The 288,358-nt window shown below is 31.6% G+C and overlaps 10 protein-coding genes, 2 long non-coding RNA genes and 1 pseudogene across 13 annotated transcripts; 8 read left to right on the plus strand and 5 right to left on the minus strand.

The window, feature by feature from the left end:
* The first annotated feature begins 14,522 nt into the window (after positions 1 to 14,522).
* Positions 14,523 to 17,581, plus strand: LOC129908875 (gamma-butyrobetaine dioxygenase). Its single transcript, XM_055985692.1, has 5 exons — positions 14,523 to 14,904; positions 15,047 to 15,263; positions 16,616 to 16,742; positions 16,813 to 17,121; positions 17,257 to 17,581. The coding sequence occupies exons 1-5, from the start codon at positions 14,581 to 14,583 to the stop codon at positions 17,570 to 17,572; spliced, it is 1,293 nt and encodes a 430-aa protein (XP_055841667.1). The 5' UTR covers positions 14,523 to 14,580; the 3' UTR covers positions 17,573 to 17,581.
* A 64,885-nt stretch (positions 17,582 to 82,466) lies between these two features.
* On the plus strand, positions 82,467 to 193,560 carry LOC129908868 (netrin-A-like). 2 transcript variants are annotated; one of them, XM_055985680.1, is made up of 7 exons: positions 82,467 to 84,691; positions 156,562 to 156,750; positions 179,829 to 179,978; positions 180,046 to 180,148; positions 192,937 to 193,002; positions 193,077 to 193,311; positions 193,383 to 193,560. In XM_055985680.1, exons 1-6 carry the CDS (start codon positions 83,536 to 83,538, stop codon positions 193,270 to 193,272), a joined length of 1,860 nt encoding a protein of 619 aa, XP_055841655.1. In that variant the 5' UTR covers positions 82,467 to 83,535; the 3' UTR covers positions 193,273 to 193,311; positions 193,383 to 193,560. The 2 variants fall into 2 exon arrangements, with proteins under 2 accessions (XP_055841655.1, XP_055841654.1); XM_055985679.1 differs by having other exon boundaries at positions 82,469 to 84,691; positions 180,046 to 180,144.
* Positions 193,561 to 200,419: 6,859 nt separating this feature from the next.
* LOC129908883 (ubiquitin-conjugating enzyme E2 G2) lies at positions 200,420 to 201,404 on the plus strand. Its single transcript, XM_055985700.1, has 5 exons — positions 200,420 to 200,654; positions 200,735 to 200,816; positions 200,879 to 200,997; positions 201,059 to 201,199; positions 201,262 to 201,404. Exons 1-5 carry the CDS (start codon positions 200,612 to 200,614, stop codon positions 201,378 to 201,380), a joined length of 504 nt encoding a protein of 167 aa, XP_055841675.1. The 5' UTR covers positions 200,420 to 200,611; the 3' UTR covers positions 201,381 to 201,404.
* A 3,734-nt stretch (positions 201,405 to 205,138) lies between these two features.
* Positions 205,139 to 206,227, minus strand: LOC129909536 (protein arginine N-methyltransferase 1-like). Its single transcript, XM_055986611.1, has one exon. It carries the CDS (start codon positions 206,225 to 206,227, stop codon positions 205,139 to 205,141), a length of 1,089 nt encoding a protein of 362 aa, XP_055842586.1.
* Positions 206,228 to 212,814: 6,587 nt separating this feature from the next.
* On the minus strand, positions 212,815 to 220,074 carry LOC129908878 (uncharacterized). Its single transcript, XM_055985694.1, has 4 exons — positions 219,869 to 220,074; positions 213,649 to 214,220; positions 213,323 to 213,586; positions 212,815 to 213,252 (listed from the first exon to the last, which is right to left on the minus strand). The coding sequence occupies exons 2-4, from the start codon at positions 214,184 to 214,186 to the stop codon at positions 212,831 to 212,833; spliced, it is 1,224 nt and encodes a 407-aa protein (XP_055841669.1). The 5' UTR covers positions 214,187 to 214,220; positions 219,869 to 220,074; the 3' UTR covers positions 212,815 to 212,830.
* A 9,791-nt stretch (positions 220,075 to 229,865) lies between these two features.
* On the minus strand, positions 229,866 to 231,509 carry LOC129908873 (uncharacterized). Its single transcript, XM_055985690.1, has one exon. It carries the CDS (start codon positions 231,210 to 231,212, stop codon positions 229,893 to 229,895), a length of 1,320 nt encoding a protein of 439 aa, XP_055841665.1. The 5' UTR covers positions 231,213 to 231,509; the 3' UTR covers positions 229,866 to 229,892.
* Positions 231,510 to 241,843: 10,334 nt separating this feature from the next.
* LOC129908871 (zinc finger and BTB domain-containing protein 49-like) lies at positions 241,844 to 253,361 on the minus strand. The gene is made up of 7 exons (XM_055985686.1): positions 252,777 to 253,361; positions 247,703 to 247,809; positions 245,789 to 246,267; positions 245,388 to 245,574; positions 245,094 to 245,314; positions 242,599 to 242,770; positions 241,844 to 242,546 (listed from the first exon to the last, which is right to left on the minus strand). Exons 2-7 carry the CDS (start codon positions 247,799 to 247,801, stop codon positions 242,289 to 242,291), a joined length of 1,416 nt encoding a protein of 471 aa, XP_055841661.1. The 5' UTR covers positions 247,802 to 247,809; positions 252,777 to 253,361; the 3' UTR covers positions 241,844 to 242,288.
* Positions 253,362 to 254,217: 856 nt separating this feature from the next.
* Positions 254,218 to 255,098, plus strand: LOC129908887 (uncharacterized). Its single transcript, XR_008771359.1, has 3 exons — positions 254,218 to 254,507; positions 254,587 to 254,657; positions 254,709 to 255,098. It is a non-coding gene; the product is annotated as an uncharacterized LOC129908887 (long non-coding RNA).
* Positions 255,099 to 255,116: 18 nt separating this feature from the next.
* On the plus strand, positions 255,117 to 255,661 carry LOC129908886 (uncharacterized). Its single transcript, XR_008771358.1, has 2 exons — positions 255,117 to 255,220; positions 255,305 to 255,661. It is a non-coding gene; the product is annotated as an uncharacterized LOC129908886 (long non-coding RNA).
* Positions 255,662 to 255,953: 292 nt separating this feature from the next.
* Positions 255,954 to 257,450, minus strand: LOC129908876 (cytoplasmic dynein 1 intermediate chain-like; annotated as a pseudogene).
* A 2,089-nt stretch (positions 257,451 to 259,539) lies between these two features.
* LOC129908877 (moesin/ezrin/radixin homolog 2) lies at positions 259,540 to 265,606 on the plus strand. The gene is made up of 6 exons (XM_055985693.1): positions 259,540 to 259,680; positions 259,815 to 260,278; positions 263,822 to 263,924; positions 263,993 to 264,202; positions 264,458 to 264,694; positions 264,761 to 265,606. The coding sequence occupies exons 1-6, from the start codon at positions 259,597 to 259,599 to the stop codon at positions 265,430 to 265,432; spliced, it is 1,770 nt and encodes a 589-aa protein (XP_055841668.1). The 5' UTR covers positions 259,540 to 259,596; the 3' UTR covers positions 265,433 to 265,606.
* Positions 265,607 to 269,950: 4,344 nt separating this feature from the next.
* Positions 269,951 to 281,915, plus strand: LOC129908882 (cdc42 homolog). The gene is made up of 5 exons (XM_055985699.1): positions 269,951 to 270,097; positions 278,855 to 279,039; positions 279,130 to 279,239; positions 279,305 to 279,502; positions 281,330 to 281,915. The coding sequence occupies exons 2-5, from the start codon at positions 278,862 to 278,864 to the stop codon at positions 281,417 to 281,419; spliced, it is 576 nt and encodes a 191-aa protein (XP_055841674.1). The 5' UTR covers positions 269,951 to 270,097; positions 278,855 to 278,861; the 3' UTR covers positions 281,420 to 281,915.
* Positions 281,916 to 285,373: 3,458 nt separating this feature from the next.
* LOC129908884 (transcription factor mef2A) lies at positions 285,374 to 286,146 on the plus strand. The gene is made up of 2 exons (XM_055985701.1): positions 285,374 to 285,530; positions 285,588 to 286,146. The coding sequence occupies exons 1-2, from the start codon at positions 285,505 to 285,507 to the stop codon at positions 285,967 to 285,969; spliced, it is 408 nt and encodes a 135-aa protein (XP_055841676.1). The 5' UTR covers positions 285,374 to 285,504; the 3' UTR covers positions 285,970 to 286,146.
* The last annotated feature ends 2,212 nt before the right edge of the window (positions 286,147 to 288,358 follow it).

A 288,358-nucleotide genomic window follows, 5' to 3' on the forward strand; every position in this document is an offset into this window, starting at 1 on the left:
TCCGTTATTACTTTAAAAATTGGGTATTTAATCCTACCTATTTAAAAAAAAATTGAATACCGATAAAAGCGGGTTTGACTGTGACATATAAACTTTTAGAGAATTATTTTTCAAATCAAACATAGAAGATGCATGGTGTGATTTAAATTGAGTGACGGCCCAGTAACATATTGTAACGCATCGACTCACCTTTGTTTCGGACATTTGTCATACGCGAATGTTTAACCGTAAATCAAAGTGAGCTGAAATATATATTTCGTATCTATATGCTTCTACATAAATAGATAGGTGTATATAAAAGAGGGTTCATGACAGTTTCATTAATGGTAACACTGACCATTGTTTAACAACTGTACCATGACCATGGCTATGATTGTAAATCACAGACGGGCCAGTCAACATATACAGAGTTTCAGTTTCACGACGACGTCTATTTGATTTATAACAGCTACAAAATCAGCTTTGCACAGTTCCACCTCTATACCTACAGTAAATATATACATATAAGTTTGCATATGAGCGCTAGAAAATTTTGTCTCAATGCGCAAATAAAATCAAATCGGCAAAATAGAGATAATGATAGGACAACAGATTGGATGGCGGTTTGTTTTTATTTTTGTTTTTTTTTTTTTCTATCCAAAGTTTCATTGACCTAAACTAAACACGCGGTTTGGATGAAAAGTCGTGCATTAAAGTGAACTTTTAGGCTGAATTTACATTTGTAAAGGTTAATGAATAAAAGATCTGTATTTTTGTCCTAAATACATTTAAAGTGGGTACATTTCAAAATTTAAATAAATAGTGCTCGTTTTTGAAGTAACAAGGAACAAGGAGTCAACTATTAGTGAATTGATATAGAGTCACCGCAAAAGCTTTCAAATTAATATTTCCATACAGAAATATTATCGTCCAATCTCAGGTCATCGTAAAATCAAACGTCCTCATCATCGGATCCGATCCGTTGGAAACGATATCTGAATATAATGTATTACTTGCTTCTTCTGAGAAGCTTTTTTTGCTGGTGTATTTCATTCGCATCCTATCAAACACTCCATTACAGATTCCCTAGATATTTCTTTTGATGCCATAAACCCAACAGGGAAGCTGTACGTGACTTTAAAATTTACTATTAACCCTCTGTCGGCCTCGGCACACGGGTGCGAATTTGGCATAAGGAAATATAAAGTGGTACAAAAAATTGTCTTTATACCTAAGGGTGAAATTACATTTTTTTGGAATTGTGAATACAATATTCGAATTCCTCGGAAAATTCTACATCAATTTCATATATGATTCTCTATAAAATAGTGAGACCGAAAAAAGTTCTAGAGACATGAAAAAGTATAAACCAAATTCGCAAAAAAAAAAGGGTGCCTACAGAGGGTTAAAGTACCAGATATCTAAGCTTTATGGCTGAACCGATCCTTTTCCGCTATGAATAGATTCGGTGAAAAATGAAGTTAGCTTTCTTCAAAATGACTGTGGTGTGTGAGTTGAACCGAAACAGTTAGATTTGACTCCTTGATGTATGATCTTGGTTATGGCTGTTAGCTATACTCCATCGGGAAGGTAAATTTAAATATTCCTGCAAAGCTTGACTGATTGTCCTCTTCCTGATCCCGGTATTCAAAGTCATACGTATTACTATTTAACATCAGGGTTTATTTTAAGCCCCTAACGCTGTTAGAACAGGTGACGTATGTAGGATTTGAATCATCCGGCAGCTAGTATCGGGGATATATTCTTATTGTATGTAAGGAAATCATTGGCAAACAGGAGACTTTCCGCTGTATTCAAGGTGAAAATGTTGAAAAGAAATTATCCTTGTTTGGATACCTACTTTAACGGGTCTTAAAATTTATTGGCAGCTTCCAAATGGGTAATTAAAAGACCTGTAATTTAGGAACATGTAAATTATGTACCTACTTTGATTTTATTTAAATGAGGTTTTTAATAATTTTGTATACCCAAACTTTGTTGATTTCTTTTTCAATATTAAAAGCATTGATGATGTCAGGGCTTGATCCAAGCACATAAATTGATATAATCGATTGTGTTCAATACCATCAAGTGTCGCCCAAAATCTAATTTGGTTCAATCGAAAATTCTCAGTGAAGATGATTCAATTGCATCAAACTAAGATCTACTACTAAGCGATTGAATGGAATGCACAAAATTACGTGCTGGGAAAGGCTCAACAAATAATTATTATTCTGCCATGCATTCAAAGGCTTAATTTTTTTTTTTTTTTGAAAGAATTCTATTTCTCTAAGCTTTGCTTTTATCAAATTCTTATGTATTATGGAATAATTTTAATAGTGCTCTCTTTTTCTTTAAATTTTAATTCTATTGAAAAATTGAATAAAATTTTCAATAATTACCAACAAATATTTGGAATTAATAACCAAGACCAACTCCCTGTAAAAAATTCTTTAACAACTAACCAAGTAAGTTTCAAGTAAAAAAAAAACACTCATCCAATTCAACTCCAATTTCTTTTAACCAAGAAAACACGAAAACACATCATAAATTCCAATTAATGGTAAAAAATCGAAGAATCAATATATTAATTCAGAATCTTTTTCAGATTTGTTTGTTTATGTTTCATAACTTTCCATATAGTCAAAACTTTTTTTTTTTTTTTCAACCCACCAATATGCTTCTTCTGGTCAATAACTCTTATAAGGGACGACTTCTTGCAACCGGTTTAATATTCCTAAAAAAAAATCTCGTAAAAGCCCATCAGTTAAGATAGCAAAAGGTTTATTCTTGAGCAGTTTTATATTCATGATGGTCATTTTGCTTTGAGTTTTTGTGTTTTCATTATTATTCTTCCATATGATACACCCACATTATGTAGTAATAAAAAAAAAAGAAAAAAAAACAAATTTATATATGCTGCCCTCTCAATTTATTATATGTGTCTATTTTAAATAACATTGCCTACTGAAAATAATATACCTTTAATATTTTTAAAAATTAAACAAAAGACAAAACAAAAGAAAAATAAAATTTTAGAGAAACAATACAATTAAAAGACTTTGACAAATAATATATCTTACAAAAAAAATAATGAATGAATAAATAAAAAGAAAAATATTCTAGTATCTAGTAATTTGACCCTCTTATGGTACTACCTGTTTTTTTTAGTCTTTATTTCCTTTTTAATACTTACATGCTGTTTAATTACATATTCATCAATCGAATTTATTACTGAATAAAAACAACAAAAAAAGAAAAAAAAAAAACTATCTATAAGGAACCAATTCCAATAAATTTATCATAAAATATAGCTTTGTTTATAAAAGTATGTAGTTTTGTTTAACTATTCTGACAACAAAAAAAAGTTTATCTTGTCGTAAACCGTTTCCGATAGAATAATTTTTGTTTATATTATAGAAACGCACAAATAGTAATTTTAACCAAAAAATAACAATAGAACAATGAGTGATACATTTTATAATTACGTGTACTTAATTTCTATTAAAAAAAATTAAAATGTAAAATTAATAAGAAAAAAACAAATAAGAAAAACTATTTAACATATCTGTAAAGTATTATCATGATAATTTATAAATTTTAAGATAGATTTAAATATAATTTTTAATTTGTTTAACTTGTAGTTTTGGTGTACTTATAAGAGATTATTACAAAAAAAATGTTAATTTAACTCTCAAGTATTTTTAAATTAATCAAAAATACACCAGTGAAAGCTCAAATAAAATAAAAAAATATAAATTGATAAATAAATTAATAATGTTTTTATTTTAATATTCACTAATTTATGTTATAAACTTTTTTGTAAATATTTTTAAATTACCAGATAATAATTTTTTAGTATTGTAATTGATTAATAGTTTCGAATAAATAAATTAAAAATATATATTATCTATGATCTACACTAATTCCGACTTTCATTGAGATTGAAATGAGTTTTTTTTATTTGAAGTTACACATATTTCCTACTTTTCTAATAGTCCAGTCAAATATGGGTTTAACCTCAAAATAAATGCAATTTGGAAAAGTGTTTAGTTTCATTCGCCAGTAGGTGCGTTTGATTTATTTGCAAAAAGTGAAAATCGAGGTGACAGCTTTTAATTATTCTTAATATAAACAATATTGTAACAGTTTGTCAATTTTTGTATTTCATTTGAAAGCCGATATTTTTTAATTAAGGCCTCGAAATAAGTTTTGGTTTACAGATATGAGTTTATAGTGAACAGGACTATGCTTTTAGGTACAAAAATTACAATTTTATTTTTTTTCGAATTTTCGAAAAAAATCCAAGGGGTACCCCTTGTCGAAAAAATACATTTTGAAATTTTTCCTCCGAATCCATCGAGTGAAACATGAAAAGAGAGGTCTCTTCGAGTTCTATTCATCACTGAAAACAATAAGCTTTTTGGAGGTCTAGTTGCTGAATTATTTGCATCCAAACATGTTTTTTTTTTTCATTTGGAAGCCGATATTTTCAGATAAAGGCCTCGAAATAAGCTTTGGTTTACAGATATGAGTTTACAGTGAACAGGACTATGCATTTAGGCACAAAAATTACACATTTATTTTTTTCAAATTTTCGAAAAAAATCCAAGGGGTAACCCCTTGCCGGAAAAAAATGCATTTTGAAATTTTTTCTCCAAATCCATCGAGGTACATATCAAAAGGGAGGTCTCTTCGGGCTCTACTCATCACTGGAAACCATAAGTTTCTTGGAGGTTAGGTTGCTGAATTTTTAGCATCCAAACATGTTTTTATTTTATTTGGATGCCGATATTTTCAGATTGAGGCCTCGAAATAAGTTTTGGTTTACAGATATGAGTTTATAGTGAACAGCCAATTTAGGCACAAAAATTACAAATTTATTTTTTTCGACTTTTCGAAAGAAATCCAAGGGGTACCCTTTGCCGGAAATAAATGCATTCTGAAAAATTTCCTCCAAATTCATCGACACATTAAAAGAGAGGTCTTTTTAAACTTTATTCATAACTGAAAACAAAAAGCTTTTTGTAGGCCTGGTAGCTGAGTTATTTGCATCCAAATATATTTGGAGGCAGATATCTGTGGACTCAAGACTCGACACAAGTTTTGGTTCACAAATATGAGTTCACTGTGAAAAGGCCTTTCAATTTATGTAAAATAATTACAAATTGATTTTTTTTTTCAGATTTTCGAAAAAAAAAAAAATCAATTCCCTTGCTGAAAAAATGCATTTTTAAAAATATCCCCCCAAATTCATCGAGTGAGACATCAAAACAGAGGTCTGTTTAAACTCAAAGGATTTTCGAAATAAAATTTTCAAATCACTTGAAATTCATTGACCAATGAACAGTTCTAAACACGATACAATTGTATTAATTAATTGGAGTAGGTAATTATTTCATAAGAAAGAATTTCAAAAATGTCTGTTCGGATTAGATTGCAACATGATTGATGAGCTTTATGTCAAAATAACAATAAATGTATAGGTATTATTACAAAAGGAACAACTTATTGTGATCAAACGTAATGATAACTAGAAATCGAAACGACAAAAAAAAAATTATAAATCGATATTAATAGGTTGGGCACAATGTTACAGCATTTTATTTAAGGCGTGTTGAATAGATCTAACACGTGTTGAAGACTATTATACGATACAACTTTAATAATTCTAATCCTCTTTTATGATAAAACAAAAAATAAAAAAAATTTATACATCTTTTAAGAGCTAGTACGTGCGAACAAGTCATGCACTTCCTTTTCATACACTTTATAAGTGCATTGTAAAATATTTATTCAAGTTCTTTATGAAATGATAAATAATATATTTTTTCTAAAGAACTAAGAACGTTTAGGAGTAGGTAGAGGTAGGTAGGAATAAAGTGTTTGTTTTTCTATTGTTAGTAAAAACATACCCATTCCGACAGTGGGTTGGGTAATAATCACACCTGAAGTGAAATCTGTAGACAGGTTCATAAATCTGCATCAAACTTCATAACAATCAGAAATTTGTCATCCAATCTCTAGTTGTTGGTTGGTTGCCTAGCAAAATGCAAAATTGATTGAAAAGTCCAACCAACACTTCAAAATGTTCTTCAGTCAAGACAAAGTCAAATGATGATGAGATTCAAGTACCTACCACAGCTTAAATGTTATTCGTTCGACTGAAATGCCAGGTTTGTATTGTTCTACATATGAATGTACCTACATTTCTGCATTATATGTATATTTGTATGTCTGGGATATAAAATATGGATTAAATTGCTTGTTATGATTCCAAAGGTGCAATTAAGATGGAAGGACATACATTGACAATTATTATTATTGAGTATTGATCGATTTTCATACACTTTAGTGGTTAGCAGACAGAAAAAGAAATAAAAGTAATGTATTCAAAATACATAGATATTCATGAAAAATGGTTTTTGAAAAATGGCATTTTATTTTTTCTGTGTGTACCTACTAATATTTTTTAAATAAAAATATCAAAAATGGAAACAAATAAAAAAAACAAACGGACAAAATAAAAATCTTGTACGTGGCAATCGCTGCATTTCCAAATGGCCCACTTGTTTCAGCCAAACCTATTGTTTTTTATCATTTTAGATTTTGTCCGCTATCTTCAGAATTATTTGAGCATACAATATTTCGATAGCTCAAAAACCATACGATCTAATTTTTAGTTTGCGCAACAAAGAAGCATAATTTCTGAGATTATTTCTTTTTTTTTTTTGTGGCCAAAAGTGCCCGTCATAGTTAGGGACGTACACAGAGAAAAATATGACCCGCTAAAAACTAACAGATTGCCATATTGTTTTACCGTCCATACATTTCATAAGGAAATCTTATTAAAATCAACGATTAATAAGATTTTTTTAAGGAGATTTCTTATTATTTTTATAGAGAAAATCTTATTAAAATTTGACTGAAAAGTTGATTTTTTTTTGCAACTTGGCACTAGAACAAAAATCGCGATCGATATTTTCATGGCGATTGGTTCAGGTGGTAAGGTGGGCGACTAATGATTTGAAGTCTCCAGTTCGATTCCCAGCCTGGTCACCTTTTTTTTTTTTTTTTGCAGATTTTAAAACAATAAGGAAAACCCGATTGTTTTAATAAGGTTTCCTTCTTGGATGAAAACCATAGAGAAATCTTATTGTTTTTGTTCTATTTTATGTGGTCTATTTTTCTCTCTGTAATTTCAATGATTCTAATTTACAAATTAATTAATAAATTTCGGATCCTGCATCACCTTGTTTTAAGAGTTAATTCTCGCCTGAATAACACAGTTTTATTTTAACAGTTCTTGCTATAAGCTCTCTTGGGCTAAAATATGATAGTTTGAGGCACTTCGCATGCGCAAACTCAACTAAAATTTCAGCTTCGTTAAAGGTATTACCGAAGTAACATTTCAGCTTTAATACAAATCTTATCAAAGTTATAGAAAAAACAACAAAAACAAAAAAAAATTTCTTTTTTAATTGGTTTTGATTTGATTTTATATCTTGAATTTTATCTTTAAATCTTTTAAAAGTATATATAAATTTTTACCTCACCTAGGAATCGAACCTAGTATCTTTTTTATTATTAACCAAAGGTTATCCAACAAATAAGCTTTCTTCGGTCAAGTGTTAAACAAGCTTGAACTCCTATAGAATCTTGAAATTTGGTAGAGCTGGTAGATTATACAAAGGAAAAAAATTAAAATTTGAGAATTTAAGACAGTGTGGGCTTGGTAACCGCCCATTTTCATTGAATTTTCATCAAATATAGAGGTTTTAAATTCTACAGAAATATACTTTGCAAAAAGTAGTGAAATCACAACAAAAACATTACTGTTAAAAAAAGAGCCAAGTTGTTGAAATTATGCTGGCACAAAAATACTGAGATGTAAAAAAGTATACCAAGTTCTAAAGTTTGGTTTCAAATATGTATGTATCAATAATATTTTGATTGTTTACTTGGCAATTTTTGAAATAATTTTAAAAATCTGTAATTAAAAGAAAAATTGAGGAGCTGTATTCCAAAACCAGATATCGGAAAAAAATCGGAAAATGAGGTATGCATGTCATTTTTTAGGTCTTTTCAACGCGCGTCTGATTCAATCAAAAATAATTTTCTAAACAGCACACAGAGATAGTTATTCAATTTCAAAAAACTACTTTATTTCCAAAATAGCCCATTGAACACCAAATGTTTTTTCCAAAATGGCCTATGCAAAATGTTCTTTTCAATAAGGCCTCTTCAGTATAAAAAATATCAATTTGGCGTATGATAAAATGCCACATTACGATGATGGAGGAGTAAGAAAAAGGAAAAAATATTTTAATAAGGAAAGGTCACGAAATAAGGAAGAATTTACGCATTTTAATTCAATTTCATTTTTAAAAATGTATTTTTGTTTCTTGTTATAAACTAAAATACTGATTGATAAAGGTTTATTTACAAAAAATTTAAAAAAAATCGTGATTTTACCTGCAAAAGAAGATTTTTTTAATAGTTTTACTTCCAAAAGAAGACATAATTCAATTATACTTCCAAAATCAGATATACCTACATTTTAATAAGGATTTTTCAATATAAAGACTTAAGATATATTTATTTTGAAAACTTTAATTTTATTAAAATTTCGTAAAGAATAAATTTGTAGAAGATTATTTTGCTTTATATCTTCTGTATTACGAAGTAAAGGTTTTTTGCATTTTACTCAAAACTACCTTCAGGTCAGATAGCTGGTTTTGGAAATCACCTCCTCAATTGTCAAGAAAAACAATCAAAATTTAATTGATACAAATTTGAACCTTCTTAGTAAGAAGAATTTTGTTGCAAAACTTTATCATTTTTGCGATGCTTTACTTCCAAAGAGGTTGAGACTACAAATTTGTTACCTTATTGTGACCGTCACTTGTCTGATAGGAGTCACCAAGACTTCTCTGTAAATTAATTTTATGATCTGAATAATCACTTCGATAGCCAACCAAAAATCTCATTTTTATTGTTTCAATATAAAAACTGTAAGCACCTGTTAGAACCTTTTTTTTTTTCAAGAAAAAGAAAGTTTCCCACCTTTTCTTTACAATTTATCGCTATATTTTCCAGTCGGTCAGTATTAAAACACCATAATTCATTTAAAATATAATCCTCTTAAATTTCATAAAGAAACATTAAAAGAAAACAATAAAGTTACCTTACCCTTTTTAATCCTCCAGTGGATTTTCACAAAACTTTCTTCTCCTGACCAACAAGATGCCGGTCAGAAGTTACGTTTAGTTGAAAAAAAAAAAATTTGAAAAGTGCAAACAGTTTTTTATGATGCTTATAACTTTATTTTTAATTGCAATCAATTCTTGCCATAGATTTATTAAACCGTTAAACACAACACAACACAACAAGAAATAATTATTATTAAAAAAAAAACCATCCTTATATAGTTTTTGGCTTAAAGTTTAAGAACAAAATTAAAATTCATAAATCAAATTTTAATTTCATAAATCGCGGCGCGGCTAAGGAAACGAAAGTGTAATTAAAACTCACCCGCCCATTAATACTAATTAGAATCTAGTATGAAACAACCTTTCTCCCTTATTCAGCATAATTCCCAGGGAGTCGACCGAGTCCTATCGTCGTCGTCCTTACCAAACAACACAACTTTCTATACCCACAAAAACACACCACCCAACACCCATCAGGTCCCGCATAGCATAGAAAACGAGGACCATTAGAGAGAGCTTTTATAACCATCTACCCAGAACAAAAACTGAATCTACCAAGTTTTGTATAGGGGAGGAAGGGGGTAAAATGGTAAAACGTCGGGCGGGCTGGCTGCTGTTTTAAATCATAAACACACTACGACACCACAACCTCTGTGTGTTATGCAACCAGGCAGCATCACTGATTCAAAAAAGAACTACACAGAATGGATAAGCATTTTTAATACAGTTCAGCCCAGGATAAAAGTGGAATTTGCATAAAATAATTACAAGGCGACACGGATGTGTGACTATATTCCTTTTATTTTATTTGCTTTTGCTCTCAAAGATTTTCCAAGCTATCAATGGGACTCGTAAAAAAACAGTTACAAACAGAAAAAAAAGTGGAGAAAGTATCTTAAGAAATTCATATCTATCTTCTCGCATGCAACACATTAAGATATGAATATGAATAGACCAAAAGGGAGTTTGAAAATGACGAGGGGGAGCGGAGGGCGGGATGAGTTTTATCAATTTACTTTATGGTTTTATGGTAAACTCGGGGTAGCTAAACTTTTTGCGAGCATAAAATAAGTTGTTCTTAAAGTGGGTCCCAACATATTCTTTGAAAATATGTACTTTTGTTTACTTAACTACCCGGCTAACCGCCCACCCTGGGGCTTTTGGGGGGAGGTAAGTGGATGATGGGTAAAATATGAAGTTATACACCTACTTTAGATATGCTTAAGTGTCGAGTGTACAGGAAGCTGAAGGAATACATCACGTGCCTCTCTGAGTGGATGATTATTTAAGGGGTTGCGATATGGGGGGTAGGTATATACTCGCACATATAAAAGTTTGAATAAAAGACTCCATCATCAGTATTCAAAATATTCGCCAAAAATATGCTGAGTGCGGGAAAAGTTTATTTCATGTCGCGGTGATGTTGGTACAGTGCCGGTTAATGTAGAGAAAGATGGAAGACCCGCTATGCCATGACAGTCAAGACATATTTTCCAGCCAATTTGTTCCTCATAAAGTAGTATCCACAAATAACGAAATTAAGCGAGCAGACAAATGGCGTGGAAATTCAAATACCATCCGGAGTCGAGTTGAAGTTTTTTTTATTTTTGTTAAGTGATGGAAAGGGGCGAATATGCTATAAGGCCAATACAAGTGTATGTCGTTCGTTCAGCAAAAGAATGCCTAAAAGTGATGGCAGCGTTCACGTTGTCGGCTGCGAGATGCTAACAACAACTACGACGGTACTATACAAAACTTTTCAAAACGAAAATAAACTTAAAATATAAATTAAAGAAAAGAAACTGAAGCTCACATAGCCCCTTAATGGTGGGATATATATTTCCGGCATCGTAATTGGCAAATTATATTGTGTTTTTGACATTTCATCAAAATAAATTCCACTATGCCTTTTATTCCGGAGAGTTTCTATTGAAGTTGGCACATCTTTTCTAATAGCTTTTAGTTAGATGCGGGTGAAAATAAATGAGGTTTATTTTGGAGCATGAATAATATTTCTTGTCGCTTTAAATCAAATTTAAAATTTTATGAAGGTTAAAAAAGAAAAAAAAAAACAATTCTAGGTTCTAACGTTGCCCATAGGTTAGGTTCTGGTCTTTTTTGTTAATCTTTCAAAGATTAACAAATGTCCATGTCCATTCTTTAGGAAATTTAACGATATTTGCAATTTGAATTCTATTAGTGAGTAATAATTGGGGAGAATTTCATTAGATAATTTTACCGAATTCTCTCAAACTTGAGAATCTTTAGACCATACAAAATAATAGGTATTGTGTGAAAGGGTGTTTTTTTTTAAGAAAAAATGTTATTAAGAAATAGTACGTACCTACCTACTAAAAAAGCTGTAACAAAAAAAAGCTCTAAACTAAAGTTATCTCAATTGAAATTGCTGATACTGTTTCTTTTTCCAAAGACAACAAGAAATCTAAGCAGTTTAAAAATGTACTTTAGGTGAAAGGTTGTTTTTTTTTTTGGAAGAAAAATTAATGATAACTTCTAAAACATCAATTACGAACTTATTAAAAATGTTGCCTTTGAATTGCTACGAATAAAATATGTAAATCCGTACATATATTTAATGAGAATGGGTGTTTTTCTTCGGTGAAGAATAAATCGTCGCCCTAGTATTGAAGTGCCGTATACGCCATTTTTACATTTTTGGGAAATCGCATTTAAATGTTCGGAAGATAATTGTGAAAGAACTAACCGCTGGTATTTTTTGATATTTTAGTATGATATATAATTAAAATGTGTCTTTTATATACATGTTATATACTGCAATTCATTTAGTTTTCAAAATATTTAAACTTTTGTCCAAAAAGAGTTTGCCGTATACGCCAAGAAAATCAGAAGTTTCTTTTATTCATATACACGTACGTCAAAAAAAAAAAAAAACATAACGTACGTCAAAACAATTCTCAAAATTTTCTTACATTGCATGAAAAATTTGACGTAAATGCCAAAATTTCTTGTTTTTTTCAAAACAATAGTGAATATCTCGGCAACGAAAAAAGATAGAAAAAAACGGATAGCAGATTTGAAAAGAGCAACTTCGAAAACATAAGCCTGCATACCTAGTTCAAAAAATGCAATTTGGCGTATACGGCACTCCAATACTAGGGCGATGAAATGTAAACTTATTTCAAAAACCAAGTAAGAAAAATGATTCCCTTTTTAAATTTAGCAATAGAGTTACAATTGAGATTGTGAACAAGAATCTGAAGTGGAATATCATAGTTCACAGACGAAATGATGTTTTTTTAATTGGAAATAAATTGATGGGATAACCTAGTGACGTTGCATCTGGGATAGGAATCAATAATTTAGAGACTTCATAACAAGAATTTGGGTGAAGGAGGTTTCTTTTTATGACCAGGTGGTTTTTGGGTTAAGGAAGGAAAAGTATAATTAAATTATTCCTTAAATTAAGTTAACTCTTTCCGGGGCAGTGGTATGAAAATCGTACCACCTTTTTTAGCAATTTTTCAAGCCTCAATGTTCAATGGTATTAAATTTACCACATTTCTATGTACATTTTTTTTTTTGAAGACAACTTTTATAGAATACGGTATTAATTTAACACCATTGCACATTAAAGCTTCAAAAAAATGCTAAAATTGGTAGTACGATTTTCACACCACTTCCCCGGAAAGAGTAGCTGATTGAAATCAAGTACCTAATAATGCTAAGTAATAATATGAACCAAGAATCTAAGAAAGATATACAAACTAATACTTTAGATGAAAGGCTGTGTTTTTAAGAGAAATATGGAAATTTTGGACTGAACTTTTATTTTTGTATCCAAAACATTTTTGAAGAGTAAAACTTTATTTTGTAGCTCCCTTTAACCATCTTAATTAGAAGTTTAAAAGGTGCGCTTCCGGTATTCGCTGCACCAATGCACAAAAGTTTTAAAAGAAATTTTTGAATATCGTGAAAGCTTACTTTTGGGCTTGCTTAAAAAAAAATCTCGAATATTTAATAAATTTTTGAGCCACAAAATGGGGGTTTGCATCAAAAAATTTGTCAAAAGTTACAAAAGTACTGACAAAGAAAAAAAATTTAAAAATGATATTTTGAAAACTTTTGTACATTGGTGCATTGAAATTTACAAATTTACTTACTTACTTACGGTTACTTATTTTAGCGGAAAATTCAATAACTCAAAAACCATGTACCTAAACTTCAAATTTTTGGTTTCCGCAACAAATTAGCATTTAGTTGACAAAAACTACTGAGATTATTTTAAATTATTCCGTTTAGGTAAGGGACGTATGTACAATGTGCACATATATTTCAGGGCATCAAAAATGATACTTCAACTGAATTTTCTTAGGATGCTGTTTCATTGAAAATGCTCATAAGTGTTTTTTTAATTTTTTTAATCTACACCTAACTTAAAAAACCTAACCTAAAAAATTGGCGAAACTTATTCGGAAGTTATACAAGGATGGTCTTTAGTGCATATCCTAAAGTTACCCGCTCTCTCAAAAAATGCCATTCCTTCAGAGGCATATACCTATGCATTTTTTTAATGAACTTTTTTCATTCTTTTAAAGGGTTTCCGGTGGTAATTTTGCTACTGTTATGATAATACGCGATGGCACATAAAGTATCTGCCAAATTTTCGAATTAAGGTCTGATTTTGATCAACTTAAAATTTTAAATGAATAATTTTCAACAAACTTAATTTTTTTCGAGTGTACCTACAACGAGACGAAGTTATCTGTTTAAAAAGATTATTATCTTCTGAAAAAATGAACAAGTGAATTTAAAATAAAAAGCCTAGTTCGGGCGAATATATATATGTATTTTCCCACCCAATTTTGTGTCGACAATGAGAACTTAGTAATTATTCTTATCTCTTTATGTTTTGCTACCAGTATTCAAATTTGTTTGTCTTATCAGTTTGATTCATTCTCTACTCGTGACGTTCAACGATGATGTGGGGAAAACAAAAGAATGAGCTCTAAAAGTGTTATCAGACTAAAAAAATATATTTTTCCTTTTAGTTATAGTATTTGCTTGTTAACCTTTGCAATTTTTAAAATACGACATCATAATTAAACTAAATGTCAAACACTACTTCAAGACTGCTAAAATCTATATTTAACATTTTCTTGGAAAGCATCATTTTATATATTAAAACCATGACCACCCAATTTCTTTCCAAAAACTCCAAATATAGATCTTTTCCGTCAATCTGAGAACACTCTTATGACCATTTCTGCCGGTATCAAAGTCCAGTATTTATAGAATGTGGCTATTTCAAGCCCAACTGTAGCTTAGCTAAGGAAATCGCTATGCACGCTCAGTAGTTGTTGGCTGGCGTTCGTTTCGTGAATCAATCTCTCTGCACTCAGCACCACCCATGTTCTCCACCGTCACGTTGACGTTGTCGTTGTCGATTCGCTCCATAATTCGTGCAAAAAGATGTTTTCAACATTCAAATCCAGTTCATGCTGCCATGCACAAGCGATTAATCAGTGCATTTGTTCAAAATGATAGATACATTATTGTGCGGGAGGAGGATGATGATGATGGTGGTGATGATGAAAATGGAAATGCCATGAAATTTCCCGACGTTTGGTTACGTGACAACTGTCGTTGCCCCCAGTGCTTTCATCAGAGTTCACAGAGTCGCCGTATCGACTGGGACAAGTTTGACATAAAAGTGAAAGTGCAAGATATTTCGGTAGGTATAACTTTACATATAGAAGTATCTTTCTGTTATTGTGAAATACATAGTTGTTGTTGTACTTTACATACATACCTTCCTACTGGATACTTTACATATATTTATTTGGTATTTGTTTATTCATTTATGTATTATACAGACTGACAAGCTAGAGAAGTCAATTAAAGTGAAGTGGAGTGATCAACATTCTTCTACGTATGACTTGGAATGGTTAAGAGAACGAGACTTTAATGCAACAAGGCGGAATAAGTACTTGACAGAGTTTTATCGACCAAAGCCGGTGCATTGGCAAAAATCCGACTTTAACAAGGTTACCAATGTCTTTAAGTTTGATGATGTCATAAACAACGATAATGGTAAGATTTGTTGACAAGGTGCAATTTAACTTGTTTAATTTAAGCTAATCAAAGTGAATACTTTGTTTACTTTGGATTAAGAAGAAAGGAGTGTTGATTTAAAAAAAGTTTACGGATAAGCGTTCAGGACAACTTTTTCGATTTTAAAACTATTTTTCACGCTGAACTGTAATTAAGGCTTACTTAATTACTAACTAATTTGGAAGTAATTAGTCGGAGCTTATCTCTGTTTCTAAACGTTTGACATATTAATTAAGTACTTTATAAAGATGTTATTAAAAAAATTTAAATTTTATTCCTTAAAATGGAAGTCAGTTTAATGCATGTAAAGCTTGCATGAGCAGGATCAATGGTATAGAAATAGATAAAGGATAATCGAATGGAAAAAAGTTTTGTGGAAAAGCATACAAAAATATTTTTTATCATTTTCTCAAAAATACTGAAACAAAATTTCTAAAACTGATTTTTTTACACATTTTTCAGGCAAAATTATTTGGATTTTGATAATCTTTCAAAAAATATACGTTTTTATATTTCAAGCAGGGTTGTAAAAATATCAATTATAAAATAAAAATACATTTGAAATTAATAAAAAAATATTTATTTCAAAGAATAAAATAATACTAAAAAAAAATGTTTGTTGCAATATTTCGCATTCATGCTAAATGTGTGCATTAAATATTGATTTTTTAAAAATCTGTCGGATTTCTTACAATTTTGGCTATTTGTAAAAAATGTAAGAAGTTCGACAAATATTAAAACAATATATTTAGAAATTTTTTGAATGCCAAACATTTTTGGATGCAATACAATATTTTTTTTATTTGCAACAAATATTTTTTTTTCAACTTGCAGTGGAAAGCAATAGCATTAAAAAGACACCAATTTTTTACAACCTTGGTTTCAAGTAAGCTTGAATTTCGTTTAGAGCAAAGTTTAAAAAAAAATAGAAATACTTTTGTATAGAAAATGGTGTAGCTGTCAATAAAATATTTTCAGTAAATGTCAGAAATGACGTGTTTTACAATTTTTCAATACATATTTTTTATTTTCAAATTATATGAACTCCGAAAAATAAGACAAAACTACAAACCGACATAACAAGTTTGTTTTAATTTTTTTTTTAAATTAATTTATTTAAATGGCTCTTAAATTTTTTTTTAAAATGCATCTCAATAAAACAGATTAAGTTGCGTCAGTTTTTTAGACTTTAATGCACTTTCGCAAAATACAATCCGCGAAAAAGTTGATACTATTTTGTGGGAATTCCCTGTCATAAGTTTCTCTGAAGTCTTGTTCTTTCTTAACAAAGTTCTTGTATAAATTTAAAAATAACTAAATATTTTTTTCAGAACTGAAAAAATGGCTTGAATCTCTTGCTGTGTATGGTGTGGCTATAATTGAAGAGTCTCCATTGCAAAAAGACGTTGTTCGGCGTTTGGCAGAGAGAATTGGTTTTATACGAAAAACTACTTATGGGTTTGTTAAAAAATTATATAAATTACCTCTGTGAAATCATTTAATATTCTGCATATATTTGTATTTTTAGTGAAGAATTTATTGTTCAGTCAAAACCAGGAGCAAAAAACTACGCCTATTTATCACATCCACTACCCTTGCACACTGATTTACCCTACTACGAATACAAACCTAGCGTCAACATACTCCATTGCATGGTTCAATCGGTGTCCAAGGGCGGAAGTAATACCCTAGTGGATGCTTTTTATATTGCAGACCAAATGAAATTGAATTATCCTAATCATTTCAAAGTTTTAACAGAAACAATTGTTGACTGGAATGACATTGGCAGTGAAGATGGTAAATCTTTTCACAATATTTGGAGATCACCGGTTATTTGGTAAGATTAAATTTTTTTTTCTTACTTACTGAAGTTTGCTATCATCACTTAATCATTTTGAGTAGTAGTTGGAAAATTAAACTAAAATAAAATAAAGACACAACTTCTAAAATTTTGTTTCTATTTTATTTTTAGCTTAGACAAAGAGGGAAATTATACACGGATAAACCATAGCATACCTCAAAGGGATAGCCACTTTTCGACTGATATTGAAAATGTAATTCCATGGTATGAAGCTTATTCGAAGTTCGTTCAGTTGGCTAGAGAAGAAGCAGCAGAATTTAAAACAAAACCTGGAGATGTTTTGACGTTTAACAATATTCGTTTGCTTCACGGGAGAACAGGATACGATGATACTGAGGAAAATATCAGATACGTTGTTGGAGCTTATTTGGATTGGGATATTATTTATTCGAAACTGAGAATTTTAAAGTCAAAATCTGGTTGCTAGGAAATAAAATATTTGTGAAATATTTAAAACATTCGAGTTGAATTTTTATTTCAGTAATAGCTTGTATTAATTCAGTCCAATCAAAATAGCTAAAAAAAATGATATGCTTTTGGAAAAGAAAAGATAAGGAAAGCACTATGGCAACTGTCTCGACAAGAATTTTTTAAAAAGATATAAAAGCTGCGAAATTAGTTTTATTTAACTACGAGTTTTAAGAAAATTAATAAAGTTAGAGCAAAGGCGAATTGTCTTTAGTACCTATTTGTAATACTGTTCTTGAAGGAAAATTACAAATACCGCCATTAAAATGGATTCAATTATATAAATGTTGAAATAGAGAAGAATAGAGAAGAATAGAAGAAGAATATCATGTTTCCACTACTACCAAACTAAACCAAAAGGTCTGGACGTAACGTCAAAGATCGTTCAGTTGTGTACATATTAGTCCCTAAAAAGGGACTACAACTAGTAACATAAATTAATAGTGGGAAAATTATACGTATAGATCAACTTATTTCAATAAAAATAATATTTCTTTACCTTGAAAAAAAAATCTGTTAAAAATTGTTACACATACACCATAGTGACCGTTAAAATTTAAATTAAAAAAAAAAAAAATTGATAGAATATTTTGGCGATAAAACAAAAAAAAAACCTGTTGGCGGTTGTTGATTGTTCTTTGCTGTTTTTAACAATATTAGCCGTGTTTTTTTTATTTTATTCGTAAAACAGAATCAAATAACACAAGTACAAGTACTGGAATTTTAATTTTGTATTTCTTTAGGGCCAATTTTTCAAAAGTCAGATAAATCTCAGTTGGAGCTTATTCCTAGAAATATCTATTTTTTATATTGACTTTATTCGTTTGATAGTCTAACTGATGGTTGAAAAATCAGGGCTTAAACAAACAAGAAAAGCCTGGATCGTTATCGAATTGATAACTATTAAATATTGAACTGAAATCTTCCCTAGAGTAACATTAAAGTTATTCCATTGTCTGAATGTAACAATTGAATGCTCCAAATGGTAATTTACTTTGAAGTTCTAATATGAGGGGATTATATTGCGAAGGTCTTTTTGTTTATGCACAAAGCGGAAAAGCCAACTTCATAAGTGTTGAATATATTATCAAGGACTAAGCTTTAATAAAGCCAGGTCGCGAAATGTCAAAGAGATTAGCAAGTAGCGCCATCTAGCGCTCTTAATTGTAAAACAGTTTTCTTATGGTATGAACCTAATAAGGGGATTTCTGTGAAAAGTATCACAACAAAAATATACTGTTAAAAAAAGAGCCAAGTTCTCCTATATTGAAATTATGCTGGCACAAAAAGTACTGAGATGTAAAAGTGTACCAAGTTCTTAAGTTTGGGTTCAAATTCGTATCAATAAAATTTTGATTGTTCTCTTGACAATTTTTCTTTTAATTACCGATTTTTAAAGTTATTTCAAAAATTGCCAAGTAAACAATCAAAATTTTATTGATACGAATTTGAACCCAAACTTTAGAACTTGGTACACTTTTACATCTCAGTACTTTTTGTGCCAGCATAATTTCAACATAGGAGAACTTGGCTCTTTTTTTAACAGTATGTTTTTGTTGTGATTTCACTACTTTTTGCAAGGTATGGCTGTAGAATTGAAAATCTCTATTTTTGATGAAAATTCAGTGAAAATGGGGCGGTTGCCACGCCCCCTGGCTGAAATTCTCAAATTTTAAATTTTTTCCTTTGTATAAACTACCAGCTCTACCGTTCTACCAAATTTCAAGATTCTACGATAATCAGAAGTGCTCTATAATATTTGATGAAAATTCAGCGGAAATGGGCGGATACCACGCCCCCTTTTTCCTTTGTATCACCGTGTAAAATTTCAAGTTTCTACGATAACGGGAAGTTCTCCATAATTTTGATGATCTGTCAGTGAGTCAGTGAATCAGTGAGTCAGTGAGTCAGTTACTAGACCGAGAGCCGACAGCATATTTTGGCAGTTTTGATATAACCGAAATTCGAGTGTGCACATATCTAGATATGCACCACAGTATATCAACGGAATAAGTCTGGCAGTGATCTTTTTCAGCTTTCCCTTGCCAGACGCATCCAAAGTGCAGCAAAAAATCAATTTTTGGCGTTTTGGTATAACCGAATAAATGATACACCAAAAAATCATAAAAAATCCCCTAATTTCGAATCTGTGGGTACCGCAAGTTTCTTTTTCAGCTTTCCCCCTGCCAGACCGCTTTAAAGCATTTTTAAGTGCATTTTTCTAATAAAAAACCTAATTACTTATTTTCTGTTAGGTATAACCGTATGATGGTAACAAATTAATATTCTATGTCTATTCCAGGTCCAGAAAATATAATTTTTAGCCAGCTATTTTTCAGCCTTCCCTCTGCCAGACGCATCCAAAGTGCAGTCAAAAATCAACTTTTGGAGTTTTACTAGGTATTACCCCAATAAATGATACACCAAAAAATCATAAAAAATCCCCTGATTTCAAAAATGTGGGTACCGCAAGTTTCTTTTTCGGCTTTCCCCCCGCCAGACCGCTTTAAAGCATTTTTAAGTGCATTTTTGTAATAAAAACCCTGATTACTTATTTTCTGTTAGGTATAACTGTATGATGGTAACAAATTAATATTCTATGTCTATTCCAGGTCTAGAAAATATAATTTTTAGCCAGCTATTTTTCAGCCTTCCCTCTGCCAGACGCATCCAAAGTGCAGTCAAAAACCAACTTTTGGCGTTTTTCTAGGTATTACCCCAATAAATGATACACCAAAAAATCATAAAAAATCCCCTGATTTCAAAAATGTGGGTACCAGAAGTTTTTTTTTAGCTTTCGCCCCGCCAGACCGCTTTGAAGCATTTTGAAATGCATTTTTCTAATAAAAAACCTAATAGCTTATTTTCTGTTGGGTATAACCGTATGATGGTAACAAATTAAAGTTCTATGTCTATTCCTGGTTTAGAAAATATAAGTTTAAGCCAGATATTTTTCAGCCTTCCCTCTGCCAGACGCCCTTAAAGGTTTCCCAAACAGGTTTTTCCATAGAAAAAACACCTAGTTTCTGTTTTTTTCTTATAAAATTGAAATAATATTTTTTTGTTTAGAGTAACCATATGATGGCCAAATATTAACTTTCTCTGCCTTTTCCTGATTTAGAAAATGTAAGTTTAAGCCAGTTTTGTTTCAGCCTACCCTCTGCCAGACGCCCTAAAAGGTATCTCAATAGTACGGGAAAGTTAGATTTTGCTATATGGGGCATGGGGGTCTGGGAAAAAATCCGAAATGCATTTTGTCTTCAGGGATTAAAAGAGCATAAACCCAGGGATCGAAAGAGTCTAAAACCACATTTTGTACAACCGCACCAAGAATCATTTTGTTTGTCCCTATACAAAAAATTGCAATTTTTTGAAGTTTTTTGCCTACAGATCGAAAACGGTCTGTCAAATCGAAAAACCAATATTGTAACAAATGAAGGTAATTAAAAGATCTACAACTTTTACAACGAACAAATTTTTTAAAAAACGCTCAAGTAAAAGAGATATGACAAAAATAAGAAAATCACTTTTTGACGTGTTTAAAAAAAAACACCCTAACTTTTAAACCAAAGGGATAAAAATGTTATTTAACATATATTGTAGAAAATTAAATTATTTCAAGTTTGTCATACATTTTTTTTTTTTTGTAGGTTCAAAAATACGCGAGTTATGTGAAAAACTAAAATTTATATTAAAAAAAAAATGGCGGCCAAATGACTCTTAGTGCGATTGAACAAAATTTGGTTTACGACTCGTGTCTTTATGCCTTTCGAGCCCTGAAGTCAAAATGCATTTCGGATTTTTTCCCAGAACCCCATGCCCCACATAGCAAAATCTAACTTTCCCGTACTATTGAGATACCTTTTAGGGCGTCGGGCAGAGGGTAGGCTGAAACAAAACTGGCTTAAACTTACATTTTCTAAATCAGGAAAAGGCAGAGAAAGTTAATATTTGGCCATCATATGGTTACTCTAAACAAAAAAATATTATTTCAATTTTATAAGAAAAAAACAGAAACTAGGTGTTTTTTCTATGGAAAAACCTGTTTGGGAAACCTTTAAGGGCGTCTGGCAGAGGGAAGGCTGAAAAATATCTGGCTTAAACTTATATTTTCTAAACCAGGAATAGACATAGAACTTTAATTTGTTACCATCATACGGTTATACCCAACAGAAAATAAGCTATTAGGTTTTTTATTAGAAAAATGCATTTCAAAATGCTTCAAAGCGGTCTGGCGGGGCGAAAGCTAAAAAAAACTTCTGGTACCCACATTTTTGAAATCAGGGGACTTTTTATGATTTTTTGGTGTATCATTTATTGGGGTAATACCTAGAAAAACGCCAAAAGTTGGTTTTTGACTGCACTTTGGATGCGTCTGGCAGAGGGAAGGCTGAAAAATAGCTGGCTAAAAATTATATTTTCTAGACCTGGAATAGACATAGAATATTAATTTGTTACCATCATACGGTTATACCTAACAGAAAATAAGTAATCAGGGTTTTTATTAGAAAAATGCACTTAAAACTGCTTTAAAGCGGTCTGGCGGGGGGAAAGCTGAAAAAGAAACTTGCGGTACCCACAGATTCGAAATCAGGCGATTTTTTATGATTTTTTGGTGTATCATTTATTCGGTTATACCAAAACGCCAAAAATTGATTTTTTGCTGCACTTTGGATGCGTCTGGCAAGGGAAAGCTGAAAAAGATCACTGCCAGACTTGTTCCGTTGACATACTGTGGTGCATATCTAGATATGTGCACACTCGAATTTCGGTTATATCAAAACTGCCAAAATATGCTGCCGGCTCTTAGACTATACGGTTTTGCTATTTTTGAAGCCCTATATCTCAGAAACTACTCATCGTAGGAGGCTGAAATTTTGTGAGGTGTTTGGTTTTGACCAGATCAACAAATGTAGCGAAATTTTTTAGCATCTTTGGTGTGGAAGTTAGAGGGGGGTCGAAAATGGCCTGAGTTGTTTCCTGTAAATAAGGGTGTAGTGCCAAAGTTGCTAGAGAACTTGGCTGGGCACTACCGTGCCCCTTGATAACTTTAATCGCGTGCACATTGTGTGCACACACTTTTTTTCTTGCAGTTCTTGCCAAAAGTAAGTAAGAAAGTAAGTAATACTATGTTTCCATCTACGCTAAATCCGAGATTTAGCTAAGTAGATTTAGAATAAATCTCGAGATTTATTTTAAATCTACATCGCTAAATCTCAGATTTGGGCTCAGCTACCCTAATTCAAAGATTTTCACCTATTTTCAATCCGAGATTTAGAATAAAACTCGAGATTTCTTTTAAATCTACTTAGCTAAATCTCGGATTTAGGGAAGGTGGAAACGTAGTATAAGTGAATTTATTTCATCATACATTTTGATTGCATTTACTATTCAAAATTCAAAAAAGCAAAATCCGTCAGCCGGATTGACAGTTAAATGGTTTAATAGATTTTGTTTAAGATAGTATTTATGTAATTGTTTAGAATTTATGTAGATATAAGCAACAATTTAATTAAAGGCAGAGTGACACATCATAGTGAAATCGACTGTTTAAAAGTGATTTATAAAGAACAACATAAAACAATTTCCGTATATTTTTTTATTAGATTCGGATTTTGGCAATTTTGATGATTTGGCATAAAAGAGTTATTTTGGCTAGTTTACTCTTCAAAAATTGTATTCTACATGAAAGAGCATAGCAAATGTATAGCTGAAGAGTGGTTTCCAATTGGCTTCAATCAGAATTTCTAATACTTCTTCAATTGAAAAAACGATTTATTCTAATGTATGATTGGCATTTTAAAAGGATTATCTCTCAATATAAAAGTTTATTTTTTTATATATGGTTTTAAAGATTGTTTTATCTTTTAAATGACTTCTGACAAACAAGTGATGTCTTATTTTCTATTAATCCGACTTTTTTGTATCATTTTTAAAACCAGTATGCCATCCCATTGATACTCATTTATAAACATACTGGTATCAGGTACTTTCAACCTACAAACATAATACCAAGGTAATAAAGTCAATTGTTTGAACTTGCCTAATACCTTTTCTTCTATTTATATTCCAATTTTGTCGTATGTAGTTCGTATTTAGTTAAGCTATTCATTCGAGAAGGATAGAGTATAGGCATTGAATGAATAACTTACCTGAATCCCCAATCCCAACAATATTCAGATATGAAACCAAACCCAGCAAAACTGAGTTCCATTGCTGGAGAGATCTCTGAAAACAACAATCCTTATTAATATGTATGTTTTACTTTGTTGTTGTTGTTGTTTTGTTGCTTTTATAAATGGAAATATTGAAATTGATAGAATTGAGCTCGAGCTCGAGCTGACCCAACTCCCATCCTTGTTTATATGGCATTGTAATTGAGGTATGTCAATTCACATAGCATGCAATCAAAAGTAAACGCTCTTTGGCGAACAGCAACAGCAACTTATGCATTGGCATTAAGTCATATACCAAACTGATGCCCGAAGCTTCGATGCGATGCTCTTGTGGCTGTAGCCGTATACATCGATCGATAAACATCCAGTAATCTTTTATTACATTATTTGGAATAAATCATCAATAAATTTGCCCAGGACGGAACACAAGCAAAAACGTCGCATTGTCCATGAAGAAATCACTGCGATTGAGGCCATAAAAGGAGCCTGAGTACAAATCGTTGTCACATGTGAGTTGAATTTTTATTACGACTAGCCGCGCCGGCCGTTGCTGCACTGCCTTCACCACCGCCGCTGCGCCGAAGCACCGCAAAATCATCAGCATCGGACTTTTGCGGTTGAAGAGACGTTCAGACGACTGGTTCTTGGAGTAAGTTACCAATACCAAGTACCAAACCTACCTGTGAAGAGAATTAAAATTGTCGAACGGATTGAAACGCGTTTTTGTATCTTTCCTTTGGTTTTGGTATCGGTGATGTTGTTTTTGGTTTTATTGCCGGGAACGCAAGTGATCTACGCAAGGAATGTTGTCCGCAAAAGCGGCGACGGCGGCGTCGATGGCGATGTGCACTGTGCGCAGTATATGAAAATGCCTTGCAGATCTACATATATGGCAGGACTCACATTGTATAGCCACCAACGTCCAGCTTCAGCAGCACAGCAGGACCAGTCCAAAGCAATATCTAAACGATGCGATGTATTGTTTTGGCCTTTCGGAGACGGCAATCGCGAGCCTATATAAGACTATCGAATACGGTGCGTAGAATCGTTTTTTTTTTTTTTTTTTTTTTATTGAGATACCAGAAGAAGGGTTGCCACAACAGCTGAATTAATAAATTATGAGATGAAGTGAAACAGTTAGTTTGTTTACGGGAAATTAGACCCTGAACCTTCGAGTTTCATTTTCAATAGCATTGACAAAGCTTAGGATTTACTTTTTAACTTACCCTTGTTTCCAATTTAAGTGTTTTTGAGAAGAAACTAAGCCTTCGCCAACCGCTGAAATACACTTAAATAAAGTTTTTGGATCGAAAGAATCATCTGACAAGTGCGTCCCCGACTCTTTAGATTAAATTAGATTCGAGCCAGAAAAGTGATGAATACACTCTTTCAGCATTTTGCTTAAATCTATCTATTCACAAAATGAAAACCTGGAAAACGTAAATAAAATTAATTTATTTTATCTAATTTGATTTTTCTAGCAAAAGTAGTTAAAAATTCGAAATTAATTTTAATTTTTTTTTTAACTTTGCAAAAAAACAGTACAGAATTTAGGAAGTAGTTAAAAATTAAAAATTGTTCTATGGGAGGTACCATTTTGAAAAAAAAGAAACAAATTCTACCAAAAGATAGAGCATGTTAAATAAAGAGGAAATGATTTTTTTTTTTAATGAAAATCCTGTGAGAAGTTTCGAGAATATCAACCTCTTTCAAACTTGGTATATGGCAGGTAGGTCCAGTTATTTTTGGTCATTAAAATAAATTCCAAAAACTTCTCTGGAAAGTCTTCAAAGGCACATGGGCACCAAGTTTGAAGCAAAACGACCCGTCCCTAAAGCAGACAAAATTTTTTGTTATCTCAAATTCGTAATTTTTACTTACTCAATAGAGAAAGTATTGGTTTGGTGTCAAAAAAAATGTCCAGGTTTTATTCAAACTACTATTACGATGATAGAGAAGTCCAAAAAAGTGATTTTCGTCGGTCTGTACGTGGCGTTGGTGCGTGTCGGTGCTACAGCCTAAACGGGTCGACGGATTTTCTTGGTACAGATGTTTTTTTCGTAATTTCCAAAGTTATTTTTTTGTTTTTTTATATCTCTCTTAGAACGTATACCTCCCATACAAAATTTTTGAAATGTATTTTGAAAAATACAGATAGTGGAAATATGATATTTCGGTTTTTTTTACCGACTTCCAAAAAGGAGGAGGTATTCAATTCGTCTGTATTTTTTTTTTTTTTTTTATGTTTGTTACCGCATAACTTTGGACTGAGTGAATCAATTTTGATAATTCTTTTTGTATTGGAAAGCTGGTGGCTGCAGTGTGGTCCCATTTTAATTTCGTTCACTTTTAGCCATAGGAACTATTTTAAAAACAAAAAAACCCAGTTTTGATCCATGGAAGTCGGTTTTGTTTTTTTGCTAAAAATGATTATTCAAATCACTCATGTTGGCTCTTCCATTAAATTTGTAATTAGTTATTGCAATTTTCGCGAAAACGGCTCTAACGATTTTGATTAATTTTTGCATACGTAATATTCAAAGCAATTGCAATAAAACTGCATTTTTAGTTTTTCTCAAAAAAATCAAATATAAAAAAAAAATGTTATTTAACAAAAATTTGGTTGGCTCTTCCGTTATACAGTAGCGAGCAAAAAAAATGCAAACGAAAAAGTTTTAAACAGTTTTGAACAAGAACTAAGTTGCCAAATTTGGCATAATGAAACTGTTTTATTTTCATTAAACAGAGTCAATTTGTTCAATATTTTACTCCAAAAACATTATTTGGTCAAAAGTCTACCTTAATATGCGTTTTTAGACGGTCAAAAAAATGCAAATGTTTTTATTGTTTGCTTTTTTTTTGCTCGCTACTGTATAAACCAAATTTCTTAAAAATTTATATAGAGGCAGCTCTTATAATCTACAAGTTAACTAACATAAAAGTGCTTTAAACTGCAAGAGCAAGTACGTGCGACCCCAGTCGTGCATTTTATTTTCCGTGCGTAGCACTTGATACAGTTACTACATACATAATCGCGAGTCTCATCAATTACAATTACACTAATGAGTTTCTACTATTGGAAAGTTTTGAGGTCAGCTCTTTTGTTTAAATCCTCGTTGTTTGCCTCGTTAAATAAATGTCGATAAAAGTGATTTAGGGCCAATTTTTCAATAGTCAGATAAACCTCAGTTAGAGCTTATTCCTAGAAATAGTTTTTTTTTTTATAGGTATTGACATTTATTCTTCTGATAGTCTATCTGACGATTGAAAAATCAGTGCTTAATAGATTTACCAAATAAAAAAAATTATTTTAAAAGTAAGAAAATTTAATTGAATAGTGACTAAAGCGTTGTTTGCAGTTGTTTTTAATGGACCAGACATACCTAATTTTAATTTTTTTCAATATGTTTTTTTGTGAGTGTCTCATGATTTTTTATGGACTGTATTCAAAAAAAAAATCGTCAAAATTTTCAAAACTCAACAAAGTTTTAAACAATACATAAATAAATTTCTGAATACATAAGAAAAATTAGACCTCCTAAGAAAGCAAAATATTCGTTAGTTTCGAATGTTTCGATTGGAGCTTTTAACAATGTCCTAACTGAATCTATTCTCGAGGCCCTAGTGACTTTTGAAGTAGAAGACTACATCAGAAGTAAAGCATTAAATGTTTATTCAGTAAAATACTGAGAACCAATAAAACACGGCTACTATCGAGACTACTTGAGAGTTTTCATGTGATTCTAACTAACAAAATATTGAAAAAAAAAGTGGTTTTAAGAATGTTATATTTTGGTCACTATTAGTAGGATATTCAAGGTTAGCTTCTTCAGGCTCAAGAAAAATGACAGAGCATCAGCATTTTGCATTTAAAATACACTTTAAAGAAGTTGCAATATTGAGAAAATCCATAAGAAGAGTTAAATGCAAAAATGCATTTTTGCACAATACTTTTATGACTTTATTAAAAATTATTTTTGGCTGCGCAACGTCCGCATTCCATACAAATTTGCCCATTATCCTTTGTTTGACTTGTAACTTTTTGAAAAAATCCTCAAAGCACCTATGATTCTACCAAAGCTTTACAAGCGTACGCCATTATCTCTTAGAGAAGCCGTCAACAGTTCAGTAGCCTGAAGTTTAAACCTGATATTAGCATCAAGGCTAGTTGCGACGAGTTTCTACAGAACTTTGTGAAGAAATCATTTCAAATATTCAACTTTTTCTAGAGATAACATTTAACAAGGGGTTATCCTTCGTTTTCTATTATAATTATGTTCCACCTTTTTTTTCTAATGAAATCATAAACTTTCAACCTGATCCTATGGCTGCACAATTACAATTTGCAAATGGGACTTCTATCATTTAAACTTCTGAATAATTTTCAATTAGATATTTCTGAAATTGTATCATGGCAACTTTTGGCTTAGGTATAAAGAATCAAATCCAATGTCCACATTTATACTTATATGAGAATATAAAGTCGCATGTTGCTCACGCTGCCTCCGCCTTCTTTGAATGTTTATTGTTCAAGAAAGATACGATGCCGTAGAGGTATATTTATTTGTTTTTGCTGTGAGCCAAATGAAATTTGTTGCGATGCTCATATATGGACTAAGACCTGCCAAGGGACTGTCGATTGTCTATATGGGATTGACAAGAGATACACTCAGCCTGGACGACAGTGATGCGTCCGTATGTCCGTCGTCGTCGTTGTTGTCGCGTTAGTTCTACTAAATATCTATTGATATTCCCACATAAAATAAATATCCAGAAGTTGATCCGCGGCCATCGGGCTTGAGCGTTGGGTATCCAGCTAAAGACCTATCCGTGCGATTTTATTTTGTTTTCTTATTTTTCTGTTTATCTCTTAGAAAAAAAAAAAAGAAAAAAAATAATTTCTTATCCGCTTTATGGACTCTGGTATTTGTTTGTCTCCATGTTCTTTTCTTTCTCTCTCTTTGTTGTTGTTGTTTTTTTTTTTTTATTCAATATGAATTTTTTCACATCGCAGCATTTATATAAACATAAAAATCTCAACAATGCCTGATAGACTATACACGAGACTATACGACTCATCTTCATCGAAATGAGTAGTTTCTCAAAACAAACCAACTTCAACTCCAATGGAAAAGAATAATAAACAGGGCACTCGAAAATAGGTCCCAATATGTTATCGCATCAAGTCTACCGGGCTCTTTATAGAATGTTGTAGACTTGAAGTGTAATATCTGAAGTTGCATCATCCGTGTATTGTATGTGAGGAACAGCTTGAACATTTTTCTTAGGTAATTTGTAGTCGTACCAACACGTTGCATATAGAAACAACACACTAGAGATCATTATCATCGTCTTCTCAGGAAACAAAAACAGTGATCTGTCAGTTTTCGAGATCATTATGCAATGACACGATGCTCATCCTGCCATATATATAGTGATGGTGTATAGCATGCGCACAAGGGGTGGCAATAAGGTATTTTGTCGCGTCCCATAGTGTCTAAAATGGCCTTATTATGGAATTTGAAGTGAATCATTTTCAATTTTTTTGTAGGTATTTTATTAGGTAGGTATAGGTATATTCTTTCACGGCTTGTTTCAAGTTATTTATTTAAACAATGGAAGTGATAGAAAATAGTTTTGGATGTTACAAAAATCTCCATAACTCAAAAGAATATAAGCTACTACAATTTAACTACAGCGCTGGGTGCGTAAAGATCGTAGCTTCTTGCAGACGCAGGTTGAATTATTTTCAACTTCAATTTTAATCAAATCAGTATCAGCATAATGCTAACTTTATCAGAAATGGGGTGTTAGATTTTTGGTTCACTCTGACATTTTGTTAAAGACATAAGCCACTCGATCGTAACTTTGGCTGCATTTGCTCTACATGTACATGATATTTCAGAAATTTTAAACTTTTAAAACAATCATATCTTCTTTCTGAAGACGCTATGAAGTATTACCATGTTTATTTCTGTATTTATGATATTGCAAGCAGTAAACTGTCATGATATAGATAGCCATGTTGTTTTCAATTTGAAAAGATGCTTCTATTTAGCTTGGTTTAAGAACGGTAGTAAGGTTCCGGTTTAGCACTGGTGCAAGGTCAACATATGTAAAAATAGCCACATCCATACTTGAACCGAAATCGGTGGGTTGAATTCTTGATCCGAGGCTGTACCACGTTTGTACAACTGGCCCTTAGAGTCATATCGGTTTCTGAAGACCTTGTATAAAAAGAGGGGCAGGTCCAACTTTTAGTTAGAAATAAAAAACTCGTTAAGCAACTGAGATAGGTATCCCCAACCAGCCTGTCTTCTGTTTTAAATGTAAATCAACGATTTTGGTTTTATTCGTTTTCTTATACATACATCATCCGATTGTTTTAAGAGGCCTTACATTTAAATTTCATACTTATACCAATTGGCAATTTTATTCCTTGTTTGATTTCTTCACTTATCTCATTTTATATAATTATAAAAAATCTCCGACTTCTCGAAAATGAATATCACTGGTCAACAATGTTTTTGCTACAAGACCCAAAATATACTTTTATGAAGTTTTTTGGGGTGCTGAATTCGAATCCAAACTTAGAAAAGTTTGATTGAACTCTGTTCTTGAGATATTGCCATTATAAAATGGCAAAAAACTTCATTTTGACTGTTTTCAAGGTAATGTTATAGTAAATCATTGCAAGAAAATTTCCAAACGTTCCAGTAAGTATTGGTTTCCTTCTTTCAAAAACTTTTTAAATCTTTCCTATATCTCTTTTATTACCCGAGATACTATCTTAAGATTAGGTAAGTCTTTGGTTCAAAAACAGCAATGGTCAAACAAATTAAACTTTTTTTTACACAAGAACGAACGGGTGCTAAACTCGAATTCGAAATCAGAAAAATTCTATTATCCTCCGTTCTTGAAATATTACCGTTTGAAATTGCAAAATAAAAGTTTTTTATAACTTTTATATTTAAAAAAAAACCGAGACAAATAGAAAATTTCTGATTTCGGATTCGAGTTCACCAATCTTCAAACCTTCAGAAAAATATATTTTGTTCTTGTGGCAAAAATCTTGTTGACCAGTGACTTACAATTTTGATTAAGTTATAAGTTTATTTTTGGCTCATTCACTGAAACTTAAGATATCTCGGGCAATAAGAGGTATCGGAAAGATTTAAACAGTTTTTAAAAGCAGAAACCGTTACAATGTGACCGTTACAAATTGTGTTTGTAATGAATTACCTCACATAAAAATATATCCTCAAAAAACGGCCAAAATTACGTATTTTGGCATTTTATAACTGTAATATTTCAAAAACGGAGCCTTGACTTCAGATTCGAGTTCAGCACTCAAAAAACCTCCAGAAAAGTATATTTAAGTTCTTGTGACAAAAAAAAAGTTTCAATTTGTTGCCCAGTGTAATTCAAAATTATCAGTATTATCTTTAATTCAAGTTCAATGTTAATCGATTTATGTAGTTTTTGGATCCTTGAAAATTGAACTACCTAATATTTTTGTGGGCAGGAGCTTTAGAACTCTTCGAGTTATAACGGAACTCTAAAAATATCAATTATTTTAAAATTTGGATATCGATTTTTGACGATGCAAAGAACTTGCTCTATCTCTCGGGTCATTTGAAAAGTTGTAACAAAAAATTTGTAGGCGACATTGAAATACTAGTGAACTTGTCAAACTTCAGACAGTCTTTTTTTTTAATGGATAGATAAATGGATCTGTCCAATATTTATTTGTGGGGTAGTTTTAGAAACAGGTTTTGGTCCATTTTGGTGCGTTAATTAAAAAAATTAAAAATATCATTTTTGCAGATTTTTGGAAAAAATCCAAGGGGTAGGTACACCTTGCGAAAAAAATGCATTTTCAAAAATTTCCTCCAAATCCATCGAATGAGACATCAAAACGAAAACGAAAAGATTCTTGACGGGGCTGTGTGATGCTGATTTATATTTATTTGTATAAACAGGTTTCTTCACAACATAATATCATGCGGGGTCCTGGGATCCGTTGTTGGGTCCCAGGGTACTACCTTGGCTGACTCTTCCGTAATAAAAACGAGAGTTCTTTCACTCCTACTTGTTGGGAGTGCCAAATTGTACCTGTGAAACATAAAAAAATCATGCATGAACACTGAACAACAAATGGAAAAAATCAAAAAAAGGCTTAAGTCAATTCTTAGAAAAAGTCTTTAAAAATACATTTCTTCAGCGAGAATATTAAAGACTTTTCAGTAAGTTTCTTAAGCCTTTTCAAAGGAAATAATAACTTCTTTCAGTGTTTCCTGATCCCATTAAATACCCTCAAGCAACAACTTGTAAGCTGTTTGAGATTAATATCCTTTCGCAATTCTTTTTTTTTTTAAGTTATTGATTCCTTCTATAGGTACCTAGAACCATATAAAAACGCAGACAGAATTGTCTTTAAGTATATCTATATGCTTAAGAGAAAGTTGAAAGTTTAGAACCTTCTTTTTTTCTTGCGAAATATTTATACGAAATCTGATACCAGACAATCATAGGCGTTATAGTTCCACTCCGATCCCCGAACTCTAAAAGCGTGTCATTTCAATTTAAGTTCATTGTTATGAACCATTAAGGCATTGGATTAGCAATTTCATTCGATGTCTCTTTTTCCGCCTGCAGCGCCACCACTACCGAACCGATTGGTAAAAAATTTCCAACACAAAGCTCCAACGCCTTTGTGTGTGAACAAATTTACCAAAAAGTCCAGCCAAATTGAATTATCAAGCATCGCAATGATAGCGACGAATAAGCCGTTTGGTTTTTCTTTCTTCACGTCTACTGAAATGAGAGAAGAAACTAGACACCAAACCTCCCAAAAAAAATAAACAGAAAATGAATCTTCTTCGATTCTTGAGCTTAAACGTACCATATACCTAAATTTATATGTGTGTAGTTTCCGTACTGCGGCATAGAGCATCTCCTATACTCTTCGACGCACCGCAAACAGCAACAGAAACGTTACTTGCTAAGAATCTTGTTCAATCGAACGGAATGCTCTTAAAAAAATTCCTCTAACAAATGCACGTCATGTAGTCTGGGAAATTTTATCAGAAAACTTTGCCTTGCGGATTGCCGGCTCGGGAATTGAAAATGAATCCCTGCCGCCCAGGTATGGGAGTCACGTAATTGATGGAACACACCCAGACAGGAGGAGGCAGCACAGCGATGAGTGTTGGAGGGCTAAAGGCTACAGGCGAGATACTGTATTGGAATGATGAGTTTTCTTTTTCGCCTGATGGCATCATATAGCTGAGGCATACTACAGCCTCCTTTACTTTACTTTTTTTGCTTGTTTTTTGGTTTTATTTTTATGTTGTGTTGCTGTTACTCTCGACTCCCAAATTGGCCCAGAGTGCACGAAGACGGGTGGACGGGCGACCGTCGACGGCAACGACGACGGATGAGTTGAAAGTGAAAACCCTTTTAGGGTGACTGGCAAGGAAATGTTTGCCCAAAAGCGTTATTAAGGACGTTGTAAAAATCCGCAAACTTTTGTCTGATGACGTGACGAGAAAAAAATAAAGAGAGACGTTTTCCTCTCGACACTCGAGCTCTCTGCTATATTCTATCAGCGCCGCGCCGTTTCTAGTCCATTCGTAGGGATATTATAGGGGAGGAGAGGAAAATGCGATCAAATCTACTCAGAGTTCGACAAGAGACTTTGGATGCGGCAACAGAAACAACAACAATAACTAATGGAATCAACAGCGCCGCCATTCTCAAACATTGATTTGAACCGCAGAGCAAGAGGTATAGGTACTTCTATCAGGCATGGTTACCACTTTGTTTATATTCCAACAATTTTAATCTTAGGTATCTTAATTCAACAAAAAGACCAAACTACTAAGTCCTGGATTCTAAGCTCTAAAAGCAAAAGACTTAGAAGTAAACCCTAGTTTCTACTAATTTGTCCCTTGATCCTGATCATGCGAACGTGACTGACATTAGAAATCTACTTTTAAAGGATTTTCAGCTTTATAATAAAACCTTTAATGGTAATTGTTATAAGGTGGCAATCATACAAAATGGGTGGGTGGAAAAAAGGACGCCAAAGCCAAACACCACAACGACGACGTACCGCTCTGAACTTGATGCGACGGAGGAAAAGGCATCCTCGGATTGCTTATCCGCCAGACCGGAACTTTCTTCTTGTTTGTAAATAAAATCTACCCGTCCACCGCACTGGCAGCATACAGCAGTACGGCAGAGGAGATAGCTACAGAGAATCTGTTAAATTTATTTATGTGTACCTTTTAGCAGTAGGAAAACACACATATGGAGCGGGGCGTGATGGGTCTCGATTTAGTGCAAGGACTTCCCAATAGAGTTGAAACGTTGTTGTTAGATATGTTGTGCTGTTTAACCAGAACATGGCTTCAACGACGACGATATGACGATGGGTTCCTTTGCCTTCAAGTCAAAACTTATATTGCAGCTTGTAGGTAGGTTGGTATAAATAGAGCTGAGGATGTTATCTTTAACTCAACAGGGAAGAGAGTGTTTGGTTATAAAATGTACCTAGGTATAGTGTAGAGGTCTATTTTCTCTATATAACTACACACGGAAGCATGTTAGAGATTAACAGGGAATTAAAAGTTATCTCATGAATTTATCATTATTGTTGGGCTCATGGTGACACCATTAAGGCTATGTTTACCTAATGGAAAATCTGCTTTTACACTGAAATTAATATGATGATGGGTTTTGTTATAACGAAGTAAACAGCAACTATTAAAATATTGATGCCAATGATTGACAGTTATGTGTATGTTATGTTTGGTTTTGTAAAATGCATATATATTTTGTATTTTTAAGTAAAAATGTAAATAATTGCGAGAACTGATTTGGGACGTAAGTTAATATCGAAAATGTGTTAGATTTGAGGGTTCAACACGTGTTGGGATACTGCCATTTTTGATTAAAATATTGATTGTATTGATTGATAGAAATAAATGAAATAATTCACCAACCAGACTTCCAAGAAACTTATGGTTTTCAGTGATGAATAGAGCCCGAAGAGACCTGTCTTTTGATGTCACACTCGATGGATTTGGAGAAAAATTTTCAAAATGTATTTTTTTTTCGACAAGGGATTTGGATTTTTTTTTCGAAAATCTGAAAAAAATAAATTTGTAATTTTTGTGCCTAAATGCATAGTCGTGTTCACTGTGAACTCATATCTGTTAACTGACACTTATTTCGAGGCCTTAATCGGAAAATATCTGCCTCCAAATGAAGGAAAACAAATATTTGGGATCTATGTAAATAATTTAGTAACCAGACTCCCAAGAAACTTATGGTTTTCAGCGATGAATAGACCCCGAAGGGACCTCTCTTTTGATGTCACACTCGATGTATTTGGAGAAAAATTTTCAAAATCTATTTTTTTTCGACAAGGGTACGTCTTGGATTTTTTTTCGAAAATCCGAAAAAAATTAACTTGTAATTTTTGTCCGCAAATACATAGTCCTGTTCACTGTGAACTCATATCTGGAAACCAAAACTTATTTCGAGGCCTTAATCCGAAAATATCTGCTTTCAAATGAAAGAAAAAAATATTTGGATTCAAAAAATTCAGCAACCAGACCTCCAAGAAACTTGGGTTTCGGTTACGAATAAAGCTTAACGAGACCTTTAACTTGATGGATTTGGAGGAAATTTTTCAAAATGAGTTTCTGACAAAAGGTACCTACATACATACTCCATGATTTTTTTTCAAAAATCCGAAAAAAAATAAATTTGTAATTTTTTTGCGTAAGGCCATAGTCCTGTTCACTGTGAACTCAAATTTGTAAACCAAAACTTATTTCGAGGCTTAAATCCAAAAGTCCCTGCTTCATAATAAAAAAAAATATTTTGGTGCAAATAATTTAGCAACCACCTGCCAAGAAACTTTTGTTGCTTTTTTCTTGGACGTGTACCTACAAATTTTAAGGCGTTTTAATAATGCATACCTACATTCCAGGGAAACACAAAACCTTTCTTTTAGCTTTTCCGTCAGATAAAAACATCTTCTATAGTGAATATTAATCCTACTATATACAACTATTGTGGCCAGTAAGCGGTTTCCTTAACAATGGAAAATATTAAATACTCCCTATTTTTTTCACAAATTTTTAAAGCTCATTATTTTTATGTTATCACAAAGTTAAATAGCTTGATACTAAAGTAATCAACTATGATATTACAAATTCAAGTTTATAGCTTATTCAAATCCTTTATCCAACAACCACTATATTTCCGTTCTATCCTTGTGTAAAAATCATAATTTTATCAACCCTCTGATAGCCGATGATGATGGCGTGACAGTATCCTTTCCCAAACCAATCGATTAATCGATAGACTCAACGATCCATGTAATTTCAATTATTTTGTAACAATATTTTCTCGTCACTTTGCTAAGTCAGGAATATTCATCCCCATCCTCCTAGAATAGGGCCTAAAGAAAAAAATGTCTTCTTTTATACATATTCTATTCTCCCTTCGAATCAGTGTTCTTTAGGCCTAAAGCTCTTGCCACCGCGAAATCCCTTGAGATTTTAATGACTTACGACAAACATTATTCACAGTCTCAAATTAAAATGATAAATCGGAGTAGCTATCGGCATTTCCTGGTTTTGGCCAAGTCCTCTTCTTTTGCTGCATCCAAGGGATAACATTGTTCGATAGGGGGTGGGTACACAGTATGTATAGAACCAAAGCAAGTATCTCAATCTCAAACATAAAAGTTATCTATGTTTTCAAAATGATGTGTTTCTATGGATAAAACCTCAAACCGCTCACCCACACCACCTATGTACCTACTATCTAGTATCTACGTTTGTGTACTAATCCGTATAGTCGTAAAAGAACCTTACTCTTCTGTAGAGATGGGTAGTTCCGGAGCCAAATAGTTCCTGGAACTAGTTCCTCACTCGGAACTAGTTCCACGCGTTCCAAAAAATTAATTTAAACAGTTCCATCGTTCCGACACAGCCACACATAAAACAAAGAAAGAAAAGGAACAAGAAACAAAACAAAAGCGAACATGTCTCTGTCTCTGTTTGAAATACACAATACACACACGCATGTCATAGAATTATCATCCAAAGCCAACACACATGGATGTAAACGAGTTGAGCGCCAAAAATTCACAAACCAAAACCACAACTACACTCTTATGAATCATGCTCATATACATGGAACTACATTAATAGTTCCAGGAAAAAATATTCAATTTCATACTATTCCTTTTTTTGATGCATTTTCCTGAAAAAAATCTCAAATTCTTGATAGTTCCACGGAACTAGTTCCAGGAACTAGAAGGAAAAAATATTCAATATGATACTATTTCTTTTTTTGATACATTTTCCTGAAAAAAAAACTCAAATTCTTGATAGTTCCGCGGAACTAGTTCCAGGAACTAGAAGGAAAAAATATTCAATATCATACTATTTCTTTTTTTGATACATTTTCCTGAAAAAAATCTCAGATTCTTGATAGTTCCACGGAACTAGTTCCAGGAACTAGAAGAAGGTGCAACAAAAAGGTGTCAAATTACTACATTTAATTTTTCGATTGCTGCAACTACAAAAAACAAATTTTGCACCATTGTATTTTATTTTTGCAATAGGGTTAGGGTATTGCAAAAGTGTAAAATTGTAAAAAAATCAAAGTCTGTATATTTGGTTATTTTAGTTTAAGAAAATGTTACACTTTTGCACTTTTACAACAATACAAGACCATTTGCATCGAATCGTGAATACCCCTACTATTTCTTTTTTTGATACATTTTAATAAAAAAAAACTCAAATTCTTGATAGTTTCGCGGAACTAGTTCCACGAACTAGAAGGAAAAAATATTCAATATCATACTATTTTTTTTATGCATTTTCCTGAAAAAAACTCAAATTCTAGATAGTTCCGCGGAACTAGTTCCAGGAACTAGTTCCGAACGAAAAAAGAACCGTTCCAAGTTCGTTCCGGCTTTGGAACTGTTTTGCGCATCTCTACTCTTCTGCTCTTCGCTCTTCAAACCACTTTCACTCTGTCTTTGCATTAAGTCATCATCCTCCGCAGCATGACAGTCCTCATTATTTTCCAAAATTCTGTCAGTTTTAGGGTTTTTTTGTTGACTCAACTTAACATTTTTTTTTCTGCTGTTTCGGTTTTTATTTTTCGTTTTTCTTTTATAAATTGATTTGATAAGACAACCTGACGGATTCTTCTACTCAATTCATATCGGTAGGAAGACGTATTTGCTTCTGCCTTGGTTTTATTTTGTTTTATAGCACAAAATAGCTTTAGGGGGTTGGATTTTTTATACACATTCTCCCGCTGCTGGCAAAGAGGAATTAAGTGATCATAGGTCATTTTTCAATAATAGAACAAAAAAATTTGGGGTATTCATGAGCTATTTTTTTTTTTTTTTTGGTTGGAGTTGGGGTGGAGGGAATATAAAATAAAAGGACAGACTACTGTCAGGTTGGGTTTGTCAGTTGAAGAAGATAATGTCAGCCGCAATCATGAGGGGCAGTATATTATGTGGGTGGAGGATGTATATACAATCAAATTCTTGGATCCAGGGGTTTTGTTGGTTTTTCGGCTGGGCAGATGTATTGGTATCTATTCTATTTTTAATCAAATTTAAAACAATTTATTTAAATTTAAAATATTGACATTCCTAAAGGGAGGGAATATGAATTCTCGGATATACACTAGAAGAAGAGAGATTTTATTAAAATTAAAGGAATTTTTAAGGAAAAATCAATATCATCACCTGTTCCTGTGAAGAACTTTGTTACGATGATTAATTCTTAAACAGATCAAATAGTTCTTAAAGACTTTGATTGAATAAAATATTGATGAAGATTTTAACTGAATACCAATAAACTGCTACCTTGCGTACTTTTTTGGAAGTGTGGTTGTCTAGAAGTTAATGAAGTCAGGTCTGATATTCAAATCTGCGACTCCAATATTCGATTCAAATCTGCGACTCAAATCTGAAAACTGTGATTCGCAGAATCGAGTCGAGATTCGAGTTGCAGATTTGAGTCACACATTTGAGTCGCAAGTTCGAGCCGCAGATTTGAGTCGTAAATTTGTGCGTCAGATTTTTTTTTCAAACAAAAATATGTAAAGATTTTGGGTTTGTTTTAAAATAAGTTATTCTTTTCAAGAAACTCACTGGAAACGTTTATGTTTTGTCTTTGATATGTTTTAAATCAAAATTTAAATAAAATTAAAGCAAAAAGAAAATAGAGTCGTAGAAAAAACATTGGCTATTATATTCTGGTAGTAAATATGTAAATTCTGTTTGCAATTCTTGAACCAAGGGGTCATAGATCATTATTGCTATTTGCAATCATTAAATGTGGAACGATCGTTAAGATGGTAATAAATAAGTTAATGATGTTGTTTTGCATATTCCTACATATTTGGTATACCTTCTTGTTAAAAAAAATATTCTGAAAACACCAATAAATTAATAAATTCAAAATTCTACGTCGCGGTCCAAAAATTCCATAAAAAAAACAACTTTTTCTACAAAGATGTGAAAAGACTGTTCTTGCACTGAATTAGTTTATAAAATTATATTTTTTTATTCTATGGGTTAACTAAAGCACAAGCAAAATATCTTTTCATTCATTATATCCCCTATTTGGATTATGGCACAATTCGTAATGGTATAAACAAAGGTTTAATCAATTCAATTCAATAAGAATTTATGCTTAACATAAACGAAACAAGTTCTTCACAAAGATTAGGTAAACATTATTCGAACAAAGTCTATTTTATTTGGTATTAAAAAGCCATAATAGGACAGAAGTATCATAATTTTACATCCACGTTAGTTCTGTTGACAGGTACCCCATAAAGTTGTTTTTAATTAAAAACCTTGCTGGTCTTGTCTATAACGATTTTGGTTTAAGAAAGAAAAAAGTTTTAAATGTTAAAATTTGACAAATTATGATTTATCGGAAGCAAATCCATAATCCAATTCAAGTAGATAGTTAACCATAGGTATATTGGTTTTGAAATTTTTTTGTAAAACTTCTTAAGACTGCCCAACTTGTGGGCTTAATTATATTGTTTATGTTGTTTACTTTCCATTTAAGATATTATTATGAGAAGTTACATTTTTGGATTTACGAAAAATTAAATACACGAATAAAATACTTAAAATGAAATTTAAGAAATATCTTCTTGTCCACCCTCACTTTTAATTCATAAATTAAATAATTTTGAAAATGTGACACGATACGCAATCAAATGAAGAAAAATATTTAAAAAAAACCACAGTCGATAGTATGTAATTTAAAAAAATTACATTTGAGATGTATATGTACATCAAATTAAGCTTAGGGTTTCAAAATGAAAGAAAAAATCAGAGGCAGGTTCAACGTTCCACATTCGTTTAGTGTATCTGAACCGAGAATCTCTGTCCGAAAATGGATTCTAGGCTAAACTGATGAATGAGAATCAGCGGAGATATGTCGCACCAACTAGCAGTGGCGTAACTAGCTCTTTGGGGGCCCTGTATCCACATTTTCTTGGAAGCCCCCTTCATCTGCTAGACTTGGATACAGCCTTAAGCCTTAACAACATTACATTGGTTCGAAAAGTGAAAATTTGCAAACGCATTTTTGTATAGTTTTCCGGACTGTTTTGCACAAAATTTGAAGTAACCCAGACCGAAATGCAATGCTGAAACCTCGGATTTGCAGCTGGATTAGTGTTCTACAAAATCGGGAATGTAAGCGATTCATTTCGGTCTAGGTTACTTCAAAATCTAAATTTTGCAAAACGCTAAAATCCTTGTTAAATTTAACCCATCGAAATAATGTAAACGTTGATTTTAAAGTAAGATTCTGGATTTGAATTTCTTATTTAATTACTTCTGTCAACTCATCAAAAGAGCACTTCGTTATGTTCCTGCTTTTATTTCTGAAAACATGTCTCACTTCCATGAGACATGTCTCGAAATTTCTAATGATAAATATATCATGATAAATGTCTCATGAGAAATGTCTCATGATAAAGGTCTCATGATAAATGTCTCGAGAGAAATGTCTCGAGAGAAATGTCTCGAGAGCAATGTCTCGAGAGAAATGTCTCATGGGACATGTCTCGAGAGAAATTTCTCATGGGACATGTCTCATGAGACACGTCTCATGATAAATGTCTCATGATAAAGGTCTCATGATAAATGTCTCATGAGAAATGTCTCATGATAAATGTCTCATGAGAAATGTCTCGAGAGAAATGTCTCGAGAGCAATGTCTCGAGAGAAATGTCTCATGGGACATGTCTCATGAGACACGTCTCATGATAAATGTCTCATGATAAATGTCTCATGATAAAGGTCTCATGATAAATGTCTCATGAGAAATGTCTCATGAGAAATGTCTCGTGAGAAATGTCTCGAGAGAAATGTCTCGAGAGAAATGTCTCGAGAGAAATGTCTCTGGATAAATGTCTCTAGATATATGTCTCTAGATAAATGTCGCTAAATAAATGTCGCTAGATAAATGTCTCTAGATAAATGTCTCTAGATAAATGTGGATAGATAAATGTGGCTAGATAAATGTCTCTAGATAAATGTCTCTAGATAAATGTGGATAGATAAATGTGGATAGATAAATGTGGATTGTCTCAAGATAAATGTGGATACCCAAAGGTAACGGGGACTCTAACCTACATTTGGGTACAACTCCCATCACTGTAGGTCCACGGGTTCTCAAACTGGGAGAACTTAAAGGTTAAAAAAAAAGTTAAGCCCGATGTTGAAAAAATAGGCATGATTTGGCGGTTTAAAATGGAAGATGAGCTTTTTAAAAATCTAACAATGTGCAAGTTTTTTTGATACCCAAAGGTAACGGGGACTCTAACCTACATTTGGGTACAACTCCCATCACTGTAGGTCCACGGGTTCTCAAACTGGGAGAACTTAAAGGTTAAAAAAAAAGTTAAGCCCGATGCTGAAAAAATAGGCATAATTTGGCGGTTTAACATGGAAGATGAGCTTTTTAAAAATCTAACAATGTGCAAAGCGTAAGCCCATGGCACAAGCTAATATTTGGCATCACTGCCAAAAATTTCTCTCAAGCGGTTTAGCTTCCAGGAGCGTTCAAAGGTTCGGGGCTTTTTCGAAAAAAACAATTTAAACGAACTTTCAAACTGGATTTTCTCGGTATTTTGAAAAAATTCCAAAAACCCGAATATACCACTATCTATCGACATTTATCTATTGACATTTATCTAGCGACATTTATCTATCCACATTTATCTATCCACATTTATCTATCCACATTTATCTATCGACATTTATCTATCCACATTTATCAATCCACATTTATCTATCCACATTTATAAATGTGGATAGATAAATGTGGATTGATAATTTATCTATCCACATTTATCTATCGACATTTATCTATCCACATTTATCAATCCACATTTATCTATCCACATTTATCTATTTAGATAAATAGATAAATGTGGATAGATAAATGTGGATAGATAAATGTGGATAGATAAATGTGGATAGATAAATGTGGATTGATAAATGTGGATAGATAAATGTGGATTGATAAATGTGGATAGATAAATGTCGATAGATAAATGTGGATTGATAAATGTGGATTGATAAATGTGGATAGATAAATGTGGATAGATAAATGTGGATAGATAAATGTGGATAGATAAATGTCGATATATAAATGTCGATAGATAAATGTGGATAGATAAATGTGGATAGATAAATGTCGATATATAAATGTCGATAGATAAATGTGGATAGATAAATGTGGATTGATGAATGAGGATTGATAAATGTGGATAGATAAATGTCGATAGATAAATGTGGATAGATAAATGTCGATAGATAAATGTGGATAGATAAATGTAGATTGATAAATGTGGATAGATAAATGTCGATAGATAAATGTGGATAGATAAATGTGGATAGATAAATGTGGATAGATAAATGTCGATAGATAAATGTCGATAGATAAATGTCGATAGATAAATGTGGATAGATAAATGTCGCTAGATAAATGTCGCTAGATAAATGTCGATAGATAGTGGTATATTCGGGTTTTTGGATTCTTTCAAAATACCGAGAAAATCCAGTTTGAAAGTTCGGGTAAATTGTTTTTTTCGAAAAAGCCCCGAACCTTTGAACGCTCCTGGAAGCTAAACCGCTTGAGAGAAATTTTTGGCAGTGATGCCAAATGGTAGCTTGTGTCATGGGCTTACGCTTTGCACATTGTTAGATTTTTAAAAAGCTCATCTTCCATGTTAAACCGCCAAATCATGCCTATTTTTTCAGCATCGGGCTTAACTTTTTTTTTTAACCTTTAAGTTCTCCCAGTTTGAAAACCCGTGGACCTACAGTGATGGGAGTTGTACTCAAATGTAGGTTAGAGTCGCCGTTACCTTTGGGTATCAACAAAATTTTTTTACCCATTTTTTCAAAATCCCGTGATATAGGCGTTGGAAGTTGGGGGTGCGAAAAAGCTTCTGAGAGCTGGATTGATAAATGTGGATAGATAAATGTCGATAGATAAATGTGGATAGATAAATGTGGATAGATAAATGTGGATAGATAAATGTGGATTGATTAATGTGGATAGATAAATGTCGATAGATAAATGTTTATAGATAAATGTCGATAGATAAATGTGGATAGATAAATGTGGATTGATTAATGTGGATAGATAAATGTCGATAGATAAATGTGGATAGATAAATGTGGATTGATTAATGTGGATAGATAAATGTCGATAGATAAATGTGGATAGATAAATGTCGATAGATAAATGTGGATAGATAAATGTCGATAGATTAATGTGGATAGATAAATGTCGATAGATAAATGTGGATAGATAAATGTGGATAGATAAATGTCGATTGATAAATGGGGATAGATTAATGTCGATAGATAAATGTGGATTGATTAATGTGGATAGATAAATGTGGATAGATAAATGTCGATAGATAAATGTGGATTGATAATTTATCTATCCACATTTATCTATCCACATTTATCTATCCACATTTATCAATCCACATTTATCTATCCACATTTATCTATCCACATTTATCTATCCACATTTATCTATCGACATTTATCTATCCACATTAATCTATCCACATTTATCTATCGACATTTATCTATCCACATTTATCAATCCACATTTATCGATCCACATTTATCTATCTAGATAAATATGGATAACCTTTAACTTCTCCCAGTTTGAGAACCCGTGGACTGGGAGTTGTACCCAAATGTAGGTTAGAGTCCCCGTTACCTTTGGGTATCAACAAAATTTTTTTACCCTTTTTTTCAAAATCCCTGGATTGATAAATGTGGATAGATAAATGTCGATAGATAAATGTGGATAGATAAATGTGGATAGATAAATGTGGATAGATAAATGTGGATAGATAAATGTGGATTGATAAATGTGGATAGATAAATGTCGATAGATAAATGTGGATAGATAAATGTGGATTAATTAATGTGGATAGATAAATGTCGATAGATAAATGTGGATAGATAAATGTGGATAGATAAATGTGGATAGATAAATGTGGATTGATAATTTATCTATCCACATTTATCTATCGACATTTATCTATCCACATTTATCAATCCACATTTATCTATCCACATTTATCTATCCACATTTATCTATCCACATTTATCTATCCACATTTATCTATCCACATTTATCTATCCACATTTATCTATCTAGATAAATGTGGATCGATAAATGTGGATTGATAAATGTGGATAGATAAATGTGGATAGATAAATGTGGATTGATAAATGTGGATAGATAAATGTCGATAGATAAATGTGGATAGATAAATTATCAATCCACATTTATCTATCCACATTTATCTATCCACATTTATCAATCCACATTTATCTATCCACATTTATCTATCCACATTTATCTATCCACATTTATCTATCCACATTTATCAATCCACATTTATCTATCCACATTTATCTATCCACATTTATCTATCGACATTTATCTATCCACATTTATCAATCCAGCTCTCAGAAGCTTTTTCGCACCCACAACTTCCAACGCCTATATCTCGGGATTTTGAAAAAAAGGGTAAAAAAATTTTGTTGATACCCAAAGGTAACGGGGACTCTAACCTACATTTGGGTACAACTCCCATCACTGTAGGTCCACGGGTTCTCAAACTGGGAGAAGTTAAAGGTTATCCACATTTATCTATCCACATTTATCTATCTAGATACACATTTATCTATCCACATTTATCTATCTAGATAAATGTGGATCGATAAATGTGGATTGATAAATGTGGATAGATAAATGTCGATAGATAAATGTGGATAGATAAATGTGGATAGATAAATGTCGATAGATAAATGTGGATAGATAAATGTGGATAGATAAATGTGGATAGATAAATGTGGATTGATAAATGTGGATAGATAAATGTGGATAGATAAATGTGGATTGATAAATGTGGATAGATAAATGTGGATTGATTAATGTGGATAGATAAATGTCGATAGATAAATGTGGATAGATAAATGTGGATAGATAAATGTGGATAGATAAATGTGGATAGATAAATGTGGATTGATTAATGTTAATAGATAAATGTGGATAGATAAATGTGGATAGATAAATGTGGATTGATAAATGTGGATTGATTAATGTGGATAGATAAATGTCGATAGATAAATGTGGATAGATAAATGTGGATTGATTAATGTTAATAGATAAATGTGGATAGATAAATGTGGATAGATAAATGTGGATAGATAAATGTGGATTGATTAATGTGGATAGATAAATGTCGATAGATAAATGTGGATAGATAAATGTCGATAGATAAATGTGGATAGATAAATGTGGATTGATAAATGTGGATAGATAAATGTCGCTAGATAAATGTCGATAGATAAATGTCGATAGATAGTGGTATATTCGGGTTTTTGGATTTTTTTCAAAATTCCGAGAAAATCCAGTTTGAAAGTTCGGGTAAATTGTTTTTTTCGAAAAAGCCCCGAACCTTTGAACGCTCCTGGAAGCTAAACCGCTTGAGAGAAATTTTTGGGAGTGATGCCAAATGGTAGCTTGTGTCATGGGCTTACGCTTTGCTCATTGTTAGATTTTTAAAAAGCTCATCTTCCATGTTAAACCGCCAAATTATGCTTATTTTTTCAGCATCGGGCTTAACTTTTTTTTTTAACCTTTAAGTTCTCCCAGTTTGAGAACCCGTGGACTTACAGTGATCGGAGTTGTACCCAAATGTAGGTTAGAGTCCCCGTTACCTTTGGGTAAAAAAATAGGCATAATTTGGCGGTTTAACATGGAAGATGAGTTTTTTAAAAATCTAACAATGTGCAAAGCGTATTTGGCATCACTGCCAAAAATTTCTCTCAAGCGGTTTAGCTTCCAGGAGCGTTCAAAGGTTCGGGGCTTTTTCGAAAAAAACAATTTACCCGAACTTTCAAACTGGATTTTCTCGGTATTTTGAAAAAATCCAAAAAAAAAAAAAACGATTATACCACTATCGGGTAGCTGAGAATATAAGCTTTCATATGGCACCACTCCCATGTCTCTAGGTCAAAGCGTTCAGCTCCCAGAAGCTTTTTCGCACCCCCAACATCCAACGCCTATATCTCTGGATTGATAAATGTGGATAGATAAATGTCGATAGATAAATGTGGATTGATAAATGTGGAAAGATAAATGTGGATAGATAAATGTGGATAGATAAATGTGGATAGATAAATGTGGATAGATAAATGTGGATAGATAAATGTGGATAGATAAATGTGGATAGATAAATGTGGATTGATAAATGTGGATCGATAAATGTCGATAGATAAATGTGGATAGATAAATGTGGATAGATAAATGTGGATTGATAAATGTGGATTGATAAATGTGGATTGATAAATGTGGATAGATAAATGTCGATAGATAAATGTGGATAGATAAATATCGATAGATAAATTGGATAGATAAATGTCGATAGATAAATGTGGATAGATAAATGTGGATAGATAAATGTGGATAGATAAATGTGGATTGATAAATGTGGATTGATAAATGTGGATTGATAAATGTGGATTGATAAATGTGGATTGATAAATGTGGATAGATAAATGTCGATAGATAAATGTGGATAGATAAATGTGGATTGATAAATGTGGATAGATAAATGTCGCTAGATAAATGTCGATAGATAAATGTCGATATTCGGGTTTTTGGATTTTTTTCAAAATTCCGAGAAAATCCAGTTTGAAAGTTCGGGTAAATTGTTTTTTTTGAAAAACCCCCGAACCTTTGAACGCTCCTGGAAGCTAAACCGCTTGAGAGAAATTTTTGGGAGTGATGCCAAATGGTAGCTTGTGTCATGGGCTTACGCTTTGCCTATTGTTAGATTTTTAAAAAGCTCATCTTCCATGTTAAACCGCCAAATCATGACTATTTTTTCAGCATCGGGCTTAACTTTTTTTTTAACCTTTAAGTTCTCCCAGTTTGAGAACCCGTGGACCTACAGTGATGGGAGTTGTACCCAAATGTAGGTTAGAGTCCCCGTTACCTTTGGGTATCAAAAAAATTTTTGTACCCTTTTTTTCAAAATCCCGAGATATAGGCGTTGGAAGTTGGGGGTGCGAAAAAGCTTCTGAGAGCTGGATTGATAAATGTGGATAGATAAATGTCGATAGATAAATGTGGATAGATAAATGTGGATAGATAAATGTGGATAGATAAATGTGGATAGATAAATGTCGATAGATAAATGTCGATAGATAAATGTGGATAGATAAATGTGGATAGATAAATGTGGATTGATAAATGTGGATAGATAAATGTCGATAGATAAATGTGGATTGATTAATGTGGATAGATAAATGTGGATTGATAAATGTGGATAGATAAATGTCGATAGATAAATGTGGATAGATAAATGTGGATTGATTAATGTGGATAGATAAATGTCGATAGATAAATGTGGATAGATAAATATCGATAGATAAATGTCGATAGATAAATGTGGATTGATAAATGTGGATAGATAAATGTCGCTAGATAAATGTCGATAGATAGTGGTATATTCGGGTTTTTGGATTTTTTTCAAAATTCCGAGAAAATCCAGTTTGAAAGTTCGGGTAAATTGTTTTTTTCGAAAAAGCCCCGAACCTTTGAACGCTCCTGGAAGCTAAACCGCTTGAGAAAAATTTTTGGGAGTGATGCCAAATGGTAGCTTGTGTCATGGGCTTACGCCTTGCGCATTGCTAGATTTTTAAAAAGCTCATCTTCCATGTTAAACCGCCAAATTATGCTTATTTTTTCAGCATCGGGCTTAACTTTTTTTTTAACCTTTAACTTCTCCCATTTTGAGAACCCGTGGACCTACAGTGATGGGAGTTGTACCCAAATGTAGGTTAGAGTCCCCGTTACCTTTGGGTATCAAAAAATTTTTTTTACTCTTTTTCAAAATCCCGAGATATAGGCGTTGGAAGTTGGGGGTGCGAAAAAGCTTCTGAGAGCTGGATAGATAAATGTGGATAGATAAATGTGGATTGATAAATGTGGGTAGATAAATGTCGATAGATAAATGTGGATAGATAAATGTGGATAGATAAATGTCGATAGATAAATGTCGATAGATAAATGTGGATAGATAAATGTGGATAGATAAATGTGGATTGATAAATGTGGATAGATAAATGTGGATAGATAAATGTGGATAGATAAATGTGGATAGATAAATGTGGATTGATAATTTATCTATCCACATTTATCTATCGACATTTATCTATCCACATTTATCAATCCACATTTATCTATCCACATTTATCTATCCACATTTATCAATCCACATTTATCGATCCACATTTATCTAGATAGATAAATGTGGATAGATAAATGTGGATAGATAAATTTATCTAGATAGATAAATGTGGATAGATAAATGTGGATAGATAAATGTGGATAGATAAATGTGGATAGATAAATGTCGATAGATAAATGTGGATAGATAAATGTGGATAGATAAATGTGGATAGATAAATGTGGATTGATAAATGTGGATAGATAAATGTGGATAGATAAATGTGGATTGATAAATGTGGATAGATAAATGTGGATTGATTAATGTGGATAGATAAATGTCGATAGATAAATGTGGATAGATAAATGTGGATAGATAAATGTGGATAGATAAATGTGGATAGATAAATGTGGATAGATAAATGTGGATAGATAAATGTGGATTGATTAATGTGGATAGATAAATGTCGATAGATAAATGTGGATAGATAAATGTCGATAGATAAATGTGGATAGATAAATGTGGATTGATAAATGTGGATAGATAAATGTCGCTAGATAAATGTCGATAGATAAATGTCGATAGATAGTGGTATATTCGGGTTTTTGGATTTTTTTCAAAATTCCGAGAAAATCCAGTTTGAAAGTTCGGGTAAATTGTTTTTTTCGAAAAAGCCCCGAACCTTTGAACGCTCCTGGAAGCTAAACCGCTTGAGAGAAATTTTTGGGAGTGATGCCAAATGGTAGCTTGTGTCATGGGCTTACGCTTTGCACATTGCTAGATTTTTAAAAAGCTCATCTTCCATGTTAAACCGCCAAATCATACCTATTTTTTCAGCATCGGGCTTAACTTTTTTTTAACCTTTAAGTTCTCCCAGTTTGAGAACCCGTGGTCCTACAGTGATGGGAGTTGTACCCAAATGTAGGTTAGAGTCCCCGTTACCTTTGGGTATCAAAACATTTTTTTTACCCTTTTTCAAAATCCCGAGATATAGGCGTTGGAAGTTGGGGGTGCGAAAAAGCTTCTGGGAGCTGGATTGATAAATGTGGATAGATAAATGTCGATGTCGATAGATAAATGTCGATAGATAAATGTGGATTGATAAATGTGGATTGATAAATGTGGATAGATAAATGTGGATAGATAAATGTCGATAGATAAATGTCGATAGATAAATGTGGATAGATAAATGTCTCAAGACAAATGTCTCTAGACAAATGTCTCTAGACAAATGTCTCTAGACAAATGTCTCTAGACAAATGTCTCTAGACAAATGTCTCTAGACAAATGTCTCTAGACAAATGTCTCAATATAAATGTCGATTAATAAATGTGTCTAGATAAATGTCTCTAGATAAATGTCGCTAGATAAATGTCGCTAGATAAATGTCATGAGAAATGTCTCATGAGAAATGGTTTATGAGATATGAGACATATCCCGTGAGACATGTCCCATGAGACATGTCCCAAGAGTCACACTTACTGGTGCCAGGAGCTGACTGTCGATGTTATTTCGTTGACGACCGCAGCCAAACTGAATATTGTGATTTGTGCTTTTTTTTTTTTTTTAGATTAAGGTTTGTTTTTATTTTGCTTAAGTTTTATACATACAATGGACTTAAAACTAGGCTTATAATTAACTATTACTAGATTGTTGGCTTGGAAGGGGCCTAACTTATTTCTACTGGCTAAAAGGATGGTTTTATAAAATATAAATACATATTTCTGACGACTTAATCTAATACATGAAAATTTAAATTGAAAAGAAATGTCTTGTTAAATAAAATAAGAAAATTAATTATAACTCAAGGTTTTTATCCCCTGTCGTGTTCGCTGTCCGCTCTTTCGTAGAATGGTCTTCCTTCGTTGAAGAGTACATCCTGGAATCTGGCATCGATTATCGCTCTTGGGTGTAGGTACCTTTGGCTGGTGAGAATTTCGTCCTGTAGCAGTTGTTGTACTTCCGGGTTTGGATGTCCTTCGAGGTTCCTCAAAATTCGGCTGGATAGTTCCATCATATGCTGGTCGATTGGGATGATGTCAGCTGCCTCGTACAGCTTCTTATTTGGCCAGTACTTCCTCGTTAGGGGGTTCCGATAAAGTCCAGTGCAAACTCTGAGTATTTTCCTCTCGAAGAGTTTGATCTTCTTCATGGCTGATGGTGAAATTGTGAACCAGACCGGGCAGGCATAGGTGATGACGGGCCTGATGAGCTGCTTGTAGAGGAGTAGTTTTGTCTTCTTTGAGAGTCCATACTGCCTCCTTAGTAGAGGATGTACCAGGTGAAACGAAAAACTGGAGCGTTTCAAGATGGCTGCAGCGTGTTTGTTAAACTTCATCCGGTTGGTGAAGTTTACTCCCAGGTATTTGGCTTTGTCCTTTGTAGTCACTACCGTGTTGTCAGGAAATCCTATGGTAATGTTCCGACTCCTTTCAGCGATCCTTCTACGGGCCCTCGTCCTTGTCCGTGGTGGTCTGAAGCAAATTAGTTCCGTCTTGCTGGCGTTGATCTTCAATCCCCATTTGAGGTAGTAGTTCCAGAGATTGTAGATGTGCTCCTGCACTCTACGGGCTGCTATCTCCGGCGATAATGATGTTGAGTATGTGATGGAGTCATCTGCGTACAGTTTGGTCCTCGTGCCTGGCGGGTTTTCGGGTTGATCTGCGGTGAAAATGTTGAAAAGAAAAGGGCCTAATCTTGACCCTTGCGGAACTCCGGCCTTAATGGGTCGTAGTCCTGACTTGTCGCTGGAAACCTGTACAAAGAAGAGACGATTAGTAAGAAAATTTTTGATAATTTTGGAAAGCCAAATTCCATTAGCTTAAAGATGAGTCCTTTGATCCAGACGCTGTCAAATGCCTTCTCGATGTCTATCAGGCATACTGAATATTGTGAGTGGTGTGTGGCCCTATTTATAGCAAAATATGATCCTCCCGCAGAAATGTTTAATTCTATTTCCTTTTTTTGTTTAGTAGTAGGTACACTCCGCCCCTGGGTGTGGTGTTTTAAGTTTTTTTTTTTTTTTCTTGATAGACAAAGTCTAATTGGTAGGGTTTTCAGACCCATCCTTTGCTAGTTTTGTATGGCATGATTCTGGAGGGTGGACCCTCCAGAACTTTTTTATTTATATTTTTTTTATTTACTAGCCTACTTCCGATACGATAATCGGAAGAAGGCTAAAATTGATTTCTGTTAATTCGACCCCCCAATACCCCTCCTCTATTAATCAAGTTTTATTTGAGGTTTATAGATTTATGTGAATTTTTTTATAAACGTCTTGTGCTCTGGTCTCATGGGGGCCCCTATAATTCGGGGACCCTGTTACATTGATACAGCTGATACAGCACCAGCTACGCCTCTGCCAAATAGCTATTTCATCTCGGAGACGGGCACAGTCCCGAAATTATGAATCCCAGAATAACAAAAACCCAAAAATCTTACATCCAGAAAAACGAAAATTCTGAAAACCCATTAAGTAAATATCGTTACTCGAGATATTTGATGTAAAAAAAATCTATGGATAAATTATAAAGACTTTTTCTGTTACTTTTTGAGTTTTTGTCTATAACTTGAAAAGTAAACCGAATTTGAAAATTTGTATTAATTAATTTTTTGTAGATAATAAAATTTCCTATCGATATGTATCCTTTAAAAAAATTCAAAATTGAAATATTGTAAAAAACTTAAGAAAAACTATTCAAAACAGAGAAAAAAACGAAATTTTTGATGTTTTTACTAAATGGTCTATTTTTATCATTTGAGCATTTATAGATATTTAACATGTAAAGGAGAAAAAAAGATACTTTATCTTTCAACATAATGGTAACAAAACTTGAATACGGCTAAAATTGGATAAAATATGGACTTTCAAAATCTACTGTTTTTGGTCTTTTTGAACCAACGACAAAAAACTTTGAAAAATCATACGTCGAAAACCTATCCATCGTAAATTTTTTTAAAGTGATTTTCGAGTCCCTGAGGTCAAATTACGTTAGAAAAAAAAAATTGGTATTGAGTGTCCGTCCATTTTGTCTGTAAACCAGTGTAATTAATCAGCGTTTTAATGAACTTAGAAAGAATTAAAGTATGTAAGTGTGATTGATCGGTAGCTTGAGTAAAAAAGACTGCTTGGACAAAAGCAGTTTTTCATCAGCTCGGGAAAAATCTAGTAGAAAAGGACAGATAAAAAAGCTTCGCAATGATCTTTCCAGTAAAGAAGAACATCTCTTTAAAACGAACGGGCGCGAAAATTCTTTGCTTTTAAATGAGCAGTTTCCTATGATATACTTTTCAAAGGCCAAACCTAATTTCTAAACAAATACCCAATGTCACAAACAAAGAAACCAGAATAGGCTTGAAAAACTCCAAGAAAGGAAAAGCAATTGATGAAAAAGAAACTCACTATTCTAACATCTAAACTTATCAGCTGTTACAAAATCTTAAAATTCTAAAGTTAAATATCCTTACAAATGTACAAAAAACTTTCAATTTGGATTAATTTCTCATCACAGTGGTAAAACTTTAAAATTAAGTTAAAATGCAAGCAAAGACTCCAAAAATAAAAATAAAATATGTATGTATTTTAATTTATTGAGTCAGTGTGTGTGTGAGCTGTAAAAGTTATCAACACTACCAGTAGGTACCTTAAGTTGCACCCACAAAGTAATTTAACCATAGTGAGGTAGGTACCTAGTACCTACTGTACATAAAAACATTAAGATTATCTTTTATCTCTATACACGGGGAGAGTTGTTTTTGCCAAAAACAGAGCATCAACCCTTTTAACAGTGCCCCACAGCACTCTTCCACTATAAAATGCAAAGATGGCTTTTGCAGGGTGATGAAAATTTCACACACACACATGCAGCAATCCAACCACCACAAGGTCCTTAATGACAACACTGCACTTTGCAAAGTTTTAAAGTAAATTGCACCAGACACCGGATATTATACGGTTACTTACATTATGTAGATATAATACTGTCCGGTATTTTGACACCATAAAGCCAAACAAAAAATGAACATTACTTTAGACACTTGCTTTGAGGAAAATTTGAAAGCCTTTAGCCGTTAGCAGGTGCTTGAAAATTTGTTAGCTTTAAAAGTGGTTCATTTGGTAAATATTTTGCCTGCCAGCTAATGCCTGAGTATACATAAAAGTTAATTCGATTCAACCGCCAAACAAACAATCAAAAACCCGCCGAATAACGAACGGGAGATGATTGCATTCAGCGCGCAATGATAGTAGACAAAACCAACTGAGTTAAAGTAATAATATGAAAGAACAGTTCGTTCCGTTTCGTGCTACAATTCTACAATCATTGTGATTCCGCATATCCCTTTCAAATTATACTGCATAATTAAATTAAATGGTGTACTTCCGTTGCGCGACTTTATAATGAAAAGTGTGAGTTGTTTTTTTCTTTTGTTTTGTTTTTTTGAATAAAAAAAACTCAAATGCACGGTATGATGGCAATGATGATAAAAGAAATTTAAATTTTTATTCTGCCACATTTTTGGTTGCTATTGTGATGTGCAATGGTAATGGTGATGATGATGATGACGACAAACATCCTTCTTCATAGTCATTGGCGTTGTGCGTAGTAAATTGAATGGTTAAATGTTAATGTTAACTGCGATTGTCGGAAGCAACCAACAGAGTGTGTCATCATCATCAGCCTGTGTATGGTCCATGAATCTCTCTTCAATGACTGTCATCACGTTTGATTTTGTGTATCACATTCACACACAAACACATTCAGGATATGTTCATTTTTATGGCATTCACAAATATTATGTTGTCTTTTTTATATTATGATGCTATTTTATTTACCAAAAAATTAATTTCAATTAAATTACTGACATGATGATTTGTTCTGTGGAATTTTCATTCTGATATTTGATTTAAAAACAAAAATACTCAACTTTACTTTTTTTTTTATTAAGATGCATTTTTGAGAGAGAAATATTATTATTGTCGTTGAACCTATTTTTTCTAAATACATTTTTATAAATATTTTTTTGAAAAATATAACCAAAACAGTTGTACAAAAAATTAGTAAAAATGAAAGCTTTTTGTGGGACGAAATATAGAAAGTTAAATTTTTTCAACATCTGATAGAAGGGTGATAGAAAAGCTAAAGTCTTAGTTTTCGGGATGCCTCACAGTGGGACGAATGTATGGACAGATCGGCATTTCTGCCGATAGTTTCTGACTGAAACTATGCAAAGTTTAACAAAGTTTTTATTTACACCTAAATCTATAAATTAAACATGAAAACTAATTAAAAGAAAACGCTTTAGCAAAAAAATTAATTTTTATTAAATTAAAAGAGTTGAGCAGCGAACTTTTTTTAGGATTTATTTTTTTTCTATAAGTTAATTTATGTTAAATAGAACTTACAATGGTATAGATATTACAACTTTATAATTTGAATATACAAACAAAAAAGAAAATAGCAATATAAAGAAACAAAACTTTTACGAATAAAAAATACAACACAAAAAAAAAACGTTCTTATTATTAGATTTTATTTTAAATACCTTGATGAGTGTTATCATCCACTGTTAAATTAATTTCTTACCGCACACAAAATTTTGGGAGTACTAAAATTTATTTAAAAACACCTGATTTTTCAAAATGAAAAAAAAACTTGGCAATGTTTGCCGCCCTATAATTTTTGCACTGATTGGTCAATGCAAATAATTTTGATATAGTTAGAGACTAAATACAGGGTGTCCCGGGATGAGATAAGAAGACTTTGAAGTATGATTCTTGGGTATAATCTAAGAAAAAATTTGTTCTCTAGTAACTCTCTATCTGCAAAGTTGATACCCTTTAGCGATGATTTAAGAAAACGCTTACTTTAGTATGCCTTTACTCATGTTAATGTAAATCTTTTTTAGTTGCTCAGATATTAATTTTTAAATGGCATTATTGTTTTTTTACCCATAATAATTTTTGACTTTGGGGCCGATTTTCTTCTATAAATGTGTTATAAACATACCCCCTTATTTATAAACGTTGTATAACTTTATACAACTGTTTAAATTTAGAAAATGTGATCAAAAACCTTGTTTATTGTTGTCTTATAGCCGTCAAACTTAAACACAAGAATAGATTGCCTTAACTGCGAATAATGTGATTATTATTTTTATTAAATAAAGCATATTTCCAACAATTTGAAAAAAGTTATGCAGTGTATAAGTAGACAAAAATCTAATAAATACGACTGATAGTGTTTTATAAATTTATATTTATAAAAAAACAATAGGTAATGAACAAAAATGTTGTTGACAGTTTGCCAGAAAACTCATAGATTTTATGATATTTAGGAAAACCTGCACTAGGTTAAATCTCTAAAAAAAGTGTTTTTTAAAAGAATATTTTTTCCCGTCCTTCAAGAACAAGAGACACTTTTTACAAACTGCACGTAAATGATTGCAACTAAGCTAATTTCAGTTTGTTTCTTTAATTTATTAAAAATACGGCTTTTATAAAAGCTTTACTACTGATCAATATTCAATAATGCGTAACACCCTTATTTTAAATAAAAATACATAGATAGATACAAAGGATAAACTTCTAGAACTCTAGTTAAACTTATATTGTTTCCACAAGCGCGCGTCCTGTGCAAACATATATTGTGTATTTAACATTCAACCCCCCCAAATTGCAATAAAACAGACACACAAAAGTGCTGTTTCCCCTCCCCCTGCTTCATCAACAACAAACAAAAACAAACAAAAGTCCTCAAGAAGCGGATTTCCTATTAGATACTCAGTAAAGCCATCACCCATCCGTTAAAATCCCGGGCTTTGTGATAACGCGTCATATTTGTTTGTATATAAACAAACACACACACAGAACAAAGGCATTTCCTGCTTCCATCACGAATGCACAAAGGTAAATTGCTTTATTAAACTCTAGTAGAACCAGAATCAGAATCCAAACTCAAACTCAAACCAACAAACTTGCAAAGAACTCTTCTTTCTATACTGCTAACAGCTACTAACCCTTGTGAATGTTGTTTGATGAAAATATCCTTCCGCTGTCGTCACCATTTTCGTTGCTGCCACCTTCCATCTTCAAATTTCACCAGCTTCATAGATACTTGCGCTCTGTACCGTTGGTAGGTACTAGGTACAATGTACGTACATATGGTTCATCCCAAGCAGCCAGTCTGTTCATCTGCAAATTTATTGCCAGAAATTATTAAAAAATTAATTCCACCCCAGTGCGCTACGCAAATACACGTGTTGCTATCCTTTTGAATTCGGGCACTAGGCAAACAGTTTTCACCACTGGCACTGGCTTTGGCATTCAGCTTAACTCATAGCTCGTCGTCATCGTCTGTCTGTCGTGTCGTACCTATGTGTTCATCAAAAGCCGGACAGAATTCCCGTCCATCGCATCGTCACCATGGATTCTATGGAGGATTCTATCAAAGCAAAAGAGCTATAGTGAGAGTGGCTCTGTTATGGCATTGAGGTCAGGGCATCCTGGGGGATATGAATAAACCAAGGGTACATACAACGGGGAGATGACTGGATGTCTAGCCATGAATGATTTATCCCATAAAATTAGGAATGTTATTCACTTCCCATAACACGCTTACATCATAACCATATGTGTGTAAAATCACCGCAAAAGAGAAATCTCTGTTCTAGTAGAATGTTTTGTATGTGTGGGAGAAGGTATAGGTAACTCTGTGAGCTTTTTCTTCATCACCTTCGTCCTCGTCTACGTTCTCACCAAAAGCAGTGCCTTTAGTTTTTTGGATTTTAATATGAAATTTCCTAGAAACTATTGGTTGGCCAAAAGTATGCGGCGTTGAATCTCGGATGAGAGTAGTTTTCAATGATTGGCAAGGAGTGGAAACTGAAAACCACAATAAATTTAAACTGTCGGCATTTTTGAGTTATAGGAGCTGTGTAATTTCTGACATTCATTGAACCACATATCAAGTCTCAACGAATGTATAAGGTTGTTATAGGTACCTTGCACTCCCCCCTACCTTTCAAGGTTTTATATTCTATAAAGGTATACCTTGTGCGTTGAAAATTTAAATTGTTTGGATTTTGAGAAAAAGGACTTTCGACTTGAAAATTCAATAGGTCTTTTATGGGAATGGGCTACTTGTTTAGAAATTTAAACCAGTTGCCAGGGTGACCTAGTCTAAGAGGTTTACGTATAAAAAAATGAGTTTTTTTTTTATTACAACATGCTTGTTGGATGAGGATGAGCCTTTTAGTTAATTTTAAATTATCGGCCACTGTTCTGATATTGATGATTTTCTCACAGTAGCCCAGGAAAAATAGATTTTTTAAAGGAAAAAATTTTTGGTATACAGCTTGGTGTTAGGGTGGTTTACAATCGGTGAAAAGTCCTGAAGTTTCCTCTGTCCTCTAGTCCCATTATAAGGGGTCAAAGGTCACAACATTTTTATTTTAAAAACAGTAACTTTAAGACAAAAATTGTGCTCTACAAAATTGTAGTGGAGGCTATTTTACAAAAAATTGTCGCACAAAGTTTTCTTGTATCATGCACCGTTTAGAAATTATATCACTTAAAACTCGCATATGTTTTTCTTGATATTTGTTATTTTAATCAAATTAAATGGTATAGTTTGAAATGTTGTAATGTCTAAACGGTAAGGGATACAGAAACACTTTATAAGACAATTTTTTGTAAAATAACCTCAGCTACAATTTTGTAGAACATAATTTTTGCCTTAAACCTACCGTTTTTAAAATAAAAAATGTTGTGACCTTTGACCCGTAATAATAGGTCTAGCGGACAGAGGAAACTTCAGGACCTTTAACAGACTTTAAACTACCCTAACACAAAGCTGTATACCAAAAATCAGCCTGTTACAAATTTTTTCCTTTCTTTGACAACAGATTTAAAAATGTTGTACCAAATTCGAAACGAAATGAAAACGTCAAAAAAAATAAAGTTATAGCAACTCCATTAAATACCAAAATCATACAGGGGTGATTTACTTTGCTTTTATTTACTTTTTATTAACGTTTCGTTTTTCAAAGCTACCTATGAATCAAATTTTCATTTATTAAAACGTTCGATTTATTTTAAATATTTTATTTATATTATTTAGAATGTGAAAAACAAAATAAAAAATAAAATTTTTAGGAAAAATTAAAAAAACATGAATTTGCGAATTAAACATCATAATTCAAAATTGCATTTGGAAAGAATTCATAAGCCAAAATGAGTTGCAATTTATTGCAAATTTGGTCGAAATTATGAAGAAAAAAGGAAACAAAATTCAAAGATAACCCAAAAGGATGTTTACTGGTTTAACCATGATTTCAAGAAAATGCCAACATTTTCAAGGACGATGTGTGATGGTACGCTGGGAATAAAGAAAAGAAAGGTTAGTCAACTTTTTTTTAAGAATATTATTTTTAAATGAAATTTGTGTGCATGAGATGGAATTTAGGGTTAAAACACCATTTCATAGAAAAACAGTTCCTGTTAATCGACCATAAACGAAAATTACGCTCTTCTTTGGTTTCCTGGTGGTAGATTTAAGAATCCTTTACTGCAATAGCGGGGTGGAAATTTTTGTTTTAGTTCTTGAAATTTAATTTAAGCCACTTTAGAGAAAACATTTACAAAACCTCAAAAGTAATTTTATTTGCAACTCGTTTGCATACAACAATGCGGATTTGATATCATCTTGTTTTTATCATGTTATACATATATATCTAACAAAAAACTAACAATTCAAAATATTTTACCATTTACCAACAAACCAACTCAAAAAAACAACTTCTTTAAAATTGAAAATGTATCTCACCTGCCATAACCTTATCCAATTTCTCTCTAAAGCACAAACCTGAAAAAGTCCTTAAAAACATTTCCCAAACTCCTGATCCACTTCAACTTCAACTCAATGCAGAGATGTTCAAAACGATTTGTACTCTTGGTGATGGCAGTAAAAAGCATCATTATGTCGTTGCCATGAAGCTTAAGCAAAAATCACCAGGGAATCTATGCCAGTTGTGAATCAAAAATATAAAACCCCACCTCGTATATCTTGTATTCTATATACTCTTTATACGACTGTGTACCACATAAAATGGAACTTATAAACCTGTAGAACTTTTAAATATTAAAGTTTGAACTTCTTTCTATAAGGTAGCAAGATATTTATTTAGTTTTATTTTTTTGGCAAAGATACATCCAAATTCGCATGGAGATGAATAACACTAAGACGTTGGAATAACTCCAACCCATCAACCAGTCTGTACGGCGGTGGTGGTGTGCCACTTGAGTTTTATTTTGATGCCTCTGAATATAATCTTGAAGATGGTAGATATCTCTTTTCTTTTTTTGGGGGGGATTTATAAGCTGTAAGTGGTATTTATGGCATAGTAGTCTTCTTGTAGACTGGCAGAAATAAAATCAACTTAACTTTTATGTGTCTTAGTTCATTCTTCAAACAGAAATCAACTTCCTCCTCGAGAACCGCAAAGTTAAACGTCAAGAAGAAGTATCTTTTGTCGCCCCCGAATGCGAAAAAAGAAAGAAGAGATATCTTCTTGAGTAAGGTTATGAAGTAAACTATATTCGAGTGCTTGTATCATGGTTTTTATAGTAAATATAACTTCTGTGGATGTCTTTACTGCATCGAAATATTTACTGTGTAACATGATACTGCATGGTTTTAACCAAAAAGAACACAATTTAAGATGCTTTTCATAAATTTTACAAACACAATCTAATTGAAAATCTTGAACAAATGAAAAATATGGTTGCAGATGACGTTTTATATATATATCATTTAATGTATTTATATGAAACTTGAGAGTTCTCAAAGGTTAAAAAGAAAGCTTTTTTAACCACAAAACTATTATTAAAAATTATGCATGTATAACGTTTCAAAAAATAATATGAAATTTTTGCAAGTTAAGTTCCGAACTTGCAAACAAAAATCATCTGTGAACCCTTACTGGTTGAACAGAATGAAAATTCGCTTGTAGCAAAGAAAAACGTCGTGGTATAAGATGTCAAATAAATTCGCTCAAAATGTAGAAAAGATGAACAGAATTATGTGGCGTACAAAAATGTCAATTGCCTTGAAAAAAAAATAATTTTAACTGAGTAACCACATTAGAAATGTCAAAAGTCATTCCGCTTGTAGCTTGAAGTAAAAGTCGACTCGACTTGTACCACAGCGAATTTCCTTGCCACAGCCACAGCTACGTATTCTGGCACCAATATACTAATTTCATACTTTTTAACTTTGACAGCGACACAAGACACAAGCCACAGACACACATTCTGGTCTACCAGTTAGACTTAAAAACTTAGATCTTTTCCTTGGATTTACAATTGGTCTGGAAAATAAAAAAAAAAAAGAAATTCGAATGTATCAGAAGATCAATTTTATTGATCTACAAAAAAAATTACACATACGCCACAGTGACCCATTTCTGTATGGTAAAAGTTTGGAAACAAGTTTTTTATATGAGTTCATGGTAAAGAGGCCTACGCATCTAGGTACTTATTGCAGGTTATTTTGATGGGTATGGTGTGAAAGTTCGGGGCGTAATGGATACAGTAATTGCAGTATACTTTTTTTTGTGAACAAAATAATGGTCTCTAGGGAAGCAAGTTTTCAATGAATTTATTAGTAGAGTAACTAAAGCAAATTATTAGGGAACCCGGCAGAACAGCTTTGATTTTGACGATTTTTTTTTTTTTCAAATGTACACTGAGGGAAAAAATAAATTGAAGTTGAAAAGTCGTTGTTTCAAAGATGAACCACTTTTATTTATGTGACTTTAAGATACGAAACCATCAAAAGTTAACCTTTTTTCCACGTTGATTTAAAAATGTTGATCTTCAACGCAAAATCATTCCGAATAATAGTTAAATCAATGTGGTTTTCATTGGTTTCACGTTGTTTTATGGTTGCTTTTCCCTCAGTGTAGGTAATTAAAAATACTGTAACGATGAATTACTGAACTACTTTTAAGATAAAAGTCTGAACACACTACCTACTCCTGCAAAGGTAGAAATGTGAACGGACCTTTAGTAACTAAGAAAAATATCTCATTGAACACATCTAAAAATATCCCACTGAACACATCTAAAAATATCTCACTGAACACATCTCAAAATATCCCACACTGAACACATCTCAAAATATCCCACTAGACTGGAAGTATGAAGTGCCCTTCCTGGAAAGGAAGTTTCGAGAGACAGGGACGAGACACGAGAGCCTTCGAGGACGTTCTCGAGTCTCGAGATTCCGGTATAAAAGGCAGCGTAGACACCGACGGGAGACAGTTTAATCTTGAAAGTGAAAGAGTACAGTACAAAGTGAAATAAAGTGTTGCGAATTGTTAGTAGTAAATAAAGTGATTTAAAAGTGTGTTTGTTTGAGCGAATAATAAAAGTAAATTGAGTTGAAATAAAGTGTGTTCTTATTTGAACGGAAATAGAAGTGGAAATTAAATAAGTTTTATTGTGAACCCGGAATAAAACATTACATTGGTGTCAGAAAAGTGGAATAAAACTTATTTATTTGTGCGAATCAGATAATTTCGCGAATAAAATAAAAAGTGCGCGTGTGTTTTAACAATAAACAAAGTGTAAAACATTTTGAAATAAGTAAAAGTGCTCGCGTTTTGAAAAGTTAAAATGGGTAAAACACTAAATCAGTTAAGTTTGACTGAGTTGAAGGCGGAATTGACTAAGCGAAGTCTTCCTACTGCTGGATCGAAAAATGATCTCATTATTCGTCTACAGGATTATTTAACCCAGAAAAACGAAGATTTGGATACATTTCAATTCGAGGTTGAAATGATAGAAGAACGAGTAAGTACTAGTTCCGATATGTCATCCATGATGGCTGTTCTCCTTGCAAAATTTGAAGAACAGAAAGAACAAATTGAGACACAACGCAAGGAACAGAGAGAACAAATGGAAAAACAACGTACCGAGCAAAGGAGTGAACAACAGAGTGTTCTCAAACAAATGGAAAAACAACGTACCGAGCAAAAGAGTGAACAACAGAATCTTCTCGAAAAATTAGATGAACAGAAAAACATCATCCAAGGTAAGCTTGACGCGATCGAGAACAAGTTCGTTGCTATTGATGCTTCCATCAAATGCGTTGAAAAGCAATCTCAAGAAAAGTTCGAGAAAGTTGAAGAAAAACTCGAGAAAGTAGAAGGAAAGTTCGAGAAAGTGGATGACAAGTTTGAAAAAATGGAAGTTAAAATGCAAAGTATTACTGAGGAACTTGACAAGGTTCGGAAAATTAAGATTCGAGAAAGTTCTGGTGAGTACCCAAAGAAGAAGGAAATGCATCCACCAACATTTGATGGACAAAGTTCTTGGTCGATCTACAAGAAACAGTTTGAGGCAGCTGCAACAACAAATGGCTGGGATGACGAAGACAAATGTATAGCGCTGACTCTTGCTCTTAGAGGTCCTGCTGCTGAGTTGTTACAAACGTTACCACCAGAAAAGAATGGTAACTTTAACGCTCTTGTCCAGGTCATTGAAAAACGCTTTGGAGATGGCCATATGCAGGAAGTCTTCCGCGTCCAACTCAATACAAGAGTCCAGAAAAGAGGAGAAACTCTGCAACAACTTCAAGCAGATATTGAAAGGTTGGCTCATCTGGCATATCCGACAGCAGGAGACGACATTATCAATCAGTTTGCGACAGAAGCCTTTGTACGTGCTGTATCTGATATAAATCTTCAGCGAGCAATTCGAACAGCTGGAAAACGTTCCCTTCCTGAAGCATTAGCGTTTGCACTGACTATGGAAGCAGCAGAACAGGCTTCTCAAGGCGTTCATCGGGTAAGAGAAGTTGCAGTGGAGGAATGCTCTTGTCAAAAACTCGCGTTCCAAAGAAACCAGCGAGACGGAGCTGCTCGATGCTGGAACTGTAACAAGACAGGACATCTCCAGCGGCAGTGCAGATTGCCACCAAGAAGAACTGCTTGCGAACACTGTGGAAACAGGAATATTGCCCAACAACAGGTAAGCGATACAACTAACACTCATGCTCATCTTGTTTCCCATTCGGGAAATCTGGTATCTGGTATCGATGGCCCCAGAACCACAATTCAAGTCTCACAGAGTAAACGAGACAACAAAAGTCTGACAGTGGAGGCGACCATAAACAACAAACAACACGTGGCTACAATTGACACCGGTGCCACCGCCTCTATTGTACGAAGAGACTTGGTGAAGATGACATGGCTACATAACACCAACAGCTACCGTCTGAAGACAGCCACAGGAGAAGCAGCAAGGGTGTACGGTGAAGTTCGTCTTACGATCCGTATGGCAGAACTAGAGTTTTCGCATGTGTTTTTGGTGGCAGATATATGTGACGAGTGCATCATTGGAATCGACTTCATGAAGGACCATGAAATCATTTTGGATATAGGTAATCAAGTCCTGAAATACAGAAATGTGGAGATCCCAATGGTCTATGGCAACGAAAATTCAACAACAATTAGAACTGTCATCAAAGAAGACATGTGCCTGCCTCCTTCTTCAGAAGTTTTTGTGTGGACGAAACTAAAGGGGAATATTGGAAGCCATCGATACCTCATGGTTGAGCCAGAAGTTAAACAAAGTTCCCAAAACATCATCATCGGGAAGACTCTTGTGGCACCAAAGAACAACATGGTACCTGTACGCATACTTAACATCAAACCGTACCCAATCAAGCTTAAGAAAGGAGAAGTTGTTGGGCAATGTGAATCTGTGGCCGCAATAACTAAGATCAACGAGGTGGATACACAGATGACTATGAACTCGGAGAAACTAAAGAAACAAATTCTCAAATCAGACAACTTGAGTCAACATCAGCTTAATGTTGCGGGAAGTCTTCTTCACGAATATGCTGATATTTTCTCTTCACCCAGCGGGCAATACGGCCGGACACAACTGGTGCAGCATCGAATCGATACAGGAGATGCTAGGCCGATTCGTCAACCAGCAAGACGTCTCCCGTTGGCCAAACAAGGTGAAGTTGAAGAAATGATAACAACAATGAAGAAAGACGGGCTAATCGAAAATTCCAAAAGCCCTTGGGCATCACCGGTAGTTCTCGTCAAAAAGAAGGATGGAAGCACTCGATTTTGTGTCGACTACCGCAGGCTGAATGATGTGACGAAGAAAGACAGCTACCCACTGCCAAGAATCAGCGATACTCTAGATGCAATGGAAGGAGCACAATGGTTTTCGACTTTGGATTTGAAGAGTGGCTACTGGCAGGTAGAAATCCATCCAGAAGATCGGGAGAAGACGGCTTTCTCCACAGGAAATGGTCTGTGGCAGTTTAATGTCATGCCGTTTGGGCTATGCAATGCCCCAGCTACTTTTGAGCGCTTAATGGAGTGCGTTTTAAATGGATTAACCTGGAAATCTTGCCTAGTCTATTTGGATGATGTCATCGTTTACGGGAAAACATTTGATGACCATTGTGAAAACCTAAAGGCTGTATTCCAAAGGCTACGAGAAGCACATCTTAAGTTGAATCCAAAGAAATGTGCACTTTTCAAGACCGAGGTTAAATATTTGGGGCATATCATCTCATCCCAAGGAGTGAAGACTGATCCTGAAAAGGTTGACACTGTGAAGAACTGGCCAACCCCTCAGGACAAGCATCAACTTCGGAGTTTCCTCGGTCTGGCAACGTACTATCGACGATTTGTGAAGGATTTTGCGAGAATCGCCAAAAGCTTGCACCAACTTACGGAGAAGGGTAAACCCTTTAAATGGTCAGGTGAGTGTGAGAAAAGCTTTCAGGAACTGAAGCTGCGGTTATGTGAAGCTCCTGTGCTGGCCTATCCGACTCCAGGCAAACAATTCATCATTGACGCAGATGCAAGTAATGTTGGAGTTGGTGCTGTTTTATCGCAAGTTCATGACGGAGAAGAAAAGGTCGTTGCCTATTTCAGCAAGGTACTCTCGAAACAAGAAAGAAACTATTGCGTGACCAGAAGGGAACTTCTAGCTCTGGTATTGGCAACAAAGCACTTCCATAAGTACATCTATGGACAGAAGTTCCTTCTTCGCACAGATCATGGTGCACTAAATTGGCTTTTGAACTTCAAAAATCCAGAGGGTCAAGTAGCAAGATGGATCGAGATACTTCAGACGTATCAATGTCAGATTCAACATCGAAGAGGAAAACTGCATTCAAATGCAGACGCATTATCTCGACGCCCGTGCAAGCAAGACTGCAAACATTGCACACGACTAGAAGAAAAGGAAGTTGTCGCTGTTAGAAGAACGAGAGCTGATCCCATTTGCGGCTGGAGTAATGAAGAACTCAGAATGGCCCAACAGGAAGATTCGGACATCGAACCCATCCTTGCATGGAAGGAACATCAAGAGAAACCAGAATGGGCCGACATCTCCGACCGAAGCCCCACTCTAAAAGCATATTGGGCACAATGGGACTCACTTCATGTGCAAGAAGGGCTACTCAGGCGTAAGTGGGAATCCGCAGATGGTAAATCCTATGTAATGCAGCTAGTCGTACCTCAGTCAAAGGTAAATGATGTTCTCCGAGAGATGCACGGTGGAACTTCTGGAGGCCATTTAGGCATCAACAAGACGCTGGAAAAGCTACGACAGCAATTCTACTGGTTACGTATGAGAGAAGACGTTGAAAAGTGGTGCCGAAAATGTGATACTTGTGCCGCTAGCAAAGGACCAGCTAGAAAAATCCAAAGCAAGATGCAGCAGTACAATGTGGGTGCACCTTTTGAGAGAATTGCAATAGACGTAGCAGGTCCTTTTCCCGAAACCAACAACGGAAATCGATACATCCTTGTAGTGATGGACTACTTCAGCAAATGGCCTGAGGCATTTGCCATTCCAAACCAGGAAACCAAAACAGTTGTGGATAAGATTGTCTTTCATTGGGTGAGCAGGTTCGGAGTACCCATGGAACTTCATTCCGACCAAGGAAGGAACTTCGAATCTAAGATTTTTCAAGAGGTTTGCTCACTCCTTGGCATCAAGAAGACGCGAACAACACCGCTTCATCCACAATCTGATGGGATGGTTGAGCGATTTAACAGGACACTTAAGGAACACCTGTCAAAAGTAGTCAATGATAATCAACGAGACTGGGACCGACATATTCCATTATTCTTGATGGCTTATAGAAGTGCAACACATAGTTCTACTGGACATACACCATCGGAAGTCCTATTTGGCTCAACAATACGTCTGCCAAGTGAGATAAAATTTGGAAGTGTTCCAAACGAGCCACATGAAATGGATGAGTACGTAGATAACCTGAAAGGAACACTGGCTGACATTCACCAACGGACAAGGACAAATATAAAAGCGTCTAGTGACAGGATGAAAACAAGATATGACGCACGAGCGACAGCAACAGGGTTTCAAGAAGGAGAACTTGTGTGGTTTTACAATCCCCACCGACAAAAGGGACTATCACCGAAGCTACAACAAAACTGGGAAGGCCCTTACACAGTAATAACCAGAATTAACGACGTGGTTTACCGTATACAAAGAGGGGTAAGAGGCAAACTTAAGGTAGTTCATTGTGACCGTTTACATCGTTATAATGGTGATAGAAGCAATGGAGTTGTTCGGGACGAACAATCCTAAGAGGGGGGCAATGTAACGATGAATTACTGAACTACTTTTAAGATAAAAGTCTGAACACACTACCTACTCCTGCAAAGGTAGAAATGTGAACGGACCTTTAGTAACTAAGAAAAATATCTCATTGAACACATCTAAAAATATCCCACTGAACACATCTAAAAATATCTCACTGAACACATCTCAAAATATCCCACACTGAACACATCTCAAAATATCCCACTAGACTGGAAGTATGAAGTGCCCTTCCTGGAAAGGAAGTTTCGAGAGACAGGGACGAGACACGAGAGCCTTCGAGGACGTTCTCGAGTCTCGAGATTCCGGTATAAAAGGCAGCGTAGACACCGACGGGAGACAGTTTAATCTTGAAAGTGAAAGAGTACAGTACAAAGTGAAATAAAGTGTTGCGAATTGTTAGTAGTAAATAAAGTGATTTAAAAGTGTGTTTGTTTGAGCGAATAATAAAAGTAAATTGAGTTGAAATAAAGTGTGTTCTTATTTGAACGGAAATATAAGTGGAAATTAAATAAGTTTTATTGTGAACCCGGAATAAAACATTACAATACTTTAAAGTCCATAGATTAAAAATTGAAGATGTCACCGTATTGCTTTTTAAAATTGAAATTTTATTTTTTTTTTAACAAAACCATTTTTTCTGCTTAAAATCCATAAAACAAAAAGCAAAAGATTCTTTAAGTAATTTAAGGAAAAAAAAAAATATCGTTTAAGAAATAAATGCAATTTTCTCACAATCTGACTTCAAACACAAAAAAAATATTTTGAAAACAACGGCAACACCTACAATATTTTAAAATACATTTTTAAAAAGCCAGAAGCTCATTCTTTTCTCTTAAATTTAAATCCACTAAATTTAATTAAGAGTTTTTGAAAGAATGGTCCTCAAACTCAGAATTAAAAAAAAATGTTATTAAAAAAATTTAAAATGACTTTTTTTAAAAACTTTTTCTAATAAAATATGAATTTATTTTTAAAAAAATTTTGGCCATAAATATTATGAGTTGAATTCCGAAGCAGAAAAGGTAATATATAATCACACTTTTGAAAAAAAAAAAAAAAATAAAAATTACTTCAATTTCAATGGGTTTTTTTGATTAAAACTCAAAGATTTTGGCAAATAAGAACTTTAAACTTTTGATATTTAACTTTCAACAATAAGGGCTATTAAATAAATAAAAAATAACTTTATATTTAAATGTTGAACTTAAAAAAAAAAAAAAAAAGCGAAATTTTTTTTCAAAACTTTTATTAAAAAATCTTCTTCGAAAATGAAATACTTTTTAATTTTTTTTAATAAACATAAAAAATTTGAAAAATAAATGCATTTAATGTTACGAAAATGTTTTAAAAAGGACAAATTTTGTCAATAATTTTTTTTTTTCAAAAATCTGAGTTCATTTACCATTTTTTCAAAAGCCCTTCATTCAATTAACTTAATTTTAATTTTACAAATGTGACTAAGCTTCTAGCTTTTTAAAAATGTACCTATATTTAAATATTTTAGGTGTTGTGTTCAAGTATTTTTTTTTTTTGTGTTTGAAGTCAATTAATAAGAAAATTGCATCTATCGCTTGAACGATAGAAGACTGTCCCTCACTCTCATACAGGGTGTTAACGTCGAAACTAATGCAGCTGAGTTAAAATTTCTGAATGCATTTGATAGCAGGGTTATTCAAGGTTCCGTAACAAAAGAAAAAATGAGAAAAATTAAGATTTGTAGTCACGGCACATAAAAAACCGTCACAGGGTGACCATTTTTTCGACTTTTATTCAAATGCCCATAACTCCCAAAACATATGGCTGCGATTTTTTTTATTATTTTTCTGATAACTGTCACCACCTACCCTATCTACCGTTTTCGTTTCGACGTTAACTTTTGGGACACCCTGTATATTTTTTTTTTCTTTGAATTTCGACCGGGTTCCCTAATATTGACAATTTTTGAGCTTTAGTTACTTCACTATATATGTAAGTAAAATCATCTGTAAATTTGATAACCAATATCAAAAATTTTCTACTAAGAACGTCATTTATTCAATTTTTGTATCCATAAGATTTTTCTAAGAAAATTTTCATTCCCGATAGCCATGAATATTAATTTAAGTTACCTTTGACAATTTCAGTCAGCATTGACCATAATGAAAACTGAGTTGAAAGTTTTCCTTTTAAAAGGAAAGAACATTCCTTATATAATCCTGCTAATAACAAAAAAAAAGCGCAAAGAGAAAACGAACATAGCATAAAGAATATCCACGTTTGATTAATTTTATTAATTTATGAGATTACTTTTCAGGTGGCATTTTTTTTTTTTTTTCATTTTATTTTACAAAGAACACACAAAAGTTTTTATGCTAAAAGCAAACTGAAAAAAAAAAGAAAATCGCTCACAAGATAGATGACCAACCATGGAAGTAAATTACAACGAAAAGTTCAAACTTTTGTATCCGTATACTATATATACGTAGAAAGCACAGAATGGGGGGACGCCCCTGAAATTATAAAAAATTGACCTAATTAAGGTTTTCATTGTTTTAATTTAGTCTTGAATGGGCATCCAGACGATAATAATATTGTTGTAAGGAGAAGTTTACATTGGCCATTTAGAAAACAAAATGAATTGGCGCTTAGCACAAAGCACTCTTTAGGGTGTGTTTTTTTTTATTTAATTTTTTTGTTTCTAGAAGCAGATAAGTTTGCTATCTTGACAATGTAAAATCGATATTGGCCAATTGGGGTAGATTTAAGATATTAAAATGAATAATTTAAAATTATTTAAGAAAACGTTGGCATGAATATTGATTTAGTGTTTGTAGGTACATATTCCCATATTACCATACTTGTTGTTTAAGTATATTAAGCAGTTAAACGCACGAAAATTAAATTGGTGATCAGATTTTAAAATTTGATGGTAAGTTAATTTTTTTTAGGGCAAACATGTTCATAGCATTGAAAATTCTAAAAAGATTTAGTTAGATTATTTCAGAAAAATTTAATATGAGTTATTTTTACCTCTTAATTGGCAGTCATCATGTCTTAAAGGCCAATAAACCATTTGAAAGATCGTAGATTCTTCAAAGAAAGTCAACTAGTATATTTAATTATAACAAAATTCAACCAATATTTGTGAAACATCCCCATTTTGTTATTATATAAAAAAAAAGTTACCCATACACCACAGTGACCCTTAAATTTCCCTCTTATTTAACCACTGACTTTATAGTGAAACAAGAATTTTTACATGAAGGCTTCTAAGACCATTGGTCCATACAGATCATATATGATAATCTTAGCTTAATCAAACATAATGTAGTTCTTTTGTTTGCTAAATAATGTTTATATGTTTAACTAAAGAAGGATTTTTATTTCTTTGAAAAATCGCAGAGAATTTCATTTTCAAAGTCAAATTAAACTATTTCTGGGCCCCTATTTCAGTTCTATGATAATATTAAGTCATATGTTTATCATCATTTAATTTTAATTGTGAAAAGTTTTTTCATCGAACTCACAAAACGAAAATAGAAAAAAAAATAACTTGTAGTTTTTGTATGAATGGAGGCCTGTCCACTATAAACTCTTATCCAATAGATTTAAAATGCAGTTTTGTAGGTACGGCAAGGAGTACCCTTTGGATTTTTCTGAAAGTCTGAAAAAAAAAATAGATTTGTAAATTTGGTATCCAAATGCAAAAATTGTTTCTAGATTTTAGTCTCAAGATAATTGCTTCCGAATGTCAAAAACAAAAACCAAATTCCCCATGTCCCAATTACTAATCGCTCAAAAGTCAAAATTTACAGCGAACTCAAAGTCTAAAATCTATATCTTCACTATGTTATTCACAAATTTATACGTTTGAAAATACATTTTTGACAAAATACATTTATACAATCATTAGGGCATTATTTAAGGCATCGCACAGTGGTCGATTTTGAGTCACTAGGTGGACTTAATTCTTTTGTATGTCTTACTGGCTTTGAATATTATTTTTAATGTGATAACGTCTTACAAATCGATGAACCCTGGTCTCCCGTTCTTCCCGTGCCTGTTAGCAGTTTTTTCACCTTAGCTGCTGTATTCATTTTTAATGTACAGCTTAAACTATTACACTGGTTTACAAGAGTTTTATTGCCGAAACAAAAATATACTTTTCTGAAGGTTTTCGGTGTCCTGAACTCGAATCCGAAGTTAAAAAAAATTAATCAGCTCCCGTTTTTGAAATATTACCGTTAGAAGATGCAAAATAACGTTTTTTTGGGTACTTCGGACCTTATTCTTTTATATAAGGAAAATTGTTTGAACATATTTAGTAACGGTTTCTATAAGAACTGTTTTCCATCTTTCAATGCCTGTTTAAATCTTTCTGATGTCTTTTTTATTGCGCGAGATATCTTTAATGGGAAAAAATATTTCTTTTTCCCAAATTTTTGACCGTTTTCGAGCCCTTTTGACCGTATTTTATTTATATCTTTTTTGTTTTGATAAATATATTAATCAAATTAACAGGAAATATTAATAAAAGCCAGGACTATATTTGTGCAAAATTTCAATCATTTTCATAATCACATTTTTGAGATAACGGTTAAAAGATGGTCTTTTTTTTGACACGTAATATCTTTTTACATAGAGCATTCATAAATTTGATTTATTTTTATTTTGAAAAGAGATAACATAACCTTTCATTTCATATATCACACATAACAGTTCATTCTCTACAAGCTAAACAATCTTGAACAATGTCCTTCCGTAAAAAAATCGGTCACCTTAAAAAGAGCGGATTGGTACCTGAAAGAGACGAAAAAAATAGTTTGCGGCGGTTTTCGGCACTTAATTTTAGCATCAAATTAAAGGTAATGATTCAAACTACAAAATATAAAAAAATCACGATGGCACTCTTCGGCACTTTTTTTTAATCGTCCGAAAAGTAAAAAACAAACATCTGAAAACTATCAAAAAAATGCCTTACAACATTCAGTTAATAGAAATAGAATCCGACTTTTTTTTTACAAAAAACAAATTGAATTTAAAAAAACATACCACTAGCATTTTCTGACATTTTTTTGTTCAACTCAATTACTCACTTTTATCATAAACTATCACTTTGTAAACACTTGTTAACTCGCGGACGTTAAAATATAGAGTGATCAAATCATGAATGATAACATTGAGATGCTTCCCATGAATAAAATAACGGAATCAAAAAATTATTTTTGTTGTTTTTTGTTGTTTAAGAATATTTACTTTCGGCCTAACGGTATTTTTTGTGTTGACAACAACTTTTTTTTCGACTTTTGACCAGCTACGATGTACTGAATCGACCAGTGTGCATCGTTTTGGAATAAATGGTTGGGTGCCAATGAAAGTTTTCTTACGTGTCCACCTTCCCAACATATCATTCTGAAGTTGTCACTGTCAATTTTAATCTTTCAAAATTATGCATATCAACAAAATCCATAGTGAAATTTAAAATTAAATAGGTCACAAGGCCGACATCACATAAAATCATTCTACCTCTCCCATAAAATACTGCAAAAAAATACTCCGACATCTGGTTGATTGACAACAGACTAACTACCACCTTCCATTTCTTTAATAATACATTTTATATATAGATGACTTTGAATAAAACCTACGCACATCAATTGATAAACCATCCCGTCAAAATGTGGTGAATTTTACTTCACACAGTCTCGCATATATTGGATCTTATAAGTCAATTAATCATATTCATTCTGCAATCTGCACCATCATCAGCTAAACACCTTGCAAGATTTGCCTTTCCAATTTGCAACACAAACCATTAATAAAGATACAACCCGAGTTTCACTTCATTCGCCAATATTATACCTATTTATATAGATAAAGATACCATTTGGCTTATGGCTCGCTCCTGGTATTTGTTTTTTAAAACCCAGACATTCCCATCAAAACGCTTCGCGGTCCTACCGAGAAATTTAATTAAGCAATAAACCGTAAATTTATAATACGCGCTGCGTTGCAAGCATCTCTATTACTTTTGCCCCTAACCAAATGAGCCTTTCAACGTTAATGCTGAGTTCCAGCCAAACTAAACTCTTGTTAGCCACTTAACTCGCTCTAGCCAACAACGTTTATACACCACGAGACAAAAGAAAAACAAATATTGATCCGTCTTTTGATCCCCAAGTTTATCTAAATTACCACGATATCAAGGGAGTTACCAATCTGACTGGGGGATAAATTATGAAAAAAAAAAAAACTTAACCTCTCGTGTGATCTGCCTTGATTGGCGTTCATTTCTCTTCTTTTCTTCACTGCCATACAGCTAAGATTATTTATAATTCCTCTTTGCTATCGCTAGATTGCATCAAACGATTTGATCAACCGGCTAATATGACTCCACCATGGACTTATGTGGACATAGCTATGGTATAGCCTCTACCGTTCAGGGTGTGCAAAAATCCAGTTAATATTTTTAAAACTGATCAAAACATTCGACATGGCTTTCCGCATTCATGTTTGCAAAAGTGCTATTGCATTTATTTCGAACACCCTATAATATTTTGTATGTTTAATTTTGCAATATATTGGTCTTATAAGGTCAGGTAATGGATTTAAAAAAAAAATTGTTCAAAATCTTCGCCACTTTATAAACCTAATGTGAGTGACCATGATGATACACAGGGTGTTCCGTAATTAGTTATCGAACATTCAATTAGTATTGGGTATATTTTAAGAAAAAAACATTCTCTTCAGTGTAATAGTTGTCTTTCTCCAAGGTTTAGTTGATTTCGCTTAGCCTTCTTGGATCTATACCATTTCCGTCGGCTTTGATTGCAAGGAGCAAGAATAAATTGACCAAAATTGGTTGTTGTATCTGTAAAAAAAAATCCAAAACAATTAGTGTGTTTTTATAGTAGTTTCTTTCTCTGTACTTAAAAGAATTTAAATGGGTTCGTATTTACTAACTTATTTGAGTGTTTGTGCGTTAGTACGTTTTCTTATGATGGAAGAATACAAATTGAAGGACTTATCAGGTTTTCCCCAAAAACCAAAAATACGTAATTCTAAAATATACAGTGGTGGAAAAATAATTAGAAACACGCTCTTTCTTTTCAAAATGTTTGTATGTTCTTAATATGAATAAAAAATATTAGAAATATTTTTTAACAGAGGTATTTGAAGAGCTTGATGTTTTACTAAGGATCTCCTCTTTATTGCACCTTCTTTTTCCAAAATATAAGGGGTTGGTGTGTCAGGAATATTGTTAAGGACGTTTTATTATTTTTTTGGAACATGTGTCATTTTTCGAGGACTGCAACCACATTAACCAACTAATAGAAATTAGTTGGTGATAGTCCTTTTTATTAATTGTACGTTTAATTAATTGACCAAGTTTGGCAAATGTAAATGCTAAAAATCAAAAACAGGATATTTCTTAGTAATTTTTCCTCAGTGTTTCTAATTATATTTAAACACAAAATTGGACTATATTTTTGATTTTTTGCAATATTTTTCTTTTGTTGGATAAATTCTAAAATTTTTTTCTTAAAATGTAACAAGGTTTATATCATCACTTGTGTTTGCTAAAAAATTGTTAAATATTTTGTATTTATAGTAAGAAAAAAATAACATTTTGTAAACAAAGGAGGATGTTTCTAATTATTTTGCCACCACTGTACTTCAAAATTGAAATCTTTTAATTTTCAAAAAATAGCTTAACTTTCAAACTCCTTGAACAAAATGGTAAACTTTGCTTGCCAAATGTCACTCGTATTAAATGTTTTTTTTTTCAATATTATTTAATCTAAAAAAGGTCAAGAAGATAGGAAAAATATATTTATTTCAAGTACGTTATAACTACCTTCATAAGTTTTTCTTAACTAACTTTGTTCGAATTGGTAATAGATGATGATAGTTGTAATGGAGTTAGCAGATGAATTATGGTAAATTGGAGTTATCAGGTGGCTCCCGGAAACTACGATAGAAAATTTTTTTTTTGAAAAAGGCCAACAAAATTTTCATACAAATTCTGACTTTCTTTCTCTTTCTTTTTTTACATTTTCAAAGACGAAAATAAGCCGAACAGAAAATAATTGGAAAAAAATCCAGCAATCATTCATAATTTTGAAATATGTAGAGCCAGAAAACTGTTTTTGATTTTAGTAACATACATACATAATTTAATGGAACTTTGTTTGTTACATTTTGTTAATTTGTTTTTGTTTAGACTGAAATAAGAAGACCATTTCAAGTAAAGCACTTGTACCTAATTTTAAATGAAATTCAAATTTGAAAAGGGAACACATTTTTTAAATGAGTTTTTTTCAGGCTTATGTTCTTTTTTTGAAAATGATAAAAAAAAAAATCATGCGTGCAATTCACACGCAGTAGAAGTCAAACTTTAAAAAATCATTTTTCTTGAAAAAAATTACACCAATAAAAAGCTTACAAATTTTTCTAAAGAATAAAGCCATACGTACCAACTTAATTTTTTGAAATCCGCAAAAAGTATAAAAATAATTTATTCAAAACAATCATTATAAATAATAAAAACTTATAATAAATTTTATATCACCTGAAAGTTTATTATTTCGTCTTTTATATGACGTTTCAATCATATTTCTACGATCCCTTCAAAAAAAATTAAGAAGTTTTTAAAGCCAACCATGTCGAATTTCAAACTGAAATTACGGTACTTCCTATACACTGGTCATCGGCAACAGATCTCCACAGGTGTTTTGAGGTATTTTTCAAATTTTTTTTTTTTTCAATTTAAGATTGTGTAACTGTTAGAGCTCGTACCGTTATATGTGATATATCAAATGAAAGGTAATGCTCTAGACCAAAAGTTATAATGTGTTTAGAAAAAGAACATCTTTTGCCGTTATCTCAGGATTTTGAATATAAAAATAATTGAAATTTTGTACAATTATAGTTTATTCTATTACCTATATATAGTACAAATTTCATTCATCTATCTGTTAAAACAAAAAAGTTATAATCATTTGATTTATCCTGTCGTTTTTTCTTTTCGTCGTGTTTCAAATCAATACGATACTAAAGAAGTTATCACTTCAAAAACCAGAAAGTTTCTGGCATAAAACACCATGTAGGTATTCTAAATTACTAAAAATTAAAAATTAATAAATTCTTATATAAAATATTTTTATGGATTTTTTTTTTTTCAAAACTAAGTTATTAAGCCATAATAAATATCATTTTCTAGACTGTATTTCCATTTTATTTTCCGACTTTTTTTCCGTAGAACAGACAGCTACACAATTTTAATTTCCAATATTTTTCTATATTTGCCAAATTATTTTTTCCAAGCTTTGTACCTAAACTTGAGCGTATACAAATTTTTTCAAAAAAGTTCTGGCGTAATTTCCGGGAACCATATATCACACGATTTTACCAATTAAAATGTCGAATAAAATCGTAATACATGATAATATCAGTCAAAGCTTATTTTCTTTACCTTTAGAACTACTATCCTAGGTTTGACAAAAATTGGAGTTAGCAGGTTCTCATTCTTAACCGACGATAAGGCAAGTACCTACTGTCAATTTATGTAGGTAGGTACCTACTAATAAATCTTAAATTGCACCTAAAATGAAAAAAAAATCTTCATAGCTATAGAAAAATGTACCTACGTAAATAGTTTTTCAAAAGTTTGTTCCTCAAAACAAGTTTTTTTTAGAGTTTTTTTCAGAATTTAATATTGGCAAAACTACGAATTTTACTTTATTTGATTCGATATACCTACTCAGCTCATGAATACTCGGTATCCATATAAGAGCAAATTCGTGCGACTCATTCATGCCACAACATACATCCATAAACGCTGTGACACTCTTTTATGTGTCCCCATATGGGACTGGATCTGGAAAAGCTGGCAAGATTTGTATCTAAGACGATAAATATTACCTTGCGCTGGATGTAAACGGCCGATTTGGGTTGGCTCTTAGGCTCAGCCACTCATAGTCATTCGACCGGGCTGAGCTCTCTGGAAACTGAACTAGTTGGTATAATGGCTTTGGTGGTCCACGAACGCCAGATTTGTTCCGGGAAAACGGTGTGACACTACAAATAGGTACGCGTCTTTTAACGACCATATCTATCTCTATAGTTCCCCGGTCATTATATACAAACGTGTAGGTCAGTATTTCGTCCCGTTGTCGTTCTCGTTCCATGGCGACTGTGATCGGGACTAGGGCGATTGCAATTTATGGTGGGATTTACCTGTAGCCTTTTGTATGCGCACTCTGCCAAGCAGAAGTTATTTTATGCCTTTCCCGAGTTTTCTTCTTTATTTTGTATTTTCATCTTGTTTGTTCATGTGTGTGTCGATGTGGAGATTTTGTATGAGTAATCGCATTTTTATCTCAAACCATATGCCGGCTGGCCGACCGTTTGTTGGATGGGTATGATGCATTTGCATTCAACCGTCAAGCCAGGGGAAAATTGTAACAAGTATCAATGAATCAGCTAGAAAATAGAGGACTTCACAGTTAAATCACCATACGAATTGGTATTTTTCAGATAAGAAGCGCATGCTGTCAAGGTTACGCACATTTTCGTTTGAATTGTATGTCGGCGGTCAGTTTATTTGAAGTGAAATGAAAACATTTGGGTTTTGTTTTTCTTTTTTCTTAATTTTATGAAAAGAAAATTGAAAAATAACATTTCAGTGTTTTTGTTTTTGAAATCTGCTCAATAATGATGATGGCACTTCAAAGAAATTGCAAATTGATTGGAAATACTTTAGTAATAAAAGATATCTGTCTTAAGTCATCTTCATCTGGATAAATGATCTTGAAATGTTTAATGCATGTTAAGCTGTCAAATCGTATGAGTCAAGTATTAAAAATAAATAAAAATTTAATATTCACCCTAATACAAGTTAATAATTTGCCGAAAATATGCAAATTGCAAGTAATTTATTTCAGATTTAAATCTTTTGTCTGGAGCAGTTTGATTTATCCGTGGTTTTACACATTTTTAAAACAAGATTCGAACAAAAAGGTGGCTCCCTTATTAATTTCAGATAAAATGATAAAGGTCATGCATTATAGTACAAACATTAAAAAGTATATTCTGAGGAAAGTAATTAATTCTTAGTATCTTTAAATCATAAATATTTTTATATTAAAAGTTCAGATTTTCTTCAGGAAAAAAATGGAACGCAATAATATACAAACTCATCTGAAATTGGTGTTAAAATAGAAAATTCATCTAGAAAATTAAATGCTTTTTAATTAAAAATTAAAAGTGCTATTAAATTATTTAAATTTATTTGCTATATTCAATTATTCATGATTAATGCTTTTTTATGACATTAAAAAAATTTCTAATATAATAGTCAAATTAGGTTTCGATCTCAAGATGGTATAATAACAGGAAATTCATGAATTTTATTATTCCTTGAAATCTTAGGTTTAAAAATACACATTGGCACACTCTTCTCCCCGCTTTTTGATTTTTACTTGCGATATAGGTACTATATATCAAGTTATGCATTCGTACAAAAAAAAAAAGTTGAGATAACATTTTTCCATGACATTACGATGGTAGACAATGCCAAAAAAGTGGGTCCCGGAAGTCCGTCTGTCTGTCTGTCTGTCTGTCTGTCAGTCTGTCTGTCAGTCTGTCAGTCTGTCTGTCTGTCTGTCTGTATAAGGAGCTACAGCCTAAACGGATGGACCGATTAATGTCAAACTTGGTATGTAGCATTATTTGGCGACTCTCCAGAGGGGTTTTTGGAATTAATTTTTTTGGACCAAAAATAACGGTACTTGTCATATACCGATTTTAGTAAAATTGAAATATCTCGAAAACGGCTCCAACGATTTTGTTTAAAAAATTCAAATGTTAGTTTTAAGCTAAGGTCTATCTTTCAATGAAAAAATTTTTTTTTGAGAATCATTATTAACGGTACCTGCCATAGAACCGTTTTTTTCAAATCCGATTATCTCCGAAACCTCTTATTCGATTTCAACGAAACTTTTTGTTAAGAAGTATTTATATAATTTAAATATAAGCCAAAAATTAAATTTTGGAAAAAATAATTTTTGGATTTTTAAAAAAATTTTGAAAAATTTTTTTTGAAAAATCAAATTTTCGAAAACGGGACATTGAATTTTTTTGAAATTTTGTATTTAGATGTTGATCAGTGATTTCTACAAAATGGCATACCAGTTGTATTTTAAAACTTTCTTTCCAAAAAATTATTTATAAATAATTAGTTTTTTAAAAAACGGCTCTAACGATTTTGAAAATTTTTTTTCTAAAAATGCATCTTAATATATCAATCAAAACTGCATACTTGTTTTGGGGGGCAATTTGATTTCAGATTTTATATTATTTTTTTAAAAAACGAATTTAATTTTTTTTTTTTTATTTTTTTTTCTGTACCCATATAGTAGGTACCTACATTTTCTAAATTTCTATATCAAAAGTCTTAAAAATTTAAGCAACTTGAACTCTAAGAGCAAGTTCGTGCGACCCAGTCGTGCATTTTATTTAAGTTAAAAAATCATGATGCGATCAAAGCATCAAAATTTAAATGAAATGGCAATCTTATTAACGATAAAAATTATTATTATTTGTTATAAATAATTTTCAAGAACCTCCTTACGGCTCATTTTACCCCTTTTTGAAATAATTTTTAGTTAAAATTTTAAACATTTAGATTCATTTGCAGAAACTATAGGTACTTAAATATTTAAGCTTTTTCTTTTGCGTAAACTGTCAAGTAGGGTCAACTATAAAATTCTTTTTTTCGTTTTTTTTTTGTTCTTCTTCTTTTATGTTGTTCCTCTGAGAAAACCAATGTGACTCATTTTTTGTTCAGATTTTTAAAGAGATTTAGGTCGAAAAAGTTGGCAAAAATTATTGTTCGTTTTTAAGTTAATTATGGATAGAAATACTATATTAAAGTACAAAACTGAGACAACTCTTGTGATTCTATGAAGTATTATAAAAAACGCACATAATTAAGTAGGTATCTGTTACCTTTAACTTTAAAGTTGTTATTTGTTGTTGTATTTATTTTGTTAAGTTTAGGATTCGGAAAAAAAATCGAACCCCAGAAAATAATTTTACATAACATTACGATGATGGAGAATTCCAAAAAAGTGGGTCCGGCAATTCTGAATGTCTGTCTATCTATGTGTGTACCTCGAGCTTGATCCTAAACTAATCGAGCGATTTTCTTCAAACCTGGTAGTTGACGTTTTGAGCGATTCCCTAGAGGACGAATTGAAAATAGGACTAACGTAACCTGTCATATGACAAAAACAGAAAAGTTATTTTTTTTTTTCAAAAACGGCTCTAACGATTTTGATTAAAACGTTTGTGTGTAGTGTAACACATAAAAGATTCCTTTGGAAACAAAAAAATCTTTTTTGCACCGTTACTAACGTTACCTGCCATAGAACGGTTTGTTTTGATTTATGAATTTCTCGTAAACGACGGAACAATCAGTAGGTATATAAATAATTTTAAAATTTTTCAAAAAACATATTTTTGGATTTTTAAAAAGTATTCCAAATTTTTTCTTAAAAATGGCATACCAACTTTTTTTTGAAAAATTTTAGCATATTTTTTTAAAAAATGGCTTTAACGATTTTCAAATTTTTTATTCTTAAAATTCCTCTTTGTGCAAGAAATCAAATGGCATACTTGGTTTTATAAAAAAGATCATTTAAAACGGTGTTTAATTTTATAAATACAAAAACTTATTACCTATTAAATACAAAAATTTTAGGAAATTCCTAAAATAGTTAAAATTTTAAATAATTTTGTGCTGTAAAAAGCTTAAAGATAAGAGTAACTTTTACCATTAGAGCAAGTATTTGCGACCCCATTCGTGCATTTTTTTTTAAAAAAGGTTTTTCTTGAAAATAAAGTTTTATCACTACCTAAAGGGTTTTTGACCTTATTCAACAGTTTGGTCATAACGAAATCTTCTTAATGTAAAAATACAGTGGTCAACAAAATTAAACTTTTTTTTTGTCCCAAGATTTTAATTTATAGGTTTTTAATTCGAATCCAAAGTTAGACTTACTTTTCTCAAAAATTACTTTGAAAAGAAAAATTTGTGTGTGTAAGGTCGATTTCATGGACAAATTTTATGTAGAAGCTATAAATTTAAAACTTTTTTCAACAAAAATTTCAAAAAAACACATTTCCTATTTATTATCCCACTTTTATTTTTGAAAATCAATTTCTGACATTTTAAATATTTTTGAAATTTTATTTTTAGGCGTTGATTTATTATATATTTATAGCTTGGAGTTACTAAATTAATGTAACGTGAGTCACCTAATTATTTTCAAATTTTTCCCCGAAAGTTTGGTTTTGTCAGTAATAATTTTTAAAGCTTGTATTTTTGTATGCATGGAATATTCAATAAAAACAAACTATCTTCGTACTATCGAACTCTTAAAACTCTTGTCCGATTAATGTTATCCATCATTCATGGGCAGTATTTTCGTATCAATTTATTATGAAATTGACGAAAAAAAAAATCAATTTATGTAAACGCAATTTTTCTGAATGTAACATGAGTTACCATGGAATTGCCCTGCGGTTTATTTTACAATGAAAAATTAGGTCTTATTAAATTAATTTATATAATAAATTTATAACAACTTCTTACACTCCAAAGAATTTTTAACATAGGATCAAGAGGTTCACATTCGTGTTTTTAACTTATTTACATTTTACTCAATCCTCATTGATAACACCTTGCGCTTGCAGCACTTGGTGTCCACTTACACTTCTGCAAATCTTCCCGTCATTAACTTACTTAACCTTTGTTACTTCAACTGTTTAACACCGATCAAGTGTTTTTCCCAAATAAGATCCATTTAAGGTCTACTTTCTCCACTTCCACATTGATTTCGATCTCCTAGTAAGTTTTTGTATACATTTTTTTCGTCGCTGGCCCTTAGACTATATGTAAGGTTTTTTTTCAACCAACCAACATATTCTGTTTTGTATAGTTTGCAGCATAATTATCTAACAGACTGCTAACACAGACTATAGACCAACAATGTTTATAAACATTTATGTTTTTTCAACATATCCAACAAATCAAAAGTCTCCACTGATTCACTCTTCTCAGTATTTCTCACCTCACCTGCCTCAAATTTTATTTAAGAGCAAACACTTGTCTGCAAAAACAGCAAACAAATCAGACCCAAACTCACCACACACACTCATTGAATTTAGCCAAGACACTTTTTCGTAGCGCTGCACAGCATCTTTGCATCGAATAAAAATATTTCGACCAACTAAACACAAAAACCACCACCTCAACCACCACTATGAGTGCTATGACTGTCGCACTCTACAGAGCAGCAGGCAGCAAGCAAGCAGCAGCAGCAGCATCCATCCATAAAACCCATGGACCATTGTGTGTCTGCTTTCGATTTTTAGCGCAACACAATTCGACCAAAAACGTATCTACGGGATTCTATACGCTACGTGCAATTACGGAACAGACATCAAGACAACGACGAACGTACGGTGAATGAATGCGAACGAGTCTTAACAGCATCAGTTGACTGTGAACAGCCGGCTAGCTCTGTCGTGTGTTATCGTGAGTGTCGCTTGATACAATATTATATCTCTCGAAACTCTATTGAATCTTGTAGATGTTTCGTACGTAATTTTTATTCAAAGAATCGAAGAATCCCCTTCGGCAGGTAGGACGAGTATCTCAATTTTTTTTATTGTTGTTGTACTGCTTCGATATTATACTACAAGATAATATCGGTAGCGGATAGTTTTGTCAGACTCGTTGACGCCTCGCCCGTCACTCATATATTTATTAGAATATTATATTTTTAATCCTCGGGCGTGATGATCAGAAAAACGGATTCGCAGGTAACAGATTCCTTCCTCTTTAGCACGTTGCGTCGCCGATCTTTGTCGTGCGAGGAAGCTTAGTTAACAAATATTTTTTGTGTGTGCATCCAAGTGTGGAACAGCTCTCAGCTATCCACGCAGTAATTCAAGTGGAAATATGAATTAAACGCCCAATCTTAATATACAAGAAGTACATCGTGTCAATTATATTTTAACTTGTGATATTTGTTTGTTGTTGTTGTTGATCAAGAAAAGTGGGTTAGGGTGTCTCTTCTTTGATATTTGAACCAAGAAATCAATATTTCTTACATACCTACCAAATTTGTGTCTCATATTTATACCAACCTTATACCTTTTAGTATGAAATTAGTCTTTTTTGCTTGTCTGCTGATCATCCAGCTGGTGATCAGGGGTGGTGCAATACCCTCAGATGCGTATTTGAAGATGTTTGCTTCGCAAACATCAGTTGACCCTTGCTATGACGAAGACAAGGCTAGCAAGTGTATCCCGGATTTTGTAAATGCCGCTTATGGCAACCCTGTGGTCGCCTCAAGCACCTGTGGCCTAAACGGTCCAGATCGCTATTGTGACGTAGCACAGAACAACGAAGAAACCCAATGTCATATTTGTGATGATTCGAATTCAAAACGACGTTTTCCCGCCTCCGCTATGACCGATCTTAATAATCCGAGCAATGTCACCTGCTGGCGATCGGAGACCGTTATGCCAGCTACTAATATCAATTCGCCGCCAGATAATGTTACCCTCACTTTATCGCTGCATAAAAAGTATGAGCTGACTTATGTTAGCTTACAATTCTGTCCAAAAGCTCCAAAGCCTGACTCGATCGCGATCTACAAAAGTTCAGACTATGGCAAGACCTGGCAACCCTTTCAATTTTACAGCTCACAGTGCCGCAGGGTCTATGGACGACCAAATCGTGCAACTATCAATAAGTCTAATGAACAGGAAGCCAGGTGCACTGACGCCCACCGTCACATGGGCGAAGGAACGTCCACTCAAGGCACTCGGATAGCCTTTAGCACCTTGGAAGGACGCCCCTCTGCCAGAGATTTTGACTCATCAACTGTTTTACAAGACTGGGTTACTGCCACCGATATTCGGGTGATCTTCCACCGATTGCAAATGCCTGCGGAACTTTTCCAGCAGGGACAGGCGAATCAGGAAAGCAACGGGATGACAGCTCCTGTGTCCAGAACTAAATACACTGACGACTCGCTCGGTTCGAATGCCATCGATCCTCCCGTAATTACCGTGTCAACATCGATGGCTATCACATCGATGGTCGGACAGCATTATGCGGTATCGGACTTCTCGGTTGGTGGACGATGCAAATGCAATGGACACGCTTCTAAATGCATTACAGATCGTGACGGATTACTGGCTTGTGATTGCAGGCATAATACAGCCGGCAGGGATTGCGAACGCTGCAAGCCGTTCCATTTTGATAGGCCATGGGGCAGGGCAACTTCACGGGATGCCAATGAATGTAAAGGTAAGTTGTTTGTATGACAAGTTTACTTGTTGTTTTTTATTTTTTGTTTTGTTTCCGTTTTTTGTTGTTTATATATTTTTTCTTGTCGTTCTTTGAATGGGGAATTGAGTTCAATCGACCAATCGACCATAGCTGTCAGATTTGTGCTGCTGTTTGTGTACTTATTTGCCATCGAGTTGCCAGGGTAGGTAGGTAACACGAACAATTAATAAATTAATAACCATATGGATGGTTGGGAAAAAAGGGGGTGGAAATTCCTTTCGTCGTCATTGTCGCCTTTTTGTGTGTATGTACGTCAGAATGAGCGTACTTTCTACATATTTCGAATAAATCTGTTCCGGAGCTCACGCTTCTATAACCATGGTATGTTGGATAGATGGATGGATTTACCCTTAATGAAGGGATGTGTTTTCGGTTTCAGGGCTTTCCCGTTGTAGATGTGTACATTATTTTGTGCAAGGAAAGATATGTATGTAGACAAGAATATTGTGTGTGTTCGACATATGAAGGCAATAAAATAACGCTCCCTCAATCACACCCAATCGGTCTGCGATTATACGCTGAATGCCTACTTAATGATTTTATTACGCTTCACTCGACTCAATTGCAATGAATTGGACTCTCTCTTGGTTCTGTGTCCTTGCCATGCACATGTGATTGTCGTCATTTTTTTTTTCCCTATATTGTTGGTAGGTAGGTATAATATAGCCGGGACGGGAATTTCTGACGTTTTTTTTCCTTTTTTCTGTTTTTCTCGTTTTTTGTTTTGTTTTTTTTTTTTTTTTTTTTCTCTTTACAAATTTGTAGGGGAAACACTCAGATTTTATTCGGGAACATCTTTGAAATGTTTTATTGTTTTGTAGAGTCCGGAAACTGAGGGATGTTCTTTTGCTTGTTGATCATCATTGGGTCGTGTGTTGTTATTATAATGGAGATTAATTTTTATGATATTGAAGTTTTTTTGAGGATATCATTTTTGATTGTTCTATGTTTTTACTTGCGATGTCCCTACAAAAGGTACTGAAGAGATTTAGAGCTCGAGAAAACGGGGATCCTTCAAGGATGCCTATCTGTCTGCTTTAGGTACATGGTGTTGTGTTAAGGTTTTAGGTGCTTCCAGATTCGAAATTAATAAAATGAATGACTGGGTCGAACGTCCTTTCCATTATAGAAAAAAGTTCATAACAGAATATTTTTAATTTAAATCTATAAGAAAAATAATAAAAACATTAAAAATAATTTAAAACTTAAAAAAAAAACATAGAAAAACATAGATTTTTTTACCTCGAAACAAAACACTGTAACACAGAATTTTTTTGAAAAAAGCAAAAAACCGTTAAAATTTGTATTTACAAAATGGTTATTTTTTATAAAAATAACAAATAAAAAAAAAAAATTGAAAAAAATCAGAGGTCCGTTTTCAAAAAAAATAAAAAATATTTAAAAAAATGAATTTTTTTTAAATCCAATATTTTTCTTTTTTTTTTGATAATTTTTCTTAGTTTTAACACTAAGGTTACTAAAAATTCGCTTACGAGACAATTTGTGGACCTTGCATAGAAAGGAATGCAGCTCCATTTTTTTAAATTTAGGCAGATCCAAATTTTTAAAAATTGGAGTTTTTACAAGTAGGTATTTTGCATTAAGCCTAAAACTTGATTTAAAAAAATTGCATATTTTCACTTTTTGTTTTAATCAAGTTTTAGGTTAAATAAAAAAAATATCTATTTTGTGGATCTTCCTAAATATAAAAAAAGGAGATGCATCCCTTTTGATGCATGGTCCTCAATTTCTGTAAGCTTTTAAAATTTATACAAAATTATTGGTTTATTCCGTTTGAAAAGTTTGTTTAAAAAACACAATCCCCACTATTTATATAAAGGTAGAAATATTATTGTTCATGTAGAACGGAAATAAACTTACACAGAGGGAAAAAATAAATTGAAGTTGAAACGTCTTTGTTTCAAAGATGAACTACTTTGATTTATGTGACTTTAAGATACGAAATTATCAAAAATCAACCTTTTTTCCACGTTGATTTTAAAATGTTCATCTTCAAAGCAAAATCATTCCGAATGATAGTTAAATCAATGTGGTTTTCATTGATTTAGGTGTAGATGTTCTACTTCTTAACAAAAAACGTTTATTTCAAAAAAATCATTAGTATACCTACGTCCCATAGAACCATTTTGTTTCATATGTCCAAGAACGTCTCTGTTGGCTAACCTAATGGTTTTCAAATTTCAATTTTATTAAAATCGAGTCAGTGCGTAGTTTTGCCCTTCAAAGGTGAAATCTTTCAAATTTTTGTACATGTTGCTTTGTTATGAAAGCTGAACCTTTCCACACCTAGGAGGGCTCGGTTCGATATACCATTTTGACTCAAAGATGAAAGAAAAATACTTATCGTCTTCGGCTCAAAATGCAAACCTGATAAATGCCACCTGATAACTCCTTTCAAAAATTGGTTAATAATACAAAATACTTTCAAATCTTATTAATACTTTGAAATTGTACCTATTAATATGGAGAATAACAGCCTGTTTTCACTGCAGCATGAATGATATAATTTCACAAATAATCTTTAAGTTAAGGACCCCGTCATAGGTAATGTCATAAGATTTATTTTGCGCATTGCATATAGCCCCTTCGAAACAAACATAAATGAGGTTACAATATCGAAAAAATATTGTGTTTATCATGACTTTCTATTGATTAATGGTATACACATAAGAGAATACCCCGATTTTGGAAGCAACATTTTTACTGTTTTATCACAAACTATTAATCTTAATAAGCACAATATAAACCGTATTATTCATATCATAGTGTTAGGCGTAAAAAATTTAACAATTTATTTTTTGACACAAGTTGCTGAAGGCCATCTAGAGAAAATTGATTATGGCAAAATATATGACAATTTAGAAATTATTAGTTCTAGATTCAGATTATTCAATTTAGGGGTCTTTGTTTTCGAAATGAGGGTGGGTGCGAATCTTTATGGCCGATATCTCAGTAACAAAATCATGACAATTATTGTAAAATTTTGTAAAATCTTTCGAAGGGTGAAATTGCTGCCATTACCGTCAAGTAGAAATGCAACACACATTACATTTTTACTTGCGATATAGGTACTATAGGGCAAGTTTAGGATTCGTAAAAGAAATCGAACTCGAGATAACAATTTTACATGACATTACAATGATGGAGAATGCCAAAAAAGTGGGTCCGGCAATTCTGTATGTCTGTCTGTCTGTCTGTCTGTCTGTCTGTCTGTCTGTCTGTCTGTCTGTCTGTCTGTCTGTCTGTCTGTCTGTCTGTCTGTCTGTCTGTCTGTCTGTCTGTCTGTCTGTCTGTCTGTCTGTCTGTCTGTCTGTCTGTCTGTCTGTCTGTCTGTCTGTCTGTCTGTCTGTCTGTCTGTCTGTCTGTCTGTCTGTCTGTCTGTCTGTCTGTCTGTCTGTCTGTCTGTCTGTCTGTCTGTCTGTCTGTCCGTCTGTCTCTATCTGGAGCTGCAGCCTAAACGAGTGAAGTGATTTTCTTCAAACTTGGTAGTTAGCAGTTTTTGGTGATTCCCTAGAGGGGAAATTGAAATTTTTTTTTTATGACCAAAACTAACGGTACCTGCCATATAACGGAAATAGAAAAGTTAATTTTTTTCAAAAACGGCTCTAACGATTTTGATTAAAATTTTTGTGTATAATACTACACATAAGGGCCAACTTTTTAAATAAAAAAAATATTTTTTGTACCGTTATTAACGGTACCTGTCATAGAACGGTTTTTTTCGTTTCTGAATATCTCGTACAAAATTAACCCGATTTAAATGAAAATTTTTATACAAAAGTGTGTAAGTAAAGATAATATTAAAATTTTAGAAAATTTTCAAAAAACGCATTTTTGGTTTTTTAAAAAATATTTCAAAATTTTTTTTTGAAAAATCAATTTTTTGAAAACGGATCAATGATAAATTTTGAAATTTAGTTTTTATGTGTAAATTAATTATTTCTTCAAAATGGCATACCAACTTTTTTTTTGAAAAATGTTAAAAAAATTTTATATATAAAAAATTATTTTTTTAAAAAACGGCTCCTACAATTTTCAAAATTTTTTTTCTAAAAATACCTTTTTATACGAGAAATAAAATGGCATATTTGTTTTTTTTTTTAAGATATTTTAAAACGGAGTTTTATTAATTATAAAAACAGATTTAATTATTTTATACTACTTATGAAATTTCTTCAAAATATCGAATTTTAAATTTCTTGAATAAAAAGCTTTAACATTATAGTTACTTTAAGCATAAGAGCAAGTACGTGCGACCCCAGTCGTGCAATTTATTAATATAAATTTAGGAGTTCCAGTTTTTTTTAATAGGCTTCACAATGAGCACAAAACAGCATTATTACTTTTTTCAAAAAAGTACTAGGTAATCCCCATTCCCTTTCGATTTATTTACGGATAAAATATTAATACTATTCAATATAAAGTGATTAACTAATTACTTTCGAAAAACTCTAGGTACATGATTTTGTGAAGGAAGACGTCAATCCTTTTTTATTTAAAAACAGGTAAAATTGTTCCATGTTAGTAAATTGAATCACTGTCTACCTTAAAGTTTTGTCAAAACTCAAAAGAAGTATCAGTCCTATATAACAGTAAATTTCATTTGCAGTAAAAAACAAAACAGCATTCAAACTTCAACAATAATTGTCTTTCGTTTGTTTTGAAGTTTAACTGAAATATATTCTACAAAACAGATACATAGTCATATTGTATATTTTTTTACATTGCAGCATTACATTTGAATAAAACTTTCCAAAGAAAAAGTTTATAAAACCCATGTATACCCATACCATGAGCTAAATACAAAATATACTGAATAAGTTTGATCCGAAAAAGAGTCCGATTTGCACTCAAAGTATATTCTTTTTATATGCAATATATTTTATGCAGTGGATTTAAACTTCATTTAAGGGATATAACATAAAAAAAAGAGAAAATAAATCCGAACTTGGATCTAGCTTTGTAACAGAGGAGATATTTTAGTATAATATTTTAAATGTAATCCCAAAAAGTTTTTTTTTTTTGCTTTTTCTCTTTACAAACATGTTAAAATTAAAAGAGTTGGTTGTTTTGTCTTCTATTTACTTAAAGTTGTAAACCTTTTTATTTAAAATATAAAGGAGATCAAAGGTTTACGTAAATGATGGTTATACGCATAAAGTTTATTTTGACATTTTTCTATGATGAGTTTTTATTTAAACTAGATTATTTTGATTCGAATAAAGTTTGTTCACAAAAGTGTGGATACAATGACGGAGTTATTTTGTCTATAATCAAAAGTTTTCCATTTTCCAGAACAATAGAACAACCTACATATTAGTTTAGGTATGAATGAATTCATAGGTAAAAGCACATTATTTTTCAATTGGTATTTGATAATAGTTTGTAAATTTTATAAGTAATTGTGTGTAAATTTTATAAGTAATTGTGTGTTTAAATATTTAAATTAATTGGTGTTAGTAATCAGCCTATTAAGGATAATATCGACACCTTAAACGCTACATTCGTATCAGCTAATAATGTGATTAAATCAGCATGTAACTTCCCTCCAAGTTAAAAGAGCGCGATGAAAAGAATTATAAGTTGGTTTATTTTATCTTTAATTTTTAAGCACTTTAAGTTGTTTTGATCTGTTACAATACCTATCAATTTAAAGTTTTTTATCCAATAACTAGAAAATGCTTTAAACGATTAGTAAACAAATCGAATTTGATGTAATAATTAGGTGCTAAATAAGTGTTTTATGAACTTGCCCAATTTTCTCGAAATACATGGCCTCTTTTCCAATAAAGAAACATCCATTTTCACACATGTTTAAGGGCAAAAAATTTTTTAGAAATCTCTGGAAATCTATAGAAACTTAATTCAGATACATGAAGTGAGTAATTAAAGACGATTCATAAATTATCTATTAATTCGTATTGAATTATATTTGGAATTTCTGTACGAGTTTTATAATTAGGTATATAATAAAACACTTCTTATCCTCGTACAATAGTTGTATTTATTTACAAACGTTTTCGAAAAGTTAACTTTTCATCTTCAGGTGATGCTATCACCTGAAGATGAAAAGTTAACTTTTCGAAAACGTTTGTAAATAAATACAACTATTGTACGAGGATAAGAAGTGTTTTATTATATACCTAACGATTCATAAAGTCAAAAAATATTTTTCAACAAATTATTTTTTTCAATTTCATTTTCAATTTAGTAAGATGTGATCTTTTCGAAATTGGTTTATCTAAAACTTAAACGATATTTATCAATAAAATGTTCAAATAAACTCAAAAGAATTGGATTTTGCTCATAAAAAAGTTCAAAGAAGTAAGTCATTTAGACCTGCAGAAATATGGTGTTTTATTTCATCTCAAAAGTTCAAACGCTCACAACAGAAAAACTGTTCGATGAATAAATCTGTAATTTTGCAAATTAATTTTAAGTATTTTAGACTTCAATAATTAAGCCTCAGTTTAATCTTATCACCCATAGAAATAAAATAGAGGTACATTTTCTAAAAAAACCGTAAAAATGCCTATTTTGATAGCTTTTCTAAATTAATCTCAAAAATTAGAAAACATTTTGTTTAACAAAGCAAACTTAATTCCTTTGTAGAGAATTGAATGAATGTGTCCTTGAATATTCTGTACAGTGATCCCTTGTTGAGATATTGAAAGTCAAAGTCAAAAGTATGATTTTTGGTTTGATGACTGATATTGCATTCTAAAAACAAACTTAGAAGTTTGAAACAAAATTAATCTTAAAGATAAATAAATAGCCTTTCTAAAAATAATAATCATTGTATCAGAAAAAATGCTCCCACTTTTTTAAGAGACAAGTAAAAACATAACAAAAAAATTGGAAAATTTTTGTTTTTGAACAATTCCAACGATTTAGCTATTTTACAATGAGAAAGAAAATATTTTTACATTTAATCCTGAAACTAGAAGAATAGAGCTTTTACATGCTTTTTATTTTGTCATGATGCGATCATTTTTTACTGAGATACAGCCTATCGAAAATCACTAAAAAAATCACGATTTTTTTTGTTCCCTTAATTTTTTGGGCTAGTGTATTTTTGTTTTGTACAACTTAAATCTTGTTGGAAACAATAAACAAAATTAAAACAAAATGCTTATAAAACTGGATAACAACTTCTTAAATGGTTTTGATAAGAAAAATACAATTTGGTAATTTCTGATAAAAAAATTAATTCTGAAAACATATGCATTTTATATCGTCAGAAGGAATTTTTTTAAAAGTATTATACCTCAAAAATATTCATTTGTGACCTGCATGAAAAATAATCATTAGTTTTGTGTCAGAATTTTCGTTTATTTTTTTTTCAATCTGAAATCTTTTCCCGCTTTGAATTTTGTTTTCATTAGCTATTTGGATAAATGTATCCACTTGTTAAACGTTATCGCACTTTTATTATTTTTAAATGTATTTCGAATAAATACAATTGATTGAGCGAAACCAAACAAATAAATCTAAGCAATCAAATTTCTTAAAATGAGAATATTATCGGCACTACACACAAAATTCTACAATGATTACTGAAACTGTATTAAAGAGCCTCCCTTAAAAATGAACAGAATGGTCGCTTTGCTTCAAAGTCAGAAACCCATGGTTTTCCTCTGTGGCGGTGACTGTGGGTTACCCTATATTTCGAGTTTAAAAAAATTAGATAAAATAAAATTTATATTGTTTTCTCAAAAACAATTTTATTGTTGCAAAGTTCACAAAGCAGTTTTGTTTTGAAAAAATAAACATTTTTTTATTTTCTGTTTTTTTTTATGAAACTTTGGTTTTTAGTAAGCATTAACAAATATCTAAAAACTTAATTTTCAAAAAGGTATTTTCTCTGGAAAATTCAGAAGAAAATATTTTGATTCGCTTCATAAATATTTGCTAGAAGACATCTGTAGTGCTGAGAAATAGGTGTAAACTAGACAATATATCAAAAATCTTATGAAGATTTATTGGCAGAATTCTAAATTAAATTAGCTTAACCCTATCTAAATTCTTTCAAAAACCACCCAATATATTCACCATTAATCATTTTGCTTACAACACACATATGAATACAACAAATAATTAAATCATCCCAGCTTCCGCCTATAAAATGGATTTCTTTTTTTCTTTCTTCCCCACATGTAGACAGTGAATAACCCCTTGAAAAAAAGAGAAGCGTGTCAAACTGTCTTATGATATTTATTTTCGTCCATCCATAAATAGTCCAATTAAATGAAATACAAATCACCAGTTTTAATGGAATTTTAAAATGCCACTAAGAGCCTATTGTGACATTAGCAATTGGACATATTCGACACTAAATACCAGCCCAATCTCATTCTTTTTAAAAATCCATTATTCGTGTCACCCCTGCCGACATACTCATTTGTTTCTTTCTCTTTTTTTTATAATTAAAAGTCTTTAATTCACAGCAAATATCAACAAAATTTATGTGTGTGATTTAAATAGATAAGAGATATTTGCGATTAATCATTTAATTTAATTTGAAACCAAACAGAAAGGCCAAAAGTATTTAGGTAGAACTAAGAATCATCGAAAAAATACTATTTTAACAGAAAAAAAAAACAATACACAATGTTACCTAGAAATGCATCTGGTCTCGCTATGTCTGTGCGAAAAAGGCCATTTTCCACAAATCGTAAATTTTAAACCAAAAAAAAAAATAAATAAATAAATAAGAAAATACAACATTTCAACGTTCGTAAATAAACAAAGCGCCAACAACTATACAATTCGAGATACAATATACGATCGTGAATTTGTTTTCTTAAGCACGAACCGGGCAAACGCATGGATGGCTCCTGGTCGAATTTATACTTGAGGCAGATGAATTATGAGAGCAGGCATTTAAATTGGGTGTTCGACGGTCTTTGGTGTTTTTGTTTTGCTTGGTGGAACTGAAAATGTGCCAGAGCCAGCAGCAAAGATTTCAAGTTTGTAGATCGTGCCAAAAAACTAATAAAATTGAACTTTTTTTTTTATAATTTACTAATAGAATTAAGAATGTTTAATTAAATATGAACAAGAACATGGAGGAAGAAGTTTTATAATTTCATAAACAAGTACGTAAATACTTTGAAAAAATTTGTCGCTCTGAATTTAATTTTAATGAAAACATAAGCCTTATGTATGACACTTGGTTGCCAGACATTATTAGAATTGTAACCAAATTCACTATAATATTTAATTTTATTTATATAATTATTATGTAGGTTAGACTGGGCCAAAAAAATAAAATATTTTTTTTTTGAAAGTTACTTCGAAAATCTTGTTCAGGATGATGAAAAAAAAATTTGGTGAAAATTTGAGCCGTTAAAAAAAATTTTAAGAGGTCTATCATCGGTGTTTTTTATTTTTATACATGATATGATGTTTTACAACAGAACTGCTAGACGATCAAAGTAAAAAAAATTTCTGTTCATTTTTTCTTATATAAAATTAAATTTCCTACAAAAAAGATCTAATTGAAAATTTTCGTCAGACGAGCCGTATTCGAGTAATTAAGCTTTTTAAATCGTAGTGTTTTTTCAATTTGCCTGTTTCACTTTGGAATTTTGTGATGAGCAAATAAGTGAATAGAAAAATAAAACCTCGACAGATTCTTATAGGAAATTTAATTCATTACAAAAAAGGTCTTCTAGTAATTTTCCCTAAATTGAGTTTTGAAGATGTTATTCACGATTTAAATCGAGAAAAAAATTAAAAAATCAATTTTCAATTTCAAAATTTTCTAATTCACTGAAAATTCAATATTTTCAAATTAGCAAGATGTTTTCTTGTAGGGAATTAAACGTTCTATAAAAAGTTCCTTCGCAGCAAATTAATTGCTTTAACCGTTTAGAAGATAATCGTATTCAAATCGCAAATGCATACTTGTCATAAGAAAATTATTGAAATCAGTGGGCATTGGTTTTGATACGAATATCTTCTTAACGGTTAAAGCAATTAATTTGCTGCCAAGGAACTTTTTATAGAACGTTTAATTCCCTACAAGAAAACATCTTGCTAATTTGAAAATATTGAATTTTCAGTGAATTAGAAAATTTTGAAATTGAAAATTGATTTTTTAATTTTTTTCTCGATTTAAATCGTGAATAACTTCTTCAAAACTCAATTTAGGGAAAATTACTAGAAGACCTTTTTTGTAGAGAATTAAATTTCCTATAAGAATCTGTCGAGGTTTTATTTTTCTATTCACTTATTTGCTCATCACAAAATTCCAAAGTGAAACAGGCAAATTGAAAAAACACTTCGATTTAAAAGAGCTTAATTACTCGAATACGGCTCGTCTGACGAAAATTTTCAATTAGATCTTTTTTGTAGGAAATTTAATTTTATATAAGAAAAAATGAACAGAAATTTTTTTTACTTTGATCGTCTAGCAGTTCTGTTGTCAAACATCATATCATGTATAAAAATAAAAAACACCGATGATAGACCTCTTAAAATTTTTTTTAACGGCTCAAATTTTCACCAAATTTTTTTTTTTCATCATCCTGAACAAGATTTTCGAAGTAACTTTAAAAAAAAAAAATATTTTATTTTTTTGGCCCAGTCTAATGTAGGTACATATTATGTACAATGTTTATAGGGACACGTATTAATGCAAATTTAATTTTTTAATTGCTGAATTAAAAAAACACGTAAACATTATGAGGAAATGAATTTTAATTATTTTGATCTAGATAAGAATTATTTTAGTATAAAAATGATAAATATTTATAACATATTAACGCAATTATTAGCTAATTTGATTAGTAAAACAACGGGAAACAACAAAGGCATCTTATTGTGAGCCTCCTCTCTTTGTTCCCTATTTATTTTTTTAAGCAATTTGATATTACCTATAGATTTATTTCAAAATAATAAATAATTACCTAATTTTCTATACCGATAAAATGTTTTTAATTTTTTTAAATTAAGTATAGGTGCAGGTTAATTTCTTTTATAGGGATGCATTTTTAGAAAAAAAAATTCAAAATCGTTAGAGCCATTTTTTAAAAAATTAATTTTTTATAAATATGTAATTTTTTGAAAGAAAGTTTTTAAATGAAGTTGGTATGCATTTTTTGACAATAATTAATCAACCCCTAAAACACCTAAAAGTTCAAAAAAGATCAAGCCCCCTTTTCAAAAATTCGATTTTTCAAAAAAAATTCAATTTTTTCAATCAAAAAACTAAGAAAAAAGTAAACAGTTTAATTTCTTTTAAGTGATGTATTTTTAGAAAAAAAAAATGTTCAAAATCGTTAGAGCTGTTTTTTATAAATAATTATTTGTTAAAAAAGTTTTTAAATAAAGGTGGTATGCCATTTTTTGACAATTATAAATCAAGACCTAAAAACACCTAAAAGTTCAAAAAAGACTAATGTCGCCTTTTCGAAAATTCGAATTTTCAAAAAAAATTTTCAATTTTTTTAATTAAAAAAAAAAATTTTTATATAAAAACCTAAAAGTGCTTTTGTGTAAGAATTTTTTCTGAAATTAAGCCAATCGTTTGAGAGAGAATCAGGTTAAAAAATTACGTTTCTACGGGAGGTGCCTACCGTTAAAAAAAAAAATTGAAAAAAAAAATTTATAAATGGATAAACCTTGTCTTACAACTAATATTTGAATTTTTGATCAAAATCGTAGGAGCCGTTTTTGAGAAAATTAATTAATTCCAAATTTGGTATTATTGGTCCTAAAAAATTAATTCCAAAAACTCCTCTGTACAAGACCCAAAAACTGCTACATATGTACAAAGTTTGAAATTGATCTGCCGAATCATTTAGGCTGTAGCTCTTTATACTGACCGAAAGACATCTTGACGCCTGACAGACAGGCAAGAGGCAGACTGACTTTCGAGACCCACTTTTTTCGCATTAGCATCATAATGTCATGTTTGATTGTTACCTTAACTTTTTTTACGAATGCATAACTTGATCGCAAATAATAAATGTAAGTGAAAATTTTTTTGAGTTTCAAAACTTCAATGAAGCATTTTTATATTGAACTCTGCTTAAAAATGGTAAATGAAAACCTTACTTTCATTTGAAAAAATGTAGGTGTTTCCTTATTTTTTTAATAATTTTTATTTTCCTAAATTAAATCCTAAATAAAAATAGAAAAGATATGTAACATTTTTACTTGCGATATAGGTACTATAGGGCAAGTTTAGGATTCGTAAAAAAAAATCGAACTCGAGATAACAATTTTACATGACATTAGGATGATGGAGAATGCCAAAAAAGTGGGTCCGGCAATTCTGTCTGTCTGTCTGTCTGTCTGTCTGTGTGTCTGTCTCTATCTGGAGATGCAGCCTAAACGAGTGAAGTGATTTTCTTCAAACTTGGTAGTTAGCAGTTTTTGGTGATTCCCTAGAGGGGAAATTGAAATTTTTTTTTTATGACCAAAACTAACGGTACCTGCCATATAACGGAAATAGAAAAGTTATTTTTTTTCAAAAACGGCTCTAACGATTTTGATTAAAATTTTTGTGTGTAGTACTACACATAAGGGCCAACTTTTTAAGTAAAAAAAATATTTTTTGTACCGTTATTAATTAATTATATTTTTCGTTTCTGAATATCTCGTACAACATTAACCCGATTTAAATGAAAATTTTTATACAAAATTGTGTAAGTAAAGATAATATTAAAATTTTAGAAAATTTTCAAAAAACGCATTTTTGGTTTTTTAAAAAATATTTCAAAATTTTTTTTTGAAAAATCAATTTTTTGAAAACGGATCAATGAAAAATTTTGAAATTTAGTTTTTATGTGTAAATTAATTATTTCTTCAAAATGGCATACCAACTTTTTTTTTGAAAAATGTTAAAAAATTTGTATACATAAAAAATTATTTTTTTAAAAAACGGCTCCTACAATTTTCGAAAATTTTTTTCTAAAAATACCTTTTTATGCAAGAAATAAAATGGCATATTTGTTTTTTTTTGTTAAGATAATTTATAACGGAGTTTAATTAATTATAAAAACAGATTTAATTTTTTTATACTACTTATGAAATTTCTTCAAAATATCAAATTTTAAATTTCTTGAATAAAAAGCTTTAACATTATAGTTACTTTAAGCATAAGAGCAAGTACGTGCGACCCCAGTCGTGCAATTTATTTCATAATACATCCCAACCGTAAGTACGGTTTTACTGTTTTGAGATATAGCTTGTAGAAGAAGAATGATTTTCGAAAGAAGAAAGATAATAATAAGTTAAGAATCTATAACAAACTAATCGGCCAAAAAAAGTTTTTAAAAAAATCACTCATACGCCATACAACATTTAAAAAAAAAATCTGTTTTTTTTAGTTATCGTGTGTCCTTTCGAAACAATAGCTCTTACTTACTTTTATGAAAACAGGTTTCCTTACATTATTATAGGTATGAATTTATTTAAATATTTCTTACTTGTAATTACAACTTAATTCTTTTTTAGACAACTTTCAAGTGATTCTAATATTTTTTGGATGTACTTTAATATTCAGAAAATTTTTCAATTGCTGAACTTCAAAGATAACAAGTGTATTTCCTTTCGTTTGAAATCTATTCAAAACGTTAAAATTCCCAAAGATATCTTCATTCCCATCCTCATATTTTTTTTTCTAAATTCCTAACTGTAGGTATCTGTCATATTAAGGGTGGTCTATACTCCCTTACGGCCTTCAAATAACATCACACAGAAAAAGTATGTAGATCACATTCAAAACAATCCCCTTTTATTTGACAAATAAAAAGTCATAAAGTACTTCCCGAATAAAAGATAAAAAAATCCGTTTTTAATTACCCTGTTGTTCCGCATTATTTAAAGCACAAAGTGTTGTAGTCCATATACACTAGGGTGGGTCAAAAAAATCGAAATTCCTTTTTTTGATTTGGTACTCCGAAAAATCGATTGCTAGACCCCTCTAGAATATACACACCAAATATGAGCTCTTTATATTAATGGGAAAGTCCTCCGCTTTGCAATTTTCCATTTTTACATCAAGCTTCTACTAAAAAAAATAATTTTTTTATTAATTGACTTTTTAGCAAATTTCTTTTCATATTCTTGTAGGAAATTGACTCTACAAAAAAGGCCTTATACACTTTTTTCGTTTATCTAACCGTTGAATAGATATTTGAGGTCCAAAAATCGAGAAAATCTTTAAAAATTCGTTTTTTGTTCTTAATTTTGTAATAAATTGAAAAATTATAATAATCAAACGCGGAAGACATATTCTTGTTGGAAATTGATTGCTCCACAAAAAAGGTCTAATTAACTTTTTTCATTAATCTAACCATTCTAAAGATATTCGAGGTCAAAGTTTAAAAAAAATATAAAATCATTTTATATTTTTAAAAAATTTCCAATTCACTGAAACTTCATTATTTTCAAATTAACAAGATATATTCTTGTAGGGGCTTAAACGTTCTACAAAAAATTCCTTGGAATCAAATTGATTGCTTTAACCGTTTAGAAGATATTCGTATCCAAATCGCAATGCATACGGGTCATAAGAAAACTATTGAAATCAGTGAGCATTGGTTTGGATACGAATATCTTCTAAACGGTTAAAGCAATCAATTTGATTCCAAGGAATTTTTTGTAGAAAGTTTAAGCCCCTACAAGAATATGTCTTTCTAATTTGAAAATAATGAAGTTTCAGTGAATTAGAAATTTTTTAAAAATATAAAATGTTTTTATATTTTTTTTTTAACTTTGACCTCGAATATCTTTAGAATGGTTAGATTAATGAAAAAAGTTAATTAGACCTTTTTTGTGGAGCAATCAATTTAGAACAAGAATATGTCTTCCGCGTTTGATTATTATAATTTTTTCAATTTGTTACAAAATTAAGAACAAAAAAAGAATTTTTAAAGATTTTCTCGATTTTTGGACCTCAAATATCTATTCAACGGTTAGATAAACGAAAAAAGTGTGCAAGGCCTTTTTTGTAGAGCGTTCAATTTCCTATAAGAATATGAAAAGAAATTTGCTAAAAAGTTAAATTATAAAAAAATTATTTTTTTTTTTGTAGTATCTTGATGTAAAAATGGAAAATTGCAAAGCGGAGGAACTTCCCATTAATATAAAGAGCTCATATTTGGTGTGTATATTCTAGAGGTGTCTAGCAATCGATTTTTCGGAGTACCAAATCAAAAAAAAGAATTTCGATTTTTTTGACCCACCCTAATATACACCTTTACATATGGTCCATATTTACCACCATTAACTTTGTCTAACCTGTAGAATGAAAAATTTAATTGGGGTGAAATATATTCCATACCTATATTTGCCAGTCAGAGATCTAATTTCTGTATGATCATTAGATTCGGCTACTTGAGCTTTCAAGCAAAAAGTCTGATAAAATTTCACGATTCCCTATAACCCTCATGAATCTTTTTCTACAAAAGATTATAAACATGAATTTTTAATATCGTCTAATATTTAATGCTCACTTAGGTCCATTTTCTTCACTCGGAGTTGAACATAACTTGAGAATTTTTAATATAAAAATTCTCAAGTTTTGTTCAACTCCGAGTGAAGAAAATGGACCTTAGTCCTTTGCTTGTGTGTCTCTCTCTTAAATGTTATATGGTATCCCCAAAAATGTTGCCAAATTATTTCAAATGTGTCGTTTTCAAAAGCTTATTCCCGTAGACAAATTACTCATTGAGAGTATCTGTTGAGTTTTTGAGTGTCTATATATAATATCTTCCTCTGTCCTCTCAAAGAAAACACAACACACTAACTAAACAAACGAGTAGATGATAAAGGTACTATAGTACGTGTAGGTATGTATATTAGGGATAACAAGAACCTACAGATCCAGCCAGGATTCACTCGGTCGTATGTGGCAATGGCACTGGTTCAACATAATCGCACACAAAAAGCAACCAGTCAAATGCTACCCTTCTCTATTTGTCATGTAATTCAAGTCATTGTGATTGTAAGGGCAAAAGACCATTATCCCATTCATTCATAATAATCGTATCGTAACGTAGAGTAAGGTAAAGCGTTAGGTATAGGCATCAGGTACAAATAAGGTAAAAACCATCCCCTTTTACTGGCGATGATGGGAGACTGAAGTGTGCTTTTTGTTTGAGAAGAGAGTTTGTTGTGCCTTCCGTCGACTGTCGTTTGTTTTTGTTATTGTTTTTGTAGCAAAAAGGTGTCCTTTGTCGTCCTTTAATTGCTATTTACAGAGAATTCTGCTAATTCCCATCTCCTTTTTACCATATCAACTGGCAATATGGCCCCCATATCCCTTTCCCCCACATATGTATGTATATCTGCAAATAATTTGCATTGTATCTGCGGCACTTGACATTCGTTTATTTGGCTGCAACAACGGCAACAGTTCAGCCAGCTCCTTGGTGAACGAGCGAGCGTGTGGCACTGTGCTTCTTCAGCCGGCATAAAGAGTCGGTGTAAAGCACCGAATAAGTGTTAACAGATACAACATACATCATTTGTGTTGATGGCACAATCATAATGCAAATGTCGGAGAGTCTCCGTGTTGGAGTCTGGAGTTTTCCAAGCCATCTATTATAGACTGGGCACTGGGCAGGTGCGCGGGCATATCGCAGGTCGACCGCGACGATCAGTATACATCTTAGCCATCTCGCCAGATACAAAGATACTACTTGTTCGGCTAAAACCTTCTCTCCGTCTCCGCCATAGACTTGGTTGTTATCTAGCAGAAGCGGCTTCGACTTTGAGTGCAATAAAACACTATGTATGCGATTGTGAGCGATGGTTTATGTTGGTTGTTTGGCACTTGGTGCGCTGGCCTGGAACTCGTCCTAGGTTTGTTTTGTTTTTGCGCAAATTGCATATTTACATTTCGTTTAGAGAGCTCTGTGTGGAGATCTGATGGCGGCGCGGCGGTGAGCGGTAGTTGGTATCCTTTTATTCACTGCTCCTCATACTCAGTATTGAAGGCAGCTGGCTGGGTGCCGACACCATAAGATGGAGAGCTAATCTCTGCTGTATATACGGCTTTTTGTTGTTTACCAACATTTTGTACTTTTTTATGGCGGACTCACCTCTTTAATTCCATTTGATGATGCGATTCGGTTGGCGTACGATTAAGTGATGTCGACAACACAACGACGATGGTGGCGGTAGACTTCTATTGATGAGTATCATAGAGAAGCGATATATTCTTCGAAGAGCCATCAGCTGGAATTGATATGTCGACAGTTGGCCGAATTTTTTGATCTACGCTGTGATTAGGTGTGAACGAATGAGCAATCAAGATTGTTGCTTTTGGACGGAAATTAATTCTTCCATCGAGAGTGTGAGCGCCCCCAGACACTACCTCTATTAGACTTTGCCTTAAATTGTTTATGATATGACTCAAAAGGCTAAAAACTGCCTGAAGATATATTTATTTTCGAATTTGTGACGCACAAATAATATGGAAGCAAGGGGGAGTCTTTTCTTTTTTTCTGGAACACTCGATCTTCTACTCGTGGGATGCTGAGTGATTGGACTCATTATTTCTTGTTTGATTTGAATGTTCCTTTGGGATTGAGGGCTTGTATATCGAAACACACACGCACTACCCAAGAATATTATAGGTAAAATAAACCATCAAAATGAGGTGTGATCATTAAATTTAATTTCCTTCAAGATGAGTTAGTATGAACATGAGTGCCCAGACTCAGGGCATTGTATATTATTCTGTTCTCATATCAAATGAAGAAGAAGAAATGAAACAAGTGAAAAGCTTTTTGAAGAAGAACTCTCGATTTGATATGCAATGTGCATTCTTGTAAAAATATAAAAAAAATTTTTTGTAACATTTCAACTTTGAAGAAAAAACACAAATTTATTGATATTTTCAGGGCATTAGGTACTTCCTCCCTCGCTCATATGGAAAAGTGGAAGATACTATTAAAAATGTTTGTGTTAAAAAGGTATTTAGACAGAATTTTACAAAAGATACAAAGTGTGGTGTGGTCTTTAATTAATGTTTTTATTGCTTACATTTGAGGAATATCTATAAATAGAGGGAAGAGGAAATACTCCTAGGTATAGGAATGTGTTCGACACTAATGGATCACTTAGGCTGTTTACACTTAAAGTTGTAAACACAAGTTATTGGAAGAAATTAAAATAGGTATTTTTTTCCTTTTCTTGTTATTATATTTTTTTGAAATGAAATCATGTCAGTTATGTTATAGTTTGTTTAAAGTGAACTATTTTTGAAAATTTTATTACAGATTATTATCCATGGATTTATTCTTTATCGTTTAGATGGGTTTTTTTTTTTTTAAGTTGTTTAAGAAGCAAGTTGGAATTCCTAAGATCAACGTTGACAAGAAATAAAATTAAATAAAATATGTTTTATCTTTGAAATATTTGTTTATGTTATTTTACGTCGAAGTTGAAATTTTAGAGAATCAGAATCTGAATTCCGTAAACGAAAAAGACGCAAAGCCATATTTTCACTATTCGGTTTATTTGACAAAAGCTAAAAAAGCTGTTTTGTTGAAATAACTTGGAATATTTTGTATACCAAATTTAATCGACCCGGCCGTTTTTGAGAAAATCAAAAATAACAACTCGATAATTTTGAATGGGACATAGGTATGAGATTACAAAAAAAAAACATCTGTTCCCCAATAGACTATAGTTCGACTAACAGACGTAAACCACTTGTTTTTTACTAAAACCTTGATTTTTTTACGAAACCAATACCAATTTAAAAAAATGCAGATTCGGTTGCACTAACTTGCTCCTTTTGTTCATAGAACCATTATTTAATATTTACCATTGGAAACTAAAGCTTTTGGTACATTTTTTAAAAAATAACTTAAAAACAAATTACTTTTTGTGCCCTACTTTTTTTTATAGTATAGGTAAAAAAAAATTAACCTAACAAATTTTTTGAATTAAATTAGTTCTACCGCAAAGGATATGTATTAACTGTTTTTAAATATAAACACAATTTTCACAAAAAACGGCAGCGCCATATTTCCACTCCTGTTTTTTTTTTTTTTTTTGAGAAAAAGCAGTTTTGTTAAAGAAACCTACACCATTACCGAATTCAATTGAAATCCGTAGAGAAGTTTTCGAGAGAATTGAAATACCCAGAAATCACTTTGAAAAGAAAATTGAAAATTTACAAAAGTACAGTTCATCAAAAAATCTTCCATCGATCGTTTAAATAATTGCAATTTTCTCACAAACTGACTTCAAACACAAAAAAAAAATATTTTGAACACAACGGCAACACCTACAATATTTGAAATTACATTTTTAAACAGCCAGAAACTCATGCGTATCTCTAAAATTTAAATCCAAAAAATGGTCCTCACAAACTAAGAATTTTGAAAAAAAATGGTATTAGAAAAATTAAAATGACTTTTTTTCAAACTTTTTCGTAATAAAATATGAATTTATTTTTTAAAGATTTTTGGTCATAGTTAATATTAGTTAATTGATTTTCTATAAGACTTTGACAAATAAGACCTTCAAACTTGAATGAAGAAAAAATAACTTTATATTTACCTTAATGTTAAACACATATTAAAATTTCGTTTTATGAATTCAAATAAAAATTAATGTGGCCAAAAATGTTTAAAATAAAAAATGTTTTAAAAACGACGTGTTAAAATTTTTTTCAATAAATTTGTTTTTTTTTTCCGAGTTTGAGGACCAGTTTTTTTTTAATTTTAATTTTAAAAATAATTATAAGTTGCTAGCTTTTAAAAAATGTTTGTATGTATGTTTAAATATTGTAGGTGTTGCCCTTGTGTTCAAATTTTTTTTTTCGTGTTTGAAGTCAATTTGTGAGGAAATTGCATCTAACGCTTACTTAAATGAATGGGAGATTGTCCCTTAATTCCGCACATGTTTTTTTCTTTTAATTTCTTTGACAATCTTAATCTTTTGGCATTAATTAATTTATGAAATTTAAGCAAAATTCTTGAAAAATTTTCAAAAATATTCTCAAAAGTCTAGAAAAATTCAAGTAGGTACATTTTAAATAATCCCAATATATCATTTTTTGATTTTATCAAATTAATTTCTATATGTATGAAATTGTATTCAAACATTTTCTAAAATCAGTTTAGATGTTAAAAGGAAATTTATATTGACGAAAATGAGTCTTTTGAAATGACAAAGTTTTTCGACACAATAATAATTGCAATTCATGTGTCACTTGTATCAAAATGATGAATGTAAGACATTCCTTTAAAGTAGTATATTCATCAAATAATCCTACATTCTATATTCTACTTCATTTATCACCCTTATATTCGATTTCTGGAGCACTTTCAACATTTGCTCACTTTCGTCACAATGAACTTTCAAGGGTTACCCTTGTCAAATCAAGAGTATTTACAATAACATCCACTAAGATAACTCAACTAAACATGTGTTTATTCACCTTAACAAGTGCGTCTTGCAAACATGTTCAAATTAATTAAACAAGTATTTCAAAGTGGCAGAAGATGACGACGCACCAAGATAAACAAATATAAGGACCTTCTTCATCCCTTCCTATCCTGCCAATGCTATTTGCTATAGCCGATGAAAAAGTGTTGGAAATAATGAAAATAGTTTCTGACAAATATAACTCACCCTTCCTAAGCTAACTTTCTTGCTAACCCCCCCAACTAAAGAATGTTAAAAAAATATTCAATGAATGTTTGCTTTATGTTTCGATAAACACGGAAGAACAGAAAAACAGAGCCCACACCGCCAAAAAGGTCAGAAAAAAGTTATAGCTTTAATTGTAATGAAAAATTCCTTCGATAAATTATATTGTATACTCCTTGTGTATAGTTTGGCTTTTTCCATATTTCAGAATGAAAGGTAAATAAGGAAAATACCTAAACGAAGAGTGTATAGAGTCCTGAAGGTCTATGATATGCGCGAAATTGAGTTTAGGTTTGTTCTTCATTTTTCATTTTTTTTACTTTTCATTCTTACCCGCCTCGTGTCTCTGGAGGAGGGTTGGCAATCGCATTCAATTGCAAAGGGGGATTAGCCCAGTGAAGCGGTAAAATGACGAAAATATTTATTTGCCATCCCTTCGCCGATGTGTTTGCTTTTTTAGTATCTGAATCTGGGGGATCAATTTCTATTTATTTTTATTTTTTCATTTCCCTACAGTTTAGCATAGCATGTCGTCATCTTACAGTCGAAACCTCGTATATGATTTTCTTCGTTTTTTTTTACATAACCTATTGCAACCTACCCTCAACCTATTGCAAGAACTTTATTGCAGCGTATGACGTGATAAGCGTAGCGCAGAAGATGGAAAGAATATAGTGATTTGGTTTTATATTATGGTTTTGCCAGAAACGCCCTCCTAATTTCCAATAAATCCATTTGGGGTAAAAAATATTAAAAAGCCTTCTTCATTCGCATTCTGGCTTCGATCAAAATTCCGGAACTAAATTTAAAAATTTTACAAAATAACTGATTTTTTTTTTAAATATTGATATTTCCAAATACGAGGTTTTGACTGTTCGTTGACGATATTATAAAAGTTGATTTCTTCTTCTTTTTGTCTCAATTGAATGTTTGCGTTCAGATTTTCTAAACGCCAATGACGCAAAGGAAAAGGATAATAAAAATGAAGAACACAGAGGAAATGTATAGTTAGTGCTGATAGCTTGGAAAAAGGATTTAAATACATATACAGGAAAAGCCCAAAGTCCGATATGTACTTGCTTCGTTGAGTAAGTAATGAAAATAAAACAAAAACAAAAACCCTTTTCATAAATTTATTCAGGATTGAAAGGACAGTCTACCTATAATAATAATAATAATTGTGGAAGTTACCGAGTTCATAAACAAAACAAAAACAAGAAAATAAAACAAAAAAATCAAAACACAACAATCCCTTCTGAAAGCAAAAAAGAGAGGCGTTGCAAGGAGTCAGACTTCTTGTTTACAGATTTTGTATTCATTTGTTATAACTTCCGGGCACAATTGAAGTTTTATTAACGATTTTTTTTTTTCTATTTTTTTTTTTTGTCGAAAGTACCTACCTATCCTGTTCTTGACAGGACTTGTTTTCGTTTTTTTTTTTTTTTTTGTAAAAAGTTTTACCTGCCGTCAAATTAGCGCGGTGGCTGCATTTAATAAGTGTCCGAGAAATAGTTAAAAGGAACGGAAAGGACAAACTTAATGAAGGTTTCTTATCCTGAAGAGGTACTTAAGTGAAAAAGTGGACGACTACGAAAAGTAAGTAAAACAAATTTAGGGCGGACAAAGGGTAATGTTTTCTTTCAATTTTTTTTTTTATATTTCATTTAGAAGTTAAAGTTTGACTGGACGTATATAAGTTGTCGCAAAAGTTTTTTGAATGAGGTATTATGATCCAGAAGGATCAATGACTTGCAACAAGTGCAACATTAAGAAACAAATTTTGTAAAATGTTTTTGAAAAGTTTGATGTTAGTTTTTTTTCTTAGAAAGAAAGTATTTTATTGGAAAATGTGAAGAGAGACCCACTCTAAGTACAAAATTGATTCTTTAATGTTTATAGCTGGTGGGTGAAATATTAATTTTTGTTGAAATTTCTTGAATTGTTTAGTTCACTTTTAATTTTAATTTAAAAATATCGCATAACCTATAGGCACTTTATTCTGTTGATTTGAGAGGTCTGTAAAGAAATAGACTCTAGTAGGTAATATTGATGTAATGAATGTGATAATTACATAAGTTAACCTTATGAAACCCTCTAAATTTTTTGCGGATACATTTTTATCTCCCTTAACAAAAGTGTTACGAGGTCAAAAACTAGAAATTTTTAGGGCTAGTTTTTCAATCCTCGGTTTAATCAAAGTAAATTCGTGTGAATTTTGGTAATACAAAATAAAATGAAAATCTTGGTCGCACGTACTTGCTCTTACGGTATAATTTAGGATCAAAGTTATTTATTTTAGTCTAAATTTGTAAGAATTTTAACAAAATTTCAAAAATTATAAAAAAAAATGATTTTAAAATTACAGAAACATTTTTTTGAATGGGTTTGAAATGCATAAAAAAGATAGTTAATAAAAAAAATGAAGATTAAAAGAACTCACCTGAACTCATTAGGTAGATCCTATTTATTTTTAAATAGTTTTTTTTTTATAAATAAATATTTTCAAATTTCTTTTAAAACAAAATTGGTCTGCATTTCCAAATTCTGCAAATCCATTATTCTGCTTTTCGAAATTCAAAATTTCTTCTTTAAAACTCACAGGTTTGAACAAAATTTTTAATTACTTGTTGAATAATCTCTATTCACTTTAGAAATTAAATAACACAGTACTTAAAAAAATGCTTCAATAATAAAAATCAAAACAAAATAACACAAAAGCAAATAACAAAATTAATAACATAATTAAATATATATGACGATTTTTGTCAAACTTTCTTAAATATTCAAAGTAACTAAACAATCTTTGTTCTTGAACTTAACTTAAAGTTGAAAAGTTCTGAAAATGAAAATATCAAAAATCTGTACTAAAAATTTCGCGCACTCTTTTTCATTATCAAAACAATTTTTCTTTCAGAACTCTACAATAGAGAATTTTTAAATCCAAAATTTTGTATTAACAGAGTTAACATTTCTGTAACAAACATTTCTGTAACAAACCGAAAAAGGTCGCATAAAAGCTGTACAAACTATATTTTTTTTTTCTTTTGAAGCTTCTAACATAATCTTTAAGTATTATTTAAGTATCGAAATAGTACTTTAAATTTCTAATAAATAGCACCAATAGTTTTTAATTGGCAGTTAATGCTAAAACTTGGGCTCTTTTGAAAATAAGCAAATTTGTGTAAAATCTACGAAATTCAGAAAAAATAGTTTTTATAAGTAAACCCACGGGGTTTTATTTTTGGATTTTAGGAAAGTGTCTAAAAATATATAATAGATAGTTCTTTGCTTGATATTTTGCATTTTTATATAAAAATATATTATTTAAACTTTTTTTTGCTCCCTGAATATCGAAATAAATATCGAAATAAATATGTAAATAATGACTTAATTGAATTTTTTAAAAATACTTGTTTTATTATAGGTAAAGGCCAATCGATTGACATTATTAATTTTAAAATGTACTATCTTGATTTACAAGGGGTTAAAGAATAGAGAATTTCGAATTTACAGAATTTTAACATGCATATTTTTTTAATATAGAATTTTGAATTACTAAGAAGCAAATTTTGCAATAATATGAATTTACAAAAATTTAAAACCATGATTTTGTAAAGCAAAATTTTGCAAAAAGAATTTTGTCCCCGGTAGAGTTTTGACCCCAACCCAAAATTTTGACTCCAACCTAAAGTATCACAAAGATTTATTGCTCCGTTTTAAAAAAATAGATTTTTGAAAAACAATTTTAATTTATTTTTTAGTTTTAATATTAAGCCCTGATTTTTCAAACTTCGCGTCAGTTAGACTATCAGAAGAATAACGTCAATACAAAAAATTGTTTATTCATAAGAATAAGCCTCTTTTGGCGTTTATCTGGCTAATGAAAAATTTTCTCTAAGACTACAAAAACATTTTTTACAAAATTTTTGAATCGGTTCCAAAAAAGTCAGAAGTAAAAGAAGGATTTCATGGCAGGTATCTTTTATAGGGTATTACTTTATAATAGGACATTAGAATTAATTCCAGGGACCACTTTACACAAGGTATGAAAAAGAATTATTTTATTGCAGATGGGTTCAAAAAACTCACTTTCCGATATTTATTTTCCCATTGGCGAAGAAAAAAGTATTTGAATGAGTTCAGAAGACCATGGCATACGTTATTAGATGGACGCAGTGATTTGAAAGGAAAGTCCACTGTGGGTTTAACCCCAGAACTCTTTTCAATTCAACATATATGCGAATGAATAAATAACTTTAAAATACCTTTTACCCAGTCCCAGCAGTCTAACAATAGTTTACCTTCTACTTATACCTTCCATTACTTATGCCATTAGATTTTCCTATCTGCCTAACAAGTATTCCGATAAAAAAAAATAAGAAAAAACATATTTATTTCTTTTACAAACTGTTTACCAAGCACGTGCCTTCCTTTTGTCAAATTCACCGAAGCAAAATGATTTTGATTTGAATTCTCTTCATTTTTATTATTTCTCTGTTTAATAAATTTTGAAAAGTTCCTCATGCGAAAACTGGCAACGGTCTTCTACCAGAGGGTCGAAAGAAATAATAATAATCAACATTTTATTAATATAACGATAATGCAGTTCAACATCCCATCCTATTCCAATCCCATCCCCCATCCCACTCATAGCACATCCCATCCCCAAATCCAATTATATAGCTCACCACCGCAAAAAAGGTGCACACTGATTGTTTCCCGGCTCGAAGCTCTTCGTCCCTTTTTCAGCTGAAATGACTGAACTGACTCAATCTCAGATGTTGGCTGCTGCTGCTATGCTATATACAATATTCCAGAAGAAGAGATGCTACGAGTTTAATGTACATATACAAGAGGGCGAAATGATGGCACAATAATAAGAATTTAATATTTCCATGGGACTTTCACGGCCAGCGCACTTCAGTACTTTACGCTTTGTTTGGCAAGAAACAGAAAGGTAAAGGTACACAATATTCTCCGCTTCCGCCCAACGCTCTTCGAGCCGCCACCACCACCAACTTCTACGTCGTCGTCGTCGGTCGGTTTGTCCGCTCTACTTTCCCTGTGTTCATTTGGAAAATATAATTTCAAAAATTCTCTTTGTTTACGGAAAATATTTCACAGGTAGATTGGTACATTGATATCCGGCTGCGAAGTGAAAAGTATTTGCTGCCGACTTGACTACCTCTTCAAAGGATTTGCTTTTACTTGTTGTTGTTGTTTGTTTCGTAGTGTGCGGTGCTCAGACTATGATTATGATGATGGACGACAAAACGCGTTGTTAGAAAGTTAGGTTTGGAGCAAGAATTCCCTAGGTCGGTAGTTGGTACTGTTCGCGATGTTAAATGAAAATCTTTGTTTAATTTTGTTCTTCTTTTTTTTGGAACAATGATGGTGGCCTTAATATAATTTTAATAACATACTTTGCCTAGAAGCTTATAATAATGAGCATTGATATTGTTTTAAGAAGTGTTTGTCTTCTTCACGGCAACATGAACACAATTTTCCAGTGGTGGTCAGGTTCATCATAATAATCTTAGATTGGAGACACGGTGGTGACGACGACAAATTAATTTTAATTGCTGGAAATTTCGTTGATTTGATTTCGAAAAATAATCAAGTGCAAGAAATTGAAAGACATGAATCAAAAAAGAAGTAGATTTCGGTAGACTCAGCACAACAAGAAGACTAAAACAGAAAATATTTGAACGGAAAGTATTTAAAGCATACAATAGTTAAAAGGTTCGTACTTACGCAACGTTTTTCACCAATATTATATAGTCAGCGTTTGCAAGTTATCCGATTTTTGGCAAAATTAGACCTAATGCACTACCCTTTGGCACCCGGCAATTATTTCTTTAATTTGTCTCACGCGAAAAAAATCGATTTTCAAGATATCCTTTATGAATTGAAAAGAATTCTTCAAGATGAATTTTTAAAAATTCAAACTGCTGTCGTGTGTCCACCTCGAGTTCTTTATGTATCCCAAAAATCATCGTTTGTCCAAAAAAAAAAATAATTTTTGGAGATTTTTGGAACTTTGAAATTTTCAGTAAGTACACTGTGGTGTATGCGTAATTTTTTTTTTTTTTTTGGAAATGTCGAAAATTTGTTTTTTGAATATATCCTAAACTTTGTGTATCCATTTCTCGAGATGGCCGTTTGAATTTTTGAAAAAAAAAAATAATTTTTGGGGAATTTAGAAAAAAAGATATTTTGTATGAGAGCTGCTATAAAAAAAATTCTTTTTGGAATATCTCCTTAACGGAGGGTGGTCACACGTAGATTTTTGGCAAAGGTACGTAAAAAACTCAAGGTGGACAAACGAAAACAGTTTAAATTTTTTTAAAAAATTGATTTTTAGCGATTTTAGGGGAATCTAATTTTTTAGTGCAAAATTTTGTTTTTTGAATTGCTCCTAAACAAAAATAAAAAATGTTAATAACTGGTATGTACCTATATAGAACTCGAGGTGGACAAACAAGTAGTTGGTTTAATTCGTCTATCTCAAAATTTGAGCGTTTTAGACGATTTTTAAATTTTCAGACTTCCCATAAAAAAAAAGAATATGCTCTAAAATTGTTTTGGAGGGTAGGCAAACAAAAATTTTGGGTGGACGAACATGGACAAACGAATTAGACCTAATGCCTAAAACTTTCGGTTGGAATTAACCTTTTTCACAACTAATGTTTAAAAGGACCGACAAAAGCTTAGAATTTTTTGTTTTTTTTTTTATTAATTTTAGTTATAGGTATTCGATTCCAATTGTGTGGCTGACGCGTGTGTGTTCTTTTTCAATGGAAAAAACATAATTGTTTTTGTCTCGATTTAAATTTATGTAGTTCCTTTACTTTTGCCAATTAAATGTGAACTTAAAATAGACATCGAGGTTTTCAATTGAAACACCAACTGTCAGCACATCATATACAATAGAAACTGTGACGCACTTTAGTTAAACTATGAAGATACTTACACTCTCTGTCTGGCCATGGGGGGGCCTGATGTCTATAATAGTTAACGTTGTCTGTTTTGCATCAAGTGCAAAATCACAAAAGCGTAAAAGTCATTGATTCAAACTAATGATCTAGCCTGCCACAAACGAATACTAACCATCAGCATAAAATGTCAAGATATTATAGTTAATTATGGGTTCAGCACCGTTTAATAAAATCATGACTGGGCAAAGATGAAGATCTCATGCAGATCACCTACGAATGTTTTCTGTCTTTGTGTATTTCTGCAGACATGCCAAATCTCTTCTGATGATGAGTCTGATCTTGCTAAACGAAAATAATTACTCTTCATAAAGCCAAGATACAGATACAGATCCAGATACGAATTCCGATGAGATGGAGGGAGATATACCTACGTCGAGAACCGTTGAGAACATTAAACTGATAAACGATCGATGATCAAAGATTTATTGAGGATCGGCTCTGACGTTTTGCTGTTTCAAGAGCAAGACTCCACCCTCTGCGTTTGTCTTTGTCTGTCGACAAGTTTCAGCGACGTTTACACCACACTAATTAAACGTCAACATTTATAGCTTCGATATCGTGCTGTTGCGTTGCGCGGTGCGGTGCTATACGAAGCGGTATATGGCCCGTAGGTCTTCCTCAATTGCCGTATAATTATTGTTTTACTCTTCGGCATCTTGTTGTTGCTTTTGTTGATGATTCTTATCAAAGGATATTTTTTGTGGGGAATTGTTTAGGTTATCCTTCAATAAATCGATAGATTGATTATCTTTTTTATGGAAGGGGGCTATGACTTTCTCAATAAATGGTTCAAGAAATACACCGGTGATGAGTCTAGTGTGGGTAGGTACGAGTATGTAGCTGCTATCTGTTAAGGCTGAACGTAAACAATCTCCTGTGTGTGTGGATGGTTTTCCGGTGGTTTTTCTCTCCTTGTCCTTCGCCTCGGCCGTTTGTCATTTTCATCTAGCGCATGAATAGAAAAGGATTTAGTGCGGTATTTCGAATACCGGAATTGTTTGGTTGAACAAATAAACAAAAGTCCAGAGGGATAAAGGAGCACAGCCAGCAAGCAATGGCAATGTGGTTACCGAAACGTCAACCATACTTAAGGCGTATCGTACCGGCACCAGTATAAGCAGCAGTGTGAATGAGATGTCTCGTTCAACGCGCTCCTGGAGTTCTATTTCGGTTTTTACGGGTTTTTTGTTTTTATTTTTTTTTGGTTACCCTTCCACTTTAGATTTCTCTCCTGGTTCCAAAAGGTATTTGAAATATTTTTTCCTTAATTTTTTTTTTTTATTTTTTCAAAAATACAAACACAAAAAAGAAGAATGCATCGGTTAATTTGAAATTAATTCCTGGGAGGGAACAACTTCAGCTACTGATTGTTTATCTTTGGTAATATTGAGTTTGGAAAACTTAATTAAGAATATAAATTTATGTTGGGATTGAGAATATACCTTTATTTTTTCATCGTCTTTTCTTGAGTGGTTTTCGTCAGACGGGATTGTACAGTTTGGATGCATTTAGTGGGTTTTAATATCGAGAGTTTAATATTTCATCTTTTTTAGTGATGATGATTGTTTCAGAAGGAGATTCGCTTATAGAAAGACGTTAGCTGGTATGGTCATCAAATAATATCTTCTCAGAAGTAATGAAAGTGAGTGTTTACCAGAACGATATTGAATTGAAATCCGATACCCTACCTAAAAAAAAAGCAATTACATATTTATCTTTGGAGATTTATTTGAGACTGTATATTGAGTATAATGACAGGGATGGTTAAATTTTTGTTTATGTGAATAGACAGGTTGTTAAATTTCACAATGATGATCTTTAGAGATTGGTAGATGACATCAGAGAAAGAAGAGTGGTCCAGTTTTAAGTCCTTTGCACTTAAATTTATAATGTGCCATGGTAAGAAAATGCATCTTTATGCCTACTATTTTTATCGACAAAAAGCTTTCTTCTTGATCTCAGTTTGCTGAAATTTTCACTAAAACTTGTTTCTAACTTTTAGCCAAACAAATCATAAGCTTAGGGTTGCCAAAATTTTCGTTGCCGATTATAATCTTTGGAAAAAAAAAAAACGTTAAGCTGCATTGACTTCAGTATATTTTACTCATCACAAGTTTTGATATAATTTTTTTTTAAATTTTAGCGTTTTTATTAAATTACACTTCTCTAACTTTTGTATTTTCTTTTTTTTTTAGGTAAGCTGGAAATCCTATCCATTTATGATATTTATAAGGTAAAACGGAATATAAATAACATTTCAATACACACATACAAAATTTTTTAAACTCACATATGTATGTATTTAGTCAAGTGAAATTGTATTAAGTTGTTCAACTAAATCTCACGCAGAACCATGAGAAAATACCGACAGTCCGAAAAATATGATTTTTCTTTTTGAAACTGGGTATAACATAAAAATTGACCTTTTTTAACAAATACAATTTTGTAGAACAAAAGAGAAGTAAAATACCAACAATTTATAAAATATCCATTTATACTGTCCAATATTAAAAATTCTTACAAATCAATATCTTCTTGATGAAATTCAACAATCTCTGAAAAAATGATTTCGTTGGTTTTTCACAAGAGTGTTGATTTATATGGATTTTATCGGAAACTGTACTTCGTTCAGAAAAATAGATAGGCCTTAAATTGTTGATTTACAGTTATTTTGTTTAATAATCAGACAGAAGAACAGATCTCAAATTTGCTACTCTGGGGAATTTTTATTTGAAGACTTATTTCTATATTTTACAAATGTCCTTATTTTAATTAAAATACTGCAATGGAAAGGCCACACTGAACCAAATCCTTACGTAAATACAACGAAAAAATTCGTTGAGCCAACGAAAATTTAATTAATTTTCAGCCGATGAAAAATTTAATTGGCTCAACGAAATGGCTTTCATACGTTAATGAAGAACTTCATCAATCAACGAAAACTAAAGTATTTTAATGAAATTCTTCATAAAAATTTTTGATCCAGAATTAATGAATTTTTACATCACTTTACTAAATTTTTTCATCGATTAACGTAAAATTTAATTAACCACGGTGATATTTTTCGTTAGTCAATGTATTTTTTGATTAATTTATGAAAGAACTTTCGTTAGCTAACGAATTTTTTCGTAAATTTTATGAATATTAAATTACGAAAAAATATTCGTTAGCTAACGAAACTTTTCGTTATATTAATTATTTTTTTAGTAGATTATAGTATACAGGGTGTCCCACAGTCACCGCCCCAAATAAAAACCATGGATTCCTGAGGTCATTTTAAGTCGAAAAACTTATGAGGTAATTTTCTCGTTTTCGTCCCGTTTTCGAGTTACCACGGTTTTTATGGTTTTTGCTCTCTTGTCCTTTAACTGGCCATATCTTTGCCAAACTACGTTTGATTTGAAAGATTTTTTTTACAACCAATCAAGAATTAATTACAGTTTAAGTTTGTCTCAAAATTTTTTTTCTGCGGACAACCACAATTTTGCATCAAACACAATTTTCTTCGTTTCTTAAGTTGTTTTTTACACTTTCATATCATTTAAGTCAAAATAACACGTTGATGAGTATTAATTTTTTGTGCTTTTTATTAAAGCCCAGTTTATTTTCATAAAAAAATAAGTTTTATTTCATAAAAAAGGCTACTGAAAGTAATTAAAAAAAATAAACAAGCTGAGTGAATTAAAAAAAAAAAATAATTTTATTTAATAATTGTAATTGTATCAGTTCTTGGTGCTTAAGTTATCGTACTTTCCCCTCAAATGTTTCTGTTTTACTTGAGTAAAACTAAAAATGCGAAAAAAAGATAGATTAAAATGGCCATACTTCGGTTAATTTAATTTTCAATGAAAAAATTTAGTGAGTACAGGGTTTTGAAGGAAATTTAATCTTCTTTTTTGGAGCAATGTTTAAGTCTACCTCAACCCAAAAAAAATGTACAACTAAAAAAGCAAAAAAACTCAAAAAATCGATTTTTTTGATATTTTTTTTATGATTGTTTCGACTATTTTGGTATGGAAGTTTTTTTTTCAATTTTTAAAAAACATGATTCTAATAGGAAATTCAATTCTCTACAAAAAGTTTTGAGAGCAATATACTAAAATTTTGCTCGGTTTACGAGATATATTGAAAAAACCAAAAAGGGGGCTTTTACACCCCTATCTTCAGTTTCCACCCACTCATTTAATAGCACTCCGCGGTTTTATGTTCTTTTATAACCCATTGAACGATTCCTGCAATAAAAACCCGTGAACGTCTTAGTTCCTTTCTAAATGACATAATCAATAGCCTAACAGTCCAAACAAAAAATTGGCGTTTCGACCCGGTGGAGCTCACTTGGACTCATCAGTTGACTTATCGTGGGACACCTTGTCAATACGCAAATATTTTTTATATTCAGCTCAACTAACATAGATTTTTAAACAAAAACCTTATGTGAACTATATCCAGCAAGATTAAATTTTTAATCATTAAAACAAAAATGCACCCAAGTCTACGTTTTTTTTTTTTTTTTGTAAGGCAACGATTTTTTTTCGTTAACTGATGTATTTTTTCATAAGCCAATGTAATATTTCATTAGTATATGAAGAATTTGTATAAGCTTATGGAGATTTTCGTTAGTTAATGTTGAATTTCATAAGTTAATGAATTTTTTCGTTACTTAATTAAAACTTTGATAAAGTAAGAAAAAAATTCTTTTTTTTATTCTTTAAAATGAGTATGAAATTTTTGGTTAATTGATGAATCTTTTCATTGAATTGGATTTTTTGGCACTAAAAAGGGAGAAAAAGTGTATGAAACGTTTTCATTAATTGATGAAGGTTTTCACATTACGAAAAATTACATATTTTCGTTGAGCCAACGAAAGTTTCGTTGGGCCAACGAAAATGTAGCGTATGAAACGATTTTCGTAATTTTTCAGTGCAAATACTTCTCAAAAAACATGGAAAATAACCCAAGAATGGAAGGGATTACAATTTACCTCCGATTCCAAAATGAACTTTTTAATGTCAATGATGCTCTTGGAGACTTTGTCAGCTGGTTTCTTAATTGACTAATTCTTATTGATTCTTTAACCGATTTTTTAAATTATAGCTACCGATTGTTTGGCAGTCTTCAACGCCAACCGGACTTGAACAACCTGAGTTAAGAAGCTGCCAGCAGAATTAATATTTTAAAGAAACACAATGACAATTAACTGTAAGTTTATCTTAAATAATGTAAAAACGTTAGGCCCCTTTTGTGGCAAGGGGCAAGATTGACAGAAACCAATTCAAGTTATTTTTGACACTATACCAAACAAATTTTTAACTTCACTTGTATCAAAAAAAAAAAAAAACACTTTAGAAAATTATACCAACTAAGCATGAGAAGTTTCCAAGATATAATTAGGTAAAAATCGTAGATTTACTCACTCATAAACTGCCGTAATCGTCTAAATATTATTCAGCCATTTTGTTTTATTGCGCAAGCTAAAGATGAAAATTCATAAAATAATGAAAATTTTAAACCAAATCTTATAACTTGGTACCCAATTTATTTCTCATTGCTTTTAATGTTAGGCTTAGAAAAATTTGGATCCTTATTTTACACTAAAATTTTTGTTTTGAATCTTCTTCTACAATGGAAGTTGAAATTGCTTTGTTTTTATTGTGTGCTTAGATTTTTAATTTCCCTTATTTCAAAACTCTTTGTTAATTTTAAAAAAGATAACTCGATTGTTCAAAGCCTCAAACTTTATTTAATACCTGCTTCCTAGAAGAAAAACTTATCCCTCTAAGATTCCAGTAAATAAAAATTAAAATTAACTTCTAAATGATTATCTATATCCTAATTAAGTGCCTACTCTTAACAAACCATTCAAAATAAAAGAAAGAAAACCTAACAACAAATAATAATAAAGTGACAAAAAGACTCCCTATTGTGTCACAATTACAACACCACCAAAAACATTTACTGTTTCTCATAAAAAAATACTCTACCATATATCTTCGGCTATCTTTTGTAAAGGAAATGTAAGCACGTAATAACTGTTATCTCTCTCTCTGAGTTAAAACTTGTTGGTCGTTTAAAAATAAAAACTCCTTCCCTCTCTCTACACAAGAAGTTGCATGTAAGTTCCAACATTCAACAAACCTCCTAAAAGCTAACAATAAGAGAGTTTTTTTTTTTTTTTTGGTTAACATCTGAGGAAATCCGCAGGGGGCTTACACAAGTTATAGTATTAAAGTAGGACACTAGGCCGTGTAGCAAATAAAACTCCTCCACCCCATAAAAAGGTCAAACAAACAAGACCATGTTTATATTACGTACGTACGTATCTACTACAGGAGTAGGTAACGAATAGAATGGGGAATTCGGGTCTTTTCCTTAACACACATTAAATATTTTCAAAAGTACAACAACAAACACAAAAACAATCCTTATAACTTATTTAATATAAAATTTTCTTCAAAGTATGTAGTGTAGATAGGTAGATATATGAATGTTCCTTCTTAGGTGACTTGGGGCGGGAGACGACTCAAACTCTAATCATCACTTCTTTTACAAAAGCTTGTTTATACGAGTATTCCCAAAAAGGAAGTGTAATCAAAACATAGCACGAAACTACGATAGATTCCATGTTTTTTTTTTTCAGCTACTCATAGCTACTGCCACACCACTTGAGTTATACCCTAATCCTCATGCAAAGTTAATTACGCCCATTAACAAAAAAGGACGACCTAAGGATGAGCCCCGTGTGTGTATGTTTGTGAGTGTGCCTTTTTAAGCTTAAACGTGTTGCTGATAAAACTTCTCCTTTGAAAACTGAATTCAAGGGACGACGGACGACAACGAACGGAATGGAGTTCACATTCCGTATTCCTTTTGTAAGGATATCTTTTGATTCTTTGTTTACATTTTGTTAAAAAACTAACAAAAGGAGGCCCATTTCACTTTTGGAACAAACAAAATTTCATTTTGACCCTAGGTTACCTGCGCTCCTGCTGCTCATCTGTTATAATTTTTTTTACTCATTCTTCTTTTTAATTAAGGCCATTTCGGTCATTGTCAAAAAAAAAATACCTAAAACATCATCCCTTAACTCAAGGAATTGCCTTTATTCATCCAGAAATTTTATATCACACCCCATGGGAATTATTTTTATCTTGTTTCTTATAAGACTCGTTACTCCGAATGTGCACCAACAATCAGCTTGAGCTGAATAATGACGACAATTCCTCTGACCAACACCACCATCATCAGCATCACCATCGCAACCATCGCATCGGCAGGAAAGTCTTCTTATCGCAGACAAAGATTATTGCTGCTTAAAAATAATGTGATTGTCCTTTTATGTGTATCTTCAGAAACTAAACAAAGAAATTTCGGTTTTTGTCTGAAAATATAAAAATAAAAAGAAGAAAAAAAAAACAATTTTTTTTTGCAAAAGAAGTGAATAGCAAACTTTAATGGATTGTGTAGAAAGTAAACAAAAGGACATTCGAATTTTCTCACCACAAAAGGAGGCAATAAATAATCGCACTTATCTAAAGACGACTTGTACAGTATTCACTAGAGGGACGATACTACTACAACAACAGTCAGTCAGTAGATATAGTTGACAATGGTTCGTTTCTATCTAAGGTTAGGGGGGTTGTAGAAGGTAAACAACCGCTTAGTGCAGCTTCAAGTATAAACGATGGCTCTCTTTGCAGTGATTTGGCGGTAATCGCTTCCTTGATGACTTCTATTTTGAATAGACGAGTGAATTTGTGTTTTTGTTGAAGTAATTAAATCCTGATTTATTACCTCAATGCCCATGTCCAATGGGGTACTTCTTCTTTTGTTTGGAGGATTTAATTTAAAATTTATTAAGAGATCTGTGATTCTTTTGTTTTATCTTTCATTAAGATAAGCCCCCAAACATAGGGTATTCAATTCAGGCTAGATTTTGGGTATTTTTGGGGGTGTACGCAAATCAGTTCCGCAGGAAATGCAAATTGGAGGAAAAAAGGGCTTATTGGGATATCTGAAAAGGAAAGTAGCTATATTCAATTACCTACATGCCAAGGACTTTGTATAACTGTCCTTCAATAAGATTGAAAAACCTAAGATTGGGAAAACCTCCATTGAAAAACGAATAAGTTGAATGTTCTTGCTCTTTAACAGTTCCTTTAGGTATTTTTAGTTCTTGAAAAATAAATAAAATATAGATAGCCATTCGTATCGTACTTTATTCTTTAAAATTAAAATTTTCTCCTCCCAGACTGGATCCTTTTTTTATAAATTACTCACCCTTATTACGAATGTCCATTGTACTAAAATAAAAAGTAAAATAAAAAGAAAACGCCTACCCCACAGTGTCCAATTTCTGTGGAAATAGAAAGAGAAAGACCTGAAGTATTGCTGAGATAGAAACACCTAGATGCTAGAACCTTGGGCAGAAGTAAGTCAAAACAAACAACTGAGTGTGCTGGAATTTGGTTATAATTCAGCCAAGCTCCAAAATCGAACTAACGCACCTTAGGGAAATTTTATGAACACGATACAGTCTTTACTACCCGATAGCGCAATAGAAAGTGATAGACTATTGTGCAGAAGTCTGGGTTTGAATCCCAGCTTCCATCACCTAAAACATTTTTTAGTGGGCACTGCCTTTCGCGAAAGAAAAGGCAGACAAAAATAAGGAAAAGAAGAAAAATAAGAAAAATAAAATTCATGATTTTTTTAATACCGAAAACTGTTTCATCAGAAATAAGTTAGCTGCTGACGCGTTAATAGAAGAAACCTCCAACCTCAAAATTTTATAAGCTGAACATGCTTTTGTTTGATCCATTTACTACTTTACTTAACGACCTAAGGATCGATGAGAACTTCTTGGCTGAAGCATGTCACGTTTCTTAGCCTAGTGGTGCCTTCAGTCGCATCTAGATCAATGTGGTTATTAGGGTGGGTCAAAAAAATTGAATTTCTTTTTTTTTGATTTGGTATTCCGAAAAATCGATTGCTAGGCACCTCTAGAATATACGCACCAAATATGACCTCTTAATATTAATGGGAAGGTCCTCCGCTTCGCAATTTTCCATTTTTACATAAAGCTTCTACTAAAAAAAAAATCATTTATTTTTTTAATCGACTTTTTAGCAAATTTCTTTACATATTCTTGTAGGAAATTGAACGCTCTACAAAAACACTTTTTTCGTTTATCTAACCGTTTAATAGATAATTGAGGTCCAAAAATCAAGAAAATCTTTAAAAATTCGTTTTTTGTTCTTAATTTTGTAACAAATTGAAAAATTATAATAATCAAACGCGCAAGACATATTCTTGTACGAAATAGATTATTCCACAAAAAAGGTCTTATTAACTTTTTTCATTAATCTAACCATTCTAAAGATATTCGAGGTCAAATTTAAAAAAAAATTATAAAAACATTTTTTTACTTTTCAAAATTTTATTATTCACTGAAAATTCATTATTTTCAAATTAACAAGATGTATTCCTGTAGGGGCTTAAACGTTCTATAAAAAATTACTTAGGATCAAATTGATTGCTTTAACCGTTTAAAAGATAATCGTATCCAAATCGCAATGCATACGAGTCATAAGAAAACTACTGAAAATTGCGAAGCGGAGGGCCTTCCCATTAATATTAAGAGCTCATATTTGGTGTGTATATTCTAGAGGTGTCTACTAGCAATAAATTTTTCGGAGTACCAAATAAAAAAAAAAGAATTTCGATTTTTTGACCCACCCTAGTGGTTATAGTTAAATACATTCTTTTACATGCTTCACTTTTGACGTCTGGATAAGAAGTGTAAAAATTCAATTAAAACAAAAGAGCTGGCATCCAAACTTCAAATAAAGTGGACAGTGTACCTAATTCTTATTCAAAGTTAAGTTTCTTACAGGGAGACTATTTAGATGAGCAACGAATTTTTAGACATTTTACCTTCGATAATTTTTCGCTCTAAACCATATTCGACTCATAAAAAAATGCTGAAAAGCTCTAGGTTACCTCGTTCTTAATTTCTCAAAAAATAACAAATTGTCTTGAAATTCTCAATAAGGATTTGAATCGAATTCAATTCAGCACAAACTTATACAATTTTTAATCCCAGCCTTCACTTAATTTCAGTATTATAAGTTGAAGCTTTGACAAACCTAGTAAATAGCTAAAACTAAGCATTGTCTCATTCAATATACTTACAAAAAATGTGTCTTTGATTTGATTACATATTCATGCTAAGCTTCTCGTGATTGTTGTCATCAGTCATCATTAGATCAAATATTATCTGACCCATTGAAGTAGATTTTTCGTATTGTCATTTATTGCATGAACAACATGTTGGCATGTTGGGTTGGTCTACATAACACACACTATACGCAATTTCTTGTAAAGAATGGCACACAATCTTTGTTGACATTTAAATTTATTTTTTTTTTGTTTTTTTGTTGTAACATAAATCCGTGAGAATGTTTGTTTAAACGAGTAATTACATTTATTAATGATGCCCATTCAACAATGCTCATAATTCATGCAAACTTGCAACAAAAAAAATAAAAAAACAAACAAAATCAAATCTTGCACAGTTGGTATGAGATATCCTGGGTGCGGTTACTAGTGCATGCTGCAACAACACGCGTATAATGTTCAAAAAGGCAAAAACTTTTAGTTTTTTTTTTTGTTTCGTTTTTATAATCCATCAAAAAATAACTTTAATGGAGACATAAAAGAGCATTGCATTGCAATAAGAACTGGCCTTAATATGCAATTTGTTATGAGTTATGACATTTTGTGTATAAACGAAAACTTTACGAGATTCGTTGGCATGTGTTGATGTAATTATTCATAGACTTTTTATTTTGAATTGTTTAATTAAATTCAAATTAATAAAAAAAAAAAATCTAATAAGAAATATAGTTTGTTAAGTTAGGAATGGGAAATATGTTATAAATATGTTATAAAGCTTTGATGATTTAGATACCTTAATTTTAATGGAAATATTTTAATGATAAAAACAAGCAATCCCATACTGATAACACCACTTAAGTTCTTCTTAAAGAAGAATAAAAGAAGAACTTTAGACTCAACTAAAAATGTGTTGAAATCTCATTAAATAATTTAATTCCAAATTAAAGCGGATAGGAAAACAAATTGGATGTCCGAATCGTCCGCCTCCGATGCATTCGATATTAAATATGATATGCTATTCCCGGAAAAATATAATGTATTTTTATTTTACATAATTAGCACGTTATGGACACGTGCGTGTCTAATTAAATCGTTTTGTTCACATTATTCTGATTAGAATCTTGTATCAAACCGACAAACAGTTTTCGAACAAGTTTCCGACTAATAATAATAAACTAGAACCCAGCCTACGCTATTTAATTATATCGACATTAAATCATAATGAAGATATGCCAATCTTTCATTCATGGTATTCCAGTTTTGTGTGACACGAAACAAGATGACAATATTTTTCTTTAACACCATTGTGGAATGCTGTTTCTGTTGCTATATAATGAGGCCAAAGTCACGAATCAAAATATTCAACACGCATTAACTTTTTTATTCCTTGGAGGAAATTTATATACGTTATTAGAATCAATTTATGGTTCATGGGAAAAAAATGATAATATTAAACTAATCTTGTTGTAATGTTAGAAATTGGCTTTATTTTATCACTTGGATAGTGACAGTTGTTTTTCGAGAGCCTTTTTGTATTTATAGTTTTATACATGAAATCATGGAGAATCAGAATAGACTTTATTTCTCTGTGTAGCAATTAAAAAACATATGATCAGGCTTTGTAGGCCTTTTCAAATTAAACACAAACGGGCATTTAAAAATTTCGTTACACCTCAAAGTCAGGATTTAGTAGCAAACGACGATTTTTTAACCTTCAACCATCCTTCTAGCTTCTCCAGTTTCCAAAACACCTGTTCTAGAAACAGGATTTTTCCAACGATATACATGAGTTTAAATCATTTAAAATTTCACCCGTAGGTACTCTTACGCTAAACGAACTTTAAATGCATCCAAGTTTTGAAATAAAGAAAATGACTTAAAATTAAGGAGACAAATATTTCTGACGCAAGTCTAATGTAGGGCAAATTTTGAATTTAATGAATTTTGAAATAATGAATTTACACAAAATTTCAAAATTTTTCACCAACCTGTTTTCAAAAAAATTTATTTTTCAAAAAAAAAAATTGAAATACCTATTTTTTTAAAAATCCAAAAACACGTTTTTTGAAAATTTTCTAAAATTTTAATATGACCTTTACCTAAACGCTTTTGCATAAGAAATTTCGTTGAAATCGGGTTAATTTTGTACGAGATATTCAGAAACCAAAAAAAAAAAAAAAACGTTCTATGACAGGTACCGTTAATAATGGTAAAAAAAATATTTTTTTTATTTCAAAAGTTGGCTCTTATATTTAATACTACACACACACAAATTTTAATCAAAATCGTTAAAGCTGTTTTTGAAAAAAATTAACTTTTCTATTTTCGTAATATGGCAATGGCAGGTACCGTTAGTTTTGGTCATTAAAAAAAATGTCAATTTTTCCCCTCTAGGGAATCCCCAAAACTGCGAACTACCAAATTTGAAGAAAATAACTTCACTCGTTTAGGCTTTAGCTCTACAGACAGACAGACAGACAGATAGAATTGCCGGATCCACTTCTTTGTCATTCTCCATCATCGTTATGTTATGTAAGATTGTTATATCAAAAATCCGATTTTTTTTACGAATCCTAAATTTGCCCTATAGCACCTACATCGCAAGAAATATAGGAAAAAAGGACATCAAAATAATTATTATAATTAACTGCTTCCTTTTTGGATACCTACCTACATGTTTTATCTATAGGTTAATAGAGTTTCTTGAAAATATCAAACAAAAATTATACACAGACAGACTGAGGGAATCTTCTAAACCCCTCAATATAAAATTATGAATCATATTATAATTTCATAAACTCAAACAAAACCTCGCTTATGCTAATATCTATGAGAATAACAATATTCGTGGTTCCCGACTTCTGAGGACAAAATACTAGAAACAAAATAGTATAATCCAATTGCAAATGTATCTCTATGCATCTTAACGAGTGTATATCTCCACGGTGGCTATATAATGCTGTCTTTTAAGACTTTACAATAATATCTTTGTCCCTATTTACCAAACCGTGCATTCCTTTTGAGTTCGGGGTCATGGCAAATAAAAGAAGGTACTTCTACCTCCTACCATTTAAAAACATGTTCCGCCCGGGAGTTATAATTTATTTTCGATTTTCATACATCTGAATATGTATTTAAAAAAAAAAAAAAAATACATATTTCTCCACCATCTCTAAGTCTTTCTTAAGATAGCAACACAAGACAAGTCGAACAAAAGATCTCTTAAAATAATTTTTATCTGCGCAGCAGGTCGGAGCCAGACTTTAGTTATAAAACTACAAGAGTACCTACATGCAAGCAAAGTCGGAATCGTAATCGTGGATAGTTCCCCCTCATTGGATCTTCATAATCAACAAAATAGTATTCGAACTATGGCATTGTCGCTGGTATAGATAGTTCCATTCCCATAACTACTAGGATCATAGTTTTATTTATAAAGAAAAGCAACCGAAATTAATGTTGCAACTGAATGTTACGTTTTTTTTTACAGGCAATTCGGGTTTTTGCTGAAACCTAGACCCTAAGTTAGAGTGTAACGATATAGTTGATTCGCTCTTCGTTTGCATATTTTTCATGGTAATGTTTATGTTAGTACGTGAGGCAGTTTTAAGTGCACTTGGGACATTGAAATTGAATAAACAAACACAATATGCTCCTGTTTTGAAATTATGTATATCTTTCTACATGTATAAAATGTCGTGCATTACATTTTTATCTACCTATTTATGCATTTTCTTTTGTTTTAAAAGTGAAAATAAGGCTACCGATATATCTACGAGTATACTATGGGTATGTTAGTAGTATAAACGAGTTAGAGTCTTGTCAAAGAATTATGAAAAATTATTTATGGCTTAAGATTTTTGTGCCCGCACTTTTTGTTATGTATCCGAGCAATTTTATGAATATGAAAAAATAAAAACAGACAATTCTACTGTGTGTATTAGTGATGGGAACTATCGAATTACTTTAACTATCGAATAGTTAATTTATTCATTAATTCATTTATTCGAATCAAAACTATCGAATAAACTATCAAATAAACTATCGAATAAACTATCGAATAAAAACTATCGTATGAAATAACTATTCGAATGAAAAAACTATCGAATAAAAAAACTATTAGAATTAAAAAACTATCGAATAAAAAAACTGTTGTACACAAAAACTATTCGCATGAAGTAGCTATCGAATAAAAAAAAATTATTCGAATGAAAAAACACTATTGTATAAAAAAAAAAAATATTTGAACGAAAAAAACTATCGTATAAAAAACTATTTGAATGAAAAAACTGTCGTGTAAAAAAATCTTTTTGAATGAAAAAACTATCATATAGGAAAACTATTTGAATGAAAAATTATCGATTAAAAAAAATATTCGAATGAAAATGATAACTAAATGAATGAATGATTTAAACTATCGAATGAATGAATATTTTACAACTATCGATAGTTTGATAGTTTTTATTCGGTAGTTCCCATCACTAGTGTGTATGTTTTTTATCAGTAAAATTTTAACTACAGGCTAATCCATATCTGTACTGTCTTACTAGTCAACTACTCAGCAAGTTTGTTAAAGGTAGTTTAAAGAATTCTATGAATATTTGAGACTGCTTTCCGAAATGATAATGGAAACAGAATAACCAATCACTTTGCAGTTAAGTTATAGAAAAGTTCGGGACGACCTTGTGTGCCTCTACTGACAATTCTCCTTCCAGAGCTCCATAAATCTAAAAGAAAGTTTTTCATAAGTTCATAAGAAAACAAAATTTCCAAGTTTTCTCTTTGTTTGTATTTAAAAGGTTTCAAATATTTCTTTTTCGTTTTAATATTTCAATTTTCTAACTACACATGACAGTTTAGTGCATTTTATTTATTTTATTGCAATATATTATAAATGTATTCCAAACAATTGCCAATAGCATTTCAGTATATAGGTACTGATACTTACCTACCTGCTTTTATTTGATATTTCGAACATTCACACAGGAGAAAAGCCGTTGGCTGTGCGAAACAAATTTGACCACCTGTCCACGGCTCCTTTAAACGATGCTCAAATGTTAACATGCCATGAAATTGAGAATACATTTAACCCGAACAATGGAACAGCAAACCATTCTTGTTTTTAATCTACCTGCCCAAGACCAGTGCATCAGCAACAGCAGCATCAGTTTCAGCTTCAACATCAACCGGCAATGTCCTCGGTGCCTTTATAAAATTTGTCCACCTAGCGATTGTATCTTCAAACAAGTGAATTTATTCCTAAAGATACATTTCTTTAAATGTATATTGTATACTTTCATATACCTTTGTATACGAATGCAATGCGTATGCGATTCGTAACTGAAATTATAGATTGTACCAAAGGATTCAAATTTAAAGTCATCCGAGAGCACTACCATTGTCCAGTCTCGCAATCAGCAATTTATTCTTCTGCGACAATGAGACTTTTTCATCTGCATCTTCTCTAGCTACTGGACCAAGGGGCAAATAAATATTTGCCTTGGCGGCATTTGTCAACATCTTAAGTATCAAGGAGGTTGCATATGATTAATTGAAATTTTGAATGTGGCAATCCCGAAACCGCGTAATGAATTGCTATGGGTTGCTTGTTGCGAGCCCTCGCGTGTATAATAGCTCAAACACATCGGATAGTTATGAATATGAATTTATGACACAACGAATGGGGACCGGCTGGGCTTTGTTAAATTAAGGGAATTCCATTTGTGTATACACATAATCGCTGCAAGTAATGGATCTCCTATGGGAATATTTAAAAATATTAAAAAAAAAAGATTTTGCAAATCGACCATGGTTCATGGGAGGACAGATTATTCTTAGAATCTCTTATGCTGCAATATAATCCTCTTAATCCAAGACAATGAATAAGTAACTTATGGGAATTGAAAACGAAATAATAAAACATTGTATTTTTATAAAAAAAAAAAAATACAATTACAAATATTGTAATTTTTGCGATATAGGTATGTATAGGCAGTAAAATTTAAATATCCTTAAACTTCCAGCGCGAAGTGGGACCTCTATTAGCCTTTAAGTTCATCAATCTGGCTCTGTATTAACAGAGCTGGCAAGAATTAACAGCCTTTACGCATCTAGGTCTCTTCACTTCGAAGCTAGCTTCATTTTTTTGAATGAACTAACACTAACAATCATTTTTTTGAGTGTTAAGCTGGAATTATTTTTTTTTTTTTTATTTTTTTATTTTTTTACAAATAGGTGACAATGTCTTAGAATTTTCATACCCTAATTTGTTAACCCTAGTTTACGCCACGCAAAATAATGCAATAACCAAACTTGGGGTTCACGCGAACCCCAAAGCTTTTATGCACCTCTAATTGTTCATTATCAACAATTTGATGCATTGTCTCTTTCTGTTATTGATTAAGGTGACAGTTGCGGTGTCTTTTTATGATAACACGTGTTTGGTTTTGCCAAAATATACCTAATAAAAATTGTTGAAAATAGTCCATTTAAAGTCTTGGGGTTCGCATGAACCCCAAGTTTGGTTTGTGACATTTTTTCAGAAAAAAATTCCATAAAATTATATAAAACCGCTTTTATGGAAAAAAAAAAAAGACAAAAAACGTAAACAAAAATGAATTTCGTTCACTGAGTTTTCATCCCAGGTCGAAAAAACGATTTAGAAAAAAGTTATAAACATGCGTTGGGGTTCGCACGAACCCCAATTTGTAAACTAGGGTTAAAGAACTTTTATTTATAATTTCATATTTTGAATTTTCTAGAAAATTCCTCGTATTACAGGGTTTTCCAATAAGAGGTGTTATTTTGAATAGCCCGCTATTTCGGCAGCTGTCACTTTTGAAGCTGTCATTTTTTGACATTTGAATTCAGATCCGGAATTTCGTCGAAAAATCATCTTGACTGATGAGGCCCATTTCCACCTCGGAGGCTACGTCAACAAGCAAAACTGTCGCATCTGGGGCTCGGAAAACCCAAGAGTTATTGTTGAAAAGCCTTTCCATCCTCAACGCGTGACTGCTTGGTGCGGTTTATGGTCCGGCGGGGTCATTGGACCTTACTTTTTCGAATGTGTCGAATGCTATCGAGAGATGATTAATGATTTTTTATGGCTGGAATTGGATGGTATTGATCTGGACAACGTTTACTTTCAACAAGACGGCGCGCGCTACGTGCCACACAAGCAATGAAACCATCGATCTTTTACGGGAAACGTTTCCGGACCGTGTTATCTCTCGAAGAGGTGATCACAATTGGCCACCGAGATCTTGTGATTTAACACCTTGCGAATTCTTCCTTTTGGGCCACGTGAAAGATAAGGTCTTCGCCGACAGACCAGCGTCGATTCAATACTTCAAAGATGGAATTCGTGAGGCTATCGAGGACATAGGGCGGCCATTTGGCTGATGTTGTGTTTCAGTATTAACGACATACCTTCCTCTTTATAATGAAATAAACATCCGATCATTTATCTCAAAAAATGCCATTTTTCTTTGAATATCAAAATAACACCTCTTATTAAAAAACTCTTTATATAGATAACGGGAATGTTTTTTTTTCATGTGTCGATTAATATTTCCTTTTTAATATTTTAATTTTTTTTTTTTTTGAAAATCGTTGGAACCGTTTTTTAAATAATTTTTATAAATAAAAATGTTTAAAAATTTTTCAAACAAAAAATGGAATGACATTCTTAAGAAATTTTTATTTGACGAATTTCAGCAAAATTTCAAAAAATTAATCGACATGAAATTTAAAAAACTGGAAATTTTTTAAAAAATTTTTTAAAACGCTTTTATATAACAATTTTCGTTGAAATCAGTTTAAAATCCCGAAATCGGGATTTCGATTTCGTGATGTCAAGATTTTGGGTTTTCGGAATTTTAAGTTTTTGGGATTTTAATTTTTCGGGATGTTTGATTTTCAGGATTTTGATTTTGGGGCTTACGTAAATTTAGTTTGTTCTTTTTAAATTGGCAAACAAGTTTCTTTTTCTTAGGTAAAATCAGCAAAATATCTAAGAAGGTCACCTCCAAGAATTTCATAACCGAACCACGATACCATTTCCCTATCCATTTTTTTCAAAAACGTGAATGACAAAAGGTAAAAAAAAAACTCTTAATAATTTTTCGAAAAATACACTAGCGGCTACTTAAATTTATGCTAAATCCTTGGTAAAAACATAAATTTACTCTATTAGTATTCATATTATGGATTTCGTCTTAGGTCTTACTCAATGCTCAAAAATTGTTTCCATTTTTGTCGAAAAAAATCGTCTTTCATTCACAAACCATGACAACGGAAATCCGTTCAATACTACGTTTAGTTAAGAGCATGACAAATGTAATCCTTGTAATGGGCAATGGAAGGAAAGGTCTTTTTTGCCTCAACAGATATCTCACATTCTGTTGCTTTCACACAATTTGTGTTCAAACACCAAGGAAAATTGTGAGAAACACCATTTTAATACAAACCTAACCAACACACAATGAATCTGATGGAATACACCATACACACAATGCCTGAACGAATGAGCTGCCGAGCCATAGAGTTGTCATCATCGTGTCTGAAAATCCTTGACGATGACGAGTGACGACCTTCTATAAGGATGTTTGTCAGGATAATTAGAAGCATTTTGATGAGATTCGAAATGGATTTTCCTTCACGTTTTTGCTTCTAGAGGGGTTTTTCGTTTTTCTTCTGTGTTTTGTTGCTAAAAATAGAGCAGACACAAATCGTGCATAGTACAGGGATATTTTCATTCACAAAATTCTATGGTATTCTTCCATAATGAAAATCTTATTTCATGCACTGTCAAGCTTCTAGGTGGTAGGTAAATTGGTACATCTGCGAGGAAGTTCCAATTGCCGGTCGTCTATATAAATGACAACAACAGCATCAATACGCAAAAGGACGAAATCAGACAAAAGGCGGCATTGCAGTACAATACCACACCACCTGATGTTATTAAGGTGCACATACCTTTATTAAATACCGAATTAACCTACCGCAGGATTTCTTCTTTCCATCACTCTTCTGAATAATGTGAATAATATGCATGCAACGAGTTTAGCCTTAAGGTATTCGTTTTTTTTTTTTTTTTTTTTTTTTACTGAGTCGAGTCAAAACTCTGAATCCAAATCCGTGTGCAATAATAATTTAATTAAAATGTTTATCTTGTTGATATGAACATGCCAAATGCTTTATTTATTCATTTTCGGATTTTTTTTTTTGCTGTACCGCGCACGATGATATGCGGGGACAGCGACAGGGTGGGCGGTATGTGTGAAATGTTGTGAAAATCACCACAAGGCATCATAAAGTAATGATAATTACTATTAATAGCATGGCAGCATTAATTTAAAAACCATGTCGACGAGAAGCAGAACTCCAAATGGTATGCACGTCGTATTATTCATATATTAATGTGCATTCATCAGTGATGCCACTTTACTACATTTTTTGTTATTTTTTGAAAATATAAATTTTTTTGTAATACATAATAATTCAGTACAAATTCTTTGTTATAAAATAAAAATACATCGCATCCAATAATTAGATCCAAAAAGTTTGTTTGCGATAGAACCAAAAATTTATTCGGAAAATGGCAGCTCTTATGAGTAAACTGGACATTTATTTTTTCCTGTTTATTTTATTTTGGATAAATTAATTAAATCATAATATTCACTTTCAATAACCGCTTTGAACTAAGAAAAAAGTTGTCTTTGTGACAAGAAACAAGCATTTTTAAATCATTTCTACCAGTTAGAGTTCCTGAAGGATCAATTTGAAGTTCCTTAATTCTCTGTTTTCACTCATTAATGCTTTTTGACATGCTTCTTAAAAGTAAATTAAATATATTTTTTGCATTTTGAGCAACTTTAATCTTCATCAATCGTGTTTTGAAACAAAAAGTGTCAACACTGGTGGATGTTGATACATTTTAGGTGTAAATGCTGGAGATTTTGTTTTTTGATAAACGTGACTTGCACTCGATTGCATTTTTGCATGTATAGGTGAATATGGCAAAGAGAACATGGATAACCGATAAAATACCTGATAGTGCGGTGTTATTCTCTGTTTACTGACGCCAATGTCAGTATCTTTTGACAGAATGAAATTAGTGCTTAATGGCCTTGAGGCTAAAATACTATAATTATGACGGATTTTAATACAAAGGTGTATATATTTTTTAAGGTCCTTCATCAGCTAATGTATCCGTTTCAGAAAAGAAAAAAAGGTCCGATGCATACCATTATAGCCTATGTGCAATTGTATTCAAAGTAAATAAAAAAAAAAAAAACAATAAAAACTGAGTATTCACTCATATCAGTCTTACACGAGTAAAACAAAAATAAAATTGTTGTACCAAAATAAAAGGAAAAATATTAAAATAAACTTAATCTGGTTTTTAGCGCCGATATCGGTGAAGTAAGAACTTGCATCAAGACTCAACTACAATTGTAAAACTGTCCCTTAGAGTTCACAATAACTTTTGGAAGGATCGAAATCAAATTCAAATGTCTGTCATCTTTTAACTAATTCAGTAGGTACATATATATATATATCAAAAAAAGGCCAAACTTCGGAATATGTTTCTAAATATCTTTATTTTGGATAATTAATACGTAAGTTAGCATGAAGATTAATATGGATTTTTTTCGAAAAACTTTTTGCTTATCTAAAATAGAGAGGTATCAAAAAATAAACTATGCTTCTTTATAGATGATAATGTCATCGACATATTTTTCCATACTTTTTTTTACTAGTTACTAAATAACGCAACAAAAAAAGTTTAAAAGGTTAAACGTTGAAAACATACACAAAACTCTTAACCCTTTCGGACCCAGCGTTACTCTCATGTAACATATTTTTAAAAATTCGTAAAAAAATATTCCATTAAATTATTTTTTATGGCTCAAATGAAAGATAACGATGTCTAGTTACTGGATTATTACAAAAATTTAGTCAAATATCATACCTTTAATTTTTTTTATCGAAAAAGGAACTGAATTTCACATTTTTTCTTATTTTTTTTGCAAAAATTTTTTTTTTATAAATGGTCATAATTTTGAAAAAAAGATATAAAAAAAGTTAATCCAGAAAGTGTTTTGCTTTTTGGCTTAGAAAAAGGAGCATATATTATTGTTCTATAAAAAGTTATTTTCTCAGTTGTCCGACTTTTTTTGGTGGTCATAGGCAGTGTATTTTAATTACATGTAGAATGAAAGTAACAGATTAGTTTTGCTATTTTTTATTTTGGAAAATAACTTTTTGCTATTCATATTTCTTAGTTGTGATATTTTTGATACGATAAAACTGAAAAAACATTTTTTAATATTGATTTTCATAGCTTGGGTTCGAAAGGGTTAAACGGTTAAATTTGTTTATATTCTTCAGAAAACCAAAAACATGTTTTTTGTAACTTATTTGGTTTAAAAATACATTTATATATTTTATATAAGAAGTTTCATGACAAAGTGTTCTATACGATACCAATTTTCACGCCATTGTTTTATTAGCTCTGGTGTTAGCCTCTCGGAAATCGACAACACAACTTTTAAAATTGTAAAAATTAAAAGAGTTGTTATAGTTCTTCCTAAAATAAGCGGAAATCCGCTTTTAATTTTCATGATCATTAGAAGATTTTCATCTTAAATCAAGTGGATTTCCGATTAATTTAAGGCGGAAATCATCTTGGCAAGAAAACCATGCAGATATCATCTTGTTTTTAGTTGGTCTTTTTCTCTCTGTTTTAACGGACCGGTCTATCCATTTGCTCCTTTTGTCTACACTGAGGGAAAAATATAAAATGTTCAACGTTGATTTAATGTTGAAAAAATTAACATGAAACTTCTTCAAAATAAAATTGAAAGAACGTAAGAAATTTTTTTTATTTTTGTCGGACTTCAGCTTTTGTTGCATTTTATCACTCTAATTTTCAACAGTGAGATAGCACGTTGGTAAAGCATTCGCCTAGTAATCCAAGAGTTGTAGGTTCGATCCCCAGCGGCCCATTTTTTCTTTTTTTTTTTTTTTTTTAATAAATGTATGCTTTTTTTAAAGTTGAAACAACTTTGATTTAAAGATGTTTTATAACGGTAAGCCACTTTAAACTAACGTTGTTCTACTTTGATTTTAAAATTTTCGTCTTCAACGCAAAATTATTCCAAAAAATAGTTGAATCAACGTGGTTTTCGTTGATTTTAAGTTGTTTTTTCCCTCAGTGTACTAAATATGAAATTAATTTTTTCTTAAAGAAGAACGTTAAAAGCGGTTTAAAATTCTGAACTTCTTTTTTAAGTTAATGGTGTGCTCTGTGCACTTGTGCAGCGCCGGAAACTCAAATTAAGATTTAAACACCCTAAGAACCAAATAGAGTAAAAATCTCTAAGAAACACTTCAGGTAACAAAACCACAATAAATTGCCCAATATTAAGTCCAAACTGCATCGTTCAAAGCGTTATCCAAGCTAACAAAAAAAAAACTGGGAAGACGCACTTAATTGAATTTTTTAAGATTGTTAATTATAATCTATCCAACTCTATAGAATGGAGAAGTCAATTACTTTCTGTGCTCTTCACCTAGCTCTGCTCACTTGATGGATATTAGACTTTATTTGTTTTCACTACCCAAATTTGGTCCAACTAAACGAACAAATCTTTTGCAAAAACGACACACATATCCTTATGTCACTCGCACAAAAGCAATAGTAGGTATAGGAACATTTTAAAACAGTAACGCACAAAAACACTATAACCTCTTGAAATCAATCAAAATCCATACGAATCATGGATCAAAGCAATTGCATAAAAGCTTTTGTTTTCCAAACTTGTTGAAAGACTTATAAGTTATGGATATTATTGCGCTGCCTTTGAATCAATAGGCTCTTCTACAATTTGCTTATCTTTCTACATCCAAATGAATGTTTATTGTTTCCTGAAATAACATTTTATGACACCGAAGACAGACGACCACCACCACCGACCGACAACTGACGATATGGCGACGTATAAACAAATTTGAATTTGTATTTTTTTCTAAAAATGCATTTCGAAACACCAACGGAACGTAACGTTTTTCCTGGATAACTCTAATTGAAGCAAAGCAAATGTCATACATTGCCCTCGAATCTTTTATACTATAATGAAGCGATTTCAAGTGATGACTTCCAAACTGTTTGTAGATTGTATATATGACTTCTAGTTATCCACGATTTGATCAACATCCATGACAGACAGCATCAAAGCTATCATCCCACAATGCACACTTGCACTAGTCCACATCCCTGCACTCTTCTATGATGCCAAAGGCATTTCAATTGAAAAAAACTTTATAGGGGGCAGTCGATACTCCCCAATCAACATGTGGCCATATCGCAGCAGCAGCGGGAAACCAATCAATCATTGAGGAGAGGATACTCTTGATTCTACGCCAAGATGAGATAACAATTTGTCATCGTTGCTAGAAGCGCCACAGTTTGACAAATGCCAAATGATATAGACCGGTAGTGGCGGTGGCAGTGGCGACGGTAGTGCTTGTGACTATGCAGTCTGGATCGTAGACTTGTTGTAGAAAGTTGATCCCCTTTCGATTGTGCCTTTTCTCGTCTGGCACACTGGATGACAGATTGAGTTTTTTCAAACAAAATCACACAATGTGGTATTACCGCAGAGAGTAGGTATATTACCTGTAAGGTTGGTTGCTCGTTTGGAGGCCATTTTGACGTGAATATGATGATGACATTCCTCTTTCGATTGAGAGAGGCAGAAATATGCCAAAACTAATCTCGACACAAATCGTTTGTGGCCTCTTGCACTTGACGTTTTTATTGAACATTCACAATAATTTGAATCCAATAATTCTATCCTAAAATAAGGGAATAAGAAAAATTACCTATATGCTAGTCTTATGTGACGTATAGGCTATCCATCATAGACTGTTGGCAGCATTTAAGGCCTAAATATTCTGCTCAAAGAGCTGCAAGCAAGCAATCACAATAAATCTTATTTCATTTATAGAAGGAGAATTCTGAAGATGAAGAAGAAGGCGCATTGGCCGGGGTTCAAATTGCCAATAATGTGGTGTGCGATGAAAATCCATCGCAGACGTAGACGAAAGTTATATAAGATACGTGCATTGGTACAGAATTAATTTCCCTTGAGAATAAACATGAACCATATCTCAGTTTTGTTTTGGGGGGAGGGTTGTTGTACCTTGTATGTCCACAGTCGGGTAATTAATTCGCTATAAGTGATCGATAGACTTCAATTTATTTGACTAATCTTCTTGTTTGCATTCAAATGAATTTGATGAATATTTTCCTTGGAAGTGGTTAATTTTGGTGGAGGTGGGAAATTTATATTCGGAAAACATTGAGTATGGAAATGGGACTTTCGCAGAAATAGATGCGATGCGTGGATGTTGTAAACACATTCAAATAAAAGTATGAATAGATTAATATAATACTTCTTTTCTGGTTATTTTATATTTAGGTTTTATCCACTTTATAGGCTGTTTTAAATTAGGGACTCCATAACAAAGGATGAACGCCAATTTTGTATGAAATTTGGCGAAAGACCCAGAAAAATTAAATATGATTCAGTTGAAATACATTTTCCAAAATGCAAAATTAATTTATAAACATAAGGTAAATAGTCACTATAAAAATATTTAAATTTCACCTTTTGGTTTTATGGTTTATCAAAGCAAACACAGTCATAAACACATCACTTGATAGAGCAGTGTGCAATCAAAATAAATTGCACGACTGGGGTCGCACGTACTTGCTCTTATGCTTAAAGTAACTATAATATTAAAGCTTTTCATTCAAGAAATTTAAAATTTGATATTTTGATATTTTGAAGAAATTTCATAAGTAGTATAAAAAAATTAAATCGGTTTTTATAATTAATTAAACTCCGTTTTAAATTATTTTAAAAAAAATAAAAAATATGCCATTTTATTTCTTGTATAAAAAGGTATTTTTAGAAAAAAATTTTCGAAAATTGTAGGAGCCGTTTTTTAAAAAAATAATTTTTTATATATAAAAATTTTTAACATTTTTCAAAAAAAAAGTTGGTATGCCATTTTGAAGAAATAATTAATTTACACTAAATTTCAAAATTTTTCATTGATTCGTTTTCAAAAAATTGATTTTTCAAAAAAAAATTTTGAAATATTTTTAAAAAAACCAAAAATGCGTTTTTTGAAAATTTTCTAAAATTTTAATATTATCTTTACTTACACACTTTTGTATAAAAATTTTCATTTAAATCGGGTTAATGTTGTACGAGATATTCAGAAACGAAAAAAACCGTTCTATGACAGGTACCGTTAATAACGGTACAAAAAATATTTTTTTATTTAAAAAGTTGGCTATTATGTGTAGTACTACACACAAAAATTTTAATCAAAATCGTTAGAGCCGTTTTTGAAAAAAATTAACTTTTCTATTTCCGTTATATGGCAGGTACCGTTAGTTTTGGTCATAAAAAAAAAATTTCAATTTCCCCTCTAGGGAATCACCAAAAACTGCTAACCACCAAGTTTGAAGAAAATCACTTCACTCGTTTAGGCTGCAACTCCAGATAGAGACAGACAGACAGAATTGCCGGACCCACTTTTTTGGCATTCTCCATCATCGTAATGTCATGTAAAATTGTTATCTCGAGTTCGATTTTTTTACGAATCCTAAACTTGCCCTATAGTACCTATATCGCTAGTAAAAACCAGAATCAGTTTCACATTTTTTTTACATCGATAGAAAATGTTTGTAGTTTAAACTTCAACAGTCACTGTGGCGTATGTGGAACATTTCTGAAAAAAAAAAAATTATTAGCTAAGATTTTTTTTCATGTGAAAACGATTGAACTTATGTACGTACATAAACACTTATTCAAAAAACGTGTCATGTGCAGGTAAGGGTTCGTAAAATATCTTTGACAAATTGCAAAACAAAGGGAAACTGCTTTGCAAGTATTTGCTGTGATGGTAAAATTAAGGAACAGTTATTACTCATTTTTTTTTAAGGAAAAATTAAATTCAAGGCATTATAAGAGCCTTGAAAAACGTTTAAAATTTGGCCAAAAACCAAAATATACCATTTTATTTTTTGTATAAAAAGCTGTTTACTGTTTAAAAAAAAAAAAAACTAAATTTCGAAAATCGTTCGAGCCGTTTTATCAAAAAAATTAGAATTTATAAAACGCTCATTTTTTGTAACAGCGAACTTTGTGTCTCAAAAAACATTTATACACTTTGGCTATTCTATTATGCAAAAATGATGATCTTAAGCTCTATCTCACTTTTCAGTACATTTTCTAGAGATCTATCTCAAGAAAATAAGATATAGATCTCAACAAAATATACTAAAAAGTGATATAAGAGCTTAAGCTCGTTTTATTGCATACGACCCTTTATCTCGTTGAAGAAGTAATCTTTTTTCTTAAAACGGAGGAGACGCGTAGGATCTCCTCCGTTATCGTCTTTTTCTATTTATCATTTGGCTACGTTTAATTCGTTTTTCGTTAAACTTCTGGGATATCAACATTTTGATGAGCCCTCAAGAATCACCAAATTTTATGAAAATAGATTGCTTGTTAAACAAAATAAACTAGATTACAAGTTTATCTATGTATTCTCCGTTACTTTGGAATAGAAAAATATATAACTTCTCCTTTAGGAGATCACCGAAAACTGTTAATAATCAAGTTGGAAGAAAATCATTCCAGTGGCTTATACTTTGTAGCTCGAGGTATAAACAGTACCTGTAAAAGCATTATACATTGACACTTCCGACTAGATTGCCAGCCAAACGCAACGCTAAGTACTTAGGCAGGAATCAACTTTAATGAGCTTCTGACATTCAATAATCACTCTCCTCAAAAAAGCCAACTTAACCTTCCATCACCTTAACCGCCTTGATAACTAAACAAGTAGACCAAAATTAAACAAAACGAAGCTCTTGATCTGCAAGGAGCTACTGCAAACTATTCCCATATCGCCGTTATGGTGCGATATTCCTCACAGTCATGAAGGAACTGCAAATGTTCGAGAGAAAAATACTGAGGATGTGCATCGTAGTTTTCAGAGATACCCAAAAGAGATGAGAAACTTCTGGCGTCATACGGGTTTGCCTACAAGCTCCGGCAGACATTTTTGGATAAGTATGCGTGAAAAATCGGATATTTTTGGCTAAGTATGCGTGAAAAATCGGAAAAGTATACGTAAAAACACTGTGATTGCACTGTGTGTGTTTTTCACATTTATTCACGAATACAAAAGAAAGTACAACAACACGAAATAAACAAATGGGTTTGGGGGGGGGGGTAAAACGTACGAAAGTTTCCCTTCTCCTTTGTGTATCTCTGGTAGTTTTCTTCGACCAACAGCTGCAAAAATAATATAACAACAAGCGACTAACGAGGAAGAAAAAATCATACAATTGGAAATTGGTGCAATCGGGCGAAATAATTTTAAAAATATTATCAATCGACCCAATCTACTGATGAGAATGAGAAGGATGACTGACTACTTAACAACGACACATCCCGAACATAAAATACCTCTGCGCGTTGGATACATTGGATGAGCACATAATTTTAGTGAGTTACGAGGCAGTAGTTAATTTTTTCTCCGACATCCAGTCGGCAATTACCGTGGCTAAATGCTTACACAACTAATCCAACGCAATACATCCCAAAACTGCACATCCGGTTCTGAGTACTCCGAGAACAACCTTGTCAGAAGACCTGTTAAATTAAGTTTAAAAGTTCAATTGACCTCAACTCCAATGCGTTTCACTTAAAATTAAAATAAACTAAGTTTATCGATCTTTTCTATTTGTTTATATTTCATTTATACAATGGCGTATAAAGTTTAACATCCACTCCGTATTTTGTAACAGAACTGAGAATAACCAAATTTAAACTTAATACAAAAATTATTACATGTTTAGATGTTCAAACGCCCTTCAGACCAGTTGAAACTTATAAGTTAACTTTCTTTCAACTTGACACAACTCCTGATTTATGAAGTCAATTCTTCCCACCACAACATAATTAAACCTCCATTAAAGATTGATTTATTTATCAATCAAACCACAATATATTGGACCAATTCAAATTTCTCTCATCAGTGCCGGATTAGATAAAATCTAATGCTTATTGACTTTTTAAATTTATTTTCTCCCACATTTTCTCTTACAAGAAGTAATGAATCTAAGTTGGTAAGCTATATAGCTTCCAATTAAACTGTCGATTTAGAGTTCAGTTCTAAATTACCTAAAAATTGCCGAAGATACTCTTTAACACCATAGTTGCTTGAGAAAATGGTTGTATTGAAAGATTCTGCGCGCCTAATTCACCTCGGATTAGATTCGCCACTGTATTTCATCATCAGCGGACATCTTCAGCGACTACCATTAAATCAACTTTTGCGTGTTCGGTGGTCATGTGAATGAGTGGGTATATGCAAACAACTTAAAAGCACATTAATTTCAAAAACAATTTTCATGAGATTTCTTCATCACCGCACCGCGACGCGACGTACCAGTTGTCTTACAAAACCTATACTAGTAGCTATTATACATGTATATTTCTATCTCAAGTACCTACTTATGGTCAGGAAATAAGTCATTGGTTCGAGATTCCAAATCATTAATTCTCACTTTCATGCATTTCGATGATTAATTGCAACCGTATTGAATTTAGATTTCAACCATTAATTTGAAGCGGTTCAGTGAATGTTCCCAAAAGCTCCTACATAACAAACGCCAACTCTGCGCGCTATCCATTCGGATAACCCTTACAACTCTTACTCTTGATAATTTTTGTATGTGTTTGTGTTTATGGATTGCATTTTCTAAATAGCTTCCCGACCGGTATCTCGATTTCGATTAATCCCCACACTTTGGGCCTGCAACTAAACCAGATTTGTCCGATTGTCACAATGTCTCAAATCGTCAATTTATTACCGCGACCATGTTGTTATTTTCCTTAAATGTCTTGTTACCATTCGACGAGTTGCGACGAGGAGAATATATATTTTGACCTGGTAGGAGCTATTAATTGGTAACCAAAACTGACAAAAAAAAGTCTTAACTGCTCAATGTTGATGTCGATATAGTTACCCTTATCACGTTACACGTTTATTCCCATGTCACCTATCGAAAAAACATTGCCCAGCTAATGAGCCTGTGGGCTCTACGGGATTTAGGCTTTCATCGTTGAATATTTGATTTTTTTTTTTTTCTTTTCTTTTGTTTTTATTAAGTTGCCATTCAGTGACATGTTAACCTTTATTGTTTCAACTTCTAGAGATGTCTCGTAACAATTAAGAAACACGCTCATATGTTATAGGTAGAGTTTTCGTCAAACGAAAAAAGACAAAACAGTGTTCTGGAATGTCGAAGTCATAATTTCAAGCTGATGGGATTATTATTTTCTTGACCAACCAACTTTTACTTTTGTGCATAATCTGTACATGGAGTTTATTCGTCTGGTCTTGTAACATTTACTTGAGCTATTAAAAATTTGATGCTTTCTTCATTTTACAACAGAAAAGATGTTAAGTAACTTTTTTTAAAGAAAACATTTTCGGGCAAAAAAGTGCTTTAACCTCGACCAGAGGGCTTTCCGTTAATGTGTTTGTTTTGTACGAATTACTCAAGTCTAACGCAAAAAAGTTATTAAACAAACATAAACTTTGATGTACTACAAAAGAAATTCATAACGTTGTTATAAGCATAACCCAAAGGGTTTTATGACCTCGTAATATTCTATTTCTATTCCTAGTAAAGTCAATATGAGTTCATAGTTTTAAATTATAACGATGTGTCTATATGTTCGTCTAGCGAGGTCTATGAATGGGTTTGGGTTCCCAGTTCCCGCAGGTGTTGCCTAATGAATGCTTAATGTATGCATTTTTTTTTTCGTTTAACGAGTTTTCTGAATAAGAAATTTCGGTCAGAAAAAGTGGTAGCAAAAGCGATCTTTTGCCCATTTGACACTTATTGAAGAGTTTTTATAGTCGTAGTCGTATAGTCATTTGGAATTTTATTGAAGTTTATTGTATATCTTTTTGATGTTAATCTATGATAAATTTATGAATAGAAAAAACAATACCAATTGTTGTAGATTGGATACTTGATTAATAGACAATGTTAATTATTTGTTAAGCTTTATTGAGTGTGACAAATATTTATTTGCAGTCATTTATTACTTTTAATTTGTTGAATTACTTTTATTACACAGGAACATACTTTTCAATTGTTGATTTATCGAACAGTTAATTTGTGTTGAAAAACAAATCAAGGTTGTTGAGATTTAATTTTGAATGCTTTGATTCAATCAACATTTTTTAATCTTGATATGAAGGTAGTTTTAGCTCCATATATTCTGTTCCTAAAAAAAGCAAAACTTGAGCTTAGAATTCAATTTAGGGTAATTTTTTCAAGTGACGAAAGAACGTCTTCAGAAAGATTTTTTTAAATTCTTACAGATCATTATATTTTCGATATTTAATGGCAATAAAGAAACTTTCGGAAGGAATTAAAAATATCCATTGAAGATAAACTTTAAAGAAATTAAACTCTGAAAATAATAATAGTCATGTTTTTTCTAATAAATAGCTACTGCAAAATTAATTCTTATTTACAATATTTCGCAAAATTTACCTAACTGTTGAAAGAACTTTTACACCACTTTTACTGGTACATTCACTGATCGAATACTCAAAATTTAGATATGTACATACCATGCAAGTGTTACTTCTATGAAGTAAAAATATATAAAACATCGACTTTAAAAAAAGAGATTCAGCCATATGGGCGGTATATTGAAATATTTCAATATCCTTGAATGTGTTCAATACCATGCAATCAAGCCAAATTAAAAGCTACTACACCTGAATCTCTTTACTAACAATAACGATGTGGTACATCGCATCAACTTTAAGTTTTCTAAATATAATGGTTTTATACAAAAACTTGTCCAACTTGTTACATTGTTTGTTTAGCAAAATAATTTTTTCATATCCATCAAAAAATAGTTTGGAAAAAAAGTTGCGCATACACTAGAGTGTCCGTACTAATTAAATATTATTAAGATTCATTTAAAAGTGAAATGTTCTGGTGAAACTCCATATGCGTTTCGCCCAGGTATGACAGTGGGCTCATCAGTTAGATGCTGTCATACCCTTACTAAGACGCAAAATTTTGGTCCATGAATACAGACACTTATAAAAATCACAACCTGAATAGACTGTGAATTTTAATATTTTAGGGGAACATGGTTACATTCTTGCACCTAAAAACAATTGCCCGTGGTCAGGCTAATAAGTAAACAAAGTGAAAAAAATAATAAAAATAAAAATTATTTTTATTTTTAAGCGGAGTGATTGAATATAATTCAATTAAAAAGTTAATAACTTTTTATTATTAAAAAGTCAATTTAACTTTTTAATAATAAAAAGTTATTAACTTTTTAATTGAATTATATTCAATCACTCCGCTTAAAAATAAAAATAATTTTTATTTTTATTATTTTTTTCACTTTGTTCTGGTGAAAAGCATTTTATTGGCTTACTTTATGTTTTTTGAAGTGATAAACACAAATCTGAATTTGTCTCACTAAATCTTACACCACAACAATTGGAATTATGAAAAAAATATCCAAAAAATACATTTTTTAAAGTTATAGTTCTTTTTCGTCATTTTCTTCAGAGATAAAATTTACTAACCCAGCGAGTTGGTCGAATTATTATATGTTTTTGCTGTATTACATACAATGTACAAAAAAATACAATTAGGTACTAACTTTTTATGTTTTACCCGTTTTTATGTACCATTTATGGTATTCCCTCAAAATAAAAGAACAAGTTACTTCTTTCCCAATACATAGCTCGGTAAACATTTTACACTATAAACAACAACACCAAACGATTGCTTTTATTTAATTAGAAATTATTGAAGGCTCAAAAATGTAAAAATAAGTAAAAAAAATATTTTTTGTTAAACATCCCTCAAAATTGCTAAGCGTTGATAATAAAGTTTTAACTTAGAGGCAACTCAGTCAATGAGCCGTATGCATAAAAGGTAGCATATGCTTTTACTAGTAAATTTTAATAGTATTTACTACTTTCCATATGCATAAAAAACATAGTAAATGCTGGAAAGGTAGTATTTACTAGAAGAATAGTATTTACTAGTTTTGGATGAATTTTTATAGTAAATACTGGTTTTGGTATGCATAAAAAACTTTTACTTTCTAGTATTTACTGCTAATTTTTTAAGTTTCTGAACACCAACTTGAACATTTACTAGTAAAAACTTTCTCATGTTAAATGCCGACATCATCAGTTTCAGTTACTTTCAAAGCAATCGGTTTGCAGAGGATTTATTTCGAATATAAAAATGGCAGCTTTTTTCAATTTAAGATCTGAAAAATTTATAAACAGCGAAGAACGCATGCGAATGATCGTCATTATTGCTAGACAACCTTTTCTGAAGAAGCTCCTGTTGCATCCTCATAAGTTTTAAGTTTTCCAGAAGCACTAAACCATAAACAAAAAATACCAAGACTGGAAATTTTCGTACGTCTTTCCCCCCGAAACCCTTTTGTGTACAGTGCTGTCTGTGAATATATGTGAAAGCCACCACGTTGATAAATGACGTTAACACGCACACATTTATAGATTCACGACATTTACCACACATTTGACACGAACACAACGATAGGTTCACGACATTCACCACACCTCGCAGCTTGTAGGCAAACGTCAGTTGACCGCCGAGTTTCCAGTCTTGGTATTTTTTGTTTATGCACTAAACGTTGAAGCTCACTATTAGTTTGAGAAATTGTTTCTTCGGTCTCCTGTTCCATACGCCTTTTGCGTTTTGGTGCAGATACAGAAGATTGGTAAGCAGGCGGCGGCAGCGCTAACTCTTCTTTGTCCGCTTCTGCGCTACTTGAAGAACTACTTCTTTTTCGTTTCTTGTTAAGTCAAAGTAATGCGAAGTAAAAATAGCAAAGTAGATTTGAAATAGTGAAGTAAATTATGTGTACTAAAATTAAAATGCTTTTTTCGGCATTTGTCCTAAGCGTATAAAACTCCTTTACCGCCTTAAACACCAGTTGTTATTATCAACAAATTGTAATACAAAAAATTGGTTAAAACAGAACAAAAAAAAGCAACAGCATTTATGTAGGTATCTAGTATATACTATTACTTTCAGATGAACTAGTAGTATTTACTGGGATGAATCCAGTAATTACTACTACTTTATACTAGCTAGTAGAAACTAAGGTTTATGCATACCGAATGTAGTAAATACTATTACTTTTAGCTTCTACTAGTAGTACTAGTATTTACTATAAACCTTTTACTACTAGTAATTACTTTTTTTTATGCATATGCCTCAATATCTCGTATAAAGATAACTTAATTTCCATTTATCCAAACCATAAAATCAATTTTTAGAAAAAGTATTATTTCAAATTTGGTCAAACAAACAAAAATATGTAATAAAATCAAGTCAAAATGTAAAATTTTTGATAATGGTTAGGCATAGAATTAACAACAAATGAAATTTGAAACTCTTCACGAGTAAGTAATTAATTTTTTTTGTTTGCCTCTCAAGATGTTTTATGTTGATATACATAAACTAATTCTGGAAAAAAAACATAACCACATTCTATACTGGCCTTATACAGGGTGTCCCCAGTCACCGCCCCAAATGAAAACCATGGATTCCTGAGGTCATTTTAAGTCGAAAAACTTAAGTGGTAATTTTCTCGTTTTCGTCCCGTTTTCGAGTTACCACGATTTTTATGATTTTTACTCTCTTGTCCTTTAACTGGCCTTATCTTTGCCAAACTACGTTTGATTTGAAAGATTTTTTTTACAACCAATCAAGAATTTATTACAGTTTAAATTTGTCTCAAAACTTTTTTTTTCTGCGGACAACCGTTTCTCCACAATTTTGCATCAAACACAATTTTCTTCGTTTTTTAAGTTGTTTCTTACACTTTCATATCATTTAAGTCAAAAAAACACGTTAATGAGTATTAATTTTTTGTGCTCAATTTTTTTTTTCATAAAAAAAATAAGTTTAATTTCATAAAAAAGGCTACTGAAAGTAATTAAAAAAAATAAACAAACTGAGTGAATTAAAAAAAAAGTTTTTAAATACAAAATTAATTTAAATGAATTAAAACTTTCTCTGAGCTTTATCTATTTGTTCTTTTCTTAACCACAATACCTCAGAAAAAGTTTTTAATTCATTTAAATTAATTTTTTATTTAAAAATTATTTTTTTTTATTTCACTCAGTTTGTTTATTTTTTTTTTTAATTACTTTTAGTAGCCTTTTTTATGATATAAAACTTATTTTTTTTATGAAAATAAACCGGGCTTTAATAAAAAGCACAAAAAATCAATACTCATTAACGTGTTTTTTTGACTTAAATGATAGGAAAGTGTAAAAAACAACTTAAAAAACGAAGGAAATTGTGTTCGATGCAAAATTGTGGAGAAACGGTTGTCCGCAGAAAAAAAAGTTTTGAGACAAATTTAAACTGTAATAAATTTTTGATTGGTTGTAAAAAAAATCTTTCAAATCAAACGTAGTTTGGCAAAGATAAGGCCAGTTAAAGGACAAGAGAGTACAAATCATAAAAACCGTGGTAACTCGAAAACGGGACGAAAACGAGAAAATTACCACTTAAGTTTTTCGACTTAAAATGACCTCAGGAATCCATGGTTTTCATTTGGGGCGGTGACTGTGGGACACCCTGTATATAGGCAAAATGTATTTAAGGTAAAATATTATAATAAAACAGTTTTTATTTGTAATTAATATAGTTTTTAGTGTGCTGAATATAAATCTGAATAAAAATTTCAAGGCAAACATGACAAGTTACTGAATAATAACATGAACTAGTTATTTTTTTGATATTGGCCTATGAGTTGAAAAGTGAACATTTTCCACAAAAACGCCTTATGAACACCTTAAGAAAAGATAGTGACCTACAATTTATATAATATTTTTTTGTTTTTCTTTTGCTGACCCTTTTTAAGAAAATAAAAACAAAAATTATTTATTTTAATAGCAGATACGAAGTAATATCAACAGCACGATTTTATTTTAACATTATCTACTGTCAAAACCTAATTGAATTATTCATACTTCAAATCAGCCCTATGTTTTTTTTTTAAATTAAGGCAACATAAGTGATATTACCTAATGCAATAATCCAACTAAAGAAACATTAAGTTATTAACTGCACCCACTATTTCAAATTCAAAACACTTTCAAATAATAATAAGTAACTACCTTCAATATTTTTATTGTATTCAATTTATTTGAAACAACTAAATTCAGTTACGATATCTCCATCTAAATGGACTTGAAAGTACTATAACTTTAATTATTACTACCTCAAATGGATACGAAGTTTTTTGAATAAACAATGAATCGATTTATCTTAGACACACTTTGTAACTTAAGTACCATAACCGTTGAATTAAATTGTTTTGTTTTTGGGCCAAAAAAATAATATGTTTATTCAAGAAATCTGTATGACGTCTTATCGCAGTCATCTTTATTTATTAAACATTTTGTCATAAGTACGAGTATGTTGACACTGCTACTGAGTTCAATAATTTCCATTCTAAATAGACCTTGAATCTCAGCGTATAGTCTAACTTAGACAAAACAAAAATATATCCATACGTTTTATCGGCCTTGAAGCACTTTAAACAAACGTCCAATGTTTACCTAAAAGATCAAAAGATTTCGTTCAATTAAAATTTTTTAATTAAACCACAAAATTGTTTGCAGATTTTTTGTCTGTTTTTGTTTTATCTAAGCAAAAAAACGATCTTATGAGAAAAAAATAAACTTCTTCAATTCATTTGAATATAAATATAGATAACATAGATTCAAATATACCTATGTATAACTGCGCTTTTAATTTGACGGTTACACAATCAATAAAATAAAAAGCAGTGAAATGAAATAATTAATTCAATTCAATTCCCTCTTCAGAATGCAGACACTCGCTTAATAAATTAAAATCTCTCATTTTATTATGGGTCTTTTTAACTATCCCGATGAATACTTTAGCAAGTCCAATTTCAAGTGACGGGGGCTCTGCTCTGGCGAGATTCAAATAACTTAATTACTGTTTAGAAATTCATGAATATTTAAACAGCATAATCAGTAACACAATCTTAAGGCCGAGCTAGCTGTCATAGACGAAGAAAAAAAAAAGTTCAAAAAAATATATATAAACGCTTTACACCAAAACATAAAACAACAAGTCGTAAAATCAACGGCCAAAATGACATTTATAAATCATTTCGAACTTTTGTCGACGCTTTGTTGTAATTTGCAGGTCTTTGTCTGTGACTGTGAATTTCCGATTGAAATAAACAACAAACTATCAAAGTTTTTTTTGGACTTTGATAAAATTTAATGAGTGTAAAGTCATTAGAGGGGGCTTAAAAAGGTAGCACTATTCGAATATAGTGGAGAGATAAATTTGTTTTTTTTGACACACAAAAACAAATATTTAGTTTAAATGCATTTAGGAAGAGGCTTGATTGGGCTGTAAAATAAACCAAAATGTGGGTTGATGTTTTAATCACATCACATCAGACACTTCACATTGGGCGCCATTTATTGTTCCTTTATGCAACACCATGTTCTAAAGGACTAATAAAGATGGAGAAGAATAAAGAAACTTAAACAAAATTGATGATTTAACTTTGCTACGTTTGTGTGAAATATAAATTTTTGTATCGAACAAAATATTTTGAAAAGGAACAAATTTCAACAAATATTTTCGAAAGCTGATAAAAAAAATAATATTGGTTTAATCATTGACTCTTAGATCACAGATAGGTTTGTAAAAGTGACAAGATATCCCCAAACTTTTCAGTATCTTTGTCAGAAATTTTCTACATAAGCACATGCATAAGTATATTAAAGGAAGCCAAGAGATCCTTTTTATATTTCAGCGTGTATTTTAAAAATGATCCCCCAAAAGGAATAATATTCAAAGTGACCACGAAGCAGTTCAGCCCATGATTGACCTTAGCCAATTTATTCTCCAGACAACAGACTAACCTCAAGAAAACCAATTAAGAAAACTAAACATTGTGAGGCTCTTACCATCAAACCTTTCAGCAAACTGAAATTTGCAGATATCATCCCCAAAATCAAACCATAGAAGTGTGCCGGAAGCCACAAAGGCTTCCTTAAGCAGAGATAACACTTCTTTCGATCATCATGAACAGCTGATTCAATAGCTCTTACTCCGTAACACAACTTGATTTGCAACTGGAAACCACCATTGCTTTTAAAGAAATCAGCAGAATTCTAGATTAAGTTATTTTCATCATTGAGAAAATATGATCATTCCAAGCCTGAAATTTTCACATTCAAATGAAGTGTGACTATTTAAAGACTACTTCAATACCAAACGAATTGGACTACATTACATACCTTCTTCAGTCTGAAGCCAACAGAAATCGTGCCACCGTTAAATACTTTCAGGGCATCGAAAGTGTGTGAATAGAAGCACTTGTTTTTCTAGGACTTCCTTCGTTATAAACAAACAAGAAAATATTGGTCTTTTCTTCTTCATTTAATTCTACAACAGCAAGTCTGCAGTTAAATACAACAGAACTTTAAGATCTCAGCTTGAGCTTTTCTTCTATCTTTTGATGACATGCGTTGAACTTTAACCAACTGAGTGCAAAACCTTACTTTTTTCACACGATAAACTTTTCTATACCTCCTCAACAAACCCAGTTTTGCAGCCTGGAGATTTGTATTTTCGACCATTTAGAAGTCGGAACTTAGCTGCTTAAGGAAACCGATAACTAACAGCTGTCCATCCATCATCAATCAGCAAACCATCAGAATTAACCTGCAGTTATTTATTACCGAAGCTTCCAAATGGATCAGTGGCAAAAAAAAAGTCAGTTTGGTCATCTCCACGGCTATTCCAAAGTAACGGAGATGACATATTTACGCTTGTTATCCAGTCTTTTTGGCTGAAAAAGCAATATTTTTTCTTGAAACTAGGTGAGTCATTAGAGCTCATCAAAAAGTTGATGTTCAAGAAGTTTCACGAAAAACTAAATAAACCTAACGAGAATATTAACAGACAACCCGACAAACAATTTTGGTTCTATAAAGCTTTAAAGATGCAATTTTTGTTTCTGTAAAGCATTATCACAACAAAAACATTACTGTTAAAAAAGGAGCCAAGTTCTCCTATGTTGAAATTATGCTGGCACAAAAAGTACTGAGATGTAAAAGTGTACCAAGTTCTAAAGTTTGGGTTCAAATTCGTATCAATAAAATTTTGATTGTTCTCTTGACATTTTTTCTTTTAATTACCGATTTTTAAAGTTATTTCAAAAATTGCCAAGTAAACAATCAAAATTTTATTGATACGAATTTGAACCCAAACTTTAGAACTTGGTACACTTTTACATCTCAGTACTTTTTGTGCCAGCATAATTTCAACATAGGAGAACTTGGCTCCTTTTTTAACAGTAATGTTTTTGTTGTGATTTCACTACTTTTTGCAAGGTATGGCTGTAGAATTAAAATCTCTATATTTGATGAAAATTCAGCGGAAATGGGCGGTTGCCACGCCCCCTGGCTGAAATTCTCAAGTTTTAAATTTTTTCCTTTGTATAAACTACCATCTCTACCATTCTACCAAATTTCAAGATTCTACGATAATCAGAAGTGCTTTATTATATTTAATGAAAATTCAGCGGAAATGGGCGGATGCCACGCCCCCTGGCTGAAATTCTCAAATTTTAAATTTTTTCCTTTGTACAAACTACCAGCTCTACCATTCTACCAAATTTCAAGATTCTACGATAATCAAAAGTGCTCTATAATATTTGATGATAATTCAGCGGAAAAGGGCGGATGCCACGCCCCCTGAATTGAAAATCTCAAATTTTCGATTTTTCCCTTTGTATACACCACAAGCCCTATCACCCTGTAAAATTTCAAGTTTCTACGTTAACGGGAAGTTCTCCCTAATTTTGATGATCTATCAGTGAGTGAGTGAGTGAGTCAGTCAGTCAGTCAGTTACGGTTTTTGCGATTTTTGAAGCCCTATATCTCAGAAACTACTTGTCGTAAAAGGCTTAAATTTTGTTAGGAGTTTGGTTTTGACAAGCTCAATAAATGTAGCGAGTTTGAAATTTCTAGCATCTTTGGTGTGGAAGTTAGAGGGGGGTCGAAAATGGCCTGAGTTGTTTCCTTTAAATAAGGGTGTAGTGCCAAAGTTGCTAGAGAACTTGGCTGGGCACTACCGTGCCCCTTGATAGAAGCAAAATTGTTATTAGGGAAAGACGGTAACGGAAAAGACAAGTACGGTCTTCTCCGTTGTCGTCTATAACTGTGAATAACTTGGCAACAATTGGTTGGGTTTTCGTAAAAACTTCTTTGACACCAACTTTATGATGAGCCTTTACGACTCACCAAGTTTCCAGAAAACAGATTGCTTTTTCATCCAAGTAAACTGGACAACAAGCGTAAATATATCCTTTCTGTTACTTGGGAATAGCCGTCCAACAAGTTGTTAAAATTCAATACGCGTTCAAAATGTTTCCCTTATTCAAGAAAAAGACCAACATTTACTCAGATCAATCATCAGCTACAGTTTTCCTGTGTGATACATAATCTAAAGATATCTATATGTTCAATACAAAAACCTAAGAATCTTAGAGAACACCTCAGAGAAACGAAATTAAGCTTTGTAAATGTCTTCGATTTAAATCTGCTACTAGCTTCGCAGAGTTTCCAATATTCCAGAAGTTACTCTCGTGTAGTTAGCAGCCCTCAGAAGACTATTTCTTCATTTCCGAAAATTGCAGAAAGAATTGTATTTAATGCTACTAATCTTTCCTTTGTTTTTTTGGCTATATCCAAGATAAACTAAACTGCAACAAACCTCAAAAATAAACAAAGGCTATGTCATTACACATCTAATAATCTCTTCTTAACGTGTCATGGCTTCAATTTGTATTTCCCGTTTGTTTGCTAAAAACGAGACATCATTATCTTTACAAGAAATTCCTTCCAAGGCTTAAGAAAAAAAAAACAAACACTCAAATCGTATTAATATTGCGTCTTAAATCTTTCGTTAACCTTCTAACGACAACAAGTATTTAATTAGGAACGCACTCTCATGTTAGCTTGCAACATGTAACTTGCAACTTGGTAGCCGGATTTGTGCATTATTATTAGAAACTCCAATATGCATAACTTATCTTATACTTACTCTTAAATACTTGACTTTGCTGCGTGTACACAGAAGTCACCAGACGACAGTTTTCCTCACGTTGTCATGTCACCTGCACTCGTTCTTCATCACACCACCAACAGAGTGTGTCGCGCTTATATCTATCTAATCACCATTAGAGCCACTTTATTAGCCTCAAAGTTTATTTGCAAACATCGCTCGTTTTACTCGAGCGAGCATGAATAGCAAGCAACCCAGCAAGCGCATTGAGCATTTGGCTGGCTGGCCTGGCCCCACCTGCTGATGCTGTTATGCTAATTCCATGTCAAATGCATCATGCTGCGACACTCTTGTGCGTGTGGCGTTTGCAGGTGACGTATACACGTTAAATTAAATGACTGCCACTGCCTCAGCCGTAAATTCAACTAATAAACTGATTTACAACATGATTGTGGTAACATCATTCACATTTGCGAAATTCCATATAAACAAAAAAAAAAAAGTACACAAACAACAACAAACACATGAGTAGTACTTAAAATTGTCCTTAATCTTTATCATTTTGATGCATCTTGAAGTACTTCTTGATTGTGTGGTTCCGTTTCGCCACTTTCAAAACTGCCCCAAACGTCATTAAAAAGCATCGTAAAAACTCACATAAAAGTTTGTGGTGAGTCTTGGATAATATTATCTGACAGATGAACCGCTAACAGCCGTCAGCGGTTCTGCACGTGTTAAACTTATTTGCATATATAGAACTTCAACTAAAGTTTTGAATACAGAATTTTTAATAACGTGTAGAGTGAAAGGAGTTTTGAGTGAGTATACCTGGCAACTAGCAAGGTATACCTACTCAACGTTAAAAAATGCTTATGTATTCCATTTTAACGAGGCATATTATATGTATTTTATGCAAACGAATAACTTTTTCGTGTTTAAGGGTTGCAGAAATCGTGATGTCCTGACTAATTTCTTAAAGTTTTAACACCTTAAAATTTTACAACTTGTTGATTTTATTATATAAGTGTTCTTATGTTTTATTAATCACTTATTGTTGAAAATTTCGAAACTTAATTGATTTGAGGTTTTTAAAAGTCACTCAAAAGGAATGAATTAAAATATGAATCTTAAGACTTTTTACTTGAGATGGTGGCACAAACAATATACATATGATTGTGTATGGAAACCATTTTTTACGTACCTTTACTTTAACTCCACAACCAGTTAAAATTAAAAAAAGGTTTGATTGTTTTAAGCCTTTCAAATAAAATACAACAATAGGTCTTATAGTTTCAGAAATATTTTTGAAGTGAAAGAGAAACTTGAGATTCAAAGATTTATAAATAGCTTTCTAGCTAGAAGTAGTACAAAAAATATATAAATTAATTGAAATAGGTTTCTGTCTTTGATGTTTTGACCGCCAAACTAAGAAAAAAAAAATCACAGAAGTATCGCTTTAGGGAGCGACATAATGCACAATACACATATATACTTAAAAAGATTGAAACACTTAACTAACGGGTTTTGAACACATATCAAAGTGGTCTTTACGCAAAGATTACAAGATGGCCCAATACTTCATATTCAAATAATGGTTCACCAAGGTAATCTGGCTCCATTACTTTTTACAGCAAAAGGAGAACTTTTCTTAACCAACAAAAAAATTTTGTAAACAAAATGTTACTCATACACCACAGTGACCGTTGAAATTTAAACTTTGAAAATCGATGCAAAACTTGCCGTATACTATGTTTATGTTTCTGCTAAAAATCATTATAAGGTCTTACTCAAATCCATTATAAAGCTGATAGGAAGCTATTAAACAAATCTTTCCAAATTTTCTACACTCCTGCTCAAAATAAACGCACACTTTTATCTTCTTTAGTTTTACCCCCGTATCTTATTTAAAATGGCTTTAAAATTCTTTGGTGTAGTTTTTGTGTTTGCTTATTGTTTAGCAAGTTGAAAATATGCAAAACGGCAACAGTATTACCAACCAAAAAAAGATGAACCAAATTTAACAATTCAAGGTCTGAAAACTTATATTAAAATAATTTATGTTTTTTAGAAAAAAATTTGTTTTAAATGTTAGCAAGTAAAAGTTCTTTCCAATAATTTTACTCAATACTTGGTATTGTCTCCTCTTGCGCATATGACAACCTGGAGTCTTCTGTTCATTCCACGAATTAACTTTTGAAAGTTTTGTTGTATTACTTCTTTCACTGCAGTTTTCAGTTGATCAAGACTGCAAGGAGGTGGATTTCGGTCGCGAATGCATTTTATTCAATATTTACTAGAAATTGTCTTTTGAATTCTGTGTGGTCAATCCATATTAAAATCTTGAAGATATTCTCAAACCACTCTAGCATGCATTATCGTAGTTCAGACTAAACTTTGGACCAAATCTAGTGGTGATTGGAACCGCATGCTGTTGGAGGATATCAGTCAAGTATCTTTGGGTACTTAACGAAGTCTAAATTTATGACTCTTCTCTAAAAGGTTCGCCGGATGACAGACACTTCAGCAAAGCTCTCCCAAAATCTTTGCCACAATTTTTTACTTCCATACATTGAATTTAAAATATCTCCTGTCTTATTTTAGAAAATAACCATGATCTTGCGAGATAAAGTTATAATAGGGCTTTTCTGTAAAATAAATAGGATGTGCGATAAATTTAAGCAGGAGTGTATATTAAACTAATGTAAGCTCACTCACCGAAGTCCTTTTAAAATTCGTTAAAACTTATTCACTTTTTAGCGGAGTTATTCACAAAAATGCATTTTTTGGGATATTTTACTTCTAAGCTAATATCTTTGCTCCAGATTGTCGTAGACCAAAAAATAAACATACATACATTCTCTTCCTTATAATATTTTCTATCGTTGTATGTAATTTCATTGTATTTGAGTGAGTAAATACAAAATGGCAGCCATTTAAAGTCAAATTCTTGTTGTTAAAAAACACATTTTTGTCATTATTTCGAAAAAAATTTTGTCATTATATTTGTCCTGCATTTTACCGAAAAAATCAGCTCTTTATCACCAAAGATGGCCGAGCAATTGATAAATGAACGCATGCAAAACCGGTGCGAAAACACCCAAAAATATCGTTTTTTGGGAATAACTCGGCTTCAGAGTGTCCTACGACAAAAAATAAAGCTATTAATTGTTTGTTACAACATTTTCTATCGATTTGGTGCAAATTATTTTTGTTGAAACAAATAAAAAATAAGTAATATTAAGTCAAAGACGTTTTTTTGTTTAGCAAACTCTTGCCTTATTATTTTGTAAACGGTGCAAGTATTGACTAAAAAAATAAATTACTGTTGTAGTCCTTTAAATTATCTACAATCTAAAAAAAAATTAGCTCTCTACGACCCACACGAGCCGAGAAATTATTTTTTTAAAAAAGTTCCAAATGCCCAACGAAAAACATGAGACAAATCCTCTTATAACAAGAAACAATGAAAACAACCCCTCTCACTGAGAACTATTGTTCGACTTATAAACAAGGGAAATTTTTTTAAATTTTCTTACGGAATGATGCTTTCTTAAAATTATAATAACTTGCATAATAACAATATAGGTTGAAATTCAGTTGAAAATACTTCCAAAGAAAAAAAAACCAAATATCAAATTAAGTGTAAACTACATATCTCTAATTTTGTTTTGTATTCAATTTATTTTCACTTTACTAATTCAAATATTTCTTTTTTTACTTTTTAGTGTGCAATTGCAATGGACACGCCCGGCAATGCCGATTCAATATGGAACTATTTAAACTCTCTGGTCGAGTATCTGGAGGTGTGTGTATGAATTGTCGTCACTCAACCACTGGCCGGCATTGTCATTATTGCAAAGAAGGCTACTACCGTGATCCATCGAAACCTCTTAACCACCGCAAGGTTTGCAAACGTAAGTTAAAAAACATTTCCTTAATTTTTGATTTACCTACTTTGCCATTTATATGAAAGTACTTTTGTGTAATTTTTTAAAAAACATTTTTAATCCAAAAAAAAAATTAAACAACTTCTGTTACGTGTTGAGGTAATCAGTTAACCTTTTTTTCATGCATTTAGAGCAATATAAAAATAAAAACTAACATGACTCCTTTTTGTGAAGTATTGGGTATTGCGATCAGACTTTTTTTTTAATTTTACATACATGCGAATTGAATTTTCACTTCATTTGGAACAGCAGCATGCACGGATGGATTGTTGGGATATATACAACATATATTGCAAATAATTGCCTGACATTGGTATTTCCACTCGATACATGTTTGCAATATTTTTTTTTCACCTCCTTTTTTTTTATTTATTTTTTGAGCTCGTCGAACACGAATGGTGTTAATTAGAAAACATATTCATTGCATTCTTTAGATACTTCAACTTCACCCACTTAAATGCATTTATTGGTCGTAGTAATGGTTGATGTTGATATTTTTTTTTTCAATGTTGATTGGTGTGCACTTACACTTGTTATAGATTTTTTTTTAAGTTTCATTTATCAGAGATTTTAATGAATTGTGGCATGAATTTACAGGGGTGGAGGACGAGATTGAGAAAAACTGAACTTCAAAAGAAAATACTTTACTGGATTGTATAATATCTAGTTGGATTATATGTTAACAGAGTAATGTTTAAATTTGCTTCTCTAAACTCGATAAAACTCGCAAATATCTGTAAAATGTTAATAAAATCTCACTACCATGCGCGTAGGAAGGGGGGGTCCTGGGTGGGCCAGGCCCACCCTAGAAAATCAATGGCCCACCCTAGAAAAACCGACAACTCTACGGAACTTTTAGTCTAATATTAGCTCCAACTAACATTTTTTTTTAATATCGCTTGCTGAGAATTATAGGGCTGTATGTATGTTTAATAATTTAATTCATTTTTAATTAAATTTAATTTTTTACAAAATTAAGATTTTTGGACGTCAAATATCTTTTAAACGGTTAGATAAACGAAAATGGTGTCCAAGGCCTTTTTTGTCGAGCGTTCAATTTCCTACAAGAATATGTAAAGAAACCTGCTAAAAAGCCGATTTATAAAAACATGATTTTTTTTAGTAGAAGGTTAATATAAAAAATGGAAAATTGCGAAACGAAGGACCTTTCCATTAATACAAAGATTTCATATTTGGTGAGTATATTCTAGAGATGTCTGGCAATCTATAGGAGTATAAAATCAAAAAAACCAGCCGCACAGTGGTTCCGTAGTAGGCCATAGGCCGAAATATCGATGTCAATATAATGACGTCATTTTTCGTAATATTTGTTATAAAGAGCCTATTCTTTAAGATGGCATAACAGAAATTTTGAGAAAATAACGGAACTTTTCATATCGACCATGAAAAGTTGTCGAAAAAAGTCTGGTTTCAATGCTTTAATTTTGGTCCCGAATCAACTTAAACTTTTAAGTGTATTTTTCGGTTAAAATTATTTTTAAAGTTTTTTTTTGTTATGGAACTTAAAGTTGAAGGTATGTACTATATTTAAAGAGTTTACAATTCTATTTTATTTAAAATTTTCAAAAAAAACAGACTAGAAAAGGGTTGGTTCAAATTCCATACTTTTGTTTTTCTTCTCACTTTAACGAAACTTTTAACTATCATCATCATCAATATAAATACATGATTCATATACAGGGTGTCCCAAAAGTAATGGATCAAACGAAGTATGCTGATAGGGGATCTTAAGGGCTCTCAGAATTTGGTATCTTGTTCATCCCAAATCCTTACGGTTTTCGATTTAATGCAATTCTTGTAAAATTTTGAAAAATCCCTACTTTGCAACAGTATTTTGACTCCTGCTGCCATTATTGATTTTTGTTTTTAACAATTCTTTTACTAAAACATTGACAAATAATTAGGAACAATTAATTAAACAAAATGTTTTTTATTCCATACACCATTTCGCTGCAAATTAACTAACAGTTTCAAGTTTTATAAAAAATCAATTTTTAACTTTTATTTGAGAGCAACACCGCAAACAAAATTTCTACGGTGTGAGAATGGTTTATTATTTCAAAAAGTTGCCCAGTTATTGTAGTTTTCAAAAATTTATAAAAGTTTCCAAAGGTGCTGTTAGATCGCAAAATATTACAATTTGAATTCAACAAAACAGGGTTTTTCAAAGCAAAAATACAAACAAAAATAGAGGCTTTTGTTCAAAGAAAAATAAACAAATAACAGCTCGAGAAAATGTGTTTATTTTTGCTTGTTTTTTGTTCTGAAAAACCCTGTTTTGTTGAATTCAAATTGTAATATTATGCGATCTAAGTTCAACTTTGCAAACTTTTATACATTTTTGAAAACTACAATAACAGGGCAATTTTTTAAAATAATAAACCATTCTCACACCGTAGAAATTTTGTTTGCGGTGTTGCTCTCAAATAAAAGTTAAAAATTGATTTTTTATAAAACTTGAAACTGTTAGTTAATTTGCAGCGAAATGGTGTATGGAATAAAAAATATTTTGATTAATTAATTGTTCCTAATTATTTGTCAATGTTTTAGTAAAAGAATTGTAAAAAACAAAAATCAATAATGGCAGCAGGAGTCAAAATACTGTTGCAAAGTAGGGATTTTTCAAAATTTCACAAGAATTGCATTAAATCGAAAACCGTAAGGATTTGGGATGAACAAGTTACCAAAATCTGAGAGCCCTTAAGGTCCCCTATCAGCATACTTCGTTTGATCCATTACTTTTGGGACACCCTGTATATAAATTTTCTCTAGCATGTGTAGTTTCTTAAACAATTGAATCTGTTATCTGTCTGCGAATAAGTGCGACGGGCTACGACTGACTCTTTCACACCCACTGTTTCAATTTTACCCATATTTCTCATATTTAAAACTTTTTCATAATATTTTTTTTTTAAGTTTGTATGTTTTCCTTAAGTTTTTGTACATATTTTTATAAAAATATATGATATTAAGCAAGCTTTAAATCTAAAATGTAACAGAAAAATTATGAGTGAAATTGAAAAAAAAAAAAAACAAATAAATAATTTCAAAAAATAACATCATTTGTTTGTATGTTGATTCAAGACTTCTTTTTACATTTTGTTATTAAATATACCTATACAAGATTTCTTTATAAATCAATTGTTTTTCATTTGAATTATTCCTTTTTATATATGTATGTATATTCTCACACATATTCAAGGATATTTTGTTGCTGTCCTAACCATAATCCCCTATGGCCGCCCTTCTTAGCAACCGGTACCACTGTGCAGCCTTGTGTTTATGTATACATTTCTTAGTCAGCGATATGTATAAATACTCCGTTTATATGAGCAGTCTAAAAGGTCGTATTCAATAATTAGCTTTTTCAATTTAGGCCGAGTGTGAATTGCGTTAAATAGTTAACAGCATGTAAAATTTTTGACACTAGGTTACTAAAAAATTTTCAGCTGTTAAAAATTTTATTGGACTCTGGCACCTGGTTAAATTTGAGTTAAATTTTTTTTGCAGATGCTTTTGTTTTTTTTTTTTTATTAAAAAGGAGTATCATGGCAGAAAAAAGGCAGACAAAATTCTAAACAATAATAATCCATACAGCTGAAATTTTTTTTATTAACCTCAGTAGTGTCAAAAATATTTAACGCAATTCACACACGGCCTTAGACCGTGTGTGAATCGGGTTAAATACTAAGCCGAGAGCCTAGGAGCCGGTTAAATTTTTATTTTCAGAGAATAAATTTTTTGCAGAATTTTCTGTGTATTTTTTTCAATAACTAATCAAAAAACTGAAAATAAAGAAAGAAAATTGAAAAAGTAGTATACAACATTACGAGTGCATATTAGGAAAAATTTATATTTTTCAATATATTTCATTTTATTGATGATGAAAAAAATTGTTAGTTACCCATTACTGGCAACACAAAAATAAAATAAAAATAAAATTCACATGACAACGCGTGTTGGAAGTTTGTAAATTGTTAATATTTATACTTTTTTTTTAAATCATTAATTCTTTCGATTTGCAGAAAAAAATATTTATCTACGTTAAAAATGTATCCAAATTCACACAGCTAAATTAAGTCAAAGATAATTTTTTATTCAACAGACATTCAAATGTCAAAAATGTATCCTCTGCTAAATATTTAACATACGGCCTTAGAGTCACATAGGCACCCGCATACAACAACTTTTATTTACAAATTTTTATTTTTATAATGTACCTACACTTCTGGCTTAATGGTGTTTTTAATTGGCAATCCGGAATTGTTCTTCGATTCGGAATCCCAATTGAACAGTTTTTTTTTATTCCGAAGAATCTGAAGTTTGGTGTAAATGTATTTTTTGAGTTTAACATGTTTCACATATTATGTGTATTCGCGCCAAATTTCATTTGTATTTGTGCTGCTGACATTTAAATCTATGAATGTGTGAGTGATTCTGCTTCTGATTCTGTTTTTAAAACCAGAAGAGAAATTCTCTTTTTTTTTCAGAATCAGAACTGTCAGTTTTGCCCAATTGAACGCATTCAGATTGCTTTTTTTTGCTTCCAGATTGCCAATTAAAAACGCCATAAGTTTCAAGAGAACCTTAAACAAAAAAATAAAGCAAATAAAATTGAAAACTTGGTAAGGTCAGTTTTTAAAGCCAATCGCTGTCATAAATTGCGACTGAATTCAACTTTTTTGTCGCTCAAAATAAAAGTGATGTAACTCCATCCAATTGCATTTCCATATAACAAGCTTTTAAAAAACGGAATACCATATTACACTACAAAATATAAAAAGAAAAACCAGTACCTAACTATCAAAAATAAATTACGTATTTGGAGTTGATTCCTTTTTATATTAAAAGATATTAGATAGACGATACCATTGAGCAAAAAACACAAATTTTTCAAAAAAAAAAAAAAAATGAGTTACACCACTATTATTTAAAACAATACATTTACCGATCGAATATATTATTAAAAATAAACTTTTGGCAAATTTTAAGTTATTAAAAACAACAGAGAGTGGCGAATTTTTTGCCAATTAAAGGAGCAAAGTAAATAAAATGCACGACTGTGTCACGTAGTTGCTGTAAACTAACACTTATGTTAGTTTACAGCATAAACAAAAAAAATTTTTTGTTTATGGTTTACAGATTTTAAGGGCTTAATTTATATAAAGGAATTTTGTTGATGTTGGGGAAGAGCGGACATTCAGTTCAAAGTTTTGTTAAATAATTTTTTTTGTAATTAGACTTTTTTGAGAAAAACTAAAAATGCAGTTTTACGCCTGCAAAGTTTAATCAAAATCGTTAGAGCCCTTTTCCAGTTATTTGGTATAACTTGAAGAATTTGTATGGGGGTACACTTTGTAATTAGGGTAGAAAAAGGACAAAAAAAAAAAAAAAAACAACTTTCAGAATTCTATAAAAATCATCTGTACCAAATTTGAAGAAAATCAGTCCACTGGTTTATGGCGGAAATGTGTACAGATGGACGTACAGACGCAAGGACAGAATTCCTAGATCCACTTTTTCTTAATTCTCCACCATCGTAATGTTGGTTTTGATTAACACCTACATATGGCCCACCCTAGATAAAATCTCTAGCTACGCCCATGCTCACTACACTTGAAAAATTTCTACAATCACTTACATTCTAATCTTAATCATTTTGGATTCACCAATGAGATGAATGCGAACAAAAAAATGTTTTCAAATATCATCAGCATAGAAATATGACACTAAGGCATTCATAATCAAATATACAGAACAATATAGGACCTAAAATTCAACCCTCTGGAACTGGTAAAAAGGTCATTCAAAATTTTGCGCATTTCTCACAGAAATGAGTTTGCACTAAGGTGACTGTGGTGTATCGCCACACGGTTGTCCAAAATGACTTATCTCGTTGCAAAAATCATAACTTTTGAACGGATTGAGGTAGCGGTACAGTTTTTTTTTAATTTGAAGGAAATTTCCAGGGCTGTTACACCAATGAATTTAAAAAAAAAATGTTTTACAGGGTGTTTAGGAATCATCGACCGAAAACAGATTAAATTAAATTTGGTATGCCATTTTGTAGAAATCACTAATCCACATCTAAAAAAAGTTGAGATAACATTTTTCCATGATAGAGAATGCCAAAAAAAAGTTGGTCCCGGAAGTCCGTCTGTCTGTCTGTCTGTATAAGGATCTACAGCCTAAACGGATGGACCGATTGACTTCAAATTTGGTACGTAGCATTTTTTAAAGACCCTACAGAGGAATTTTTGGAATTAATTTTTTTGGACCAAAAATAACGGTACTTGTCATACACCAATTTCAGTAATGTTGTAATTGCTCAAAAACGGCTTCAACGATTTTGTTTAAAAAATTTAAATGTAAGTTTTAAGACAAGGTTTATCTTTTAATGAAAAAATTTTTTTTGGAAAATCATTATTAACGGTACCTGCCATAGAACGGTTTTTTTTAAATCCGATATTCTCCGAAACGGCTTATTCGATTTCAACGAAACTTTTTGTGAAGAAGCATTTATATAACTCAAATATAAGCCAAAAATAAAATTTAAAAAAAAAAATAATTTTTGGATTTTAAAAAAAAAATTTTAAATTTTTTTTGAAAAATAAAATTTTCGAAAACGGGACATTGTATTTTCTTGAAATTTTGTTTTTAGATGTGGATTAGTGATTTCTACAAAATGGCATACCAATTTTAATTTAAACATTTTTTTTTAAGAAAATCTGTTTTCGGCCGATGAATCCTTAACACGCTGTAAAACAATTTTCTTGAAATTCAGTGTTGTAACAGTCCTGGAAATTTCCTTCAAATTAAAAAAAAACTGTACCGCTACCTCAATCCGTTCAAAAGTTATGATTTTTGCAACGAGATAAGTCATTTTGGACAACCGTGAGCCGACGACGACGCACGGTATTATATAATTATAAAAGTAATAAACTTTTTTAGTATTAGAATCAAATTACCTTTTCACAGTAATATATGTAAGCAATTCTTGAAACTTCATTCGTTTACTTCATCAATTTATGTATATTATTTGTTATTTTTCTGGTTTGGTTTCATAAGTTTCTTAAAACAGCATCACCTTAAATTTCTACATGAGCAAGTCTTTTATTTGCATTCTGGTTTAATTAAAAATGAAAAAGATATTCCAAAGCTAAAACCAAATATTTTTCCAGGAAGCTTACTGAACAAATATCAATACAAAATGTTACAAATTTAAGAGGAATCAAAAGTTTGCTTATAAAACCATTTTTCATAGGAAATAGCCGGATGAAAGCGAAAATAGATATATTTTGTTCTCCAGAAATAAAATGCTAAATTTACACAAATTTTGTGTAAACAAAATAAAAATTGCAAAATTATTTGAATCCCATTGAATTGTGTTTCACTATTTTGCCAAATATTTACACGAATATTGTTTGAATTACCTACATATTCTTAGAATACTCTATTTGGAAATTTTCAATCGCATTTATCTAAAAAAAAAAAAAAAAAGTAATAAATACTTTATACTTTGTGGTTCTTATTTATGAATGTGAAAAGGAACAACAGGTGCGCTAATACCTTTTAAATAAATAATAATCCTCTTCCTGTAGACGAAAAGCGATACAAAAAAAAATACAAAAAAGTCGTCAGAAAACAAATTAAGGAAAACATTTAAGTCTGTCAGAATTTCAACTTTTTTTTCAATTTTGTATTTTTAGTGTAAAAAATTGATAAAGATCGAGAAACAAATTCTTATCGAAATCAAAATGCACCAACTACTAGGTCACATATCGTAGCCCTTATAGTAAATGTTTTCAGAAGAAAATGTTGCTCATATCAAACATTTTGTATTTGAAATCCTTTCTATAACTTTCTCCCATAATATGAATTTCTGAATTAAAGTGACTATCAGAATATGGAGTGAAGTAACATTCCCAAATATAAGTTTTTATATATTTAGATTTCGCTTGTTTGTCATTATTTTAAGCAAAGCAATTTTCTCCATCTCAATCTAAAAAAATGTTTAAAAAATGAAATCTGTTTAAAAAAATAAATTCGGAAATATAATGAAGCAGATGATTACTTTTTAGTAGATAAGCAAATGAATAATAAAAATTTGTTTATTTTGAAATGTTATAGTTTTTTTTTTTTTTTTTGTTTATAATCATCAAAATTTGAATCTGTCTATTATTCTATCTAAAATATTTCTGGAAGATTTATTTTTATTTATGACTCGAAATAATTCAAAAATCAATATTTTTCCAACATTTTTGGTAATGCTTTACAAAACTGAAAGCAAAATGAAAAACTTTTACCAATAAACTTGATGAGGAAAACCATAATTTTCAGGTAAAAATTTGTTTAAAGAAAATAAACACATATATTACATATTATTATTAGACAGTTTGATTTTTACTTTTAAATCAAGCTTATGCATTTGTGTTTTATTATTATTTTGCATTAGATTTTGATGAATATATGGTAATCTATCTTTCAGTTCTCTTACAGAAACGTTTTATGAGCGTCATCTGTTAGATTGTATTTTTGCTTCTTTGAAAATGCAAATTTTCTTCAAAAATTTATGAAATTCCGTAATTCCGTGGCGGAATCAAACAATTCAGTAGATAGTGGAATTTTTCTCTTAAATAAGACTGAAGTAAGCAAATAAGATTTGAAATGATTTTAATGTGAAATTTGGGAGCACATTCATTTTTAAATACTTTTATACCTAGAACAGTTTTTTTTTGTAATTCAAAGTTCCGTTAGGATAAGACTGAAATTAGCGGACGAAAATAAAATACTATTATTGGTTTTTGTCCAAAATTGTAACTAATTATATTTTAATTTGTTTCGCAAAAGTTATCAAGCTCCTATGAGTAAGTTTTTATTTAAATTTTAAATTTTAAAAGTGCAAATTTTGAAAAAAATACTTTTATGTTTCTTTTTTGCCAGTTAATGTAGCTTTTTTACCTTAAAAAGAAAGGTCAAAAGTAACTCTCAAAATAAAAAAAATGCGAAATTCAAAAAAAAATTCTTTTCAGATATTTGAAGTCACAAAAAATGGACGTTTTCAAAATGGACGTTGTAGCGTTACACTTTATAGGTATTTGAAGGGCCTATTAAAATACATTATGTACATATATATTGTTTTTTTTTTTTTTTCAAAACCATTGAAAAAATAATTTTTTTGAAGTCGTTGTTTAGATGGTATTTCTTGAAGTCTGTGAAGTTAGTTTTTGACATAGTCCCTGATTCCTCCTGATTCCAACTTCAAGCGTATGAGTATTCTTGAATTTAAAGATTTTTTTCTTAGCCGAAAAACATGAATGTGGAACGCTTCATTTATCCCCCTTTCCTCTCCCCCGTTCAAATACATACAGAACTTCAAAGCTAATGTGCATCGGTATCCGTTCCTTTTCTCAAGGTGCTCTTTAAAATTACCCCCCTCAAATGTTAAAAATTCCAAAGAAAAGTCGAAAAATGAGTTTGAAACTCACCCTTCTTTCCTTCTCATTGATCCAATACCTGCTTAATCCCTTGCCGACGTTGATTTTTTTTTTAATGAAACAATGCATAAACTTCCTCTGCCAAAATTACGCTTTTTATGGGTTCGACATTTTGCCTATAATTAAATCAAAAAATAAGAACAAGCCACCCTCGTAAATCTTACTTTTCAGCTTTGGGAAATACCGTATCTATGTATCAGTATTTTTTTTTTGTTTTTCTAAAATTTTGAATTTACCTTTTTTGGACACGCCTGGAAACTGCGTTGCTTATACACAACCGTAACCGAATTGCAATGTAATTAAAACGAAATAAGATTATAATTCCACAAATGCTATCTAGCACATTATGGTCCAACGAAAAAAGAACCCAACCTAAACATAACCGTAGGCAGACAAGACGAAACGCAACGCAACTCAAGCACAGTGTATACAGCGCACCATAGCACCACAGAGAACAAGGACACCCAAGTCTTTTATACCATTTAGTATCCAATAAGGCCCAAAAGTCACGTGCATTCTGTGAGGGATTAACAAATTTGCTGCAGCATACTTGCCTCGTCATGGTATAAAGTCGTCGTCTTTTTCTCTATATCTATATACGACACGAGTATAAGGGTAAAATTTAATTTAGAAGTGCATCCATCAAAAACCACCCGAAGGGCAAAACAATCCCCTTGTATTCGAAACCAAGGATCTGTGTTAACGTCTTCTAGATTCAATTACAGAGCCAGGGTAGCTGGGTCTAATACATTAGTTTTGAAACTTAGATGGTGTAGCGTTACACTTTACCACACGTTTTTGAGCTAACTTCGACAACGACGATGTACCTAGATGTCGAACTGTGGCCGCAAGACGACGACAACGCGGAGGGCATGACTAAGTTTTTGTTTTATTTATGACGGGTAAACATGGTTACCTATACGGTATATACCTTTTCACCACCACCACCGACCACAGGCACAGAGCCGCCATTAGGAAGGAAAAGCCTTTATGAAAGTCATTGCAAATGAGTGGATTTCCTGAAAATTTGTTTCAGTTTTATAATGGAAAAAGGCGACCAAGTTAATTTATAGAACGGAATTGGTGGAACTTATGCTAATTCAGCTTACGTTTGAATGTTTAGCTTATGTGCCTATGTAATTTTGTATAATGAATTTTGAGTGAAAAAAAATCCTGTTGTGATGTGGATGTTTATTGATTTGGAAAATTAATTTCATTGAGGTTGAATTTGGGGAAATATTTTTTTTTTTTTTTGTAACTTTTCATTACAGTTAAATGGACTGGCGAATTGAAACAGATTGTTTGTGGCATAGATTGAATTCGTGTCAAAAATGTTAATCTACTGATTTTTTGTTAAGGTTTTTCAGGGCTACCAATTTCTGTATGTTTAATAAATGAGCTCCAGTTCTATGAATTTTCCTTGACACCCGCTTACTACCTCCAATCCACCCAGACCAAGTTCTTTGGCATGTCATATGAAAAATGGTCTTTGGTCTTTTAAACGTAGGTTTGGTATTCCATCTTTTCAAAATTGGCTGGAGTATTAGAGATTTTCTGGGTTTAAACATTGCTGTAAAGAGTAAAATTGCTCACTGGCTGAGCAAGTGTATTCGTCGCATTTTGACCTTTAGAGCTTAATAAATATCCATAGGATTGTATAGCTTGTACAAATTGTAATGTTATCCTTATATGAACTTTCTCGTGCACCGAACCGAATGAAGAATTTTGCTCTCAGATTTCAAATATAGCTTTACACTTTTCTGGTTTTTATGATAGAAATAGAACACTAAGTTTCTCACTCTGAGAACAGAGCTATGAAACCATTTATTTAATTTTGAAACTAATTCTTAAGATAAAGGGTTTAGTGGAATAGAAGATAAGGGTATGGGTTGCCTTCCTGAACTATCTTGAAATTTTAATGAATTTCATGATGTTTTTTTAGTTTCAAGGACGAGACTTTATATAGCTCGTCGAAGAAGTATTCTCCGAGCTTTAAGCTAAGCTTGGGCATTCGTAAAGAAATTGGTATGAAAACTCTTCCAACTCTTCGTCTTGACATGAGAAAATGCCCAATTCAGCTCATGTGGGTTGTAAGGATTCCAACCAAAAAGGATAATTGGGGTCTACTTAGCTTAAGTATAGTATCACTTTTGTTTCAAGAAAGGGTCGGCCAAAGATTCCTTGGAACCCCACAGGCTTCAAGTGCTGACCATCTGTCTTTTTGCAGATTTCAAGAAACTTTGTTGTAGTCTACTTTTTTTCGTTTTCCAGTGGCCTACGTACCCAGGATAAAGTTTGGCTTGGTTCAAGTGTTGGTCCTGTTTTGGCCAGTTTATCTGCTCTTTCATTCCCCTGTATATCATAAACACGGTATCTTGGGACCCAATGAAGGATAACTGTGTTCGTTGTGCTTAAAGATCCAAGTGCTTTCGACACCGTTCAACTAGTTTCGATTTCGTTAAAAACAGCCTGAAATTTTTGTTATTTAATTAGACATTATGCGGCTTTGAAAATTGCAAACACTTCCGCCTGAAAGACACTACAGACCTCCAGGAATTTCACTGATTTGTGAATGAGAGGCTTATCTGAGAAGATACTTGACCTTTCTCCCTTGTTTTGGGCCCGTCAATGAATATTAAGACGTGATCTTCATTGATGATCCGATTTGCTTTCCATTGTTTACTTGCTGGGAAGTCTGTTAGCACAACCTCTGAAAATTCTCTAAAGTTCGCCACAGTTCCTGAAGCCATTATCAAGATATCGTCAGAATATGCCACGACTTTTACACCGCTTTGACTTAGTTTGGCTAGGATCTGGTTGAAGTTTCTTAGGAGCTGTATGTAAATTTCTCGATTACAACTTTTACATTGAACTCCAAACAAGTTCATAGAGTCCTTTCAAGGCTTTGTAAGAAATATTGTTTCTATTGACCAAGACACACATTAATACTTTATTGTTAATATAGTAAATTGAATTACAACATGTTAATACTGGGTTCTAACGTCATCGTCACGTGCGTCGCAGAAAAATGAGAACTCGAATAATCGGATAGCCATTAGTTGTGAAATTAATTGTCCCTGAGGAAAGAGTTGCAAATTTGAACATTTTTAATATACGGTCCACTTCCTCAAAGTCGATTATCCACGGCTCATCAAAATTGATCCTAGTTAAAGTTAAATTCGACTTGGAAAGAGTTGACTGTATCTTATTAGAAGAGGTTTAGTAATTAGACTCAAGTCATCTTTACCTCATGTTTGTATACTTTCAATATTTCTTGGCCTATTCTGAAATTAATACCGAAAGGACTGAAAAGCTTACTTGTATTCTTTTACATCAAAGAAAAACTTCCCCACTTGATCCGTAACCTTGCAATTAAGTGATGCTGGTTTCCATTTGTGTCTCTCCCGCAGGCAAAACACTCATATTTAATTATTTTTCAATCCGTATCACGTATCAAATTAATATCATATGATGTCTGGAAAGCACACATCACTCTTTGAAAGCTGTTTCCTCTTCTTTTTTGTGTTTTTTGTTTCTTTCTGTTTTGTTTTATTTTGTTTTGTTTTTACCTCTTTTTTAAATGTCAAATCCAGCAATTGCACATCCCGAGAATACAAAAAAAAAAAACTAGTGATGGTAGCGCTGGCAACCAGTTTAGCTTTTTACCTTTCCTGTTGCTTCCCTGTCCCTATATAACATAGCTGAGTGGCTGACTGGCTGGCTGGACACATGCATTGCATAGTTATACTCCAGTAAAAAGTATAACTGGAAACCATCCATGTCCAAATCTCCAGCAGGGGATTATTTCCGCAAGTTAATCCCTTACATGTATGCAAAACAACGAATGCGCGCTTCACGCTTCCCTTGTTCCTGAAGGTAGCAGTTGTAGTAGTGTCTCGCATGAGTAGTGCAATTGGCCATCACTGGAAGAATATAACTCTTAGATTACAGCATTCACTTTGTTCAAAACGAGAATATATTTTTTTGTATTTTTTTTGTTGTTGTTCATTGCGTATTTTAAGCAGCTAATCGTGCTTCTTTCCAACTTCAGACAGTAAGGAAATTAAAAAAAAAAATAAGAAAAGATTCTCCGAAATGTTGTAGCCTTAATTAAAAGTGTGAGGAACTCTCAATGGTTATATACCGACCGAATGAAAAAGTACTTAGCGAGCATTTTAATTTTTGATCACGGTTACAAAAGCCCCACTGAGAAGATGTTTAATTTTTTTTTCATCAAAACTGACAAAGGCCGAATTGTCATTAAATTCCAATTATGTCAAAAAATAAATGGAATGGAATGAATGTTAAATTATTTTTTCTTCGCTACTTTCATTTTAATTACTCATATATTGAATTTTTTGCTTATTTTTGGATTCTCTGTTGATGAGAACTGAAGAGAAATTATAAATGCATGAGAATATTTTTATCCAGTTGCTCTAATTTTAAAATAGGTAACACGCTTTAAAAAATATAATAAAAATAATACATACAAACCTTAAACGCAAAACTTCTTTGAAAGCTTAGTTTCTCATAGGTTGATAGTAAGTCAACCCTGCAAAATAAATTAAAGGCAAGTTTATCCTTATTTCGCTATTGAAATAAAAGTGGCGGCACTTAAGAAAGGGGAAAAAGGCGCGAAGGATACGTGACCATATCAAGTTCATGTGAGTAGATTTTTCTCACGCATTTTTCAGAATTAACAAGCGATTTCATTCAGAGTTAACTTATATACCTATTAGCAAATTTGCTTTCGAGATAAAAGTGACTTAAAAGAGTCTGAATCAAAATTTTTGGATCAGCTTCATTAGTCAAGGAAAATTTATTTTAGCTTAACCTCAGCTCGACAATTCATAAGCCCGCATCCACTTTTTCATTATTCTTCCATTTCAACCGTTTGAGAATGAAGATCCAGGTCAGCTTAATGTCCATATCATCTTTGTCAGTGGTGCACAATGTGTTGCTGACTTTTTGCACAGTTTTCCAAAAACAATGTATCACGGCCAAAATATGAAATTTTCCAATGTGATTTTGATTTCAAAATATTTATTTAATTCTCTAAAAGCTTTATTGACAACATATTTTTATATAAAATACACTGGTACCGAAATATTTGATATACACACTTTTTTGCATTTTCGTTTCAAAATGGTAGATTAAGCCCACAGAAATTATTTAAATTTTCAGTTATTGGAAATTTCATATAGCTACCTAAATATATACTCCTAATTGACCGTGATAAATCGTTTTTGCCAAAAACTAGTATTTAAGAGCTTAAATCAACAAAAACTGAAAAAATCGGATATTTTTTGAAATTACTTGTATTTTTGACAATATTGCTTTCGTTAATCGTGTTCAAAAACATAAGATGTCCATTGGGCTAAAACAAGCAGCTCTGCCAAATCAGTAGGTTTTTATAAGATAATCCATAATTTTAAGTCAATCAAAAATATTATAAACAAATCATAAACTTTTTTATAAATATGTTGTATGTATGTAAGTCCCTACCTTCTGGCATGAAGCTATAAATAAACCGATAATATTTTACTTAATTGTGATAAAAAGAATGTGTTGAAGTGTCTACTTTATAAAATGAGTTCATGTCTTGGATTTTTGAAGAGTTCATGTCTTGGATTTTTGAATGCTGAATGACATGTGCTGTGCATTGTTATGAAAAGTGTGGATTGATCATTTACAAGAAATACCTAAAGTCATTTTTTGAAGCCATTAAAAGCATTCAATGAATGTGTATTCAATACTCAAAATATAACCCATTTCAACAAGTAAAAATAGAAATGAATGTGTATCATTTGTAATAAATGAGGAATATTTTCAATAATGATGAAGATGATCATCATCTTGACCAAATGTGTTTCGTTACAAAAAGTGAATTTTTGGATAAATAAACTAGGTATCAGTATGTTCTTTCTTAATGCAGCTTCAGCTACAAAATACTTTTTTTTTTAATATTATAAATAAACTCTCACCCAAAACACAAATATGTAAAAATAGAAGTCTAGTCCACTCACAAACTGTTTGTTTGTATTACGTCTGCCACTGCCACGTAAAGGAGTGATACATTGCGATTGTATTACTTTTAACGGCAAAATAAAAGATCGATTTTACTGACCCATTCAATAATTGCAGAATATGTGCTTCTTTGTGGGTTCCTTTAAAACTACCTCTATCAGAAGTTTGAAATTGCTGACACCTCGTCAGATCTCCAAGTTGTAGTAGTAGTACATAGGTATATTTAGGTAATTCAGCTAAATTACTGTCTGAACGTTCTTGTGCAGATTTTTTTTGGTGCCTAACTTTATGATTTTTTGGGTCCTGATGCTGAGCACAAATTTGAAGTTGTCAAACAAAATTGCTCACGGAAACCATGAGAAATTACCGAAAGAGTCCGAAAGTTTTAGACCAAAAACCATAAATAGTTCAAAATTTCACTGTAGGTACATAAACCTACTTGCCTTATAAATTTCATTTGATTTTAATCAAGACTTACCTTTGGATTTTAATGTGTTAAGTAAACTACAGTAAAAATTGGTAAGAGTTAAAATTTGGTACAGTGGATTTTTAAATTTTGTAATTCTCGAGGTTCGGTTTTTTTTTTGCTAATTTTCGTTTAGAACTAATATATTGTACCTATTGTAATAGTTTTGGGTTTTTCACAGCTATGATCCCTGTTTACATACATGAATGAAATATAACTCAGCAACCAGACATCCAAGAAACTTTTGGGTTTCATTTATGAATAGAGCTCAAAGAGACCTTTTCTTTTGATGTCTCACTAGACAAGGGGAATTTTTTACGAACATTTGAAAAAAAAAACAGTTTTTTGTTTTTTTTTTTATCTAAATGCATAGGCCTGTTGACTTTGAGCTCATATCAGAAACCAAAACTTGTTTCGAAAAATTGTGCCCAAAATTGAATTAAAATAACATTCCAAAAATCGCTTTGGGTAAAAAAAAAACAATATTTTAGCTGTACCTACCTACATCTTGATTTAAAATCAAAGTAGATTAATGTTGGCATTCAAACTCCCGACTCCATAATTTATCGCATCTTTATGAGAGCTTCATTTAAAATTGTTTGTTAAACCTACGTAACGTTCTAGAAATGGTTAATATCCTTAAAAACAAATAAATGAACAAACAAAATTTCTCAAAGCACTAACATTTTGCAAGGCATTACAAATTACAAATGAAATGCCAATAGGTTTAAACGGAAATGGCCTTGTCTTTATTAAATTATTCAAGGGCAAAGTTTTTTCTTTCAAAAAAATATCTTTCACTCTCAATATTCAATTTAACTAAGTAAATTACTATAATATCCTTAAGTTTAAAAATCTTCATAAAATTTCAATAGGATTAAATAAGCTTAAAATAATTTTCTTCATCAAATCCACTCTTGGCTAAACTTCGTTTTACCATCTAAAATTTTTAACACCACACGAAACAATTTCGTTTCAATTTTGTTTTTTTTATATTTCTTCTTTAAAGATATAAGGTATTGACGCCAAAAGCCCAGCCAAGTCACGACATTAACAAATCAAAGAGGATCAACTAAGGCAGACAGTCCTCTTTTTATCCTATTATATTATCCTATTCACTGTGTATAGAAAAGCCTAGGTATAACTGCGAAGGAACGTTAAAATACATAAATATAAATATACTTCAACGACCACTCTTGTTAAAAAAAAAAGAAGAAAACTTGAACAAGCATCAAGCAGACATTTTAAAACTTCTCAATTGAAGCTCTTGGCTATAAAAGCTGGACCACCATATCATCCCCTTTAACATGTTTGCTGGCGAGGGAAGGCAAAATTTAATAACAAATGGGACGAATGTAAATAGACTACACAAATATTTGTATCTTTATCAACATACAGGCAAAGCTTGCCTTAGGATTTTCCTTCTGTTTTCCTTCCAACTTTTCCCATCGCATATATTGCATATATTTATATATTTGTATGTACTAGAATGTAAGTATGTATAAAAAAGTTACGCTTGTCGTTGTATATAGTCGTTTTGGTATTTTTTCCCAAATTAAAATTTATACGTCTTTTATACTTACATGGTCTTTGGCTCGGGGCTACTTTTTGGCTGTGATTTCTGTAGGCAATTCCAAGACACACAATACCGAAATAGCATTCTACATACAGAAGGCAGACAATTTCTAAAATAAAATTTATTTGCATTGAATAAATACCATCTTTCAGTAATTTTTACGCGGTGTGGTAATATAAAAAAGAGTAGAGGTATGCTGTTTTGTAGTGAAAAAAATGCAAAACCCCAAAAAAGGATATGGATTTATTTGGTGGATTAGATTCAATCATGTGGAATAAATAAAATTGAATTACTTTTGGGTATCAAAATCTTAGTTAAGACCTTCGAGCACTTTAAGTGCCAAAGAAAGAAAATAAAATTTTCAAGCTTAAAATCTTGGAGTAAATAAATTTACCACCACTATATTAAGAGTCTAGAGTTCTTTGTTCTGAGATTTTAAGTTGAAATAAAAACAAGAAAACAATGGAAATTGGAAATACCCACAGACTTTGAGTTTCACGAACCTGTGCAGGGTAAATTTAAAAAATTGTTCTATTTTAAATTTTTAATTTCAAAATCGGAGAAAATGACTCCTATAAAAGGACGCTATTGAAGGTACCTACAATTTACCGCCGAGTCCAAGCGGCTAATCAGACAATACTACTTGCTAAATCCTCACAAGAGGGCAGTGGTAATGTTGTCTTTGAACTTTGTGTATTTTTTACTGAAATTGGAAATCAAGGGGCACGGTAGTGCCCAGCCAAGTTCTCCAGCAACTTTGGCACCACATTCTTATTTACAGGAAAGAACTCAGGCCATTATCGACCCCCTTCTAACTTCTATACCAAATATGTCAGAAATTTCATACTCGCTCCATTTGTTGAATTAGTCAAAAACAAACTCCTTACCTAGGATGAGTAGTTCCTGAGATTTAGGGCTACAAAAATCGCAAAAACCGTAACTGACTGACTGACTCACTCACTCACTAACAGATCATCAAAATTATGGAGAACTTCCCGTTATCGTAGAAACTTGTAATTTGGTACAGTGATGGGTCTTGAGGGACATATACAAAGGAAAAAATCGAAAATTTGGAATTTTCAATTCAGGGGGCATGGTAACCGCCCATTTTTTCTGAATTGTCATCAAATAGTTCAGAGCACTTCTGATTATAGTAGTATCTTGAAACTCGGCAGAGTAATAGAAATGGTAGTTTATACAAAAGGAAACAATTTTAAATTTGATAATTTTAAAATATTTTATTCTCTTTCGTCGGCTACAGGTCTGATTTGAATATATATTTTTTACCTACACTTAGGAGCAAAAAAATGGAATCAAACTTTTCGTTCTGTTTAAACGATAATAGGTCAGGATGTAATTGACATACATGAATGTTAATTGCACCATTAAAAAGCTTGAAACAAAAGCTTTAAATCAGTGCTAGGAACTTAAAAACTCGTTCACTTTATAAAGATCCAATCAACATAAATGAAGCATGTAAAGAAAAAAAGACTGAAACTGAAACAGAGAGTATCTGGAAAATTAAACATTTTAAAAAATTTAAGTGCATTTTATTGACAGATAACGTCAATAGTAACGTAAGGAAAAAAAGACTGAAATTGAAGCAGAGAGTATCAAGAAAATTTAACATTTAGAAAAAAATGAAGTGCAATTTATTGACAGATAGCTATGATACTATCGTATGCATTTATAAGTTTTCACCAACAATTAAAAGTAAAAATTTCAAGCTTTTAAATGAGGCCATGAAACTTGAAGAAACATTATTTTATCCATTGCAATTTTTGTTTTTAAAATAAATAATTTTTTTTGATTCCGTTTTTTTTGCTGTTAAGTGTAGTTCTCTATCGACGCGACGTTCCGATTGTGGTTACAATCTTCTTCAGGATCTAAGAAAAATATTTCTAAAAATTGCTATTTTAAATAAAATTTATAATTATCTTAAAGTTTTTATATAAATGGCTTTCTTTTTATTCTTGTTTGATTTCTTGGTTATGTTCAAATATTTCAAAATTCAAAAAAGTCTTGAAAAAGACGGTTTTCAATCATCGAAATTTCAAAATATAAAAATTTCAATGATTGAAATCTAAAATAGCTTGGTAGGATCTTATGCAAAAGAATTATTTTAAAAATAGACATTGTCTAATTAGAGAATGCCTTAAAAGAATTAAGCGAGCATTTGTGCGTGTCTGGCAAGGTGTCACTCCCATCCGACGGGTCTGGCAGCTTACAAACATTTATTGAATTAGTTCCCTGAGTATCATATATAAAAATGAAGCTTGAGAAAATAAGTAAAGTTAAACTATTTTTTTCAAAGCTTTAAGGTGTCTGGCAAAAAAAATGGCTGTCGGAATGGGTCTGGCAGTGTTAGTTATACGATTTTGTTCTTGTCTGAGTGCAACCTACACGCCTAGGTTGTTGTTACATCTAATGCAAATTACCCTGTACTAGAATATTTTTCCCTGGGATCTTGGACTAGAAACAAACCATAATTTTGATAAATTGATTTTAAAACTTGGTGTAGAGAATCAAATTTAATATCGAAAAAATGTTTTTTAAAAATTGAAAAAAAAATTCCATACCAAAACAGTCCAAAAAAACAGTCCAAAAAAATAATGAAAAAAGTCAAGAAAAGCGATTTTTTGAGTTTTTTTTGCTTTTTTGACGGTATTTTTTTTTTTTTTTTTTGGCTGACTGGCATATGACTGCATTGCTCTAAATAAAAACAGAAGATAAAATTTCCTTCAAAATGATGGGCTCAAAAAGTTTTTTCATTGTAAATTAACCAAAGAATGACCATTCGAACCTATATGTTTGTTTTTCCAATTTTTTTTTACTCAAGTAAAATAGTTAATCGATTGCTATATTTAAAACTTTTGTTTTAAATAAATTATATGTTTATTTCATTCAAAATTTGACTTTTGGGTGAAATTTCAAACCGTAAATTGTAAGAACGGAATAAGTCCAACGTCTACCTGTCTACCATAAACCGATAGAAATAAAATTTTTGCCTCATTTTACTCAAATCTACATAATCTTTATTTTATCTAAAGGTCAAACATCTGTAAACAGTAAAATACAGAAGCTATTCAGTTTTTTGCGTTTTCCCAATAATTTTGCAAAATGGACTCATTCCATTCTTACAACTGACGATTTAATTTTAACATAGGAGAACTTGGCTCTTTTTTTAACAGTTATGTTTTTCTTGTGATTGTTTTTACTCTACAGTTCTTAATTATTCTGACAATAAAATAGTTCAACTATCGATTCGTAACAAATGTTACTAAAAAAACAAGCTTCGTCGACTAGATGCAGAAGAAAATTGACCTAGCTAGTAGCTATTAAATGTCATTATAAAAATATCGTTTATGAACTGGGAAACCAAGAGCGGGCTAGCACATGAAGGGACAGATAAAAGCAACTTCGGCAGTAAATTATACAATCTTTCGGGATCAGGCAGGGCTGCATATAGTTAACAATTTTTTTTTATTGCTGATCTGTTAAATAAAGTAGAGAGTTTCCAATATCTTGAGAGTATTGTCAACAACTGAATTGTGGCCCTTTGTCCTCCTAGGGATCACCAGTGTGATCTAAGTGAGTAAGTAAAGGGGTCATAACCCGTATAATTCATCGCATTCGTTACGTCGACTTTTCAACTGACTCGATAAAATACGCACATGACGGACTCGATGCATTCGCAAATTACTTAAATGAATTCCGTACACCTAATGTACCTTCACACCAAAGCTTAGACGATTTCAAGAAATCTATTCTGTAGACCCTATCAACGAAATAGTTTTAACTTCCCCTTCCCTCGAGGGGAGGATTACCTAGCAAACACCAGTTTATGATTCTGAGGATTTCAATTTTCGACACTGCCAGAAACAATATTTAGAAGCTAAAATGACTCAAAAGAGTTGACAATAGCTTTGATTCATCAAAACTCTGGTTTTGATTTCATTTTCAAAACGTGCGTCGATACAAAACTTATAGGAGTCCATGCACAATGCTTTAGAACGTACAATAAACGACAACATTTTCATGTCACGTTCAAGCTCGCACACATCCTGACTAACCCGCATAGTTCAATGTCATGGAATTAAGCCAACTTTACATACATATTTTATTCATTTTTGGCCAAAGGTTTTTATTTCCACATAAATCCAGATTATTTATTGTAAATCAGATTAGGTTACAGCGGTGTGACTTCAACATGACAGGAAACCAAAAGATACGACACATCCTGTCGCCGATATGTTCTGTTCACAAAACATAAACATACATATATATTTTATTTTTTGTGTATTTTGTTTGGTCTAACTGTGTGTCGGGTGGAATTGTGCTTGCATGGCCTTCTGCTAAAGTCCATTTTGCTTCACAACAGTGCATTAATAATTCGTTTAAAATGAGCTTCAAGCATTAAATTGGTCAAATAGGTGGACCATATACGACCAACTGACCAACGGCGATAAATAGCGTGTTGAATTCGGGCGGTCCACAATGTTTCCCTTTTATTTATTGAAGCCATCGGCGCTAATAAACCAAACCAAACCAACAACGAACGATTTCAGCTCCAACTCCAATATTATTGTATAGGTCCGTCGTGTCGTCGGTTGGTCGTCCGTCCGTTAAGTGCACGTTCCAACTCAAAGATGTATCACAGTTAAAGGGACAGCTGAACGGAACTACAAGCAATATAATTGGCAGTTAAGTGCCATAAATGATTCAATGAGCACCAATGTTGACTTATGTAACGAGAAATTGCTGGTAGACCACATACGAATTGCTGTTAATCTGGAACAACGAAGGTGTTGGCGTTTGTAATAGCTTTTGCTGAATGCTCTGCCACCCAAGTGCATATGGAAGACAACAAAATGGGCATTCGTTGATGACATTTTACATGAGTTTACAAATTTGTTCTTGTAGAAATGTCAGGAGTAAGACTAATTGATAGTATGTTGCAGCAAAGGTAGGTGATTTAGGACATAAACAAGGAACTTGTCTTGCAATTGACCTGACCTTTAAGGAAACTCCATTCTCGTTCTTTAAGTGAAATTGATGGGTATTTCATTCTTTCTTTGGTAATTGTTAACAAAAATTGTGAGAACTATTATCAGTTTATTGATTGAAACTTTAAAGGGTTAGAATCATCCTCTGACAAAATTCAAGCTGTTTTCACGTTGCAATAAAATAGCTAAGAATGCCTTCTTCTTAACGTTAGACAAAGTAGCCCAAGGTATCACAAAAGTCATCAATTCAATGTTAACTCAAAGTTGTTTTTATAAGGCAAAAATTAGTAAATAAAACATTTCAATTAACATTTAAGACTACTTTATTAAGCCAAAAGAATTTAAAAAATTCGTCTCCTATCCATAAAACCTAGCCTTATATAAAAGCCTACATAATATTAATGAATTTAATTTGGATTTCCATTTTTATTTTTTATTTTGTATACTTTCAGCATGTGATTGCCATCCAATTGGGTCCTCAGGCAAAACATGCAATCACACCTCTGGTCAGTGTCCGTGCAAGGATGGTGTAACTGGCTTGACATGCAATCGTTGCGCACGTGGCTATCAGCAAAGCAGATCTCACATAGCACCTTGTATAAGTGAGTATAGCTCTTTTAACATCCCAATTGTGCTAACAACAGACAGTAAATTCAAATTAACCTTTAGAAATCCCAAAGGTAGTCAGCATGATGGACACGCAAAATACGGCGCCAGACCCAAGCCAAGGTGATCCAAGTGCTCCTTATCGCACTGAAGGAGGGAGGGGTAAGTAAGTGTTATTTTTTTTTTTTATTTTTTTATTATGATTTTTGTTCTTGTGTGAATATAGCATATTTTTTGTAAGGATTTTAATAAAAAAAAAAGGTTGGTTTGGAAGCCTGTAAGCTATACTACTAAAATTAATTAGCGTAGTAGAAGATTTAGTTACAATAGGTACACAGCCTTTAATCTATTGAAGGATTGTCGCACATTACATTTCTTAAGTTAACTAAAAAGTCTTTTATGTAATTACAGTTTTCAGTTTTCAACAGCCATTTTTTGAACCCTCATTTTAAATAACGTACCAATTTTAATTTAGAATGAATGTTGAATACTCTCATTAGACATTCATTAAATTTTATGTAGTAAAAAGCAATATTTCTGAAACCATTTCAAAAACCCATATTGCAAAACCTAGAGAAACCAGAATACTTAGTGGAAATCATGTTTTGTTTATTACATTGCATCTTACTTACTATTAATTTTACACAAAAATATGAAATTGGTTACAATGTGATTAAATAATTGTATTAAACAAATATTTAGATTTTAAAAATTCAGTACACATTAGGGTTTAAAGAAAAATAATGTTTTTATTTTACATATAACGTTAAACTTTCTTTTGTATCACTCACCGTTTAATAAATTAAAGCACTTCAAATTTTCATACTGCATTTATTTGCTCCACTTTTTGGAGTTCTTTTTGAAAAAAAACTCTTATAAAATTTATTTCTTTTTTAAATAAGTTAAATTTTATTTCCAGTTTACTGGAACAAGAAATTGGAAAATAAATACAAGATGAACAAATTGACAATATTATAATTTATGGTGTCTCGTGAAGCCAGAACTGCGACCTCCAAATTTTTTAACAAAACTTATTTAATTCGTTTGTACACCTTTTGTCCATGTTTATACACCCAACATTTTCGAAACTCCAAAACAAATTAAGAGCAAATCCTTTCTTTTTTATAAGAAGCCTGAAACATGAAAAATCGTTTAAAACGCTCAAATTTTGATATCCCAAAATTATGTACCCTCCGTTTAGGAAATATTAAAAAAAAAAAACAATTTTGTATACCAACTTTCATACAAAATATAATTTTTTTCTAAAATACCCAAAAATTATTATTTTTTTTTTTCAAACGGCAATCGTTTGTCCAATTAACAATTACTTTTTTCAAAAAATCAAACTTCTGCCAATTGTCTACCTTTAAGTTTGTGCACGATTAGAAGATATTCGAAAAAACAAAATTTTCACTCAAAAATTCAAAAATCCTCAAAACTCAAAAAAAAAAAGTTACGCATACACCACAGTGACTTTCTAAGTTTCATTTAATTTAATCACTGGTTGAATAGAAAAACCATCTGAATTTTTTTTTGACCATTTACTAACTGAAAATTACAAGGTTCTAAAGTCTATATTTGGACTGTGGGGTTTACACAGAGCTGAATAATTTGTTTTCGGTTTTCATAGGCAAAATTTTAAAATCTTCACTTGCCTAGACTATTAGTGTTATTTTGGGTTTATCAAAAAAAAAAAATTGCTATTATTCATTAGAATCTAAAATAAACGTACCTGCCATAAATTTAATAAAAATCTTGTTATTCTCCAAAACGTTTTCTACGACTTTTATCAAGTGCAATATTCAAAAAAAAAAAAAATGCATTTATCGCCGCCCAAATATTACAAGATTTTCGTCATAACTCGATAATGCGTACGACTTTATTATTTTCTGGCAACCGATATCTCTTAATGAAAAGTTTTTTTTTTTTAATTATTTAGTAACCGTAAATTTTGATTAATTATAACAAAAGCTCTATAATAAACAAACCAAGTTAATTACAGTTCTTGCAGTTCACGAAGGTAATATTTATGTTTATTACGATTTAAGGTTTTTCAAACGAGCTAAATAAAATATGGTTACACAAATTAGCAATCGAAATTAGGACCTGTGATACGTGAGTTACTTTTTCAGAAAGAATGGTTAAAAGATATGATAATATTCTATAAAACCAACAACAATGAAACAAAAAGCCTTGAGATGAAAATGAAACACAAACTAGCCTCGAGAGTTTTTATGTGTTTTATACCAAATTATAGCAATCGTACTGAATACATCAAACAATTCTTAAAATGGATGTTATTTTCGTAGATGAAATTTCTTTGTTTTAATTTTATTGGATTGAATTGAACATAAAAACTCATCAACACAAATAACATGTTAAGAGTTGAATATTTGAATAATTGGAACCCAATACAAAAAAAAAAAGCATCAGATAATTTTGTGACACTTTCAAAGTTTGTAACAACAAATCTCAAATCTTAAAAAAGAAAAATAAATCTGAAAATTAGTAATATTTTGCTTGGCTATCAAGCATCAAACATAAAGTGAGTAGTGAGATAAAGTAAACTATTATTCTTTTTTCTAATATGTGATGTGTGTATTCTTTAAACCAACACAAAAACAAAACTTTAAAAGATACGTTTTCTTCGAAATCAATATTCATGATCTTTTAACAGGGCAGGTGAAATCATTCTATATTTAAAATTCTAGGGTTCTGTACTTTGCGTGCACTTGGTCTAAGTAAAATTTAAACCAAAAAAGACATGACTCACTTCAAAACAACAAAGAGTTGAACGGAAAATAGCATTCGCAGTCTGATTCGGAATCTATTTTTGAAACATGCGTTCGCCATCTCATCCAATGCTGGATTAACTAGAAAATTGATTTGGAATTAATGTAAGGCGAATGTCAGTGCAATTTTTATTTCACTTCACTTTTATTCATAAAAATAAGCGTTTTGGTAATTGCGGGGGAGAAAATCATTATAAACCATCTTGATTTATTGGGAACAACAAGATTTGAACTTTTACGTGTAAGGATTTTTCAAAAATAAGTGGATCTTTGAAAAAAGTGTGTGTCTAAGCTAATAGAAAACTACTTTAAAAAATCAAGATGAATTCTTCGAAAAATTCAAAACTTGTGTACGTAACGAGATTGACTTAAAAAATTGATTAAAGGCCTTCTGATAGCATCTTCCGACCATGATCACATTTCAAAACGTACCCGTACAAAATCGAAACATAAACAAAACGCACCGCAAGACAAGACAGTATCCTCTCGCAGCAAGAATGTATTTTGTCGCACCGAAAACGAAAAGTACGTATATCTCGAATAATATAAAAGTCTGATATTGAAATTTAGATCTCGCACTCGCACGCGGTAATAAACTATTAGCACTTGGCAGCCAAGATAGGCCAAAATCAACAGGGAACTCCTTGAAACGCTGATCCCGATTTCGTTTGTTTAAAAATTTTTGTTTTTTTTTTTGTATTTTTCTGATTTTATTTTTATAACTTCTAAAGTGCTTCGTGTTCGTATCGAAGAAATGAAGCAGAACACTCACCAACTCTTTCAGTTCTGTAAATAGACCTTTCGAATGGCACAGATGCCTTACTAATTGGTGTATAATTGAATGAAATCATTTCGCGATGCCTGTGTGTATCAGCCTAAGGTTTATTTTTATTGAGTAATTTTATTTATCTATTTGGGTAATCATTGATTGATAGGTTCGCCGAAATGAAATTTTAAGAATGCCCATATAGACTTTTGCGTATGTGGCATATTTTTATTCAGATTAATTTGTGTGTGTCTATTTAAAATAAATGCAATCACTCGGTTAGGAATTCTAAATATTAAAGTCTTCTTTCTGGATGGATTGTAATAAATGTTAAATGGAATGTTTTCGCGTGCATATACGAATGATGCTGAATTAATTAACATGCCTCCGTGAAATTCAAGTTGACATTATTGTGGAGTGTGCATAAAGGAAATGTATACAAGCATCGTATAGTGGCTGAAAGCAATGTAATAATGCAAAACTGCTGGCGTTAGATGAGCTCTATTTGTCTAAGATTATATTTATACATATAGCACGGATTTGTAGACAGAATCGGTATCATCTTACTAGACTATTTTTGACAAACTGCATCTTGGATCTTCAAACTTTTTCTTTAAGGTTTTCTTAGAATTTTTTATTTTCAATATTTTATTTATCTATGTGAAAATTAAAATGCTACTATATCTGCCTCTTAAGATGAATGTTGCTTTGTGCAAATTCAATGCGATAAAAATGCTTTTTTTTTTAAATCTTTTTATATTTTTGTACCTAGATGCATAACTCATATCCTTAAAACTAAAACTTTCTTCGAGACTTTGGTCCGAAATTAACTTGTTTCGAATGCGAGAAAAAAAATTGGTTTGAAGATAACTAAGCGATTTGAACTCAAAGAAACTTCAGGGTTAGATATTAGATTTATGAATAAACTTTAAAGAGACCTTTCGTTTGATGTCTAACTCGATGAAATCGGAAGACATTTTTTAAAATGTATTTTTTTTTGGCAAATTTGAAATTTTTGTATATCGCCTATGGGGGCAAGACTGTTTTTGTACTATGTTGTGTGAAAAAAAGTAAAATTGGCAACACTTGCAATATAAAATAGGTGCCTTTTGGTATGATCCAATTACGTCTGTAAGTTTCAGTTGAGACGCCTCCGCCGAAGAGTTACGGTAAATTTTGTAATATTTCACCAAATTGTTATTATTCATGTTAAAAGCCAGCTGTATTCTTAACACTGAAAATATTAAAATTTGTAACCTTTCCTTTTTTTAAAATACAAAATGAATATTCAAAAGTATTTTCTGCGAAACAAAGAGTCATAAAGATAAATTTAAACAAACAATAATCCAGAACATCAGATATGATTTGACTGGGTCATGACCGCCCATGGGCGAAATTGGGAGCTCTGGTAGCTTAACCCTCTGTCGGAACACGGGTGTGAATTTGGCAAGACAAAAATAAAAAACTAAGGATTTTTCAAAAAAGTGGTCACAAAAAAGTCTCTTTAAAACGGTGAAAATATATTTTTTTGGAATTGTAAATATACAATATTAAAATTCCTCGGAAAATTCTCCATAAATTTCATGTATGATTCTCTATAAAATATTGAGACTGAAAAAAGTTCTAGCGACGTGAAAAAGTACAAACCAAATTCGCACCCGTGTGCCTATCACGTCACAAAAAAGAGGTGTGCCTACAGAGGGTTAAAAAAATTGAAAAAAGAAGTTCGCTGTTAAATCTTCTTAAAATCTAAAGGACAGGCGCCAAATAATACTAAAAAAGATGATTGTGAGGTAGAGGACTTTGCAGACTGTATTTGTACCTTCTACCTGCAACTGTTTTCTATATTCAATCCAAAATGCTGTTGGATTAAGTGAAAAATGTGTACAAAATAGTACCATAAAGCTTGTGCTGGAGTGAGAACATAACATTAAAGATTTTTAAAAATTAATAAATTTGTAAATTTTATAAGAAATTCATTCAAAATTTGAAAAAATATTACAAAATTTGTTTTAAAAATTACAAAAATATTTTTTTTTAAGGAGTTATATCTAGTTGTAAGTGCCAAAAAAAACCTTCTTTTTTGTAGATTTTTTGTGAAGAGGCATTTAATTATATAAACATAAAGAATACATATCCATATAGCAAATTTAATGTATTAAAAGAATTCGCTGTGTATTAAAAAAAATATTGGGTTCCGTTATTTTTGTAGTAGATCTCCTAGACGACGACGAAAAAAAAGGTGTCTGGCGGTGAGCAAAATTTCTCCGAAACGGCTGGAGTAATCCGCTTGAAATTTTTACACAATTTTCTTAGATACTTTTGTCAGGTAATGAACGAAGAAAAAAGGTTTTTGACAATAATTCGATTTTTTAAGCCACTTTAAAGTGTAAATTTTCATAAAAAAAAACAATTTTTTTCTTTGGGAAGCCGCCATTTTGTCAAAAATCAGAATTTTTACTATTCCTTCGTTCATTACCTGCATTCGTCTATCCTGAAAATGAATCTTTTGGTTTTTTAAATTTTAAGTAACTTGGATCAGAGATATCTTGCTCACCGCCAGACACCTTTTTCTTGGAGGTCGTCTAGGAGATCTACTACAAAAAAACCGAACCCAATATTTTTTTAAATGCACAGCGAATGTATTTAATACATTAAATTTGCTATATGGATATGTATTCTTTATTTTTATATAATTAAATGCCTCTTCACAAAAAATCTACAAAAAAGAAGGTTTTTATTGCACTCACAACTAGATATAACCCCTTAACGAAACATGCCGATAAATATCTTGTAAATTACAGAATTCTCAAGAAAAACAAAGTAGAAAATCGTTAGAACAATTGTTGAAATTTGAAAATAAAAATTGGTGTAAAAGTAATATGTACCTATCAATCAACACATAAAAACAATGTTTAAAAAAAAATTCACTGGCCCGTTATCAAAAAAAAAATGATTTTCAATCAAAAATATTATTTTTTTTTTTCTTAATCCAAAAAATATTTTATTTTTTCTTAATCCAAAATGTATTTTATATTTTTTATTTTTTTCTTAATTTTAACATTAAGGTTACTTAAACGTTCTTGTAAAAAAAACTTCGTTGAAATCGGTAATGTCGCTTAAGGAGAAAATCAGACATACAAAAAGAAACGGTTCTATTGCAGGTACCGTTAAAATTTACTTCAAAAGAAAGACCTTATTTGCAACAGAACATGTATTTTTTTTTATCACAATCGTTAGAACCGTTTTTGAGAAAAATACTGACCACAAAGAAAGAATTGCAAAATCAACTTTTTTTAGTTTTAATCAAGCTTTAAAGGCCGATCAGCATTACAACCTTAAGATTACTCCTATCATTTTTAACATAATACATATTTTGTATTTAGACTTAGGACCATTGAAATATGTATATCTGCGCTGAAGGCATAAAACTTAAGTTTTTATGTGGCAAGCTATGAACTTAGAATTTGCCCCCTTTATTAAACAGTAAATACATCAGCATTGTGTTATTCCAGGGGTTAAACCACACAAAACATCTACGAGAATTGCGCTATTACTAGATGACTTAAGTAATAATAGTTGATTTTTTTTTTTTGTTAGACTCTCAAGTATACACGCATAGAAATCTGATTGACACAGTCACCCTTACGTTCTCCTTTAAACTTCTTTAGATGCCAGTGAACCTAAAGTAAAACCAAGGGATTATTTTTTAAAGAACCCAAAGGTTGGTAAGTGCATTGAACGCGACTGAGAAATTAAGATGATGACATCTTTTGCAAGTACATTATATATAAATACAAAGCTCCCTGAAGATGTCCTTGAAGAAGCTGTGTGTCTTTGAAAATAATCATGGCATTTTTAATACCTGCCACGGGTTTATTTTACAGTTTTTTTAAGCGTTCTTAATAAAAACCCGAGATTTGTTTTTATTTTTTTCTACTCATTATATGAACCTATCCCCTTGCAGTAACGATTCTCAAGGTATATAAAAACCATAACGACTATTACAGCCCTTTGATAAGAAGTCAACATCATTATACCAACATACTACTCCTCATAAAGATGTGTATGTTATTTAATTTAAGATTGCGTTGAAATCCGATGTATACACACGATAATTTTGATTGAAGGATAAACTTGAGATATTCTATACTCAAAAACAAAAGCAAAAATAAAAAAAAAAATATATATTACACCCAAACGAAATGATGCAACTTTTCCACACTCTTCCTAATGCGTATGGCTGCAATGCTGTCATCATCAAATCATCATCACAACTACTATGTTGTATATCCTTCAAGTATGCCGGTTGTTGTTGTGGCATAAACTGAGAACACCCCCTTCAGACGACAACTTCCTCGAAAGGCTCTTGTATGGAAAAGTTTACATGTTCTCTAATAGCATAAAAGGGGTGGTGTTGATGTACCTTCTTCCTTCTATACATTAGGTATAGTGTTTAACTCAACTTTCCGCGATTACAGATAGGACATGGAGCTAGGAAGATGCTCCTAGTTTTATCTACATAGTGTTTATAATATTGAGTGACACTTTAACAAATTGTTTAGTGGTTCTAAGTCTTTTGAAAAAAAAAAAAAATTAAAAAAATACTCGTATTATCATCTTTAGCGCGTTATCCATGTTTAGATTTTAATTCGTTTAATTTTTTTTTTTTTTCAAAGAAACATTCTTGACATGTATTTTACGACCCATAGAGAGCGAGAGAGTATGAGAGATTAAATTTTATTTCTATGGAGGTGTTAACTTTTTTAAATTTACTTAAGTCATCGAAATAAGAATCTTGTCACGTTTTTAGTGTGTAACACATTTTTTTTTACTAGCTAAGCAATGTAAAGCTAGAACTTCGAGAGGAGACTTAATCTATTTAGCTTTATGAAAAGAGAAAAACTCTACGTTTGAGCTTTTTAGAAAATTTCTTCCTCCTTTAATTTAGTGATGGTGTTATATGATTTCAAATGGGATCACTGGCTTCTCAATTTTAGATTTCCTCACATGTGCTAGGATAGCCAGGTTTATCTCAATTTTTGTCTGTTTTGAAACCTTTCTTCGAATATGGGTTTCTCAATAATACTTTTACATCAATTAATTTAAAGCTTTTGATTTGGCTTGCGTAGAAGGTGCATTGTAGACAAATTGTTTTTAATTTAATTTCAATTGAAACATATTAATAAGGTATCTTAAACAACGTACAGAGATCAGTGTACTTGACAGTTTTTCATTAAACCAAACGCAGATGGAAGACAACAAGTAGGGGGAGTACGGGAGACTTGAGCCACTTTTTGTTAAATTTTTCATAAAAACTTTCCTATTCATCTCAGCCAAATTTTGGATACATCTTCATAAAGATACATTTATCTGCTTCATGATTAGCCTCATAAACCCTATGCACACCCAAAGGATTTTTGGCAAACACAAAATGAGTGGGAACAGATTTTTGGCTCAAGTCTCCCGCTTAGCCGGGAGACTTGAACACCTCCTTGGGGAGACTTGATCATACCTAAATTCTTTGAGTAAAACAAAAACAAAGTTAAAAAAAATCAGTTCATATCTTGTTAAAACTAATTTTTAATATATTGAGGTGTTTTGAATGAACACAAAAACTCTTTTTAATGTTTAATAAAAAAAAAAAAACAAAAAAAAACAATTTATAAAAACTCAAAAAAATATAAATATCTTTCATAGTAAGTAAAAAAGTATAAAAAAGTAAACGAAACATAAAAAATTCTTAAAAAACATAACAAAAATAAATAAATAACTTATTTTTTTTTTGGTATTTCATTAAAAAATGTATTACTAATTAAAAAATGGTTCAGGTCTCCCGCTCACGTTTTTTTACAATTAATAATAAATAACTTTTGTAAAACACAAGATAGCTTACCTAAATTTGTTTTAATATTGACAAAGTTGAATAAAATTTGTATAAGTAAATGATAACTATTTTTACTTCTAACTTTAACTAAACTTTTTATCTTGAAAACAAAAATAAATAAAATGCACGACTGGGGTCGCACGTACTTGCTCTTAGAGTTAAAGTTGCTTAAATTTTTAAGACTTTTTATATAGAAATTTGGAAAAAAAAATAAAATTCGTTTAAAAAAAAAATAAAATAAAATCTGAAATTAAATTGCCCTCCAAAACAAGTATGCAGTTTTGATTGATATATTAACATGCATTTTTAGAAAAAAAATTTTCAAAATCGTTAGAGCCGTTTTTTTTAAAAACTAATTTTTTATAAATATTTTTTTGGAAAAAAGTTTTAAAATAAAATTGGTATGCCATTTGGTAGAAATCACTAATCAACATCTAAAAACAAAATTTCAAAAAAGTTCAATGTCCCGTTTTCGAAAATTTGATTTTTCAAAAAAAAATTTTCAAAATTTTTTTAAAAATCCAAAAAAGTTTCGTTGAAATCGAATAAGCAGTTTCGGAGATAATCGGATTTGAAAAAACGGTTCTATGGCAGGTACCGTTAATAATGATTTTAAAAAAAAATTTTTTTTCATTGAAAGATAGACCTTAGCTTAAAACTAACATTTGAATTTTTTAAACAAAATCTTTAGAGCCGTTTTCGAGATATTTCAATTTTACTAAAATCGGTATATGACAAGTACCGTTATTTTTGGTCCAAAAACCCCTCTGGAGAGTCGCAGAATAACGCTACATACCAAGTTTGACATTAATCGGTCCATCCGTTTAGGCTGTAGCTCCTTATACAGACAGACAGACAGACTGACAGACAGACAGACTGACAGACTGACAGACTGACAGACTGACAGACAGACTGACAGACAGACTGACAGACAGACTGACAGACAGACTGACAGACAGACAGACAGACAGACAGACAGACGGACTTCCGGGACCCACTTTTTTGGCATTGTCTACCATCGTAATGTCATGGAAAAATGTTATCTCAACTTTTTTTTTTGTACGAATGCATAACTTGATATATAGTACCTATATCGCAAGTAAAAAAAGTTGACTTTTTGAGCCAAAAAAACATATTTTCGCATTCACCAGCCAAAGTCGATGGAATATTTAGAATTATTTTTGTTTGCAAGTAGAACATTGGAAGCAACTTTTGAGTATACTCATGAATGATTTGAGTGAGTTATTTAGAGTGGCTCATGTCTCCCATATGGTCAAGTCTCCTGGTTTCCCCTTACCCTATTTTCACAGTTTACATTACAGAATACCTTTCTCAGAAAATTTTTAACAACGCGCCTTTAAGTTTTTTCAGGAGTTTAAGTTTTCACTTGTTTATCGATTTTGCATCGGAAATCTATCGGAGATTTCCATCATAGATACCTAGGTTCAAAATGTCGTCTCAGCTATGGAATACCTGTAAAAAAGGACCTATCACTTCACAAGCAATTAATTCAATGCTAAGAGGAGAGGTGCCCCAGAGTTTTGCAGACTTGAAAAAAAAATCGATCACAAATCTAGAAGTAAATTTTTTATTCAAAAAATCAGACATGCTTTATTTTAAAGAGAATTTCTTAAAACAGCAATCAAAAATATAGCCGTGAAATAAACATTGCTATGAGGAGAGGTGCCCCAGAGTTTTGCAGACTTGAAAAAAAAAATCGATCACAAATCTAGAAGTAATTTTTTATTCAAAAAATCAGACATGCTTTATTTTAAAGAGAATTTATTAAAACAGCAATCAAAAATATAGCCGTGAAGTAAACATTGTAAAGATATCATTAAAATTGATACCTACTAAAAGTGTTTGATCAAAGGAAAATCCTTGGTGTACCTCAAACCAATTCGCTGATCAAATATTTTTTTCGTATTCTACAAATTTAAAGTCACTCTTCGGCTTATATTTCAATACTAAAAAATTAATTTTTAAAAATTAGGTTAGTTTTGACTTCTTCGGGGGTTTGCTCATTACTGAAAAGATACTCGGATTTTTTCTTTGAAGAATTATGTACTACCTTAAAATTTGTGTGTTTTCATTAGTCACTGGCGACTTGTCCTTATTCGAGCAGAAATAAACACAACAAAAACATAATTGTTAAAAAAGAGCCAAGTTCTCCTATGCTAAAATAATGCTGTCACAAAAAGTACTGAGATTTAAAAGTTGACCACGCTCTTAAGTCAATTTTAAAGTTCAAGTGACCTCAACTCCAAATTTAAAATTGAATTATATTCAATCGCTCCACTTAAAATAGAAATAATTTAAATAATTTTTATTATTTTTGTTATTTTTTTTCTTCGTTATCACGCTCTTAAGTTTAGTTTTAAATTTGTATCAATTAAATTTGATTGCTTACTTGACAATTTTTTCTTTTAATTATCAATTTTTAAGGTTATTAGACAAATTGCCAAGTAAACAAACAAAATTTAATTGATACAAATTTAAAACCAAACTTAAGAACTTTTTGTGACACTATCTTTCAACGTGCGATTTGTTTTTATCTTCGGATGTGATGACACAGACTTTTTTTTTAATTCGGATTAGAATGCAAAATATCAAAATCTGTTAGAAAAGTGTTTTCTGGTACAATTAAAAATTCAATATTCAATTTTGTTGAATTTTATAGAATTTCATGATTTTTAATCTTTGATTTAAAACATAATTGGCAACAATAAAACGCCAAAAGTTGTCAAAATTGTTGCTAATTTAAAAAAAATATTACCCAGAATAGCACAATAAAAGCGCTAAGAGCTTCTTTTACCTTTTTGGCACATTTCGTGGTACTCGTTCAAAAATGTTCAATTTGTGATAAATTAATGAAAGTGAAAAGTCATACCCAAATCCAGTATCTCACAACTTTTGTATTCAAACGATACAAATACATTTTAGAAAATTTTCATGATTTATTGTAGTTTTTTTTTTAGACTAGACACTAGATCGACTTAAAAAATTTTTATATCTCAAAATTAAGATGAGCTTGCAAAACAATAATACCTGTAAGTAAAACTATTTTGTTAATATAACTCCTATATACGCATTGGATACTTTAAACCAAAAAATATGTTGAAAGTTCTTGGAAAAATAATAGCGCAAGATTTTAAACGATTTAGTTAAATACTAAAGCCATTTTAATAGTTTACTAGGTCAAAAGCAGACTGATTTTTAACTTAGTAAATTAAATTAGTAAAATGGATTAAGAATTTTACTAAATCGGTTAAAGTTTTGCGCCAGTCTTTTTAACTTTTGTTTTATAATTGTCTAACGTTTACTGATTTTGATCAAATTAAACACACACAATTGCAAAAAATCTTAAATACCTTGATTTTTATATTTAAGAATAACTTGTTGCTTTTTTTTCAAAAATACTAACAATTCGCCTTTATAATGTTTGAATAGTTTTTAAATATTCATGATTTATTTTGTTAACAATCGAATTTTATTTGTATGTTTTTCAGAATGCGAAAAATGCAAAATAAACACAAAAAGGGTAAATCTCAACAAATATTGCAAAAGAGATTACGGTATGACAAATCATTAAAAATAACTAAATTTTCAATAGATTTTTTTCTAATAATAAAATATACTTTTTTAACAGCAATAATGGTAAAGGTAATTGGTCGAGAAACGAGCACAGAGGTGAGCAGCAGCGAACAATACACGAAGGAAAGCCAAGAAGAAATGGTCAAATTCGATATAAGCATACAGGCGATATTCAAAAGGTCTCCACCAGTAGTCGGCGCTTCGACTACGATGATGAAACGAGGACCTATGACTTGGATGATCCCATATAAAGATTTGGAATGTCGATGTCCAAAAATTAAAATAAATAGGTATAATTACTATAATTACTTATAAAACAATTTCTTTTGGTGTCAAAATTTATAATTTAATTTTTTTTTAGATCTTACCTTGTATTAGGTAAGGACTCCGAAGCTCCACCTGGTTATCTGGGTATTGGGCCACGATCAATTGTTATAGAGTGGAAGGACGAGTGGTATAGACGCATGAAACGTTTCCAAAGGCGGGCGCGAACTTGCGAATGAAACAATAACAAAATTATATAGAAACTCTAACAAAATTTTAAAAAAAATAAAAAACAAAAAAAAAAGAACACTGTATACACTAAATCCGTATATATATATATATTATATTATTTGTATATTTAGATTTAATTTTAAACTTACAGATATATCCACAACGCGCATTTATTTATTTTTAAAATCTATATTTTTTTTGTTTTATTTTTGTTTAATTTTCTAGTACTTAATGTAAATTTTAAATTCTTTATTTATCAAAGAAAAATATCATAATGGTAATATTATTGAGAATAATTTAATTATTATTACTACAATAATTAGCAATAAGCAATATTATAAACAAAGAACTATTTAATTTAAAGAATTGTGTTAAATATACTTAACCGTAAAACAACAACAACAAAAAAAGATGATATTGCCATATTTAATTTGGGTAAGAATTTTAGTCGCTAGAAATAGAAACCGAAATAAAAAGAAAAAGAGAAACAAAATAGCAACAGAGTAACAATAAAAGAGAACAGAAAACCAAAAAAAAAAATTGGATCGATTGTTTTAATTCAATTTTAAAAAAGATAAATAAAAACTGACATACCATATTTAGCAGATTTCTACCGTAAAATATATCCGAACAATAAAAATTGGGTACACATTACAGGAATGTATATAGGTTATAGCAATCATAAATGCGTAGGACTGTCAGCGAGTTGGCCAAAATACTATTTGATGTATCCTACTGATAGTTTTACGATCGACGAATACATTCTTGTTTTCATAACAACGGCAACAAAAATATTGAGAATTATGTATTATAATGTTTTGAAAAATGTTATGCTGTGCTTAAGATTCATTTTCCATTCATAAAACATTATCATCTCTTCGAATAATGCAAAATGTATCTCATTGGTACACTTGGGCGTATACGTACTTTTTTTTAGTAAAACCGAAAAGAATAATAAAAATGTCAAGTAAACCTTAATTTTCTTGGATTAGTTAAATTTATATTAAAATTCCATCATAACCAGATCTAAATTTCTATGCATAAATAATTATATTTTAATAAACATTATTTGTTTAACCAATGTTGATTTTTTAACATCTACCTCGTACATTTTTTGTATTCTACTAATCGTCCAATTCTATTGCGGGACTCATTTGTCATGCAAATTCCAACTGATTTATATTATTTGATTTATGTTAATTTATTTTCCCGCATAAACAATTTATTATTGGAATTTTAGCTAGTACTTAATGTCTGCATGAAATAAATGACATTTTAATTATTAAATCCAGATTTTTAAAACCGACACATTTCACCCACATACTATCCAGAGGTATAAGAACGGAACGAGTGAAGTATGCCTACCTTTTAACCATAGTTAAGGTTTCACATATCTCACCATTTATTTATTCGCACCGGTGTATTTGAGGATGCTTGTCAGTATGGAGTCGGTCCCAAGGCTTGGTAACTTTTGTGCACATATCGTGTGCGGTTTAACCCAATTGAATTTTAATAAATGCACAAACGAGCCGATGAATTATTATTAATTCAATCCTCTAGGCGTTAATTATGAAATGACATTTAAACATTTGTTCCCGGTCTTCTGCACTCGTTTATGCCGACATTGTAGGTACATAATATTATTTAAATATATGTAACGTTGGATAGGTGAAATAAAATTCACATCTGGTACTGACGAACCGCATTAAAATTTTGTATGTTACCCTTCAAGAGCAATCCTTAAAAAAAAAAAAAACAAGAAACAAGCAAATTTTAAATCTCTCCCATCCTACGCTATTTACTCGTATGTGGTCTTTTCCTGACCGGTTTGGAAAAATCGTAATCTCTTAATTTTTTGCATTTATGTAAATACATGCTTATTAAAAAATTGACTTTAAAAATATCTCACTTTAAGTTCTATTGAAGTGGAAAACTTTTGTTTTATGTTATTGTATTCAATGGAACGGTTTTACATTTACAAACGTGTGAGCAAAAAGTCATCGGTATTTACAAATAGAGCTTTACTTTGTGTAATAAAAATGTTTACATGTTGAAGTGTGAGATTACTTTAGTGAATGAAGTTTTACAGCTCAGGTCATTGGTAAAGCATTAAGATCATTATTTTCAATACAGCATACATGTATGCAATAAAATTCAATTAAAAAGTTCATTTGACCTGCAACACCAATGCGTTGCGCTCAGGTATGACAGTGGGCTCATCAGTTAGATGCTGTCATACCCTTACTAAGACGCAAAATGTTGGTCCATTAATACAGGCTCCTATAAAAATCACAGCCTGAATAGACTATGAATTTTGATATTTAAGGGGAACATGGTTACATTCTTATACCTACCTAAAGAGCAAACTTTTTAACATGATTTAATTGTAGTAAGTAAGTCTGTTACTTAACATTAAGCTTTTGAGCAGCTAATTTTGGACTATTAGGCATAAGGTTTTCTGTAATTTTAGGGCAAGAGCCATCTTCTTCTTTCATATTAAAAAAAAAAAGAAGCTTTGACCCCCATCAAAAACCTATTCCGGACTAGTAGAATCAAAACTGTTGATTCAAAGGATAAATCTGTGCAACAAAGGTACAAACGGTTATTAATTCTTGTTTGATTCAAATTAAAATGCTGTAGTTTTGCGAAAATATAACTATTGGAATAGAAAACCTTTTAACTTCGACAAAGAAGTGAGAATGAGAAAATTAGCGGATACGTATCTCGACGGGCATAATTACGCCCTTGAAAATCCCTTAAGCCTGGTACTCAAGGCCCAAACCCATAGAATCCGTTGCGTTCGTTGCGTCAATCAAGCTGTTGAAGTTGAAAGATGGGACATAAAGGGGGTGACCCATAGAATACGTCGTATGACGGATTGCTTTTTGACAGCTCGCTTCAAATTCCAAGGTGTGTTCGATATTTTATTGCTATGTGCACCAATAAAGTTCTGATGCAAAAAATTGTTAACTATTATCGTCGTTCTTGTTTTTAATAAAATAAAATGCGCGAATAGATTTCATGTAGGTACTTGCTCTTCAGTTATTGTTTTTAATAACAGATTATCAGTTTTAGGTATGATTTTGGCATTGTAAAATTGAACTTTACAACAGAATTAAGATATTCAATTGATAATAGGTGTGTTTTTTTTGTTTATCTATATAGATTTTGTGCAAAAAAACGACATCGGGATTTTTGAAATCCATGCAAACATTTGGCACCACAGTACATATACTTTGGCAGCTGTCTGTCAAAAATGTTGCTTTTGTTTTTTTTTATTTTAACTCCGAAGTGGGAAGGCCATTACATCCATGTTGGATGCAAACAAAAATTTTCATATGGCCATCCCAACTAACAATTTTGCTTCTATAAAGCTTTATAGATGCTACCGTTGCTTCTATAAAGCTATAAGAGCAAAATTGTTTGTAGGGATGGCATCCATGTTGGATTCAAAAAAATTGTTTAAAACCAAAAATTATCTGTATATTCTTAGCTACATTTTAAGACCATGACCATTAACATTAGTTGCGTCGTTCTTGTGTTATAAGCGTTTGAAGGTAGCCATATTAAATTTTTTTTCGATTTTTTAAAAATCAAATGTGAAAACTTTTTTATTTTTATTTCTAATTTTTCGAAAAAACTTTGGTAATTTTATATACATATCTGTTCAACAATCTTATCAGGATCCATTTAAGACTTTTATCTGAAAAGTACATTGCGTATATCTCGAGATATTAACATTTCAATGCAACCATGTCAAACAAATTTTTGATTATTTTTTCTATGAGAGTTTTTTTCAAACCTCGTTTTGTCCGCTTTTTTTTTTTTTTTGTTAATATTTTCAGATATTTTTGTATGAACACAACAAATAAAGTACCTTGGCACTACTGTTTTTATCGAGAGAAAGTAAAATCTGGATAATTATCTGGATTTTTCAAAATTCTATACAGATAAAGTTTTTGTTGTTTTTAACACGTAAATTGTTTTGATTTCAAAAATCTCGATGTCGTTTTTTTGAACAAAATCTATATAGATAAACAAAAAAACACACCTAATATATTATTATATATATCATTAAATGTTACTTTTATTAATTTCTTCACAAATAAACAATAAAAGTTCACAATTCATAAAATAGGAGAAAAAAAGAACACAGTTCTTAGTCCTGAAACTCCCCACAGTGTGCACTCAGAAGCAGAAAATTGAACGGATCTATTCTTGACAACCAATATATGTTGACATATGTATGCCAAAGGATACGACGGATGAAAAAGTAGAAAGTTGGGCTTCTTCTTCCGTCGGCCTCCGTCCGATCCGTAGCTTATGGGTCGCTTCCCAGAAGAACGTGTGTATTTAATCGAACTGTCAGTTGAAAACTTCGACGGAACGGACGCAACGGATTCTATGGGTTGGGCCCTTCAGATCGAGCTATATTTTAAGGCTTGGCCACACCGGAGGGTATGCGGTAGCGGTACGGGTAGAGGTAACGGTACTTGTATGAAAAAAAATCCAAACTGACATATCAACGTTCAGATGTGGAATTTTTTTCATACAAATATCGTTACCGCTACCCGTACCTCTACCGCATACCCTCCGGTGTGGCCAAGCCTTTATACTGAGTAAAGGCTTGGCCACACCGAAGGGTACATGCGGTAGCGGTACGGGTATTTGTATGAAAAAAATTCCAAACTGACACATCAACGTTCAGATGTGGAATTTTTTTCATACAATTACCTGTACCGCTACCGCATGTACCCTTCGGTGTGGCCAAGCCTTAAAGGCTTGGCCACACCGGAGGGTACGCGGTAGCGGTACGGGTAGCGGCAACGATATTTGTATTAAAAAAACTCCACACCCGAACGTTGATGTGTCAGTTTGGAATTTTTTCCATACAAATACCCGTACCGTTACCTGTACCTCTACCGCGTACCCTCCGGTGTGGCCAAGCCTTAAAGGCTTGGCCACACCGGAGGGTATGCGGTAGAGGTACGGGTAGCGGTAACGATATTTGTATGAAAAAAATTCCACATCTGAACGTTGATATGTCAGTTTGGAATTTTTTTCATACAAGTACCGTTACCTCTACCCGTACCGCTACCGCATACCCTCCGGTATGCGGAGGGTATGCGGTAGCGGTACGGGTAGTGGTAACGATATTTGTATGAAAAAAATTCAACATCTGAACGTTGATATGTCAGTTTGGAATTTTTTTCATACAAGTACCGTTACCCCTACCCGTACCGCTACCGCATACCCTCCGGTGTGGCCAAGCCTTTAAAGGAAAGACCACACCGGAAAGGCGGTACGGTACGGGTACTTGTATGAAAAAAAATTTCAAACCGGAACGCCAACTATCAAAAATGTTAAATTTTTTTCATACAATTACCAGTACCGCTACAGCATACCTTTTAAAGGCTTGGCCACACCGGAGGGTACGCGGTAGCGGTACGGGTAGCGGCAACGATATTTGTATTAAAAAAATTCCACACCCGAACGTTGATGTGTCAGTTTGAAATTTTTTCCATACAAATACCCGTACCGTTACCTGTACCTCTACCGCGTACCCTCCGGTGTGGCCAAGCCTTAAAGGCTTGGCCACACCGGAGGGTACATGCGGGAGTGGTACGGGTAATTGTATGAAATAAATTTCAAACTGACATATCAACGTTCAGATGTGGAATTTTTTTCATACAATTACCCGTACCGCTACCGCATGTACCCTTCGGTGTGGCCAAGCCTTAAAGGCTTGGCCACACCGGAGGGTATGCGGTAGCGGTACGGGTAGAGGTAACGGTACTTGTATGAAAAAAATTCCAAACTGACATATCAACGTTCAGATGTGGAATTTTTTTCATACAAATATCGTTACCGCTACCCGTACCTCTACCGCATACCCTCCGGTGTGGCCAAGCCTTAAGGCTTGGCCACACCGAAGGGTACATGCGGTAGCGGTACGGGTAATTGTATGAAAAAAATTCCAAACTGACACATCAACGTTCAGATGTGGAATTTTTTTCATACAATTACCTGTACCGCTACCGCATGTACCCTTCGGTGTGGCCAAGCCTTTAAGGCGTGGTCATTCCTTAAGACGGCATGATAAAACGGTTATTAAATAATCATCACGTTATGGCTAAAACAGATGTGGGCACATCTGCACCCAAAATACACGTGCACCAATTTTTAAATTATTGATGCCGATTTCTGTCAAAAAAAAATTGATGGCCTTGATATCTATTTTTTTTTTTTTTTCTAAGAAAACGATAAAAATGGATTATAAGCGGTTAAAATGGAAGAAATAATTGAATTTATAAAACAAAACAAGATGGTTATGTTATTTTTTTTATAAATTCAATTAGTTCTTCCATTTTAAGAAAATCAAAACGAACGTTATTTGAATTTTTGAATGGTAGATTGCGTCAACTACCAATAGCTGCGTTCCTTTGCAAATATTTATCTTAGTACTTAAAACTACTTTGAACTACTTTTGCTATACTGAAAAAGTAGTTCAAAGCAGCTTTAAGTACTAAGCAGTAGATAAATATTTCCAAAGGAACGCAGCTAATATAAGAACCCGTGTTATTTTATTTTGCTGCAGGGAAAAAACTGCACGTCTGTTTTGACCATTATTATTTCAAATGATAATGCTTTATTTTTTCTGGTTTTTTGAATTTTAAGGTTTTAAAGCAGCAGGTTTTAGTTCCTATTTCATTGCATTCTATTTCAAAAATTGAGAATAATCTCTCATAATTCAACAAAAATACATAAAAGTAAATTAATTCTCAATAATTGTGATGTACTTAATAATTTTAAAATTCTAATCAAACGGATCTTTTGTACAAACCTCGTTTTGATGGCACAGAATACATCCTCCGAACATGAACACGCCTAATCGCTGTCTTATTTTTGACGTTTAGTCAGTCATTCATAAATTTTTTAGTGACGATAACAATTCCTTTTTTTTTATTTGCGTTTTATAATCAAAATTCATCAATTTTAATTCGAAAACATAAAATTATCTCAAGTACAAACTTAAATCATTTCAAATACACAATAAAAAAAAAAACACCACTGCATTGAAGGCACAATATCAAAATGGCTGGCTCTGCACTCAGAAGATTGATGGCTGAATACAAACGTGTGTATAATTTATTTGTACTCTATTCCTGCCCTAATTATCATATTATTTTTGTATTAAATTCAATTACTATGCATTAGAGCTAACACAAGATCCACCAGAAGGTATTGTAGCTGGACCTATAAGTGAAGATAATATTTTTGAATGGGAAGCTCTGATAGCGTAAGTTTTTGTCTTAACTTTCTTTAGTACAAGTGCACTCTCTAAATTTCGATAAATTACAGCGGACCAGAAGGCACCTGCTTTGAAGGCGGTGTATTTCCAGCCAAATTGGTATTTCCCCCAGACTATCCGCTAAGCCCTCCAAAAATGAAATTCACATGCGAAATGTTTCATCCGAACAGTAAGCAAAAAATGCATTCAAGAATCCTCCACAAAAAACATTGAAACTTTTGATTGTTTAGTCTTTCCAGATGGACGAGTATGTATATCTATTCTTCATGCACCCGGTGACGATCCGATGGGATACGAACTCTCTGCAGAACGTTGGAGTCCTGTCCAGAGTGTTGAGAAAATTTTACTTAGTGTTGTATCCATGTTAGCCGGTAAGTCTTTTAGATATTGCATCACAGCATCAACAAAAAAACATTAAAATATAATTTTACAGAACCAAATGATGAATCAGGTGCAAATGTTGATGCATCAATTATGTGGCGAGAGCATAGAGATAAATTTACTGAGATTGCAAGACGATTAGTTCGAAAGTCTTTGGGACTTCCAACATAAATTAATAAATAAAAAAAACAAAAATTAAATTACTATAAATATTTTCTCTTTGGGAATTTAGTTGGCGTGTTCTGATAGGTTTATACAAATTTATATATTATTATATTCTTAGTTGCAGCAGCTTAATACAGAAATTCTGGTATAAAATTCGTTTCTATTTTTTCTGTAAGAAAATAGTAAAAGGAAGTAATTTAAACTAAAAAAAAAATATAAAGTATCGGATCGTAACACCTTGCATATTAAAAACTCTTCATTAACACTTTTTAAGTATATTTGTACTTTATTTTAGGGAAATCAATGATAATGATGATGAAAATGAAAACTTGTTAAATAAAAAAAAAAAAATGGCACTGAAATCGATAAAGGGTACTTTTTGTATGGATTTTAATTATTTTTTTTCCCCCAGACTAAGAATCCTCACATCAAATTGGCCCTGACTAGACGCCCGATTTTAATGCAGACCACCTGAACCTAAATTCTGAATTTTAAGAAGCTTTGATTGGTCAGGTTAGGTGACATGGCTTTGACCAATCAGATCAGAGCCTCTAAAAAAAATTTTCGATTAGCCATGAAAGGTACACGTCAAACAACTTAAAGAGTCAGTTAAGTTGAAAAATTGATAATGAGCCTTATTGCGATTTGCAACTATCAATCGATAATTGATACAAATTTTAATTTCGATATCTTATTATTTAATTAAGAAAAGTTTTGAAAGCAGAGAATGGTCCTAACCGTTATTAAATGAAATTTAATTACAAAATTCCATCAAAAAGTTGACCAGTTTTCAGTTTTTCTCAACTATCGATTGATAGTTGTAACAATAAGGCTGAATGCAACGAAAAAATTGACGAAAAGTATGACGTCAGAAACTTAGCACTCATAAAATTTTATAGTCATTGTTTGAGTGACAGGATCGCGCCATCATTAGGGTACTTGTCACAATCAATTTTGGCTACCAGCTACTTCAAAAGAGAACCGTTGCTTTTAATTTATTCTTTTCGTGAAATGGGTTCGATGGCAGACTGTGTTGCTGAAATTAATGAAGACCTACTTAATATACAAAAATGGGCTGACCTTAATAAGTTAAACCTTAATCCCTCGAAAACGTTAAGTATGGTTTGTTGTCGAGGTAAAGTTAATCTTTCTGGGTTCCCAAAAATAATTTTGAACAGGCAAGTAATTGAATATGTTAATAAAGTAAAGTATTTAGGCTTTGTAATTAATGATAGATTAACTTGTTGTGATGCGGTTTCGGAATCTATCAGACGAATTTATTTTGGTCTTCGCTCTTTAAGATCGTCATCACGTATTCTGAATCCTGCATTAAAGCAACATCTTGTGAAAAGCCTTCTCTTGCCCTTTTTTACCTTTAACTGCTCTGTCTATCCAGCATTAGATTTTGAATGCAAGCGTAAGCTTAATATTGCATTTAATGATTGTTTGCGCTTCATCCACAACATCCCAAGATTTGTTAGCGTATCTAACATTCAGTTTACTTTGTGCGGACTGAGCCTTGACAAATATCTTCAGTTTCGCAGTGTCATAAATCTTCACAACATTATTAATAAAAAATGTCCGGAGTATCTGGAGGAATTTCTTCAATATGCCCAGTCACAGAGAGGCTTGCGATTGATTCTGCCGCGTTTTGCATATACCGTTGCGGAGCGATCTTTTTTTGTAGCTGCTATACGATTGTGGAATGGTCTTCCATTCGATATGCAGCGAATTACCTCACCAACCATTTTTAGGAAGAAGTTTTTCGTATACCTTTCAAATCAAAATTAGCTTTTATAATTTTCTCTCTTTTTAACTATAAATTTTTCATTTCTCATATGTTCATATTGAATTGTACATAATTTATATTTATATTTTTATTATACATATTTATATTTTTCTTTTTGATCATAATTAAATAACTGTTAATTTTAAACACTTGGTAAGCATCTCTAGATACTAGCAAAAGATGTAAATCTTATTGTATCATGTAAAAATTATTCAAATACAAATACAAATACAAAATACAAATTTGGTTTGGTGATGCGCCTACATTCCATGTATTGCATTCAATTCGAAATGCTTTAGTCAAAACTATCTTAACATCACAAATGAAAATGAATAAGGGAGAAGGGGATGGGGTTATTTATTTACTTTCTAAGGTAAGAGTAGTTATAGTTGTCATGAAAAAGAACATTTTTGCTTAGCGATTCGAATTCCACGGTAAATTAAAGGTTCCTTCCATTTTTTGAAAATTAATAACAAGCACACAAAAATGTTTGGGAGTTGTTATTAGATAGACTTTGCTCCTTAATGGGATATCGTGCGACAATTTTCGTATAGATCATCGTTAATTTATTTCCAAGCTCGTTTTTTTTTTCTATTATCTTATATCAGAACGCATATCTACAATTTAAAAAATTTGAAAGTACATATTGCAATTTTCTCGAAAACGAAAGGACCAATTTTATTTAAAATGTAGGTATGAAGTGATACTTCTAATAATTTAAAAGAAACTGTGCACTCAAATAAAAAAAAAAACAAAAGTTTGGGACAAAATACTACTACTACCAAATATGCCCCTTGCTTCTTTTTCCTTCTTTAAAATTTTCAGCTACTCAAGCGGCTCTTTTTCGGAGCAACAAAATCTTAAAAATGTCTATACAACAGTTTAATAAATATACTACAGTACCCAGTGAAACACAAAACAAAAACCCCGGTTCTATGAAGAATGTAGACATTAGACAAATCTGTGCAGCCGGAATAATATATAGCTGCAGCATTCAGTCAGGAACAAGAATTCTTGAGAAAAGCGAGTTGGCTAAACGAAATAGAAAGATAAACGATAGACATGTACCAGTAGTAAGGATTAACGAATATCGTTGAAATAAACTATTATATTGTAATTTGAACGAAAACGCTGTAATTTCAACGATAATTGTTTTACAAAATATGTAGATCCATGTCAATTTATCTATAAATTACCCAATTGATTTTTGGTGCAGTGTAATAATTGGCAGTGTAATAATTGGTAAAATAACCATAGATATCCATTGTCGGTTGTATAAGTTATCTCTAAAAACATTAAACTCTCGAGGAAATGCGTTCGGGAGAAGGCCTCCCAATCAAAAAGTTTAACGGCCCTATTCTACTATTCGATTCACGTGAATGTCTAAAATAAGAAGCGTTTGAATGGGGGTAAAATGAAACTAATGCACTTTATTTTTTTCTTTAGAATTTATTAAACAGACGAAAACAACGCTTTGCTTTCAAAATTTAGAGGGTTTTCAAAGCCAGTTTGACCTGATAAAGGAAAAAAAATCGTTTGATTCACGTGAATCGAATAGCAGGAAATTTTGCATTTTTTTCGCTTTTTATATCGGAATTTTTTTATACGATCGTGAACCTCCCTTGGAATTTATTTACAGGGAACAAAAAATCGTTTACCAATAAATTCCGAGGGAAAAGGTTTGAATAATTCCAAATCCATCTCATAATATTTTGTAATAACTAGAAAATGAAAAAAAACATATTAACCATCTTCGATAGAAAGTTTTATTTTTATTTTTTTTCAATTCAAAGAAAACAAAAAGTAACATTTGTTATAAATAAAAATCCAAAAACAATAAATAAGAATTTTATATTTATTCACAGCTACTTGTATCAATAATATCCGTGCTATTCTTCTTTACTTCAACAACAAAACAAGTAAATGCAAAATACCATCCATTTCACTTAACGTATTTAGTCTTAATAGGTATCTTTTATGTCTTCTTCTTTTTGTCAACTTTTTTAGGAGTAGGAACAGTATTTGTTATCAAGGTACGACGTTTCAATGTGCATTTGATATCACCAACAATTTGCAATGGCTCTCCAGTTAGTATTTCAATGCAAATATCTATGTGATCCATATTTCCAGCAATTGGCTTCAATGCAAATGCTCCAAAGAATGTCTGTCCATTTTGTATGCTAATGGGTTCGTCAAAGTAAAAAATGGATTGCATCCAGTGAGTCGGCGGGGACCAAGGGGCTGTATTGAAGCCAAATTTGGTATGAGATTTCGAGAAAATAACATTGAAGTATGTCATTATGCCATCTATGTGGCCATTTCGTTTACATTCTATTAGAAACGGTGTTAGAAATGTCAGATCTTTCACTGTCAAAGTGTTGAGATCGATTTCTTTCAGAAGATGCGACGATGTCACAACTTGGTCAGCTTCGACGGAGCAAAACCTTGGTTCGCAGAGTGCAAATTTTCGAATGGCTTTCATGTTAAAGCCGTGCACATTCCGCCACCAGTTTATTTTGTCGTTCTTTCGAAACTGGTCTTCGATAGCAGATATATGCAGTTTGGCTTTGTCGGGGAATATCAAACCACCCGGTTTCAACCATTTATCGCGAGCGAATATGATTGCATCTAAGATAGACTGATAGAATAGGCAATAGCCCATCCAATCAGATATAATAATATCTATAGAATTCAGACTAACTTGCAAATCAACATCTTGGATTCTTCCATGTATAACCTTAATAATTCCATTAAACTTATTATCCGCAACAATTTGCCGGGCATAAAATACTGCTTTAGAACAATCGACAGCAATAACTTTGGCAGCGCCAGCTTTAGCAGCGAATAAAGATAGTAAACCAATACCACATCCAATATCAAGAACAGTTTTGCCCTTAAACAGATGCTTGTTGCGGTATATTACTTCCTTGAAACTGTTTGTTCGCACAGTATCCTTGATTAGATGGCCAAAGATATCCAAATGAGCATATGAATCGAGTTGAAAGTCTTTGGAAGTCATACGATCTACAGCTGACACTTTATCCTTTTTATTGCAATTATTCATAATTGATGTTAATATTTACAGCATTAATTGAAAACGCAATTAATTTTAAAAGAAATTGAATAGAATTTAAATTAAAAACGAAAAAACTTCTTTTTGGTTTTGTGATGTCTCGTTTATTTGATGAACTGTGAACTGTCTACTCGACGAGGCAAAAAGTCAAAACAATACAAATTAGTGATGCCAAGTCGATGAATATTTTTGTGTGAGCAATATAATATACGATATAAGTATAACGTATTGTAGTCGCTTTTTGTTCTGCAAGGAGAACTCCTTAAGGTTGGTGAACATTAAAAACCACACATGAGGATTTTTTTTACTGAAATAAAAATATAGTTTTAATTTATACAATTAATAGACTGACAGCAGTCTATTTCTATAACCTTTTAAAAGATTAAAAATTTATAGCGTTTTTTTATAATTTACATGTATTGATAAACAGAAAAATAAATTATCTCCCGGCATTAGTTGCCAAGAGCCTATCGAATTGTCATAGCTTATTTAATTAAAAAAAAAAAGGGGGAATTTGCTCCACTTTTCCATTTTTTTAAGTGAAATAAATTCTCACAGCGAAAGAGAATTTTATTGCACTTTAAAGTGGGTAAGAAATTTACTTTTAAAATTGTAGTTATTTCCCACTTGGGTTGGGAAATAATTACACCACTCTTTGATTTATTCTTACAAGTTTTGGTACACTGTAATATGCAAATTGAAGAAATAACTGTGCTTTGCTGACAAAGTTGAGAGTACAGTTTATACACGAAAAAATGAGTGTCAACTTAGCGAAACAACATTCACCGATCCAAACAGGACTAGGTGCATAATTTGCCGTTATTTAGCCGTTAATTAGTTGTGGTAATTTTGATTTTGTCGTTCATTGTTTTCGCTAACTTGATATCAACTTAGCGAAACACCATCTCTAAAAAAGGTTTTTTTGAAAAACTGAGTATGAGGGAATTTGCCGCTAATTTGTCGTTAATTAGTTGTACCAATTTAAATTTTGTCACTCACTAGGTATGTTTTTTATTACAACCGGTCTTAACTGGACAAAAAAAACGCAGTATGGGCTAAGCAATTTACATGTTAAATACAACAACACCTTAGCCCCTTGGGCTTAGTTGTTTAGCCCGGAGATTTCTCTGGGCTTAACTTTTTGAAGAGTTTTAAATCTGTGCTACCAAACTAATTTTTTCATAAATTGTTTAGAATTTGTTTAAAAACGTGAAAACTCACGTTTGGAAGGACAAAATGTATTAAAATAGTTTTGCTAGCATACATTTTTGTATCTCTTTGTAAAACATACATGAAAAATACAAGAAAATAACGAAAGCGAAAAATATGACAACTCTAAATTTTTGTTGTGTCTGCTGTTTTCGGAACATTCAATATACAGTGCTGCCAAGATTTCATGTTAAGCCCCGAGGCGTTTTTTTTGTCCAGTTAAGACCGGTGGTAATAAAAAACACACCTACTGTTTTCATTCAAATTTTTGACATTTTCCAAATTTGACACGAATTTATCAATTCGCTTAAAAAGTGACTTAGACTTAACGTACCAAAGCATGGCTTATACCAAAATTTGTCGTTCGAGACCCTCGAATTAGTTGTGCCATTTTCAATTTTGTCGCTAACTGTTTTCCTTCAAATATTCGACATTTTCCAAATTTGACAAGAATTTACCAATTTTCGCTTAAAAAGTGGCTTAAACCTAACTCATCAAAGCTTGGCTTATACCAAAATTTACTTGGTATAAGCCACGCTTTGATGCGTTAAGTTTAAGCCACTTTTTGGAGGGTGCCTCGCTAAGTTGACACGTCAAGTTAGCGAAACTTGAAATGAAAACAGTGAGCGACAAAATTGAAATTGGCACAACTAAATCGAGGGTCCGAACGGCAAATTCAGGTGTAAGCCGCGAAACTTGGTAAATTCGTGTCAAGTTAGCGGAACAACACTCAATTTGAATGAAAACAGTGAGCGACAAAATTGAAAATGGCACAACTAATTCGAGGGTCTCGAATGACAAATTTTGGTATAAGCCATGCTTTGGTACGTTAAGTCTAACTCACTTTTTAAGCGAATTGATAAATTCGTGTCAAATTTGGAAAATGTCAAAAATTTAAATGAAAACAGTGAGTGACAAAATTGAAATTGGCACAACTAAATCGAGCGGGTCCCGAACGGCAAATTCAGGTGTAAGCCACCCTTTGATGCGTTAGGTCTAAGCCACTTTTTAAGCGAAACTTGGTAAATTCGTGTCAAGTTAGCGGAACAACACTCAATTTGATTGAAAACAGTGAGCGACAAAATTGAAAATGGCACAACTAAATCGAGGGTCTCGAATGACAAATTTTGGTATAAGCCACGCTTTGGTACGTTAAGTCTAAGTCACTTTTTAAGCGAATTGATAAATTCGTGTCAAATTTGGAAAATATCAAAAATTTGAATGAAAACAGTGAGTGACAAAATTTAAATTGGTACAACTAATTAACGACAAATTAGCGGCAAATTCCCTCATACTCAGTTTTTCAAAAAAACCTTTTAGAGCATAATTTAGAGATGGTGTTTCGCTAAGTTGATATCAAGTTAGCGAAACAACACATTTCCTTATGAAATTATGGAGCTGCAAAATCGAAATTATCACAACTAATTAACGACTAATTAACAGCAAATTATGACATACTCAAATGTTCAAAAAGACCTTTATTAAGAGTTGTTGTTTCGCTAAGTTGATATCAAGTTAGCGAAACATCAAAAATATATATGAAAACAATGAACGACAATATCAAAATTACCACAACTAATTAACGACTAAATAACGGCAAATTATGCACTAAGTTGACACTCATCACGAAAAATAACACCGGCGCACAAAATAAAAAAAATGTCATGTACCAGGAACCAGACCTATCTTTCTATATGTTTTTAGGCACACTGAATCCGAATTTCAAGTCCGTTTGGCCCGGTCACCCTCCAGTTTTGGGCTGTGACTGCATATTGTTTGGATTTTTATGACTTTTTTGGAATTTTTTGCATTTTTCTCAAAACTGGAGACAGTCAACTCCATCTAAGTCAAATTGTCACAGGACACGAAAATTGGTTCGAGTTAGAGGGAAATTCGACTAAGAGGAATTTATTAAATCTTTTTGCTGCAGTCGGTTTCATTAAAAGCGGTAAACAAATTTAACTTATAGGTAATCGACTGTATTTGAAGTTTCAATTGTTTGTCAAAAGAGCTTTTTTTTCGCAAAATGACAGTAACTATGTGATCGAAGAGCTACCTTACAGAAAGGATATAAAATATTGTTTGAATGTATTTGTTTTTAAAATTTTGTGAAAATTGAAAGCTTGGTCTTGTTCAAGCTTTTTGAATCGAATACTTTTTTTAAAATGAAAGAGAGATATACAAACAAGGTACTAGGGCAAGGATGCCGAACCGTTTTAGAGCCTCCTGCCGTTTAAAAAAATGTTTATTTGAGGTGCCTTCGGCGTGCCATACAGTTTTGATCCAGTTTTTTGTGTGATCACTAGAAGCAAAAATAATGAATTTTAAACTACGCAGCGTTTTATTTGTAAACACAACTCTTAATTTAAATTTGAAAATAACAGATTTATTATTGTAGTTCGTTTTGCAAGTAGTGGGAGATTTACAAAATTATTAGCTGCGTTCCTTTGGAAATATTTATCTACTGCTTAGTACTTAAAACTACTTTGAACTACTTTTGCTATACTGAAAAAGTAGTTCAAAGCAGCTTTAAGTACTAAGCAGTAGATAAAAATTTCCAAAGGAACGCAGCTATTATTTCTTTAGCGCTATTTGTTTTTGAAAAAAAAAACTACAAAAATTGTTTTTGGAACCAAAAACTAAGCTTTCTGCATCATTGTTTTAAATTTTCCGTTTGGAAAAACTGAGTTTGAAAAAAATGTGACTTCTCTTGTTGTGAACTCGATGCCAAGTAGTTTACACAAGAACCAAAATATAATTTTCTATATGTAATGTGCTGAACTCAAATTTGAAGTCAGAAAATATTTATTGGCCTCTGTTTTTGAAATATTACCGTTAGAAAATGACGAAAAACGTCATTATGGCTGTTTTCGAGGTTATGTTTTTATGTGGTGTAATTCATTTTTAAAAAATTTATAAAGGTGTCTATAAGAACTGGTTTTATTCTTCCAAAAAATTTTATCTTTAAATCTTTCCGATATCTCTTTTACTGCCCGAGATATTAAAAAATTAAGTACCGGTCTTTGACTCAGAAGCAGCACTGGCCAACCAAATTAAACTTTTTTTGCCACAAGAACCAAAATATACTTTTCTAGAGTTTTTTGGGTTGCTGAACTCGAATCCGCAATCAGAAAAATTCTATTGGCCTCCGTTCTTAAAATATTACCATTATAAGATGCAAAAAAATGTTTTTTTTTTATAACGGTTATATTTCAAGAACGGAAGCTAAAAGAATTTTTCTGATTGTAGATTCGAGTTTAGCGACCCAAAAACCTCTAGAAAAATATATTTTGGTTCTTGTGGCAAAAAATTTATGCCCAGGGACTTTAACTTTAGATTAAATTTAGTTTCTCTTTAGCTTACTAACTGAAACTTAAGATATCTCGGACAATAAAAGAGATATCGGGAAAATTTGAAAAGTTTTTGAAAGAAGAATATCTGTTCTTATAATCACTGGTACAAATTTGTTTATAATGAATTACCGCACATAAACTTAGAAGCTCGAAAACAGCCAAAATGACATTTTTTAGCATTTTATAACGGTAATATCTCAAAAACGGAGGCCAATCAAATTTTTCTGACATCAGATTCGAGCTCAGCACGTCAAAAACCTCTAGAAAAGCATATTTTGGTTCTTGTGGCAAAAAAAAAGTTCAATTTTGTTGACCAGTGTTATGACTCACAGGCGTAAGTAGATGAAAATATTGTCAAGATCTCCAACTTTTCCAATTTCATGTTTCCATTAATTTGGAATTGGAATTGTTCATCGTATTGCCGTCCACCCTTTCTAGTTCGATTGATTCCAACTCTTTCTTCCAACCAGTAAAATTTAGACATGCTAAGTTTATCAAAGTATGTCGTATCAGGGTCCATAGTAGACTTAGCATTTCCGATAATTCTTTAATTTGTGAAAACCTAATTACCTATCGATAAAAAAACTGTTCTGTTAATTTTACTTCGTCTGGTTTTTCATGTAAATTCAATCCGTTCTTCAGAACGTGAGTATAATCTTCTGAGAAGAAGAGATTTTTACAGTTTTACAAAATCTCAAGAAAAATTTTACTGGAAAAATCGTTGAATGTCGCTCAAATGGCAATTGGATTACTTAATTGGTGGAGTGCCGGAAATATTTTATGGCGTGCCACCAATGGCACGCGTGCCATTGGTTCGCCATCCCTGTACTAGGGGGAAGAAGAAAAAACATCGTGTTTACTTTTGTACTTTTTTGACTTTGTGTTTTGATGTAGTTCAGGCTTAAAAACTCTGGCCTAAGTACTTAGCTGTTTTCAAAATGCTTTGTTTTTAAAAAATTACGGAGCTTCAAATTATTTTTAAAATGAAAATTTTTACAAAAATACAAAGCTAAGAGGAAAAGTTCACGTATGTATACAATTTTCATGGCATCTTAAATTGCAGAAATTCATCTTACCCCCAACTCGAGCAACGAAAATATCTCATTAATGGAACATTTTATTAGCGTACTTATATCTTGTGGGTATAAACAACTATTGATAGCTCAGTTTTTTTTATGTAGAGCACGTAGTAAGCAATTGATACCTATTACTACTGGTACACATGATTAAAGCCAGAATAATCGCACGATTTTTTAATATTTGTTTTTTTTTTTATATAAAAAAAAAATAATTTTTAACCCAGCAATTTAGATCGCAAGCACAAAACATATTAGCAATTAAAGCTACTTTTGAGTCTAAAAAACAACTAGTAATTTCAAATTGTAGAGAAATGTTTTAAACTAGGTATGTACTTAAAGTTCTAATTTTCGTATGTTTCCATATACTTGCAGTTAGGCTGTTGTCTTCTTTCAATTGCATTTTGCAATCTTTTAACAACAAAAACAACAATTATAGTCTTATTATAATCATAATCTTATTGTTTTAAGCAGATGGAATTGAAAGTGATCATAGGAATATAGGAAAACCAATTGTGATGAAAAATTTTTTTTTAATAATGGAGGCTCGAGACAATGCCCATTTTTGTTAATGCGATTACACTGTTCTACAAATTTCGAATATTTTGTTATCAAGTCGAATGTTTCATGCCTGCTTGGAGACTCTAATGTAACTTCACCTAGGACCCCGTAATGGGTAGTATTATGGACTATCACGCCAAAAGCATAGAGGAAGGAATAGTAAGGTATTCCTTCCTCTATGGCCAAAAGTCTGAGCACAAATTCTTTCTTAACTATACAAAAGAAACAATAAAGAAAAATCTTCATTTTGATTCATTTCTTTTCAAATTCTTTACATTTATTAAGTTGGTGTAAATAAATAAATAAATTAAGACTTAAACCTACATTTCACGGTATTTACACTTATTTCAAGTTGTTATTTTTTTTTTGTTTTGTTTTTTCTTGATAAAAATTATCTAATTGAAAAAATCTAAGATTCCATTTAGAATATCAAGGGCAAAATCAGAATCACTAGCCTTCTTCTTCTTCTTTTTATTTTTCTTTGTTTTCGTTCCATCAGGTTTTGGCTTTGTTGCACCTTCAGCTGTAGATTGTTCAACAGCGGCGCTAACATCTTCCACCAGTGGAGTGCCTTCACCTTCTTTGCTTTGAGCTATGTCATTGCGTTCATTTCTTGTTGCTTGAACAGGACTACTGCTTGTTTCTTCAGAATCATCCAAATCGTCTAGGAAGCCACTTCCTAAGAAACTGAAACCATCATAGTCGGCATCATCTGCAGCTGCAGCGCCAGCACCAGCAACATCAGCATCATCATCATCGTCCTCAGTATCATCTTCATCATCTTCGTCCTCTTCATCATAGTCGTCATCGCCACCACCTTAAAAAAAAAAAAAAAAACAAAGACAAATCAAACATAACAAAATCTTCTTTTATGTTGAATCTATTACCAGCTCCAAAACCGAAGATATCATCATCTTCTTCTTCTTCTTTTGGTACCTCTGGCAAGGGTTCTGCTTCTGCCACTTGTAATCCCTTAGCACCAAATTTGAAGCAAGATACACGCATCGAAGCTTCCACTTGTTCATCAGAGCGAAGTTCAAGTCCTAGACAGGCCTTAAAGTCATCCTTTCCCTTTGACAAGCCATACACTCTACCACAGAACTTGGAGAATCCACCTGGTAAACTTACACAAATCGGTTTTGCTTTCTTTCCTGTAAAAAGTAAAAAACTTGATAACTTCTCCTAAGACCTTCTTTTTTAATTCTATACAAACCTGAAATAGTTCTCGTAGCTAAAACAATGTCTCCATACTTAATCGAAACAGACATCCTTTCATTTCCAAGATATGTAACCTTTGCACAGCCTGGTCCTCGAACTGGCAAAATTGGCAGTTGGAAGTTGCGGCAGCAATCACAGTGTGTATCAGAACATTTGCAATACTTGCTTAGCTGATTAGGATCATCTTCATTGATTGGGTTTGTTTCTTCTGTTAAAGCAGGACTAGACGAAACAGCTTCAACAGCTTCTTCTACAATTGGTGCAGTTTCCTCTTCAGCTACCGCAACCGGTTTCTCAGCATTTCCTTCTGGAAGAGCTTCAACAGCTTCAGCGACAACCTCTTCGGCATTTGGCAATGTTGGTCCAATATTTGGATCAATTTCGGCTTCAGGGAGATCTAGTTGTTTTAACTTTAAGGACTGTGTCACTGTTACTTTGTCACCATTTTTAACTTCTTTTCGAATTGTTGTCAAAGCATTCGAATAGCTAGCTGATACAAGTATCATGCACACAATTAAAGCCCACTTTATCATATTTCGTGGTTAATTAATTATGTACTTTGTCTTCCTATAAAGAGAAATTAATTTATAAGCTTAAGCAAATGAGCGATTTTTATTCAAATATGTAACTTTCTTTCAAAGATTTTAAAACAAAACAACAACAAAAATGAATAATTAACATAAAGCGTGCAAAGAATCAAAATATTTATCATCGACTATCTGACAACCAATTAATGCTATTTTTGGATGAGCCTCAATAGTTTTTCAATGACAAGCTTTTACTTAACCTGGTTTGAGTAGAAGGTGCCAGTAGAAGGAGTGGCCCTCTAGTCTGTTCGAGTCGGTGTCTGTTTGAATGCCATCCGCTTTTCAACTATGGAATTCCTAATTTCTCTTTTTTTTTAGATTGAACCAAAATATTTTGTTGTATAACTCTCTAGACACATTTGCAAGATCTATAACCTTACATACATAAAATATTACCTAAGCACCTCTTAAAGATGTGATTAGAGAAGATAATTACGTAAAGATGATAAAGTGAAAGAGAAATTATAAATCATGCATAATAGATATTTAGTTAGAAATCAATAAGATTAACCACCGGACTTTAATTAATTAATAATTTCCTGGTGATTCAAAAAGTCAATAATGAACCTTTATATTGGATATAAAGTTATCTGATGTTGAGTAAAGAATTTTTCAGTGTTTTGAAAATGCTTTAGGATTTATGGACAGGAGGAACCGGAAACACGTTCAATTTTTATTAGTTTTTTTTTTTCAAAATGAAACTCAAGAATATTGTGTAACTTTTTCTTAACAACATTTTAAGTCGATTTATTGACTCCTTGCTTTTCCCGGAGAAGTTCAAGAAAAAAATGTGTGACTTCAAGTTGAATTATTTTAACAATTTTCGAAATAACTCATTTAATGGATAATTTTATTTTCAAAAAATTTGAACATGAAGCTTTTGAATTAATTAAAATGAGCCACAAACGAGTTATATAATGAAAATCGAACCAACTTCGTTTTTCTCAGGCTCCTATCGTCCAAAATTCCGATGCAGTGATTTTCAGCTTCAATACAGGCCAATTAACAAAACCAGCAAGAACCTATGTACTTAAGGGCGTGTACATGCGTATAGACAATATTTTTTTTTTACTACCCGTAAAGGGTTTTCAAGTTCATTCAAAAATTTTAGCAAAACATTTTCTATTACCTACATTTATTATAAATTTAAGTATTGTAAATATATTGTTTGTTGTATTTGTTTTCATTTGGCATAGCTGTGTTTAGAAGAATTTTGTATTAAGAAAATGTAGGTGACTGTGGCGTATGCGTAATATTTTTTTTTGTGTAGAAAAACTAAAAGAGTTAGCATTCAATCTCTTTTGAACTTTATGTACATTTTTAAATATGTTTCTAAAGCAATCCTTTTAATTTGCATTTGGATTAACTATAAAATCAAAAATACGAATATTTAGAGACTACCAAAAGGAGATGACCCATTTTTCTATGGAGCCTGGGCCCAAGGCGTACACCAACTAGACTAGTATCAAATGAAAGCTTATATTGAGCTCTATTAGTGAGCTAAATATTTTCAAAATTAATTTTGGAGATTTCGAGATATTTGAGTCTGAAGTTGGGGACGAAAAAATCAGAAACAAATCATAGCTTGTTGAGTAAGTGTCAATTGTCATTTCATTTCTAAAGGTCGCGAACATCTTTAACCTAACAAAATATTACCGTTGAAAAGAACACCTGGTCAGCCTAATGTTAAATAGAATAAAATGTTTTTCATCTCATTTTATTTGTGTGCATATTTTATTATTTAAGGATTATAATCTATTTTATTAAAGAAAACCATAATTCTTTATTATGAATTATTATTAATTAAGACTTGAATAAGGTGGAAAAAAATTATATATTTTTTTTTTTTTAATATTTTTATTTTTTTGTTTAACATATGGTTTTGTTTGAAGTAATGTAACTTTTATGTATATGAAATAAAAGGTTTTTAATTGAAAATTGCATTGGTGTAAAAAAAGTGTATGTCATAACTCATTTTTTTTTTCGAGATATCAGCCGTAGAAATCAGTCTCAAGGAATTTTTTTTCAAAAAAAAAAAGTCTAAGAACCATATATACAAAAATACTGAGCATAGAAAAAATATTTTAGTATCAGTCGAAAGGTATTACTTTAGCCTTTCATTTGGTATCAAAATTGTTTTTCTAGGTTCTATACTTCGGATACTATGAAGATTTGTTTCGAAAAAACCCAATTTTCCTGATTTTTTCGTCACCAACTTCAGGCTCAAATATCTCGAAATTTCCAAAACGAATTTTGAAAATATTTAGCTCACTAATATAGCTCAATATAAGCTTTCATTTAATACTTGTCTCGTCAGTGTACGCCCTTGGCCCAATGTCCTTTAAGTAGGCAATCCTAGGCAAGTGGTTTCGAACTCGGTTGCATCCAATTTTGTACAGACGTAAACTAAACATACCTCATATTAAAGCATTTCTTTTTTTTTTCAAAATCAGAAAATAATTCATTTTCAAACCACCTTTGAAAAAATTTGTACATAAATATTTTTTATTGAAAACCCCTTCTTTATTCCTAATTTGTTTGTGTATTTTATATTCATACTTAGATCAAGAAAGTAATAACACCTTTGAGTCAGAAATCAAAAAATTTACAAATTTACAACCCTGCAAGAAAGTTCGAAAATGTATGATTAAATATTTGTGTCAATGCAGATATCAATATGATTTCCAAAAATTCCGCAAATTTTATTGATTGTTTAAACACAACAACAAAACATACACAAAAATATATTTGGAACATATGAATAATCGATTGAAATATAGAAAGTGAATTAATGTAAACAAATAAATTTCAATTTCTCTCTCGAAAAAAAAAACGGTTGATCAAATTGAAATATTCAGCCTAGATACACATCTATTGTCGCTTATTGTTATGAAGTGTTAAATTTTTTTAGATTTAATTTGCATCTATGAACCAAAGAAGAAGAAAAGAAGACAAGAATCGAATTTCACTTTCGTTAAAGATCAGTGTGTCTGAAGATTTTGTGGTTGTGGGAGAGAAAAGAGAAATGTGACAATTCGTTATTAATTATAGTTATGTATGCGTTTGTTAAACAAAATTAATAAATCATTAGTAAGTAAACTGGATATGAAATCTAATTTGTATTCAATTTTTCTTAATTAAAAAATTTGATGAAAGCAAATTGTAAAATGCATGAATTCATAATTATATGGTATAATCGAAATTACTTATTTGAATAATTCTTAACTTGCTTTCTCCCAATTTTTCGAATGTGTACGCATGTTAATCATTTTTGCTAAGACTAAAAATAACTTTGACACTCTTCTCATGTACTTTTTTAACACATCTTGTTTCATTTTTGGTAATAGTATTTGTTTTTAAAAAGCTAACGGTCAATAATGCTGTCATTATTACTTGTAATGTCAAAACAATGACACAGGTAATAATTGTTAAGTCACTCCATGCCCAAAGCATATACAATTTATAAAATAAAGAATAAGAAAGCAGAGATATAATGGTTGTTAACAATAATATTTCCGTTACTTAAAACGTTTTTTTTTTTTTATTTTTGTATATGATTGGAATGACAGTTTTTGTGTGTTACATAAAATGTTAGCTTGGTATTAATAAAGTAGGTAGGTATACGTAGTGAGGTGTGAGGATGGTTTCCACGTAGAAACTTATTATAATTGTCTTCATTTGACAAGATGTAGGTATGAAGCTTTATTAAAGTACCTGCAAAAAATTTTGTAACGATTATTTTAATAATAATAGAAACTATTCACGATTTGCACAGATTTGCAAAAACAAAATTATCGACAACATGATCTTTTAAGTTTATGTATGGTATCTGTTTAAGTGTTTCCAATAATTTGCACAGTATTTAGCTTAGCATCGTTATGACGAACACAAATTGAACACATTCCCTTCATCTAGAATACAAACATAATTCAAAGGAGAGTGACGTACATATACAAACAGGGTGTCCCAAAAGTAATGGATTGAACGATATAATGCTGATAGGCTTACTTTAGGGCTCTCAGAATTTGGTAACCTGTTTACCCCAAATCCTTACGGATTTCGATTAAATGCAATATTTGTGAAATTACAAAAAATCCCTACTTTTCAACATTATTTTGCTTCCCCTGCCCACAATTGATTTTTGTATAAGAAACAATTAATTGATGAAAATATTTTTTATTTCATTCGCCATTTTGCTGCAAATTAATTAACATTTCCAAATTTTTTAAAAACTCAACTTTATACTTTTATTTCAGAGCAACACGCCGAAAAAAAATATTATGGTGTGACACTGGTTTATTATTTTACAAATTTGTCCCGATATTGCAGTTTTCAAAAAGATATAGTTTAAAAATTTGAAGTTAGATCGAAGAATATTACAATTTGAATTCAACAAAACAGATTTTTTCAGAGCAAAATATTCCTTTTTAGATTTTTATTTCAATAAATGACATGCAAAACATCCATTTTTTTTTAACGGTGCAGGTCTTAGAAATTTATTGGAAAATTTTTAAAAATTGTCCTAGACAAGGTCCTGTAATCGTCAAACTGTCCGATTTAGACTATAAAATCACAGAAATTTAAAACAAATATTAATCTTTATGTTTGAAACTTACAGGACCTTTTCTTGGACAATTTTCCCTAAATGTCCAAATAAATGATTTTAAATATTTTTTCGAGTCAAAACTGTCTGCACTCTACTAACGGAAGTTTCCTATAGGTTATGCTCTTACAATAAAACTGATTGATACTTCTTTTTGGGATATTGAATAGGCTCTAAATTTGTGGAACATGAATTCTTCGTAGTTCGCTAAATTTCTAAAATACTAACGAAATTAGAGGGGAACCTTCACGACCCTGGTTTTTGGACTTTTGATATGTTACATTTATTTTTCCTTCGTTTACTGAACTACAAGGGCACTAATGAAAGATCGACCTACACAAATCTTCACCATAGCTTAAAATTTCGCTTTACAAGTAGGTATTTATTATCTTTAAATTTACTCAACCTAAATACCAAACACATTGTCTTACTTATCGCATATAAATTACAAGAAAAGACTAACAAAATTGAATGTCAAGGAACTGTACACAAGGTGCGGCTCAACATCATCAACTCATGCCAACTTAAACAAAATCACGTTTGAATTGAACTAAAATTACAGATCCTCAAGTCTGCAGCAACTTGAAGAAATAATTTGAGTGGTTATGAACGCATTGGTATTTGGGCCAACAACTCTACAAAGTTATTGTTTTATAAAGTAATTTTTCAGATACTTATGCAGATGGCTTAAAATTAGTACATATTTCTGTTCTAAATGAACAAAACTTTCCTTTCATTCCCTTAAGGTCAATTTAAAATAATTATTTTTATGAATAAAAAACATACATTTGATCATAATTTATCATGTTTTTAAAATGGCTCTTGACTTGATTGACATATCTATAATTTGGTTGTTAAATCGAAAAAAGGACACACTTAAGATGACCAAAATTCTTGAAAGTAAGCATTGCGACAATTATGTAAGAAACTCTTTTATAAACATTATTTATATCCTTCAGCAATTTTTTTTTTTTAAATATCCATTTGAGTATAGTAGTTGTTAGTTAAACAAGAATTAAATTTACCGTTAATTTAGCTGGTTTAAAGGAGCTTTGATCACAGCTAATCAATATATTTTTGTAACGGAAAAGACTTGTATTTTGTATATTATTTTTTTTTTTCGCGAGATTAATCTTGACATAAACTTGAGCACAGAATTTTTAAATTTCACTTTCCGACGCGGTCGACGCTCATCACACTTCTTGAATTCGAGAATAACTAAAAGATATAATCGGCGGACGATGTCTTAGTACTCTAAAGTCAGATGCGACGGATCGGACGGTTGTGTTGGCCAATTCAATAATCGAGAACGCAAGCCAATTAAACGGTAAAGTATAATTTGGATGAATAGGTGGGAATGACCTACCTGTTCGCGCGCATTGGTACGTCTCCATCTCCGTCTTCGACCAAAAGCAACACAACGCAACACACAAGCATTTGCTTCGAAATCAATCCATTGGGTTCTTGCTGCTATTTCACCCATAATAGTGATATGGCTGAGACTTGAGGAGTGGTAAAGTTAAGACATGTAGTATAAGAAGACAGACCAAGACAGTACACTTTGTCCATATTAATACAAAAAAATCCCCGATGAGATTTTCAATTCCTCTTTAACCAAGAACAGAAAACGGCACCGTATATATCTTACATGTCTTGATATATGGTTTATACGTCATCCGCGTAGATCTGTGATCATGCAAGTATGTTGTACATATTGTATGTATGAGATTTTTCAATTTATTACGTTTTTTTTTTTGCTCTTGCTCTACAAAGATGTGCTTGCTTTATTTATTGTCTTTTAACATCAATTTAGATTTACGTATTATACAATCGTGTGGATAAGATTTATGAAGAGAGGTAGAGAAGATACAAGACCATGGTTCAATGTATTATGTGGTTGAGATGAGAACTTGAGTAAAAGAACAAATAAATTATAGGGCTGGAATGTTCAAAGGGAAAGTGAATACTTTTGCATTGATTTAATTCTGCAATAATAAATTATAGTAGGTATTTTCTAAAGGGTGTTACTTCATGTCAAGTTTTTTATAACTCTTTCAAAATATAATCTTGGTTTAGGTCTCCTTAGATTCAACTTCTTTCAAGAACTCAATACAATCTTAAGTTTCCAAATCCAATTCAAAGCAACTGTTGCTGTAAGCCCGTAAGTAAATATGAGTAAGAGAATTTCTTTTAACATTTTCCGGGAGTAAAAACTTCGTTAAATATGTAGGTATTTCATCAGGATAAATGGCACTCTAAACGATTAATGGTAAGATGGTACTTCCATTGTATGACATTTTTAATAATAATTTTATTTATTGAGCCATTAAATTATTAAAATTAAATGGTGGTTTTTATAATAACATGTGTAGTTAATTGAAAAAGTTCTTGAATTTGATTAAATATTCAGTTGAGAAACGTTACGGGCGTGACATTACAAAACCTGATTTATTTTCGAATATGATAAAAGTTTCTCTAAATTATTTAATTTTAAGTAGGCATAGGCATGAATTCTAAGGGAATTCCATGGTACGTACCTCACATTGCTATAATATATGTATGTAATATTTTTTATGGATTTTAAGTGCTGTAACAGTATTTAGAACAACCGTATACATTTTCAGATAATTTTATATATTAATAAATACATTATAAATAATTAATTTGTGGGTTCCACAATTAACCACAGAGGCCGAATGGCGCAAAAAAGATGCGCGTATTTATGACAATGATACATTGAGGGAAAAGCCACCATAAAACAACGTGAAATCAATGAAAACCACATTGATTTAACTATTATTCGGAATGATTTTGCGTTGAAGATGGATATTTAAAATCAACGTGGAAAATAGGTTAATTTTTGATGGTTTCGTATCTTAAAGTCACATAAATCAAAGTAGTTCAACTTTGAAACAATGACGTTTCAACTTCAATTTATTTTTTCCCTCAGTATACTAATGTAGGCTTTGTCAATTTCTTACAAGAAGCAAAAACCCTTCAAGATGTTAAAAGTTGGATTTGAACCCAGAACTTCTGGCTTGGTAGTCCATCGCAATAACAATTGCTTCGTAGAACCTGGCGCAAAAACAACCTAAAGTTTAGATACAAAATTAATTATCAAGTAGTTTAAACTGCGGAATACGGATCATAGAGGAAGGAATACCTAGAGACGCGACTTCGGTTGGTTTTTCTCTTCCACCCTACAAGCTGCAATGAGAGGAAAAACTCCATAGTGCTTATATGTGGTAGTTTTCCCGTGCATTTTAAATGGCACCAACACATTCAACTGTGGAGTTGAGCTCAAAACAATTAAAACCAATTTAAGTGCTCAGTAGGAAATAAATTCATAAAAAAATAATATAATAAATTCAAAACACGAACCTTTTTTTTTTATTTCTGTACATATTTATTGAAAGGTGGGTGTCTGGAGTGAGCTATTTGAGCTATTCAAGTTCATGTACAAACCAAAATCATGTTTAAATTCAAAATTTGTGAGGACATCTACTGGTGAAAGGAAGGTATTAAACGAATTGTACTTTTCACACGTATTCACAGATAGGAAAACAAGAGAAAAATAAGAGAGATTATCTGAAATTAAATTTGCGGGTGTTTTAGGTAAGGGGGGTACGAGTCGGCTCTCTAGGTATTCCTTCCTCTATGATACGGATAAAGAGCGGAGGAATTTTGGCGGGGAGAAGATTCGAACAGCCAAAAAAAGTATCAAAACAAACAGATTCTTAACCCTCTGTAGGCACACCCTGTGCGAAAGACACACTGGTGCGAATATAGTTTGTACTTTTTCATGTTGCTATAACTTTTTTCGGTTTCAATATTTTATAGGGAATATATCCATATATGAAATTGACGTAGAATTTTCCGAAGAACTAGAATATTTACAATTATATTGTATTCACAATTCTTAAAAAAAATTATTGACACCATTATAATGATAATGTTTTACGAAGACCTTTTTTAATTTTAAAACTTTGCCCAGCCAAATTTCCACCCGTGTGCCAATTAGTGTAAACATTGTCAGACGTTGTCAATTCGTGCAAAGCTTTATACATGAATATCCTTTTAAAAAACATAAATTGTCCACAAAGATTTAAACTATATATATATTTAGTTATACTTACTTTTAATTAACTTAACAAAACTCATTGCCCAATTTTTTTTTTCTTAAAGCTCGTATCCGTTTCGTGTCAAAAAAATTAGAGATTTAATCAACACGGACATTACGCTGGATGGCTTTTTTTCAAATTTATAACATGTGATTTATAAACTCGCAACAGAATGTCTTAGACTATAAAAGAATACGTCTTATTTGTACTATACCTATTTAAATTGTAATAAATTAAAATTAAATATATACCTACAGTACCTTGCCATATTATTAGGCCCAAGGGAAAAAAATACAATTTTTTGGTTCTTGTTGCTGAACTTTTAAAGTTTTTGTCGAAATATCTCAAATTTTTTTTTGTCTCATTTACTTACACTTATCATGTAGATACGGATTGACTAAAAGAAAGTTAAAGAATTGATACTTTTTCATAAAAAATAACGTACAAAAGGGGAAAAGCTCCAAAAGACGTTTTCTATGGAATTCATGCCTATAAAATTACCAGACCCTTCTAATACTTAAATTTTTGTACCGAGGGATAACGTGACATTCATAACTTTATGGCAAGGACCGCATCTTGAGATATTTCGACAAGAACTTTAAAAATTCAGCAACATGAACCAAAAAATTGTATTTTTTTCCCTTGGGCCTAATAATATGACAAGGTACTGTACATAAAAAAAAAATAATATGAATACCTACCTATACAAAAAGATTTTGTACAAAAACGTGCACATGATTTTTTTACCAAAATCGGAGGAGATTTTTTAAGAAAAATAAGCTTTTCTAAAATTGGTATAAAGTTATTATTGGTTCTAAAAAGTTTATCCCAAAATCTTTTCTCAAAATGTATCTAAAACATACCAAGTAACTTCTTATACACACAGGTGTAGACTTTTCGGTTTATCCAAAAAACTGTCACTTTTTGTCAAACTTCGAATTTTTGTGACACCCTGTTCAACACAGTTTAGAAAGTTACTTGTGTTTGTCTCTTTAATGAACCCACAAGCTCTGTAGAAACAAATTAGGAAGTAAAACAAATAAATTGATTCCGGAACCGGATCGCTGTTAGGTGAGGCAGGTTCACTCTGATTTGAGGTGTCAATAAAAACATGGGAATTGTTAAATACAGTAATAATAAATTACCAAAAACTACTCTGAAAAATATCAAAAATTAATTTTATTTCAGAGACTATTGATAAATTAATTATAATTTTTTTTTTAAGAAAGAACAGGAAAAGAAGATATGAAATAAATTAAAACGCTCAGCTTTAACACACAACCAGCGCTGGCAAATTCCTCTACACCACGCGACAATAGGAAAGTGTTTTGTATTCATCGAAGAAAGTATGCTACGCACAGGCAAGCCAGAACGTAAGTAGGTTATACGAATAGAGACACCCGTTGAATGGCCAATTCTGATGGTTGTTGATTTGTTGACCATTCTTTTTCTGATGCGGTGCTGATGTGTGGTGGTGATGGTGGTTTGACTTTGTTTGTCAGCTTAACGCAAGAAATGGGCTATAATTTACTAAATTGGAATTTCTTTCCTGCTTTTCGTTGGAATGCGAGTTTGTTCTAAATGTGATTGTGTTGTTCCAATTGAAACGGATATCAAATATGGTTTTGTTCGTGTTCTTCTTTATTCTTTCGTTTTATTCTTTCGTTTTATTCTTTCTTTTTTTTATTTTGTGGATTAATTCAATTTCCGTCTTGTAGATAAATGAATTCCTTCTATAGGCTTACAAACCTAAAGAAATAACTATCAAAATGTTTGCTATCACCAGAATAGTGCTTGAAATGATATTTGTAATGATACAAAATTGGACAATAATTCGGTTTTCAGGCCATAAGTTCAAATTTTATACACATTATTTGAATTTATTAAATACAGACCACAACTCATATAAATAGTGTTACGCAAAAAGGATCAATCTGCAATATAGAAATATCAGAGATTTGCCCTTTTTGCGCTACACCTTTTATATGCAATCGCCTTTATCTAAACACATTTGCAAGTTTTTGCGAAAGACTTTGGCTCTTGTTTCAAAACTCTATTTTAACCAATTTAGTTAATCGTCCGAACACCTTATTCGGACAATATACGTATGTAAACATGAATTTCCAAATGATTTGCAGATAATTTACGGTTTACAGATATCTCAAACCTCAAACCTTTTCGCTACCCATTCATGAAGTTCAGAAGAAAAAGATCAACTTTTCGTTTGAATAAATGTTTTGACATAATGCTTCGTGATCCATCTAAATACCTTGAACAAATAGGATGTATTTAGTCCTTAGCTTTGAATATACAATCTATAGTACTATTATTACCAAACAGCGTCCCTTAAATAGTAAGCTAGCGAACGAACTAAAAAATGAGGGGTCGAATCACGGCATACGATTATGATCATACGTCAACTTTTTGACTATTGCTGTCTCTATTTAATCAGTATAAAAAGTTAGGGACATATAGCGACCATACGTTAAAGTACGAACGCCGTAATTAGGCCCCATAATAAATTGATACAACTCTCTCTCTTTTCTTCTATTTCACAAAAGCGATTTCAGCGACCTTGTGACCACTCAGCTAAAGAACAAACCAAAAAACCTCACTTCATGAAGTACTAATAGATTCTATTACAAAGGTTTTAGTTAAAAAAAATTTTCTTTAAAAGCATTCATTGAAAGAAAAAATTTCGATTGAATAGAAGTTCGACAAAGGGAGAGTTCACTGTAGTTTAAGCCATTATTGAGAGAAAACACAAAAAAAAAAAACAAAAAAAAGCAAAAAAAGCAAAAAAAAATAATAAAATAAAATCAACGTCTGCGTCGCAGGTACTTGCCCCTATAGTTAGTTTCTATAAAATATGCAAGATATTGAAAAAAATATATAGTTAAGGGGTTGAGTTATGTGTGAGAAAGGTTTAATAACAGCTGGCATAAATTTTGTTTAGGGTAACTTCGGGCATTATGGCGCACCGGGCATTATGGCGCAAATCTCAACTACCATACTTCCAATACTCGCATTTAAATAAAACCAATGCAGAAACTTTGGCCTTCGTCGAACACTAGCCTTGTGACGATCGCAGGTCAGTGCTATTATTTTTGTGCCAAACAAAAAAGAAAACAAAAAAAATATACCGGTTCTGGGTTCCAATATAATATCGCTTTGTTTTTGTTTGTGTGTATCTCGGTAACTATACAGTGCACGTGTTTGTTGTGAAGAGTGGAATGCAGAGTACAGTTTTGGTTTGGTTATATCACTTGTTATATTTTAACTGAAGTAAGAATTGTGTTTAGTTTTTGGAGTTTTGTGAATATGTATATATTTTGCAATATGGCGCAGATGTTATAAGGGCATTATGGCGCTATATTATACCCGACTGCGCCATAATGCCCTTATGTAAAACTAATTTCAAAAGTATCTCTGCATTTTTTTAAATTTGAAAATAACCTCAATTTAACGTTAATTTTATGAAACTTATTTACAATTATATTTCAGAAATGCTGAATATACGTAAAAAAAGTAAAGGGTTCCGAAGTAAATGGGGTTCGCCATATTGCCCGTACATAGGGCAATATGGTTTTTTTTGGACTATTTTTAATTTAATTTATTTTTTGTTAAAAAGCTTGAATTTTTATTCTTAAATAATTTATTCATGTTACGTTTTTATGAAATTTAATTAAAAAAAATGATTGAAGTAAAAATTGTAGTCCGTAGTAAAGTAATTTGAGTTTGTGCTTAGGTATGCCATAATGCCCTAATTTACCCTATTTTTAAACTTGGGAAAGAATGTTCGATGGTTATAAGAACAAAGAATCTAAAAAGTTTACAAAATTACATATATTGTTATTATATATTTTTTTACTTGCGATATAGGTACTATATATCAAGTTATGCATCCGTACAAAAAAAAAAGTTGAGATAACATTTTTCCATGACATTACGATGGTAGACAATGCCAAAAAAGTGGGTCCCGGAAGTCTGTCTGTCTGTCTGTCTGTCTGTCTGTCTGTATAAGGAGCTACAGCCTAAACGGATGGGCCGATTAATGTCAAACTTGGTATGTAGCGTTATTTGGCGACTCTCCCAGAGGAGTTTTTGGAATTAATTTTTTTGGACTTAAAATAACGGTACTTGTCATATACCGATTTTAGTAAAATTGAAATATCTCGAAAACGGCTCTAACGATTTTGTTTAAAATATTCAAATGTTAGTTTTAAGCTAAGATCTATCTTGCAATGAAAAAATTTTTTTAATCATTATTAACGGTACCTGCCATTTTTTTTCAAATTCGAATATCTCCGAAACTTCTTATTCGATTTCAACAAAACTTTTTGTGAAGAAGCATTTATATAATTATTTAATTAATATAAACCAAAAATAAAATTTCCAAAAAAAATAATTTTTGGATTTTTTAAGAAATTTTGAATTTTGAAACAGGACATTGAATTTTTTTGAAATTTTGTTTTTAGATGTTGATTAGTGATTTCTACAAAATGGCATTACAATTTTATTTTAAAACTTTTTTTCCAAAAAATTATTTATAAAAAATTGTTTTTTTTTTTTTTAACGGCTCTAACGATTTTGAAAATTTTTTTTCTAAAAATGCAAGTTAATATATGAATCAAAACTGCATACTTGTTTTGGAGGGCAATTTAATTTCAGATTTTATTTTATTTTATTTTTTTATCGAATTTTATTTTTTTTTTTCCAAATTTCTATATAAAAAGTCTTAAAAATTTAAGCAACTTTAACTCCAAGAGTAAGTTCGTGCGCCAGTCATGCATTTTATTTAAGAAAAGATGAAATTCAGAAAAAGTACCATACATATTGTGACAAAAATGATATCCCAATGCAAACTGGGAAAAACTATTCATTTACTACAGAAACCAAGAACCTTTACAGTCCTTAAAAATATTTAGGGTGAAAGGGTGTTTTTGCGCAAATAAAGAAAATCGAAATGCCATAGTAAAGAAGGTGTTTTTTTTATTGAATACAAAATACGTAATATTTTTCATAGAAAACCATAATTTTTCGTGCAACAGTAGGTACAATATAATAAAACTTATTAAAGTTTCCAAACGACTGCTTAGATGTAAATTTAATTCGTGTAAAACGTGACAATTTGTGTGTATAAGGATCTACGTAATAAACGGATGGACAAATTTAGATCAAACTTGATACGTATCGTTTTAAGAGGCTCTCCAGAGGGGCTTTCGGAATTGATTTTTTTTTACCATAAATAACACCCGTCGTATACCAATTTCGAAAAATTTTATTTTTTTTAAATTTAGGTTTTTAAACAAGATCCCTATCATTAAGTAGAATAGTTTTATTAAAATTAGAAAGCAACTAATTTGATTTCAACTAAATACTCGTACGTAAAAAAGCATAAATTGCTACAAAATGGCTTACCAATTTTATATTAAATTTTTTTTTTTTAAACAATTATTTTAAAAAAAATAGTTTTCTTATTTATAACGGCTCTAACAGTTTTGAAAATTTAATTTAAAAAAATATGAACTCCCTAATTGTTGGCTTATGATCTTTTTTTTTTCTCTGAAGACATATAAATTTGTATATATAAAAGTCTTGAAAATTTTAGCAACTTTAATTCTAAGAGCAAAAACATGCAACATAGTTGTAAATTGTATTTATTTTTATTCACTATCTGAACTTTTGTTTGGAATTTCAATTATACTGCTAAGTAATAAGCAATATATTAGTTGACCCTTCAACAAATTATTAAGAATAAATAAATAATACAAATATATATACATATGTAAAAAAGCAATAATTTGATCAAGAAATAAATTGTCCACATACGCCACAGTGACTGCATTCCTTAATAGATTATAATAATACATAGGTTGTATATTTGATAAGCTGCATATACAAGACGCAGATGACCTTACAGGATCATGTCTAAAAAATTATAAAACCAGTACTGTGAATATTTGATTCATCCAACATTAAAATCTTTTAACAAATGGGTCACTGTGGTGTATGCGTACTTTTTTTCTATAACTGCCAATACAATTTTTGTTCACTCTTTATTCATGTTCCATCACTCCACAAAGGATAAATCTGGAGTATTAATACTAAAAATAACAAAAAATATCAGTTTAATAAATTGATATGGAATATTGAACTAAGCTTCTTAATAGAAGGTGACTTAAATTTTGTGTGTGAGAGCTTAAGCTCTTATCTCACTTTTCAGTACATTTTCTTGAGATCTATCTCATTTTCTTGAGCTAGATCTTAAGAAAATGTACTGAAAAGTGAGATAGAGCTTTAAGCTCATTCTTTTTGCATAAGACCCATTGTTTTATTCCAAATGTTTGTAAAGAGGTTTTACACGTTTCATAATTTTAAGTTTAATTTTGTATGTTTTCTATTAAATCCCTATCTGTCTCATCCTGACGATTTGATAATGTGGTTTTATTTTAAAAAATTGTAGAGATCTTCCATTACACAAACATGATGACACTTAATATAAATATAGTAGGTATATAATCTCTCTCTTTAGTAAAAAAAAAAAAGACACTTTTTTCAAAATAAATACTATATTTAAATCATTAAATAAAATCGTTGTTGCAATAAATACGAAATTAAATAGATTTTAGTTTTGAGGAAACAAAAAACAAAAATAAATTAATAATTAAATTAATTAATCTCACAGTCAAACTTTTCCTTTAAATCTATATTGTTGTACATTTTTAAAAAGAACCAAAATTATAATCGTAGTCGGCATATTTCTCATATTTCCCAATCAATAACGACGCATTATGTCTGCAAAACAATATAACGTTAACAGCAGTTATGGAAATATATAAAGAAAATTTCTATTTAAATTACAAAAACAAAAAAAAAAACAAATACGGCTCACCTTGAATGGAACACACTCAAAACTTTTTTTTTATTATTGCGTTATTCCCCATCTGCTATTGAATTGATATGGCTCGTTGTAGATTAACTCATAACTGTTTCCGTTGTTATTTCTATTTGTATAAGCTTGCTGTTGTTGAGCTGATGCTCTTACATCATTCCAACTGCTTCTTTTTAAATTTGTATAATATTGAACTTTTTTTGGTTCCGGTTCATTATAGAAATGGGCTTGCTTCGTTGGAACCTTTTCATAGAGTTGTCCTCTGCGATTGACATCCTGAACGTTGTAAGTGTTTGCATATCCCTCATACAAATTCACCTTTTTCACTCCCACATCTGGATTAGAGTACTCTCGAACTGGCTCACGGGCTTTGAAAACTGTATCCTCATTACCAAAATTTCTAAATTGATTCGATTCATAGGAACTAGCTTGAGGATTTACGAACAAGTCGTTATTTCGAATGTTATCGACCGCAAAAAAAGGACCTTTGGCCCGTTTGAACTCAGCATGGACATTTTCGATATTGTCAGACACAAAAAATGGTCCCAATCCTGCCCGACCCGCTCGACGCGTCATTTTATCAGTTTCTGGCATATCTAGCAAATGGATTGGTCTAGCTCGTGGAGGTCGATAACCACTCTTATATGGAACTAGTTCGTTTTTAATCACTCTGGCATTTCGCCAAACCTTGACCTTGTCCTCTTCATCGTCTGGCACACGAACTCCTTCAATAACAGGAATCTCTTCTGGCTTGAACAAAACTTGGCTATCCTCACTTTTTGGTTGATTTATGGATGTTTTCTCAGGTTGATTGTTTTTCTCAATGAGACCTAATGTTGACTTGGCTATGGATTCAGGAATGTTTCCCATAATGTTGTAGAAAAAGTTTTGTGCTGTTCGACCAAATGTACTTTCCTCTTCTGGTCGATGATTATGGTAATCCTTATTGTCTCCAGTCTTAATGGCCGCATTTAGAATAAGTGGCAGGTTGAAAAGTTTCAAGCTGTCATTATTGTCCACGGCACGTTTGAAGTATCTATTGATTGAATCACTAATAGGCTGACCAAAGCTGTCTGCATTTCTAGGTCTCTTTTTTACGAGCAGTTGAGTCATTTCACCATTGTTGCCTCGCACATTGATTACCTCAGTATCATCAAAATTTAAATTTCTGCTCACACGTAACTCAGTTCGAATTAATTTGGGCTTTAAAGTCGTAGGTTGTGGCTTTGATGGTGGCGATACAGACCGATAGTTGTTGTTGCTATTCCTTTTATCTGATGGGAATTCGAATGCCACAACTACCACTGCAAGTGAGATCAATCCAACAAAGATAATGGAACTTAAAGGTGGCATTGTGGATCCTTTGATTATCCTTCAAGCAGAAAATAACAAAAAAAAACTCTGCAACAGAAAAATTTCATACAAATATTGATCTGATTAAGTGAACTCACCGTTATTGCTGAAGTCGTTGTGATGCTTTGTCTGCAACTTTAGCAGAGCGAATAATTTATAATCCTTCTCAAGTTATTGCATCTTGCATCAGTTTTTTTTTAAGTTAAAGTTTGTAATTTATTTTCGTCAAAGCACCCAATGTCGTCGTAGTCGTTGTCTCTGAGAAGGTATTATTCCTTAGTTGTATGTATTGTCTTTATGAAGTATCTAAGCGAACTGTGCAACACTGCCTGATCAGCGCAATGTATCTTTGGTTGAGAGATAATAATACACTTTCACTTTCTCTTTATTGCAACAAGAAAGTAAAATACAAGATCCCCACCTTTTGCAACAACGAAAATTGTGTGTGCGTAAGATTACGTAAAGTTTTTTTTTATGATTTTCTTAATATAAGTGGTTGAACGCTGTTGTAAACAAATATAGCGAATGTGTAACCGGAGGAGGAAGTGGGAGGTGTGGTTGTTTAGATTCACTTAATTCATCCGTTTGTATTTGAATTCGGATGTGATACAATTTTTTTGTATCTTGTTTTTCATTTTAATGACATAGGGTATGCTAATTTAATGACATCGGAAGTAACAAAGAAGCATATAAAACTAAATAAGTGTAATGGTTATGAATTTGATCATTAGTGTAATCATTGGGAAAATTGATGTTTCGTGATCTACATTATGCAATTTTTATTCATTGGTGCTTCTTTGTTTGGGGCTTCTAACATAATGTGAAGTGATAATTGGTTTTTGACTGACTGTTAAAGTTAAATCTTATTTCTGGGTATTGTTATTTTGCACAGCACCCTATTGTTTTGTTACTTTTAATTTTTTTAACAGAAGTATGAAAAATCGTTTAGATTTTCCCTATGAGTAGATTTATTTTGCTGAAATTGTCACACTAGTATGATATAGTTCTGCAAAATATCAAATTTGTGGATTTTTTAAAATGTGGGGATTTTGTTTTTGGAGATTTTGTATATTATGTTTTATGTCGGTATTCCGTGACTGTGAATGTTCGTTAAATTTTACACGGTAAACAAAAGCAAAGGATTGCTAAGGATAAACAAAAGTATTGGATTTTGTTGACCACAAATAAAATTTTTGGCTAAAGTTATAAAATCTGTTGATCACAGATTAAATTTTTGCTAAATTTATAAATCTTGACCCTTTAACAAATTATTAAGAATAAATAAATAAAAATAATTATAAAGAGCAATTATTTGTTGTTGTTTTCTGTGTTAAATGTGTTCTAACCTGAGTACAAAATTACCAATAAAACACGGCAAGTTATGTAGCATCTTATTTTTAAATGGGACTGCCTAGTTGAAAACTCCCATTTTTTCATTTTTAATTTGATACATCACATACATGACATGGAAATGATGAGAGGACTTTACAGGGTCATGTTAAAAAATTATAAAACCAATACACAATCTATTACAATCTTTTAACGAAGGGGTCACTGTGGCGTATGCGTACCTTTTTATTGTTATAAGTGTATGTAATTTTTTTTAATTGATTATTATTAAAATAAGTAAAATCAAACAACCGAAAGTGGTCTTTATAATATAAACATATTACATACGCATTGCACGTTGAGGCGGATAGTGTCACAACTCAAAAAACACGATATTTCGGGAGAAGTAAAGTAAGAAAATCTTAAAACTAGATTTACACAAAAATATATTATGAAGATTTGAAGATAGTTCTACAAAATACATATTTTCTTAATTTTTTTTTTTTTTTTCATTTACCTACATAAGTACTTATAGGCTACTCAAAAGCTGGGCTACTTAATCTAAATTTAACCAGTCATTTAAAAAAGTCAAAACTTAATTTTTTTTTGAAAAAACGGTATTCACAAAAAGATAGATTTCATTTGAGGAAGCAAAAGGGAAGTTTTTCATAAAAATCTTTAGGGACGTTTTTGAGAAAATTAGACTTCTACAAAAATGGTATTTTATACACTTTTATTTGGCCTCAGAAATTGAATTTTGTAGAATCGGGGGCTTGTCACCGATTACTGAGGTCAAGCCGGCGAAGCCCACAGGCGTATCACTAGTGTGAAGCGGATCTATAGGAGAGTTATGATCACCTCTTTTCTACATCATAACAGTTCCAAAAAAAAGGAAGAAGATATTTGGTGCTAACAAAATGGGACCAAATTTTGTAACATAACGAGATAAAAATTTATCGGACAAAGTAAAATTTGAGTTTTTCTGTAAGGTATAAGCATTTTAAACAATTACATTTGTTTAAAAAATAGTGTTGTGTTTAAATAGTTCTTGATATGAATAGCCCTGAAATTTACTAGGTATTTCAATGGTTTTTCAAAAAAAAATCCTTCATCCAAATATTGGTCACCTTTGAAAGCAAAATCGAAAAATGCATAAAACAAAGCTATCTACCAATATGAGTTAAGCTTAACCCTTTTGGGACGCACTGTTCAAAAATGCCTAGAATCTCTAAATTTTTTTTGTGATTCAATATCTACCTTATAAATTTTCCTTAACCAATTCCAACATGAAAAAAATCTGTAACCACTCGAATTTCTTATTTTTTCATAAGATAAAACACCGTTCCTTAACTTAAGTTGTTTTATAGGTTTCCTCCCATAAGTTTAACATATAAAGACCTATATGTATCATCATGTGCTGGGTGGTCATTTCCATTTTTTTAAGAAAAATAACTTAAACATATGTAATGTAAATGAATATTACGATTTTGTTAGTCTGACCGTCTACACCGAAAAAAAAATTTGATAATAACAGCTATCAAATTAACATTTTTCAGTGACAAAAGTCGTCCAACAATTAAAATATCAATTTTGATATTTTATCATATCATTTTGACATTTTTTAATTTCAGGTGGGACAGTGAAAATTTCACTTTGACAATTAAAATATCATTTTGACATTTTTTTATATTTAAGTGGATAGTGAAAATTTCACTTTGACAGTTAAAATATTAATCTTGACTAGATTTTACGTTTTAGTTTGTTATAATGAAACCTATTTCTTTTCTTTTTTATTATTTTTATTATTTAAAGAATTTTCTTTCTTTTTTCAAAACATTACTGAAAGGGAATATTCTTTACAAAATAGTGGTGATATTATTTTTTCTATTATATAGGTGATATAATTGTTTTGTTATTTTCTCCCAAACTATGTGAAGTAAAATCTTAGTGCCGATCAAATTTTCTCAGTAAATCATACATTTTACTTCGAAAAAACACAAAGCGCCCTTAAATTAGTACACATTAAGAATTTTTTATTTAATATTTTTCAATAATTTGGAATGAGAAATTGATATGAAAAAATGATAATAAAATATCAAAAAAAAAATTACAAAATGTGACATTTAAATATCATCCTGATAATAAAAATGTTGTTTTAACATTTTAAATATCATAAAACACATTTTATAGAGCATTTTTGGCTGATATTTAAGAAATGTTAATTTGATATTTAAAAAATGTTAAATTGATATTGGTTTTTTTTTCGGTGTATCCACATATGTGATATAATATTTTAAAAAATAAAACTTCTAACCCAGTCGTGCATTTTGTTTAAACTTGGTTTATTATTTCATTTTAACAAGAAATCCGCTTGAAGTAACACAGATTCCGAGTGTTTTAGTAAAATTGTTTCTCCGTGTACACTGAGGGAAAAGCAACCATAAAACAACGTAAAATCAATGAAAACCATACTGATTTAACTATTATTCAGAATGATTTTGCGTTGAAGATGAACATTTTATAATCAACGTGGAAAAAAGGTTAATCTTTGATGGTTCGTGTCTTAAAGTCACATAAATCAAAGTAGTGCATCTTTGAAACAACGACGTTCCAACTTCAATCTATTTTTTTTCTCTCAGTGTACCCACAAAGTACCCACATGTTGCTGTATTTTTTGTTATATTATTTGTTTCAAAATCTGTTAAGTCGTTTCCTCTTTTAAATGCACGTACCTTTATACATATTTAAGAAATAAAGTTTTAAAAATTATTATTAAATCCTAATATTTTATTTTTTTTTGCTTACATATAGGGGGGAGTGGTCACCCTTCGTACACGGTCACCCTTCGTACAGTGAGCTTCAAACAAAAACTAAACGGTATTCAAACACGTGCATAGACATAGTAGGTGCCGAGCTGCTAGATAAATTTTGAATCCTAAGTGCAACGGATTCGGTCGCCACAAGACTTTTAGTGTTTTTTAGTGCTCTGAGTAATTTTTTTATGTACATTTGATGTCATGTTGTGTTTAAGTTAAGTATGTTTTTGGCTAAACAGTAATGAAGAATTGTAGTTTAAAGTGTTAAATTTGTGTTTTAATTATAAATATTGCAAAATCTCAGTACATTTTTTCAAAAATCGATTTTTCTGCATTATGTACAGCTTGGGGAGCATTCGTATCGTACAGTCAAACATGGGGCACATTCGTACGCATACGTATGCCCGCCAGTAAATTTTCTTGAGCAGATAACAATCAAAACACGGAGTTACAGTTTTATTGAAATGAAATATAAACCTCTATAATAAGTTTTTCGCATTCTATAGTAAATTAAGGTTGGTATTTTTATATATGTAAATAATAATTTGTTTCAGAATCGTCGAATCGCGAAAAATTAAGTTTTTTATTTGTTTTTTTTTTTCTGAGTCAAGTTCAATTAATTAATAAATTAATAAGTAATTAAATGTTTTAAAACTCAAATTTGGCATTTGACAAATCAAAAGTTAGTCAAATTAACGTTTTAAATATCCTGTACGAAGGTACCCCACGGGTGGGGAGGATTCGTACAAAAATCTAATCCCAGTAAAATGGCTATAACTATTTAAGCCTTTGACTTAGAAGTGTCAAATTTTTTTGTAAAGTGTAATAATATACATATTTCAAATAAAGTCCATTTTCTCGAAGCTGGAGTGAGTAAATAAATAATTAAAAAAAAATAAGTAAAAACTGTACGAAGGGTGACCACTTCCCCCTACGTATGTGCATACATTATGCTTGTTATGCATACGGTGACCATATTTCTAAGAGCAAAACCCGGGACAGTTAAAAATTCATTGGATCGTTTTGAAAATCTCGATTTTTCAAAAAAAAAATTATTTTTTTAATGACTTTTCATAATTTTTCCTTTTTTGTGGTCTAGATTTCTTTAACGATTTTTATGTAAAATTTTCGGTTAAATCATTTAAACGTTTAGAAGAAAGTCAGAAACGAAGAAAACGGTTTTATAATAGGATCTAAAAAATATTTGTAATGCTTTTATCCGGAAAATAAGAAAAACTTTTATTTTCCAACCACTGTTTTCTTGTTTTCCTTACAAAGTTATTAAAATTTTGAATACAAAAAATCAGGGAATTTGCAAATACAGGACAATCACGGGACAAATTTCAAAATACGGGACACTTCTACGTCCCGGGTTTCTTAAATAAAAATTCGGGACAAGCTATAGAAATACGGGACAGTCCCGGGTAAACCGGGACGGATGGTTACCGTAGTTATGCAGAAATAAGAAATATTTTATGTTTATTATCGTGATTTTGGGAGAAAAAAAAGCAAACTTACATCCAAATCAAATTTGGAATTGAAACAAGACATCAATTAATATTGAAAAACGTGATAAAATTTGTGAGCTGTAACCTGTCAAACAATCTTGATAAACTTGAGAGACTATAAGTGAATTTCTAATGAATGAAGTGAATACAACCAACTCCACTTAGATAAGGTTAGCATGATACAGGTAAATACAAAAAAAAAATGAAATACACAAATATTACCACTATGAAAATTGGCATCAAAAAAACAAGAGAGATCATAAAAAAATATATCTTAAGTTGAAGGTAGTTTTATAATTGGAAAATGGAAACACAGAAAATTGATAGAACTAAAAAAAAGTTGTGATACATAACAAAGTATTTTTAATTATTGTTATTCTAGATCAAAGATTGGTTTTGTGTAAAACAAATTTCGAGGTTTTAACCAACATGTAAAAATTTCATAATGAAACTACTTTTTTTTAATTTATATTTTCATTATTTTTGTAAGCCCTGATTTTTCAATCGTCAGTTAGACTATCAGAAGAATAAATGTCAATATAAAAAAAACTTTTATTCCTAAGAATAAGCTCTATCTCAGGTTTATCTGACTATTGAAAATAATAATAATAATAATAATTTCTGTCTAGACTATTTTTTTCAATCCTACACTTAGTTTAGGTTAAGTAGAAATGGCTGTCAGGAAAACGACTGACACACTTAGACCACTTATTGGTCCTACACTTAGTTACAACAGGGACCTTTCTTGTTTAAAAATTAAACTGAAAAACTGCATAATTTCACATCTTGGATTATCTTCATGAGTTCATTGAAACCGAAACTAAAACAGTTATTACAGGAAAAGTAAGTTAACTTTATTAGCTAAGGATTTTTCTGTGTAGGTAATAAAGTGAAAATTTGTATATTACGTTCTCTAGTTTAGCTAACGCACTTATTGAAACATATTTTATCATAAGTGGGTATCGGTTTTTAATCAAGTATACATAAGTATACCGTCTGATATATCAGTGCATCAACATTATGAAAAGTTGGGGCTTCTTGTTCAACTTCATTATGCAGAGATCAGCTACCCTCGTTCAAAGCCACAAGTCGATATTCCTCAGTTTTTCCTTTTTATTTTTCAATTTAATACAGATGAGTTAATTAACACTGTGCAAAAAAGAAACCAACAAAATCGAGAGCGTGGTGGTTTATTAATTTATGGTTTTCATGGTCTGTGGTAATATAAGCCGTCATCTTTGCTAATTTCTTGTTGCATGACTTTCCCAAATGAATATCAAGGCTGTTTATTCATGTGAATATTTGTATGACTTCCCATCAAATGCTTGAGATGCTCGCAGCAGTCTTTCATCACATAGAGTCTCAGTCTTTTGGGTTGCAGAGAAATTCATCATGTTGATTTTTTTTTTTTTGTGGTAGCTTAGCGGGAAATTTCATTTTATAGTGACTCAGACTTTTGTTTCTATTCATTTATTGGATTATTCTTTTAATTAAAATAATTTCCGAACTTCATTTGTTGAAAGTAGATTTAGGTGTCATTTTATTGTTACACTAGTGATAGTAGAATGAAATTAATTTAGAAGCGTTTGACTAGCATTTATGATGATTTATGTTTGTTTTTAATCTCATGAATTTATACACATGAAGATTGTATCTAGTACCTAGTTTGCAAACTTAAATAGTATACTTTTATAATGCCAAGCCCTGGAAGTTATCAGGTGTGCTGGAGCATGAAATGTTAGGTGGAGCATGGTGCTGGGATTCTTCACGATGCCGAATGATGGATGATTCTTTAGTGACACACGACACGAAGATTTTTTTGTACTTTATACTACGCTTTCTTTCATTTGTATGTATGCAATATTATAGTTTAATTAAATTACTGTTTCTTGTAATATGTATAGGTATCAACAGAGAGGTTAATTTGTAGGGAATCACTGAACCGATTTTACACTATCCCTTTTACTTATAATTAAAAGTATTTTGTTTGAAATCTCAAATCTCGGAAGATCTCGGAAGGATCGTAATGTACGACCCCTATTCTTATTTAAAATTAATAGTTATGTATTTTCTGTTGTGAAAGTTATCTCCCGTTGCAAATTTGAGTAAATATGTAGGTACTACAAATCAAAAATGCATTATTTTAATTTTTTTAATCAGGTGCACTCGGGCGTATGTGGAATATTTTAAAACTATAGAAAACAATTTTTAACTTTAAGACAAGACAGGACAAAACTTAATTTTTAAATTTTAAATTTGCATTTGGTAGCCGTAAAGTGAAAGTAGTTCATAAAATAGAGTGGTTCAAGCTTTTAGCCTCTTCAGAACCAACGCGTCTTTATTTTTCAACAACAATAACGCTTTTAGCTTTCCAATTTTAATTGTACTGTTGGTTGGTATGAGAACTGAGAACTTCTACACAAAAGCAACAAAAATACAATGAAAAAAAAATGTCGATAACGACAAACCTAAAACAGTCCCAAGATTTGGAAGACCATAGTATGTTTAAAGTGCTTTTAACGTCTATCATGCAGATCTTTAATTTATTTCGCAGAAAACTAAATCCTTTTTTATTTTTTGTTTTATCTATAAATTCTTTGATTTGTTGTGTACCTATCATTTTTTTAGATTTGCTTGTTATAACCGGATATAAATTCATGTGAAACATAAAAAAAAAGTGTAAACTTACTTTCATAATTCTTTGGCAAATATCTTAAATTGTTGTAAATTGAAAATCAAGAATTGTTAAATTTACGATGTTCATCTTAAAGCCTAGTACATACTTGTGAAGTAAGTCGTAAAGTGAATCCGTACAATTTTTTTTTGGTCACCGTGAATGTTCCTGTGAACCATCGCATCGTGGTGAAAAAAAAATTGGAGAAAGAAAAATTCATTTGAAAATTGAAAACAAAGCTGTATGAATGTATTCTCTTCACGACTTGCTTCACAAGTATGTACTAGACTTAAAGATTAAGATTAACATTTTATTCATTACCGACTTCCAAAAAATAGAAGAAGGTATTCAATTCGTCTGTATTTTTTTTTTTTTATGTTTTTGACAATATACTTTTTGTATTTCAAAGCTGGTGCCTGCAGTGTGGTCCCATTTCAATTTCGTCCAGTTATGACTATAGAAACTATGAAAAAACCATATAACCCAGTTTTGATACATGGAAGTCGGTTTTGTTTTTTTGATAAAAATTATTATATGCAAAAGCTAAAATATGTATATATAAAATTCAAAGAAACCACTTTTTGGCCATAAATCCAGGTTTTGCAGGTGTGATCCAATTTGCATACACCGTTTTGTTATCAGTGAATTTTTAACATTACTTTGATATGGTTTACTTTCAAAATGGTGACTAGAAATGGCATAAGTTGAAAAATTAAAAAAAGTTATACTAACTAATAATTTAGCTAAATTGGTAAATGTACAGTGTTGGCCAAAATTAAAGCACGAACAAATCTCACAATGAAAACAAACGAGAAAAAAAATTAAAACAATACTTGTATGCATGCTTTTTTATTTTTATATTTTTTCTTCACTAATCGGGAGGTAAGGTAAATCATTTGGCGAATCAAAGTTATTACTCCTTTTAATAAGCTATTTAGCGTTTTAAAAATTATGTTTTCACATCGTTTTCTTTATTTTGACTGTATTGCGGGTAGATTGTCTTAGTTTTCTAATCGGTGTTCCCCAAATCGTTAGACTTGAGTCGAACTTTCGACTAGCGAGTCATAATAGGGCCCCATATTCCATATACATATCGTACGTCTTAAACACGGCAAACAAAATTTCTTCAATTTTGGGAACGTTTCAGGGACTCGATATTTAATGATATTCAAACAAAGATATTTTCAAAACGTTTAACATAATAGCATTAGGACCGAGGGTTACCCTTTTTTCGCCTTATTTGGTTATTGGTTAGATTAATGTTTCGTTAAAATATAAATATGTAAATATAATTTTGATTTTACGGTGGAGATGAATAAAAAACAGCGACAAAGGCTCAACAAGAGAGATTGGTTGAAATTACGAAGACTTGAGCATCACAAGGATTTTTACTTATTGATAATATCACGCTGACACATGTGTCAAATGATTGCGATTGTATACCTACTTTATTTTTTTTTTATTCCGCGAACCGATACCACGATAGGGCTGAATAATATTTTTCTTCATTTACGACTGTTGTCCGGAAGTTGTTTAAAAAATCAGAAAATTATGGACATGATCTTAACACATAAACGTAACCTTTCCAACATTTGTCATGAACACACTTTATGGTATGTAGCGAGTTTATCTTACTAGAAATTATTTATTAAAAAAACAAAGGAATAAAACACTTAAAAGGCTTGCTTCAAATTGCTTTTATTATTTAAAACAACTATAAATAAAATAATACTTAACTTCTCTACTACTGTAACAATATAAATTAGAAAAGGGAAAAATAAAACGATTTGTCATGTTATACAATGATGATTTTAGTAGTTTAACCACTTGCCTCAAAAATAAAATCCAATTAATTTATTATAAATTTATATTCATACTCTGTTTTCAATCCATTCTATTTTTTCTCTATTTTTTTTTTTAATTTATAAATTCATTCAAATATACATACTTTTAGTAGAAAAATATATCATGTATTTTGTTTCTTTTTATTATTTAGTAAAAAAAATTTCTCATAGTTTATATTATAATTTTTGTCATCAATCAATGTGTTATACCCAAAAAATATTTAGGTACACAAACTATTTTATAGTTTGGTCAAATGTTTAATAAGATATGTTTCTAATAAATTTATTGCTTCATTAAGTTTGTTTGAAAATTTTAGAAATTTACAAGAGGAATGTGCAGTTTTTTAATTGTTACATATTTTTTAACAATATAACTAAACAAAAAAAATGAGTTCTAAGATTTAAACAAGAAATACAACCTTTTTGTATTTTAAGGATAAATATAAATTAAAGCAAATACTTTTTCCTTTCTGTAAACTAAGCTGCGCATACATAGGACACTTTATAAAAATTTTAGATTGTTTTCTTTTTGGAATGTAATTTTTCAGTAAAAATAAACAATCATTGAGAATTTAGTATAAACTATATTAAAATGTTGAAAAAACGGAAGCACTACAGTTACGCGAATACTTAATCCGTTGGGAGTAGTCTTTTTGCTCAGACCAGCTGCTTGATTGCTTGGCCCGAAAAAATAACAATAATTTTGTTTGCATTGCTTAAAATTATAACATCAAGCGTAATTATTAACGTTTTATTTTTTTTTTGTTGTTTGTTTTTTTTTTTATTGTATAAATTGTTCCTAATAAAAATAAATATAATCTTTAAATTATAATTACAATGATCCCAAACCGTATTTTATTACATAGGTATAAAACAAGAAGATAATCATTTTCGATTCAGTAAAACTAATGCGACAGGGACATTGTTTGTGTCTCTGTTTGTTTGTCTAACATATTGACATCTAACGATATCGAGATTGAACAATTATTATTGTCACTGACAATTTCCGGCGCTGAATTAATTTGGTTTGTCAATTCAATATCACTTAGTGAACTAATTGATTTTGCACTAAGTTCTTCTTTTATTCGTTTTGCTGCATGCGAGTTGGCGTGTTTCCTCAGATGATCTTTTCTATAGAAGCCTTTCCCGCATTCGCCACAAATCTTTAAATAAGACAGTTTATATAAGTACTTAAATATGAAGTAAGGAACTTACCTCATTCTTTTCTCCACTATGTATAACAAAATGTAAATTCAAGTGCTCCTTTCTCTTAAAGCCTTTTAAACAAATACTGCAAATGTATGGCCGGTCGGGATTATGGCCAGATTTATGCCTTTCCAAGTGTTCCTTACGTTTCAAACCGGCTCCACAGATGTCGCAAATGTATCTAAAATTTAAAGCAAATGTATAAGTCATTTTCACACCAGTAATGAAGGTTATAATTCTAAAAATTGATTGAATTTTTGAATACCCCTATCTATTATTGCAAGTGTAACAACAATTTTCAACTTTTTAAAATTTTCCAGAAAGATTAATATCAAATTTTATAGATTTGGGTTCAGTAAGCTCAAAAATAATATTGGTTTTTTTCTAGCAGCTCTAGTTTTTGAAATATTTATATTTTTCATATTCAAATTCATTTTTTTCTATGAGCTCTATTTTATTAGATATTTTAATTTTTCACATTGGTGGGGTAATTTCACACTATTTTTTTTTTAGATTTAATTATTACAAGCGTTTTTAAAGTTTTGTTTGAACAATTTGTTTCGAATGTAATGTATTTCGATTCAGTAAGTAAAATAAAAATACAACAAAAAAATGTTTAAATAAAAAAAAAAAAACATTAACAAAAAAAAAATTTATGAATTTCTATGCCTTTTCATGTATGAATAATTTAAAAACTAGAGCTTCTAGAAAAAAACTAATATTATTTTTGGAATCATAATTTAGTAAGAATTGATAAACAACGGTCTGGAAAATTTTTGTGAGTTGGGTAGTGATTTATCAATGCTGGGGTAACTTTGAATTTGACTTTTTTAATGCCCCTATCTATTGTCGATGCAGTGGTAACATTTTCATTTTGTTCTTTGGAAAACCCAATAGACATAATAAACTCTATAAGCTTACAATGAAATACAATACGAAAATAGCAGTGCTTACAAGTTTTTTATAAAAATTTGTATATAAATTTTAAATTATATATTGCAATGGGCGGTACTTAAGTTATCATATACAAGGTTTTTAAATTTGTAAATAAGCTTTCATAAGACATTTTTTAAATACTTTATTTTAACCTGAACGTTGAAATAGCAGTGTCTTTGTTTTTTTTTCAGTTTGAAGATTCCAAAAGTTCTTAATTTTTTTTAGTGACGGGAGCAGGACATTTGCGTTAAGCTAAACTACTTGCTCGAAGTTTGCTAAAAGAACCACTATTGACAAAAAAGGTTGTTGGAAAAAAAATTAAATTTGCTAACGTGCATCGAGATTTACCCAAGATACAAGTCACTTTTATGTTAGTTTACTTGTAGATTTTATGGGCTGGCTCTTTATAAATTTTTAAAAAATTGGATATTGTGGTTTAGTGCAAAACTTTCTTAAATGGAAAAAAAAATGTTGTATTTAACTGTTTTTTGGAAAAAATAATATCTATTTCTGTGCGAGATATAAAAAAAAAAACAAATTTCAGGATTCCATAAAAATCATCTGTACCAAATTTGAAAAAAAAATCGTCCACCTGCTTAAGCTGTGGAAATGTGTACAGATGTGTGATTAAAACCTCAAATTTTTTTTCGACACGAAACAAATACTTGCCCTATAGAGCAAGTAAAAAAACTAAAGCGTATGTGTGAATTGTGTAAGTGAACTGAAAAAAAAAATGTTCTTAGGGAGTTGTCTATTTGCCTCCGTTTAGGCGGGAGAAGAAAGTTTTCTTTAAAAAGAATTAAAATAGAAAAAAATTGACTAACATTTTAGAGCCCCTCGATGAAGTCAGGACGTTGTATGAAGGGATCTAGACTATTTAATTTGTTTCCTTTCAGAAAAAATAGAAATTAAAAATATCACAAGAAATTGGCTCAAATTTACAATTTCGATGAAAAACTATAATTTTTGTTTAAAGTGAAAAAAATGCCATACATCTATGATATAAACGGAGAACTCGCAAAAAAATGTTTCTTTAGAGCAAGTCGATTCATCTCATTTTTCAGGCAGATCTATTTATGGGATTTGGGTCATTTGCGTGAAAAGCGCAATCGAAATGCACAATTTTAAATAATTATAGAACAAAAAACGAGTTTACGAAAGCCAATTTTACTGATGAAATTTTCGAGTCCTTGTAACCTATCGGTTACCTTTCGCACAGTAAATTTTCTGCTGAATATGTACAATTTGATATGGATCTCTAAGTTTGACTCCAGGTACTGTTATAGGAATTGTAGGCAATGGTTTTATGTGTTGTCCGGAACTACTAAAATATCACACACGAAAAATTCGCAATATAAGTATTATATTGACCAACATGTCGAATGCTCATTCGAAACCTAGAATTTAAGCAAAAAATCTCATCAAAATCAAGATAAAAAAAAATCTAGGTTTTGCTAACGAAAGCCGTGATACTATTTTTTAGTTAATTCGCAATATAAAAACAAATAACGTAAGTAGTAAGTATAAAAACTTTTATAAAATATTTATTTTTCTTATGGTCTACCAACCTTCTTTCAATTTTGTGTTCAGTTAAATGTTGTTCGAGATTTTCCTTTTCTGGATATGCCATTTGACATTCAGGGCAGCAAAATAACGTAGTTCCATCTGATGCTCTTGCAATTAAAACCTGTCCTGGTTTTGGTGTTTTTTCTTTTGGTGGCTTCTTTTTAGTTTTTCTTTTTCTTTTAGGTTTCACTGGTCCCTCTGGTAATGTTTCAGGTGTTTCAAACTATTTTAAAAATCAAGAATGTTATAGTTAGATTTTAGAAAAAATAAATATGTTTTTCTTATTATCTACATACTTTGATTGGAGTAGAGTTGAATTTTAAATACGGCTGCAAATTCAAAGGCACAGATGACTGTGTTGTAGCACAATTTTGTTGTGGTTGTTGTTGTTGTTGAAAGTTTACATTGTTATTTTGATTTGTTGGTGCTACTGTTACATTTTCCCAATCATTTGATGGTTCTTGTTTAATAGTCACAGTTTCGCTGAAAAAAAAAAAACAAAAGGAATTTAAAACAAATTTTTAAAAAGTAGATACATGTATTTAATTTTTGTTGTGCCTTACAAATCGTCCCTGTCATGTCAGAATCATGATTGTGTAAAATTTGATATGTAAACACTTAATTGTATCGTAAGCTTATGACGCATGCTTTTAACCTTTGTTTTCTAAAATCAATAACATACTTTTGATATAATTACCTGTATTGCTCATTCGATTGTAGGGCAGGTTGTTCCAAAGGCATTGGTTTATTGTTAGGTGTTTGTGCTATTTGAGCTTGAGCCAAAAGGTGCAAATCTTGCGGTTGTACAGCTGCCACCACTGTCATATTTTCCGGGAACGCATGATTTGTTAAAAACTTATTGTCTTGTGGACTGTATGCTACAGTGAGTACCGTAGTACCTGCAGGCTGTTGATTTTGTACTGGTAATTGCATAGGTCCCATTTGATATTTTGATGGCACCTGGTGAACAGGAGTAATATTGATGTTCGGATTGAGAACTTGAATATGTACGATTTGTTGGGGATCACCAGGTTTGGCTCCAGGTACTGTTATAGGAATTGTAAGCAATGGTTGTATTTGTTCATTTGTTGTTCCTTGTTGAGGAACATTTGGGGCAACGAAGGTGTTACCTTCATTGCGAACATAATGTAAACTTCCATCGGGTGCTGAAATGAACTATGAAAAATAAATTAGTATCATTCAATATTATAAGAAAAACTAAAAAACTATTTTTTAACGGCAAACATTAATATTTGTAGGCATCAAATTAAGTTTGCAATTTAATAATTTTGCGAATCTACGGAATTATGGAACAATGGAAAACTGAGGTTCCAAATATATCAAATTGTTTGAACTATTGCATTTCGTAATAAGTGCGACTTTATATGTATTTATTTTTTCGTCATTTCTCGAATAAATGCCTTTAAGTTGTTGGAGACCACAAAAAAAAATTCCTTCTCGGAATCACAGATCAGGTCTTAAATTAAAGATGTAACAAACATGTTGAACGCTGCGGAATGGCTAATGCGTTCTTCCTTCTTCTATATAGGTATTACTTTTTGAAAAAGCCACTACATTTCTTTCATACTTCGTCGGCGTAAAGCAAAACTGTTCTAAATCCACTTTTTACCGAAAATGAGTTAATGATGCAGTTTTACTAATTTGAGGGTGCTCTTTCCGAATTTGAAAACCGTTTTTGTCAAAAAAATTTCATTCCGCAGATAATGTAATTTAATGCGACATAGAACAATAAAAACAGGGAATTAGCCTTTTGAAAATGAGCCCGAGTATTCTTGATTGTTCTAAGTCCCATCATATTTTGTTCTAAGTCCACTTTTTATTTAAGGAAAAAACGTACTTGTAAAGGAATTGTTCTATGTCTTATTTTGGGTTTTTAGTTTTAAAAAATGTTTAAAAATAGTATGCACCTACTAATGAGGTAAACTTGTATATTTTATTCAAGAGAAAAGAACAAACTTTATGAAAAACATAACTTGAATGGCAAACGAGCAGAAAATTGTCGCTTTAAACCAATTTGAAGCTTAAAAATCGTCCTCTGTAAAATTTGCTTTTTGTGACTTAGAACTATTTTGCTTTACGGCGACGACTTGTAAAATCGTTAAAAAAAAACAACATTTTATTTGCTTGCCTTGATTGTTTTCTATTACAGCGACAGCAATTAAGTTGGGTCTACCAAGAAGTACAAACCTGGCTAGACATTGGCAAAGATCCCTGAATGACTAGACGGGAGGCAACTATTGTACTAAGCATCATCCCACGAAATGTCATAAGCAGACAATATACTGCAAATGCATTTACAAATATAGCACAGCTATATGATTTAATAAAGCTAGTTTTGATTGTTTTTTAATTTGCCCCTAACAGCGTATTTATATTTTTCTGTTTTGCTAAATTTAGAAGGAGATTAAGGCGCCACCTAGTTTTCATTAATTATATTCAAGCATTATTTTTTTTTTTTACTATAAGAAGACCTCACTCTGGATGGAGCTATCGTTTTGTTTTTGTATCTTCTTATTTTAAATATATTTTATACACTTATGTAAGTATTTAATTTAACTGTTTGAAAATAGATATTATATAATAAACTTACCTGAGGTATGTTAGGTGTGAACTTAGAAGCTGTGAATTGGCCAACTGGATTCGTTGTTATGTTTGTAGCATAATGAGTGGGAAAAGAAGAAAAACTCATTTTTGTACCTAAAAGAGAAATAAAATATTTAATAATTTTTAAAAATTAATAATATGGTGCTTTAAAAAAATAAGGTAATAGTTAAACTATTCTCAGAATATGTACGTACTAAATTTGAGTTTCTCTCTAGAGTTTTAAAATCAATTTTATATAATACTTTCAGTTAAATGAATGTAATGCATAGAAATTCTATAGGTATGTACCTATTTTTAGTTTTCTGTGCTCGAATAAGGTTTCAGAAATTTTCCGTCACTTCAACTAAAAGAATAAAGATAGACTTAAATTTACGTATACATACATACATTTGTGCCCTTAATTATGAAAGTGGACTAAGTCACTCCTAAAAATGGCATAAATCTATTATAAAAATAATTAATATCAAAGGGGTAAAGTTTATTTGAACGCAAAATTGCAGTAAATAAACTTCTTTATTGCTCCTCTAGTGATTTCATAAAAGAAATATAATTAAATCGTTATAAGAAAATTATTATTTAAGTTTTTCCTTAAACAATGCAAAAAGTGACTTAGTCCACTTTCATAATCAAGGGCACATTTGTATTTCAAGGTAATGCATTACGACTAAAAGAATACAAGCGTACTTAAGGTACTTCCGAAAATGATTTCAAGAATAAAATGATGAGCATTGCAGTACGAGTACTACGATAGAATTATTATCTTAGGTGAGGATAACAGCTGGGATTTTCCTTGATCATTGTTAAAAAAAAAATCTATGAGCCTATAGTATTTTGACATAGAAGTTCCACATCCCCAGAACCTGAGTGATGATTTTTCTTTGTTGAATCAGAAGTTCGAAGATCCCTGCATGCTTAAACCATTATCTCTTTAAAAATATATCACAAACGGCTAAGTTTGCTCTGCTATGTTCAAATAAAAAATCCTGAGAACAGCGTCCAAATAGCAATATCATACAACATTCTGATACGATTGCAAATGAAGGCTGAACTAAAAAGTATTGCAAATGCAAAGACCAGCCTTTTGTTGGGCTTAGAAATGAAAAACCAAAACAACAGAGACCAATCCCTATGGGACTCGCTATGTTGACCTAGGTCGCTTTCTTAGGTTTACTGGTGTGAAGCAGATACGTGGGAAATTTCTGGATTTTCTGATGTAGGCATCATAATGTCACAAAATAATATCGAGCGCAAGTCATTGGATCACCAGTAGACCTATTCCTTAGATTATTACTGCCAGTGATAAAAAATCTTTTATTTTTCCATATTTATTTTCAAGTGATAATGCCTTATTCCGACTAAATTTAAGTAGTTACCCTCAATAAATCAATTCTCAGCAAAGGTGCCATATATGCCGACGTTCATTTTTGTCATCACAATGACTGAGACTAACTGTAATATTGATATTGATCGGTAAACCCTCACGCGAAAAATCTACTACCATTCTATAAATACTATTGATAGTTTATGACAAAAATCAAAAACTTAATCCGGAAACACGAAACCAGCAACAAATAAGTGAAAACGGGTTACATATATTGAAAAAGAGTTAAATTGAATATTCAAAATAAAATCTGGATAAAGATGTTAATTTCGGGAGGGTCATTTTCAATTGAGTCACTGAATATTACAATTTAAAGTAAAAGAGTAAAATGAGGGTCAATTCACACAGTATTGCATATACATGACTAGAAGATAAAATAGCTATGCTGTAGGTATTCATGTGTAAATAAACACCAAATGAGAAATCTTATTCTGTGAAACAAAAATGCGGGTGTTCAATTTATTTCCGAAAATTTTAATTAAAATTACATAAATTAAATCAGAATATTGAGTTAATTTTGAACACTTAATTGGAAGAAATGTTTCTTTTTATATATAGACAGAATCAATTTTAGTCAATTTATACAAGAGATTGAGAGAATGCCAATAATACTGACTACTTTTAGTAGGTACCATTTCATTTTTTAAATTTTAATTTTAGGTTAGGATAAACAAAAATATTCCTTTTTTCACAAAAAAAAAAACCTTTTTTTTAATTAAAAAAAAATAAATTTAAAAAAAAATCTAACCACAAGGAACCAATTCTGAGGTAATGATCCATTATACTTAAATATTTATTTCTTAAATGTACAACAATCATCCACTTCTACGATGCATTTAACCTTAATGTTTATGGAATTTGAGTCATTTTCCAATTGATATATTAACCAAAAACAGAATAGCAGTTTGGTATTTTGTCTGTCAAAATCTATCAAACGATTGCCAGATCGCATTGTTTATCAGTCGCATGTTAGTGTTTTATTGAAATTTGCTTTCCTCCAGTTTTTTTTTTTGAAGAAAATACTAGTTTTATATATTAATTTATAAAAAACACATTAATTTGAGTTTTCAAATTTTTCTTTATAAAACAAAAAAATAAAAAAATTCCAATACTAGTTTTTTAACTAAATATTTTTAAGAATATATAAAAAACGTTATAACACTCAGCAGTGATTTAGTTCGGGCAATACAACACGATTTTGTACACCCCGACTTAAATAGCCCGATTTAATCCTTAGCCCGACTCAAGATAGCCCGACTTTTCGTAGCCCTATCTTGAGTCGTGCTGTCTTAGTCGGGCTGTCTGAGTCGGTCGGTCTGAGTGAGGGTGTACAAAGTCGTTTTTTTCTGAGTCGGGCTATATACCCTTCCCTAAATCTTTGGGGGAAACTAAAACGGAATCACTGTAGAAGGGAATACTTCAAGTTGTATTTTTATATATTAAATTTAAAAACTACAAAAAAATTGTTGACAAAACTTAATTGGACTGTACTGTACAAGCAAAAAATATAAATAAATGAAAAACAAGCAAATGTTAATACTTTGACAGCTGTTATAGTTTTCTAATAAGACGCCAACGGAAAATTTCTTCAGGAAACCAACGGAATGTCACCAGGTAGGTCGAACAACTTATATCAGAACTCAAGTCGATAAGAAGCAGTCAGGTCTCGTCCTTGAAGTCATTAAAGAATCTAATCTTCTTGGTTGACTGGAAAGTATGAACCAAATCAAAACCTTAGATTAGAACGAACCAAAAGTTAACCACCCTAGAGTTGGACAAAGAACCTCCAAAGGAATTGCGATAGGATGAAGAGTATACAAAAGGTTAAACTCTCTAATATGACATTAGACACTCAGACAAAAAATTATAGGCAAGTATGTAAGAGGGAGCCTTGCAACAATACAAATTGTGTTTTCTAGGGTCATTAACATTTGGATTGTTCTAATCTGAGGTTTTGATTTTTTGAAGACTTATGAAAAGTGTCCGAAGTAAGACGTCACGGTTATCCTTGATAATTAAATCACCTAGAGAACACATATCCCTGACGGAAACATATTTCGCAACGCACGCAGACTATATGAATGCTTTTTTCGTTGTTGAACTTAAGATACGTGGACTGGACTAAATATAGGAAAGCAGTGGAATGACTACCAAGAATGTATTGAGCAAGTGCCATCATAAATGCGGCCTAGGGTATACATATATTATCTAAGGATAAAGACTTTTTTACGGAAGGTTTAAAATCCAGCCTTCGCTGTTAGGCAAAATGTTTGGGATGGATGATTTTTCTTAAAACTGGACTAATAAAGTTACTTTATTTCGCTTAAATACACTTGTCTACTCTAAGTACAGGATACTAAATATTGAACAATGGAAAGAAACACAAGCACACAACTTTATCTTTCTTGTGTTAATCTCTCAATATAATAAAAGAAAGTTTTTTTTCTATAAAGATAAAGAATGCTTATAAGACATTTATATCCTTGAAACTAATGAGTAATGATGAATGACTAATCCACTACCTGCAATTTGATCTCACTAGTTTTTTTTTATAACGGTACCTCCTCTGAGTATAAACCGTAAATTATATCACAAAATAAACATTTGTCCAACCCGTCTAATTCACGGTACATATTTGCATATTCACATCTTTTCTTATCTCTTGTGTGTTTATTTTATTCTGTTAGAAAGATGTAAAACTTGTTAGACAAAAATGTTAGCATCGGTAGTTGGAATGCAATTACACAAAACTTGACTACATTCTTCAAATTGATCATCAAAATGGAAGCACTGCCACCTGATTACAAATATAAATTTGAATAATAACGTTTAAGTTCAACTTTTAAAGTAATAATAATTAAATACTCATTGCTGTTGTCATAGAACAGTTTGCTGCATCATTACTTAACTCTTAAAGGGAATAAACTTGTCGTTAACGATGGCCCTCATTAAATAAAAATTACCTAGGTACTCCTTGTTTACGTAACTCTTCTTCTTGGGGCCAATGTTCTACCAATACCATGAACAATTTTTTTTTTTTATTTTATAAATCATGAAGAGCGAGTTTCACTTTCTCATAGAGTCGACAATGGAAGTGGGGATAGACAAGCATTTGAGATTGAATAAAAAAAACTAACGAAAAAATCTTTTGGATTTTGCAAAAAAAACGAATCATGAATTTGATTCTTCTCAAAGAACACAGATTCCGACTAAGATTTCTGCAGTCTGCAGCAGCACGCAAATTCGCATTCTCATTTGACGGCCAAAAAGGGGTTTTAGAGTGAGGGGAAGCCGAGATGTATGCGGTGGTTAGGTATATTCAACATAGAGTTCAACAATTGGTTAGGTAAATGTAGGTTAAATGCATGGAATTGTAAGATTGTAACCGTATTGCAACGAACCGGTTATTAGTTCTGTTTCTGTGCTGTTGAGTCGATCTTGCTGCAGTGAAAGGGAAGGCACTTGAATCCATCTCACTGAAAAAAAAAAACCCCAAAAGAACCTCAAGAGAAAAAAAAACAAGTATTTTTTTCTTAGCAAAAGTTGAGCAATGAAATACGAAAAATCAAATGCAGAGATACATTGGATCAAGTTGGAAAACAAAATAATATAAATATACTTATTTTACATATTTACTTATTGCATATTTATGTTTTCATGTATGTAATCTAATACTAACGTGAGTATCCAACAAGTCGCTGGCTTTGGCTCTGGTTTGTTGGTTGTTGGTCTTCTCGTGTTCGTGGATCGTGGTTTGTTGTAGATGAAAAACGAATAATAAGTGCGTTTTTGATTGGGGTTTGGGGCGTGAGGCGGTGCGGTGCGGCACAAGAGGCGAGATTCAATTTAGAAAGTGGTGAAAGTAGAGAAACTTTGTGTTCGTATCGTTTGGAGACTTTTTCTTTAGATTTTCACTACGATTCACAACATTAGAATAGGTTTTATTTTTTTTTATTATTAAAATAAGGAAGATATATGTAATATGTAAATGGATTTCTCATCAACAAAAAATTCACTAATTAGCAAGTAATCATTTATGTATATATTATTTTTTTTTTTAGGTAGGTACACCACATAAATTAAATTTTAATTGCTAGTGCAATTTTTCGGTTGTCATTAAAGCTGACCATAACATCTTTATTTTTGTATTTTAAATTATAGAAATATATGGTAGTAATCATTTGAATAGTATTTATTCTTATATTAATTATAATAATAAAATAAACATTTTTTTTTTGTAATAATAAATTGAAGAAATGACAACACACACAGCACATAAAAAAAATAAATGAAAAAAAATACACAGTCTGTGGCAAATGAACTACGACGTATGATTTGACGAAAGATTTTTCGTTTGGTTTTTTCGATGAAAACTAAATGGGGTGTGTTCAAAAAAATTGTAATTTCAATTGTAGTAGATTTGAAAGAGATACTTTAATGGTAAGAGTACACTGTTTTTGTTTCGTGTTTGAAAATACCTTGTCCTTGTTCCTTTGAGTTACCATCCCTGTTTCCATAGAGGAAGAAATACCTAGAGAGCCAACTCGTACCCCCCTTGCCTAAAACACCCGCAATTTTAATATCATATAATTGGTATACATCTCTCTTATTTTTCTCTTCTTTTCCTATCTGTGAATACGTGTGAAAGTTATAAGCCCTATTCCATTGGAGGTGGTTGTTTACTCGTGAGTAGAAATCTAGTACAACAACTACACATTCCTATCTCCTCGAGTAGAAGATCATGTGTTAATTCAATGGAACGAGGCTATAATGCGATTAATTCCTTTCCCTCGCCAATATGCCCTCGCATACAGGTTTTTACTTTGAATTTAAACATCTGAGCTTAAAAGCTGAAACACAATCACGCTTTGCCGTCGATTTTGACAACTGCGAAAAGTTCAACTATAGGAAATCTGTGTATCCTCACACAATGACGCTTTTCTTACGTATGCTTTTTTTGACAAACGTAAGGAAACGTAAGAAAGCGATCAAAAGTTCAACCAAACTGAACTTTTGCTCGCTTTCTGACATTTAACAGACAGTTACAGTCACCCACATTATTATTGCGCTGAATGTGAATAAAAAAAAATAAATTATTGCAAAACTATAGGTGTGTTTTTTTGTTTATCTATATAGATTTTGTGCAAAAAAACGACATCGAGATTTTTGAAATGAAAACAATTTACGTGTTAATTACAACAAAAACTTTATCTGTATAGATTTTTGAAAAATCCAGATAATTATCCAGATTTTACTTTCTCTCGATAGAAAACAGTACTGCCAAGGTACATTACACTTATTAAATGTCAGATTCCAATAAACGACAGCTGCAGTTGACAGATATATGACAAAAAAAAATTTAATATTTAAAATTGAATTCAATTAGGAATAACAAACAACACAAATCAATGTAAGTATAAGGATATTTTTTGGAAAAAGATGAAAATTGTACGATAAACTTTGGTTTTTTTTTAATTTAATAATTTTAGGATTCACGTGTTTGCAAGAGTGCGATATCTTCCCCAAAATTAAAGAGAAAAACCTGAAAAGGAGATGGAAAGTAAATCAATTTATTCTTACAATGAGCTAGCGTATTTATCTTTTTTTCTAGGAATTATTTCACAAAAATAGAATTGTGTACTGTGCGCTTGGGTCTTAATCGTGTCGGTACCTTCAACCCTCACAGCCAAAATGTAATGTAAAATTCTCTTGGAATGCCCGCTCGTTTGCGAAAACGTCTATTCTTAGACGATCAACATGAATAAATGATAACAAAGCTCTTGTTGTTAATAAATTGCCTCATTAGAATGCTCACCACAAAAACTCTTACATTTTTAAAATGATACACCTCATGTATGTGCGCTGCGAAGAAAAGCAAATACAAACATACCTCCCGAAAAATATTCCCCCAGGAAACACTTTTCATCCCAAACAGCATAAAAAGCAACAAGCAAGACAATCCTAACATTGCATTATGCAGCTCATTCAACACCCAAAAATCCTTCAGCTTCACTGCGTTCAAACTTGGACGACATGTGCATGATAAGTGAAGTGTGGAAACAAATGGCATTTTGAAAGTGGTAATCGTTTCAGAGCATCATTTAGCTCCCCAATTGGTTGCAGGTAATATTTTTATTGATTCTCCTTTTTTGGTTCGATATATTCCTTATGTACTCTGCCTGCATTGATGTCGTTTTGTTTCTGTAGGACATGTCTTCTACAAATGGGTCTAAAGCCCCCATCGAGATCCCGAGAAAATCTGCATGAATCTTCTTCGCAATTGCTTTCCCCTCCTAAACAGTTATGCAGAGGGAGGAATTAAGGCAAAACACATGGATTCCCAACCCAACTTAACCAACCCTACAACTGGACATCCGGGTCTGAACAACTCGAGTACAGCAGACTTTTTAAACTAAGTTTATCCATGTATTATATTTGTTTATATTTTATAACTTTGTCATTATTATTTAACGTCAGACCCCCTTTGTGCCATCAAAATTTTAAATGTATCTTAGAAATAAGTTATTTAATTATTAAATTGCAAATTGCAAAATTAAAACGTAATCCGTTTTGCTTTTTCTCATTAAGATTTATCTGACAAGTTTCCAATCCGATATGAAAATTAATTGAACAAATTTGTGCGCGCCTCACTGCATAATCTCGGAACTGCAACATCAGACTTACAAAATGTTTCCATAAAAAATTCAACACATAACTTTGTATTAGTTTTTAGAAATAAATAACATACTCAAAGAAAGAATTACTCAGCTTTTGACTAAATTTACCTATATATTTATTTAACATTTAACATTTTTGTTTCATGTTTTTTTTTTTTCATAAGTAGGTACCTACTCAGTAAATACTCTTTTACTAATTTTCATTATCATACATACACAAAAAAAAAAAAAAAAACAATCACCGATGCCGAGGGCACTTCGGTATTCCATAAATCAAGGCGACCACTGCCGTCGACAGAAGCGAACAAGGCGGGATGAATTGGAGACCATAACATAATTTGAATTTTCTTCAAATGAATATAATGGTTTAGTGTCCTACAAGTAAATACAAAAAATGTAATACATATTGGTCGTTATAGTAGATATTAAATTTCACCTTAAGACTCCATAACTTAATTGTCCAATCAATGAACGATGTAAGAAACAAATCATCAAAATCTGTTGTAGATTGATTTGGATGAGTTGATATTCCCGTCACTGGACCCAAATGTTTCTCATAGACTTCAGACACACCCGAACGTATTCCATGTCGATAAGCTTGAGTAGAAACAACAATTTATTTATAAGCAAATGGAAAATCACAACAAACTTTTACCATAATAAACATTGCCATCTTCACTACCCATAACCAGATTGTTAATCTCATTCGATGGAAAGGACATGCAACTGATAGCAATTGGGTTCGATTGCCGTGGCTGCAATTCCAGTGTATCTTGCGGCATCGACAACATATCCAAACTCCATGAGCAAAGCTTGCTATCGGCTGAGATCGATAACACATTGTCTGCATTCTGTGTGCCAACCATTTGCAAACAATACACTGGATGCGTATGTGCAGTTGCACTTAGAGGTGTCCTCTGGTCCTCTGGATGGGTGTGCGCTTTTCCACTCGATTATTCCATAATACAATATGACCGGAATACGTTCCACCGAGTATAAGGTTTTGATTGAATTTAGCAAAGCATGTTGACATAACGGCACTTTGACAATGGAATATATCTTCGGGTGTTTGTTTTTTATATTTTGTGTTCCAGACCATTACAACACCATCTGGTTCATTGTGACTCTCCTTAAAAAAGTTAGTGGGTTTTAGATAGAATCGTAGAAAAAAATACAAATGCAAACCTCATTATTGTGATATGAAACAACAACCAGTTCAGGAAAATGTGTTGACCAATCCATTGAAGTGATGCATCGATTCTTAGACCATCGGTCTTCGTGGAAATCTCGATTCAATGACAACCTAGCATGTGTCCTCTCATCGTTTGACTCCTATCACCAACTCCAATGTATTCGGTGTAGATGTCGACATTCTCAGATAGAGCCCTTTCGATGACACGTCTAGCGGGTAAAACAAACCTTTGAAAGTCCGCCGACAAGATGATCATCTGTTTTTGTTCTTCCGATAGTTCCTTAAGTGAAAGCACAAATGTTAAATTAATGTAAAGAGAGGAGAGAAAAAATTCACTTACTTTATTTTTCTCTTCAGGTTCTTTTTTGTATTCAAGTGGTGTTATGGCTGATGCAACTTTCTTCATAGTGGGCAAACCATGTGGTAGAATTCCTGGTGGTAGTTTGGAATGGTCTCTGTTCGTTATCTCCTGGGGCATCATAAGTAAGCATAGGTAAAACAGGAACAATTCTACGATTTTTTTTGTTTGTTTTTTTTTTCTCTCATTTTGTTTAGAGCTTTGTTTTATTAAATTTTAATTTTTTAAATAAAAAAGCAAAAGCAAACTTTTTGACAGACAGTTGTCAAAGTTAATGTTCAGTGCTGCCAAACTTTAACACGGATTCCAAAAATCTCGATGTCGTTTTTTTGCACAAAATCTATATAGATAAACAAAAAAACACACCTTATGTGTGTTTTTTAATTTCTCTATATAGATTTTGCACAAAAAAACGACATCGAGATATTTTAAATCAAAACAATTTACGTATTAAAAACAAAAAAAATTTAATGATGTTTTAGACTGAGTTTTATTGTTAAAACAATTTATTTTGATTAGTTTTGTTTTTATAACTATAGGATTAAAGAATAAACAAATGTCTATGCATTTTTTAAACACATTAATATCCTTTTTCATTTTTCCACAATTAAATCAAGATAAAGACTTGGCCCAATAATTTTGTGAGTGACTGTGTTTTTTTTTTTATTTGACAGCAGATTTTATGTTTCAATCAGCTGTTCAAAGTCAAAGTGACAGAAGCGCGCTTTGAGGATTTCTCAACGTAACGCAACGAAGCGACGCCCTAAAGCGTGTTTGTGTTTCAGCTTTAAATGGCTCACTCCACTTCAATAAATATGTACAGAAATAAAAATAAAGGTTCGTGTTTTGAATTTTATTATTTTATGAATTAATTCGTATAAAATTGGGCACTTAAATTGTTTTGAGCAAAACTCCACAGTTGAATGTGTTGGTGCCATTTAAAATGCATTGTAGCTTTGTAGGGTCGAAGAGAAAAACCCCCCGAAGTCGCGTCTCTAGGTAATTCCTTTCTATGCTCTCCTTCCCTAGTAGATACGATTTGTATTTGAATTCGTTGAAAGTGCGTTGCATTGAAAATCGCTAGTAAACTAGTAGTAGTACTTTTGCCACCTCCCAAAGGAACAGAGGAACCAATGCAACTAAGCCCGAGGGATTAAGGTGTTGTTGCATTTAACATGTAAATTACTTAAATACAAGAGTAATAAAAACACACCTATTATCTGATTTTTAATGCAAAATGAAATAATTTCATATATTATTTGATGTTCAAAATGAGTTAATATGCGAAATTTGTCATTCTGCAAAACTGTCATAAAATAATTTTGACATGAAAATTCTTTTTATTTTCAACCAATTGGGATAGGGACAACAATGCACCATTCTTTTTGTCCAGTTTTATTCTTCGTTCACTTTTTATCTTTTCTTAAGCCTGGTACGCTGTTCGAGCTAAATTTAATCCGAGATAAAATTCCCATACAAGTATGGGACTCATTTTAGCTCCGCTAAAATTTTTCGATAATTTGTATGGGAGCTAAAATTTATCTCGAACTGCGTACCAGGCTTTATTGGAAAAATCGTTGAAACTGTAAAAATCGTTTTAAGTAAATAAGTAGGTATTTAATTAGACCTACAATTTTTTCTGATATCGGATAGAATGGAGTCGACAATCCTATGAAATGACATTTAGCCCTATTCTACTATTCACGTGAAACTCTCAAATAAAAATTAAATTTAAAAAAATAGTTTTTCTTGAAAACTTTTCAACGCCATTTTACATCTAATAAATCAAGATAATCAAATAATTATTGCAAATTGTGGAAAAGTATAATTTTCTGAAAAGTCGAAATCTATCTGGTTTTATGAATAAAATAAAATTAATTATCGAATTTTATCATCTATTAAAATACTTGCGAAACACACTGTGAAATCTATTACATTTCGTAGATCACTTTCAATTCAAAATGCACGCACCAATCTACTACAAATTGCATTGTTATGTCAAAAATTCTAGCAACAAAAATATATACATATGAAAAAAATATAAAGTGAAGCAATTAATTGATATTTTCCATAGCCCATCACAGCTAGAACTAGAGTGTTTATTTTTACAAATTTATATGCAGTGAGTGGATCCTTCTGTTGAAAGAAAAACTATACTATACCTCGCCAAATCGATTGCCCAACACGAATTCTCGATATTTTGCAACATTAATTTACAAAAATTGAGTGCATCAAAGAATATGTGTCAAGATATCCACATAAAACCAACCAGATGAGTCCGTTTCGATCGAAAAAAGTCAAATCATTCCCCCTAAAAGTTATAACTTTTGAGTCCGAGCTAGAGTTCAATCTTGAGGTACATAAACATCTAGCAATCTTTAATTATAGCAAATAAAAATGATAAAAGGAGAATGCCAAGTGCATGATTATGTAATAAATAAATAATCCTTTGTGTTGTGCTAAATGTGGGTTTGTTTTTATTTATTTTAGTACAAGGCAACTGGACAGGATTTATTTGATTTGGTTTGTCGAACAATAGGCTTGCGGGAGAGCTGGTACTTTGGCCTGCAATATGAAGATGTTCGCGGCAAGGTGTCGTGGCTCAAAATGGACAAAAAGGTCAAGGATCAAAAGATTAATTTGAGTGGTGGCAATTGTGTATTCAATTTCTATGCAAAATACTTTCCGGAGAATGTTAGTGAAGAACTTGTGCAGGAAATTACTCAGCATTTGTTCTTTTTGCAAGTAAAACAAAGTATTTTGTCAATGGATATTTATTGTCCGCCAGAGGCATCTGTCTTATTGGCTTCTTATGCCGTTCATGTCCAATATGGACCGTACGATTATGAGACTTATAAGGAAGGAATGCTAGCTGATATTGATCTATTGCCTAGGAGAGTTGTGGATCAATATCAGATGACACCGCAGATGTGGGAAGAACGAATTAAAACATGGTAAGTAGTGGCTTTTTAGATGAACCCTGATTAATAATAAATAACCTTTGAGAGTACTTAACAAGAGGCCCTGTTGTATGTTCTTCCGTCTTTAAAAGAAGGATTGAGTGAATGAGGCCTTGTTATATAGAATCTATGGTTTTTATAAAGTAAACTTTTTAGAGTCCTCGTTAACCACCCTGCTAGTTGGCAGCGCTTGTTGCATGAATAAAATTATTTTGAAGAAGTAATCAGGGTCACAAATAACCCATAGCTTTTTAGTCTTCATATAAGTAGGTAGGTACTATAATAAGAAATAGGTATACATACAAAAAATAGATTTACAAACAATAACATAAATAATATTAATAAAAACACTTCAAATTTTCCCAATATGTGCCAACAAAGAATTTGATTTCAAGTTTATTTAAAATTTACAAAAATATGATTTAACAAATTTAGATACTTTTATTGTAGAAAAAATTAAATAGTCAGGCCCTGAACTTCAGAAACTAAAAAATATATGAAGAAAAAACCCGTCACCAATTAAAATGAGACCCATATTGGTTGAAGATCACCAATCGCAGATAAAAAATATGAACTTAACTTTTTCTTATCGAGGAAGAAAAATCAATCGTGGTATCGTTTTCTTCAATGTATCATCCTTTAAATATAGCAAGTAAAAACTGCATTGTCAATTATTACGACTTTTTGTTTTCTGCTAATATTACGTGTTATACAGGGTGTCCCGGAATGAGATAAGAAGATTTTGAGGGATGATTCTTGGGTGTATTCTAAGAAAAAAATTGTTCTACAGTAACTCTCTATCTGCAAAGTTGATACCCTTTAGCGATGATTTAAGAAAACGCTTATTTTGGTATGCCTTTACTCATGTTAATGTTAATAACTATGATAAAAAATTTTCTATTTTAGAAGAAATGCTATTCTTTGTTCCTGCATTTAAAAAATGTTAGTATCTATTTTAATTGCTTGAATATTAATTTTTAAATGGAATTATTTTTTTTTTTACCCATGATAATTTTTGGTTTGGGCTGATTTTCTTCAATGTGCTCCCATCGGGCGACCAACTAACTCCTACAGTTTCTAACCGATTTGGCTGAAATTTTGTGTGGAGCTTAACAATACTACTTTCCAGTGAAGTACGTTTTTTTGAAATATTAAAATTTAACGATTTTATGGTCTTTTTTTCATCGAATTTTGTTTTTGGAATGAAATAATTTTTTCAAACTAATGCCATTTCTTTAAAAATTAATATTAAAAAAAAATCCTACGTACTGCACTGGAAAAAAGTATTGTTAAGCTCTAGACAAAATTTCAGCCCAATCGGTTAAAAAACTGTAGGAGTTAGTTGGTCGCCCGATGGGAGCACAGGATTTTGCGATCATCCTGAACTACGCCGCCGTTTACAAAATTTCACATCATTACAAATTTAAACATTAGCCTATTCTGTTACTTATTGATATACTTAAACAAACTAAATAAACTCCAAAAGAAAATAATGTTTCTCCTTTGTTTTATACGCTGATAAAAATGACACTCGATTTTGTGCTAACAAAGTGTTAAGTAACCACTACACTAGTATTAAGGGGCCATCAAAAGAGTGCCGCGGTTTTCCAAGGTCAAAATTTGATGTCAGAAATTAATTTAATAATTTTTGTTTTCTGGCCTGATAAGATTCCGCCCATTCCCAATTCTTGTGAGCTTATGGCTGAGCTACATAACCAATTTTGAACCTCATTCTTTTTCTTATCTATCTGCTATACCGTCCCTTATTTGCAATTCTGTCTGTCTGTCTGTGTATCTGTCTCTATATCGAGCTACAGCCCAAACTGCTAATGCGATTTGCTTTTCGGGTAAATTAAATTAATTTATTTAAATTTATATATTTTGGACCAAAATTAACGGTCCTTGCCATATGACTAAAATTGAAATGGTTATTCTTCTCAAAAACGGCTCTAACAATTTTGATTAAAAAAAGTACGTTTACCATGGCAAATAAAGTCCTACTTTTAAAATAAAAAAAACATATTTTGAACCTCTATTAACGGTACCTGCCATAGAACCATTTTCTTGATTTCTGACTTTCTCATTAACGACTAAGGTCCATTTTCTTCACTCGGAGTTGAACATAACTTGAGAATTTTTAATATAAAAATTCTCAAGTTTTGTTCAACTCCGAGTGAAGAAAATGGACCTAAGCCGATTTCAACAAATTTTTTTTTTGTAAAAGCGTCTAAGAAGCCCTTATATTAAAATTTCTGAAAATTTAAAACTTTAAAATGCTAAAAAAAATTTACCATAATGATCAATATGTACGAAAAGATGGACATTGAAAAGCCAAATTACATACAAAACTCTGTCACCTTTTTTAGAGAAATAATCGTTTTTTTTATTATTAAATGCTCTGAAATGTGAAGACTGGCCTTTGGTCTTAAATAATTTTAAGTCTTAGAACTCAGGACCATAAATTTCTCAACCACTTCTGTACGATGACTAGTTCTAAAGTAGAAAAAAAACCTAAACGATTGTTTTTTTTTTTCAATTGCAAGTTGCAAGTTTTTTAAAGGCAAGTTTAGGATTCGTAAGAAAATCAAAATCGAGGTAACAATAAAGCATGATATTACCATAATGAAAAATGCGAAAATAGTGAGTCTGGGAAATCGGTATGTGTGTGTGTGTCTGTATCTATGTATCTCGAACAACAGCCCAAACGACTCAAGCGATTTGGTTGATGCGTTCATTTTGAGCAGGAGTGTAGAGAACCACAAAATCTATATTTTTTTGTCAAATCATTTTTTGATAGCACTCATTGTTTAAAAGCTATATGTGCCTTTAATTATGAAAATGGACCAAGTCACTGCTAAAAAACAATTAAAACTAGCATAAAACTTATTAAAATGTAAGGTTTAAACTTTAAAATTGCAGTAAATAGACTTACTTATTATTCCTTTAATTGTTTCATAAAAGAAATACCATTCAATTGTTTAAATAAAATTAATTAATTAGTTTTTCTTGAAACCTTGCAAAAAGTGACTTTAGTCCACTTTTATAGTTATGGGCACATATGCGAAAACAGTTATCTTAGTCATTTTCCAATTTTTAAAACTAAACTTAAATATACGTATCTTCTAAACAATTGCTCATGTACACTTTTTGCAAAAGACCAAAATGATTGTTACTTGTCAAATGACCAAAATTAAAAAAATTTGTTTTCTTAAAAACGGCTCTATCGGTTTTGATTAAAAAAAATATGTTAAATGACGAAAAAATGTTGGTTTTATGTGTGGATTTATAATTTCTTTATAACGGCATTCCAATATTTTTGTCCCCAATGTTTGAAAAATTGTACATATAAATAAAATATGCATACAAAAATTTTAAATACAACGCACCCGGTCCCTTCATATTTAAAAAAATTAAATACCAGCAGAGTTGTGCCTTGCTTTTTCCAGTATTGCGAGATGGGCTAGCAAATACTTAACACTTTTGTATGAACTCGGGCATAAAAGATAATTCAATTGTTTTTAAATATATTTTTTTCAGGTACATGGATCATGAACCTATGACTAGAGACGAAGTTGAAATGGAGTATTTAAAAATCGCACAAGACTTAGATATGTATGGAGTGAATTACTTCCCTATAACGGTATTTTTCAAATTTCTTCTTTTTTTTTAAATACCGATAAAACAACTTTTTATATAATTTCCTTACAGAATAAAAACAAAACGAAACTGTGGCTTGGTGTTACTGCAATGGGCCTCAATATTTACGATGAACTTAATAAACTAACGCCGAAAACAATGTTTCAATGGTCTGAAATACGAAACGTTAGTTTTGACGATAAAAAATTCACAATTAAGCTAGTAGACACAAAAGCTGCAAACTTTGTGTTTCTATCACAAGATTTACACATTAACAAATTAGTAAGTCTCGTTTAGTATCTTTATTTTGATCACAACACAATTGCTTCAGTAAGAAAACTTTTTTGCTTAATGAATTTTCTGTATATGCTATCCCTTAAAATCAGCAAGACAGGTAAGTACCTTAGAAAAAAATGTTTGACTTGACAAATATATCCCGCTGTGTACCCAAGTAATTGTTTTCCATATCAAAAGCATTCGTTTTTTGATGATACCAATAAATAATGTTTAATCAATCAACCTTATCTTATTTCTCAGATACTCGATCTCTGTATGGGTAATCATGACCTTTACATGAGACGGCGAAAGCAAGACACAATGGAAATACAGCAGATGAAAGCACAAGCCAAGGAAGAGAAACAAAGACGACAAATCGAGCGCACCAAGTTTTTGAGGGAGAAAAACTTAAGAGAAAAGGCCGAAATGGAGAGAATCGATATGGAAAAACGGTTAGATCAACTAAGAGCTGACATGATGGCAGCCAGTGATGCTCTAGTAAGAATAAAAATACATACATCGATTGTCATGCTTACTTAATAAACAAATAATCTCTTCTTACAGCGCCTCTCCGAAGAAACCAAGGACTTGTATTTTGAGAAAAATCGTATAAATGAAGAACAAGTTCAATTAACCGAGTGCAAGGCAAATCGATTTAAAATCGAAATGGATCGCCTTCGAGAAAGTCATTTAAAGACTGAAAACGAAAAAGCAGAGCTCGAGAAAAAAATTCGTGACGTCGACTATTATGTGCAGCAGTTAACTCTCGAAAAAGAAACCCGAACGGCTGAAGCGGAAAAACTAAAAAGGGAATTAAAATCTGCCAGATTGGCCGAGCGTGAAGCAAATGCCAAACTACTGAGTTTCTTAAACCGTAACGTACAATTCTCAATAGAACCTTCGCTTATATCAGGTTCGAGCCGTTCCGAGTCATTGCCATCGGAAATGTCCGAAACAGTTTCCAAAGAATTTTACATGTCAGAAAAGGAAATGGAACAAATTTCCAATGAAATTGAAAAAAGCCGTCTTGAGTATTTGGAAAAGTCAAAACTGATGCAGTGCCAGTTGAGAACTCTTCGTTCGGAAATTGAATTACTAAAAATCGAAGAGAATCAATGCCCTTTGGATATTATCAGTGCAGAACAACTAAAATCTGGTGAAACCAAATATTCAACATTGAAAAAACTCAAATCGGGTTCAACTAAAGCGAGAGTGGCATTCTTTGAGGAGTTGTAAACATTTTCATATCACAGGGATTTTTTTATCCGAGCTTATTTTTGTAAGCATATTGGGTGTGCTTCGGAAATATATTAGTATTTCATGTATATAGTTAAGTCTTTTTAAAATATTTTTTTTTTGTTATTTTTGAACTGACAAGAAATAACATTTACTTTACTTTAAATAAATTTGGTTTTAATTCACTTATCACTTCCCATTGAAAAGTAATGTTAATGTTATTGATCCGATAAAAATTCCAAAACTATGAGTAGACAGCACATAAAAGTGGACAAATTTGCGCTGCCGTTAGTTTGTTGTCTAAAGCAGAAAGTTCTATGAAGAAAGGGTGAAAAACGTATTTCAGATACCAATAAAGCTCGGGATTTTTGATTTTAAATGACAGTAGATTGAAAATCAGCAAAAAAAAAGGTAAAAAACCTAGGTACATGAAAAAAATAGTTTGATTTGTCAAAATCAAAAACCTAATATTTACCATAAGGACCAATGCAAATTGAAAATACGAAATCCTCAATTGAAGAGAAAAGTACGAAAATTTACGCTTTTTAAATTTACTTTAAAAATTATCAACTAGGTACCAATTTTTGCAAAGTACAAAAGTGAAAATATTTTTCAAGTTGGATAAACTATCGAAAAATCATTTTGAAAATGTTCACTTTTGTACTTTTTCAAATTTTGGGGGCAATGCACTAAAGGCGCCGGTTATAGCGGTCAGGGAAATGCATCAGGAAAAAAGAAACAGTATGAAATTGATTATTTTTTTCCTGATGCTCGATTATAGCGATCGGGAAAACTTACGTCAGTTGATACACACCCCTATTACGATTGTGAACTATCAATTGATAGTTGATAAAAAATTATTGTCGATCTCTTATATCTAATTTGCAAAAAAAATTATTATTTGAAATGAAATTGAAAAGTTCCATTAAAAAAATGACCAGTTTTCCACCAAATTAGATTTTAAAACACCAAATTTTAGTATTTATCAACTTCAATTGATAGTTGACAATCTTAATAGGGGTAACACACAAAATCTACCTACTCTCTTCTTTTTCTGATTGAAATACACACGAAAAATATTTTTGCATGCAGTGGAATAGGAAAAAATTGAAATACTTCAGGGGAACGATTTGTTTCATTTAGTTCCAAATGTCAATCAGCTGGCACGAAAAATGAATTTGCATCAGGAAAACAAATAAATACAATTTAAACAAAAAATAATTGTTCCATTCTAAATTTTATTTTCGAAAAAAATTCTTTGAGTCATTTATAATCGATTTGGTATATCATTTATGTTTCAAATCGAATGAAAACATCACAAAATATCTGTTTGAAAATTTTTTCTGATTCATTTTCCTGATCGCTTTAGGCTGGATAACACTATACAAATTTTCATTCACAACTTTTGCTGGATTTAATCCACCATTTAAAGAACGAGTTTTTTCTATGCTTGCACATTTTAGTTCGAATTAAGGTCATTTTTGTACATAATATGTTTAAAAAAATTATTTAGATACTTAGGGTGACACCAGCGCTGTCGTATAGGGGCTACAATCTGCTGTGGATTTGGACCTCAACCAACAAGCTTCTTCTTCAAAGCAAGTTCCATAATTTCCACATCGATAAAAAGTATGAATTTTGTTCCGATTCCAAAACGTTTCTTGACAACTTTTCTTGATGTGAGAATTACGGAACGTAGGCACTGATGTTGCGTTACCTTCAATGTATAAAAAAAAACTACAGATTACAAAATAAATTATACTTTTGTTGAATTTTAGTTTCAATTAGATTATGAATAGATACTTATGTTATCTTATTACTTAGTGTAATATCCAAATTAAAAACGCATTTTAGGGCTCAGTTATAGCTATCAGTAAAATCCATCAGTAAAAATTTTGTTTTGCTATTTTGAATACTTAAATCTTATATTTTGTGCAAAATTTTGAGGAAATAAATTGAAAACATATTTCCACTATTTTTTTTCAAAAAGAATCAATGCATTTTGTGTTAAATTTTATACACAAATTCATTTTATAAATTTTACTGATAAAATTTCATTTTACTGAACAGCTGATTGCCAAACTAATGCCAAAAAAAAATCCATTTCGTTTTACTGATGGCGTTCCATTTTTTTACTGTTCCGGTGCCATCATTAAAAAAATTACTGATGAAATCAACAGTAAAAAAAATTGCTTGAGGCGCGAATGTCAAATAAACATTTGTGCCCATGATTATGAAAGTGGACTAAGTCACTTTTTGCATTGTTTGAAGAAAAACTTACATAATAATTTTCTTATAACGATTTAATTATATTTCTTTTATGAAATCACTATAGGAGCAATAAAGAAGTTTATTTACTGCAATTTCGCTTTCAAATAAACTTTTCCCCTTAAATAATAATTATCTTAAGGCTAGATTTGATGCCATTTTTAGGAGTGACTTAGTGCACTTTCATAATTAAGGGCACATTTAATTTAATGACGTAAATTTACTGATTGCTATAAACGCTCATCAGTAAAAGATTTCAGATTCCTAATGTTTCAATTTTTACTGATGGATTTTACTGAAAGCTATAACTGAGGCCTTAAGCCTGGTACGCTGCTCGCGCTAAATTTTAGCTGAGATAAAATTCCCATACAAGTTATCGATAATTTGTATGGGATCCATTTTAGCTCAGATAAAATTTTTCGATAATTTGTATGGGAGCTAAAATTTAGCGCGAGCAGCGTACCAGGCTTTAGTTAAAAATTTGTGATTTGTAACGAAAAAAATCAATTTAAAGATCAAAATATAAATTTACCAAACGAACACCCCATAATATCAAAAAATAAAAATCAATTTTTTGGCTAATGGAAGGCAAAATTTGACAAAATCAATTTTTTGACGCATCTTAATCAAAAAATAAATTGATTTTTGTACCAAACGAAAACCCCATTAGATCAATTTTCTAAAAATCAATCTGAAAACGAATTTGATTCGCCAACAAAAAAAAACTCAATTTTTGGATCAAAATTTAAATTAACCAAAATATAAAAGACTTTAACGGCCATATTATTCACTAGTTTAAAAATAATAATAATAATAATTTTAATAATAATTTAACTATATGCCTGTAAGACCTAAGGTCTTTTAAATGCAACTGCACGGCACTAGTTAGAAGGAATAGAAAGATAGGAAAGATTTTTTTGTTGGTACAGTGAATTGAGAATAAGATGATTATTATCTCATATAGTCCCACGGGTGGCTTCCAAGCTGGGGGATTAAGAAAAGAATGCTGCCTGAGGTAGGGCTCGAACCCACAACCTTCAGGTTAGCAGTCAAGTACTACATCCACTGCACCATTGCCACCCGCTATGCAAATGGATGTAAAGAAGTCTCAAAAATAAGTCCAAATCCATAATATTCACTGCTTAAGCCTGTTACGCTGTTCGAGATAAATTTTAGCTCCCATAAAAATTATCGAAAAATTTTAGCCGAGCTAAAATGGATCCCATACAAATTATCGATAACTTGTATGGGAAGTTTATCTCGGATTAAATTTAGCGCGAACAGCATACCAGGCTTTAAATCCAATTTTTAAAATCCAATCTCTTTAAATCTAAATAAATTTTAACTGCTCGTGAATACCCCTAATATAATAATTTTTTTTGAGTGAATGAAAAAAAAAATGAACAAAAAATTAAATCCTTGGATTTATTAAATTCAGATTTAAGTGATTGGATTAAAAATTAACTTTAATCCAGAGTGAATAATATGGCCATAAAAGAAATCAGGTTCACAAAAACAAAACAAATTTGTGTGTATCATCCCTGGAAACAGATAATAGCTGCGTTCCTTTGGAAATATTTTATCTACTGTTTAGTACTTAAAACTACTTTGAACTACTTTTACTATACTGAAAAAGTAGTTCAAAGCAGCTTTAAGTACTAAGCAGTAGATAAATATTTCCAAAGGAACGCAGCTTATGTTTCAGAATCAGAAAATGTGTTGTATTCTTCTCTCATGTGAAGTACGTTGGAAAAAATTAAAAATATTTTGTCAGAATCTCAAAGCATATCCGTGAAGTTTATGTCTTATACTATGTTTCCACCTACGCTAAATCCGAGATTTAGCTAAGTAGATTTAGAATAAATCTCGAGATTTATTTTCAATCTACTTCGCTAAATCTCAGATTTGGGTTCAGCTACCCTAAATCTAAGATTTTCACCTACTTTCAATCCGAGATTTAGAATAAAACTCGAAATTTATGCTAAATCTACTTGACTAAATCTCGGATTTAGGGTAGGTGTGGGTGGAAACATAGTGTTATAATGCTCCACAGTACACATGGAAGCTTGAAAAATTAAAACAAAGAAAATCATTAAGTGTGAGTGCGGGGTCTTAGAAAAAACAGAGTCCTTAATAAAAATGCAGCCGTGCCTTTAAGCCTAAATAATTCGAGACTCGCGCCCATCTAGCACCTTTTTAATCGGCTAACGGCTCGCAATCCCACATATCTATCTCTTTCCCACCAATGACAGAAAGTTGATGAGTAACCATCTCGTACTCGTTAAATGGGCAACTCTCAATTTAAATTCTGTCAAGTGTATGTTCTGCAAAAATCCTGTGCCCAACCCAGAAAAGTTTTTTTCAAGTTTTTAATTTTCTTGTCTAATTCCCCAATTTGTAAGTATTATTAATAAATAAATATAATAAATAATAAAATATATTTGTGGGTAAATATATAACCGATCTCGAGCGAAAAACCCGTAAAGAAACAAACGAAAATTTTGTTGAAAAAAAGTAAAAGAAAATATGGCTTCTAGTATTTTTATTATTTTTTTTTTTCTGTGTCGTCGTCGTAGATCGACGACATAGAACAAAATGCTATGCAACAACAATGCTCACAGACTACAACGACGACATGGAATTCAAAGTTGGTGCTCCGCTACCGCCGCCGCCGTCACACCGGAAAATGGTCTTCCTTGTTCTTGTTTGCTTTTTTTTTGTTGTATTTTTCTTTCGTTTTGTAGGTAGATTATTTACAAAACGGAAAAACAACATCCGCAAACAGAAAGACATGCAATTGGGAATAATAATAAAAAAAAAGAAAAACTACCTCATAATAATTTATGTGTGGCAGTGGCAGTCAGTGCAATGTCCATAATATAATTCTATGAACATAATTTTTTTGATCGGCCTCTTGTCGACGACAAAACCACCACCACTCCGCCATCGCCAATGGAATAGAAATTCTTTTCGCACTCTTATCAATCTTCGGCGTTTGGCCAAATCTATTTCGCCACTTTTTTGTTCGGGGAATTATAAATTGTTTGTTAATCGGTCGGTGTTTTTTTTTTTTTTTTTCTTTTTAGACATTTTTCTTCGGCTGCATTGTTTCTGTTTTTTTTTTCTCTTTTTTTTCTATCCAAGTAAATTTGTAATGTAGTTTTTCACTTTGATGTGTCGGTGAAATGCATTTTTGTCGCTTGCTTGTCTAGTCATAATGGGGTGGGATTACTATGCAATCTATATGAAAATCATATTCCAAATGCGTATTTAGTAAAAAATTAACTGAAAAACTTGATGACTTTGTCTGACTTAACTAATATTTTAGTAGTTGATAATAAATTTATCGTTATTCGCATACATGCCCAACCCAAATCGCTAAACCTTTTTTTCTAGTGAGTGTTTTTTATCTTTATTCTACCTCTAACTATTGTTATAATTTCGGAGTTCGGACGTCATGGAAATGATGAATAGGTCTGGCTGGGGGAAGGCTTTTTATTATTATTGTTATGCAAATTGTAGTGACTTGGTAAAGATTATATATTAATGCTTTACATTTAAAACGTTTTATTGTTTTAAATTGATGGGCCTTAACACTTTTTTATTTTGGTATTATTCCTTGAAACTGGAATTGAAAAAAATCGATGACAACCTATTTTAATTATAGATTATTTTAATAGGTTCGTATGTAGAGGTTTATATAGATATTCTTCGTATCTTTTATTTTTGTTTTTCGGTTCGATTTTCAGAATTATATTATTTGCTTTGTAATCTAATGGGCTTTTTTTTTACCAAATCGTGTTTTGTGACAGGGGTTATAAATACTATTCCTGGAATTTGAAATAAATATCTTTGATAGTAGAGTGTTATGGGAAATAATAGTCGATTATTTATTTAATTAAGGTTTTTTTGTTTGTTTTTAACTTGAAGTGTTTTCGTAAATTTTAGATTTTCTTTTCCTTAAGAACTACACTTATGATCCAAAGTATGGTATCATCCTCTTCCTTTGTGTTAAAAAAGTAATTGCTTACGATGCAGTTCAGATACGTGCTTGATTCATTAGCTTCAAATCAAGCCTTTGAGAATAAAAATCACTTCATTACTTTCGGATTTAATCGGAAAAGCTGAAAAAAAAAACAACAATATTGAATGAAATTGAAATAAGGGGTAGGTAGCTGGTAAATTTAATATTTCAGACTAAATCAGGTGCAATTTAGTTGGTTATTATTTTGTATTGCTGTTATTGTACCATATCCGTTTTTCATTGACCTGATGATTTCTTGATTGTATCACGGGAGATTCTTCAAATTCGTCTACCACTCGCGTTTTAAGATAAGTTTTAAGTCTGAGCTAGGCGTTGGCTAATCTATAGTGGTAGTCCCTTATAGTGGTAGTCGCGAATTCTTTTCCAATAAACCCAGCATAGTGACCTACAGGATCCACCAGAATATCGACATATACGGATCCGAAGTTAACACGACCGGTTCGCTTTAACTTTAATGAAAATGCAAAAAAAAAAGTTGTAGAAACCGATCGCCTTACGATCGCTTCCATGGAAACAAATTTTCGACTCATCCCTGAATTTAACTCCTCTCCAATCATATACCATTGGAAACGTGGCCTTTCAAATCGTATGTATATGGTTGAGCAAATTGAAGAAGGGCTTAAAATTGCATTGTAGCCAAAGGCTCATATGCAAAAAGAATGAGCTTAAGCTCTATCTCACTTTTCAGTACAATTTCTAGAGATCTATCTCAAAAAAATGGGATAGTTCTTAAGAAAATGTACTGAAAAGTGAGAAGAGCTTAAGCCCATTTTTATTGCATACGACCCAAATTTGGGCTTTTGGCACGACATTTCACAAACGAAAAAACCTTCTAACTGGCTGAATTATTTAAAAGGATAATTTCCCAGGCCGGTATTACCGGTAGGCCGGTTTAGCTGTTTTTTTTTTTTTTACATTCGTTTTCAATTTATTGGTGCAACCGCAACCGGGCCGTTTGGACGATTGCCGGCTTCGTCTGAAATGAGCCTTATTCGTTGGAGCGGAGATTTGTCCGATTTCATAAGAATCTTAGAGTTTTTTTTACCACTGAGGATTCGTATGAAATAAGAGAATTTTCCGCTACGACGGATACCATGCAAACCGATTGCCTTTTAAGGTATCCTTCGTTTATCAACTTTAATTGGTAAATGTTTTAATTCTGATAATAACGCGAAAACACTGCGATTGTTATTTTTGTTTTTGCCTTCAGTTAAAAGTCCAAGCAAAAAGGAATAAAAAAGGAAAAGGCAAAAGGGAATGGTTTCATACTGTTATTAATTTAATAGAAAATATTAAATTGTTCCGCAAAACTGTTTTTAAAGCCAAACTAGCTTATCGTGGACGTTCATATGTATGTATATATTATTACATACATATAAGTCCTTTTTTAGAACTTATTTGATGGTGTTCTTGTTAATAGGGACTCATTGGTTTAAGGCTTTCCCTTGGTGAACAAACATTTTTTTTTTTTTTTTTGACGGGAGGAAATCTTCAAAAGACACTTGGCAGTATTCGACACCAAGTAGTGTGGGACTCTTAACCACTAAAACCACCTCTTTATCAGGACCAATCTTGAGAGATCGACATCAGATTTTTCTTTCTTAACTTTGTAAAATCACTTTGGGGGAAGTTTAAACTTTTAATACTTTCCCATGTTTTTTTAGACCATAAGCTCATGAGGCTTGGTTCTTCTTAATCTCCGAACATGGTTTCTGGTATTCAAGACGGACACCATTTCAGAATTGGTATGACATTGCAGTCTCTGATTATGGGATACAGCGTATTTTTTAACAACTTCTGTAACCGTTTCTATTTGTAAGTCACGATGTAGATCGCTATTTCTTATGTACCAAGGTGCATTAACTATTCCACGAAGGACTTTGTTTTGGAATTTTTGGATGATTTCGGTATTTGTTTTCTTTGTACAGCCCCATAATTGGATACCATAGGTCCAAACAGGCTTTAGTACTTGATTATACAGCATTATTTTGTTTTGGGTTGATAAATCAGAGTTGTTACCAAGTAACCAGTACATTTTTCTATATTTCAAGTTTAGTTCTTCTCTTTTCTTTTTGATGTGCTCTTTCCACTTTAGCTTTGCATCCAAAATCATTCCAAGGTATTTGGCCGTATTGGCGTAAGGTACAGCTTGATTATTAATGAATATTGGAATATTGTTTATCTTTTTATTTGTAAAGTTTATATGTGAAGATTTTGTTTCATTGAGTTTGATACGCCATTTTTCGGTCCAATCTCTGACTGTGTCGACGGCATATTGCAGCTTTACTGCTCCCCTAGAGACACATTTGTCGGGTACCAAAATTGCGGTATCATCTGCAAAAGTAGCCATTATGGTGTGATTCCCAACTGGGATATCCCTTGTGTATAGTAAATACAGGGTAGGACCTAGGACACTTCCTTGTGGTACACCGGCTTCTATTTTCTTCAATTCCGAATATTCTTGATCGTACCTTACTCTAAACAATCGGTCTGAGATGTACGATTTTAATATTTCATAGTACTGTCTGGGAAGATCCCTTTGCAGTTTGTACTCAAGTCCCTCATGCCAAACCTTGTCAAAGGCTTGAGCAACATCTAAGAAAATAGCTGAACATACTTGTTTTTCTTCTAATGCTTTTTCTATTACATCCGTTATTCTATGAACTTGGTCTATCGTGGAATGTTTATTTCTAAAGCCAAACTGATGATTTGGGATTAACCTTCTTTCAGAAGCAGTTTTTCAAAAACTTTTGCCATAATTGGTATAAGCGATATTGGTCTGTAAGACGTCACTTCTGTAGGTGGCTTACCTTGCTTGGGTATGACAATAATTTCAGCAATTTTCCAATGGTGTGGGACATACCGTTGCTTAAGGCATGCATTTATTATATATTGGAGTTTTATGAAGGCTTTCAAAGGCATTTCTTTCATAACCTGAGCAGTAATAAGATCGTAACCTGGTGATTTTTTATTTGATAGTTGATGTAAACACATACTTTTTATTTCTTTTAATCTTACAATTGGTATTTCACTTTCATCTATCTTATCAACAAACTGTAAGCTATTTTCAGCCGCGTTTGTTGGGTATGGCTTAAAAACATTCGCAAGATGCTCCGCGAAAAGGTTAGCTTTTTCTTTTGGGTTACCGATCTATTTCCCATCTTGAGATTTCAAGGGAGAGTTTAGTAACTGCGGTCTTTTCAGGCGCTTGGCTGCTTTCCATAGCGAAAAATCGGTTGAAGCATCAGTCGTTAAATTCTTTAGGAATGTACTGAGTGAATCATTTTTGAATTTATAAATTTGTTTTTTAAGATTGTTGCTTATACGGTTAAACGTTGTTTTATCATCTGGAAATCTAGTATTTTGCCATTTTCTTCGAGCTCTTCTTTTCTCTATTATCAACTCTCTTATCTCTAAAGGATATTTTATTTCATTTTGTCTTCTATTAGAAAATGTTGGAGTACTTTCTTCAGCGGCCTGTTGCACGTCAGCAATAAATTGTTCCACTTCATGGTCAATTTGCTCGATTGTATCCATGGGAGATCTTAAATTTATAAAACTTTAAAGCCTTTCTCTAAAATCACTCCAGTTTGTTTTCTTATTTACAAGCTTTGGATTACTTTTTTCTATTACTTCCGATTCACTTAGTGTTAGAACCACTGGAGTATGATCTGATGACAAGTCATAATTACCTTCGACACTAATGTGATTTCGTTTGATTCCTTTAGCTACGAAAAAGTCAATAAGGTCTGGTATTTTGTTAGTATCGGAAGGCCAGTAAGTAGGCGACCTGGAGGAATAGAATTCGCAATTGTATTTACGGCCTGCTTGGAAAAGTCTTTTGCCTTTTGTTGATATAAGTCTTGAACCCCAATGGGTGTGTTTCGCATTGAAGTCTCCACCAACAAGAAAGTTATGCCCAAGAAGATTTAATGGATCTGTATAGTCATCTTCTGTCGGGGAGCGCCTTGGTGGGCAGTATATAGCTGCTATCTTAAACTCTTTCTTTTTCATACCAATACTAATAGTTGTTACTTGCATATTTTCATTAGTAAGCTTGTTTTCTTCATAATGTTTTAAGCTTTCTTTTATAAGAATCGCCGATCCACCTCTTGCCTTGTCAGCTGGATGTGGAGCGTGGTAACATGAATAGTGTTCTATTACATTATCTAGACTTTGCCCATTGGAGAAGTGAGTTTCGGACACCAGGCAAATATCTATATGTTCTAGATCTAAAAAGATTTTTAATTCGGATAAGTGTTGTAAAAGACCGTTTGCATTCCATGTAGCGATTTTTTGTTTGGTGAACAAACATGAAAAAATGTTTTTTTTATTTTAAAATTAATTTTATTGCGTCGTAATTTTGCCTTTGCAGCTGCGGACGTATGAGACCGCTTTTCCACAAATCTTAATGACCGGTTATTGTCACTGTGCCCTTTTCCAAAAAAAGTAATCAATAAATAAAAGCGTTGCAATAACTATTTTTGCCTTTTTTGATACACGTCCGCCTGAAAAGTTCATTGTTTCGATTGTGTTTTCATTTCCAGTGAGTTACTCTGTATCCAGTTTAAAAAAATTTACAAAAAGTTATTTGAACTTAGTACATAGAATCTCAAACACAGATCCGTAACTACGGTTCTATTTATGATCAATTTAAAAAAAAAAAAAAAACAAGGCAACCATTATGCCAATAATTTTTTTAAGGTCCAAATGACTATACGGGATTAAACGACGCTATCATTCGAAATGGGTACTATTTTGGTTGGGGATGCTCAAAAGTACATCAGAGCGAATACCCAGTGTATAGACCTATAGAATAAATTAGAGTATAATAAAGACTTTTCTTGCTGTATTTAGAGCAATATTAGAAAACACTCAGTCCTAAATTGTTTTAATTTTAAAGAAGCCTTTAGGTAAAATTGCAATTAAATGGATTAATAAAAACCGGTGTCCAAAGCAAAATTTCATTTTTTTCTTCTTCACAATTTTTCTCCTGAGGAAAAGAAGTTGTAGAATTAAATTCTTATTAAATTGATGTGGAAGTGCAAAAATTATAAGTCCTTATCGAATAAATGCATCTAAATTGATAAAAGAAAAAAAATAAAAACAGCAAAAAATTCGCCTTAGATAAGTGCGGGGGTTTCTTTGTAGATAGGTATAATTGAAACCTGAAAAAAGAAAGATAATCAAAATCTATTGGCTAAAAAAATAATGTCTGTAGTTTTAAATAGATACCTCATGTTTGAACAGCTTTTATAAAACTTTGTTATTATTTTTACCTTTGGAAACAAATTCAGAATCAGTCATCTTCTGTCGGGGAGCGCCTTGGTGGGCAGTATATAGCTGCTATCTTAAACTCTTTCTTTTTCATACCAATACTAATAGTTGTTACTTGCATATTTTCATTAGTAAGCTTGTTTTCTTCATAATGTTTTAACCTTTCTTTTATAAGAATCGCCGATCCACCTCTTGCCTTGTCAGCTGGATGTGGAGCGTGGTAACATGAATAGTGTTCTATTACATTATCTAGACTTTGCCCATTGGAGAAGTGAGTTTCGGACACCAGGCAAATATCTATATGTTCTAGATCTAAAAAGATTTTTAATTCGGATAAGTGTTGTAAAAGACCGTTTGCATTCCATGTAGCGATTTTTTGTTTGGTGAACAAACATGAAAAAATGTTTTTTTTATTTTAAAATTAATTTTATTGCGTCGTAATTTTGCCTTTGCAGCTGCGGACGTATGAGACCGCTTTTCCACAAATCTTAATGACCGGTTATTGTCACTGTGCCCTTTTCCAAAAAAAGTAATCAATAAATAAAAGCGTTGCAATAACTATTTTTGCCTTTTTTGATACACGTCCGCCTGAAAAGTTCATTGTTTCGATTGTGTTTTCATTTCCAGTGAGTTACTCTGTATCCAGTTTAAAAAAATTTACAAAAAGTTATTTGAACTTAGTACATAGAATCTCAAACACAGATCCGTAACTACGGTTCTATTTATGATCAATTTAAAAAAAAAAAAAAACAAGGCAACCATTATGCCAATAATTTTTTTAAGGTCCAAATGACTATACGGGATTAAACGACGCTATCATTCGAAATGGGTACTATTTTGGTTGGGGATGCTCAAAAGTACATCAGAGCGAATACCCAGTGTATAGACCTATAGAATAAATTAGAGTATAATAAAGACTTTTCTTGCTGTATTTAGAGCAATATTAGAAAACACTCAGTCCTAAATTGTTTTAATTTTAAAGAAGCCTTTAGGTAAAATTGCAATTAAATGGATTAATAAAAACCGGTGTCCAAAGCAAAATTTCATTTTTTTCTTCTTCACAATTTTTCTCCTGAGGAAAAGAAGTTGTAGAATTAAATTCTTATTAAATTGATGTGGAAGTGCAAAAATTATAAGTCCTTATCGAATAAATGCATCTAAATTGATAAAAGAAAAAAAATAAAAACAGCAAAAAATTCGCCTTAGATAAGTGCGGGGGTTTCTTTGTAGATAGGTATAATTGAAACCTGAAAAAAGAAAGATAATCAAAATCTATTGGCTAAAAAAATAATGTCTGTAGTTTTAAATAGATACCTCATGTTTGAACAGCTTTTATAAAACTTTGTTATTATTTTTACCTTTGGAAACAAATTCAGAATCGCATTCCCCCTTCCCTTTCTACCTTTTTCTCTTTAAGAAGGTTCTTTTCTCGATCTGATCGAAAACTGCTAAATTGTATGCATTTAATCAAAAATGATGTAAATTTAATAAAAATTGAGGGAAATACAGAACTCCACAAAATGTTTTTACTTTGATCACATTTGTGATGGATTTGATCCCATTACACCTCGTATGTCAATATTTATATGTATCTTCAATTTCCCTTGGAATATGGAATCCGCTTAAATAGAACTCAGCCTAAAAACGTTATATAAATTATTGTTGTAATACATTTTTTCCATTCAAGTTTCACATATTTCCTTTCCAACAATTCAAGAGAACTCTGAAAGCTCAAAATAAAATAGTGAAATCTCCAAAACCTAACTCACAATATTAATGGGAAGAGCTATATGTACGTAAAAATAATGTGTTTTTTGTTGTTTCTTTTTTAGGAGTATCATGCAGACAATTAAATGTGTAGTTGTTGGTGATGGTGCCGTAGGAAAGACATGTCTTCTTATTTCCTACACCACCAACAAATTTCCATCAGAGTATGTACCCACAGTATTCGATAACTATGCAGTTACAGTGATGATTGGAGGAGAGCCATACACTCTTGGACTTTTTGATACTGCAGGTAAATTATATGCGACTTAATCATCATTTTGAAACTAAATGTATATATTTTTTGTTCATATGAATAATATTCGATGTATTTTGTTTTCAGGCCAGGAGGATTACGATCGTCTTCGACCACTATCTTATCCCCAGACAGATGTGTTTTTGGTTTGTTTTTCGGTCGTTAGTCCCAGTTCATTTGAAAATGTCAAGGAAAAAGTACGTACATTTTTTTATCTAACCATAAGTAGTGTTATTAATAAGATTATACGTTTTATTTACAGTGGGTTCCGGAAATAACGCATCACTGCCAAAAAACTCCATTTTTGTTGGTAGGAACTCAAATTGATTTGCGCGATGAGAGCAGTACATTGGAGAAACTTGCTAAAAATAAGCAAAAGCCAATATCAATGGAGCAAGGAGAAAAATTAGCAAAGGAACTTAAGGCTGTTAAATATGTTGAGTGCTCTGCACTAACACAGGTAACATTTTTATTTTCATATATTTATCATCGAACTGTTTAAGCGGTTATGTTTAGAATTTAAAACAGAGTGGATTTAGCCAACTCACAATAATTGTTTCACCCACCAAAGCCTAATGCTATGAATTAAAGCTGCCAGACTTAAATTCGGTATAAGAACGCGAAAAATTAAAAAAAAAACTCCGTACTCACATTTTGGTTATACCTCCAATCCCAAAATTTGCTCTCGACGTATTTGGTTGTCGTTGTTGACAATTATTCTAAGTGTTATCACTAATTAAACTATCAGAAAACAATTTCAAGAATCGGAATTCGGTTCCTCGTTGTTGCAACAGCAGAAGAGTGATATAGAAAGTGAGCAACCGTTTCTTTTTTTAAATTGGTCCCCACAACTACGACAGGAATTGTTATTTGATACCTTCCCGCATGTTCCCCTATCGGCCAGTGTCTTGTAGAGGTTGTTACAATCCTGATTAGGTCTTACACATATTCTAGGATTTACCGCAAATTGTCCAAGCACTCCACCTTCGATTTGATTCTTTTGAGATGGAAAACAATTTAACATTTATTAAAAAGGATGAAGTTGAAGCGCTACAATGCGACCCCGAATCTGAAGCGCATCTTGAGTGAACTTCTCCTTGCACTTTTCGTCGCGCTGTTTTATTTTTTACATTTGTGTGATGTATATGCAGAGTTGTGAGGGATCAAGTTGAAAAAAATCTGAATTAAAACCATTTTTAATTGAAAATACTTAATTTTTTGTTTCTGCCAGCTATACTTGTGTGGCGCTTAAACGTCCTTTGTTTGTGATTTTAATGGCAGCTTCAGAAATTTTCTTAGCTTGTGCTTTATGCTATTGTTTTGAGACTGGAATGATTACGTAAAATGATATCCGCTGAAGAATAACGCTTTGACGTTAGCTTTCATTAATTTAAACTCGTTTTCATGCACTTTTTTCTACTCTTATGAGGATTTTTGATCCCTTGATTTTAAATGCGTTTTCCTATTAGTAAGAAACAGTAAAAAAAAAAACTTAAGCACCAACATAAAACATCCATTAATTCGACTTATATATGTAGAAGGCATAAGCCGATATTTAAGTTTTTTTTTTATATCTGCAACAAAATTTTGAGCCGGGAGTGAAGAAAAAAAAATCCTCAAAATTAAGAATCCTTATATGCATCTAATATTTGAAAATACAAAAAACTAATTAAGCACCACTAACGCGCCTTTCGTGCATACAGTGGCGTACGTTGAGTTGCCGTGGCCTAGGGGCAAGACTAAATTTTGGGACCCTTTGGGGGCCTATTTGATGTACAAAATAAGAACAAATTAATTTAAAAAAAATACGTATACGCCCTCATCTTTTTTTTTGTTGCCACCCTTGACGTATCATTCGTTGGTCACTAAGATTATTCAAGTAATATTTTTTGGGGCTCTTGGATAACATATAATTTTTCTATCAAAAAAGCAATTTATATTTTTAGGGCCCCTGAGGTAATACTTTTTTTTTGAGATTACACTGAAGAATATAAAATATAATATGTCTCTTGTGTCCGAAGTGATTGACGTTAAATATCTTATCTTTTTGCTACTTTACTTGTATAAAAAAGTTGTCTTCTCTGCATTGTCTCCATTAGTGGCCCTGGGGCGTGTCGGGGGCCGCTTGCCCCAATGGTGTGTACGCCGCTGCGTGCATAGGTGTATTATAATGCAAGTTTACAAAAATACTCAATTCATTAAAAAAAAAAGTTATGTGTTTATTAGTGCCATCAATGAAACAATACATCTCATTTAACCATTTTATGTGTTCATATTTGTTTTACAGAAAGGACTTAAGAACGTATTCGATGAAGCAATACTTGCAGCGTTAGAACCACCAGAACCATCAAAGAAAAGGAAGTGCAAATTCCTATAATTTTAACATTTATTTATATGGTTTCACGAAACATTAAAAACCCACATACACTATTTTGAAGATATTTTAATTTAAAAGCAAAATAAAAGAGAAACCACAAAGGCAACAACAGTTTAAAAGAAAATTAAAAAAAAAAAAATTAAAACAAAATCAATAAAGTAAACAACAAAAATGTCGCTAAATTCATAAAATATATATTTTTTATTGTATGACTACATAAAATTAGTTGGCAAATCACACATGAGAACAGCAGTTGTAGTTGTTATGAACTAATAACATTTTTTTTAATATCATTTACTTTTATATTATATACTGTATTAGTTTTAGTAAATACAATTATTATTACTGGAAATGATTTTTAATATCAAATTGAAAGCAAAGATTTATTCTTTAATGTTTCTTAAGTGTTTTGTTTACACACGAGGTATTTAAGAATTTGAAAAAAAAAATATATTAATTTTTTTGCTACATAAAAAGTATTGCATTTACTTCGAAATTTGTTTGTTTTTTCTTTTCTAGTTTCTAAGGAAAATATGGAAAAATATAAAATGAAACAGGTTAATATGATGTCTTAGGTCTATGGTATCCACACATCCCGAATTCAAATTCGTTGTTAATACATCGAACTTTTTGCAACAAGGGGGTAAGTGGGTTTATGGTAATAATTCCATACACAAATGATGGCGTATGTCTTGTATGGGTTGGTTCTCAGAAGCTCTAGTGAATTCCATCTGTCCGTCGTACCGTCAACTAAATGGATGCTATTGATTAGCCCATTGTTTTTTTTTTCAATAACTTCGGTAACTCCTATCTTAAACAGGTATACTTTCTCTATAAAAGGTGTGGTTGAAACCACTGCACTGATTTCTATGAAACATTGGATAGTGTATTCTCTACAAAGTACAAGACTTTGTTTGAATCTAATTGGAGATGACTGTTTACTTGTTCTCTTTATGTACAGACAAAGAAAAATAGTGACAGCACTAATAAGACAAAAACCAAATTTTAGGGTATGTATACCATAAATCTTACTAAATTGTATCTGCGTGGTAAACTACTTGATGAAACCCCTCTGAGAATCTAGTCGATTTTTTCGGGGTCCAATCGGGCGAGATTTTTAAACGGCTACTTTGGGGATTAAAACGTTGGTCACAAAGCTAAGCGTCACGACAAAAAGTCGACTCGGGAAAAACAGATATTAGAGCAAGTTGAAAACTCATTAAAAAATCATGATTGCATTCGTTCTTAAGCTATCTCTTTTTGATCTAGCTTAAATGTGAGCCTATGAGCCGGTTTCTATGAAACGAAAGCGATTTTGTTTTAGAAAAACGAAACAAATTGTGCGTCTTAACGTAGCCTTGCAAAAACCTGTTTGAAGAGGTTGCTTGTAAGTATGCAATGTTCTATCTAATGCATTAAAAAAAAAAACATTGCATACTTACAAGAAACCTTTTGGCACAGATAATATAATCATACAGATATCTTGTCTGCTCAGAAAAATTGGAAAAGCTCTTTTTTGGTCAATTTCAGTTTCATATATCATTTCTCTCCATATGAATAAGACATCTGTATAATTTATTATCTGTGCTTTTGGAAAAGATCTTAAAGAGGCCTCCTTCTTTTACTTGAATATAAAACCTATACAAACTAGCTTGCCGAATGAAAAAATTCAAAAAAAATGAAAAAAAAGTATTTAAAATTATTTTTTCTATTTTATTATATTTTTGTAAATATAATTCCCACCTCTTGCAGTCATTTTAGTTTATTTTATCATCAAAATTACACATCAAAAGTTTTCCAAATTTACCACATTCAGATGGTAAACTTTTCCACAAAAAATTGGAATATTTTGGTAAAGTTTTTCCATTTCCATACAAATTTTGACAACTCGTTTACCACATTTACCATTTTACCACGTTTAACCCGGTTTCATGAACATCCCTGCTGTGTTTTTCTTTTTACTTAAGAAAACAGCAATACATGATACCAAAACATGATACCAAACCAAGAAAAAGTATCCATTTTTTCTCCATATTTGTGTTTCAACTGTTGTACTAAACAGAACAATGTGTTATAAATGTGATTTCGTAAAGGACCCCGCACATTTTGTATGGGAAGTGGCCCTCGCTGAAATTGACTGACATTTTAGTATGTTGTTCTCTTGAAGCCCCTGATCAAAAGTCGATATGGACAGAAAGTCGAAAAATGCAGAGTTTTTAAGATAACGTTTTTTTTCCGATGACTATCTCAAAGCTTTTATATGGAATAGTAACTCTCCATATGTTGTGTTTTGCGCTATTTTTTAGTGGAATCCACAGATTTTCGAGATTACCTCAAAAAAGAAACAAACACCTTTTCTGAGGTTATTTCAAAAACCTGACGTAATAGGGCAAAATAGACTTCGAATCTGGGGTCGAACTAAGGCATACGTTCGTTAACGTTTTGACTATTTCTCTCTCTATTCAATCAGAAGAAAATAATAGAGACATAAAGCGTCAGTACGTTAACGAACGTATGCCGTAGTTCGACCCCTGGTTTCAGCGACCCGAAAAACATAATTTTAACATTGTCGAACTCCACATTTTTTTTGAGGTTATCTTGAAAACCAAACGTGATGGGTCAAAATGGACTTCGGATTCGGTTTCAGCGACCCTAAAAACCTTTGGATTCCACAAAAAAATAGCGCAAAACACAACATAGAGAGTTACTATCCCTTAAAAAAGGTTTAAGATAGTCATCGGAAAAAACCGTTATCTTAAAAACACTCCAATTTTCGACTTTCTGTCCATATTGACTTTTGATCAGGGGCTTCAAGAGAACAACATGCTAAAATTTCAGACAATTTCACCGAGGGCCACTTCCCATACAAAATGTGCGGGGTCCTTTGGGAAAAATGTATGTGAGATCATTCTTGATTTTGAACATTTTGCACGGTCAATATTTTGTTCAATACGAAAAAAAATAAAATGCACGACTGGGTCGCACGAACTTGCTCTTAGAGTTAAAGTTGCTTAAATTTTTAAGACTTATTATATAGAAATTTGGAAAAAAAAATAAAATTCGTTTAAAAAAAAAATAAAATAAAATCTGAAATTAAATTGCCCTCCAAAACAAGTATGCAGTTTTGATTGATATATTAAGATGCGTTTTTAGAAAAAAATTTTCAAAATCGTTAGAGCCGTTTTTTAAAAAATTAATTTTTTATAAATAATTTTTTGGAAAAAAAGTTTTAAAATAAAATTGGTATGCCATTCTTTAGAAATCACTAATCAACATCTAAAAACAAAATTTCAAAAAAATTCAATGTCCCGTTTTCGAAAATTTGATTTTTCAAAAAAAATTTTCAAAATTTTTTTAAAAATCCAAAAATTATTTTTTTTTAAATCTTATTTTTGGATTATATTTAAATTATATAAATGCTTCTTCAGAAAAAGTTTCGTTCAAATCGAATAAGCAGTTTCGGAGATAATAGGATTTGAAAAAAACGGTTCTATGGCAGGTACCGTTAATAATGATTCTCAAAAAAAAATTTTGAAAGATAGACCTTAGCTTATAACTACTGCTTGAATTTTTTAAACAAAATCGTTGGAGCCGTTTTCGAGATATTTCAATTTTACTAAAATCGGTATATGACAAGTACCGTTATTTTTGGTCCAAAAAAATTAATTCCAAAAACCCCTCTGGAGAGTCGCCAAATAACGCTACATACCAAGTTTGACATTAATCGGTCCATCCGTTTAGGCTGTAGCTCCTTATACAGACAGACTGACAGACAGACAGACGGACTTCCGGGACCCACTTTTTTGGCATTGTCTACCATCGTAATGTCATGGAAAAATGTTATCTCAACTTTTTTTTTTGTACGAATGCATAACTTGATATATAGTACCTATATCGCAAGTAAAAATACTTGTGGCACATACTGTTTTCATTATTGTGTTCGTGACTTAACTGTCTTTGTGACATATCTAGTTTTGTTTACTCTTTCTCGAAGTCATCTGTTTCACACATAAAAAAAAAATCCAAATTTTTTACCTACCTCAGGAAGGGATTATCAAAAAGAAATTAATTTTGATTGAGGTGCAATGATGACTGGTTTAATGGACAAAAGGTTTGATCCTTCAATACATATGAATATATTCTATAAAAAAAACTTAATCAATTAAAGAAAAAGAAGCCGTGAAGATGATTTTTGTGAGTCCACACCTCTTTCAAAGCGTATCAACAATCTTCATATAAACAACAATAATTTAGAGGAGTCATTCCATAATCACCAGCATCATCAACATCATAATCATCAAAATTATAATACATCAAATAATATGGGTATGCAAAATATACAACAACATATAAACCATAACATGCAGCAGCAGCAATATCCAAACCAAGTTTTACATCACCACAATCCAAATCAAGTGCCACAACAAGATGATTTCCAACAGTATTCATACGATCCCGAATTGAGTGAGCATGAAAATCCATTTTATTATAATAAAAATAAATTATTGCACGAATTGCATTTCGAAAGAGTTAAAAGAAATCAAATTTAATAATAATCATAATAAATCTTTCGAAACACCTATGTTCTATGCAATGGATCAAATTTATGTGTACCTATACTTATAATACCTATCTATAGGCTTTCCATGAGGATTGATTTAGGAATATAAATAATAGTTATTAAGTTAAGTTAATATTTAATTAAAAACAAAAAAAAAAATACAAAATTTCACTTTTCTTATAAATAAATAATATTCATTATCATATCGAAATACATTTATTTTGATATAATAATTGTTCAATTGTGCTTTTCAGAATACATATTTGTTTTTATTAAAATTACTTACCTAATTGTTGTAAATAAAAATATTTTTGTGGCTTCGTCTGAATTATGTAGTTTGTATACGTTTTTTTTTTTTTCAAAAACAAGGTACAAACACATTGAACATTATTATTCCCGTCTTTGGTTTGTTTCTTAAAAAAAAAACAAGCTTTGAGCCAAGATTGATGGAAATCATATGTCAACTTGGTACAAAAATTATAAAACTTCGCTCACTGATGCTGATGTAGGTATGTGCTGTCGAATTGAAAAATTAGGCAAAAAAGGGATGAGTACCTACTTGCTTAATGAACGGGTTTCCGACAGATGAAGGATCCCTGGCAGAGTCGGCTCTTTACTCGCCATTCCAAGTGGTCTAGACGAGTGTCTCTCACTTGTTATTTTAAGAGAAAGTTCGGTCTTTATCTTTTAATTTTATTCTATTACGCAGATGATTTTAGAAGTATGCAATTAAGGTTCAGAAATACAACCCTCATCTTGAAATCTATTCTTATAGCACTCAACGTGTTATAACGATTGTCAAAGGAACGTTCGCTAATTCAGGTTCATATATTATATAGTCTTGGATACTAGGATGTTAAAATATCTTGTCATTTACCCCTATTCTGATTTCTGAGTATCACATGTACAAAGATAATAATAATAAAAAGAAAGGTAGGCCTAAAAACTCCTGGTACAAGCAAATGCAAAAACACCAGCATTCAGTTGGCCTCAGAAACGGAACAATACAAAACCGGGAGGCTTGCCGCCGATTTCTGAGGTTAACCCGGCGAACCCCACAGGCGGATCACTAGTGTGAAGCAGTAACGTGGGAAGGTTATGATCCCCTCGACATCGAGATCATAACAGCGCCTAGAAAAAGGAAGAAGAAGAAGAAAGATAATAATAATAATAATTTCTAAATACATTCCCTTCGGGTGAAACTCACAAATAGCTTTTTTAAATTCCTGGAAACCAAAAATTGACCTTATCACGCATTCCATTTGCATCGGAAATTTGCTATGATTCCCGAAAAAAAAAACAATAATGGAATCTGTCCGTGATGAAAAATTTCATACAAATCGTCACAACGATCGGATTTTGTGATTGTTTTATCAGAAACCGTAGACAATTTCCGATACGAATGGAATTCGTAATTAGGACTAATATTTCGGGAGGAAACATTTTCACGTAAAATTTACACTAGGGCTAATTAATTTTCTGATGTCATAATGGTTTAATTCAGTTGGGGAAAACGTGAGTTTCATGGGAATCATCATTGCATTAATCGTTTCGTTCTGTTTTTCAGAGAACTTTAGAACTAATAAATAGAAAAAGTGAGAGCAAAGTGAAAACCATTTACTTGATTCACACACCTAATTATAGGTAGAGTTTCTGGTAGATAGAGTTTCTGGTATAGATTATTGGGGTAATTCTGTTTTAATGTGATGGGCAAAAAATGCGTTTAATAAAATTTCAATAAAGTTCACACATAGTTTTTCCAAAAAGTTGTATGTGAAACCGCATAACTCTATGGCTCTACTCTAACATTCACAGAAACCCTTTTGACTTGCACATTGGGTATTCAGTTGGAGGAAATCGCTTCAGATCCTGCGGTTTTGAATAGAAACTCAAGTTTAAGAATTGGGCAATGGATAGAATTCAACACCGAACGCTATTACTTTTCAAAGCTATCAAGATCTATATTTTAAAGCTATAGAACCAAAAAAATCCAATAACTTTATTCAAGCAATAAAGCCAAAAGTTTCGACATTCAAGTAAGCCTTGAGCAAAAATCTTGCACATTGGGTTCTCTAATGGACAAACTTAGGCTTTGGGCTAAAGCTCACGGTTGGATTTTGTCACATTTAAAACTATTAAGAATAATAGGTTAGTTAGTCATAACACTTAAGTTACCTTTTGCATTGACAAACTTTCAATGAATTTAGTATTTTTTGTATAAACATGCATATTATGGACATCTTTAATTCAAAATGTCAAAGAATAACATCCTAGTGGTTGAAAAAATTACAGTTTTTATAAAAGGAGCCAAGTATTATATGTAGATATGTGTACAAACAGAGCGTTGCGTTAGTATAAGCGAACAATTTAGGGGACGG

This window comes from Episyrphus balteatus, chromosome 2 (genome assembly GCF_945859705.1).
Source record: "Episyrphus balteatus chromosome 2, idEpiBalt1.1, whole genome shotgun sequence".
Classification (NCBI taxonomy): Eukaryota; Metazoa; Arthropoda; class Insecta; order Diptera; family Syrphidae; genus Episyrphus; species Episyrphus balteatus.

Excerpts from the sequence above, each read along its gene's own strand:
- LOC129908884 (XM_055985701.1), top strand. The coding sequence starts at position 285,505 with ATGATGACTGGTTTAATGGACAAAAG. Across the intron at positions 285,531-285,587 it reads ACTGGTTTAATGGACAAAAG|AAAAAGAAGCCGTGAAGATG; the intron begins GTTTGATCCTTC and ends AATCAATTAAAG.
- LOC129909536 (XM_055986611.1), bottom strand. The coding sequence starts at position 206,227 with ATGAATAATTGCAATAAAAAGGATAAAGTGTCAGCTGTAGATCGTATG.
- LOC129908882 (XM_055985699.1), top strand. The coding sequence starts at position 278,862 with ATGCAGACAATTAAATGTGTAGTTGTTGGTGATGGTGCCGTAGGAAAG. Across the intron at positions 279,240-279,304 it reads TTGAAAATGTCAAGGAAAAA|TGGGTTCCGGAAATAACGCA; the intron begins GTACGTACATTT and ends TTTTATTTACAG. Across the intron at positions 279,503-281,329 it reads AGTGCTCTGCACTAACACAG|AAAGGACTTAAGAACGTATT; the intron begins GTAACATTTTTA and ends TTTGTTTTACAG.
- LOC129908873 (XM_055985690.1), bottom strand. The coding sequence starts at position 231,212 with ATGCCACCTTTAAGTTCCATTATCTTTGTTGGATTGATCTCACTTGCA.
- LOC129908875 (XM_055985692.1), top strand. The coding sequence starts at position 14,581 with ATGTTCTCCACCGTCACGTTGACGTTGTCGTTGTCGATTCGCTCCATA. Across the intron at positions 15,264-16,615 it reads TGTCATAAACAACGATAATG|AACTGAAAAAATGGCTTGAA; the intron begins GTAAGATTTGTT and ends TATTTTTTTCAG. Across the intron at positions 17,122-17,256 it reads TGGAGATCACCGGTTATTTG|CTTAGACAAAGAGGGAAATT; the intron begins GTAAGATTAAAT and ends TTTTATTTTTAG.
- LOC129908871 (XM_055985686.1), bottom strand. The coding sequence starts at position 247,801 with ATGAGTTTTTCTTCTTTTCCCACTCATTATGCTACAAACATAACAACG. Across the intron at positions 246,268-247,702 it reads TCACACCTAACATACCTCAG|TTCATTTCAGCACCCGATGG; the intron begins GTAAGTTTATTA and ends TATTTTTCATAG. Across the intron at positions 245,315-245,387 it reads TCAACTCTACTCCAATCAAA|TTTGAAACACCTGAAACATT; the intron begins GTATGTAGATAA and ends TTTTTAAAATAG.
- LOC129908883 (XM_055985700.1), top strand. The coding sequence starts at position 200,612 with ATGGCTGGCTCTGCACTCAGAAGATTGATGGCTGAATACAAAC. Across the intron at positions 200,655-200,734 it reads ATTGATGGCTGAATACAAAC|AGCTAACACAAGATCCACCA; the intron begins GTGTGTATAATT and ends ACTATGCATTAG. Across the intron at positions 200,998-201,058 it reads CGAAATGTTTCATCCGAACA|TCTTTCCAGATGGACGAGTA; the intron begins GTAAGCAAAAAA and ends TTGATTGTTTAG.
- LOC129908878 (XM_055985694.1), bottom strand. The coding sequence starts at position 214,186 with ATGATAAAGTGGGCTTTAATTGTGTGCATGATACTTGTATCAGCTAGC. Across the intron at positions 213,587-213,648 it reads AGCTACGAGAACTATTTCAG|GAAAGAAAGCAAAACCGATT; the intron begins GTTTGTATAGAA and ends TACTTTTTACAG. Across the intron at positions 213,253-213,322 it reads TATCTTCGGTTTTGGAGCTG|GTGGTGGCGATGACGACTAT; the intron begins GTAATAGATTCA and ends TTTTTTTTTAAG.
- LOC129908868 (XM_055985679.1), top strand. The coding sequence starts at position 83,536 with ATGAAATTAGTCTTTTTTGCTTGTCTGCTGATCATCCAGCTGGTGATC. Across the intron at positions 84,692-156,561 it reads GGATGCCAATGAATGTAAAG|TGTGCAATTGCAATGGACAC; the intron begins GTAAGTTGTTTG and ends TTTACTTTTTAG. Across the intron at positions 179,979-180,045 it reads TCACATAGCACCTTGTATAA|AAATCCCAAAGGTAGTCAGC; the intron begins GTGAGTATAGCT and ends ATTAACCTTTAG.
- LOC129908877 (XM_055985693.1), top strand. The coding sequence starts at position 259,597 with ATGAGTCCGTTTCGATCGAAAAAAGTCAAATCATTCCCCCTAAAAGTT. Across the intron at positions 263,925-263,992 it reads TGAATTACTTCCCTATAACG|AATAAAAACAAAACGAAACT; the intron begins GTATTTTTCAAA and ends ATTTCCTTACAG. Across the intron at positions 264,695-264,760 it reads TGGCAGCCAGTGATGCTCTA|CGCCTCTCCGAAGAAACCAA; the intron begins GTAAGAATAAAA and ends CTCTTCTTACAG.